Source organism: Manis javanica, chromosome 3 (genome assembly GCF_040802235.1).
Source record: "Manis javanica isolate MJ-LG chromosome 3, MJ_LKY, whole genome shotgun sequence".
NCBI classification, from domain to species: Eukaryota; Metazoa; Chordata; class Mammalia; order Pholidota; family Manidae; genus Manis; species Manis javanica.
The window spans coordinates 70696188-70984545 of record NC_133158.1 but is presented as its reverse complement, the minus strand read 5'-3'; the positions used below and the strand labels follow the sequence as shown (position 1 = coordinate 70984545).

At 37.4% G+C, this 288358-nt stretch overlaps 3 protein-coding genes across 3 annotated transcripts; 1 reads left to right on the top strand and 2 right to left on the bottom strand.

Annotated features, from left to right (window-relative positions):
• Nucleotides 1-12480: 12480 nt before the first annotated feature.
• GUCA1C (guanylate cyclase activator 1C) lies at nt 12481-29916 on the bottom strand. Its single transcript, XM_073230460.1, is given in 8 exon segments — nt 12481-12592; nt 12594-12669; nt 19608-19695; nt 23687-23713; nt 23715-23804; nt 23806-23843; nt 26936-27134; nt 29809-29916. Coding segments are annotated over 8 exon segments (738 nt in total).
• Nucleotides 29917-58905: 28989 nt separating this feature from the next.
• Nucleotides 58906-216839, bottom strand: MORC1 (MORC family CW-type zinc finger 1). Its single transcript, XM_073230415.1, has 27 exons — nt 216713-216839; nt 214708-214761; nt 211002-211036; nt 205092-205160; nt 201964-202054; nt 201210-201318; nt 195742-195901; nt 193788-193893; nt 169659-169784; nt 147784-147863; nt 146998-147071; nt 144562-144626; nt 142199-142342; nt 139814-139968; nt 122862-122990; nt 120082-120187; nt 115406-115544; nt 100973-101038; nt 99844-100089; nt 96112-96216; nt 83256-83325; nt 81158-81224; nt 77831-77977; nt 70643-70730; nt 69040-69093; nt 62330-62524; nt 58906-59755 (listed from the first exon to the last, which is right to left on the bottom strand). Exons 1-27 carry the CDS (start codon nt 216796-216798, stop codon nt 59618-59620), a joined length of 2904 nt encoding a protein of 967 aa, XP_073086516.1. The 5' UTR covers nt 216799-216839; the 3' UTR covers nt 58906-59617.
• A 13923-nt stretch (nt 216840-230762) lies between these two features.
• Nucleotides 230763-258041, top strand: C3H3orf85 (chromosome 3 C3orf85 homolog). The gene is made up of 4 exons (XM_073231697.1): nt 230763-230835; nt 230936-230988; nt 256142-256275; nt 257663-258041. Exons 2-4 carry the CDS (start codon nt 230940-230942, stop codon nt 257750-257752), a joined length of 273 nt encoding a protein of 90 aa, XP_073087798.1. The 5' UTR covers nt 230763-230835; nt 230936-230939; the 3' UTR covers nt 257753-258041.
• The last annotated feature ends 30317 nt before the right edge of the window (nt 258042-288358 follow it).

Genomic DNA, 288358 nt, shown 5'->3' with positions numbered 1-288358 from the left:
GTTTGGATTGGCAAAAGCAAACTGCTATATCCAAATTGACATCATTTTTCAGGCTTAAAGTTTTTTTGTCTCATTTCTTTTTTGTGAGCAATATAACAAGATTATCATTTAAAATTGTGCTAACAGAATCTCTAATGATACCTTTCAAAAAGAAAGAACTGGTCAGATTAAATATTCCTTGAATATTAGCTCTGAATATTCATAGGGTTTTCAAATGTGCTTCTGAAAAGAAACTGAGAAAACATCACCAGACATACAAACTTAATCTGGCATTTGTTTAAGCCTGCCTCAGATGTTCAAATTGGCATATCTGATTCCCATGAAAAATGAAAACATATTTCAGTAATTCTTTGTATAACCTAGTGGGCTACATTGGAACAGAATTTGTAAATTAAAGGATTTGTAGTCACATCTAATCTGAAGTCATGCTACATTTTAAATAGAGAATATGAACAAGAGCAGAGTTTGTTATTATGAACTTTTGGAGAACATCCTGCTATTTTCCCCATTAACTGGTTGAATTAATGATAAGATATGATATACTGTTACAAAGCAGTATAAATGACATTTGGAAAAAAATTGTTACTGGGTTTCTTTCCTTCTTCCGCCTTTTTTTTTTTTTTTCCAGCCCTCTTGTTGCAATCTGACTCAAAAACCCTGCAAAATAGTATTTCCTACAGATTCATGGTGCTCATTACCATAGCCTCTAATTGGCCTTAAGGAAAAAAAATACACACATTTATCCATCTATTTGATTCTAGTGCTTGCTGGACACAGGCACTGCAATTAAAGAGGAAAAGGAAACATGTAGAGATAAAAAGAAAAAATGGAGGAGAGAGTGGAGAAAAATATGCTGAGTAAACGGACCCAGGTCTAGCGTTTCATGGAGAGGTCTGACCTTCACATTCATTCACTCAAAAACTGCTTGTGCAGCGCCTACCTGTGCCGGCTCCATGACAAACCATAAAGACAGAACGAGGGAAATAAATAATCATACAAAGAAATGTAAACCAGCACCTAAAAAAAGAGAAGCAAGGAGACTTGGGGAAACTTCCCAAGGATATATCATTTGTGCTAAAATCTGAAGGAAGGTAATGCTGGATAAATACCAGAAAAATATGTTCTGAGAGTGGGTACAGCAGAGCTAAAGCCTGTGCCAACAGGAAGCACGGTGAAGGGAAACTGACCAAAGAACATGACGTCAGAATGGTGACAGCGCTGGGGAATCACAGGCTGAGCTGAGTCTGGCGCCACGGACGGAGCTGGACGACGTAGAGCCCTAGAGAGCCTCAGATTGATGACCTGTGGAGGGTTTTGAGTTCCTCAAACATGTGCCCATGGGCTTGAAATCCTTTCATTGGAAGATAACGCATATTGGTCAAGAGTTGATTGCCCAGAATGTAATTCAGGAATCTTGGGCAGAAATTTGGCTGCAGCATAGGTACATAAAATACTGGTTCCAAAAAGTCACCTCTCCGTTCTACACACTGGCATGGGGTCCTGCCTTTGGCTTATTAAAGTATTGAACAGAGCAGGATATCTGCAGGGAGGTCTGGAGAGAAGCAGTAATACAAGACTGGTCTTCTTTTCTTTTTAATATTCTTAGGAAAGTTATACAGAGACAGATTTCAGATCATTATTCAAATAATTTTATAATAGAGTGGCCCAAAGACTGGATGGGCCTTCAAGGAGAAAGACTGTTCTTCTGCTTGAGATGTTTATGTACAACTCAGCAGATGGGTCAGATACCTAAAAGAGATATAGTGGATTGATTTTAAGTATTCAGTAGCCAAGAAGTTAGCTATTTCTGATAATCTTTACTCTGCTGCAAACATTCTCTTGTTTAATAGGCAACATTTGTTGCCTCAGTGGCTATAAAACAACAAAACAGTAGAAAATGACTCTTAATTGTCAAAAGCCAAGGGAAGAGCCTTGAAGGACTCAGACCATAAAAATTTTGTCATAACAAAATTTTGGGAATATATTTGACAAGCCAGACTACAGTGCCCCTGTTAAATAAAGATTCTTTAGATTCTTTAGGAGCAGAGAGTTTAATATAAAATACTGAAGTTAGATACCGAGTTCTGAAAATTATCTACTCTGGTCACTTCTGGCATCTGATCACTACTTCTCACCTGATCTAAACCCAACGTAAGCCTTGATAAGGAAAGGGAAATCAAGAACAGGTCCTAAGAAGCAGCAGCATAAAGAAGACATAGTTTCTAAGGACCAAAGTGGGACAGAATAATATAATGAATTTCATGCTCCTGGGAAGCTCTTGAATATGGGACAGAAACTTGAAAAGGTTTTTCCAAGGGTTCAAAAAATGTAGCTGTGATTTGGGTGAATCAATAGTTGAAGACCGAAGGGCTGTTCACTTGTACTAATTACTGCAGACATTCACTTTGATCATCTGTGCCTGTGCTATTTTGACGTATAATTAGTTTTTATGATATTATCTTTTTAAGTTTATTTTGATGATTATCTCTGATCACTACAGAAGTCAACTGAATATACTGCAAAATGCACACCAGATCTCATCTTCCCATATACCTGTATTCAGTAAGTTCCCTAAACAGGTGAAAGAAAGAATGGAAAAGAGTTCCTAAATTGGGATTACATTTCCATTAACCAGAAGACTAGTGTCTACTTCAAAATAAAATTTGAGTTCAGTTTAAGAAAAATGATGTTACACTCCCTACATACCTGACTATGTGAACTAAGAGTCCTATATATAACATATAACATATATATATATATAATATATTTATATATCTGAATGTGCATTATATTATATATAAGTGAACATTTTATACGCACACTTCCTAGAGTTTATAGCAACATGAAATAGTTGCTATAAACAGGTTTTTCATTCACTTTTTGTGACATCTATCAATATGACACAGGTAATGTTAACTCAGAACCTTATTATCTAAAACAATAATCACTTTCCCTGAGGAGATGAAAAAATTATCTTATCCAAGAGTAAAATTAATTTGAAATATAAATATATAGAAGTAAGTGACAACAAAAACAGGGAACCCAATCAGCTTAAGGATTCTCCTGGTAAATATCAGCAAGGATGTTGTTTGTTTTATACAAAGTTTCCGCCAAAGAAATAGCCCAATTCTCACAGGCATCTCAAAACTAATGAACTGCTCACTAGAGTAGAACAGCCTAAATGTGATCCTTTTTAAAATCAACTACAGTCACTTTAAGTCAGAGAACATTGGAAAGCTGTCTCCTGCCTCTGAGCCCAGCTGTCAGAACCATTTCAACAAAAACACATCACCAAAGCAGGTACACACATCACTTTATTTACATCTGGCTGGTCCCTGATGAATACTTCAACCGTTTTTAATATCTATTGTCTTACAGGTAAGTACTAGGGAAAGAAATATGGGAATAAACTGCAGAAGTTAAAATAGATATTGATGAGGCTGGCATTTCAAGAGGACAGTGTGTTGGTGGTCAGGGGGCCACAGAAGTTGCATTCATCAATCTTGCTAATTCCATATATGTTATTTACTTTCCCCTTAAGGCCACACTGTAGCCGGCAGAGCTAGGAACAGAATCCAATTCTTCTAACTTCAAATCAAGGATATTTCTACTGCACCAAAATGCCTTTAATCATGTTCTGCAGTGTGGGATGCTGAAGCGATTGCTGGAAGCCCAACAGAATAGAATCCTCACTCTGCTGGTACACAGTGTATCGCCAAATGGATAGAGAATACCAGAACAGTAGGTAAAACTAACTCTGCTAATGGCAGATCAGCAAACCTACAAACAACAATAAATAGAGAAGAACAATTCTAATTACAGAATCAGAGTTCAAAAGAGGCACAGGAACTTGAAAAAATTCTAAGTCTATGATCCAAGTTTGTACCAAATGATCATTCTTACACTTAATTTCCCTTTCTTTAGGATTCCTCCTTCACACAGATACACTTCACAATTTTCAATATAGATAATACCTATATAGAGCCCCCTTTTTCAAAATCTGACACCATCAGTCTTACCTTTTTCTAGTCTTGTATTTACAATGAGAATCAGGGATTGATGTCAGTATAACACAGAATCCACATTGGTTTCTGCACAAAATTTTCCATCTCATTAGTATTTTGAAGTCATCAGGGCAAACTTTCTTACAATTAAAGAGAACTTTAGCAACATAAGAAGACCTTAGCAGAAATAAGGAAAATTGAAAAATTTTGCAGGAATGCCTTCCTATAGACAAAGTAATGACTGAACTGCCTCAATTTCCACACTTCTAGGCTACCTGGTGAAGCTTTGCACATGGATAAATATTCTGTGAAGGATATATTTTCTCCTTGGTTAAAAAAAAGTGAATGATGAAGAAGCTACCCCTTATTTTGAATTTTTATAAGGTTGGCCTCTACTGGAAGCAGACACTGTCAAGGTTATTCATTCTCAAGTACGTGACTCAGGGTTTAAGAATACAGGGATCTACTGACTGTGATGGGAGATTTAACTGGTTAGTATTTTTATTAGAATTATTATTGTTTTTACTGTTGCTCTACTTACACAACTGAATTGATTTGAACAATTTCCCCTAATCCTATTTTTCCTACAACTCTGGTTATTTTTTTCCATGCAATTTTGCAGAACATGTGGCTTCTTAGGAATACAATGTCACTTTAAAACAAAGACCACTGGCACTGGTTGGGTTCTCTGGAAGGCAGACTCCGAGAGTGTTCAGTGTGCAGAATGTCTATTACAGAGGACCCTTGAACAACACCTGTGAAAGGAAAGGAAAAGAAGCTGGGCAGAAAGAGAAGCCAGCTATGATGCGGGCTGAACAGCCTTAGCCAACCCATGGGGTGGTCCTGGAGCTAAAGTGATCATTAGAATGCTCATTATTGGTCCAAAATGGCTGGGGCTTTTTGCTCCACCCTTAATCAGTTACTGAATATAGGCCACCCAATCCTATCACTAGGAGTGCGACCTTGAATAAGGCAACTCTCTGCAGTTGAAGCCATTCCAGAAAGGACTGACAACTTGAGGCTGTGTCCTGATGACACTCTCAGAAGCTGGGGCAACAAGTCCTTCCTTGAAGAGAGAATCTGGGCAATATTTATGTCCACCACATACTAAGTTATAAACAAAACTAGACTACCAATGCCCACCTCCACAATTAATCAGTCCTAGGATTTGGGTGTGTATCTTTCCAAACCTTCTTATGTGCATCACTGTTTCCTCTGTCTCTGTGTGCATATATGTGAACATGTAAACAGCCTTCATTATACCAAAAGTTTCATTCTCTAACTTTGTCATTTGCCAATATGACTGGGATATCCAACAGCTCTGATTCTTTTGGATCTATCACGTCCCTAATAATATTCTTTATGTGAGTATTATTGAAGGGATTGCTATTTTGCCAATCAAGTATCTGTTCTACCCTTGCTCCTGGTAGCAGTGTGCCCAGATAAAATGCTACATTTTCCAGGCTCCTTGTAGGCCAGAGGGATACATGACTCAGTTCTGGCCAGAACATGGAAGTGGTAGTCACTACATGAGGCTTTCAGGAAAGCTCTTCAAATGCTGCTGACTCAGCCATCATGAACATCCTCCTGCCACTGTCTCTCCCACGGGGCTTTTGGAACGCAGCTGTGATGCTCACGGGGAGGCGTCAGGACCCTCCTCGAGACCAAATGTATGAAAGCAAGACTCAAGGACAGAAGAGCGGAAAGATAGAAGGAGCATGCATTGATGATATGGTGTATCTGCTGTACTAGTCCTGAACCAACTACCTCCAAATTTTTCAATGTGAGAAAAAAAATCATCCATTTGATCAAGGCATTTCAAGTTGAGTTAACTATTATGTGTACCAGGAAGCAATCCCTAACTAATGCAAGTTACCACAGTTTATTTACCTATTTCCAAATTAATAGACAATTTTTTTTGACTTTCCCTCTCCAAATTAAGCAGTGTAAAGCATCTGTGTATATGTGTCCCTGCACGTGTGTGTGAATATTTCTTCAGAATAAGTTCAGAAATGAGGAATTCCAGGCTGATAGGGCATGAACACTGCCTGCCCCTCAATATATACCAATTCACAGGGGGTGGGTGCTTGAGTAAGGCTAGCCAACCCTCCATCCTCCTGGCCACAATGATTAATGCAGGCAATGACACAAGCAGGACTGTCTTCCCTCATATTTAATATATAGGATCTGGGGAGAGGAGTAAGAGAGGAAGGGGTTCTCTTCCCTTAGAAGAGAGAATTATAAGAATAATTTAGGTAAGATTCATTTGTGGCCATCTACCCCAGCCTCAGAGAATATACACAGACAGACAGAGATGAGAGATCCAGAAAACTGGTAACATTCTTTGAGCCCTATACCAGCTGCCTATTTAGGTGACTAGATTCCCCTTTAAACTATTTTGAGCTAGGTTTTTGCTGTTGACTGGAATTAATCTGCATCATCTACTCCTAAACTGGTATAAGCAGAGTCATCAATTTACTTTAAATCATGATATATACACCTGCTAAAAGAGGACTTAGTTTAAAAGATAGGGAGGCAAGTTTTATTTTCCACACCAGATTAAAGTGTTATCATAAGGGAATAATCCAAGTGGAAAAACAGGCTGTATACCCATCAGATAAGACAGTAAATCTGGAGGGATCCGAGCTCTGATCAGGTCCCGTTTTACCTTGATACACAGGATGTGGGAGAAAAGTTCAGGGAACGTAACAGAGGAAGATCTGCACACCGTTTTGTTAACAGCCCCTGTCACTATTAATTCTCCCCAAACTGACCTTAAATTCAGTGTAATCCTAATGGTAAATCCAAGCAGTGATTTTGTAGAAACTGACAAGCTGATTTTACATTTTATATGGGAAAACCAAGGGTCAAGAATAGCTGAGACAAATATAAAGAAGAAAGCAGATACCAGATATCAAGACTACTGTAACACTCTAGAAATTACGAGAGTATGAAATGGATGCAGGGTTAGACAAATACAACAATGAAACAGAACAGAATACCCATTCTTTTTTCTTAACTTTTTGAACTAATTTTAGATTTACAGCAAAGTTGCAAAAATAATACAAAGAATTCCCTCATATCTGTTATTTCACTTCCACTAATATTGCCACTTACAACGGATTTTTAAAAGAAACTTTAAACTTGCCATGTGTAATTGTTTCTAAGTTTTATTTACATTTGTGGTGGGAATTTTTCCTACTGTCTGTGACCTTAAAACCTTTTCTTTGTGTTTCTCATTCAGAAATCAGTTATACGCGCACCTTTGTAAATGTTTTATCCTGGTTATTTCCCCATCTTTGGAATCACAGTGTTTTTCTTGAATATTTGTCTGAACTTTTATATTTTAAATATGCTTGTCGTACGTCATACTTGTACCAAGAATTTCAGCTTATTTGTCTTTTAATTTTTAATCCAACAGTTTAATATTTTTTAGATTTTTAAATATTCAAAAATCTATTTGTATTTTGAGAACCATTTTGCTATCAGTGGCGACACACCATTCATTCTTTGAGAACATATTGTGAATTCTGAAAAGAGCCAGAAACCATTCATAGTCAAATCAGGTAAAGAAATATCATTTTGGTAAGAAAATGGACAAACCAAAGAAAACAAAATCATCAGGCAACAATGATGATAATATGATGACATTACAATTTTTCTTGTGTCAAGAAATTGCTTAAAAGACACTTCCAAAGCATTTTTTTTAATGGCAACGTAAGTTGGATTATATGAGCCCCTTGGAAACTAACTTGAAAGATTATAGAACAAATTATTTCCCCATTATGACTTCTGTGACATAATAAGGAACATGCAGAACAGAAGCCGCTGCAAAGAGAGTCAGAAGAGCTCCACTGGCCCTTCGCCATCAAAGCGCACGAGCACTGGCAACTTTTATAATTCCTCTGATCATTCAACACATTTGCTGAGCACTTGTTGTGTGCCAGGCTCTATCTTAAGGGCTGGAGATAAGCTAACAAACCAAACAGCCAAAACTCTTTGCCTTTTCCAGGGTGATCATGGGGAAGAGTTCCTCGCAAAGATGTGAATAGTTGTGCTTTCCACACTTAACCATACATTAGAATCACCAGGACTATCAGGGACATTCTATCCATGATGCAGAGCAACCCAGCATGAGGGGTAGGGACGAATGTAGCAAAGACATAGAGCTCATAGGCAGCAACCTGAAACTCATCATAAATCTTAGAAAATCTGGACTTCTTGCAACTTGTGTAAAAATAATTTTTCTTAAGTTTTGTTTCAAAGCAACTGATTTTTTTGAAGTACTGAAGTTTCAATCCCAACCTGTGAAGATTTCATGGACTCATAGAAAGCCAGAGGTAGAAGGAACCTCAGAGACTGGTCCCCTCTCTTGAAAGCTGAGGAAACCAAGACTTAGGGGCTTGTCAAGGTCACAAGAATCCAGACCTCAGTCTTAGTCTGGTGCTCTTTCCACCAAGCAATTCTGACTCTAAATAGTTCTCTCAATGTTGTCAGTCGTCCTACTGATAAAACTTGGTATTCCCCGGGTTTAATTTGAATGTCCAGTTTTGCCTACCTACAGCTCTCCCCAGGAACAAACTCTAAGTATTGAAAAAGCTGTTTCCTGACCCCACAGTTTTAAAGATTTAGATTTCTTCAGCAAGCATAAGACCCTTGCTTAGTTTTAAATGTCAGGACTTTTCTCTATTTCATTTTCATTTTCAAAGGTTATTCTAATTTAAGTGGGGGGGTGGGAAGCAGAGCAAAAAGGCTCTCTCCATATTGTTTTTTCAGTGCACTAACCCTTCCTTTAGATGTCTTCATTTGCCTCTCAGCCATACACTTACTTTTTTGTTCTTATTTATTTTCTCATTACATTTATGCCAACACATTTTGGAAAGAAAAGGAAGGGAATATTTGCCCCACCTTAACCATTCTTCTGCTCCCACGGTCTAGTCTTCTGCTTTAAACACAGTTCAATGCCAGTAGACACTTCTTGAGGTGGAATGTTCTTTGTGCCCAAAAGAACCAGGACTTAATTGAAGGAGCAGCTAATCACCAGCCACTTACTTGAGGAGAAAGATGAGAAATCTTATTAGAATTTGTTCTCATCCTGGACCAGCTGCCCCTTATCTGTTTCTCTATTTCCATCCATTTCTTTTTCAATATTTTGGACCAAAGAATCAAGCCAACTTCCTAGTGCATCTTCAGCTCTATAGAGAGATGTATATGATCTAATCCTTTATTTTTAGAAGAGTTATTTTTATAAAGTAAAAATTACTAGACCTTTAATATCTTCCCTTTCATCTTTTTAAAACAGTGTCTTTTCTTTAAAGCATCCAGGAATTGTACAAAAATAAGAGAAAAATAAGTTGAAAGATCTAGGTTCTCATCAGATGGTTATATTTCTGGTTGCGCCACTGCTCTTTGGAAAATGGGAGTCACAGTCTCAGAAATTAATTAAAGTTGTTGAGGTTCTTCACACACCAGGCCTTACCACTCATGGATTCCCTTACTTAAATTTTGACTATAAAACCATAAGAGGGGAAACATGGAACTCCAGTTAAATTCTTTTAAAAAAACTGCAGATTTTTAAAATAAATCACTGGGCAGTGGGCTCTGCTTAAAGCTTATCATCTGGAAGAGGAAGCAATTTACTTTGAAATATCTAGGTTATTAGAGTAACATGACTTTATATGCAGATTAGGGCTACTTCCCTGGACTAGATGCATGATGCTAAGTCTCAAAAGAAAGCATGGAGGAGGAACTTAACTCTGGGGAGATCTGACCTTAAGAGATGAAGACTTAAAGGAAAGAATGCGGTTTTGTTTTTCCAGCCTTTTTTTTTTTCCAACTCACCTAACCATGAATTAATCTACTCCTTTTGTACCTGAATTTCAGATTCATTTCCTTCTTAGGATCACCCTCAGCAAAACTATGTAGATATTATTTTGTGATCTGTTGTCTATGACAAACCACTGGTATCTTCACATTCTTGGTACCCAGAAACTCATTTTCCTATGAAGCTGATAAGACTGAACTATGTGGACCTACCTGCCCTCCTCACAGATAAAATATTCTTTGGAAAATGAAGGAGGTACTGCTTTCATTTCTCCTGCATGCACCCTGGGCTCAACTTTGGAGGAGGTAGACCTGGGGTGAGCATAGGAAGTTCGTATGCATGGAACAAAGCTTAGAAATCTAAAAGGCAGCAGCCAGGGAAAAACTGAAACCAAACCTGGGTAACCTAGACAAACCAGGCATGGTTCCAAAGGCTGTGATAGATGGGGGAGGATCAAGGTAAAAGGCAACATGGCAACTAGAGCCTGGGGAGGTCATATGAGAACTACAGGGTCCAAAGCATCAAGTGGGAGGTGGGGTCCAGGGTAAAGCAGAGCTTGAATGCTCCCAATTTGGGACCCATGAGTGGTGAGATGTCCTTAAAGCGTCTACTTATCTCTTCCTTCCTATCCCATCTGTGCTGGTAATTAAGCTAAAAATTCTCAGCTCCAAACTCATCCCTCTTCATTCTGCTCTGTCATGCTGGGCTGGGACCCTACTAACTCTGCCTTGTCCCTTTGCCAACTGTTATCCTGTTAGGTTCAGCCCACAGGGGGTGCTGGAAGGATACCACCAGGCAGTAACTAGGAAATTACTTTGAATTTCTTTGAATTTCAGCTACCAGACATTGAATGGAGATAACAGGCACATCACTGGACTGTTGGGATTACACAAGCCCACTTAGTGCAGTTCCTGAGTGAGTCCTCAGTGCAGATAGGGAAAGGAGCTGGGGGCTCCCCACCTAGACCGGTCTGACGCTTCAGTCAGTCAGGGACCAGAACCAGTGAGGATCCAGGCTGGGAAACAGAAGCCACACTGGTTACTTTAACAGAGAGAGTTTACTGTAAGGAACTAGCTAAAAAGACATTGGAGGGCTAAATGAGCAAAGGGAGATCCCCCAAGTAACACAGAAAGGGTAGGGAGCAGCTGCCGTCCTAGGCTGGGAGGATACTGGGAAGAGGCTGAAGTTAGGACATGGAAGCTTAGATCAGGGAGCAGGAGCCCAGTTTCCAGTGCAAAGGACACTAGGTGCCTCAGAGGAACATGGAGGCACAATGAAATCACTGCCACTGCCAGGGTGGGGCTGCTTCTGGGGTGCCACTGTGACGATGTTTTCCTTTTCACTTCTACTGCTAGGAAGTCAGAGTCCAGTGGGTACCTCACTTTTGGCAAATGAGAACTTTGTGTCATTATGGCTGCAGTGACTTTTCTCACCTCACTTTATCTGTGATATATTTATTTCAACATACACTGAATAGTCTGTGAATCTCTTTAGAATCATTTGGAAACCCCAGGATACTTCTACCAACATCTGTATCTTCATCTATACATTGATCTACAACTTCCCTACCTCCATTTCTACTGCATTTTTTTGTCTCCTCTATACTACTCCCTACACCTTTACCCATACCTGAGATGAGTTCCCTTAAATGAGAAAGACAGGGAGAGTCCAACTCTGTCTCTGTAGTTTCAGTTGAGTGTTTGTTATCCAAATTTGAATATGAAAGCATAATTAAGGAGCTGTTAACATAAAGACAGTGTCCAACTGTTCAGCAGCCTCCATGGTGTTTCCTTAAGAAGGTCTTACATTGACAGAGATACTAATGGGCATGTGATAGAGAACCCAAAACTTAAAAAGTTCTAACCCAGCAAGAAATCCCATTCATCATTTCATTTTTTGGAAAGGATATAAAAAATGAAATGTCAGAGCTATAATGTCAGGACCGTTTAAAATGTCAAGTGCTTGTTGTTGCATAGCCTGGTTGTCTGCTGTTCTGATCAAACCTCCAACTGGCATAATAATTACAGATGATGCATCACATTTTCATGCACAACTGGACCCAGATTTATAACAAGTCAGATGGAAACACTCTCATTGCCCAGCCTGAAATCTTTTACTACACAGCTTAAGACTTTTCCTTTAGAGCAGAACATTATTACCAATTCAAGGCAGCATTCAGGGTAAGGAATGAGAAAGAAGGGCAAAAACAGTTTCTCAATAGACCAGAACTCAGTCATTTATAATATACAGATGCAAGAAGAGCCAAGAGGCAGTGAACACATTTGCTGAATGCATGTTTAATCTAAGAAGAATGCTAAACTGTGAAGACACTGTCCAGATAATTCTATTTTTAGATGCAGATTCATTTAGCTGTGCAAGGAAACATACATATGAGCTCTTTTTTGAACTGATAGAGAATCCTTCAGTTTAATCATGTTCTAATCTGAAGAGAGAGCAGCACTAAAGTATAAACAGAAAAGGAACAATCCTTCTGTCTAGGATCTTTATGGAAGTCTCTGTGGGACTTCAGTGATATATTCACAGGCGGATACCAATTATAATAAAAACCTGAAATGAAGAGGATGTGCATGGAGAAAACTTCATTTCTTCTCAAATGAAAGCTTTGTGTCCACTGAAAGCTGGGAGTCATTCTTACCGCAACTTTATTTTCACCTTCCCTAGACCACCTTGTCAGATGGTTCGGAGGAAGACTACCTCGGTGTCCAACTGCTTCTCATTAAAGATTACATCCAGCACATTCCATGGAGCTCTTGGAGACAATCTCCAGAATATACTGATCTTTTTCCAGGCAATTGATAAATTCTTCTAAAATCGATTCTCCTAGAAAATAATAAATGAACAATTAACAAGAGACTGTCCATACCACTCACTGGCATATACAATATATTCATAGGTATTTTTATTGATATTCTTTTTTTGATATCCTTTTACCCCAACGAGACTAAATTCTTTAAATATCCTTATGTAGAAAGGATACATTGGTAGGGCTGCCCATGAAAATTAGGTTGATGAATACAGTCTATTCTTATACTGAGTTGAGAACATGAGGTGAGGTGCTATGCCTGTGTCCACATACACACTTTATACCTCTACACAGTATTGATTACTTAACCTTGAATCTTGAAGATATGACCACGTCATAGGAGCATGAAGATTGAAGATGTCTAAGATCAGGAGGAAATGACATTTTGCAAGGCTGTTTTCAATATTATTCTCTCTGAGGCTGTCCAACAGCTGTGAGAAAGGCTAAATATTATTCACTCCACATATAATTATTAGTTACTAGGTCTCCCCTCCTTTTCTGATTTGTGATTCCTAATTTTAGTCCCTTGACTTAAGACGTAAGCCTGTGCTGGCCAGTCATCCATTTCTATAAAACTATTGCCTTACACCCTGTGGGCTGGGGGCCCTGTTTTTCCACAGCATCGTTCTACAAGACAACTTTTCAACATTTTTGGGTGGATGGAATGGACTTCTCTATTGACTTAAATCACTTGGGTTGTAATTATGGGTATATTCAAGTTTAAGGGCACAGATACAGTTCCTGATCTCAAAGAGATTATACCCCATAGGGTTTGTGGCTGGATTCAAGGCCAGCCAAGGACAAGTCAAGTACATTCAGCAACTAGAGAATGTGCACCTGTGCGAGAGAGTCAGTAGGAGCTGATCTCAGGTGTCAGAGAACCACTACTTTTTAGGGGATGAGACAAATCTAAAGCACCCCAATAGTGATTCAAATATAAATAAGTGTGACTCATCACATTCCCGTAAGATATTTTTTTGTTGTTGTTGATGGCAAATAGTAAAATACATTTTTTAGAGCAAGATTTTGTCTTTGTTCATTATGTTTTCCTTATGCTAAAGAAGTTTGCATAAAACCCCAATTAACAGCGGGTAGGAGTAGAATCCTCCATCTCAAAGGGCAAGTACAGGGGTGGGTTAAAACAAAATGAAGTAGAATAAACTGAAAATAAAAAGGAGTGGTAAGTGTGTGGGTGGGGAAGGTCACATGGGTGCAAGGTGGTGGGCACTGGTGACCGTAAGTAACAAAAGAATAACCACCCATTTGTTTCAAAGGAAATCACAGCCTCCAAATTCTCAATGCAAAAGATTTTTCAAATTTCCAGGGGTTCAGCATGGCCAAAAGAAAAGTGGGGGTCGAGGTGGGGAAGCTGAAGTTGTTTTTGACCACTCAGTTGTAATCCTTCTGTGTTGCTGGCAGTGAGGGCAGCTGCATCTGAAGATACTGGGTTTAGCTGCCATGTTAGTTGAAAGGCAACGCAGGTTACTGACATGGAAAAAAGAGAAAAGATGGAATTCCTTTTTAAAAAAAATTTACTGATAGAACTGACATATAATCTTGTATTAGTTTCGTGTGTACAGCACAATGTTTGATATATGCACATATTGTGAAATGATTACCACAGTAAGTGTAGTTAACATCCATCGCTTCATATAGTTGCAAGTTTTTTGTGTGAAGAGAACTTTTTAAGAACTACTTTCTTTGCAACTTCAAAGATGTACTTCTTCACTGCTGTTTTCTCACTATCGTCAGAACACCTGTGAACTCCGCATGTTTATTTTTGTCATGTTACCTAACCACTTACAAAAGTTCTTTTTTTTCCAAATTAAGCCAGCCTCTGCCTATAGCAACTTAAAATGTTTACACTTTCTATCTAAAGTACTCATTTTGACATTTCTTCATTCCTCCCTCTTGCATGTAGCATTCATTTATTCATCAAACATTTATTGAGCCCTAACTACAATCCCCATTTCCTCTACTACACTGACGTAAACATGGCAAGTGCTCAGTAAATACAGTCAAGAATTGCTTTCCTTTATCTGATGTTCTTATCCACTGCTTCCTAATCCTCTTAATTTGCCTGTGGACTTGTTCCTAAATTAAAAGGATGGTTTTTGGGCTGCCTAGAAGGGATCACTGTGCAGGTCTAGAAGCTTTGCATCAAAACCTCTACCAGTAAAAAGCCAAAGCCAGGAAGATGTGATTGAGCTGGAGATCACAGGACTCAGATCTAAACTGATTTTTGAATTTTTGAATTTTGTTTATATTTAAAGATACATTTCAATTTTTATTGGACAAAATTCAGAAAGTGCACAATTTTAGTTATACGTTGAACTATGCATATATACATAATTTATATCTGAGTTATCTAGAATTGTTTGCTGTGCTGGTGGACACATTCTCCACTCGCAGGGACTCTGCAGGACAGTGTTATTTATGGGTGATCTTCCATCTCTCACTACCAGTTTCAGCAGATTCACTACCCCTGAATACTTTCTTTAATCCTGTTCTGCAATCTGGTCATCTGTTGATATTTCTGGATCATCTATTTCTTCCCATTAACATAACCCTGCTCCCCCAACCACTCAAAAAAGCCAAAATTTACCGTATATGTACACACTAGCATTTTTGTTCTAAAGAAGTCAGCCTGGTTTAAAAAAACAGCCTATGCAAAGGAATTTTTTTTTTCAATTCTTTTTACTTCTTTTAAATTAGAACTTCATGAAAACTTGTGCTAGGGCTAGGATATTAGCAAAGGTGGGAATGGAGAGTCTTAGATGAAAATAATCAGGTTTTCAAGGGAGCGTGCTGGGGAAGATTTTAAAAACTCCAGTTTTGTGTCCATTAACAAGATGGCAATAGAGGCATTTAGCAGCATTTTATAGCAGCATTTATGGAGTTGTAAGTGCAGCAGTTAGTTTCTTCTCTTACGTGAGGACTTGACTGCCTTTTATCTCCTGGTAGTTCTCCATTTCCTAGTTTGATTCAGTTTCCTCGTGGCTTACCACTATGTTCTAAGCTAAACCACTGGTCTTTCTGGTCAGCCGCTCAGTAAAAGATCTTTCTTTACATTCTGTTCCTTTAACCCAAAATAGCTGCCCAATAATCACCCTCTTTCATTTCTTCTTTGGCCTTGTTCTGTCTCTTTTCACTTTCAGAGTTTATTACTATGAGGCACTTAAGTCTCCTTTGTCCCTGCACTGTTTGACTCTATGTTAAGCTTGCCTGGGCACTTTCTGCACTTGATGCTCTCTGCACAGCATCTGTAAGTTGTCCTACATCACATCAAGAGGACTCCTAAGCAGTGCGCAGTAGGCGTGGATCAGTCTTCCTCCCATATGTAGTAAAGGCTGCAGAATTTCTTGCATTAGGATTTATACTGATTTGTCTTGCTGTCCTCTCTGTTTTCAAATAATATTTTACGTTAAGCTTTAATCTTCTGTCTTTTGATTCTCTTTAGGCTTGTCTTCCTAGATGCCCTGGTTCATAATATAAAAATAAAACTAATGTGTTGAATTATAACAATAATACACGTTCATGGTAAAAATTCCAAACACTATAGAAAGGTACAATGTAAAGAAAGAATCCCCCTATAACCTCTCTCTGGTTCCCAGCTCCACTTCCCATTGGGAACTGACTCCTGCTAATCAATCTAAGTCCATGTTTTATGAAGTTTGCAATGCATATGCATACATATGTTAATTCCCAAAAGAGTCTTCTATGCCTTCCTACAGATAGGATTGCATGTTGCACTTATTTCTTATTTGTTTCTTCCTTTGCTTTTCATATGACTTTTCATCAGATACTTACTCATCTTACAACTATTTACAGAGTACCTAATATATGCCAGAAAGTGTGAGAGCATGGGAAATGCCAAAGTACATAAAACAGAAAGAGTTCTTGCCCTCACGGAGCTCATAGCTCTTCTTTTGATTCTCTTTAGGCTTGTCTTCCTAGATGCCCTGGTTCATAATATAAAAATAAAACTAACGTGTTGAATTATAACAATAATACATGTTTGTATTGTAATAATGACTAGCATTAATCTTATACCTCTCTTTTGATTAATCTTCTAACTTTGATTTGCTAACCACCATGATAATTATATATAGAATATTTCATAGCTGTTGGATATTTTTCTGTCCCAACATATTTGATGTTGGTCATAATGTTGCAAACAATTTACAGTCAAATTAGGATCTCATATATGTTCCTGTAGTTTTCTTTGGTTGCATCTTGGTGTGTTGTACCTTCTTTATTTTTGGTTACAGTATTCATTGGATCATCAGAAGTCAGTGGTGTGCTTACTTTTTATTTTGAGAAATCAAAAAAATATTTATGTTGGCATATAGTCAGCACTATTTTGGTATGCTTAATTGAACATCTCTATCTCTACCAGCACTGATGTTGTGATAAAAATGATAGTAAACAATAAAAAAAATTGCATTATATATACTTTAGGTTTGTACAAATGTGAACAGACATTCTCCTCTGTGGTGCTAATTTCCCCTTTATGTGTGAGTGAAGCACTTTATTCTCCTCTGTTAGATACTGGCAAAATCCTTTTACTCTCCTGCAAGTATGAACCTTCTATGTCTGTATTACTTTCTGTTCCTTGTCCTCTGGTGTACTGGGCTGTCTTTGTCCAACAGTACAATTTTAGCATCTTTTCCTTGATACATGGAATGACCCAGCTGTCTGTTAACAAGATGATATAAGAACCCCTAATAATTTCCACATAAAAGCAAATTCTACCAGTTTTAGCTCTGGATATGTATTTGCCTAGAAACAGTGTTTCAATGTTATTTCAAAGTGTAATTAGTCTCTGAAATTTTCATTCTGTAAAGGCCAATAATAGATATTTTTTCTTAAATACAAGTTTTTATAAGAGGAAATGGTTCATGTGACTAGTTCTATAAGCTATTCCAACTATGATGCATTCCTTCTCTGACTTACCTTTCCAGTCAAAGAGCCCATTTCCCTGACTGCCGGGAACCTCAGGTACTGCCTGAGCAAACTTCACTCTTCAGATTCACATCCAGTCTCAATCCCGCCCGCTCTTTCTGCCTCTAGGCTCCTTCCAACCACATTCCCCATTTTCTTGATTTCTTATACTTTGTTCTTGAGGAAACTGCTTTGATAGTAAATAAAGAGTCCTATATCATTTTCATGTTTTCTGGAACACATTATCTGTCCCCTCAGACTAGTAGAAACTAAGCCCCTTCCTAAGGATACCATAATCGGCGTACTTCTTCAAGGGGGGCCACCTTTTCCTATCTTCCCAACCCCCAGCACTGGAGAAGCAGGATCCACAGATATTTTCAAATATTGTTGACCTGCCCTTCTGAAATTCACTGTGTATACCAAGTATTAAACATCTGTAATGTCCCATCTACTTTCAGAATACTCATCCTTTGAACACAATTTCAGGTCCAGGATGAAATAGTTTATTCTCTCCACTCCAACCCCTACCATTCTTCAGTATTTCTAAGATTAAAAATTTAAAGAGAACAGGAAGAAAAATAATAGCATTGCTCGTGTTTGGTGATCAAGATTTTTGGCTGCATATTCCAAATAAGGTTTTTATTGGCCTCATAATACCTTCCAATCTTCATTTCTCTGGCCTTCTTCTAGCTTTGTTTAGCTTCCTTATCAACTCTAGCTAGCCTGAATCTGTTCCCTGCAGGCTTTCTCACGAGCTGATTTATTTTATTCTCAATCCATGCAGATCCAAATGAGTGATCACACCAAATGGCCCTGATCTTGGTTAACTAGCAAGTGAGCATACTGACATGAACCTGAGGTGAGACAGATCTAGGACTGGGTCCTTGAGAGGAAGATCGGTGCTATTGATACATTTCCAAATCGTATTTCTGAGAATGACACCCTTGTCCAATTGTTTGACTCATTCACAATGGTGATTTCACATGAACCCCCCGTTCTCACTATCCCATCCTGTCGGCGTCAGCTTGACACACTGGCCTAGTGCAAACTGCCAACTCAAAACGGGTCTCTACTACCCTCTAGTGTCCACTAGAAGAAGTGACCCACAGCAGGCAGGTTGATTCTGAGGAAAACATCATTTTGGATAGATGACAAACTAGAGTCCCAATGCATAAGATCCATCGTTGTTTTTTTTAAATATCTCATCAACATCATATTTTCCACAACGCCCAACTTTGTTTTTCAGGTGCCATTCCTAGATATGCTGCCTCAATCTCAAATCAGTATGCTCACCTGTCCATTGACTGAGATCAAAACCATTTGGTTTAAGTACTCTCCCTTCTCCTGGAATGTCTGATCCCTTTTCACTCCTGCATCTACGTAAGAATTGCACCTTCTATGAGCCAAAGGGGGACCCAGATTTTAGGATTGAAATAGTAGATGAAGAATGAACAGAAAGAATAGAAATGTTGAAAACGTGGAAACATTTTTTAAAAAGAAAGAAAGAAAGAACAGGTAGAAAGAGAAGAAATGGGAACAAGTATGGGCAACTCTTTCCAGAAATGTGTAGTCAAAGGGACAGAAAAGTCTAGTCATAGAGAAAGATAGCATATTGAATGATTTCTACAGTAGGCAAAACTTAAGTTTATTTGTAAGTTGATGATAAACCTCCAGGAGAAAGAAACTAATTACTAGAATATGTCACAGAGCAAACAGCAGGTCTTCCACATCATATTCTCCTACATTTCTTTCCTTGTATCTCCCTTTACTCTTCTTCGTATATCCCAGTGTTAAGCAGCATGCACTGAATATAAATATAGTTAATAAATATTTATTCAATTGAATTGTGTTGCCTGGAGAACACTAGGCTGGCCAAATTATGAAACCCAAATAATATCACAACTAGGTTTTTCTTGAACGGTTTATGCTTTTGCCTAAATGGCCCTCCCACCACCACCACCATTTCCTACTTTGTAAGGAAAAGTGAGCCAGAGGAGAGTAGCTGCCTTACCATCATTGTCTGTATTGATCTTAGGAAACACCAAGTCGGCGAATTCTTAAGGACTCAGAGTTTGCTGGCCATTGAGGGTTTGTACAGCCTGCACGGAAAAATTAAATCAGAGAGTTCAACGTTGCTGGAAGCAAATATACTTTGTAACATTTCAACCCCGATGTGACAGAACTGGGAATGTGTTGATGTCGCTTTTGCTACCCAACCTGTTTTTGTTGTTAAAAATAACTAAAAAGATTGTATGTCAGTTCTAGATAATGAGGCTTGGAAATTAACTGGGTATAGTTTGAAGTTTGATTTTAAAGAACGTGAAGGGTTCCACTCAACACACTAGGTCACAAAAGATGCAAAGAGCTCTCTGGAGAAAAATCGTAGTGGTTACTGTACAAGAATTCAGACAATGTTCTCAATCTCAGACCAACTATCTTTGATCTTACGGATGAACATAAAAGAACGTTCTGTAAGCATCTAAGGCCTCCATTCTGGCTTCTGACAGTGACACCCCTGGTCCTTTTTGCCCTTTTGTAGAGTGATTGACTGGGAAGACAGATATGTATGCCCTGGAAGAACACTAAATTTCTCTCACACGCTGACAGAACCTTTCATCATGAAAGCTGTCAGGTACTCAGGGAAAATGACATTTCAGGCTTTCCTAGGGGGAAGATTTAGCCACCCTTTCCCTTCCCCCCACCAGATGATTAAATCAAATGACACATATTTGATGTAGAGATTCATAATAAAATGAAAGACAGACAGAGAGAGAGAGAGAGAGGATGAATTAGTCATCTGGGAATTTAAACATAACTATCTTGATTGAACATGAAGGGATCTAGAAAACTGCTGGCCACATATTTCTATTAGGGGCATGGTCTTAAATATAATACTGCTTTCTAAGCATTACTAATACTGAATCCAGGGTTAGTCATAATAAACAGTGGTAAGTCTCAACTCCTGGCCTTAGCAAGTCGAGATCTCATGTTAAACATGGATTAATACTTGGAGTAATGGTTACATACATGCAACATCCTATTAGATGAATACTTGTAGGGCAAAAAAGTGTCTTTGCAGAGGCCCCCAAAACCTAGAAAATTTGGTTAAGCTTCCAGTATTCTCACATCGTGAAGTGATATTAAACCACATGTATAAGTCACAATAAAAGATTATGAAATTTCTAGGATTTATCCACTACCCATTTCCTGGCAATATAAATATGAATGAAAGATTGACAAGGCCTGATTAAAATATTAAAATAATATCTTAGGGGTAATATTTTGGAGGGGGTCATCAGTGTGCCTGTTTTCCTCTTGTAGAAGAAGGGTAGAGGGGAGACAGGCAAGGAAACATGGTTTGTTTCCTTCTTTCCTTCCTCATTTAGCACATCTGCTCCAGCGTTTTGCTAAGCCCTTCCCTGGCCACTCTCCAAGCGGAAGCAGGAAGAAGTAAGAGAGAAAGGGGAGCAGGAAAGCTCTAACTTGGCAGGTACTGTCATGGTTACCCTGTCTCAGAGCTCTTTAGATGGCAGATGTTTGAAGTCCAGTCTTTCTGTGAGACACCCCCTCCCACCTTTTCATTACTTCTCTTCTGCAATTCCCTTGATGTGCATCATGCATTTTGATTCCGGCTGATCGCTCAAGGCACCTTCTCCAGGCTCCAGGCAGGTCTGGATTTCTCAACATCCGCACAATTGACCCTTTGGACTAGACAATACTTCCTTGTTTAGGATTGTCCTGTGTATTGTACAATGTTTAGCAGCATCCCTGTTCTCTAAACAATAAATAGTGGTATCACTGTACCCTTTGCCACTTCCCAGCTGACAGCCAAAATGTCTCCAGATCTTACAAAAGTCCCCTGGAGGAGGAGGAGAGAAATTCCTCCTGCTTGAGAAGCACTGTCTAGATGTACCTTCAGTTTTCTTCCTTCTGAGGTTCCCTCACTTTTTCAAGTGGTTCAGCTGGACAAGATCTGAGATGGTTCAATGTTATTCCCTCTCACAGTGGCCTATATCTGACAATGGGAAAACCTGAGCATCCTTCATCCTGACAAGTTCTAGGAATGCAGATACTCCTGAAACTTCATCCTTGTACTCAGCTGCCATGGTCACCTTCTTTAGACTTCTCAGGTATGATTCAAATACTCAACACTGAAGGGTCCATCCACATCTCAGTGTCTTAAATCACCATGCTATTGACTTGAGGGCTCTTACCCAAGAAATCCTCTCCAATAATCCTTCTCAAAAACCCTCTTGACCATTTTATACTCCTGAAGTAAGATTAAGATGTAACTACTTCCTCTGTGAAACTGGCCTATAGTCTAGTACGTCTTTCAGATCTCTTGATGCCTTAGCTGAACTCCATTTTAACATCCTGTTACCGTGTGTTGAGAAAACTTACATTATATGGTATGTATTATTCTTTACCCTGCTGTTTTTTTCATGTGTGATTATATAGAAAGTATGTTTGTGGACCACTAATTCTCTGTAAGTACATATTCTACTGCATTAACTTATTTAAACTTTTTCTTCTTTAAATTTTTATTTTTACTATCTTAAGTGATTCAGTGATGTAAATCATAGAGCTTTTATCTTTGGTGACATTTACCATTGTTTTTGCTAACCAAAAATATTGAGTCTAAATCAAAGATAGACTTTTAGCCTTTTGATGCAGATTACCAGATTTCCAAGAAGTGATATCCATTTATACTCTCTCCACAGTGTGGAAGGGTGTTCTTCTCATAGTGCCCTTACCAGAATTACATCTTATTGTTTTTAATCTTTATTGATTATTCAGAGACAAATAGTATCCACTTTTTCCTTTTATCCTTTTGTTCTTCCCAATTCTTTGAGATTACCCCCCAGAACGGATAACAGAAAGGCAAAAATTACCCCTCAATTTCAAGGGCTTCAAGGATTTGGGAAAACCATAGATCCACAGATCCCAGGAGAAGAACCCTGCTCCAAATACTGCTTTGGCAGCATGCCCTAATATTTGTACACTGTATTACATACACAATGTTTAAAAAATACATTTGAGCGTATTTATTTGAGAGGATATTTTAAAATCTACATGGGGTTAGGTACTCCCTATAGAAGATTTCACATTTCTAATTTTGTGTTGCAAGATGTAATATGTAAGCAAAATTTGTGAATTTTATTGCTTATAAAGTTCAGTTACAAAGTGCATCTCAATACTTTTGTAAATGATCTATGTGGGATTAAAGTAGAAGAGTATTATATTCCTGAATTCTTTCCCTATGTTAGTTAACTCTACATTTGATGGACAGTTTTAAATTTTAACAGCTGTGTCCATTTGTTGAGGTGTTTAATTGTAATTGTAGTTCTACCCACTTATTTTTTTGTGCATTTTTGTTAATATTTCTACTATGTGTTATGTTTGTAACTCAACTCCACCTATAAAGGAAAGAATTTGGATTAGATTATTTCTAAGACATCAATGTTACAAATTTGGTGTATTGAATTCATAATGCTTACTTAACTTCATGTCTTCATTTTTAGATATAATGTCACCATTACTCATCTTTTACTCTGGGACCCATTTAATTTCATACCATGATAATCATCCCCACTGCACTGGTGGAAGGGAGAGGTGAGATCTACAAAGGGACTCATTAAACTTCAGAGATAGAAAGTATCTGAGATCCTTGAGCTATCTACTAGAAATACTTTAGTCCAGTTCAAGAAAGATTAGTCCACATTCTTCATTCATGAAGTACCTTCATTCTTAGTCCTTGTCTGTTACTATATAAACCATCTAGTGTTTTAGTTGCTTCCCGCAAAACTTCCTGCACTGAGACAAAGAAAAAGATAAGTTGATTTAGAACATCATGTTTACTTCATTTTTCATCTTCAACTCTGCTTAATTTTTGAACTTCAGAGTGGGCTGCACCAAGAAGGAAATGCTGATTTATAGTTGCACATTCAGTAGCCAATAGCACAGAGAAACTGATTTCAAATGTATTTCTCAAGAATATCTGGCCACATAGATCTGTCACCGAGTCCATAGAGAGGAAAACTGAATTAACAACACTATGTCCTTCAAAGGCTACTTGCCTGCTTCATTTACCAAGAATATGCTCAGTTGTTCCTTTTTGGTCAATAGAACCATTTCCATCAGCATCATACAGCTTAAAATACCATTTAAAATTTTGTTCCATTTTTGCTTGTACAAGTAGATTTATGATTTACCGCAGCAATAAACTCTACAAAGTCAATAAATCCACCTATGGAAAGCAAGTTCAAAAGGGAAATAAATATTTGAGAAGAACAATTGTTTTTTATCTGAGAAGTCATCATTCATGAGTAGGACCTTTAGTATAATTTAATATTTCCCACAAGATTTCAGCATAGACTTTTCCCAACAAAAAAAAGGTAATGCGTATGGAAACAAGTAACTTTAAATACAAGGGTAAATGCCTTTTTAGAGAAAATATCTACTCATGTCCAAAAAAAAAAAGGTTCTGAAATGCCATCATGGAAGGCTGAGGCCTCATCACTTAGCACCCAACAGTAGTCGTCTTCTAAATATCTTCAGGTTTTGTCCTAAAGTTAGAGAGAAGACCAGGTACCAACTTTTTAAAAAAATTTTTTATTAAGGTACGATTGATACACACTCTTATGAAGGTTTCACATGAAAAAACAATGTGGTTACTACATTTACCCATATTATCAAGTCCCCACCCACACCCCAATGCAGTCACGTCCATCAGTGCAGCAAGTTGCCAGAGATCCACTATGTGCCTTCTCTGTGCTGCACTGTTCTCCCCGTGATCCCCACCCAGGTACCAACTTTTAATAGAAGAAAAACACGCCAAGTAGCTAAATTCTATATTCCTTTTTAGAGAAGCTGGCTGATCTTCCTGGGCTGCTAAACTCCAGGGGCAGCATTTTCAGTACAAATCAAAATTTATGAGCCTCTTGTTCTTTGAGGATTTCATTGTATTAGTCAATCTTGGAAAGACTGTTAAGGATTGCAGGCTTAGGTAGTTTCCCTCATCCTATTTTAAATTGGTAAACCATTCTCAGTCTAAACAGAAACAGTCTTCATCATTCTTAAGAATCACACACTTCAAACCTTATGTAGCCAGATGCTCAGCCATCGTAAGAAAGGTGGCCAGCTCCAGGGAGGTGTGAACCCCTCTCTGCTATTTCCCATGTGAGTTCAGATACCAGGGACAGCACACCCAGACCAAGAAAACAGACCGTCAGCGGCATTCTCTTTGGAATATCTGGGATGTCAAGTCCTAGTTACAAAACAGGGTGTAACATAAAGTATCCCTTTCCCTTGGAAATAAAGGGCTTTAGACTTACTGGTTTATAAAGTGATAGCTGTTTGTTTTGAGCCTTAAGCTTTTGTAAGTAGTTCCACTAAGTCTGTAAGGAAAAGCAACCGAGAAATCAAAATCTCCAGTAGTTCTGGCATTCTGGATGTAAAGCAAAGCTGGTTTGGCTGGTTAATGGCTTTTTTGTTTGTTTGTTTTAAGACAATGACAGTATCTTAGATGTTGAAAGTCAGTTTGCTCATCACTACAGCATTGTCTTAAAAAATGTATAACACTTTTTGATTCTCTGCACTCTGGATGTTTTTACCTCTAATTGTCAGAAGAAAACAAGAAAATATTTTAAAATCATTTCACTACATCAGGTATTGGATTTTTGCATTTTACAACTTAGGGGTCTTTATCCCATGGATAACTTTAATACTTCTAATAAGAGAAGATATCTACTAAATGATAGGAGTCTGGTTGAATGGGTCTCCTAAAGGAAATCTGCCTGAGTATATAAAATGTGAGCAGTTTTTTACCTTTCCTCCAGCTGCCTTCACTACTGCATGTCACCACTTCACCTTGTTAATCCAAGCATAGCTATGGTTAAGACAAAGGAAATAAATTATGATACAATTGAAAATTATTTAAGAAGACATCAAGATATTATACCTCCAGGTTCAGTGGGACACGCCCATTATTTTGTAGGAACAGGACTGGCAGGTATAGAAGCTGTAAACACGGGCACGCATGCGCCTAGTTCTCCTCCTGTGCTCTAGGGCAGACCAATGAGTACAGCGGCTTCCTGGGCAGCTGGTGTGCATGTTTACCAAAAGACCACAGAAGCACTCTCCCTGCCAAGACTGAGCTGGCTTGAGTCACTCCTCTAGTGTTTCCATAAAAAGCTTAGATTTCATGAGAGCTTGTTTCACTTTACAAGTCCTACTTCAGTGATCAGTTTTCAGTGTCACCTGCATGGTGAATGGCAACAGGCTAGATTGAGCAATGCTGCCTTCAGAACATTTGGCATCTTAGGATGGGGTACAGTGGGCAGGTGGCCCTAACACCTTCCAACTCAGGCTCTGCAAGCTCTGGGCAAATCCTGCCAAGAGATGAGCATAGATATTTTCATTCTCTGGTTTTTAAATGGACAGCCTGGCTCATCTACAGCCAAAGTTGATTGTGGGTGAGGAAACCTTCCTATTTAGACAAGTGCAGCCTTGTTCAAAAGCCCTGGCAAGCAAAACATGTTTCACTTCAGCCTTCTGTTATGCAGTCAGGCAAATTAATCCTTAAAATCTACAGCCAACTCTTATTTCCAACTCTTATTATCCTTCTGTTAAGATTTTGTAGAAATTTGCCTTGATTAGACAACTCCAGCAGATGATGTCAGAGCTTATGTCAGTGTTGGAAAGAGTTTTAGGCAAAAGCTTATCAGAGGAAAAAATAATTATTGTCTTCAGTTAATCTATAGATTTCAAGGATGGGAATAAGAATCACAAAGAAGGTGAGGAGATGTCCCTGCAAATGTGACTGGGAAGAATCCATAGAGAATGTCCACGGACATTTCTTTGGGGTAATCCAAAGGAACAGTTGAGCTACTGGTGCCCCTGTGGCACACAGACTGTTGGGAGATATCTGCCTCCTAATGTCCTGGAGCCAGAATAGGGTTCATAAGCTCCCTGCATCAAAGTCACATGGGGACAATGAAATATGCAGATTCCTAGACTCCAACCCCAAACAACAGTATCAAAATTACTTGGAATGGGATCCAAGAGTCTGTATTTTAAAATGCTCTCCAGGTGAGCCTTATGTATCCTAAGATTTGGAAACCACGGACCAGGGCTGTTTTTCTTATCCATGTCTTTCTTTGTAGGCAATGCTATCATCTAGGCATCTCTCCAAGTTGTAATTGTGACTTATTCTCACTTGAATTTATGTCACTCTGTTAAGACTAATTAGAAAAATTATGACCCACATGGTTCAGTCTCAGAATAATGACATCATCACAGAAATATACTCCAGCAATCAAAAGCTAATTTCAAAATAACAGCAAGTCTTTACTTTCATTTCTGGAACAAACACGAGTTGCAAGACATTTATGGATTTCTTCACAACAGCCCCTTCCTCTCCCATCTGCTCCTCCACATACACCCTGCTGCTCAGTCGTTCTCCACTGCCTGGTCCCTCACTGCCAGCTCCAGCAGGAGAACACGTCGTCATTTCACTCCACCAATTCCTCTCATAAATCTGCAGCACAACATCCTAAATATCAGTTTGGCAATGGCAGGATCCTCCTTTCAAGTTGAGGGAGGGGAGGAACTGGATGCCCACAAAGCCATTCTAGGGAGCCTCAGAAAGGGAGAGTGTGGGAGCACAAATGCAAAGCTGATTTTAAACCCAATACATGTACAGACTTATGAATCATGTTCTTAGGATGTAGTGAATTACAGGGAAGAGTTAAACAGGGGTCAAGGTATGGAACATGATAGTTTGGCTCTATTAATATGTTATAACTCATGTTTTAGACGGGGGTTAAAACAAGAGAGAGAGACAAAATATATGATTACTTTAAATTTACGCTTCCTCACAGTCTCAAAATATGTGGGAATTAAAAGACATACTTTTTATATCTACAGAGGAAGTATGAAAAGATTGAAAAAAGTATGCTTTTTTTTTCTACCTTAGAAGTCTAATATTAAAAAAACAATAAAGGAAAACAAGATCCTGCGCTGGTACTGTCCAAGAGAAAATCCATAGGTGGAATATATGGTTTCCAGGCAGTGTTTATGATCTGCCATGAATCATAGTTGTTTTCAGACTATGATTGATGTGAAATGTGGGTAAAAAGTTAAATCATAAACCTTATATATATGAAAATAATTATTTTATTTTTTATTACTAAGTATAAGAGCTACCATATATATGTGTGTGTGTGTGTGTGTGTGTGTGTGTGTGTGTGTGTGTGTGTGTGTGTGTGTGTGTGTGTGTGTGTTTTAAGGAAAAAAGCCCATATCCCAAGCACTATGCTAATTTCCAAGCATTATCCCTAATTCTAACAGCAGCCTTGCAGGTAACCATATTATTCTTATTTCACAGAGGAGACAACTGATTTTCAGAGTGGTCAAGTAAACTGGCTAAAATAACAAAACCAGCTTTACTCTCAGACTTTTATTCTTCGTAACACTCAGTATTGCACTCAAAGCTCACTATGGTTGAATTCTTCTGGAAGAGCTGTTCATAGACTTGAATAGACGGAACACGTTCAGCACAGTGTGTTCTGGATTCCTATGTGGTAATACGTTGATATAAAGTGAGGTGCCCTGCAGCATCTGAAGGCTCTGCCTGGAGCCCATGCTCCCCTCCTCACTGGTGCTGCCCACGATGACCTGGCCTGCATGCTATAAACTGCTTAGCCTCAGGAGACGTGTGAGCACAGGGGCTCTCGGGGCCCCCACTCCCAGGCTCCCCCTCACCTAGCCCCCATGACTGTCTGGCTCAGCAGGACAGGAAGTGTTCATTCTCCCCTTGCCCTCTCTGCCTCCCTGGAGTGATGAACATTTTTTCTATCCATTTTGGGATCCTTAGCCCCTCTCTCCTTGCTCATGAGTTTAGCCTCCAGCACCCCTCAGACAAAGCTTCTCCCCGCCTACAGTTTCCCCAGGAAATTTTCTCAGCCTCCCCTCCAGAACCTGAAGCGTACACACTGGTCCTGCTTCAGCAGATCCTGTTCTTAGCCTTCACCACAGTCTTGCCTAGGAGTCTATAAGCCTCTCTCTCCTGTGCAAGTGGCCATTGCTTTGGCTCAGCCTCTCTCCCTCCTCAGGGCCTCACACTCGCATTACAGCCCCAACCCGTCCCTCCATTCTCCCCGCCCTATAACATCCCTGGATAAAATCTCACTGTAGGTATCATCTGATATGCTCCACATGGTCCCACCATCACTCTCTGTTTTCCTGAATGGCCCTTAGGAACAGATACTGAAATATCATCTCAGTGTGTATCAGGGACATCTGCTTTTGTGTTTTGTCCCAGTGATGGAGCCATGAATTTATAAACTGGGTATGATTAAGGGAACTTGGCTTCATTCCATTGATTCAAGTCATAGAACTTCAGCTCTGGAAATAGTCCTTCATTTCGCAGATGAGAAAAGGGCTAGTCATAATTACAGTTATAATAATCATGATGACACAATGATGACTATTGGTGTTGATGTAATAATGGCTATACATATTGGGTCAGGCATTGTGCTTTACGTATATGAATTATTTACCCCTAACAAAGCCCTACATAGTACTAACCAAGAAGCATAGCATCCTGTGTTGGAGTAACACAAAGACATGGAAATTGAAATGATTATTACAATAATTAGTGATAAAGCTGCATTTGTACTAGTGTACCCTCTTATTCAGGAAAACAAAATAGTCCAAATCCAACAAAAATCACTGAAGTATAGCCTCAGATTAAACCTATATCTTCCCACAGCATTAACTTTCTGCTACTTTTCACAGAATCACTATCTGTGAACAATTCATGAATCATCGGAGCCCCTAAAATGAAGACACTTAAATGTTTTCAATTCTTTTACATGTGACATTTTTCAATGACATTTTACCAGCTATGGCGGGTCAGTAGCAACGTATGAATTAAAACGTCTTTCTAAAAATGGTTATTCAGATAGTCAGAAGTAAGGAAACCTCTAGCACCAGTATAATAAGCACATTATATAGTTGACAACAATCGTTAATGATATTTAATTTGCATTTTAGGAGCTGTAAAGAAAGTAGGCAATATAAAGGCCCCCTCTATCATGTCAAATACAGGTGAATACTTTATAAATACTTCCATGAATTTGTAAAATTTATAAGGGACACATTACCTCTACCATTTATGGCCTACCCCAATTTCACCTACAGACACTTACATTAACAGCAAACATCGTCTCTATCAGCCACAGAATTGCTGGAATGTCCTGAGGAGACTCATCTCTGTAAATTGGTTCTATAATATGATCTTCATGCAGATCAGACATGGTTAGTCTTGACTTGACCATGAGTGTACAAAATTTAAGTGTTCCGGGGCAAAGCACTTATCATAATATTTATCAAACAAGCTTGTGATTAATAGGCTTCCTGAATATCAGGAAGCCCTGACCATCTGCCCCCAGAACGAAGCCAGCTCAGCACGTGTCCAGCCCACTGTGAACTAGAAGCAAGTCTCAGATGTGTTTGGGGAAGGAAAGACAATTGTCCAACTTTGATCACTTCTGAATGAGTCAACTGCAGAGGGCTGCCCAGGATTTTAGCAGTGGCAGCCTCCAGGAACTTCCTCAGGCAGTGTGGGCTTCCTCGTACAGCACCTGTCTCCCTAAATCAGTACTGCAACAGATGAAAGGAAATCCAGCCTTACCCTAATTCGGTCAGCCTACCTCCTAAGAGTGTCTTGTTTCCCATGGAAAAGCCCGAATCCTTGTTCTTTAATGTACAGAAAAAATTAACAAAGGATATAGAAAATAGCAGAATACATGGTGGAATGTTTACATCCAGAATTACTTGCTTCCAGGTATTTTTTTTTCTTTAATATGATTATAACAAAAAGAACAATCAGAGGAATTGCTTCTGAATAAATAGTTTTGGACCCAGAATCTCTGTTTGTCTTTCCTGAGGGTTTCAGCCCCAGACAAGTTCACTATGGATTCAGTGAGACTGAGAAATGGCAACTCCATGTCCTTAGGGTCAAAGGGTTTATACCTGACTTTATTCTCCCAGCAGTAGGTCAAGCACTAGACTCACATCTGCATCCAGCAGTCTGCAGGCCTGTAATCCACCTCCATCTCTGCCTCCACCCAGAGCACTGGGCAGAGCTCTTTATATAATAACTCAGACAATAATAGCTTATTGCCTGTGGGTGTGGAAGCATTAGCCTAGCAGCAGACCAGTTACATCATCAAGTTGTTTAGGGTCAGGTGAGGGTCCTGGCCGTAGGCACTTCCATTTTCCCCACACTGTTTTATATGTTTATGGTACCTGGCTCTTTGGTGGCAGAAATGGGCCTAGTATCCAGTTTTCTGCCATTTTGACTGTGGTCTTTCTGGTATAGCTGCTGTGATCATACCCAGCTGTACACTTGAACCACCTGGCAGCTTAAAACAAACAAAGCAAAACATTGTTTGATTCATTTGGACTGAGGTGGGGACCCAAGCCACTGGCATTTTTAATAATCCCCCCAGGTTTCTAATATGTAGCCAGAATCACGAGCTAGATTTCCAACAGATTTTGTTAAAATACATGAGTTCCAACAGCTTAAGTTTAAACGCACATCAGCAGGTACAACTGATATGTTTAACAAGCAAAAATCCTGTAAGAGGTTCAGCCAAAATGTTGATAATTGATGGTATATATAAAAATGCTTTGCAAGTTATGAAGTACTAAACAAACAGACGGTGTTTTATTATCTCCAAAAAATGTTTCCTGAGAGCATCTATGCTGGTATTTCTGAAGTTAGTAGCCTTGGTCTTTTCCCTTAAGGGACTGAAGCCTAGTTTAAAATCTAATAGATGGTCATTTGTTTTCAGTAAATGAGTCTTACGAACAGCGGCAGTAATTGCAGTCATCCTGTAAACCAGAAAATCGATGCAGTGTTACAGGTTGCAGGGCAGCCAGGGGTTAACAAACAACAGCAGTTAAAGCCAGGTTGCCTGCTCCGATTTTTAAAGGCTCTCACACAAAGAGAAGCTAAGGAATCAGAAAACCAAAGGTCACTTCTGAATTTCAAGTACAGCTGGGGACTCCATGCAGCTGTTCTGGGTTGGATTAAGAAGACAGTTGAAACTCAAAGATGATTCCTATTTAATTAATTTTATTAATGTTACTCTATGACCAGTAATCACTGCAACAGCACAAATCAATGTCTAAAACACTCAGATTAAGGATAGAAATGGTAGGAAAAACCACATCCACTTGTAGGCACATTCTTTCATTTGGAAATACAATTTGAGATTGATCAAAAGTTGAGTTAATCTTCACTATTCTCAAACCTGTGGGGGCTGAGGTTAGAATTATCTGCATTTAACAGATAAACATACAATCCTTTTATGGGCTGCATGTCACATTTTTTTTTAAGTTTTCTCCTACATTATTTCACATGAGCTCAGTGATAATGTAGGCAGGATAGTTCTTCGTTTTAGAATTAAAGACTTTGACACAGAGAGGTTATGAGCCTCATCTGAGACTACACCCAGCAATGAGGGGCAGAGTGAGATAGGAGCCCAGCAAACTACTTTTCCTGGGGTGCTTCGTCCACTGACCCCTGGGGGCCTCTGTGATTGACATCATAAAGATTCACCAAAGGGCTCATTTAAAAATAGCAAAAACTTCTGATACATTAAAGTAAAGCTTTGATTTGGGAAGATATTTATAGGTAAACCATTACATATATGGTAGTAATCATCTATGAAATGCCACAGCTTGCCACTTATCCTCACTTTTCCTTCTGTAACAGATTAATCACGTTTCTAAGAATTCACCCACTATTCCCTCACTCTTGATTTTCAGGATTTGTCTAAGGTGGCTAATTTATAACCTCAGACCTTACTTCAGTTGTTTTGTTTTAATCCTAGTGTTTAGATGTATTCCAGTGCTAAGAACTGTTTTTATGGCTCAAACCATCAGTCCATTTATGCTTTGAGTTCCAAAATCATGAATTCAGAGAAACTATTTTATCTCCCAGCAGAGTCTTACAAAAAGCAAATCTTCCAACAAGTCCTTAAGGTCCATTTTTCTCTTTCTATTCCTTCTGCACCAGTAATCAGGCTTTTAATACCCCATTTCTGCCCATTAGAAATGGCCTCATTCCTGACCTCCTGTTTATATGTATTTGACAAATGATTATTGTTAGAGCACGTTTGATCTGGTTTAAGAGCTGACAGTGGCACTCTGGTTAAAACCCAGATGCCTAGGTGTGGCCCTAGGCATAAACAAATAATGTACATTTACCTTACTATAATAATAAACAAATAAATATTTACTCACACCTATATAGCAGCAAGAATTTGGACCAGGAGGCCAGAGGGTTCTGCGATTCCCCAGACAAGTCACTACCGGCCTCTCAATGCTCTGAGTACATTTCTCAGCTATGAGAATAAATGCGGTTCTAGCACCAGGCTGGTTATCCATAGAGAGCAAAAGACAGAGGCGAGGCACCTAGAGTGTGTGGTCCCATTATGCGCTAGCAGTAACCTTCTGCCTTAGTTAGGCTCCACAGACCCTTCTCTCTTCTACCTTGTACTTGAATCTGAGCTGTTCTTTTCATTGAAATTCTAAGCTCCTTTGCTAAGGGTGGATCATAGCAATTTAACATACAGCCCTTGGAATCAGACTGCCAGTATTCGAATTTTCTGTGTAGTTTAAGGCAAGTTATATCTTCTCTGTGCCTCAGTTTCTTCATCTGTAAAATGAGAATGATAAAAATAGTTATTGTTGGAGGAATCTTTGAGATAATAAAGTGCTTAAAACAGTGACTGGTACAGTAATGTTCAGCTTTTATTAGTAGTAATTCAAGTTCTTCACTTCTTTCAAGATCTCCAAATGCCTCAACTTTTCCAAAAGGCCTTTCCCAAGTAACTCTACAACTTAGTTTTTATTCCATTTTGTGACACCCATAAATGTACCTTGACCAGTTCTGCTGTAATTTGTCATATGATACTGCCTTATTTTATTCTTTGGGCATTTAATCTTGACCTAACTTTTATCTTCAACTGCATCATAAACTCTGTCTTCCACCTACCTATTCATCCCCATCTCCATCCCCTTCTAAAATTTGAATGAAATTTTTCTGTTATAACCTGCTCTGCTGGGATGGGATTGAGGGTTACCCTGGTCCTTCCATTCAGCCTGCTGAGCTAGGAAGAGGCTCATCAGTCACATTATTTGGCAGGGCTTAAAAACAGCACTGTAAGTAATCCTCCAGGCCCAGCTGAAACCTTGAAACTAGAAAGTTAGTCCAATGCTTTGCCTTCTCTCAATCTTTGATTCTTTATTACTACCTTTTATTTTTCTAGGATGCATTTGTCATCCCGCTAGATTGTAAACTCGCTTGAGGACAGGGACCAATTCCTTTTCATCTTTGTGCCTACCCTCCTGCCACCATGCCTCCAGGAGCCTGATATTTGTGAATGCAATAGAATAATAATATGGTATACTAAGGATGTGACTTTGTTCCTGGCGATCCCTGCTATCACCCAGCTCACCTACTTCGAGTGGAGACATTCATTACCTGAGAGATAAGTAGCAGAAAAGCAGAAACTAAGTTCATTCTTAGCTTTTGACTTTCAATAGTTGAATTCATCTTGGATTAAGTGCATAAAAGTTATGCTGTAAACAAAAGATTTAGAAGAATACATAATTAGAGCCAGTTTCTCTTGTTTCTCCTGGCTACTCCCAAACTAGATAAAGATTCCATAGGCTAAGGAGGTGTGAAATAGGGAAGGAAGTGAGAGTTGCAAGACACTGAGGCATGGGGGAGGAGAGGTGGAGGCACTGCTTTGTGAGGGACAAGAATGGTTGAAGGGATAGGTGCTAGAGATGTCAGCGGGGACCGGCAGATGTAGAGCAGAAGCACCTGTGAATCACTGAATGAACAGAAACTCAGCAGGTTCCCCTGAACCTGACATAGCATGGAAGGAAAGGCTATAAGGAGTATCTGGTCAGACAATACTGAGCCAGCTTAAGAGGCTTCCATGCCTATGAGTATAAAGTAGCAAAGAAGGAATCTGGCACAGAAAGCCTAGCTGTGCAGAGATAGCAGCTTTCTCAGTGAAGCAAGAGATGGGGAGAGATGCTGTCTCAGTCAATGCCAGTGTAGACAATTGCTTCTCTGACCTTTCTTAAAACTGTGAGGTTTATATGCACCCAAAGGGGAATTTGCATGCAGTCCTGAGAAGTGCACGGAGAACTCTCCTTAGTAAAATGGGAACTCAAAATATAAATTAACTTCATTGTGGAAAATGAAGTCACATTTTTTTTGTACTTTTTTAACATCTATTTTTTATGCAAATGCCGTTTATATACAATATGATACTGGTTTCAGATTAACTTAGGGATTCATCAGCTACATACATTACTAAATGCTCACCATAACAAATGTAGTTACCATCTGACACCATACAAAGATATTACAATATTATGAGCTATATTCCCTAGGCTATATATTTCCATCCCTGTGACTAAATTATTTATTTATTTATTTATTTATTTTTTGAGAAGGCATCTCTCATATTTATTGATTAAATGGTTGTTAACAACAATAAAATTCTGTATAGGGGACTCAATGCACAACCATTAATCAACCCGAGGCCTAGTTCTCAACAGTCTCCAATCTTCTGAAGCATAACGAACAACTTCTTACATGGTGAACAAATTCTTACATAGTGACTAAGTTCTTACATGGTGAACAGTACAAGGGCAGTCATCACAGAAACTTTTGGTTTTGATCATGCAATATGAACTATAAACAATCAGGTCAAATATGAATATTCATTTGATTTTTATACTTGATTTAATGTGAATCTCATATTTCTTCCTTATTATTATTGTTATTATTATTTTTAATAAAATGCTGAAGTGGTAGGTAGATGCAAGATAAAGGTAGAAAACATAGTTTAGTGCTGTAAGAGGGCAAATGTAGATGATCAGGTGTGTGCCTATAGACTAAGTATGAATCCAAGCTAGACAAGGGCAACAAAACATCCACAGATGGAGAAGATTTCTCTCAAAACAGGGGGGGTGGGGTTCTAAGCATCACCTCTGTTGATCCCCAATTTCTCACCTGATGGCCCCCCTGCGACTGTGCCTCTCTTAGGTTGTTCCTCCCTTGAGGAATCTTACCCGTCTCTGGCTAATGAGTCATCTTCCGGGGCCATACAGGGAAATGTAAAGTGGTAAGTGAGAGAGAAGCAATATTGTCTGAAAAGGTTAGCTTTTTACTTCTTTGCAGATTTATGCCCTGTGGCTTTTATGCCCAGCATTTGTTTTTAGGTATCTTTACCACTTGGAAGAATTATGATACTTGGTAATTTCAATACGAGGCACAAATTCTACTTAAGGGTTGTGATTAGGAAGGAAGAAGAAAAGCTATAGAAGTAGCAGACGGAAAAAAACATGGGAATATTGATTATTTCTTTGACATATCTTTTTGTAGAGTAACATAAGTATGTATAGGTTTTAAACTACTAATTAAACTGCGCACACACATTAACATAATAGGACTATGCTACATAACCAAAGCAGACCTACAATTACCAGCCATCTCCAGTGAAACCAAGAAAACCAGTTAGGCGCCCTAGGCATTTGTGAAAACTTATCAATGATATGATGGGTATTGTATAACTGAATTTGAATAGTTTGAGAAAAATCAGACAAATTAAAACAACTCATTCCTGGGAACTGTTCACATCCCATATGTTCTTTTGACAGTAGATAGTCTGTAGTCTCAATATTTTTGAGCGCTGCAACTTGCACTTCTCCTAGTTTTTGGTTGAGTTTTGACAGTATAGATCCAGTCAAATTTGTTGTTTTACTGTATGCACAGGCCAACTTAGATATCACCTTCATTCCAATGTCAAGTCCAGGAACTGGTGGGATGAATGCAGCTACAACTGCAGCATCACCTGGATCTTTGTTGAAGTTTTTTGATGTTCATCTTCTGGAATGACTCTTCCAGAGAATGTTGATGTTGGAAGTTCTTCTTCATATCGTATCTTAATTCATTTTCTGGGTAGCCAAATTAGGCTTTGATCCTCTGTATAAACACAAAGAAACCCTTTGCCCACACTTTGATATGCCCTTTATATCATTGTGAAGAACTTATTGGGGATCACCACACAGGAACTGCTTTTTTTTTAAGAGAAAGGAACATTATCAGAAAATGTACTTCCATAGCTGATCATCTGACACCCTTTAAATGATCAAAATTAAGGATATTTAAAGCATGCTTTAATCATTGATTTACAGTTAGTTTTATCCTATCAGGGAGTAATCTCCCTTTTCTTTCCTTTTTTTTTTTGTTAGCATTAATCTACAATTACATGAAGAATATTATGTTTACTAGACTCTCCCCTATACCAGGTCCCCACCACAAACCCCTTTACAGTCACTGTCCATCAGCATAGCAAAATGTTGCAGAATCACTACTTGTCTTCTCTGTGTTGTATAGCCCTCCGCTTTCTCCCACCCTGCCATTATGCATGCTAATCATAATATCCCCTTTCTTCTTACCCCCCTTATCCCTCCCCTACCCACCCATCCTCCCCAGTCCCTTTCCCTTTGGTACCTGTTAGTCCATTCTTGGGTTCTGTGATTCTGCTGCTGTTTTGTTCCTTCAGTTTTTCCTTTGTTCTCATACTCCTCAGATGAGCGAAATCATTTGGTATTTCTCTTTCTCTGCTTGGCTTATTTCACGGAACATAATACCCTCTAGCTCCATCCACCTTGCTGCAAATGGTAGGATTTGTTTTCTTCTTATGGCTGAATAATATTCCATTGTGTATATGTACCACATCTTCTTTATCCATTCATCTACTGATGGACATGTAGGTTGCTTCCAATTCTTGGCTATTGCAAATACTGCTGCAATAAACATAGGGGTGCATCTGTCTTTCTCAAACTTGATTGCTGCATTCTTAGGGTAAATTCCTAGGAGTGGTATTCCTGGGTCAAATGGTAAGTTTATTTTGAGCATTTTGAGGAACCTCCATACTGCTTTCCACAATGGCTGAACTAATTTACATTCCCACCAGCAGTGTAGGAGGGTTTCCCTTTCTCCACAAGCTCGCCAACATTTGTTGTTGTTTGTCTTTTGGATGGCAGCCATCCTTACTGGTGTGAAGTGATACCTCATTGTGGTTTTAATATGCATTTGTCTGATAATTAGCGATGGGGAGCATCTTTTCATGTGTCTGTTGGCCATCTGTATTTCTTTTTTGGAGAACTGTCTGTTCAGTTCCTGTGCCCATTTTTTAATTGGATTATTTGTTTTTTGTTTGTTGAGGTGTGTGAGCTCTTTATATATTTTGGACATCAAGCCTTTATAGAATCTGTCATTTACAAATATATTCTCCCATACTGTAGGGTACCTTTTTGTTCTTTTGATGGTGTCTTTTGCTGTACAGAAGCTTTTCAGCTTAATATAGTCCCACTTGTTCATTTTTGCTGTTGTTTTCCTTGCCCGGGGAGATATGTTCAAGAAGAGGTCACTCATGTTTATGTCTAAGAGGTTTTTGCCTATGTTTTTTTCGAAGAGTTTTATGGTTTCATGACTTACATTCAGGTCTTTGATCCATTTTGAATTTACTTTTGTGTATGGGGTTAGACAATGGTCCAGTTTCATTCTCCTACATGTAGTTGTCCAGTTTTGCCAGCACCATCTGTTGAAGAGACTGTCATTTCACCATTGTATGTCCATGGCTCCTTCATCAAATATTAATTGACCATATATGTTTGGGTTAATTTCTGGAGTCTCTAATCTGTTCCACTGGTCTGTGGCTCTGTTCTTGTGCCAGTACCAAATTGTCTTGATTACTATGGCTTTGTAGTAGAACTTGAAGATGGGGAGTGAGATCCCCCCTACTTTATTCTTCTTTCTCAGGATTGCTTTGGCTATTCAGTGTCTTTGGTGTTTCCATATGAATTTTTGAATTATTTGTTCCAGTTCATTGAAGAATGCTGTTGGTAATTTGATAGGGATTGCATCAAATCTATATATTGCTTTGCACAGGATGGCCATTTTGATGATATTAATTCTTCCTAGACACAAGCATGGGATGAGTTCCCATTTGTTAGTGTCACCTTTAATTTCTCTTAAGAGTGACTTGTAGTTTTCAAGGTATAGGTCTTTCACTTCTTTGTTTAGGTTTATTCCTAGGTATTTTATTCTTTTTGATGCAATTGTGAATGGAATTGTTTTCCTGGTTTCTCTTTCTATTGGTTCATTGTTAGTGTATAAGAAAGCCACAGATTTCTGTGTGTTAATTTTGTATCCTGCAACTTTGCTGTATTCCGACATCAGTTCTAGTAGTTTTGGAGTGGAGTCTTTAGGGTTTTTTATGTACAATATCATGTCATCTGCAAATAGTGACAGTTTAACTTCTTCTTTACCATTCTGGATTCCTTGTATTTCTTTGTTTTGTCTAATTGCCATGGCTAGGACCTCCAGTACTATGTTAAATAACAGTGGGGAGAGTGGGCAACCCTGTCTTGTTCCTGATCTCAGAGGAAAAGCTTTCAGCTTCTCGCTCTTCAGTATAATGTTGGCTGTGGGTTTATCATATATGGCCTTTATTATGTTGAGGTACTTGCCCTCTATTCCCATTTTGTTGAGAGTTTTTATCATGAATGGATGTTGAATTTTCTCAAATTCTTTTTCAGCATCGATGGAGATGATCATGTGGTCTTTGTCTTTCTTTTTGTTGATGTGGTGGATGATATTTATGGATTTTTGAATGTTGTAATGTTGTACCATCCTTGCATCCCTGGGATGAATCCCACTTGGTCATGGTGTTTGATCCTTTTGATGTATTTTTGAATTCGGTTTGCTAATATTTTATTGAGTATTTTTGCATCTACATTCATCAGGGATATTGGTCTCTAGTTCTCTTTTTTGGTGGGGTCTTTGCCTGGTTTTGGTGTTAGGGTGATGTTGGCTTCATGGAATGAGTTTGGGAGTGTTCCCTCCTCTTCTATTTTTTGGAAAATTTTAAGGAGAATGGGTATTATGTCTTCTCTGTGTGTCTGATAAAATTCAGAGGTAAATCCGTCCTGCCCGGGTGTTTTGTTCTTGGGTAGTTTTTTGATTACCGTTTCAATTTCTTTGCTCGTTATTGGTTTATTTAACTTTTGTGTTTCTTCCTTGGTCTGTCATGGAAGGTTGTATTTTTCTATGAAGTTGTCCATTTCTTCTAGGTTTTCCAGCTTTTGGACATATAGGTTTTCATAGTAGTCTTTAATAATTCTTTCTATTTCTGTGGAGTCTGTCGTGATTTTTCCGTTCTCATTTCTGATTCTGTTGATTTGGTTTGATTCTCTTTTTCTCTTAATAAGTTTGGCTAAAGGCTTATCTATTTTGTTTATTTTCTCAAAGAACCAGCTCTTGGTTTGATTGATTTTTGCTATTGTTTTGTTCTTCTCAATTTTGTTTATTTCTTCTGTGATCTTTAGTATGTCCCTCCTGCTGAATTTAGGCCTCATTTGTTCTTCTTTTTCCAGTTTCAATAATTGTGATGTTAGACTATTCATTTGGGATTGTTCTTCCTTCTTCCGGTGTGCCTGGATCACTATATACTTTCCTCTTAAGACTGCTTTTGCTGCGCCCCACGGAAGTTGGGGCTTTGTGTTGCTGTTGTCATTTGTTTCCATATATTCCTTGATCTCTATTTTAATTTGTTCATTGATCCATTGATTATTTAGAAGCATGTTGTTAAGTCTCCATGTGTTTGTGAGCCTTTTTGTTTTCTTTGTAGAATTTATTTCTAGTTTTATACCTTTGTGGTCTGAAAAGTTGGTTGGTAGATTTTCAATATTTTAGAATTTACTGAGGCTCTTTTTGTGGGCTAGTATGTGGTCTATTCTGGAGAATATTCCATGTACACTTTAGAAAAATGTATTTCCTGTTGCTTTTGGATGTAGAGGTCTATAAATGTCTATTAGGTCCATCTGTTCTACTGTGTTGTTCAGTGCCTCCATGTCCTTACTTATTTTCTGACCGGTGGATCTATCCTTTGGGGTGAGTGGTGTGTTGAAGTCTCCTAAAATGAATGCATTGCAGTCTGTTTCCCCCTTTAGTTCTGTTAGTATTTGTTTCACTTATGTTGGTGCTCCTGTGTTGGGTGCATATATATTTAGAATAGTTATATCCTCTTGTTGGATGGATCCCTTAATCATTATGTAGTGTCCTTCTTTAACTCTTGTTACTTTCTTTGTTTTGAAGTCTATTTTGTCTTATATTAGTACTGCAACCCTGCTTTCTTCTCACTGTTGTTTGCCTGAAATGTTTTTCCATCCCTTGACTTTCAGTCTGTGCATGTCTTTGGGTTTGAGGTGAGTTTCTTGTAAGCAGCATACAGATGGGTCTTGCTTTTTCATCCATTCTATTACTCTGTGTCTTCTGATTGGTGCATTAAGTCCATTTACATTTAGGGTGACTATTGAGAGATATGTACTTATTGCCACTGCAGGCTTTAAATTCGTGGTTACCAAAGGTTCAAGGTTAGCCTCTTTTGTATCTTACTGCCTAACTTAGCTCGCTTATTGAGCTGTTATACACACTGTCTGGAGTTTCTTTTCTTCTCACCCTTCTTATTCCTCCTCCTCTATTCTTCATATGTTGCGTGTTTTGTTCTGTGCTCTTTTTAGGGGTGCTCCCATCTAGAGCAGTCCCTGTAAGATGCCCTGTAGAGGTGGTTTGTTTAAAGCAAATTCCCTCAGCTTTTGCTTGTCTGGGAATTGTTTAATCCCTCCATCATATTTAAATGATAGTTGTGCTGGATACAGTATCCTTGGTTCAAGTCCCTTCTGTTTCATTGCATTAAATATATCATGCCATTCTTTTCTGGCCTGTAAGGTTTCTGTTGAGAAGTCTGATGATAGTCTGATGGGTTTTCCTTTATAGGTGACCTTTTTCTCTCTAGCTGCCTTTAAAACTCTTTCCTTCTCCTTTATCTTTACCATTTTAATTATTATGTGTCTTGGTGTTGTCCTCCTTGGGTCCTTTCTGTTGGGAGTTCTGTGTATTTCCATGGTCTGTTTGATTATTTCCTCCCCCAATTTGGAGAAGTTTTCAGCAATTATTTCTTCAAAGACACTTTCTATTCCTTTTTCTCTCTCTTCTTCCTCTGGTACCCCTATAATATGGATATTGTTCCTTTTGGATTGGTCACACAGTTCTCTTAATATTGTTTCTTTCCTGGAGATCCTTTTATCTCTCTCTATGTCAGCTTCTATGCGTTCTTGTTCTCTGTTTTCTATTCCATCAATGGCTTCTTGCATCTTATCCATTCTGCTTATAAATCCTTCCAGAGTTTGTTACACTTCTGTAATATCCTTCCTGGCATCTGTGATCTCCCTCTGGACTTCATCCCATTGCTTTTGCATATTTCTCTGAATCTCCGTCAGCATGTTTATGATTTTTATTTTGAATTCTTTTTCAGGAAGACTGGTTAGGTCTGTCTCCTTCTCTGGTGTTGTCTCTGTGATCTTGGTTTGCCTGTAATTTTGCCTTTTCATGGTGATAGAAATAGCTTGCAGAGCTAGGACTAGTGATGGCTGGAAGAACTTCCCTTCTTGTCGGTTTGTGGCCTTCCTCTCCTGGGAGAACAGCAATCTCTAGTGGCTTGTGCTGGGCAGCTGCGCCAGACAGGGCTTCTGATTCCTGCCCGGCTGCTATGAAGTTTATCTCCACTGTTGCTGTGGGCGTGGCCTGGCTCAGGCTGCTACTCCAAAGTGGTGGAGCTGCATTGGAGGAAGGGCGGCCATGAGACTACTTATCTCCATGAGGGGCCCCTGTGCTCCCTGCTGCCCAGGGGTTTAGAGTGCCCAGAGATCCTCAGATTTCCTGCCTCTGGACTAAGTGTCCCTCCCTGTCCCTTTAAGACTTCTAAAAAGCACTCGCCAAAACAAACAAACAAACGAGCAAACAAAATTAAATAAATAATTTTTTAAAAAAGCCACTCGCTTTTCTTTTTTCTCAGGCGCCAGCCTCAGGGACCCACTCACTGTTCTTGCTGTCCTGTTTCCCTAGTATCCAGGACCCCACGCATGCACTGTGTCTGCACTTTGGTGCGGATGGCTGAGGCTGGGTGTTCAGCAGTCCTGGTCTCCCTCTCCCTCCCTGTTCCGACTCCTCTCCTCCCACCAGGAGCTGAGGGGAGGGGTGCTCGGGTCCCGCTGGGCTGGGGTTTGTATCTTACCCTCTTTGCGAGGTGCTGGGTTCTCGCAGGTGTGGATGTGGTCTGGATGTTGTCCTGTGTCCTCTGTTCTCTATTCTAGGAAGATTTGTGTGTGTTATATTTTCATAAATATATGTGGTTTTGGGAGGAGATTTCTGCAGCTCTACTCACGACACCATCTTGGCTTTGTGACTAAATTATTTTATAATATGATGTTTGTACCTCTTTATTCCTGTGGGTAAAATTGTAATCTTTCCAGAATCTCCATTTATTTAGTGCATCTCCATAGGTGCATATCAATAGGTGTTTCCAAGGAGTGGAGAGCAGTAGTCCATCTCTACATAAATAGGTAATTACAAGGGCAAGTGAGGGCATATCTGGACCTGAGATGCTGGGTGGGGCCTCTTCTGCTACAGCTGGGTTGCAAGAGATAAATAAATGGGTTTCTCCCACTTTGTTTATCCCTTTGACTGATTTCAGTTTCAAAAGTATTTTTCCCTGGCATTTCCTCCTCACCACTCCCCTCCAGTGTTATAAGCCCCGTCACTTATTTAAACTCCCACATGGTAACCAACTGCCCATTCTCTATGTTTATTAGTCTATTTCTATTTTGTTTGTTTTGTTTTTCAGATTCCTCATATAAATGAAGCCATATGGTGTTCATCTTTCTCTGACTTATTTCACTTAATAATATCTAGGTCCATCGTGTTGTCAGAAATTACAAGATTTCTTTCTTATGGCTAATATTCCATTGTATATATGTACCACATCTTTATCCATTCATCCATTGATATTTTGGTTGTTTCCATATTTTGACTATTGCAAATTAAGCTGCAATAAACATAGAAGTGCATGTATCTTTTTGAATTAATGATTTCATTTTCTTTGGGAAGATTCCCAGTAGTGGAATTGCTAGGTCATGTAGTATTTCTATTTTCATTTTTTTAGAAACCTTCATACTGCTTTACACAGTGGCTGCACCAATTTGCCATCTCACCAATAGCATACAAGGATTCCCTTTTCTCCACATCCTCACCAACACTTATTATTTCTTGTCTTGTTTATACTAACTAGCCATTCTGATTGGTGTTAGATGATATCAAGTTGTGGTTTTGATTTGCATTTCCCTGATGATTAGTGATGTTGAGCATCTTACCATGTGTCTGTTGGCCATCTGTGTGTCTTTTTTGGAAAATGTCTATTCAGCTCTTTTGCTCCGTATTTAATCAGATTTTTATTTTTGGTTTTGGGTTGTATGAGTTCTTTATGTATTTTAGATATTAACCCCTTATCAGACCTATCACTTACAAATATATTCTCCCATATAGTAGGTTGTCTTTTGGTTTTGCTGATGATTTCCTTGGCTACGCAAAAGCTTTTTAGTTTGATGTAGTCCCATTTGCTTATTTTTGCTTTTGTTTCCCTTGCCTGGGGAGACATATACAGAAAAAAACTTCCAATGTTTACGTTCAAGAGTTTACTGCCTATGTTTTCTTCTAGAAATGTTGTAGTTTCAGGTTTTATATTTAGGTCTTTAATCCATTTTGGGTTTATTTTTGTGTATAAGATTGTCCTGTTTTCCCAAAGGCATGTCTTAAAGAGGCTGTCTTTTCCCCACTGTATATTCTTGCCTGCTTTGCCATAGGTTAATTGACCATATATGCCTGGGTTTATTTCTGGGCTCTCTATTCTGTTCCATTTGTCTATGTATCTGTTCTTGTGCCAGTATCATACTGTTTTGATTACTGTAGCTTTGTCATATAGTTTGACATCAGTGAGCATGATGCCCCACCTTTTTTTTTCTTTCTCAAGAATGCTTTGGTTGTTTGGGGTTCCATACAAATTTTAAGATTACTCACTCTAGTTCAGTGAAAAAATGCCATTGCCAATCTAAAAATGGGATTGCTCTGAATCTGTAAATTGTTTTGGCCAGTATGGTCATTTTGACAATATTAACTCTTCCTATCCATGAGCATGGAATAGCTTTCCATTTATTTGTGTTGTCTTCAATTTCTTTTATCTCATATTTTATAGTTTTCAGAGTGCAGGTCTTTCACTTCCTTTCTTAAATATTTATTCCTAGGTATTTTATTCTTTTTGATGCAATGGCAAATGGGATTGTTTTCTTTATTTCTCTTTCTCCTAGTTCATTATTTGTGAATAGAAATGCAACAGATTAATGTTCACTGATTTTGTATCCTGTGACTATTCTGAATTCATTTATTAATTTTAATAGCGTTTTGGTGGAGTTTAGGGTCTTCTATATGTAGTATCATCTGCAAACAGAGACACTTTTACTTCTTACGAATTTAGGTGCTTTTGTTTCTTTTTCTTATCTGACTGCTGTGGCTAGAACTTCTAGGACTATATTGAATAAAAGTGGCAAGAGTGGGAATCCTTGTCTTTCCCTTGCCCTTAAGAAAAAGTTTTCAACTTTTTGCCACTGAGTATGTTAGCTGTGGGTTTGTCATATATGGACATCATTGTGTTGAGATATGTGCCCTCATAACAACTTTGTTGAGAGTTTTTATCATGAATGGATGTTGAACTTTGTCAAATGCTTTTTCAGCATCTATTGAGATGATCATTTGCTTTTATCTTCCTTCTGTTAATGTAATATATCACATTGATTGATTTGTGCATGTTGAACCATCCTTGCATCCCTGAAATAAACCCTACTTGATTGTGCTGAATGATCTTTTTCATGAATTTTGAATATTTTGTTGAGGATTTTTGCATCTATGTTCATCAGGAATACTGGTCTGTAATTTTCTTTTTTGTAATTTCTTTGGTTTTGGTATGAAGGTGATGTTGACCTCTTAGAATGAGTTTGGAAGCTTTCCTTGCTGTTCAATTTTTTGGAATACTTTGAGAAGGATGAATATTAACTCTTCTTTAAATGCTTAGTAAAATTCACTTGTGAAGCCATCTACTACTGGAATTTTGTTTGTTGGGAGTTTTTGATTACTGATTGAATTTTATTACTAGGAATTGATCTGTTAAATTTTCTATTTCTTCCTGCTTCAGACTCAGAATATTGTACTTCTAGGAATTAACCTATTTCTTCTAAGTTGCCCAATATGCTGGAATATTTTTTTCATATATTTGTTTGTATTTCTGTGGTATTGGTCATTAACTTCTCATTTCTGATTTGAGTATTTTTTCTTGATGAGTCTAGCTAAAAGTTCATCAATTTTATCTTTTCAAAGAACCAGTTCTTAGTTTCATTCATCTTTTGTATTTTTAGTCTCTATATCATTTACTTCCATTATGATCTTTTCTTTTCTTCCACTAACTTTAGCTTTGTTTTTTCTCTTTTTCTAGTTCCTTTAAGTGTCAAGCTGTAAGCTGTTTAACTGAGATATTTCTTACTTCTTGAAGTAGGCTTGTATCACTAACAACTTCCCTCTTAGAACTGCTTTCCTGCAGCCCAAATATTTTGAATCATTGTATTTCTATTTTCATTATTCTCTAAATATTTTTTATTTCTTGATTTTTTTGATGACTTCATTGGTTGTTTAGTAGCATGCTGTTTAGCCTCCACTGTTTGTGCTTTTTCCAACTTTTTCTTTTAACTGATTTCCAGTTTCATACTACTGTGGTTGAAAAAGATGCTTGATATGACTTCAGTCTTCATAAATTTACTGAGATGTGTTTTGTGGCTTAATATGATCTATTCTGGAGAATGTTCCATGTGCACTTGAAAAGAATGTGTATTCTGTTTTGGGATGTGATGTTTCATATATGTCTGTTAATTTCATATAGTCTAATGTGTCATTCAAATCCACTGTTTACTTATTTCCTGCCTGTATAATCTCTCTATTAATGTAGTGGGTTGTTAAAGTCCTCTACTGTTATTGTATTACTGTCAATCTTTCCCTTTGTCTGTTAATATTTGTTTGTATGTATTTAGGTTCTCCTCTGATAGGTGCATAGAAATTTACAATTGTTGTATCTTCTTGCTGGATTGTACTCTTATTATATTTTGTCCTTGTCTCTTGTTACAGTCTTTTTTTTAAGTCTGTTTTATCTAATATAAGCATCACTACTCCATTTTTTTTTCCATTTCTATTTGCATGGAATATCTTTTCCATTCCTTTACTTTCAGCCTGTGTGTGTGTCCATAGGTCTAAAGTGAGTCTCTTATAGGCAGCAGATACATAGGTATTGCTTTTTTATCCATTCAGATCACCCCATGTCTTTTGATTAGCGCTTTTAGTCCATTTACATTTGAAGTAATTATTAATAGGTATGTACTTACTGCCATTTTTTAAATGTTCTTGGTTGTTTTTGTTGTTCTTTTTCAATCCTTTCTTCCCTTCCTCTTGTGCATTAAGACTTTCTTTAGTTTTATGTTTGGATTCCCTTCATTTTTTGTTTGTACCTAGCATGGGGTTCTTGTATGACACCCCACATATATAGCAATCTATGATAAGTTGATTGTCACTTAAGTTTGAACACTTTCTAACAACACTACACTTTCTTACTCCCCCTTCCCATTTTTTTTGTATATGGTACCTTATTTAGTGATTCCCTTAACTAACTTTTAGATGTCATTAATTATACTACATTTTCCTTTTTGACCTTAATACGAGCTTTTAAATTATTAGCCTACTACTTCAGTATAACTTTGGTTTTATCAGTGAAATTCTCACTTTTATATTTTTCTTATATTTAGGATCTTTTTCTTTTCCTCTTAAAGAAGGCCCTTTAACATTTCTTGTAAGGCCAACTTAGTACTGGTGAATTCTTTTAACTTATGTTTATCTATGAAGCTCTTTATTTCCCTTCCCATTCTGAATAATGACCTTATTGGACAGAGTATTCTTGGTTAAAGGTATTTTTTTCCTTTCATCACTTTGAATATGTCATGCCACTCTCTTCTGGCATGTAGAGTTTCTGCTGAAAAACTGGCTAATAGCTTTGTGAGGTTTCCTTTGTAGGTAACTCATGGCTTTTCTCTTATTTTTAAGATTCTCTTTTTATGTTAGATTGACATTTTAATCATTATGTGTCTTAGTGTGGACTGCCTTGTGTTTATCTTGTTTGGTGCTCTCTCTGCTCCTTGGACCTGGATGTCTGTTTCGTTTTCTAGGTTAGGGCAGTATTACTTCCTCAATTAAGTTTTCCACTCCCTTCTCTCTCTTCTTCTGGGACTCCTATAATGGGAATAGACATTTGATACTCTCCCAGAGCTCATTTAACTTATCCTTTCCTTTTATTATTATTTTTCTTTCTACTGTTCAGCTTGAACACTTTCCATTACTGTTTTCCAAATCACTGGCTCATTCTTCTGCATCATCTAATCTATTTTTGATTGCCTCCAGTGTATTTTTCATTTCATTTATTGCATGTTTCATTTCTGATTAGTTCTGTTATTTATTTTCTATCTCTTCATAGAGGTTCTGAGTTTTTTCCCTGAGTTCTTTCAAGTCTGGAGAGCATCTTTATAATCATTAACTTGAACTCTTATCTGGTAGATGGCTTAACTCTGTTTCACTTAGTACTTTTGTCATGTTCTATTATTTTAAGAATATTCCTCTGTCTTCTCATTTTGTTTTCTGTGTCTGATTCTATGAATTAGAAGACAGGGCTACCTCTCCCAGTCTTGAAGGATTGTCCTTGTATAGAGAAGGTCTCCTGGATAGACTGCATATGCCTGGTTGGTTTGGCTGGTAGGCTGGAGGCCTAGTAAGCATGAGGTGAGGGTGTCCTTATTTCAGGGTTCACAGGGCATGGTTGGAGAGGGTCATGGTCCAAGGGGCCCAATCAGTGGGGCTCCTGAATGGATACTAATGGGGTCCATGTTAGTGGAGAGGCAGTGGCCCCAGGTATGGTCTCCAGGAAAGCCCTGCCTCTGCAGCTACTGGCTCTGCACCACAGGATCAGGTGCACTCTTGAGGGGTGGGTGGTGACTGGCTCTGTACCCACAATACAGCCCCAGGCCCAGGCCCAACCCCCAGGTTAGCCTCACTTTGCAGCTTCTGGCTTCATGTCACTGGTACAGCAGCAGCTCGAGTGTACAGTGACCACCAGCTCCAGGGAAGCCCTGACTCCACAGCTACTGGTCAGTACCTGTGACTCACCCAGTGGTTACATGTTGCAGTGGTGGCCAGGGTGCACTCTCCAGGCATCAGAAACAGGTTTTGTGCCCTTGGAGCGACTGTGGCATCTATGTGCTCTCCAACTGACATGTCTAGGTGTGGGCAGGGGCTAGGAAGCCTCCCAGATCAAGTCTGAAATGGGCATGTGTGCTCTAACCCTGATCCCCAGTCACTATCAGTGTGGGGAAAGAGTACAAATGATGGCACTCACCAGACTTCCAATATGGAGAGAGTTCTAGCCATTTCCCTGCCAAATGGCAGGCACTTTAGTTATAAAAATTGTTTTTTTTCACTTATGGTCTAGATGCACCTTAAAGCATGTTTCTTTTTCCTATGCCCCAAGGCAGAGAATCTGTGTCCTGGTCTCTCAGCAATATCCCTCCCTTACTGTGTTTCTGTCTCTCCTGTCATTTTTTATGTGATCTATTCTTCATTGTGCAGGTGTTCACCCAGTCCTCAGTTCTTCCTAAAGATGAATTGCTCTGGATATAAGTGTAGTTTCATTTGTAAGTGGGAGGATGTGGGTTCAAGTTCACTCTGCCATCTTCTTAGAAGTCTAAAGTTATGTTTCTTGAATGCTTGTGTGAGCTGAAATTTCTAACAGAACATGGATGAAATATAATTAAACATTTTCATTTTCAGTGTCTCTTATTTTTGGAATATCTGTGCCATCCCAGACTCAGCTGTAAGGCTCAACCTTTCATCAGCTTCTATTTAGGCCATGAGTCATCAGGCAATGACACTCTTTTCCTAGTAAATCAATAGCATAAATGTCAGTGGCGTAGGTGGTTGAGGAACTATTAAAGTGGTGGTGGCACTTGTCAGTCCTTGGAGCCCATTAACTTCAAGTCCCACCATCTCACTCTGTGTGAGTTTAACACTGACCACAAGATCCACACACTTTCATTGTGTGTTTTTTTTTTAATGGAGACTTCATATTTTGCTCACTACCAAGTTTGGGCCACACTAGACCCTCAGCATTCAAATCAGTAAAATCTCCATACCCAATAGTTTTCTTTGTACTTAGCTTTCTTAATTTTTTTCAAATGCACCATCAGAATGGTTAAATATCAACCAATAAATATTACTTCTGAAATCCTCATAGATAATCTATCATTGTCATTTTTAGGGGGGTCTTCCTCCCTGAAAACCCTTTCTTCCTTCTCAGTGGGTTATCAGCACATTGGGCTTTCTGCAAAGTTGTTGATTTGGACTTTTCTTCTTTGTGATTCTGGACTGTCTGTATCTGTTTTCCTATGTTGGATTCACTCTCTCCTTCTTTGTTGATATATTTCCTCACTTTGCTGAGTACCTGCTCCAGTAGCTTCCTAAGAAAAAAAATAAGTGTGAAGTGAATTTTTTAGTCCTTGGACATCTTTATTCTCTCTTCACATTTGATTTGGCTTGATACTTTTCCCCTCAGAATTACGGAGGAATTTCCTCATCCAGTGTAGGTATTAAAAAGCTCAATGCTTACTTGATTTCCATTTTGTTTTGTTCTTTTTTGAAGATTTTACATCTTCTATCCCTGTTGTTACAAACTTTCTCAGCATATACTATGGGGTGATCTCTATTTATTGTGCTGGGCCCTTGTGAATCATGGATCTGATAGGTCTGTGAAAGTTTTCTGGTTTTATTATAATCTTACATTTTCTCTGGGCTCTTTTTCTGTGACTAATTCATAGGATATTGGATCTATTAATCCCAATTTAAGGACTTTTTTTTGGAGAGGTGCTGTGTGGAAGGAAACAGGAAGTCAGGGCAGGTTGGACAAGCTGTCAGACCAGGATGCTAACCTCATCCAGGTGAAGAAGAGATTGAGAGAAAGTTGGGTGGAAATAACCTAGACATTTCTGAAACTGACAGTTCAGTGAAGCTGCCAGGCAATCATTTTGCCAAAGCCAGCTAACAAAGGAGTCCCCTGTCTCTTAGGAGTGGGTTGGCCTTATTATTTCTGCTGCACTCAATCACTGGTGGTAATCTAAACCCAGGCACAGACTCAGTGAAAGCACAGTGATGGATTTCTAAGTGATGAACCCGGGACCCTACTCAATTACCTTCCCCAGAGGTGTGAGGTGCCAACTTCATGACACTATGTAAAGTAGGTACTATTATCAGTTTGATGGATGCCTTAGTCTATGTATTATGCCTAGAATAGTATCAGGAATATCATAAGCACTCAGAAAGCACTAATTACAGTGAGTGCCAAAGAGAAGCCTGTTAGGGTATGCGATTAGCCAAAGGAAAATATTGCTCTCAACTTCAGGATCTATTTACTTTTACTTTAAGTACTGTTCTAATACTTGATTAACTTGAATACATGCCAAAGCCAGGTTAGAAATGGCAGAGTAAAAAGATATTGAAAACTTATTAGCATTATAACAATCATAAAACCAGAAAAGGTGTATTTGACAGCAGGTAAAAAGAAATACAATAAAAAGCATACATGAAAAAAGTGCAGGACTTTTAACATTATGAAACTTAGCCCTAACAATTTCAACAGGCATGGGTCCTTCATGGTATTTCATAGATGTAAAAACTAAAGTTCATAATAATGACTCTGACATCAAGAAAATGTTTTAGTTGCATTTTGAGGAGGCAAGAAGTATGAAGTGCATTTTAGAATGTTTTCCACCAAAATATTAAAACTGCAGAGGAGCTCCAAGGGAGGTAAATCCTCTGAGGTTCTGGACAGCTGATAGCTTTATGGATCTAATAAAATAATGAGTTTTTTGTTTTCCTATGCATAATTGCATATCACTTCTTACTATCACTTGATGATCAATAATTCTTACTCTTCTCATTTTGCAACCTGATTTTATTCGACCTGTAGAGATCCTGTCATGGTTTTAGTCACTGCCGAGACTCATCTGTTTCCTAAGCAAATGTAAAACCTCTATGATAAATTCTGAATACCAGCAAAACTTCCAAGTCATTTAAGTCCTGAGATTGTCTTGACCATCCCACAATTGTCATTGAAAAGATCTCATTCCAGCGGCACCTCGCTCAGGGCTGCCTGTTTGGACACTGTCTGTCCTTGCTTCCTGGTCAGCGGGCCTCATTCCAATAGCACTTGCTTGTTTCTACCCAGCACTTTTCTCACCTATTTCCTTCCTACACGTGGATCACTGACAGGCATGGTGCCTTCACAAACACTGGGATAACAACAGGACGGCAGGCATGGGATGTGACATAAGCACCTTGGAGAACAACTAAAGAACTTGATAGTAGCTGTTTGTTCTTCTAACCTCTCCAGAGACTGTTACAGCCTGGGAAGCTGCTGTCCAGAGCAACAGACCTCCATTGTCAAATTGGGCTGCTTACAGTGGGACACAGAAGCTGCACAGAGGGAAATAAAAGAGAATGACAGCGAGCTGAGAGAGATGTATGTAGGCATAGATACACACAACATGCCAACATGCACATAGTATCTTGTCTTAGTATGTAATAAAAACACCATAAACTGTGTTCTTTAAACAACAGAAGTTTCTTACAGTTCTTTAGGCAGGGAAGTCCAAGATCAAGGTGCCTGCAGATTGTGTCTGGGGAGGACCCACTTTCTGGTTCACAATCTTCTGTGTCCTAACTTGGAAGAAGAGGCAAGGGAACTCTCTGAGGTCTCTTTATAAGGGCACTAATCTCATTCATAAAGGTCTCCCCTCATGACCTAATCACCTTCCAAAGAATTGGGGTTGATTTGAGACGTCTGATACAAACATTCATCCTAGAGCATATCCAGAACACATTTCAGTTAAGAACAAAAGCAGAATCTGTCTCATTTTCCCATTGATCTGTAAGCTCCTCGGAGCTCCTCTGTTTGCTTGCATCTACACCAAGTTAAAATTTATGAGAAGGAAAATGCTGTCATGCTGAACAGGCAGTGCTTAATTCATGTTTGATAACAAAGAGCAAAGGACAACAATGTCCTAAAAGAAATGTGTTCATGACATTTCTATAAGGACAGAAATAGCTGTTAATTTTGCATGTTTAATGTCCCCAGTTCTTGGACATTAGCTCCTTTTGGGTCGTCTGGGTTTTTTGTTTGTTTTTGGCTTCTGTAAAGGGTTCAAAAGGCTGTGCTAGATTCCATACATTCTGATCCATTGTTTTAATGGTATTGAAATTACACCTTCTTTCTCTTCTATTATCATGTACAGTCTTCTAAAGTAATCTATTTTTCTGAGTAGTACTTCCCCTTCCTGTTTCATCTAGATGGCATCAGCACATATTGAAACATATAGATCTACAGGTATAATAACTGAAATGCACAAAGAAAAGCAGGCAGGAAAAACTTCAGCCTGACAGTTCAGATACTTTCCTATTCTGTATTTTCTTTTCTCTTCTCACCTTTGTATTTTTTCAAGACATGGTATTAAATGTGCTGCAACTCTTCAGGAATGAGGAAATTCAAGACAAACAGTTAAGTAACAATCTTTAGAAACTAAAATTTATTGGAACATAAAACTGTAAATTGTTTTGTTTTTCCCAAAATAAAATTGGTCAAATATGAAAAAAAGTATTATAAAGGATTCCAACTTTTGATTTCAGTACAAACACCATGTTGGCTAATTTGTATTGATCTTATCTGCCAGTCTAGATGCAATCACACTTTTAAACGCAGATTCCTATAATTTGCTTTTCTATAAAATGTCACCAAGGCATTAAATACTTTGAAAACAGTGTTTGTAAATCAATCTGCACTTATTAGATTTGTTTAAACGATAGCATTAGAATTCCATGCCGAGATTTAATTTGGTTTTAAAATAACTCCCTACATGCAGAACATTTCCAAGGGCGGAGAGAGGCTAGTTCCCAATTATTTTCATGCCATCAGTGCTAAATGTGTTTAATGACTCACTTACCTACAAGCTGCAGGTTCTCCAAAGACCTTCCTGTTCAGTGGGACATAAAAATTTTACTTCAGGCTGTTTTATATTTTTAAAAAGGAGAAAATACAGAACCATAGCCAAATGGAAAGTAAAATGTCTTACTTTGTTCATGTCAAAGTTATTATAGATTTGATTAACATATTAATTGGCCTTTTAATTTAGACTTTACAGACCCAAGAGTGTCTTAAATTCATGCAGTGTTTGAAGGCCAGATGTAAATTCCATCAAAAATTTTCTATACCACACATAGGTCTCCTCAGCAGGAATTTCTGTCCAACCACCAGCTATACACTATTTCTCATTGTGATTCACAGTGTAAGTTTTCGGTCAGGTTATTTCATGGGATTTCACTCCAGATTTAGTCCCTCACTCTTCACTAAGACTTGAGGCTAACATGTCTTTAGAAAGCTACTCCAAATCTCTTACAGCTGTAGGCAAAATAAGAACAGAAAGCCAGTGAAATTAACCCATCTGTGCAGTTTAAGACTAGGTCATTCCCCACTAACTGATGGGTTTGTGTTTACCATCATTAAGAGAGACATTTTTCTGTGAAGGGCTGAATTAATATTTTAGAGAGGGTAATCCTGGCCATACTGTTAGCCATCAATCATGCCTACATCATGGAGTGGTACAATGGGTCTCATGGAAGGAACTTCTGAGTTGCTATCAGGGAGCCTGAATTTGAGGCTTTGTTCACCACTTACTAATAACTACATTGAAACATTCCTTAGGTTCTCCACTACCAGTTTCCCCCTTTGTAAGATAATAAGAGTATTTGCCCTTTTACACTTGAATATTGTGAAGGTAAATTTAGGTAAAGAACATTTTTGAAACCATGGGAATATTATACATTCTGAGTACTGTTAAATTAAAAAGAAGTCTATGTATAAAAGAGGAAAATGGGTAGAGACAACCACATAATTAGTAGTAAAAAATGTAGAAGTAGTACACAGAAAGCATGGTTCGCAGATAAAGGAACACATTGGGCTGTACCTTTTGCTTTGTTCTTGCCTTTTTTTCCCTTTTTTTTTTTGCTGTTTCTGTCTTTTCTATCAAGTCTTATCTACCCATGTCCTCTGCCTGCTTGTTTTATTCCACTCCAGTTGCCAAGCTAAACTTGGCTGAGTGAGGCCCCAATTGGAAGGGACCTGAGAACCCAGTGAATGGGCCTCAGAACTGTATCAGTGGTCCAGTACTGGAAATGAATGATCCCATGTGGTTCTCAAGCCATCTTGCTACCAACCATATTTGGGAGTAACAGAATTACATTATTTACACCTAAGGTCATCTGATCCCAAGTATGGTTCTCCTCTCTTAACTTTATTTCATTTTTATTCCCCAATTCCCATATTGACTAAGTTTTTAAGTCTGGTCTCTGCCTTAGACCCTATTCCTTAGTGCTGATGATCTGTTTAAAACTGCAGGTTCCCTAAGAACTAGAGCCACTACAGCCAAAATGAACTACTTTGACAGGAGTGGGAGATAGTTAGGGTAAATATAATTTTGTTTCAAAATACCAATGTAGACTTTTAATCGAAAATTTGTATTTCATACTTAAAGTCAAATAATAGATGTTCAATAAGGTCATACAAATTTGGAATTCATTCATTTGGAAGTGTTACTGAAAACCACTAAAACAGATGAGATTTCTTATATGGAGTAAAAAAAAAGATGAGATAATGAAGATTCAGTTCTGGGGATTATTCAGTTACAAAATATGAGAACTATCCTGTTAGAATCTTCAAAAAACATTCTCTGGGGAAGTCGTTCTTCAGACTCTCTAAATGTCTGTCAGAAGGATACTCAAAAGCACTGACATCTTATCACCATTAACATTTATTAATCAACAATTTTTAGATTAAAGAAAGAATATATACTGGTGAAAACTGGACAGCTACATGTAAAGGAATGAAACCTAATCACTGTCTTATATTATACACAAAAATAAACCCAAAATGGATTAAATACCTAAATATAAAACTTGATATTGTAAAACTCCTAGAAGAAAACAGACAATGAGCATTAGCATTAGTAATTTTTTTGGATATGTTTCTCCAAGCAAAGGAAACAAAAGTAAAAATAAGCAAGTGGGACTATATCAAACTAAAGAGCTTCTGCACAATAAAGGAAACCATGAAATGGACATTTTTCCAAAGCATACAGATGGCCAACAGACAGATGAAAAGATGCTCCACATCACTAATCATCTGGGAAACATATATCAAAACTACAATGAGATACCACCCTCACACCAGTCAGAATGGTTGCTTTCCAAAAGAAAAGAAATTACAAATGTTGATGAACATGTGGAGAAAAGAGAACCCTTTTAGAGTATTGGTGGGAATGTAAATTGGTACAGTAGCTATGGAAAGTAGTATGAAAGTCTCAAAAAACTAAAAGGAGAAATACCATATTACCCAGTGATTACATTTCTGGGAATTTTCCAAAGAAAAAAAAATCACTACTTCAATAAGATTTAAGCACTGCTATATTCATTGCAGTATTATTCACAATAGCCAAGATATGGAAACAACCCAAGTGTCCATCGATAGGTGAATGAATAAAAAAGATGTGGCAAATATGTAACAGACTATTACTCAGCCAGAAAAAATAATGAAATCATGCCATTGTGACAATATGAATGGACCTAGAGAGTATTATGCTAAGTGAAATAAGTCAGATACAGAAATACAGATACCATATGATTTCACTTATATTCAGAAACTAAAAAACAAAACAAATGAACAAACAAAACAGAAATAGACTAATAATACAAAGAACAGACTAGTGGTTGCCATAGGTAAGGGGGGTAAAAAGGCACAAACATCCAATTATGAAATAAATTAGTCATAGGGATACAATCAAGATATTGTAGTATCTTTGTTGACAGACAGTAAATACACATATCACACTAAGCATTTAGTAACATATATAATTATTTAATAACTGTTCACCTGAAACCAAAATTGTATACCAACCATATTTAAATAAATAAATAAATAATACACAAAAATAATACAGGTGGCAAAATTGGACAGTTACATGTAAGAGAATGAAACCATAAAACTCATAGAGGAAATCATAGGCAAAAATTTCTTGAATATAAACATGAGCAACTTTTTTCTTGAACACATCTCCTCAGGCAAGGGAAATAAAAACAAAAATGAATAAATGGGACTACATCAAACTAAAAAGCTCCAGTACAGCAATGGACACCATCAGCAGAGTAAAAAGGCATCACACAGTATGGGAGAATATATTTGTAAACGACATATCCAATAAGGGTTCACATTCAAAATATATAAAGAGCTCACACTCCTCAACACCCAAAAAGCAAATAACCCAGTTAAAAAACGGGTAGAGGATCTGAACAGACACTTCTCCAAATAATGAATTCATATGGCCACGAGGCACATGAAAAGATGCTCCACATCACTAATTATCAGGGAAATGAAAATTAAAACCACAAAGAGAGATCACCTCACACCAGTTACGATGCCAACATACAAAAGACAAGAAACAACAAATGCTGGTGAGATGCAGAGAAAGGAAAGCCCTCCTGTACTGCTGGTGGGAATGTAAGCTAGTTCAACCCTTGTGGAAAACAGTATGGAGGTTCCTCAAAAAACTAAAAGAATACCATTTGACCCAGAAATTCCACTCCTAGGAATTTATGCAAAGAAAAGAAAGATCCCTAATTCAAAAAGATATATGCACCCCTATGTTTACTGCAGCACTACTTACAATAGCCAAGATATGGAAGCAACCCAAGTGTCCATCAGTAGATGAATGTATATGGAAGATGTGGTACATATACACAGTGGAATATTATTCAGCCATAAGAAGAAAACAAATCCTACCATTTGCAACAACATGGATGGAGCTAGAGGATATTATGCACAGTGAGACAACGACCAAATGATTTCCCTCATCTGTGGAGTATAACAACAAAGGAAAATTGAGGAACAAAACAGCAGCAGAATCACAGACTCCAGGAAGGGACTAGTGGTTACCAAAGGGGAGGGGTGGGGGATGGGGGGTGGAGAGGGAGTGAGACAGAAGGGGATTAAGGGTCATTATGATTAGCACACATAATGTAGGTGGCTCACAGGGAAGGCAGTATAGTATGGAGAAGACAAGTAGTGACTCTATAGCATCTTACTAGGCTGAGGGACAGTGACTGCAATGGGGGTTGGGAGGACTTGATAATACGGGTGACTGTAGAAACCACAGTGTTGTTCATGTGAAATTTTCATAAGATTGTATATCAATGATATTTTAATTTAAAAAAAGAAAAAATAATAAAGGTGGCACTTCATGTCAATAGGGAAAAATAGATTATTCAGTTCATAATTCTGGGACAGTCTAGAAACACACACACACACACACACACACACACAGGTGGATTTTCAACTTACTCCTTACACCAAAATAAATGCTAGATGAATCAAAGATTTAAAAGTATAATTACTAAAATCATTTTAAGATAACAAGGTACATTTTCTTTATACTTTTAACATTGGAAAAAGCTCTCTAAATATGACCACAGAACTCAGAAGCTATAAAACAAAAGGAAATTAAATTAAAAAATTTTAATCCTATATGGCTCAAAATGCCAAAAAAAGTCACAAATGAAAAATTATGAGAAAACACTTGTGATATATATAGTATAAAAAGATACTTTACCTAATATGAAAATAGTCCCTAAAAATCAGTAAGAAAATACTTACCACCAAATAGAAAAGTGGAAAAAAGGGCCAAATAAAAAATTCAAATGTATTTTAAACATGAAAAGATGTTCAACCTTAATCATAATGTAAGAAATATCATGTTACAAGGATATACCACTTTTCACCTATTTGATGAGCATGCTGAGAAACTTTGATAATTCACTGGGTAAGCAAAGGTGTGAGGAAACAGGCTTTCATATGTAGCTGTGGAGTGTATGTTAATCAAAATTTGTGGGCTCCTATTAGGCAATTATCTATTAATAAAGTGTACACATGCTTTAAACCAGCCATTCACCTTTTATTTAACACATATAATTTCACATGTGCAAAATGAACATAATTACAAGCATATTCACTGTTGCGTGTGTATAAACCCAAAAGAATGGGAAAAAAATTTAAATGTCCATTGAGAAAAAAATGGTTACATAAATTTGGTATGTCCATAGAATAGAATAATAAGGAACAGTTAACGATAATGAAGAGCTCCACAGGTATTGATACTAATAGGGATGATCCTGTGGGTACAGTAAGTGGAAAAAGCAACAGCATCTTCTGGATGCAACTATATCCATATTTATGTCTAAATAATGATTTATATGGTTTTATACACATTGATTGTTCCTGGATGGATTCACAAGTAACAGGTGAAGGCATGCCTCCTGAAAAGAGTAAGTGGCTGAGGTGAGCACAGGGTTAAGGCTTTTCACCATGTGCCATTTTACCTGTTTGCAATTTTGTAATATGTATACATACATTAAATTAAAATTATATCATTCCACACACAAATATTAAATGTTTTATTGTTTTCTGTCCAAAGTTACAGACATATCTGAACAAATAAAATAATCAGTTATCAAGGAAAATATAAAAACACAATTCTTATATATGTATAATGTGTTCACATTAAAGTTAGATTTGTTCTTTAACAATAAAATTATCATATAAACTATGCCTCAAAGTTTTTTAAGGATTTATATTTTCTGCCTTACTGAGTGGTGGCTGTATTAGAGAAAGGGCAGGTCTGTCTTTTTCATCACAAATTGCAAGATTAGGTGATTCAGTAGTCTTTTGTATATTAATTTTGAAAACCGCTGTTTTCCAGTCCTGTATCCATAGTTACTTTACTTAAAGTGTTGTGAGAAAGGAGATTGTCTTCTTTAAGCAAAGCTTCTAAATAACTGTCAATCTGCTCCAGGTCTCCTGTTGGACCACCCTGAAAAAGAGAAGCAGCAGTCATAGCAAGAGAGGCTGCTACACATTTATTCCTGTAATCTGGGCGACTTCGGGACAGTACTATGATTCATGTGGCAACAAAGCCTACCTTGCATCTGAATGATGTTTTTAACCTTTCAAAATGTTTGTGCATTTAATCTCATTTTATGCTCAAAAGTGGTTTAGAACTTGGACCATTTTATTTTCTTTAGTGGAGGTGGAGGTTAGTTCAACTGGGGTTTTCCTTCTGTTTAATTACTCGTCATATTTCTAAAGCCCTCCTTCAACCTCCAGCTCATTCTTCTCTGTTACAGGCCCTCATCTCCCATTTTAAAATTCATAAATCTCTAGCTTTGTAGGTAAAGAGATGACTAGGCACATTTTTACTTCTCTATTTCTCCTTTTCCCTCTGAAGCATCTTTTCCCACAACCCTAGGCTTGCTGCCATGATCTGTCCCCGTTTCTCTCTTTCCCCCAGTTCTCTACTGGGGTGATTTCAGGCTCTCCTTCCCTGGGCTTCTTGATACATGAACAGATGGACAAATTCCCATGTCTGGTGCCACTATCCTAGTTTCTCCATCTGTTATCTGGTTCTGCTAACTGTCTTTCTCCTTTGCTTTCTCTGCCCTAGATTTGCTCAGTCCCCTAACCAGGCTGAGTTGTACAGAGTCCCAGCTTTGTGACTGGGACCCTGCTCCTGAAGACAGGTTTCCATATATGGACATATACTGACGCTGAGGGATGCCTGGTGTGACCCTTTCTAACACTGATTGCTCTCAGGCTGTTCAGCCTAGTCAAATCCTTTGCCTACTGCTCCCTGCATGAAAGACACTATAGACTTCCTCCTAGGTGTTCAGGTTGGGTCTGCCCCAGCTTCCTCCTGAGGCTGCCCCATCCACCTTCCTGGGGGTTGCCTCATCTCACGTCTCTGCCCTATTCTACTGCAGTTGCTCTAGCAGTCAGAGGCAATGAAAATGAAAATTTCAAGTTCGGGATGAGAGTAAATGTATTTGGGCAGGAGCCCTTTGGTGTCTCTCCAATGATACTAGAATAAGCATTTCATCTCTGCTCTAGTAAGCCCTTCACCTCCTTACCAAACGTTGTAAATAAAGCAAATTAAATTAATGCAATTATTTTGGGAACCCAGGGGTTTGGTAGAGGGAAGAGTAAATAATTATTCTTTCATTTTTCTCCTAAACAAACACAGGTTTGCTATTAGGAGAACCAAATTTTTATGAACTTTTCAGCTAGATGGCGGTATTTGATTTCTAGAATACAGAATCCCTTTGGTCCCTCTAGCTTTTCTTGTTAGTAAACCACCAACCATCACTGAAACTTTACCAGGTGCCAGGCTCCACGCCAGGCCTTGTGCACATAACACTTGCCACCATGTATAGATGCAAGGACGAAAAGGAGCTCCACTCAAATCTCACTTGTACAGCAATAAACAAACTTGAAAAATTAGCTTAGGTAGTATTGTTAACAGGAGCACAAATATAATTACCATTATGGGAAAACAGTCAGCAACACTCATCCTTTTTTATTTTAATAATGAAAACATTTTAACTCTTACTGAGACTACCCAAACTGGGAGGGAGCCTCTCTTTGGCTATATACTTAAGCAAAAGTATTTTCTGTGTTTTATTTCATATTTAATATAAGGGAAAACAAAAGGCACATATTTTTTGAAGGAGGAATAGATCTGAAACCCAGGCGGTCCGGCCTCACAGTCCATCCTCGTCACACAGCACACTGATGTTTGTGGAGTTCCTTTGTCTCTCCCCACCCCCTTCACAGGGAGGGCAGTCCTCCAATCCTCCAGTCTCCAGTCCTCCAGCCCTCTGGTCAAGGGCCCCTGCAGAGCGCTGAACTCCTGCTCGCTCAGCCTGCATGGTCCAGGAGGGCCCTGTCTCCTACTCCAGGCTCAGGGCTATGTCTGCGTACAAAATGCCATGTGCTTCCTAGGCTCAATTTATTTCTAGCATCTATGAAAAGACTTTTCAACTTCACGTATTTATATTTTAATTTTTTACATATTTTATTTTATCCAGCATTTCTATGTGCTATAGAAGATGGACCTTTCTTCATTAGCTCAATCTATAATAAGGCCCAGTTCCTTACATATTCAAATATACAAACAAGATGGACAGTCATTCATACTTACACAGTGTTTCCTGGCCTCTCTAACCTCTCCTCTAAGATTAGAACAATCCTAATCCATTTTTATTTATGTATTGGGGTAAAAATTAACATATTTTTGTTGTCTGAAAAAATTAGGAAAAAAATTTTCTACTGGAAGTATGCTAGGAGGAGACAGGGTGATCAAACTATACCAAAAGCACAAGCAAAACATCTGATTTTTTTAAGAGAAAAAATAATAGGCCCTTTAAAATTTTTCTAATATATACTTTCCAAGTTCATTTATGAGTTCCATATATTCATAGGGAGGGAAACAGCTAGGTTAAGTGACTTGTGCCAAGTCAGTAAGTGCATATGACGCTAGGAGGGGAAGTTAGCTGAGTTCTCTTTCCACAGAAATACATTCCTGTAACTCAAATAAAATTTCATTACTTACCAGCTTAAGTTTCTCCAACAATACTGCCAGTTTTACACGAAGATTATTAAGTTTATCTTCAGTAACTTTTCTTTTTCTTTCATATTGTCCCACAGATATTTCATTAACCACTCCTCTTCTATTTGCATCACAGATAATGGACAGCATTTTTTTCTTTAGTTTTTTTTCATATTGAATCATGTAAATATTCTGCATCTGCAAATGATTTTCAAAGCAGTTCTAGGGTATTTGTAAAATATTAATGTTCTCCCTACTATCAGAAAGCAATTTCATATTCTAATTCTGCACAACACACAAAGCGTCAGCTCTGTATGTGTATGTACTGTAAGTGGTCTAAATTGAAGACATGTTGATACCCTTATGGAACTTACAATCTGACGGAAGAGGAAGAGAGAGGAGGAAAAATGTGTAATGGTCCACTAACTATAACATAAGGATGAAAGAGGCACATAAGTGGGCTTGGAGACCCTTGCTTTGGAATGAAGAAAGAACCCAGTAAAGATTTTGTCTTCCCACTAGTGATACCAGATTATTCAGGGCACAGAGGGCAGGTGGTGCCTGCTGCCCCCTTTGCACAGCACTAGGAACTCAGAGGCAATGACCAAATGGCCAGTACCTTGGGGCTTTCCTGGAAGATGATGTCCGGTTACCCAGAACTCAAGTCTGTAGCATATGGAAGGCATAGAAGCTCCAGTAAGAATTCCTGTTCTGTCACTTCTGCTAATATGCAGAGTATGGACATATACTTAGGCATATGACCTTTGCTAATTCAAGAGTCTTGGTTGTTTTCCATGAGCTCATGTTGTGCCTGAGGCTCTCAGAGCAAAAAGAGGTAATACAGAGGCCAAATGCCTCAATTTCAAAATTGCATTAATTGCTTGTATCAACATTTAGAGAGGGCCAGGGGACATTCTGAGAAAAGAGATACAGAGGAAATCTTGTTTTGACAAACATTTGATGATTCTTTAATAAGGAAATTTCAGGCTTCTAATATAACTTGGATTCCAGGAAAATGGTAGGTAGCCTTGTTTGTCTTCTGAGTCTACCCTTCCCCACCGTCCCATCCTCTACCACACTCATTACTACATACAGGCCCTTGCCAGACATTGTCCACATCACCCCCTTTAAGCATTCACTGACCCCATAAATTTCTCCTCTTTCTATGTAAAATCCTTTAAACAAACAAAACCCTACATATATTGAGTTCTCTTTAATTCATTATTTCCTAAATTCAATGCATTGAATTTTATTATAGGTGATACAAAGATACATAAGTTTCAGTCTTTGTCCTCAAGCTTCTAGTCTATAGTATGAGGAAATACAAGTATGCAAATACTGTATCTTATCGAAGACAGTGCACTGTGCCCCAATTAAGGCACAGATATTACTGGAATTGAGGGAAGGGTGTGGATTTTCTATTAAATTAAAGAGCATTAGAGTCCCATTTTAAAGTACCTGACTTAGATTTACATCAGGAATTTACCCTCCAATTATTTATGCTTTTCATGTGATGTAAACTGAGGGGAGTATTTGGGTTCAGGGCCCCAAATACAACTCTATAGTGACAAACATGGGCTCTGTATGTGTGTTCTATTAAATGTGAGACTTAGTTGTGAGGCTTGCAGAGCACCATGTAAAGAAATCTTGGCTTTTCAGTCTTAAATGGCCTGGATGCTTCTATGAGAGCTCCAGGAATTAAACTGTGAAATATAACTGTGAAGCCTGGTTGTGAGTTATAGGCCTCATTCTTCCAGGAATATACTCATCCTTTCCTGCCTCAGGCTGTTCAGTCTTACTCCTTTCTCTGATTAAACTCAACCTGGTATCTACAAAAGGCTCACTTCTTGCCTCACATCTGTGTTGAGACATGGCTCAGACATTCCTTGTTTACCGTATCTAAAATAGCCTCCAGCTTCACCAACAAACCATCACTATTCCCTGGCCCTTTACAATCACTTTATGGCACATCACATTATGTGTTTGTTTACTTAAATATTTAGCATCTATTATGTGATATTGCATTGTGTTTTGATTGTTTATTATCTTTCCCTCTACAATGAACCTCAATGTAAAACGAAATTGATTTTGTTGAGCTCAGTATTTCCAATGCCTGCCACACAGTAAGCACTAACTAGTGGAGTTTTAGGAGAGCAGATGTGCGACATTCACAGCAAAGGCATTTCAAACATGTGGACCTATCCTGCCTTGAAATCCAGGCTCTATTCTGAGTTCTTGGAGGGAATCCACTTTCAAATGTCTTCAATTCAACTTATAAGAAGTTGATAACTTGTATTAAGGCAACAACTACCCCACCAGGGATATTGCTGTCAGACCCAGAGAGTGACACGTTCTGCTCTGCTGGAGTGAGGAGGACAAGGCCACAGACAGTTCAGGTGTCACCAGCCACCTAGGTCTTAGTTTTCAGAACTCTAGAATTGTATAGCTTTTGCCATCCTGAATAATAGACAGGAAATACTTTTTTGTAAAAGCAACAACAAAAAAAATTAAAATTAAACAGAAATATAAAATATCGACATTATTACAAGAAAAATAGTATTGTTCATCAGCAATGAGAACACACTTTTGATTTACTTGAATGGATTCAAAGGGCATTGTGCTGAATAAAGCCCAATCATAAAGAGACATACTTTTATGCTATGACTCCCTATCTATAACATTTCTGAAGTGACAAAAATTGCAGAGATGGAGAACAGGTTAATGGGTGCCTGGGGTTAAGGGTGTCTGTGTTGGGGACGGCGATGGCGGGTAGTAGGGGGGAGATTATAAAGGGATGCACAGGGAGGTCTCTGTGATAATGGGAGCTCTGTATTCTGTTTTGGGCGGTGGTAGCACAAATCTACACATATGATAAAATGAGACACATTTTACCAATTTCAATTTCCTGGTTTAGATATTGTACTATAATTACATATTTATGTAAGACATATGCACTGAGGAAATTGGGTGAAGGGCACATTGGACCTCTCTACTATTTTGTAATTTCCTGTGTGTCTACAAGTATTTCAAAATAAAAGGTTCATAAGACAACATTGTTAATACAGCACACTAAGAATGTTAATGTAGCACACTACATTCAAAGTCATATTTAATCTCAAAGTTTACTATTTTGTAACTAGCTATATTCTGTTTAAACACCACCATTCCATTTCCAGATTTATTCTTTTGCATTTCTCAGCTAACATCTCCAGGTTGTTACTATAAATGGTAGCATTTCTGACATCTTTTAAATTTCAATGTAAAAGAACTTCAGATAGAATTAACATTTTAATAAAGGTGAGTAGAGAATTGCAACGAGATGAGAGGCTTCATTCTGCTGGTTAAACCTAGTCTTTAGAGGTATTTGTGGTGGATCAAAAATTGAATTCTTCCCAACCTCCATTAATTTAGAATGGGATTAGGATTTGAAAGAAAGGACATTCAACTGAGATTTTCATTTTCTGCCTTGAATTCGAAAAGTTAGAGCTCTAGCAGCTCTGGTGCTCCAGAATTCTAGCTGGTTTACATAAAGTAAGGCAAGTCTATAAGATCTATGGATTTTGTACCCTACTTAGAGGGATATGCAGTGAGTGTCCATGAGGACAGGCAAAAACTTCAGAAACAACTTTGATTCAATGCACAAGCAGTAAGGTCCAGATGCATTCAAAGGTACCGACTGAATGCTACCAGGACACAGAATTTACAAGATTGCTAACTTCAAGAATTCTTTAGTTGGAGAGAAAATAAAATACAGCAAATTACTACAATACTAAGCAGAAAAGTTAATGAATGCTAAAATAGGGTTCTGCAGTTTTCTCAGACACATGAAGTCAAGATTATTTTCACATAGAGAGACTGAAGCAGGCTAGATTTAGAAGGTAGAAATAGCCAGGCTCTACATAGGGTAGACAGGGTTTCAAGAGGCCAACTGTGGATTGGGAGAGTAGGTAAGAGTATTCGGAGGAACCTGGGGAAAAGCTAGGAAAAAGACAAGGAGGTAGGCAAGTCCAGTAGGCTGGAGCCAGCTCCAATTTGGCTTGTGAGAAGAAAGAATAAAATACGGTGGTTCTGGTCAGCATATACAGCAAAAGTCATGAATCATTTGCTACTCTAATAATAGTTATGAAAACCGCTGATGTGGTCAGGGTGAGATGAACAAAGAAGCCTGTAACTTATTAAGGGCTTAATTTGTCCTCTACATGGATTTCAAGAAATGATTTTTAATAGCTTTTGTAAGCATCCACCTAAAACTACCAATCATTAATAAAGTCCTTAAGACCATGAAGTTTCATGTTAGGGAAGTTGATTCGTATTGTTCTGCATTTTGCTTGCAATATCTTAGTTCCAAGAGAAACTCATGATTTCCTGACTGTTCATCTTGCTTTGATTCTTTCAATCCCACTTGCCCTGAATATTAAGAGGACTCTACTTATCATCTATGCTAACACTGCTCACCCTGAATGAATACTTATCTTATTCAGTCTGGCCTCCAAGACCCAACAATCTGTCTCCATTACTGATAGTGCAGACATTGGAAATATATCACTTAGAAACAGACATGAAGGACATATTTTAAGCTTGGATAAACTAAGGTGTATGACAATCTAATTATTAGCAACTTCCTATTTTATAGTGTAAACATTTAAATCAGAGTTCCCTAACCAGGAGATGAAGATCTGTGGGAAGATCCAAGAGTCTTCCTGGTAATTCTCCAAGCTAGCTGCCACAGACTTACAGTTGGGACAATTTCTGGTGGGACACTAAACAGTTTGCCTATCACATATCCCCTGACAATTTCACCTCCCCAATAAACATGTAATTATGTAATGTCAAGTTCTCTAGTAAGTAAACAATAATTCTTTTATATCAACAGGCTGAGAAGCTATAGTAGGCTTACTACAAGTAATACATGCTAACTATCACAAGGATAAAGTATTAGTTGGAATAAGATTAAGTTATAAGAAAGTGGTGTAGTGAAAAGAGCTTTGGAATGGGACAAATCTGGTTTCCAATTCTGAATCTGCTACTTAAATTTGCATCAGGGCATTGGGACATTATCTGATTCTCCATTTCCTCATTACTAACAGGGCACTTACTTACCAAAGTTGTGAGAGTTAAATGAGGAACTGCATATAAAATGACTAGTTTAACTCCTGTCTCTAGTGGCTTTTGATCAATCATAGTTTTATAATTGTTAATGAAAAATAGTAGAGCTGGGATAGGGTAAAAAATATATTGAAAGAAAACTGTGTTTACTGTAATTAGGAAACAATGACATGTCTTCAAGCTGAAAATATTCCATTACTCCCTTTTAAACAAAACATTTAGAAAATAAACTCATGTTTCAGTTAAACAATCATGGGAAGCTAAGAACTACAATACTCTTTCATTTCCAGTTGCTTCTCACATTCCAGTAGGCACTCAGCCAGAAATATCAGAAGCAAATACATCAACAAGGATGTCGGATTCAGGCACACCCTAAGATTCAAACACTTGGTGATGCAGCCTTCCTGAGAAGGAATTTGGGTTAGCTTCTAATTTCATTTCAAGTTTGGCTAGTCGTAGGTCTTTGGGGACTGCTTCACAATTCTATTTCATTTATAAAAACAGGAACAAATAAACTCCATTCCCTCCAAAAAATGAGGCATTGCCTCTGCTTATAGCTGTGCTTTGCACAGTTTCAGGAGTACCATTCACCTGCTAGCCTTCATAGATTTGAATGTTTTTATGACAGTTTTCCAAAAGATGGCTGTAAGCATAAGCACTTGGAAGAAGATGCTAGAATATGTGCTAGTAATAGAGCTGGTGTAGCAGTTTGAGCAAACACAGGTAAAGCGGCAGTGAAGACCTAACATCTCAGTGTTGACCTTGGTGTCATGAAAAGTTCTAGACAGTTATGGCCTCTATGATGAATATGGGAAGCTCAGTGGTTGTTCTGACTCCAACACTAATCCCCTATTAGCTTGGCCAAGTTCACCAACTCCCCAAGTTCTTGGAATCTCAGTTCCTTTGAGTGTAAATTAATGGAGTTGAGGGCATATGATTTATGAGATATTTCTCTAATAGAAGTGAAGACTCTTTGGACTCTTTTCCCCACCAGGAAATATTTAAGAACTAGATATACCATATTATTTGAAAACTGTAAAACAAAAGTAAAAACAATCTACCTAGAGAGAGAGAAAGGCTGTAATGAAATACATCACAATATTAATAGCAGTGATTTTGGGGCAGTTTGGGACTTTGGATAAATTCTTAACTTTCTTTTATTAGCATTATTTTTATAACTACTTTTATAATGAAAAGAATATATTTAAATAACTGTTGATAGAATACTAAGAAAAAATAAAACAGAGAGATATCAAATTATCTTAAATAATTAAAAACTTTAATCCACAAATAACTTCTCATTTAGTCTGGGGTCTCCATGATTCAGTAAGTCTCTTTCTCAAAGACTGAGAATGTCATGTTTCCTGTTCAAAATATAGTCCTACTCCAAGTGCTTCATAAGCTTTCTGCTGTGGAACCATTTGCATTTTAAAATTCAAAAAGATGTTGCTTTGTGACATCTGATATCATACACATTAATCTTAGTTTTGATAAGTGAATGCAAATTTGATTTCCTTCCAAACCTAACATTTGAAAATGTATATTATTTCTCCTTTCGAATATGGGATGATTTAGAATATAAATGACTACACTGAAAGGAAGCTTACCTGATTGAAAACCATTTTCAGCTTTTTGTTTGTCTGCTCTGGGCATTGCTCCAGCTGTTTTTGTAAATGATAGTAGAACAGGATATTAACTTTTAGAGAATGAGCTGTCTATAACACAGTTAAAACATGCAAGTGTCTAGTATAAAAAGCATCAAAGTCAAGAATTGGTCGACATTGGTACTGTGGGTCTTTTAGGCTGGGGTCTAGTTAAATTAATAAACTAAAGCATACCTCATTTCATTCCAAAAAAAGATTACAAAAGCTTATATAATTAACATAATATCATTAACAAAATTTGCAGATAAAAAATCAAAGTGAAGGAAAAGCAAATGTTAATAAATATTCAAAAAGCTATCGGGAAGGTAGTTGGGAATCTCAGTGTCTTGGATAGGAATGCCACAGTAATAGAGTAGGAGTCCCTGGCATATGAAATAGTATTTAAAGTCAGAGACTAGCTGAGGTCATCTAGCAACATCACCTAACAGAGTGAAGGAAGTGGTCCCGGAATGAGCCCTCAGACATGACGACATTTAAAAACTGAATAGAAGGAGTTGCCAGCAAAGAAGGCAAGAACAGAGGGAAGAAAGAAAATAGAAGTGTGTTATGGAGGTTACATAAAGCTAGAAGCAGTCAGCTGGGTGGGAGGCCTCCTGAGAGGTCAGGTAAGATAAGAAGTGACCCCTGCCTTTGTGAGCACAGTGGTCACTGGGGGCTTCACAAGACAGTCCCAGTGAAGTCAGAAGCCCAAAGGGAGAGGAGGAGGCAAGAGTAGAATCAGAAACAATGAGTACAGACTAGAAAATTAAAGACTTCATCCAGGATCAGAAGAACACAGTGGCACCGCTGTTGAACTAATCATTTGGTGCTCTTTTCACTGGCAGCCTTTCCATGGGTAGCTACACTTTTCAGTAGCAATGCTGAGATGCTGAGTATGGGGGCTGAGGAGGAGCCCTACCACCCTCCTGCACTCTGCAGGCTCATCTCCACTCCTGCAAGCAGCTGTGGCAGCCTCAGACCAGCACCTGACTCAGCTTCACCACAGCCTGAGGGGACCTAGCTGCTGGGGAACTACCCCTTGCGAGCCAGTGTGAGGCTCACCCCATGCACCCCAGGGAGCTGATCAAAGCTTTTCATGGAATGTATATGGTATTGTCCCTGAGAGGACATTTGGTGAATATACTTCATCTTTCCCTGCTTTGTCTCAGTGATTCCAATAAGACTGGTGCTCTGGGCACCTAATATGGCTAACCCACTGAATCCTCACCTCAGCTCCTCATGAAGGTAGCCCAGGAAGTGTATCTAAGGGATAGAAGATATTTTTGGTGTGCGGACGAGAAGTCAAGGACTACGTCCTACTTCTTTTCATCTCTACAACCTCTGTAACCAGCCAGGCTCTAAGTCTGTAAGATCTTCCCAAGGTTTATTTAAACCTGAGTGTTACGGGCTTTAAATGCAGCTTTAATTTGGAGTCATCCATTTGGTATAAAGATGCCCATTTTTGTTCACATAAGCCATTCTAGGTCCTCTTACTGATAACAACATTTTTTCTCCTCTAAGGATTAAATGCAGGATATTCCATCAAAATTCCAAAGAGCCAGCTTACCTCAGAACTTGCTATGAGTTCCTCCAAAGATGTATAGCCAAAGTCTGGTGGTAGCTGATACTCAGGAAAAAAATGTAGAAGAATCTCCCTATAATATAAACACAGCAGAGATGGCAGTACACCAGGAAAAGAAACACAGCCCTCACCCGTCAGAAACGGTTCTGTTTCCTGTGTGTTAAACATCCTGGCAAAGGTGAACATACATACCCGCCAAATAGCGTGTTTACACCTCTGGCATCAAAGTGTTCTTCAAAAACCATAGGCCTGGGAGAGGGAGGTGGGTATGGCTATAAAACGGCAACAGGAAGATGGAATGATTCTGTATCTCGAGTGTGTCAAGGCCAATATCCTAATTGTGATGATGGTCTATAGTTTTGCAAGATGTTGTCATTGGGAGAAACTGGAAAGGCTACAAGGTATCTCTCAGTATTATTTCTTACAACTGCATGTGAATCTTTAATTATCTTAAAATAAAAACTTTTGGGAGGTATGGAGGGAAGAAACAAGTATGGACTCACAGTGCCTGTTCATAACCAAGTAGCCCAGGAAAACCTTGTACCTACTTGAGCGTTCTCAGCAGAGAACTCAGCATTGTAAGATCCTGGAGGGAAGAGGCTGACTACAGGCTTACATACTTTTCCTTAAGAAAATCAAAGAATTGAACTCTCCATAGTGATTCCTTTTATCCAGGCCTCCAGGACTACACTTAGAAATTACATGTGGACCCTAATCTTCCTAAGAGGGAAAAGTGATGGCCATTGTTCTGACAGGTGCTTCATTTTGCCAAAAGGCAGTAGGACCCCATCCTTCTAGTGTGATGGCTTTTCTAGGATTAATCACCTACATAACACATATTTCATTCCTGCAAGAATATGAAATCTAGAAATTTACAGCTACTACATCTTCGAAGTGTATGGTTAGAGTGCTTTTATGTTGACATGTTCCAAGAACTTCATGTGTATTATCCAAGGGATTCACAAAACTTTTCAACTGTAAAATAATATGGTACATAAAAGATAAAACAGCTGTTTCTTATATAATTTACATTACCAGTATTTTAAGCATATATAACTTGTGTTAATATTCATTTATAGTTTTAAGGAGACTCAATCCAAAGAGCAAAAATTCCTCAGCACTGCACAACATTAAATATCTCCCATATACACACACTCCTCCAAATTACTTTCCTGGCTAATAGGAAGATGAGTGGGCTGAGGGAAGGATGAAAAGGGACTTTCAGGTATTTGAGATGAGCAGAAATCAGATGGCATAGAAAACAAAGCTGCAACCAGAGTCTCTGGGGAAGGGGACCTGCAATGTGGCTGGTTTGGTGAGGTGGATGGGATGAGAGGCCTTTTGTACAAACCAGCCCACTGTCTCCCTAAATCTAGACTCTTTTTCTCCAACACAGGGTTGAAAATCTTTCTGAGCATTGGTGCTTTTCATGGGGGGCATAAATTAGATGTAGAGCAAATCAACAATCTTCTAAGGAGGTACTTCTAGCAAAACAAGTGTCAGGTGGTGATGGCATTTGGTGAGAAGTGGGACAGGGTGAAGTAAAAGGTCAGGAAGAGAAAAAATTCTGGATTAGTTCTTAATTTGTGGAATCTCTACATCAAAATTTACACCAAACACCATCTATAGTCAGAATAATGCCCTACCCATTTGCACCATAATTTCTATAGATAGAAAGTTAACTATTTTAAAATGAAACACACCTTTACATAAAGGTATTACTGGAATCACAATAGCTTTGGCCATGTTGTATTTTTTCAATATACTCAAGCTCATTAGTTTCACTAATATTCCCTGAACCCTTACCAAAACACAGCCTTTACCCAGGGGCACCTTCAGAGCCTGGCATTGTGCCTTATGCTAGGAACTCAACACATTGTTATTACACTGAATTCAGGCTGGTGGAGCACACAGACAAGGAAGCAAGCCATTCTGACAGTGTGATGAGTGCTGGGGTGAGAATGGGAATGCAGCACTCACTGTGCATACAGAGAGGAGAGGCCCTAAGCTATAGTAGGGGAGCCCCAAAGAAAGATAGGACTTATCTAGTTGGGGAGGAGGGGGTCCTGGGATGGGGAGAGCACATGAAGGAAGCATTCCAAGCCAACTGCACTACACATTGGAGAACTATTTTCCGATAGTATTGAGCCCCCTGGTCAGATTTAGCCACTCCTACAAAGTGCTAGAAATGTGCTAAGTGTTGCTCTATGCTTTATATAAGCAACTTGATGTGATCTTTATGGAAGCTCTTTGATTCAGGTGTTATTCTTATTTTGGAGCTCTCCTGGTTTCCTGGTTATTAAAGACCCCCCACTCCCACCATCAGACCCAAGCAGGTTCCCTACTCTCCTTCTTTGTCTCTTTCCCTCCAGGATCCCTGGTATTCAGCCTTTTACTCTAGCCTATGTAGAGCTGCTGCTAAATAGCTTTTCCCTTGGAAATTCTGTCCTGCAAGACTGACTGGAGAAGAAGACAAATTATCCAGCTCCTACAGTCTCCAAGCACAAATACACAGAAATTTTCTTTTTCTTTTTCCTAAAACATTAATTCAGGAAAACTACTAGATACCATTTAAAAAACTGTAAGATATCAAAAACCACAAATGCAGAGGCTGAATGAAAATGTTTAAGAGCACTTTAGAAAATTCATCCATTTATTGCCTCAAGTCCCTTTCTTTAATAATATTCTTCAATGATACTTTCTTTTGTTCCTGACAGCATATTTTAATCAAACCTCTCTCCACCCTCAAACTTCAGATTTCCTTTAAAGCAAACTTGGTGATTCTATAATTCTTGAAAGGTCCTTCAAGGAGGTGTGTCAGGAGGTGCTCAAAGCAAACCTATAGGAATAAACGAGTGCCCACTGAATCAAGTGGATGCTGTGCATACTGGGGGATTCATGAACTAAGTGCTGCCATTTCTATGGGACTTTTGTCCCACCAGGAACAACCCTTTTTCTTTTGGAGCATGTACTCAGAATTCTACCCTGAGACTTGATAATAAAATCAGGAATTTGTCTTTGACACTGTCTGTCTTCTCAATAATTTGAGAAATAAATATCCTAAAGATACTCCAGAGTTATGACTTGCATCCAGGACCAGAGCAGGTCCTTGGCTAATGTCCCATCTCAGTTGAATTCCTACAGAACTCATATCCTTCTCTGCAACTTTGAACTGGAAATTTTTATAGAGTTAAACTATGAAACTAACGTACTAACTCAATACTGGTTCTTCTACATCATGGCCAGACTCTGAAAACGTTCAGCTAAGGGTCATTTCCTTTTCATTCCACAGCTGCATTCCTGCCTCAACAGTAATTTTTCCTTAAGAAAAATGTCTTACTTGCATTAATACAGCTCCACTCTTTCTAGACATTAGCAGGAACACACAGAGGCCCTTGGCCTTTCAGCTGTTCTTTTAAACAGCGACCTAGCTAACAAGCCTGGTCTTGGCTGCAGAGAAGAGCAAACCTCCTCCTTTAGGCAGACCAAAACTCTCTTCTTCAACACAGTCAGAGAGAAAGACGAGGGCAAAATGGAAATGGCAGGGTTCCACTTTTTAATACCGGAATCAGATTATGGTTTTTAACAGATCTCAGTTGCTAGTATGTTTATTTTTGTGACCTTTTGCTTCAGTAAGTGACAGCGAACTGTAAAATGTGACTTTCTTTTTAAAACTTATTTTTAGTATTTTTAAAATTTAAGATAACTTAAGGAATGTCTGAGTTTTTGTAGAGTTGAAATAAATGAAGCCTGCCTAATTGACCATTGAAACAACAAACTGAAACAAGGTTTATAGGGTTAGCAGTTAAAAGCAAGGACTATAAGACCAAACTGCCAGGATTTAAATTCTAGTTCTGCCACCCAAGTAATTTGTATGGGCAAATTACTTAACATCTACATACCTCAATTTTCTCTTCTGTTACATGAGGATAATAAAACAATCTGTTCATAGGGAAGCTGTAAGGTTTAAGTGAGTTTACATCTGCAAAGCCTTTAGGAAAGTGCCTGGCACATGGTAAGTACATAACAATATATTTTTGTTATTATTATTGGAAGTGACTTGAGAGGTTATACTGTTCCAATATTTAGGAGTATCTGATAAAATTTAACAGTCTAGATCTCAGTTTAGCTTATTTATTTCAAACTTAACATACTCAGTTATACCCCATTATTGAATATTTTCTTATCTAGCAATATTACTCACTACTTTTTACATTAGTCTCTTTCAATTTAATTAAAAGCATTCTTTGAATATCTACTAATATGTGAGACACAGTGTGAAAAACCCAATCTGTTCTTTCAAAGAAGTTACTGTATTTGGAGATTAAATAAACTAATACACATAAAACAAAAAATAATAAAAGACAGGAAAATGCTAAGCTGAGCAAAATCAGGTGATGAAAATGGGCAGTGAAAACTACTATGTTTTATTAGTTTATTCCATTAGCATGAACTAAACAGAGATGGCCTGAATGGTAGTGTGGAAAGGGATAAGGACAATGTCGCATCCAAAGGGAACCAAGTGGAGGGAACACTCCATACACTTAAAAGGGTGCTGACCCTTCCGTTTATCATGTGACAAGCAAGTCATATCTGGTGAATAACTGTGAATGTGAAGACCCTGGTGCTTCCACAGTGTACACAGCCGGACACAATCTTTATGCCTTGAGGGATTTAAAGTCTTGTTAACACAAGGAATAACGTGCGCCAGATATAGGATAGTGTGGTATAGAAAAGAAAACAACAAAGAAAACAAGAAATCTGTTTTCACTGGTGAAATGTGAGAAAACATACCACATGCTGCTAAAGGCAAAAGAGAAAACTGGTAAATGAGGAGCTCATTCCAGTTAGAGCTTTGTGTACTGTACAGTTCTTTTTCCACTGAATATTTTTATAAAACAATCACCACAAAAAATTCAAGCTGTTACAGAAAAGAGCTGATTCATTTGGCTTTCAGAGTGTTCAGCTGATAATAGTCTGATGATTCAAGCACTAAAGATTCTACCTACTCATTAGGGAGACAGTTTCTGGGAAATTTTAATTTTCTATTGACAATTAAAGAAGTCAATGTCCTTTAAAGTCTTAGTACAATCAATCAGATCATCTCCTTTTTGATCACAAGTAACATTAAAATTAGAAGTAATGATACACTTAGGTGCAGAACAAAAATTAGCTAAGCAAAAACTAAGGAAAATGGATAGATTCCAAATCAGAGAGCCTGGCCTTAAACACAGCCCTGTCCTTTGTAGCTGTGTAACTGTACTTGTGACTTTGAGTGTGGTACTTTGCTTCTCTGAGCTTTGGTATTTTTTTAAATAACACCAACCTTGTTAATTTGTGGGAATAAGGACCTAATGTACACAAAGAAATAGGGTGAATGCCTAAAATTTAATACTGGCTCAAAAATGATTGATACTATTATCAGGAAGGCCTGGTTTATTTGAAGCAATATCGTGATCATTGCGCATGTGGTCCAACCATACATTTTTAATAATATGCACATATTTATTCAGATATACACAGGTACATGAACATGTAATTGATTGCATATTACCATGTCTTAGTAACCAGCTGATATGCCTGAATCTTGGAACTTGTAAATAACAAACCAAGACTAAAATTTATGGCTACCCTACTTCAAAGCTGGGGATTTTATTACATGTTACTGCTGGACAGATACTGACAAAAGATAAGAAACTGGTTGGAAAAATCCCATTCTTTAGGGACTACACTGGAGGCCATGGCAGTATGAGACTGACATCCATCCAGAACAAGTAGCCTTTTTCAACTTCATAATATCTTTACAAGACTGAGGTCTGGCCTGCTTCTGTCCTATTCCCTGGCTGTGTGGGCTTGCCAACCCAGACACTATGGCAGATTTGGTAGTCAGAGCTGAGTGATCAGGAATGTAGCAATTGGTCAACAATGTCTCTGCTTTCCTATTAGAATTAGTGAAAGTGGGCCTTCATGCAAAGTCCAAGACAGAGCCACCTTCATATAACGGGGAGTGCTTCCTCCTTTCTCCTGGGCAGGATGGTGTTAGGAGTGTGCTCCTCAAGGAGAGCAGGTGCATCCTTCATGCCCATGTTAGCACAGCCCCACTGCCCTGGATTCTGCCACATACCTTCTAGAGAGCCCAAGACAACTACAGAACTAGTTCCTTACAGTGGTTTGAACCTACTTTCACACACGGGACCATACTCTGGGCCTGAATAGAAGCTATCATCCCCTAGATACATGCCCCACCTCTACCTTTCTTTTCCTTCTTACCTGCTTCTATTCTTTGCCAACTGTCTTCTTCAGGACGATTTTGTTGGTCATGATCAGAAAGTCAGATTTTCCTAAGGAGAAGCATTATTCCAGCTAGGGCATGTTGTGTATTCTTGTCTGAAAGCTTTTTACTTTACACAGGCCCCTTACAGTCTGTGAACCCCAAACAAACCAACTGGCTGTGCTGATTTGGTGGTATTATTGTTTCTGCCTCTCACCCACACATGGGACACCTGTTTCAGAGCACTCTGCTGTATACTAACTTCTTTGGCTTCACCATAAAGCCCCTCCTATCACGGGTCCTATTTGGAAAAACTCCGAATCCTGGAATTTACTCTCTCTTGTCTCCATCCTTTGAGGCCTGAGATCCAAATGTCTAAACTCCTTATTAACTATGCTCACAAATGTTACCATTTTCCATTGAACCAAAGAGTAAAACTCAAGTTTCCCCCGGTTAGTTTAGTATCTCAAGTTGCAAAAGTGACTTTCTAGAAGGCCATACAAATGCCATGAGGGTCTTTGTGAGGCAAAAAATAAGAAAGAGAAAGAAAGGAAGAGAATGAAAAAGAAAGAGCGTGGGACGGAGAAAGAAAAAAAGAAAGAGAAAGAGAGAAGAAAGGAATTCAGTAAGGCAAATTCAGTAAGAATTCTTCATAATATTCAAGAGAAGACAAATATCACCATATAGCCAGACCATGTAACAATGGGTAGTTAGTGGCTGTTACTCTGTTTCAAGGGACATTTAACCCGTGGTACATCTAAATCCATGTAGTTAGGGAGACAAGTCATAAAGCCATTCTGCTGAATTCCTCAGTAACATTACCACTCAACGGGAAAACATCGGACATTGTCACTGCCTGAAAGTGCAACAAAGCCTATGGACACGTTAGCATATATCTTTACCTTAAATTAGACGTCAGTTTTCTTACTGTCTCCTTGACAGATGTGCTTTGAGAAGACTTTGCCAGGGAAGAGGCAAATTCACAACCACCACTCACAGGAACTTCTGCTTTGTGTCCAGAACTTGGACTTAAATCTTCCGTGGGCACACTGCACAAAAATAAGCTGAGGTTTATCATTTCAAAGTAGGAATCTTCTTAACTACCAATAAATTCAGAAAATTAACATATGACAAATGAAATGTTAGCTAAGAACAAATGAAGCAAGGCCATAAAATGTAATGATGAAATTGCCAGTTACGTAGTAATACAAAATCAATTCTCAGTTAGAAGAATTATTATTTATTCCTGACAAATCTTGTTTCAAAGTTTTGTGTAGCCACAATTAAGAAGAATTGGTAGTAATTTATTCTTAACAAAAGCAGTCATACACTATTTATTATTTGCTGAAAGATGCTTTTAAACTAAAGTTCTATATTAGCCTGGGGGAAGGCACATACAGAAATAAAACAAAAAAGGGTCAAAGTCAGTTGAAAGAACTATTTAGCCAAGATCTGGAAGAAGAAGAGTGTTCAAGTGAGGTGTAATGATATGGGATCAAAATGAGGAAGGGCTGTTTAGAGAAAGAGAAGACAGCGCTCTTGGGGAGGACTGAGCACAAAGGAGAGAGAGAGAGAGAGAGAAAGACAAGAGGAGAGGCTGGCACTTGGGCCATGGGATGGGGGCTGGAGTTTGTTCTCTATTTATTATTATTTACTGAGCAAAGCAGGCACCCCCACTGCAGGGTTTCTTACATGGAAACAAGGGGATCTGATTCGTATTTTAAAAGGAAAACTGGCTATAGCACAGAGAATAACTGGCAATGAAGATGCATAAAGTAACATGGTATTGATGAGACCCAAAGCTTTCAGTATGGTAGGAACAAAAAAGTTTGAGAGGGCTGGAGTATATGCAATATAGGAGACAAAGCCAGGTGGGAAGTAGGGTGAGATCACCCAGGGTTCTGTCTGCCAAGTAATAAGGAGATTTTTGTAGTTTTTTTATGCTAATGTCCGTAAATTAAGACCGCAGCCCTAGTGAGTTTTAGAAGTTTACACTGTATGAGCCTTTTAAAAATTGGATAATAGTTTATGTCAAATGGAAAGTACTTCTGCTTTCACAGTTCTTTAGCATTAATTATACTAACTTCAGCTGATATTTGTTTAAGATTAAGAGCATTATAACTAATGCTTAATTGTCTGTTAAGGAATACTTGCACAATGTCTGAAGTCCATTAATTATAATCTCCTTAATGCTGAAATTTTATTAAAGATGTCTTTACATTTTTTTTTTTTACCATTTTGGGGATGCGGGAATTCACACTGGTGTTGGGGGTGGAGGGTAAATTGCACTACACCAGAGCACAGAGATTCCAGGCTGAACCTGTTTCTCCTTCTGCCAAAAAATAGTGCCTACCTCACAAAGCCATGTTAAGGATTAAACAAGAAATATAAAGAATTTAGCTCAATGCTTACTATTGGTAGGTGCTCAGTAAATAGTACTTAATTATTATTGTTATGATCATCTTTATTATCACTATCACTAGTGATATCATTTGACAAGATTCTTCCATTAAGACTGTTCTAACTGGACCATAGTTCTAACATTCATATTGTAGTTACAATTCAAAAATGATGAAAATAAAACAACCTCATAAAAGCCTAGAAGTAATATTAATTAAGTAATAGACAAAAACATACACAATGTTTTAGTTTTTGGATGGATCTTAAATTTTAACTCAAATTTTAATAAATAACTCTAGGTTAAAGTATTATCCCTAAAACTTAGTAGTAACAGCCCTGGAAAAAAACAGCATCATTTATTCAATCAACAAATATTACAGAATGCTGACTTCGAGTCAGGTGCTTTTCTGAACCCTAAGGATGCAGAAGTAAGCAAGAGAGCCCCTGCTTTCATGGAGTGGGTTAGCATCTAGTGAAAAATACAGAAAATAAGAAAGCTAGAGTGTAAACTCTGAGTAGATGTAAATGATTGTAGTAGAGGCTCTGAAAAAAATTAAAACAGGATATACAACTTGATAGTGAGCCTTGTCAGAATTGGGGTGGACTATTTTAGATGGAGTAGCCAAGGAAGACCTCTCAGAGGCTTAGAGTTATGAGGAAGGAAAGATATGGCCCCTGTTCCTAATGAAGCTTAAATGCAATGGGAAGAGAGACAGACAGTTCCACTGGACTGTGAAGCATTGCTCATCATTGTGTGTCAGAACATAGCTGGTATTTCACAAGTAATTACCGAAGCTGAATGAATTATGATGCAATATGATCACTGCACTGCAGACTCTGTGAATACCTGAATTTGCATGGGAGAGTTGGGGGACCCCAAAGGAAAGAACACTTGAACTGAAACTTGAATGAAAGGGTACAGACTGATGTGCAAGTTTCAGAGGGCATTCAAGCAAAGAACTAGTGTGGGCGGAGGTGGCAGTAGGTGACAAAAGAGAACTATTAGTAATTTAGAAACTCTGAACAGAAACATGGGGGCAAAAGAGAGAGGTGGGAGTGAAGAGGACTTTGTAACTTATTTTAAAAGTGACATGGCTAGGAAAGGCTTTTGAGTAGAAAAGTGAAGTCATGGGATTTGCATGTTAGAGTGACTATTCTGTCAGCTAGTGCAGGAAAATAAAAGCTCTCCTCTGTTTTGTCTTACACTTAATTCACTGTGCTTTTACAAAAAAATAGCACAGGATTTAGATTCAGAGACAGTGTGTCTGATTGCCTGGAAAGCAGCTTAGACAGGAAGGTAGTGAGTGGTGAGATAAGAACTGGCTTCCTTGAAAATATTCTTTCCATTCTACTGGGCATCCAAAACATTTAGCTGATTTTATTTTAAAAGTGACAAAAGTCTCAAGTCAAGAAAATTCGAGCATGCAATGATTATTATAATTACATCTATATATATGACAAGGAGATAATGGGCCACCCACAAAAAATGGGCCATGATTTCATAGTCATATATATGTGTGCATGACATTTTTAGTTCTTTGACTACATTACAGTAATATGAATTAGTTGCTTGCTGTGAGTACAAAGTTAAGTTTGTTCCATTTCATTATTCCAAAATCCTCACAAAAGAAAATGAAAAGGTTTGGGGAAAAGGTGAGACATCTACTACATTCTGATCTTTCTTGCTTTCTTTGTAAAATCTGCTTCCATTCTTAATTGCCTTTGCTTATTGCTATTATTTTCTTTCTTCTTGTATTTAAGCATTGATAATTACTTTTCAACAGTATAATTTCAGTCACATGGAATTTGTATAACTGCAGTAAACTCACCTTTCCCAGTTAAGCAATGAAGAGTTTCTCTTTATTTCTGGAGTATCACTGCACAGTTCCTGTTTTTCTTAGAAAGCACATAGACAAAATGAAGAACTGCATTTTTATGATCGCACAATAAAGTGAACTGCAAAGAGTGTTCGTACTTCATTAACTACTCGTATATAATTTGGCTTTGTATTCAAACACTCTTTTGTTAAAATTACACCAATATGTACTTAAGGCAATTTATAATAATCTTCTTATGAAGTATAGATAGTGTGTATAATAATTCAAAGGCCTCTGTAACTTGTTTTTTGTAATTTATTTTTAATGATGCTTATTATCTGCTATTGGTGTGTACAGGGTGCCTGATTGGGACTGTTCAGATTTCCTTCTCTCACCAGCCTCTGCCCAGGCAATCACCTGTCTTCCCCTTAGTGCCATACTCTGTTCACTTTGCATTCAGGTTCAAAGACATCCTGACAGTTCCCAGCAGAAATATGTCCCCACAGGAGAGTCAGACTTAAAGCAGGAAGAGACCTGGAGACGTCTAGTTGGTCTTCTCAGAGAACCTCAGAATCGTAGGTACAGAAAGGTTATAATTTGCTTAGTCCACAGAGATGAAGAAATGCTTTGATCTTACTGGATTGATTTTTTAGAGATTCTTAGGGACAGTGTAAGCAATAAGTCAGTGTGTTCTTCTTCCATCTATCTCTAGAATTCTTTGTGATAACTCTCCAAATTTATTGTTCCACCAAGTAGATAAACCCTTGCCAACAAGTGTAGGGCCGCTGTAGGCCAAATGGAACAGGACAGCAACAAGGAAAGCTTCGGATGGTGGGTAAATGGCTGAGGATCTGCCTGACTCCTTTAAGGAACTATAAAAGGGAACAGACAGTTTTTCCAAGCACACTGCAGGCACAGTTAGTTTTATTCACTGACTTGCATACAAAGTGGAATTTTTTAACCCAACAGCCAAACTAATCCATAATTATAGTCATTTAAAAATATTTCACAATTTGTTCCTTCCAAACCCAGGATAAAAGTATTTGAAATTAAATATTAATTTTTGGATCAAAATTGTATTAACAATTTTTGCATTACAATTTGGAAATCCAACAGACACTTGAAGTCATGTTAATAGTTGGAAACTCTGTAAAAAGATTGACTTTAAAATGAAGGGACCCTTACAGAAGAAATCTTGATTGTGGATTTGCAAATTATCCTAATTAAGATGAAAAAGAAAGTGTGATTTCTTAGGGACCTCACTAATAGGTTCAAATACAAAGATGTGAATGAAAGACTGATTAGGTTACCTAAGCAACAAAGTATGAAGGAAGGGAGCACTTACAACCAAAAGTGAGCATAAAATCATGGCATGGATCCAAACACAAAGGATTGGAAATGATGAAGGCAAAATTAGCTCAGTGTTGCTAAGAAGTCTAAAAAAAGCTTTAAACTTATTTCAGAATACAAAGATGACAATGATAATAATGGACTTGTGCTTAGGTCCAGTGGCATAATTATAAAGAGAGAATGGCATAATAATAATATAATACACAATAAAAGAATTAATAATAATCAATGGACACTAAGAAAATAGAATTTCCTGAGTCCAGTGGTTTCCAGTTTCTCTACGTAGGGAAACTGTCTTTTAACTTGAATATTATAAGATGGGAACTGTTTCAGAATCATGTTTAGGGGAATCATAAATGCAGAAAAAGGACTAAATTATTGAAAACAGGAGAAAGTTATTACAATTGTAAAAACGAATTCTGAAAATCAAAGACCTCATATCAATCCTTGGCAAATTTCTAAGTAGAATTCCATGCAGAGGGCAGCTTGGACCTACTGCTGGGAATTGCACACAGTGTGGATGTATTGGGGCACTAGTCTTAGGAAGGAAGGGTCTCTTTGCCCCTTTGAAACACATGAGGTTGGTGGTTCATTCTCTACCCACCCCTCCCCTACTTCTGGAACAACAAATTTTAACTTTCAAAATTCAAACTGCTGCCAAAAATCTGACCTATAGCCCACATAAGATATGTCACATAAGTCATCTTGAAAACAACTCAAACATTACAGCTAATATATGTAAACTGAATATTTTTTTTACCTTTTTTCATAAGAGAAACTTCATTTTTTTCTTGTTTCAATGAAACATCAGTGTCATCTTCATCTAAAACCTGGAAAACAAGCCCTTCATTTAAAGCTGTACAAAAAATAGGACATGTTAAATAATATGAAAATGACTAATATCAGTGCCTGTATCAGAGGAGAGTGGCCATAAAGTTGTCAGAAGTACAATTTATGCACACGTTATTAAGAAAACATACTTCTACACATGCTGTAGAAGGTTATACTGGCATACATCTAAAGGATGACTGCATTATAATTGATTGGCATATGTACTTCTATCATTTCTTTAAAAGAATATTCACATTTCTACAAATATTTGCACAGATATTTTTACATGGATGTAACAAAGACTCCAACAAATGAGCCAAGTATTTGGTTGACCAGGAACAGCCATGACACCTCTGCTGTGTTGAGACGGCTTATCCACACCTCTGGTCACTACAGAGCAGACACAGAGTATGAGCTCATCATCAGTGCAAGGAAAACCTGGGAGAGGTTGTGGCCTGGAGCCCCAGTGCATGATGGGGAAGAAGATGGGGATGGGAACAGGGGGTACACCTGGAACGGTGAGGGAAGGGACCTAATCATTTGACAGAAGCCCAGGAAAACTGCCTAAAAGGGGTTGCAGAGCCTTAATATATTGAATGCGGGAGCCAGGAGAGTTGGTGGCTCCTGAGAGTGGGGGCGCGTGTGTGTGTGTGATGCCAGGGGTAGGGGTAAGGGGAGTTGGGAGTGCTGAGAGGTGGAGTATGCCATTCTAAAAAAGGCCAGGTCTACCATTGCTTGGGAATCCTGTAAGACCCATTTACAAGGCTCACACACAACAAACTTACACTTGGGGAATGCACTTCTCTTAATCAGGAAGTGTTAGTGCATGCCCTTCAGGAGAACAGACCCAGAATGCTTCCTCTGTGTATTTTGTAAATTGGTGAGAAGGTAGGGAACAGGCAGTAAAAGGAGAACGGAGAAGGCAAAGCTCCTGTCTGCTCCTTGATCTGAAGACCCCCGAAAACGCACTGAGACACAACCATGTTCTCCACTTCTGTTACCTGGTGGAAGTTTTCTGGCACAAACCCATTGTGTATATATCCTTTGCCTGCTACAACCCTCTATCCTGCTGAATGAATGTGTTAGGGAGATTTTACCAACCCTCCTTTTCTCCTCTCCAGGAAACACAGCTGTATATTTTACACGGCATTCTGGAAACTGCTGTCAGGATGCAGGTTAAATGGGCACACGTGTAGCCTAGCAACAAAAAAACTGTGCATCGATCCATCATTGCCATTTTCTATTTTACCCAAATCAAGAGACAGAAAAGCCAGTAAGTAAGGGAAGATAAATAAAACTGATTCTAAGATACTTTCATCAATGTCAAAATATTTCTATACTTAATACTATAAATCTGTGCTCCAGGAAGTAAAGAAAATGACCTTGAAATGTCTTATTTATTTGATGTGTTATAAAATGTAAAGTTTTCTTCTGATATGCTGATATATAAGGAAAATCTACATACTTTAAGTGCCTCTAACTTTGAACTAAATTTTTTTTGACCAGTTTAGGGAAGCATAGACTATTCCCACAATAGTTAACAGCAACCACAAGATAAGGATCCAAGATAAACTATTTAACACTTTTAGTTATAACCACTTTGTTGTAATCCATGATGATCCTACTCAGGATGTGTTAATTTTCTTCGGTAGCTCCTCTTCAGGATGAAAATCAGACAAGATGGAAGTATCTGACAGTAACACAAATGACAAAACTCCCAGCAGGAAACTTCTGTTGGTGTTATTATGAACCCAGCATCATGAAATTATTTTTGCATTTTGTTGTGTAGTTGTCTGCTTTGAACTCTGCCTTGTAGGGGCTGCATCCACGAGGATCAGGTATGTCCCCTCACACCACAAATGCTGCTTATACTAAGCTTGAGCATCTCTACCGGAGAAGATATTTTCTTCCTTTCTTATTCTATATTGCATTTTCTTTATTCTTTGGCATAGCAGTATCTAAAAGATTTTGGAACAACAATTCACAGCCTATAGTGTTACCTTTTAAATAACACTGTGTAAACATCTGAGTTCATAGAATGCTACCTTCTCTTACAATGCACTTGTAGCTTTAAAGCTCTCAATTTTTTTCAAGCTGAGACATGAGGATGCAAAGATGTATTTTCAGTGACATGTGTATATTTTGATACTACTTACAAGCCTCTTTCACGTACATTACTTCATTTCATTATAGAAATGTCCTCCAGTCACTTAGTCCTAACTGTGTTTCATACTCTGCAATGTGGGGATATCTCTTTCCTAAGATTTTACCTCAGTATGAAACAGGTAACACCTCCCACACAGTAAAGGAGATCACAGTTAAGTCTTAACATGGGGTTTCAGATACTTTAGGGAAAATTACATTAACAATTGGCAGAGTGGAATTTGTCAGTTCTCCAAGGAAAGCTATGGATCAGCATAACACCACATGCTTGGTTTCGTGAAGTATCTATTTAAGAGGATAAATAAATCATGTATACGTCAGAGGAAACAGGACACACTGCACTCAGCGGTGTAACGTTTATCTAATTCACCTACCAAAGAAGCCGTACTTGGATGGTGCCACTTTATCTGGCTTCTTTCCTTCTACGTGTTTGCCTGGCCGCCTCCGCCCCAAGCATTTATTAGTATCAAGGGCCCGTAAAGGCTACCAGACCAGTGAATAATTTCCTGCCAAACTGAAGGGCCCTTTCTATTGTCACTATTCCATAGTTAGCATTCTGCTCTAGGCCCCTCCCTTTCATCCATTAATTTAGTCAATAAAATTGAGTTCCCAGTATGGGTCAGATGCTGTTATGGTGAAGAATACAAAGTTCTGCCTTTAAGGAGCTTATTTTCTGGTGAGAGAGAAAGAGATATTAAATAAATAAAAAGATAGATCTGTAATAAAATCCAAGGTAACATAAGTTCTGTGAAGAAAAATAACACAGGTAATAAGAGAGTAAGAGCAGTTCCTGCACACGTGAGCCAGGCTGCCTCCCTGGGCCTCGCTGTTCTCGCTCCACATCTCTCTCTCCGCTTTTCCACAGACGTGCCAAGTGGGCCCTCTTTCCGGGTCTTTGACTGGTTGCTTGCTGTTTGTTTGCCCCCGACTTTTGTCTAGTCCATCCTCAGACATCCCATGTTAGGCCTCCCTTGCCAGCTCTACGTGAAACGGCGCTCACCCTCAGCACACCCAACACAGGCACCGTCCCCTTCCTCTGCTGCTTCTCCCTATACTTACCTTACCTACCATACAGCATATTCTATTTGTGTGTTTACTGTCGGATCCCCCACTAGAATGGAAGCACCATGAGGTCAGGAAGCCCTGTGTATTCTTCCTCTTACTGTATCTGCTAAGTCTAGGACAGCCCACGCAGAATAAAAGATGGTAACAAAGAAAGACAGGAAAATATGGCTATGTGGCTGGGGGTGGGCTGGGGGTGGAGGGGGGCTGTAATGGAGTCCAGGCATTATGAACAGCAAAGCAAAAGGCAGGGAAGCAAACATAAGCTTAGGCTGTTGGAGGCCCAGGAAGGTCAGGGTGGCTATAGTGGACTGAAAAAGAGATGAGCAGTAGGGGTGAGGTGCCCAAGAAAGTCAGGCCAGGTCATCTAGGGCCTTGGAGGGTGCAGCAAGAACTGAACTGTGTTCTAAGGGTGAGTAGAAGACATTACAGGGTTCTGGCATGATCTGACTTATATTTCAAATGAAACGCTTATATTTTTAGACTGCGGAGTACAAGAGAAACATTGAAATCATTTACAGGGTTCTTGCTGTAGCCCAGGTAAGAGATGCTGGTGAATCAGCCAGGGTGGCAGCTATGGAGGCCGCAGAACAGGGTGTATGTTTAAAAGCTGATTCGGCAAGACTGTCTGATGGATTGAGTGTGAAAGGAGGAGAGAAATTCAGGATGACTCCCAAGTTTTGGCCTGACTAACCGTGAATGCTAGTGCCGTTTATTGAGATGAGAAAGCTTGAAGAAGTCTCTTGGAATTCTTTCTTCCCTTGATTTCTATGACCTTCTTTGTCCCTAGTCTCCTTGGGTAATTATTATTTTTCCTTGTATACTCAAAACCTCAATGAATCTATTAAAATTTCAAGTTAAGTACACAAACAATGGCATCGTCAACCCTAACTTTCCATCTTTGCTCCAGTTATTTCCAACTGGCTTCAGGACATTCATATATTTTGCTGAAAATGCAAATCCTCAACCCCATCTTTGCCCACTTAGATTCCATTGGTCCACTCTCCTTTTACTATTTACAGTAACATTTTGTTTTAAGTTGCCATCTCAAAACTGCTTCCATTATTTAGTCTTTCATACTCTTTTACCACATTGGGCTATTTTTCCTTCAAAACGTTTCAATTTTACTTGTCTCCCTATACTATAACCTTCAGGCAGCAGCATCCTACTTGATTTTTTGGTCTTCCATTTCTCTTTCCAGTACAGAACATTATCATAACTCAAATAATTTTTTAAACAAAATATCCATGATTAAATGTTCTTTTAAAAACCTTCCCACAGGATCTATTTACTACTTTAAGCACACACCCTTTATTTGTCTTCTATCATTCTCAGAGTGATTCTAAGTTATGTGGACATAATTTCAGTATTTCTTAATAAACATCTTCTGTTACAATAAGGTTCTCTTGATATTTCCCTGTAAGCATTATGTATACTTCTGCCTCCACACCTTTGCCCATGCATTTTCTCTGCCTGAATGCCTTTCTCTTTCCATCTTACAAGCCTTTCCCACTTTTTAAGATATGCATAAATCTTATTCTTTCCAGATATCTTGTTTATTTACTCCACCACATATTGATATCTTCCTTTCTCTGAAAAACTGTTCATAGTAAATTACAAGCAGTCTTCATTATTATTAATAGCCAAGCATCTTATCTATGTGACTGCATCTGTAGCGACCTTGGTTCTTGCCATGACACTTCAAAGCAGAATTTAATTCTTGGGCCCATCTCCTGAAAACAAATCCAATTCTATAAATCATTAATTAATATGCAGATTTTACTGATGATTGTATTGAGAAATAGAGGAAAAGGTTACATTTGGCAAAAATCTATTTAAAATTACCATTAAACACCTCTATTTCAACTTCTTCAAGTGCTACCTGCCTTATGTCTCTCCACACATTCCTCCCCGGCCTCGCCAATTAAACAGCACCAGGTTTTTCTGCTTCTGGGATTACCCTTCTCCTTCCCCCTTTCCTGCCCCCACCCCCTCACACATGCAGGATCACCCTCGACAAAGCAATTTCACTCTTTCAATTTTCATTCTTCACACCCATATCCTGGCCCATCCAATAAAGGTGGAATATGCCCTCTTTAAAATTACAGAAGGTAGTTTTAAGAAATATTTTTTATAACACAAGGAATTACTTTCACTCTGCCAAAAATTATCCCATCATTATAACAACCCTGAGAGTAGCTAATATTATTGTTCCCATTTTATAGATAAGAAAACAGAAGACTGTAAGTTACAACTGTCAACCAGCATGCAGGTCTGAATTGGAACCTCTGCTGGTCTGTCAAGGCTGCAGAACCTGTCAACTTTCCATAAAACAGTGCTAACCTGTGGTTCTGTAAAATTGTCTTTCAATTTTCTTGCTCCTTTAGGGCAAGGATTATATATGTTATTTGGTGGTGTCCTCAAAATTTCTAACATAGTATTGTTCAATAAATTTGTCTTAATTGGTACATGGTTGCTGGTAGTTCACACACTGGCACTTGAATATTTAGATTCATTGTAAGTTTCCCGCAAATTTTCCTTAAGTCAGGGGCTGTGATACGTATTGTTTTTGTGTCTGTCTGTAAGTCTGTTGGTGAATTGTTATGGACAGCACAGGCAACTTCTCCTCCAAAGCCCTTGGGGCAACTCTGGTTTGTATCTTAGAAAGGGGCTGACTCTGCCTGAGAAATTTCTGATAGGGTTAGTAACAACCTCAGCATCATACAGGTTCCTACAGAGCGGGTGGTAACATCATCAACCAGGGAAACTAAGAAGTGGCCTGCTTTGGGAATTAAGGCAACTTCAATCATCTGAGATTATGTTATTGCAAAACCAGTGCAGTTTCCCCTTAACAAATGTTCTGGTAGGAGTCAAAAACATGATGTGTATTTTAGGGTGAATGCAGCTGATTTAGGGACTAGCTATGCAGCTTATTAGCTTTTCCTCTTTTTTAAATCCGTTTTGGGTTACTAAGTCATCTTCTCAGTTTTGTTGTCAGATAGCACTGATGTCAAAATGGAGTATTTGCAGCTGTGGATTTAGGTGTTTTCATTTTTTTTTCTTTCTTTCTTGTTTGTTTGTTTTGGCTACCACAGAGCATAAGCCTAGACACTGGAAACTCGTCAGCTCTTCCAGATGTTCCTCAGCTTTTACAACATACCACAGAGGCCCTGCCAGTGACCTTTGGGATTCAGGGCAGGTTGATGCTGAGGTTTCCTGAGTCGATTTCCTGAGCTGGAATCAGACTCTTTGGAATACTCCAACTGCTAACCAGGTGCAATTGGTAAAGCACTTAGTTCTGAGACAGGAAGATAGTTTCATCCATTCATTCTTTTATCCATGTATCTTTCTTGAGCCCCGGAAAGTGCCACATTCTGGGCTAGCTACAGGAGAGGTTATCTTTTGTACTAAATAACAGATAATCCACTGCCAAGCTCTTAAAATACATCTGTCATTGGTGAGCTGGACATCAGGGTTTTTTTTAAATGTTTGCAAAATGAAATGATTCCATCTGCCAGTCTGCTCTTGAGGCCAGGTACAAGCCAAAAAAGACCTAAATGAACACAGAGGACAAAAGAGCTGAAGTCAATCCAGCCAAAAAAGGTGGTATGGCTTCTGGCTATTAAAAAGGGCAGGCTTGACCTAACTTAAAGTAACCACACCAATAGATACTCTCTGACTGTCTTCACAGTCTGGGTTTGCCACTGAAATTCAGAGTAATAACTTTATTACATATAACTAGTATATAATATATTACATATATTATATATAATAATAGTAAAATTATTATAAAATATGGGAAAACAACAAAAAGTAGTATTTAGGGAAAAAGTAAATGCTGCTTCATATGAGAGAAAATTTGCATAATGTTGTATGTGCTCCACCAAGATGAACAGAAGTATGCACATGTGTAACAAAAAGACTGCTTCTATCACTCTGACTTGAGTCTCAGACAATCATTCCTCCTCAAGTTCCCTAACTTGGCATTGGCATCGGTAAATTAAATCCCCCTGTGTTCCTGAGTTTTGAAGCTTTCTTCAAATAGATCATTTGCTTTCCTGAGCATCTGTTGAGAATGGCAACCTAGTTCTCTCAGTTGGCTTTCAGAACAGATCCCCCAGGACATCGAATCTATATAGTCACTTCTATCTCATCTGGTGTCAAAGCTTTGAGACTGCGTACTCTTTGATAGGGTGCTTGGCAATGGAGTCCCACTGCTTCATTTGCATTTTTATTGCTTCTATTAAGTAATGGTGCAGCTGATCAGAGTGCACCACTTTGAGGAACACTGGGGCAGTATAGAGCTCATATGCCACATTTTTGCATGAAGTAAAGCTGAACCGCCAGTTTATCACATAGCAGTGCACTGGAATTTTTAACTGAACTTAGACAAACCCTTAATTACTCACAGTACCACAGGGCAATGCTTCAATGTGCAAAACAGTAGTAACTTTCACTCAGACATGGACTCCCCCAAGAGAAACTGGAATGTCTACGAGAGGTGCTATAAAACAATTTCTACTACTTCCCATCTGGGGTTAACTGGGACAAATTTGATCTTTACACATGAGTTTGGAAATGCCTGAGACAGAAGCAGTTCAGAATATCCGTATTCATTAAAGAGAAGACAGGAAATATGATTTGAGCATGAAAGATTAGAAATAATGGAATTTTCTGGAGGCCAAAGGTCAGATGAGCCCATCTCATGGTAGGTGTTGGTAAGGTTATGACCACATCCGTATTACAGATGACTTCTGAATAACAAAGGTGTGAACTGTACAAATCCACTTAGACAAAGATTTTTTTCAATAAATATATTAGAAAATATTTTGGAGATATGCAACAATTTGAAAAAAACATTTTCTTTAGCTTACTTTATTGCACACACATTTAGCACACACAATATGTGTTAATCAACTGTTTATGTTATTGGTAAGGCTTCTGCTTAATAGTAGGCTACTTGTAGTTAGCTTTTATGGGAATCAAAAGCTAGATGTGGATTTTTTACCGCATGGGAGAATCTCTGCCTCTAACCCCCATGCTAATCAAGGGTCAACTATACTAGAGTGATAATCTTGAGCAAGGAGAAGATTCCCCTTTCCAGGAATCATCCCTGTGATGATGATCCCAATTAATAATTACTGTGTGACCCTAAGTTGACAGGAAAGAGAAGAGCCAGATGTTCAACAGAAAAGAACTGTATTGTATTGGTCATATTTAGGGTGGATAAGGGGAGAAACAGGCTAAAGGGAAGTTGACTTAATTTTGGCGAAGAGTAGATGATGGACTGATTTTTTTAATGAATGCAAGACTCTTGACTGGAGAATGCCTATCTACGGAAACCTGGAAACCTGTCTAAGAGAACATGCTGACTGTTCACCAATGCAGTATTTATTTATACCTTGAAATCCTCACCCTTGAGCAAAGTGTATTCACGTGCTCCAACCAACCTGCCTGGAATGGGCTGGCTGAATTGCTGTGGGGACAGTGTGTTAATATGGATGATAAAGAGAGGCGTCATAATGAGGAGTGGTTAAGAAAGTGGAACCTGAAGTTGAATGGCTAAGGTTCAAGGTGACTGCTTTCTGGCAGTGAGGCCCGGAGCAAGTTTATTTTCCTCATCTGTAAGAGAATTTACCCTCAGATTATTAAAAAGATTAGATGAGATGATACATGTGAGGTACCATCCCTGAATTTCATCATGACCACATAGAAGAGTAAGGCTAACTCCACTGAAACACTCATGCATGCAGACTCCCCGCAGAATTTGAGAAAAATATGGTTTTACAGGGGCAGAGATAATAAATCTGGATCACACTAATTACCCTGAAATGGTAGAGGAAATCTTGTAGCTGTGCTGACAAGACTGTGAAAAATAATGAAAGAAGTTTGCTGCAGTGCGTACTGATAGCACCATACATAACGTCTCCAAAGGTCCAACTGGGAGGCTATCTAGGGCATTTTGAAGAGGATTAAGATGTTCTTTAAATAAATTCCTCATTATTTCCATGGCAGTTTTTTAATCTCTAGAAAATGCCTGGAGTTTTTACTGAATCCCAGTTGGAGACTTCCACAGCTCCAAATGACATGCAAGGTCTAACCAAGAACACACTCACTGCATGGAGTTTGAAATGAATGGCCTGTGCTGGCTGAAAGGCCAACCATAAGTTAATATCAAAAAGGAAAATTGCTACACAAGTAACACGTGCAAACTATGTGATCAGAAATGACTAGAGACAAAGAAAATGAAGTCCAAGGCCATGTGAATGATTTGGGAGCATGTTAAATGTGATACACTGGGTAGAACAAAGAGACAAACATTTAAAAAAAACTAGAAAATAACAATTATCCCACTGGGAAAAGGAAAAAACAAAAGATGTATTTTTCAAAAAATGTAGGTCTTGGAGAAAAAGAAATTTAAAGAGCATTCAATCAGGAATTAGGGGGAATGGGAGGTGGTAGAATTTTGGAAAACACCAAACTATTATAACCCTGAGCCACAGCAGATGAGGTGATTTTGGGGAATGAATGAAAACATGGTTGAGATAATCAGCAATGGTCAGATTCAGTATTAATCTGAAAGATAATCCATATAATCATTCCACTTGAAATCACACAAGTATCAGTACCACAGCCAGAGTGAGGTGTGCTCAAAACCTGGAAGACAGTAAAAAGAAGTGCCCTAAAATGACAAACATCCTTTCAAAAGGTAGCCTGACATTAGTAACACAGCAAAATAAAAAAATGCACTGAATGGAATTGTTCTCCATACAATGTGGAAAAAGGGCTCTCATGGGTGTACAGGTAGACACAGGGTGAGGGTGCTGGGCCAGGGCCACTTTAGTGGTCAGATTCAGTATTAATCTGAAAGATAATCCATATAATCATTCCACTTGAAATCACACAACTATCAGTACCACAGCCAGAGTGAGGTGTGCTCAAAACCTGGAAGACAGTAAAAAGAAGTGCCCATCCCTGTCATCTGTTTTGGGGAGATGGACATAGCAGCTCATCTTAGGGGGAAGCCTTTTAAATATTCAGGCACAGAGCTCACCAGCTGCTGCCAGAGTGTAAGAGGGCAGCCCACATAGACTAGGGAGAGAATGCCGGGCTTCAGGCAGTGTGTGTCCCAAGGGCACTGAGGCTATGTTTACCTTTAATGCCTGTCCGGCCATTATGGTATCACACAACAATTTCATGGGTTTGGATAATGTGAAATCATCCCTGTGAGACGAACTTCCTGTGGTGTGCTGAACATATATTTCTGAGGCCATTACAACTGAGATTTGGGCTCTGGGCTTCAATAAATTCACCAAAATAATAAAAACCACCTGGCTTCAAGAGGGTGGGAGAGTGACCTGCGTGGGAGCTAATCAGTCTTCCTTAAGTGATCATCTCTAGTAGCACTGTAAGCCTTGAATGCCTTCCTTTTTACATTTGACAGGTACAGAGTCAGAATTAAAGCATGTGCCCGTCCGTATATGTACACATACAGGTCCTATTAGAAGAAAGACAGACAGGAAAGAGATAATGGGAAAGGAGCCCAGGGGTTTAAGAAGAATCACTTTATATAATTTCCAAATATAAGAAAGTACAGACAACCATTCAGAAGAAATTATTTCCTACTGGCTTTACTCAACTACAGCCCAACAGAGAAATTAATGTGCATCTTTGGATAATGCATATTTACTCAAATTAATTAGACACCATGAGTTTGAAAGGAGACTTCCTGCTAAGATCACAGGGACACAAATAACCACACCACACACATACACACAAGTAACACCAGAACTGGAGAAATATTACATAAAAAGACAACAACAATTTTAATGTAAGTGTCATACCTAATTTATGAAAAAGCACTTGCTAAAACCTGCATGCAAAGACTAGCAAAGTAACAGGGCAATGGATACATGAAAAACACACCAGGATGTTAAAGACTCTGCAAACCAAGTGGTGGCTGGCAGTGTTCACAGATAAAGCTGTATCCTATTTGGCTTCAGACATAAATAGAGGTGGCGTTATTTACAAGGCTAGTTTCAGTTTTCTCTTCTTTTCTGGCTTCTAATTAAATTTTGACCCTTTTCCTTTTAAAATTCTTTGGCATTCCCTTTCTTCACATCCTGGATTTAGTTGTTTCTTATTGCCAACATGAAGGTTTTTTCCTGCTCTCTTTCACAAATCACTCCTAGATGTTTTCAACATCCTTTCAGCTGGTTTCGTAAAACAATTACAATTATGGATGAGGTGACATGAAGCCAGGACCAATATGGACAGAGAGGGGATATGGATGAAACAAGACTGTCCATAAGCTGATCATTGTTGGAGAGCTTGGCAATGGGCACAAAGGAGTTGATTGTACTGTGTTTGAATTTTCCATAATGAAAATTTTTAAAAATAAAACCCATTATTGTTATACTATGTACTTTATGACAATGATTTTCTGCTGAAGGGCACAGAAATTAGGCTAAAGTCAGAAGTCACTTATGTTCCTTATTGGGTCATTTGTAATTGGAACCGAATCTACAATTCCAAATAGCATTTTGAGGTACCTATCCTAAAGACATGCACAATGAGGCCAGGCTCTTTCCTAATTACTCTCACTTGCATTATCATGTCAAAATATAGCAACCATCTAGGTGACTATAGTTTTTCAAGTTTAGCTCTAAGCTTCTTGGCAACCAAGGTAAAAAGAGAACTATTAGTGAGTAATAAAATCCATATTCTGACAAAAGAAAATACTGAATATTTTTTTCTTGACCTTAAGTTTTAACATCTAAGTGAGCTTTTTTATTATAGCACAAAGAACATAATAACATAATAGACAATGCCTTTAATATGACTTCATAGATGAAGGGTTCCTCACATGGCCAGTCCTTGAGTTAATTCCTCTTAAATGCCAAGGGTTTTTACACTTGGTTCAGTGAGGGCAAGCACCTCTCCTGGGATGTATGGTACAGTAGTTCAGGTATGTAGCTCTTTGATTTCAACTACCAAGTTAGAATCAGGGATACTTAATCTAGGGGAGTAAACAGAAACTATGTCCATATTTCTGGAATAGACTTTTCTCAGCAGAGCTTTTGGCATGGGCCTAACTTAAGTCAATTCAGAATTACACTTTCTGATAAGAATTCCTATTACAAATTACAGAAAGATTATACGCTCTGGATTTAGGCATGCAGATTTGCAGATGACTTTCAAGTTTCATATATATATATACATATATATATACACACACACACACATATGCACACATGTGTGTGTATATAATTTGTATATATTTACATAATATTAAAGCTTTCTCACCCCAATAACTAAAATGAAAGGCATCATGGACTAGCAATCAGGAGGCATAATTCCCAGTTATATTTTTACTAGTTTGTATAGCCTTGGACTAAATAAGTAACTAACATTTTTGAGTCTTATTTCTTCATCTAAAAACTAGGTTGTTCAATTAAATGTTTCAGTTACTTTGAAGCACTAATGTGAAATAGTTTTCGGATTCCTCTAATCTTTACATATGTGAATAAATTCCAGTTAGTTGGTAAAGTTTATCTCACCAGGATCACGTCTGGGCTGCTGTTGCTGGCTTCAGTTTCAATCAAAGCTTTACATTCGTGCACAAGGTTTTGACTCTGCTTCTTTTTCATTTCCCAAGAAGAGGCCTATAGCAAGGTATTAACAAAAAATATACAAGGATTAGTAGCAATCAATGGTACACACTGAACCACCTTCATTCCACCTCTAATAACTTCTGTACAGAAGCAGACTTCTGTAGGATAAACAGAGGAAATTCAGTTTTTGATTTTTGCCCTGAAGAAGCATGTGACTTAGGTAAGCACAGATAAAGGTTAACTAACAATACACAACAATAAAAAAAAAAATAAGGAAAATTAAGTGTGAAATGAGTGGTGTAAACTATGGTGCTCAACAATGTATCAAAGGGCCTATAGCATTTTGCAAAGAATATGTGTGAATTACTGCCCATATACTGAAAAGATACCGTTTCATAAGTATATATACATCATTCTTAAAATTTTTGTAGATGTTTCTGGGGAAATAACACATACAGTTATTTCAAAATATCTATGATGACTTTCTCTTACTATGTAGTTCTTAATCAGTGGATACTAGACATACCTGCTATTATGTGAGATGTCTACAGTCATTTTTTGATACTGAGAAGTTCTAAAATATAAAAAGTGGGAAACCACTGGGGTGGAAAATTTATGATACAGGGAAAGGTCTACTTTGATTAGAATGGTCTAGGGTGTTAGATTTTTGAGGGCAAGAATTATGTCAATCTCTGAGTCCTCGGCCCCTGGCCCAAAGTAAATGCTTAATGTATGTTTGTTGAGTGAAATGAATTAACAAAGGGCATTAGAGGAAAATTCAAAAGAATTAAAAGTTGCAGATGTAGGAAACAATAAATATATTATTTTTATTGGGAGCCCGATTTTCAGTAAATGGGGGAAGTTGTTTAGGATAAAGAATGTGGAATCTTTTGAGAAACACAAGGATGTGGTAAAAATGATGCTCAAAGGAGAAGAGTTCATTAATTGCTTGTATTAATAGAGAGAGCTGAACTGTGTACATAAAAGCTAAAACATTAGCTAATTCCAGAGCCATTTTTACCAAGCTTTTAGAACACATGTTAAGATTCACTCAGGGCATATCTGCCTTCCTAATTCCATCTACTTAGGCTAACATTAAAATTGATTGCTGCATCTCCTCTGGTAGTGGTAATGCCTAGTGTTGTGTTTATTGGGCAGAATATTAGAAATTTAGTGCAAATAATCCTCAAGTAACTGAAAGTTGTTTCAATTGCAGTTTAAAACCTGAATTCATTGTTCAAATGCTTGAAAAGAATTTGTCTTCTCTTGCTTCCACCTCACTTCTAGATTTTCCTAAGTACAGATTATCTTCTAAAGTTAAATTATCTTACCTTTTCAACAGTTGATGTACAACCTGTCTCCATTTCTTCACCTTTAACTTGCTAGTCAGCCCGTTCCAATCTAGTTTCTACCTTCTTCATTCAAACAAAAAACAATAAAATTCTATCTGAGATCATCCCTATTACCTCTAAGTCATTAAGTCAATAGACTTCTTTGGCTTTTTGGCCTCGCAACAAAATTTAGCCTCCCTTTTTTTCCTCTCCTAACTTTAATGCTAAAACAAATTCCTGGTTCCTCCTCCTACTGCTTGGTCATTTTTTCATAATCACCAGTGCACATTTATTCTCCAACAGCTAGAGATAACACGCTAAAAATCCCTCAAGTTTCTGTCTAGTCCTTCTTTTCCTCTTACTCTTACTTCTTACTTGCAATGTCCTCTTGGGAGTCACCAACTGTGAAAGCTGAACTCATGCTCCGGTTTCCCACTGCTTTTAGAATAAATGCAAAAGCCCTTATCAAAGGCTATAGGATGTGTATGTTTCTGTTTACTCCCTACTCACCTCCCTTTCAATCCCTCTGTCTCTCCAGAGCTAGTTGGCTCCTTAAGGTACTTGTATTTACCATGTTCCCTCATTAGCAAATGTTCACAGTGCTGGAAAATGTTCTTCCTTTCCTTTTACCAATGTAATAATTGGAATTCAATTCTAAAAGTTCAGTCATCACATTTTCCAGGGAAGACTCCCTTGTCTTCCTAGACAGTCCAATCCCCTATTATAAGTACTTGTGCAACTAAGTCATAAAAACTGCCACAGCAGCAGTTTATACATCTCCATAATTATTGGATTGTTTGTCTCCACATAAGTTCAGTGGTGGCAGGAACTGTATGTGGTTTGCTCATAGTTGAATCCCTAGTAGCTGGCATCCTGAATGGCAAAAATAGATGAACATATTTGTATACATACTATGCTAAGTAAATCTCTATGTTTAAAGTTTAAAATGTGTTATTCTGATACCTGGGCACACTTCAACTTCTCAATTACTTGTATGTTTTGGGAGTATGCAGCCTACCATAAAACACAACAAATCACTAATCTTAAAACTGCACAGTTAATGAGTAGAAATCAGGGTTCAAGGAGATATGACTATAAAGTGACAAAACTACTTTTTATATTACAAACATGCAGTATTTGGGAAATAGCAAGCAAGGAATGAATAAATATCTGCTGAATATATGAACTTATAGGTATATGATACATAATTAAAGGAAAATTCTGACAATTGTAGACCAATTCAGCTTGACTTCTATAGTCCTAAAGAAAAGTTTAGGGCCCAAACTTCAAAATTATAGGGAACTGGACTTAAGATATTACAAAGGAATGTGTGAGATATTTCCATATTATAACTGCTGTTCAGAATAATTCCTTCTGAAAGAGTACATGCCTGAAATATCTTATCTCCCTCAATGCTGAACACAGTAAGAATCTCAGACAGAGCCGTAGTTTAGTAGATACTTGCTTGATCAAATGAGCTTTCAGAGCCTATGGCAATTTCAATATTGCTATGGTGGCCCATATCCACCATTTAAGGGTGAATTTAATTTTTGGAAACAGCAAAAAAAGGCATTTGAAGTCAAATTTGATGAACAAAACAGATAAACTAGGCAATAAATTTTGGCTTATAAAAGATTTAAATAGTAGTGAGATAATGTCTGTAATAGCTTAGCATGGACTCTGGCACAGGGTAAAAAATGCCCACTTAACCATAGGTATTTTTATTATTATAAACTGAATCTGAGGACAGATTCTCAAAAAGGAATTTAAAAAGGGGGACATTGTAAGAATCAAAGTGTAGTCATTCTTTCAAAAGAAACAAACTTATTTGAATTCATAGAAATCCTGGGATAGAACATTTGTTAAAATCACTCTCAAGGCTTAGCCGTATTACTGACACTATACCATTTTGTTGTTGTGTTTCATGGTAGTTTGCATGCGCCAACCTTGACGATAGGGGTAACTACCTACCGTAGAATCTGGCTAAGAATTTTTGCTATAAAGAAGTGAATGCAAAATCCTCAAGATTAGAGTATTATCTTACATGAATGTTTCTTTCTTATATACAAATTTAAGTCCTTTTTCCATCCAGGCATTCTTTGGGGCCCTTCAGTTGGTTGTGCTCTCCACACACTGGGCTGATATGCTGATGTCAGCAATCTCCATAAAGAGAGAATACAGAAGGAGAAAGTAGAAATTGGAACCTTGTCCAGGAAACTCAGATTACAATGTGTATGCTATAATTAGAGTACTTTTAAAAAGTGAAAATGAAGCTAAACCTTTACCAAATACTATTTCTGGAATAAGTGAATTATTATACATTTTGTGAATAAGAAAAAGACCCCACCTGGGATCTCTCAGCTAGTCTGGCATTTTCCTGCAGGGCTGCTGGGTGTCTCTGTGGTTGAGGTTTCGCTTTCTTCTGTACAGACTTCTTCACAATCTTAGTCTCTGAGATGTACTCTACATCAGAGTCTGTTGCTTCTGTGTTTCTTTTCAAGCCTTTGTGGTTGACCAAAAGGTCAAAGGATGCAGCAGATTCATGCTTCAAGTCATCATCCAAAGGCCTGATTTTCTGAGTTTTTGTATTTTCCTTATATAACAAAGAACATGTTTTTAGTCTCTGGTTGCCATTTTATTTGTAATTAATTATCATTTCCCTCAAATCCTTATGACATTTACTACTAATAAAAACTTTAAAGAGCAGAGCCTCAGAAAATAGGTTTCAACAAATATATACTATTGTAATGGCTCATTCAGAATTTGTTCCAGCAGAGCTGGGCTGAGTCAAGAAATACGGTTTTGGAGGAACAGAAGACCCCAAGACAAGAGCATAGTGTGCTTCCTCACTTCTTCCCAACAGAGATTTACTTGCCTTTGAATCCCTAGTGCATATATATACCAGTAATCTATTTATCTAAAGGTTGGCTGGGGTTTATCAATCCCATCATCTAACTGTTAAGAAATGAGAGTAACTAAAATTTTTCTTTTCCATATTTTTTTTATATATGATTGGTCTAACTGAAACACTCTAAAAGTTCAAGAATATTCTCTCTAAACTTTGAATTTTAGATAACAGACATTTGAGGAATATAATGTAATATGACAGTTAGCAAGTATGAAAAATAATGTAGGAATTTCATATACAACATATTTCTAGGCAAATATACATCCATAGATTGAATCAATGTCTCTCTCCCTTCCTGCCTCTAAAATACATCCATAGAAAACATTGGAAAGAAATATTTAACATATTTTAAGTGGTCATCATCTCCAGACTGACTTAAATTTTCTTATTTATGTTTTCCCTAATGAACAATTACCACTCCAATAAGACAAAGAATGATGGCAATTGAAAAAATTTATTAGTGCTTCACTTTCTGAACCCCAAAAACCATGATGACATTTTAACCTTCACAAATTTTATCATTCATATAGGAAATATGACACAAATGAGTCAATACTACTTTACTCACCTTAGATTCTGAAGTTTGGCGGATGGCAGTGAACTCAGTGATCCTACTTATCGGTATAAACTGAGGCTTTTATGGAAAAAAAATCATTAAACAAAAGTAAATAAAAATAACTTTCAATTGGCATATTACAAGTTCAATATTCCTCATTTCTTAAAGATGTTTCAAGATTGCCTACCCTTACTAATAATTATTTAAGGGGGTCCCTTTCAGTTAAGATACAGTGTAACAATGTTCCAGTTAGTGGTGACTGGACAGTACAAAAGAATCCAATGGTTTTTTTGAAGCATTACAGATCAAATGTCCTATGAGCAATTTCAGGGTGCCAGTGTATCAAACAGTGTCTCCACAGCCCTCATCTCCCCTCTCTGGAGAAGCTTTGTTCACCATTTGCATTTCCCAGCATATGGAATTAATCTGACCAACAAAAACTCCATTTCAGAGCTCAGGACCTGAGTTTCAGGGAATTCTTAGCACAGAGTGGCCTTAACTCCTTCCCTTATAACTGGTTGCTACCTTATTCCCCAAGTCCACCAGTTGCCATGTACTCGGAGGCATATCTAGAGAGGAAACATTTACTCTTCCTGAAAAAAGGTGTCTTTTAAGTTAATATTTTGAAGTGATCATTGTTAACACTAAAAAGAGATGTTAATAAAATACACAGAGAGAAGATAAAGAATAATGCAGGCCCTACACCCCAGTCCCAGGTTCACTCCCCTTGGGATGAGACCCTGATCAGGGGCCTGCTTGCACCTCCTTTATAGTGCACATTATCTTTCACTGTGCCACTGACGACATCATGGTATCCAGCTCACTGTCCAGATTCTCTAGGGCAGAAATTTACCTTGCTCTTAGAAGCAAGTGTACTTATTTACAAATTGGAGTCCTGACTCTGAGAGTTGGATCTGTTGTCTGCTGAAAACTTCTGAAATGGTGTCTTTTCCTCTCTCCTGAGATCCAAAAGCCCCTTGGTGCATCTTTCAAGCTGCAGATATCTTTAAGATAACCCTTCCAAATGGAATTACTTCACCTCTGCACCTGTACCCAGCCCCAACCAGTATCTCCTGGTACATTTCACCTTTTGCCTGGTGACATCACCCAACACCCAGATCTGAGCTAGGTTATCCTTGGCTCATCATCAGTCTCAATCCCATCCACATACTCAGTGATCAAGCCCTGTGGATTCTCCACTTAAATCTCCTTTAAATTTTAAACTTTGCACTCACATCAAGTCATTATGCTTTTTAAAGGCCTTTATCATCTTTTGATTGACGTATTGTCTATAATCTCATTTTCTTGCTTCTAGTTCAGATTTCTGTAGACCTATATTAAAACCACTTTCTACACATATTATTTTCTTTATTAAAATAAGGAAGAGGAGAAGGAAAGAAGAGGGAAGGCATTTTCAAAATGGGACATATGTGATTAGAATCACTTGGTAAGCCTTTAAAAAAATAGATGCCAAGTCCTTACACCCTAAAATGTCAATTTAGTTGTGTAGGATGGATCCTGATATCAGTGTTTTTTAAAACTCCCCTAGTGATTCTAGTATGCAGTCAGGATTGCAAACCCCTAGCCTAGAAGACAGAGTTGCATTTCTGCAGCAACTAGCACATGCAATGGCACAAAGCAGACATACAACTTAACTTTATTCTGGAACCAAACAGCACCTAGGATGACCTACAAGCTGCTTTCAAATAGTTACACCTTAACTTTCTAAATTCCTCTTCTGAGCCATTTTCTATCCTCTGACACCTGCTGCTGCCCTCAATGACTTAACTCCCAATCTCCTTTACCATTCCACAGGTTCACTTCCATGTTCTCATGTCTGTTTAACCTGCTTTCTTTGCCTGTAATGATCTTTCCAATATTATCCATTTGTCAAATTTCACTCCTCCTTCAAGTCTCAGTTCAAATATTACCCACTCAGAGTTCCTTTTCCAATCCCCCAAAGTTAATTATTTACTTTATCTTCTATGGCCTCACTGCAGTAGTCCTTTTAGGATGTCGATATAGATAATATATTTACATGGAACAACATACATTTTAAGAAGTATATTTTTTAAGTCTCCTTACTAGTCCATTCTATTGTCCACTTCACATTCCACTAACAACCACTGCTGCTACTTTTTGTTTACTTTTCTAGAGATTTGTTTATACACTGTATGAACATACATAAATTTCCCTTTCTGAGGGAGAAAAAAATGACTTTATATTATACACACAGTCTGTATCTTGCTTTTTCACTTAAGGATCTATCCCAGAGATCTTTCTCTATTAGTACTTAAAAACCTTCTTCATGCCCTTTTACAGCTGAATTGGATTCTAATGTATTGTTGCTGTAAAAAATTGTATTTAACTATACTTGTTGACTGACATTTAGGTTTTCTCAATATTTTTCTAGACAAAATATTTTGCAATGACTTGTAAAACAAGTAATTTTGCAAGTAGGTAATTTCATATTTGGGTATGCCTATGTATCAATTTCTGAAAGTGAAACTTCAAGTCATAAGGTATATGTATTTGAAACTTTGATAAACACTGCTAAAATGTCTCCACCAGGCTTTCTGATGGTCCAGCATTTGGTCATTCTTGTGAATATTCTGAGAACACTTGGTACACATATTTTCTATTTTGAAACTTTATATGCAATGTTATTTTTATTGGTTATTTAGGTATTCCTAGGCTGAGAGCAAATTAAAGTTTACTATTACTAGTATGATTATCTCTTTTTCCGTATATCATTTGTAGGTTCTGCTTTATGAAACTCAACAATACATTGCCTGATGTGAGGGATTTGTACTTAGTACATCCTCATTGTGAACTGAAAACTAATTAAATGCCCTTGCTTGAACTGCTTAAGGCTTTTTCCCTTGAATTTCAACTTGTCTGACAATTAGGTTGGACCTCTGTTTTATTTTTGTCTGTTTGTCTAAAATAACATTTTCAGCCTTTCTGAATTACCATTTTAGATGGGTGTCTTATATATAATCCAAGCTTAGTCTTCGCTTTGTGATATAATGTGAAGTTCTTATCCTTTATTAAGGTAAGCTGAGACCATTTATATTTATTCACACATAAATTGATATATTTGTGTATGGTATTAGTCATCATATTACTTTGTTTTTATGATTTCTCTTAAGTTTTTAATAATATAGTCCATTTTCTTTGTTTTGTGTGTGTACTTCTGATATATGCAGGGTTTTTTTTCCTGGTGACTACTATTTTTTAGTTATATTTTATATGACTTTATATAATACTTTTTTCTTAGTTCTATTTTTAGGCAGATATTATGTTTTCTTTCTCAGTGTTTGTATTAGTACCAAAAAGTTTTCTTAAACTGCTTAAATGATCCCTCTTTCTTTTCTGTTACAGATGCTGCAAACAAATTACCTTTCACCTTCTTTCATTCTTGAACTCTTTTTTTTTTACTTGAACTATTTCTACATTGCCAGGGGCTTTAATTCAGTTTAGTACCTAATGTCACATGTTTTAGTCTTAGTTCTATAGTTAAAAATAGTCAATGCTTATTGCCCTTTCTTGGCTGTGAAATTTTTAGACATCTCTCAGCTGGTTGAAGTTTGATCTTTGTTTCCTCAAAAATGGATCATGAGAATAATATTTCCTGAGTTATTTCCTATTTTCAAAACCATTTATTTGCAGGCTTTTTATTTGAAGAATGGCATGGTAAATATAAAATTGTTGGCCTTTACCTCCTTTTCTTGAAGAAAACTAATACAAATTTTTTTGTCTCTGTAACTGATTTGATCTTTATGCTTATTCATCAAAGGATTTTTTTTCCTACTCAACTGTAAGTTGAGAAATTTTACTAGGATATATCTTATTGCTGCTCTGGGAAAGTTTTCTCTATCACATAGTATACTGTTTCAAATATGAAGCTTCAAGTTTTATTTTTTGTGTGAGCAATTTTACAGATTTATGTCTTTAAATATTTGTTCTCCCCTTAATGTTTCTTTGGATATCCCAATTATACAAATATTGGATCTCCTTTTCCTATTTTTATTGCCATTATTTTTGTAACTATAAGCAATTTCTTCCTAACTTCTATCCATTTTATTTGATTTTTTACTTTTATACCCTGTAGCAGGGGACAACAGACTTTCTCTGTAAAGAGCTTGATAGTAGCTATTTTAGACTGTTCAGGCAAATGAACAGTTTCTGTTGCATATTCTTTTTTTTAACCATCCAATAATGTAAAGATAATTTTTTAGTGTGAGAGCCATACATGAATTGGTGGTGAGCTAGATTTGGCCAATGGTAGTAGTTTGCTGACCCCTGCTCTGTATTGCCACTGTGTTTACCAGAGTGATAATTTGCACTTGCATTTTTTGCAATTGCATGATTTCATATATTTCTTCTATTTCTTTCTTTAGTTCAACCAAATCATTTTTCATTTTCATTGTGTCCTGCTATTTTAACATCTCTACCCAAATTCTTGTACTTCTTCTTTGAGGTCTTCCTTCATATAAATAACGTTTTTCATTAAGTTTAAAAAAAATCATCTTTAAACGTGTATGGTTTCCTTCTGATCTGTGTCAACAATTTTTTCTTTTATTAATTTCCAGCTGTATTGAGATATAACTGACATTCAATTCACTGCACATAATTCAAATATGTAATTTGATTTTTTGACATATATATATATATATATATATACCCATAATAATCATCAAAATAATAAACAGATTGATCATCTCCAAAAGTTTCCTTGTGCTCCTTTGCAATTCCTTTCTATACCTCTTCCTACTCTCCTCCCATCCCACTGACCTCCTTTTGCCTACTGTAAATTATCTGCATTTTCTAGAAGTTTATATTAAGTGAAATCATACAGTATGCAATATTTTTTGTCTGGTTTCTTTCACTAAGAATTATTTTAAAATTAATCCACATTCCTCTGTGGTTCAATAGTTCATTCCCCTTTAATGATGAGTAGTATTCCACTGATTGGAGATACTAGTTCGCCCTTTCACTTATTGGTGGTCATTTGGATGGCTTCCAGTTTTTGGCTATTACAGTGAGCATATAAGTGCAAGCTTTTGTGTAGACATATGCTCATATTCATATATTCATTTGCTGCGTATATGTCTCCTTTGGTGAAGTGTCTGTTCAAATGTTTGATTTTTTAATGGTATTGTTTGACTTCTTAATGAATTTTTAAAGTTCTTTACATATTCTAGATACAAGTCCAGTATTAGAGATTATTTTATAAATATTTTCTCCCAATTTCAATATCTTAATTGTGTCCTTTTTAACTTTAAAGGAGTCAAAATTTTTATATTTTCTTTTATAGCTTATACTTTTTATATCATATTTAAGAAATATTTGCCAAACTCTAGGTCACTAAAATTTCTTCCTATATTTTCTTCTACATGGTTAATCACTTTAGGTTTTACATTTAGGCCTACAATGTATTTCAAGGTAATTTTTGTATTGACGTTGAGAGTCAAGGTGATTATTTTTGGGGAACATAAGTCTGTCCAAATGTCTTGATATCATTTGTTGAAAGATTCTCTCACTGAAACATTATATTAAAAAAAACTGAGAATATATGTATGTGTGTGTATCTTTGTTGGAAAAAAAAACTGACCATGTGTGTGTGCCTATTTCTGGACTCCTTATTCTGTTCCATTGCTCTATTTGTCTCTTTTTACACTAATACCACACTGTCTTTGTTACTGTAGGTTTATAATAAGCTTCGAAATTAGATAGTGTCAATTCACTACTTTGTTCTTTTTCAACATTATTCTGACTATTCTAAATCTTCTGCATCCCATTAAGTTTTAGGAAGAGTTTTCAATTTCTACCAAAAAACTTGCTTGAATTTTGACTGAGGTTGGGATAAATCTATAGGACATTTGGGGAGAACTGACAGCTTAACAACAGTGAGTCTTCAAACCCATGAACATAGGTCATCTCTCCATTTATTCATTTCACTTAATTTTTCAGCAACATTCTGTAGTTTTCAGTATACAGGTCTTGCAGATGTTTTGTAATTTATTCCGAAGTGTTTTAATGCTATTGGCAACAGTGTTGTGTTTTAATTTCAGTTTCCAATTGTTTGCTGCCAATGTGTAGAAATAGCTTTTATACTGATTTTGTACCCTGCAAACTTTGCTATGCTCGTATCACTAGTTCTAGTAACTTTTTAAAATAAATTCCACCTGATTTTCTACATAGACTATTACATCTAAAAGAAAAAGTTTCACCTCTTCCTTTGAAATCTGAATGCCTTTTATTTTTTTGTTTCTTTCTCACACTGTCTAGAACCTCCTGTACAATGTTGCATTGAAGTGGTGAGAGCAAACCTCCTCACTTAATTCTTAGGGAAAGAGAATTTAGTTTTCCACTATTAAATACAATTTTAGCTGTGCACTTGTAGATGCTCTTTATCAAATTGAGGGACTTTTCTTCTGTTCCTGATTTTCTATGAGTTTTTATCACAAACGGATGTAGTTGCTTTTTTTTTTGTGGTGTTCACTTATATGTCACTGGGTTTTTTTCCCTTTCTTGTGGTATCTTATTTATGTGATATATTTATGTGGTGTCTCTTTCATATTTCACTGGAATTTTTTTTCCTCTTTTGGTATGAGTCTTGTTTAGCTGCTATACTAGTTCATTTCTCAAACACACCATTTAAAGAGTTAGGTTGTCTGGGACTAGCTTTTTGACAGTTTTGTACAGGAAGGGTAAGTAAAGGATAAGATTCTAGGTTAAGTTTGGTTTCCCATCTTCCAATACACGTGCAAAACCTCCTTTCTTCTCATCTCTACAAACAAAACACTGCTTTTGCAAATATGGGTTTTTAAAAAATACTTTCATATGCATTCCACATCTACTTCTATGAACCAAAGACGGTCTGGAGGTCCCTGTTCCTCTTTCCTACTGCAGCCGATGACTATAGCTTTTCCATCTCCACATGTGCCCTTCCTCAGTAAGTGTATTTGTATTGATTCTTTGGATGTGCTATTGATGGCCTTTTTCTTCCATTTCTCTCCTCTTCCTCCTGTAGAGTCCTGCATAATTTTTTAGCAGCCCTGAGCAATATTTTTGCAAATGTCTTCTAGTTTGAAATTTGAGTTCATATTTTTGTTTTGTTTTCCTTGCTGCTCTTAGAAGAGTTCCAGAATTCCAGAAAGAATGGGAAGATGCTAAGTCTACATAGGCATATTTACACCAGAAATATCCCAGAACACTACTTAACTTTATCATGCTATATATCACATATGTATATATGCTATGTATCACATGTGTATTGAGCTATGTATAATCTTATAGTTATATATTAACATGTGTGTCTCTCTCAATAGATTGTGAACTTCCAAGCTTATTTTTTTACCTGCAGTACCTAGCACAATGTTTAGCATTTCATAGGTATTCAATAAAATGTTGATGATGTACAGGATAAAAGATGGCCCCAGGGCCCATTGTTCTTCTCTTCCATAGTTAAAACACTGCCACAAGTCTATTCTGTATTCATAATGTGACTCCTCCCCCTGAACCATATGTACAACGAGTTCCTCTAAAGGACCCTATGCCATGAGAGCCTGTACCCTTGAGCACCAGCCCTCTCCCATTCTCTGCTCTGAGCTTGAATTGTATTTCTCATCTGTTTAGATTTACCCTGCCCTCTCACTCAGGACCCAACTTTCCATTTCAAATTCACTTAAGGACTATTTCAATGACTGTTCTGATATTAAACTCAAACCCCACGTCTTGTGCCTCTTGATTAATCTTGTTAATCCTTTGCCTACTGATTATCTTCTTTGTCTGAATTTGGTTCCTTTCTCTATCCTAACTCCTGTAGAGTTGGGTAAAATTCAAACTTAATCCCATTTGACTTGTACTTCCCACCTTGTTCCTTATGAGCAAGTGTTTTAAGGAAGTTCTCCCTCCTTCCATTAGTCTTGCTTGGCCAGACCCAGCCTTCTAACATAGGGTGTGAGTCCTCTTGACACACCTGGGAGTTCCAGTCTGCCCCAGAGAACTGGTATTTGTTCATGACTGCTTCAGAGTGGCATGGACTCCTCCTTCCTCTATTTAGAGAATCTGCAGAAAGGTCTTCTAGCCATGGCCACCAATAGTAATTCCAGGTATTTGAATAGATAGGTAAGTAATATCTAAAATGCTTCTGAACAAGAACTGATCTAGATTTTTTGGAGCCTGAGTTTTACACAATTTTGGGGACCCTTCTTCAATGAAGTTAGGGATGGGGACATGGGAGGGGCCTTTTGTAAGGGAGGGGTTCTGAAGCTTAAGCTTAAGGAATTTTTGTAGGGCAGAGATCAAATAGGTATATTTGCAATGAAGCCCGAATTAGTATTCCTTCCTGTGAAAATTGTTTCAGGCAACATGCTTGAATCTCTACTTCTTTCTCCATCTGTGTAGATGTAAACAGGAATGACTGATTGACATGCAAAGAGGGATGTAATGTAGCAAGACTGTCCGCCACTGTCAATGCTATTTCTGTCCTTCTCAGAGGAAGGAAGAGTTCCCTCTGGACTGACATTCCTATTGGCCCTCAGCATGTGTGTCTGGTCGCTTCTGTGAAAGCCAGGAGCAGACAACAATGGGTGGTATTCCTCAGTTCCAACCCGCAGGACAGAAGGGAATCTCTGAAGGCAGGAGCAGAGACTCTCCTGGGATGCACCCCCCCCACCCCACCACCCCCCCCGCACCAGGCTAGGCCCTGAAGCCCTCTAAATACTGGTGTTGCCTCAGTGTGTTTAGTAAACTACAAAGCTATTCTGTCAGGAAAGGATTAGTTAGAAAATAATTTGGACAAGCAATTCAAGTTAAGGAAGTTGAAGAGGTACTATTATGCAGCTATTGTGCTCAAAACTGAGACAGCTGTGGTTGTAGGAGGTGCACAAGTAAAAGAACATGTGATAACTGCCCTTGAGGAACTTCTAAACTAGTTCATCATAAACAATGTGTTTAACATCTCATCTGCTATGCTGTGAAAAAGTCCACAAGAGTTAATATATTATGTATTATCCCCTTTGGAGAAGCAATGCATCACTATAAAGAAATGAGATCTCTGTAGCAAGAGTAATAAAGTAAAATATTTCAACTACAGTGAGTATAATAGCCTCTTGTTTGACAAGGGTCTTTAGGTGTCATAAATTTTAGATCACGCCAGTTTATGTAAGGAGGCTGAAAAGTACTCTTGATGAATAAACATATTTTCTAAGGCATCTGTCTCTGTAGTCACACAGGTTTGAAATCTTAGCATTCCATACAATAATGACATTAAGAAGATTAACTTCTAAATTAATTTAGAATTTAGAAGTTAATCTTAGAATTAGAATTTAGAATTAGAAGTTAATTTAGAATTTAGAATTTTCTAAATTAATTTAGAAAAGTGCATTCACATTCTACATTACAAAGTTGTACTCAGATATGCCATTTCAATTTGAAAAACACAGCTAAAGTTCAGAAAGTTTTCATTGCTCTACATTTACTACTAAGAAAACCAATGTGGGAATTAATGGATTATACTATTTCATTTTTTGTGTCCACGTGAGCACTATAAAAGAATAGAATGCTCTTGCTGGAGTTCCTTTTCAACAGGCATGGGATTTTACAAAAGCTATTCATTTGATGCAGACTATGAATATGACAAATGAAATACAAATGCAGTCTCTGTACTCCCATCCAAATGCCACACTTTATTGTGACCAAGTGTAAGAATATTCTGGTCTCCAATATATATGCAAAAGGTGTTAGGTCTAACCTACACAGGGTCAACTAACTCAACCAAATGAAAAAAACATTTATTTTTATACCTATTTGTGAAGTATTCTGCACAAATCTAATTATTTCTTCAATCCTTCACTTATTGTTTGAAAAATACCAATTATGTGAAAGATCCAGGCCTAAGTGTTATTGGGAATGTAAAGATGAATAAAAATGGTCCCTTTTTCCTAAAAGCTTACAGTCTAATACAGGAAGCAGACCAGTTACACAAAGAATTAAAATACCATGATAGAAAATAAAACATGCTCTGAGACAGACACATTAAGGACAGAGAAAACTGGAAGGGAGGAGACATTTTTATAGATAGGGAAATGAGAAAAGACTTCATAAAGGAATGCTATTAGTTTTGGGTCTTGAAGAACCAGGGAAGGAGAAGAGGCCACTCCAGACAAAATGGCATTCAGAGCAGTAAGGCCTTGGTGAGCATGCACAAGGCACATGGCACAGCTCAGCAGGAGAATCCTGCAGACGGGAAGCAATTAATGCCAGAAAGGCAACTAGTACCAGATTAGACAGAGCTGAGACTGTAGAATAAGAAATTAATATTAATAAGGAAATGCTAACCCAGAAAGACCTAGAAATATATAAGCAATACAATACATGCTGCACAAGTATATTTATATAAATGTACTATTCATTAACATTACTTAGGTGCAAATGTGTAAATATGGAGTAGGTGGGCATTATTCAAGGACTTAGGTTATGATCTTATAATGACTGTGGGCATAAAGTGCATTTAAAGTGATACCAAAAAACTCTGAATGAAATATACCTAAAGCTATGTTCCATGTGCATGATTATGACATAGTCCTTGTCATATGACAGAAGGTACACAAGATTCTAAATTGTGAGTCAAGACTGAAATAGGGGCAAATCTGAGGACTGAAAAGTCCTCAAATGCAGAGGAATTGATTTTTTAACTCTAATTTATCATTTAAAAATTGTCTAGGTACTGAAAAATGAATTAACAATTATCTAGATAATATTCCACTTGGTAGCTGAGCTATTTATTACCAGTGACACAAGAAAAATGAAAATGCTTCATTGTTTGGCCAGCAGGTGGCACTTGTCACTCAGTATAGAAAAAAAGCAGGCATGAGTAATGAACTTGAAACGTGGAGTTAGGAACAAATTTCTCATTCATCTATCCACAGAGAAGAAAGTGGAATGGCCTTTTTCAGAAGCACAGTTTATAAAGAGGGCCTTGGCTTGCTGACACACTTACCAATTACATCCTGAAGTTGAGCTCTCCTATTAGGTTATTGAACTTAGGTATTTCCCTTAACAAATACTATTTACAATATGTTTGTTGCCTTTGTAAATGTTCTAATGTCCTTTCTGTCTGAATTTATCCTATGATACCATGAGCAGATCTGTGCTGGAATTAGGCAAAAAAGAAAGGAATTCAAATCCACCATTTAAAGATGTATGACTTGATTCAATTTATTTAACTTTTTTGAACTTCACTTCCCTTTTGTTATAATTTTTATCATCAGCTGGAATGTTATGGAGATTAAACAAGATGCCATTTATGGAAATGACAGTTTTGGACCTAGCTACTTCATTTTCTCTTAGAGGACAAGATCTAACCATTGGAATACCTCTCGTACCAGAACAGTTTTCTGACTCACTCTAAGTATTCTCTAACGAGGATTTAAGTGGTGCTCCTAGAAGACTGTGTTACTCTATACATCAGTAGGGTGTATGAGGGGTGGAGAAGAGGATATAGCTACTGACTTCTGATACTAGTACCATAATACTACCTTCCCCACCATTATTCTATTCCTCCTGGTTGTCAGCGACACAAAACCCAGAACCACAGAATCTAAGATCCAGAAAGGTCTTTAATTTACCTAGGCAACTATTCATTTTCAAGATCAGGATGCCTTCAGCCATTAAAGCTGAAATACAGGATAGTAAGAAATGGGATGTGCACATTTGGGTTATTTTTATAGTTGCTCCCCAGGTCTGGTCAATGGATATGTGGGCCCTGGTAGTGGGAGGCAGGAAGACAGAACAGGAGGTGGGCAAACCATAACTGCATTGCACACATCTTATTATTTCCTGATATTGAGAGAATGGCACCACCAACAGACACAGTGACTCATGGTAACACACTATCCAGTTCTCAACCTTCCGGTGGTGTCTGCCCTACACCTGAATCACATCTGCACTGGACCTGAAAGGACCCAACACCCTGTTTTCTTGTTTCATATTCTAGCAGCACTTCTTCTAAAAGGCAGAATGAGAATAAATTAACACTGGACATTGGATGATTTTGAGCTTTGTTTCTCACATCTGGTAGCTTTATAACCAAAATAGTTTTTAAATACCTTCACAGATTCTTTTGTGAAATTATAGTTCGTGAACAGGGAATGGAGGTCACTTTTCAAAGGTCTTCTATTTAACAATTACCGTATTTTGTAATGTTACACAGTTTTTAAAAGATAGACATGTCACACAGATGCTGAGTTAATTTTTTTAAATACATAGGGTTAGCATGTTTAAAAGATTGGTTCTGTGAAGGAACAATCAGTGTTTACCTCCAAGTCTTCATTTGTTACGTTTTACTTACCTGGAATGTCCTGTCCTTTCCCTCTATTTACTCTAAATAGACTTCAAGACAGAAGTGCTACTTTCCTTATGAAACCTTTTTTGATTGATGATGCCCTCACTATATCCTTGTAATAAACTTTCATTATAGCTTCAGTTATGATCACAGTAGTACTAAACCAGGTCTTTTAGTGGTTACAGATTTTTAAATAGTTATTAGACTTGGTCCACAAAAGGACTGTGTATTATCTGAGGATGTGTTTTATTTATTGGTTCAACAATTACTTATTGAGTACCAACTACATGCCATGCACAGTTTTAGGTAATACACATTTATAGTAAACAAAACTAAGGCTATCCCTGCACTCATGGAGCTTCCATTCTGATATTAGAGTTACTGTTTTTACCATAATGCCTAGCGTGGAACTGACTGATGGGTAAGTATGTGCTCAGTTTACCTCAGAGTTAACTGGAACCCTAAATAATGCTTTCCTTGACTACCATAAAAACAGGGTCAGTTAAGGGCATCAGTGCTGGAAAGTGTGTTCAAGATGCTAGGATTATTTTCACAAAAGGATGCGGGGGAGGATTCATATGTCATTTGAACTGATGGGAGTAAGTTCCTATTTAAGTACTGCTAAACTTCTCTGTTTATATTTGAAACAGACTGAATATATAAATCTGTCTCAATTTTATGAAAAAAAAATAACTAACAAGAAAGAATAAGCAGAATGGATGGTGCAGATCTATTATCCCAACAGCTACCATCAAAATGTCTGCCTCATGGATGAATTAAACATCCCATCTTAAACAAACAAAAAGGTAATTAATACTTTGTGATTGGCACTACTACTATCCTAGAGTCAGCTCTGACCTCTGTAGGAGAGGAAAAAAATACCCAAAGACTGAAATGAAGATGGAATCAATTCAGGTTATACTGACTGCCATCACAAATCTATAAGGAGTGGTAAACAAGTAAGAAAAAACAAAATTAAGACATTCCGCATTGGAAAGATCTGACTCTACCTGTTTATTTAAAAACTGCAGACTATTATACCTTTACTTCTGACCTCTGCTATCAAGTCCAAAGTGAGAAGCTCCATGAACTGTAGAAAGCTGTGCCACTGCAGAGGGACGGGGAATGCTTAAGAAGGGTGTGTCTCCACAGGGAGTCAGCATCTTCCCAAGAGAAACCCTGAGACTCCAGGCTTAAAATGAAGGTCAGGTTTCTTTACTGCCCAGATAGTAGCTGTTTTGTATGGCAGATCCCTAGCAAGGTGGGAAAGTAGGAAGATGAACCAGGGTAGAAAGAAAGTTTATCTTCTCAGAGCCCGGGGATATACATAATAATAATAATGTGTTAAGCCTAGGGGTCTTTAATCTTGCTCCATATGAGAATTTCCTATTCAACTGAGCATTTTATCTCCTAACATCTACAGAGGAGTCAACACATTAGGACATAAGCTGCTGTGAACCCCTCAAGTTCTATTTGAGGAAGTTGACAGGCTACACAAACAAAAAATGCTGAATTTGTGGGCTGTATCCATACAGCAAATAGAAATCTAATTATTGTATTAGTGAAGAGATTCAAACAGTACTTCTGTATGCTACTTTTTCTATCACTTGAAATTATTTATTGGATTTTCTTAACAATTATATATCACTGAGTTTCTGCATTAATAAGCTAGTATATATATATTTTTAAAAACAACTCTCTACCTAAAAATCCACCCCCATGGAAGAACCCTAATGAAATAAAAAGAGCCCAGCTTTTGGAGTTATACAGATTTGCGTCCCAGTCTTGACCGGGTGACCTCCACAAGGCTCTATGTGCATCTCTAGAATGGAAATAAATTCCTCCATTTCTCACAAGCACCGTTGTGTAGATGGACCTAGATACCACATGTCTGGTATTTTTTGAAGAACTCTCCTCCCTTTCTGGAGCCCTGGAACATTGTAACAGTCCAAAATTAAGAACAGGTGTCAAAAAGGATAGAAAAAAGAGGATACACAATTCACTTGGATAAACCACATTAGCCAGTTTGCACCCATGACACAATGGCTCAAAGTCCAGGTAGATTTGGGGAAGAAATAGGAGTAGCTCACCTGTGGATGCTGTTCAGCCAGTCGATTGTGATACCTCTGGACTGACTCTTGAAGTTGCTTCTCTTTCTCATTTTTTGATGGTAGCACTGTGTTCATGTTGCCCAGGGGGATGAGAGGTAGGCGTTCTGTTTTATTACAACTTCACAATCAACAAATACAAGAGATAAGATCAGAGGAAATACAAACTCTTTACGTCTATAAAAGATGATTTACTCCTACAAGGAGCTACTTTGTTTTATATCCAAAATTCGAAAAGCATCATATTGATGACTTTAGGTAATACGTGACCTTAAGTCTCCAATTTGTGAGGAAAAAAGAGTTGAATGAAAAATGTGGAGGGTAGTAATATTTACAAGAATGCAGAAATATTCATTGTTTTACAAATGCTTTATTTGTCCTGCATTATCACGAAATGAAGCCTTTTGCAAAAATGTTTTTAGATATTTGAAGCATATCCCATTACCGCCAAACATTTTCACAAAAAATTTTGGGATAGAGATCCATGTCTCTTTACAACACACCACATAACTCTGCTTCTGAAACACATGGATCCTTTGTTTGATAACTAAGGGTCACTGCTGAAGATCAGTGATTCTTGCAATGCAATATAGCAGCTCAGGGACAGCCCCGGTGGTTACTGAGCCCTTCACCAATTAGCCCCCCATGACCCCACCAGCAGCATCCCGACATCCTTCTCTCCCTGCTGCTGTCAGTGTGTCTGTTTCTGGAAGTCTCTCTGCTTCCCAATCTTACCGATGTGCTGTTCTGAATCACTAGTGGACTAATACATGTATTATATAATCAAATAGAATAGTGTTTAAATGAACAATGAACAGGCTGAGGATGAGAGCGTCCATTGTTACAGTTACAAAAAATACCAAGGACTTTTGAGACATCTTGTGTGGAAAATTCGAGACTTTTTTTTCCTACTTTTGTGTTCATAACTGTGCTGTGGGAAGCTGAGTTAGCCAACCTGTTGAAAAACTGAGGTATTACATTGTTTACCTTGATATTGAGACTCAGCAAGGATAAGAAGTTCAACTCCCACTGGGCATGACTTGGATTCAGCACATGGCTGGGATGTGCAGGAATGGGGCAAAATGTTGAGGTCAGTTCTCAGAGCCTGCTTTACACAAGGGTTTTTCTATTACTAGTAGGTACCAAAAAGGGGGGGAAGGGACAAAATTTATAGGCAGTAAATGTGTATTAAGCTAGTAGAGGAAGGAGGAGTTGAGAGCAGAGAGAATGCCTTCTCCCATATGAAACAGTGCAGGGAAAGTGAAGCAGATCAATCTCACAATCTCTCTGCTTCTCAGGGCTGCAGCACGCATTTTTCTTGTCCTCTACCAACAGTGAGAAACTACAATCAAAATCAAGGGCTACTGTGCAAAAACACTTAAGTCCACCCACATATGGTATATGTTGTCACTGTTATTTTCAAAGAAAGGTGGCAGATAAACAAATCAGGAGCCATCTACTATATATATAGCCACCTGCAGTGTTGAAGTGAAGACATCTGTGGGGTAGTACCTATATATGTTTCTATTTCATTTGAGAAAAGAATCTTATGGCAACATTAAGTTTTTATTCAGAAAAGAAAAATCTCACATATTTTTATTAAAATGCAATCCATTCAGTTGTATTTAAAGATTTTTGGAAATAAATTAAATTTTAATACACAATATAGCCACACAGATATTTTTTAACATGCTTTTCAAAATTCAGATTTTTTTGGTTCCAATGATAGGCATCAGTTTTAGCTGCTGGTGATCCCTATTTTCAATGCAGATGTGTGCATAGCATGCACGTAATGGAAATGTACTGGTATCTATTTCTTGGGTACTGTGATAAAAATGTCTAGCCTCCCTCTGTGCTGAAAGTGGAAAACAAAAAGAAGCTTTGGTGGTCTAAAAAAGGCATGGCTCCATTTTACCCTGCCTCAGTCACCACTTCTGTGTACTATCATTTGTGAAATGCTGCAATAGGTCATCATAAAGTATTTGAATAAATCAGGTTTCTTGAAATGTAAAAAGATGCCTTTGGAGAGCAGGTATGGTAAGGCATAAAGAGTGCAGGTTTTATATCAAAATTCTTGGCTTCAAGTTTCAGTTATATGGAGGAATCCTGGACAAGTCATTGGACCTCTCTTAGACTCAGTGTTTTCTCCTTTGAGAAATGATGAGAGTTCATATGATTATTGTAAAGATGAAATCAGATAACATATGTAATTGTGATGTGAGAGAGCTATTATGTTTCCTGCTCAAACTCTGTATAGACATGTTCATCCAAATGCTGTTCAATGGCATTAAAAATGCTAACAATTGGTAAGTAACTGCTGACACTAAATTATATTTATGTAAATATAAACAATGTCACTTTTTATCTCTTTACTTGTCCTTCTACTCATCAAATGTTGCCTAATAACTATGCTTCACTTCTCATCACTTTAATAAACTTATTTTATGTGATTCTGTCCAAATCCAATGGCACATACATATACCAGTGTTTTACTATTTCATATATTCTCTAGGTGTGCACAGTCTGTCTTACTATATTGAATCAGAGGATTGAGTAAGGTCTTCGGATTAATTTCTCTTCCTCTAGGAATCTTCATATCTACATCCCTGTTAATGATCTTCCATAAAGGAAATTATCAACCCTTAAGTAACTGCCCTTGTAATCAGGAGTTTTCTTTATATCTCCCCTAAATTTCTTGCTGCCAACATATTTTTTTCCCTAATCTTTTCAGTATAAATGAAACACAGATGGCCAAAATTATGTCAGTATATTTAGAGAATTGAGGACTTAAGAAATTATAAAGAAAAGATTTTTGCATGTTAAGCATTTAAGGTCCATCAGTTTTCTATCAACATGGCTAAATTTATCTTGCCTGTCATCACAACTGGCACTGCTTTGATGTGTAAAAGAAACAGAATTAATGTAGCTTTGAAACTAATTTTACAAAACTGTGACGGTATTACCACTTTTCAAGGAGAAGAGGGTGAGACTGTGCCATTCAAGGATAATGGTCAATTGGAGATAAGGGAAGCTGTAGAGACAGATTCCCAGTTTCAGTCTGTCCAGTAATGCTCAGACTGGCCTAAGAAGTCATAGGTGTATGGTTACATGTGTGGGGAGGGGCCTAAATTCTCATGTCTTGTTATCAAGGGGTCCCCAGTAACCAGGGACTTAGAAGATTGTCCTTGCAAGGAGCTCAGCTGGACCCAGAGAAGACGCAAAAGGTACTATTATTACACCCCATTCTAAGTAATGGGAAGCTGAGTTACAGAGAGGTTATATCATAAGTCCAAAGTTTCATAGCTAAGGGAGCCAGGATTAAAACCCAGGCAGTCTGGCCTCAGAGCCTGAACTCTAAACACTATTCTGCACTATATGAAAAGGTTTTAGCTCACAGTAAGTTATCAGTATTAATTTTTTACTCACTTTACTTTAAGAAGCTGCTATTCTTAATACTGAAATTGAGCCAATATATTATTTCTATTTGGGAGATATTTACATTTCAAGTTTAGGCTGGAATACAGTTGGAAGTCAGAGACCTTGGCCAGTGGCTTCATGAACATGTTCTTTGCCCATATTTGGGCTTGACTTTTCACTTCTCTAGAATGAAGCGAGACTCAACAGGTGTTATATAATCATGCTCTCTAGAGCTCTAGGCTTTCTGCAGATCATAGGGAATGGAAATGAGAAGTGGCTGTCTGTGGCCCTCTGATTCCCAACCTTCAATTCAATTGGAACAGTTCTGCAATCATCTATTTTATATATTTGAGGTCTAAGACAAATTTTATCTGGAAAAAGTAACAGATTCTGCTGCAAACCAAGAAAGGGAGACCGAAAAGCCAGAACATGAAAAGTCAAAGAGCCCTTGCCACCTCGGACATGTTTCCTTAGTCTCTAACTATGATTCACCTGGCAACTACAGGTAGAAGGGGTACAGTAGCCACTTCTGAAATTTTCTTCTTTTTAATTTTTTTTTGCTTGCTCTTTTTTTTTTTCTGGGGCTGAATAAAAATAAACACAAGTTATCACTCTAATGTCTGCATGAGCAATATTGATCCCCTTATTCGGGTCAAAGGACTCAGAACAAACTCCAAGGAAAAACAACACTTGACTTCGGGGTGTTTTTGTTTAAGGGGTGTACTAACTCTTCCCTGCAAAGGAAAACAATGCCAGTCTAAAAGAGCTTGTAATAACAGTGACATTTATCAATATTTAATTGGTCTCTTTCCTGTTTTAGTCTGAATTTCTTCCACCAAGAGCACAAAGCAATGAAATCAATACGTGACTTAAATAGAAAAAGCACATGGCCTAACAGTTTAATGCCCCTAGAGACACCCTCTGGATAAGAGTCCTTTATGATAAGGTTGTATGTTATGTGAAAAAGTACTGGAAGGCAGAACTCTTAAACACTGGGTCACGGTCTCCTGCCAGCTGAACCACAGAGCTGCACACACCAATGTCTGCAAATAGTTACATCCAGGTCTCTCTTGACAGAAAAGCTCACTGACAAGTATCTCTCCACAGGTGGCAAGGGACTAGAAAGAGTTCAACAAGATTATAGCTACTAAGCTAAAATGTATCTGTATCTGACATTTTCCAGGTTCATATGTATTTTAGGAAATAAAAAATGGATAATTTTAGAAAACCATGAAAACTACCTGTTTTCCAAGTGGTTAGGATTATTAGCACAAATCCAGATGTCAAAAAAGTCTTTTTCCTGAAAATTAACAGGAGGCGGCAAGACTCTCCATTTAAGGCAAAGATCTAATAATCAAAACAAAATCACACACAAAAAAGACCACAATCAGAAGTTAATCTATCATGGTAAGATGTCACACTGCATATAACAAAAGTATGAGGTATCTTTTAAACTAAAGACAAATTAATCCTTGGTCATATACCATTACGTCTTATGGCACAACTAGCCTAGGATTTATAAGCTTTGCCAGGACACCACCAATAAATTATTATTACTGTTAATGCTGTTGTTGTTATTATTTCCTATGCTCTTTCTAGTTGGTTTCTGCTACTTTCAGCCCAAGCATCTCAATAGGTCCCTTTACACCTCTTCATAAACCACATGAAGACTTCCAGTGATGTGACTCCCCCATTTCCTCTGACCTGTTCCCTGCTGACAATATCACTTGCCATCTTCAACCACCTGATTAACCTCACAAGGGAAATCCACCTCTCTGAACCATTTATAGAGTTCCTTGTTCTGCACTCTTCTTTCTGCTCTTATCCTATTCTCCAACCTGTGGTTTCCGACTTTTTGTGAATTTGTCCCTTATAGCCCCTCTAGCTTTTAAGACCAATGCACTCCACTCTTTCTAGGTTATTCTTAACTTTAATCCTAAATTCCTTCCAGACACACTGCTAATGGCTCTTAGGTAAATATTTCTCTCTGTTCATCTAGGATGCAGGCAGTTCACACAGTGACTAAGCACCTGAATAGCTCTACCACTTACCACCTCTATGATCTTAGACAAATTACTTCTCTCTGTTTCAGTATCATCATATATGGATGGCAACTGATATTAATACTTACCTAAAAGGGTGATTGAAGATTAAATGACATAATAATGAAAGACCTAACATCACCATATATTATCTGTGGTAGTTAATTTTATGTGTTAATTTGATTGGTCCATGGGGTGTCCAGATGTTTGGTCAAACATTATTTTGAATGTGTCTGTAATGGTGTTTTGGATGAGATTCACATTTGAAGCAGTAAACTGAGTAAACCACATTGCCCTTCCTAATGTGGGTGAGCCTCATTCAATCAGTTGAAATCTGTCTAGAACATACAGGTTGATCCTCATGTAAGTAAGAAGGAACTTCTCCTTCCTGCCTGTCTTGAGCAGGGACATCAGTTTTTTCCTGCCTTCAGATTCAAACTAAAACATCAGTTCTTCCTGCATATTGAGCCTGTCACCATTCAGACTGAAACTACATCATTAGGTCTCCTGGTTCTCAGGCCTTCAGAGTCAAACTGGAATTAAACCAATGGCTCTTCTGGGTCCCCAGCTTGCTGACATTTTAGCCTCCATACTCATGTAGTCCAATTCCCTATAATTAATATTTATCTATCCATCCAACCAACCATCCACCCATCCATCCACCCATCCATCCATCCATCCATCCATCCATCCATCCATCCATCCATCTATCTTATTAATTCTCTTACTCTGGAGAACCCTAATACACTATGCTAAGCATTTAATAAACTTTACATGTGTTAATTCATTTTATTTTCACAAAACTGTATGATGTAGCTACAAATACTAACCTCATTTTATAAGTAAAGAAACTGAGACTTACAGAAGTTAATGAATTTGCCTAAACTCATACAGCTGTCAGGTACTGGAGATTGGATTCTGAGAGCACCTTGCACACATCGAAGACACGCTGTAATTTTTAGCCATTATCCAATAGGTTGTTACACGTATGTCACCAACTTGCTCAATTATACCTTCTAAATATGTCATGTAGATTCCTCTTAAATCTCTCTGTCATACCTTTATTCAGACACTTACAATTTCTTACCTGGATGCTGGATTATAGCAGTAGTCTCCTCAGAGGCCTGACCCCAACCTTTACTCTAACTCTCCTCCAAATCACCCTTTACTAAGCTGTCAGAACAACCTTATTACAAGTTACATCTGGCCAGTCAGGTCACTTTGGCCCACCAGGCCCAAGTTAGGGACGTATTCTCTTGGCACTGTGGTGAAGAATTACAACATTTAAACACTGCAGAGTGTTTTTTTTGTTTGCTTGGCTGCCTTTCCCACTAGACAGCAGATTCCTTGCAGATAGTGGAGAGTGTCTCTAATTCACGAACCCTTTGTATAGTGGCTGGAAGATGTATCAGGCACACAGTAAGTGCGCAATGCTTCAGTGATGTTATTCTTCTCCTGAAAACCTTCCAGTACTTCTCCATTGCTTATCAGAGTAAAAACTTCTTACTCTGGAATTCAAGGCCCTCTAACATGTTGTCTTTTATTATTTAATGTCGCTCATTCAGGTGTCAGTTACTAAGTCCTACTATATGTTTAACACAATACTAGGTATTAAACATAGAAAAAGTGACTGTAGGTATTAATACACATTTCCTGCTACATCTCTGCCTATCAAAATTCTATTTTCAACACCATGGCAAAGGCTACCTCTGCCATGAAGCCTTGCCTCAACCTCCTGCTCTCTTTCTTTGAACCCTCAGAGAACTTTATGCCTCTTTTACATCACTTACTTATTTTTCAGTTCTAATTATTGCCATGCTTATCTTCACCTCTCTCCAAGACCCTAACCTTGAAAGCAGGAACCCTGTCCTACCCACCTTGGTCTGCCTCATACCCCATTTTTTAACACCATTGCGTTAAGAATTGCTTATTAGGAACTCACTAAATACTTACTAATTAGAATGGAGTTCAACACTCACCACACTGAATGATGAATGGGATGGCCATGGCTTGTTTTCTTTGGTGCTGAATAGACTCTAAAGACATCTCCATGTCCTTGTTACTCTGGTACCCAAATCCATTCCAAAACAATGTTAGATTTCTATTACCTAAAAAGAAAAAAGCAGGCAAAGAGTATTGAAAGAAAAAAATCAGCAAGATCAAGGTGATAAGCGAAGGCAAGTTTGGCTATAAACACGTCTATATAGTGTGAACTCTACTATGTAAAAATTCATACATGTACAGAAGTAAGATTAAAATATTAATATTGGTTTTCTCTGAATATGGCTGAAATTTATTTTGTTTTATACTGTCTTGTATTTTCTAAACTACATATAATAAATATGCAATATATTCATAAAACTAAATAGCAGTCATAACAAATATATTTATTTTTATTCTTACAATAGAACACATTGACATTTAAACTTTTTTATTAATTACTCTCAGAAGGGACTGTACTGATTACATTTAAAGGCCACCCTTAAGACTACTGATACAAATATTTATCATCTTGTCTCACAGGCAAAGTTTTTACCTTTCTTTTATCTCTGGTTTCTTCTCTTTCCACCCTTTATTGTTAATGCCCTACCCTTGCCTCAGATCCTATACTCCCTCCTGGTAAAAACAGTGCTCATCATGGAGAACCATTCGGGAGTCCTCCTTGGAGGCTATGTTCTTATCCTTTGATCCAGCAATTGCATTACTAACAACAAAACAAAGGCCATATGTATTATAGCACTGTTTGAATAGCAAAAAAATTGGAAACAACATAAAAGCCTAGACTAGGAAACTGATAAATACCATTTCCAAATGAGGGAACACTAGACAATCTTTAAAACAGGGGAGTTAGAGCTAAATGCATTGTGTGTCAACATCTCCAAGATGACAGTTTTAATTGAAAAAAAAATCTATAAAATACAGATGTATACCAGCATACCAATTATAATCAGTTTTTGTGACTTATAATATATATATATATATATATAAATATGTAAAATTTTGATAGACACAATTTTCTTTTCCTGAAAGGATACAACAGAAAGTTTAACAGTTAGAATCATTGGAGAAAGGGACAGGGGTTGAGAAGAAAGCAGGAATGATACTTTTACTTTCTATTTTTTACTTTCTGAGCACTGTGAATATTTTTATGTACATGTATTACTTCAAAAATATTTTTTTTAGAAAAAGAATCCATGTTTAAAGCAAAAATGAACTCATGGGACTACATCAAACTAAAATGTTTCTGTACAGCAAAGGACTCCATCAACAGAACAAAAAGGCATCCTACAGCATGGGAGAATATATTTGTAAATGACATATCTGACAAGGGGTTGACATCCAAAATATACAAAGAACTTACACACCTCAACACCCAGAACGCAAATAACCTGATTAAAAAATGGGCAGAGGATATGAAGAGACAGTTCTCCAAAGAAGAAATTCAGATGGCCAACAGACACATGAAAAGATGCTCCACATCACTATTCATCAGGGAAATGCAAATTAAAACCACAATGAGATATGGCCTCACACCAGTAAGGATGGCCAGCATTGAAAAGACTAAGAGCAACAAATGCTGGCGAGGATGCGGAGAAAGGAGAACCCTCCTACACTGCTGGTGGGAATGTAAGCTAGTTCAACCATTGTGGAAAGCAATATGGAGGTTCCTCAAAAAACTAAAAATAGGAATACCATTTGACCCAGGAATCCCACTCCTTGGAATTTACCCAAAGAATACAACTTCTCAGATTCAAGAAGACATATGCACCCCTATGTTATTGCAGCACTTTTTACATTAGCCAAGATATGGAAGCAACCTAAGTGTCCATCAGTAGATGAATGGATAAAGAAGATGTGGTACATATACACAATGGAATACTATTTGGCAGTAAGAAAGAAACAGATTCTACCATTTGCATCCACATGGATGGAGCTGGAGGACATGCTCAGTGAAATAAGCCAGGGGGAGAAAGACAAATGCCAAATGATGTCCCTCATTTGTGGAGTATAACAATGAAGTAACTGAAGGAACAAAAAGCAGCAGACTCGGAGACTCCAAGAATGAACGATTGGTTACCAAAGGGGACGGGTGTGGGAGGGCGGGTGGGGAGGGAGGGAGAAGGTGATTGAGGGGTATTATGTTTAGTACACATGGTGTGGGGAATCACACGAAAACAGTGTAGCACAAAGAAGGCACACAGTGGATCTGTGGCATCTTACTACACTGATGGACAGTGACTGCATTGGGGTATGGGTGGGGACTTGATAATATGGGTAAATGTAGTAACCACATTTTTTTTCATGTGAAACCTTCATAAGAGTGTATATCAATCATACCTTAATAAAAATGAGTAAAAAAAAAAGAAGAATCCATGTTTACCATTCTACCCAATATGGTGACCACTAGCCATATGTGGTTACTGAGCACTTGAAATGTGGTTCGCAGATGAAGAACATTTTACCCATGTGCAAAGTTTAAAAAGTGAGATTCTTGAATACAAACCTTGGAAATAAAATATGTGTAATACAGCCAGCCTTACATTCACCTTAATATATGACTGTGTAATTCATGCAAAATACAAATAAATGTCCTTACACCTTAACCATGCCTGTTAAAATTTAGGTTCAGAATGGAATGTATTTTTACAACCAGCAGGAAAAGAACTCAGTCTTTGAAAGGGATTTTGCCATTGCACTGGGCTGAAAGCTGCCCTGACTGACTCACAGTTCTTTTATATCTTCACAAAATCCCTAGCAGTTCCTCCCTCAAAATTCCCTTTGGGTTCTGCTTGTTGGGTTTTTCTCATTTCAGACTTTTGGCTTTCTGCTTTTTGCTCAGCATTTGGTATTGGCCCAGCTGCATCTTCACTTCTTCACTGCACACTTGATCCTGACATGTGCTTTGGTCTCTGGCAGGGCTTGTGAGGCCTGTTCTTGGATTTCTATATGAACTACTCAGTTCCACCTATGTCAAGGCAGGACATGCTGTAAAGTCAGGTGGCTTCAAGTGCTGTCGCTGCCACACATTAGTTGTATAATTATAGGAAGCCACTAAATTTTCTTATCCATATGGTATTGACAATAACTTGCCTTACAGGGTTATTATAAAGAATAAATGTGAAGATGCATTAAAAACAGTGCTCTTCAGAAACTTAAGTTGCTGCTCTATAGTATTTGTCCTCTCTCTAAATGTTAATTCCCCAAGGAGACTGTACCTTTTCAAATGAGGAATTGTGCTTTATAACTTTGCATGCCCTCAACACAGAGCTCAGCATTCTACACCTACCAAGCCCTCAAAAAATGTTGCTACTACTCTTGACAAAATACCTCATTAATGTGTTGTTTGGGTAAAATGAAGGTGAAATAATGTCTCTCCCTGAAAACATTAACTAAACACAGTTAACACAACCCAATAACTTTAAAATGAGTATCAACTGTGAACCCCAATATAAATATTTTAAAAGTGGTATAACTACTAGGATGTCAGAAACTTAGGCACACACCTCTCAAGGGTGGGATGATATCTGCTCTGTGATCACATCACACTTACAAATACTTACACATCACATTTTAGTACACTTTATGCTTATTTTTCCCTCTGGATAGTGAAATCCTTGAAGACGGTGGCTATGTTTAGGAACTTGTTTTCAGTAGCTGATACACGGAGCTTAACATTTACATATAAGACTAAATACTACTACAGAACTTCTGGTTATCAAAGGCAGAAATGAGAATAATCAGTACTGCAGTGATTTAATGACCAGGACTGATAAAAGATGTTGTGCTATTCAAGGTGGATATCAGGACAAAGAAAACCACCAGAGTTATTCATTCTAGGGGTCAGAAATTACTTTTCCTAACTGCTAATGGAACTTCAACTTTTTCCTTCAGATGGAAGCTACCACAACATGCACAACTTACAACATGTTAAAATCTCCATGGTGTAGAGCCTGAAGACTAAGTAGATGCTTCAGCAAGTACATAAGTAAGTCGGCCAAAGGGACAGCAGTGGAAGGAATCATATCATGTTAGTTTCTTTCTTTTTTTAATGTATTAGTTGGAAGAGATTTATATAGCTCCTCTGAGAAAAAATTCCTCCAATACATGGGAACCCTCACCAGACTACAAGCAGAAACTTTGCAGGTCAGGAGACAGAGAGAAGATATAATCAAAGTGCTGAAAGAAAAAAAAGTCCTGCCAACCAAGAGTACTTGCCCCAGCAACAGCTGTCCTTCAGAAATGAAGGCGACATAAAGAATCTTCCGAATAAACAGAAGTTGAGGGAGGTCATTACCACTAGACCTGCCTACAAGAAATGCTAAAGGGCATTCTTCAAGCTTAAGTGAGAGGACACTAATTAATAACTTGAAAATATGAAAATATAGAAGCCATTCAGAAAAATCTCCAAAAAATTTTCCAATATGTTTATTGAAAAAAATGCATGTATAAGTGAACCCACACAGTTCAAACTCATGTTGTTCAAGGGTCAACTGTATAATGATAAAGGAGTCAATTCATCAAGAGAATATACTGATTGTAAATATATATGTACACCCAACATCAGAGCAACTAAATATATTAAGCAAATATTAACAAATATGAAGGCAGAAATAGACAGAAATGCAATAATAGTAGGGGTCTTCATTATTCCACTTTCAACAATGGATAGATGATCCAGAGAGAAAATCATAAGGAAATAATGGACTTGAACCATACTTTAGATCAAATGAGCCTAATAGACATTCACACAATATTTCATCTAAAAGCAGCCAAATACACATTCTGCTCAAACTCACATGGTACATTCTCCAGGATAGATCATATGTTGTTAAGAAATCACAAAACAATTCTTAAGTTCACAAAAATTGAAATCCTATTAAGTAGCTTTTCTGACCATAATACTATAAAACTAGAAATTAATAACAGGAGGAAAGATGGAAAATTCACAAATATGCGGAAATTAACAACACACTCTTGAACAACCAGTGGATCAAAGAAAAAAAATCTAGAGAGAAATTTAAAAACATATTGAGATAAATGAAAGCTTATAGTGATAAATACCTACATAAAGAAACAGGAACAATCTTAAACAACCATCCTAACTTTACACCTCAAGGAACTAAAAAAATAACAAATTTAGCCCAAAGTTAGCAAAAGGTGAGAAACGACAGAGATCAGAGCAGAAATAAATGAAACAGAGACTAGAAAAATGAGAGATCAATAAAACTAGAGCTGCTTTTTGAAAAGATTAAAAAAAATTGATAAACTCTAAATTAGACTTAAAGAGTGAAGACTCAAATAAATAGAATCAGAAATGAAAGAGGAGACATTACATCTAATACCACAGAAACACGAAGGATCAGTAGTGACTATAATAAACAATTATATGCCAACAAATTGTATAACCTAGAGGAAATGGATAAATTCCTAGAAACATACAAACTACCAAGACTTAACTATGAAGAAATAGAAAATCTGAAAAACCTATAACTTGCAAGGAGATTTCAGTAATCAAAAATCTCCTAACAAAGAAAATCCCAGGATCAGATGGCTTTAATGGAGAACTCTATCAAAGATTTAAAGAATTAATGCCTATTGCCTAGCTTTCTCAAACTCTTCCAAAAAACTAGAGAAGAGGAACACTTCCAAACTCATTTTACAAGGCCAGCATTACCCTTTTTCCAAAACTAGATAAGGACTAGAAGAAAAGAAAGATACAGGCTACTATTACTGATGAATAGAGATGCAAAAATCCTCAACAAAACACAAAGCAAACCAATTCAATAGCATAATACAAAGATCATATACCATGTTCAAGTGGAATCTATCCCTGGATATAAGGATGGTTCAACATACAAAAATCAATAAACATGATACACCACATTGAAATGAAGGATAAAAATCATATGATCTTCTCAACAGAAGCAGAAAGAGTACTTGACAAAATTCCACATCTTTCATGATAAAAGCTGTTAACCAATTAGGTTTAGAAGGGATACATCTCAACATAATAAAGGCTATACATAACAAACCCACAGTTAACGTCATACTCAACAGTAAAAAGTTGAAAGCTTTTCTTCAAGATGGGGAATAAGACAATGACACCCACTATATCCACTTCTATTCAGCACTGTACTGGAAGTCTTAACTAACCAGAGCAATTCAATATGAAAAAAGAAATAAAAGGCCTTAAAATCAGAAAAGAAGAAGTAAAATTTTGTTTACAGATGACAAAATAATATATATATATGGAAAACCTGAAGATTTCACCAGAAAACTATTCGAACTAATCAATGAATTCAGTAAAGTTGCAGGATACAAAATCAACAAGTAAAAATCAGTTACATTTCTGTTACTAACAATTTAGTAATGTAATAATAAGAAGAATTTAAAAAGCAATCTTATTTATAATAGTATCAAAAATAATAAAATGCTTAGGACTAAATCTAACCAAGGAGATAAAAGACCTATATACTGAAAACAAAGACACTAATGAAAGAAGTTAAAGAATACATGAATAAATAGAAAGATACCCTGTGTTCTTGGATTAGAAGAATTAACATTTTTTAAGTGTCCACAATACTCAAAGTAACCTACAAATTCAATGCAATCCCCATAAAAATTCCTATGGCATTTTTCACAGAAGTACAAAAAACAATCCTAAAATTGTTTGGAAACACAAGGATGTTCAAGGATGAATAGCCTGAATAGCCAAAACTATCTTGAAAAGAACAAAACTGGAGCCACAACACTTCCTGATTCAAATAATATAACAAAACTACAGTAATCATAACAGTATGTTACTGGCATAAAACAGACACACTGACCAGTAGAACAGAATAGAAAGCCCAGAAATAAACCCACACGTATAAATGCAAATCAAAACCACAGTGAAATGTCTTTGACAAGAGCACCAAAAACACACAACGGGAAAAAGGTAGTCTCTTCAGTAAATGGTGTTGGGAAAGCAGGATACACACATATGAAAGAGTAAAACTGGGCCCTGTAAATGTAAGATTTTTAAAGCCACAAAATTCCTAGAAAAACACATAGGTGAAAAGCTCCTTAACATTGATCTTGGCAATGACTTTTTTGGATATAACACCAAAAGCACAATCAACAAAAGCACAACAAAACAAATGTGGTTATATCAAACTTCAGAGCTTCTGAACAGCAAAGGAAATGATCAGCAAAATGAAAAGGCAACACACAAGGAAGAGAATGTTTCCAAATCATATATTTTATAAGGGTAATATGTAAAATATACAAGGAACTCATACAATTCAATAGCAAAAAAACATTCTGATTTAAAAATGGACAAGGGATCAGAATAGGCAGTTTTCTAAAAAAGACATACAAATGGCCAATAAGTAGATGAACAGGCATTAAACATCACTAATCATCAGAGAAATGCAAATCAAAACCACAGTGAAATATCACCTCACACTTGTTAGAATGGCTATTATCAAAAAGAGAAGAGATAATTATGTGTTAGAAACAGTAACACTTGTGCACTGGTGGTGGGAATGTAAATTGATATAACCATATGGAAAACAATATAGAGGTTCCTCAAAAAATTTAAAAGAGAACTACTATGTGATTCAGAAATCCCAATTCTGGGTATATATCCAAAGGAAATATCTTGGAGAGAGAAATGCACTCCCATGTGACAGCCAAGACATGGAAACATGCAAACAACCTAAGTGCTGATGGATGAATGGTTACAAAAAGGTGAGACAGGTGACAGACAATACTTTATTCTTCAGACATAGAAAAGTTAAAGATTCTGCCATTTGCATCATGAATGAACCTGGAGAACATTATGTTAGGTGAAATAAGCCCAACAAAAATAAATATTGTATGATATTACTTATACGTGGAATCTAAAATAAAGAAAGTTGAACTCACAGAAACAGAAAGTAGAATGGTGGTTGCCAGAGGCTCTGGAGTAGATGGAATAGGGAGATGACGGTCAAAGGGTACAAACTTCAGTTAAAAGATGAGTAACTTCTGAGGATCTAATGTATGGCATTAGATCATGACTATGACATTAACAACACTGTATGTGACTCATCTTAGACAGTGTGACTATTACAGTTAATAACACTGTATTGTACACTTGACATTTGCTAAGAGAACAGATCTTAGGCATTCCCAGGCCCAAACATGCAAAAAGGTACCTGGGGTGACGGACGTGTCAATTAACTTGTTTGTGGTAAACATTTCACAAGCATATGTGTATCAAATCATGTACATTTTAAGTATATATAATTTTTTGGTTAAACCCCAAAAAACCTGAAAAACGAATTCTTGTCTTTCCTAGTCTGGCAAGGAATAGCAAAAGTAGTAACAATAATAACAGTTCATTACATTAGGTTGGCCTTGACTTAACAGAGTAGTATATATACTTAAAGATATTTTTAATAAATGGTTTTGGTAATGTGTTTTTGTTAATGTGTCTTAATGAAGGTTTTTAAATTCCTCTTTCATCTACATATCAATTAAGAGCAAAGAAGTCAAATTTCAGAACTTGAAAAAGTATTTTATTTTTATATTTAGGAACCTTAAATATCTTAAATATTTACCCACCTATGATGTGGTATGTAGACAGCCCAAAATTTATTAAGTACAAAATTATATTAACATAATCAAGGTGTTCCAATTTTAAAATTCAGTTTATAGGAAATGGCTGCAAGCATACAGGTAATGTTTAAAATTATGAAAGAATACACATCATAAGACTTTGGTTTGGATAACCAAGAAGCTTGTTTATGGAATAATCAGGGAGTAATGCACACAGAATTAAAGTCCTAATTTCCAGAACAAGTATCTGAGAAAAACTGAAAATTTAGCTAAAATGCCATTTAGCTATGTATGGAGTACTTTACTCAGAAGATTCCTACTGTTTAAGTTCAGCTAATTAAATTTTCAGGAGCCAGGAAAAAATAAAGGGAACTATGGCAATAACTTACTAAAAATTTGTCAAAAATCAGTAACTAAAAGAACAGTTCACACAGATTTTTGTCCCTTAAAATGGGGAGAAATATAACATCATTCTAGATGTCAGCTTCATATTTATTCACAGAATATACAGTGACATCCAGGGAATCATTTAGCCAAGGGGAGAAGTAATAAAATTCAGTAAAAACCTTCCAAAGCTTTGATGGTTTCAGTCAAAATAAGGAAGCCAAAGACTGTTTATGAAATCACAGCAAAATCGTAAGATGGAGAAGGTGTTTAATGGGGCCCCTGTCTTTAGGTAGGTCTGCATCTAAAAAGATGATTACATGGTATTTTTAAAGACCTCCTGAGATAGAAATTACACATCCATTCATGGGGGACTGTAAATCATGCCTCCTACTCTGTTAAATAGTGTCCTGTTTGTCATTACCCCTTCTCATTCCTGGTTAAGCCAGACATCAGATCCTATCTAAGCTGATCTGTGGTGTGACTATTTGTCATCTGTATTCTTGATGGAATGTCAAGGTTAAGGATGGCAAACGGGCTTTACCCGATATGACAACTCCAATCAGTTGGTAGTAATGCCTGCCCACTCTTGAGAAGGATCATGAAGCCAATTGTCACTTATCAGGAAGAACTGCCATAATGGCTTAGCGAGCCTGTGGTGCCTGTGATGAGAGAGCTCCTTCCTATATAGTCACTTCTCCAAGTACTCCATTTGAAGTGCAGGAAAGCAAGGCAAGAGTCTCCAGTGGTGGTGAAGCTGCTTTCAGCCGCATTCTTTCTCTCTCGGCCCCTTGGTGTGGCAGAGTGGGGCTGGGTGAGTCTCACATTAGGGCACAGTCAATGGCAGAAGTTGGTGGCAGCTGTGGTTAGAATGTCTTCACTTTTACTGTGACACAGAAAGCTCCACAGCAAAACTCAAGGAATCTGCAAAGTTGGTCCCACTTGCTCCCAGCATCAACTTCATTACTTTACCTGGGACTGTAGCATCATTTCCTCTCGTCCCATATCAGTGGTTATCGTGAGGATCTCCTTAAGGTGGAAAGTAATTTCAGAACCACCACCCCCAACCTGAGAAAATACATGATGACAAAAAAAATAAACTATGAATTTAATCACACTTCTGTGTGATTTTACTTATTTGAAAACCTGTAACATACGAATGGATGAGACATAATGCCATTTTAGACAATTCTTGGTAGGCAGGGATCCAAGGATTCCAAGCCATACCCTGAGGTCCCATAGGGCTCTCTAGTTCCTGGTTTGAAACCATATCGTTCTGTGCACTGGGAACGAAAGACAAAGGGTAAAGTCCTCATGGTTTATGCAGACATCTACAAAGCCGGCTAAGTGACTTAATGTTCTCAAAAGTCTGAAGATTCATATTATGTTTAATTCTTCAACTTATGTTTAATTCTTCAACTTATGTTTAATTCTTCAACTTATGTTTAATTCTGGGTTGCTTTTAGATACAACTTATTCTTCTTTACTAAGTTACACATAAGCAGGCTAATGGAGAAAGGTTTGAGGTCTTCTGGTCTTTCAGGAAAAAAAAATCGAACTGTTAAGAATCAAAGATGTCTTTAACTCTAGACAGAACAAGGGTGCTAGGTTTCTTCGTATTTTATTTGCAATATAGGTGGGATCCTCTGCGATATTTAGCAAGAAACTTCATTATAGATGTAAAAGGTGTCATTATCATGATAATAATACACGTACTGTCAGGAACAAAAGGAAGCATAAGTGCTGCAATGATCACAATTTGGATTTCTAGCTGAAAGGAGTGTGAATGGATAAAATTTAAGAACGCGATTTTTAAAAACAAAAGTCAATCCAATGAACTCCTGAACCATCCTACTATTTGCTGGGAGCCAGCACAAAGTAACAATTTTAAAAAGAGTATATATTTATGCCTTGTAAATCAGTTAGGCAAAAGGTCTATATCTTTTTTTTAATGTTTTAATTTTCTCTCTAATTCCTCTCACATCAAGCTTTTATCTACTGCAATTTTTTTTAGCAGTATAGAATTCTACTCTTCTCTTAAACAGTAAAATTAGCAACTAACATAAGTAACCAAATAGTAAGTGAAAGAAAGTTTTTTTAATAGAACTATTAAAGATAATAAATGATGGAAACATGATAGAATATAAGATTTTGGAACTCTTAAGGTATCTGAGCATTGATCATTAATTGTTAATGTCATTAAAAGAGAAGGAATCAGATAATATGTGCCTTGCACTGGAAGAACATGCTATCACCTGTTATGCATCTTGACAAAAAAGACACATCTGAATTCGGTCAAGCTGCTAGATTTTAACAGTTCACAGAAAAATTAACACAATGAAAGAATCTGTGAAACTATACCCAGTAATGCAGTGAGCAATATGTAGATTATATGAAAACTACAAAACAAGCATCCCAGTTTTTCTACAAATAAAGTGTAAAGGAAAAACAACAGAGAGAGAAATACAGGGATTGGGGAGAAGGTCTATGAATTATTTTATGACAGGAGATAAATAGAAATAGAACAATAGATCATATATTTTATGATACTAAGGAAGTGCTGATAATTTTTTACATGAGATATTTGTACTGTAGTTATATTTTTAAACAGAGTTCTTTCTTTTTAGAAATACATGGTAAAATACATCTGGACATAATCATAGAGGGTCTGGAATTTCCTTCATAATTTAATTCTGGAGGGGTATGGGTGAAACCAGTTTACCCAGAAGTTGAGGTAATAGTTGAGGTAGGATGATGTGTTTATGAGTTTCACTGTAATTTTCTCTTTATTTCTAATTTTGTAATTTTCCATATAGATTAGTTTTCTATGGCTGCCATAACAAAAATACCACAGACTGGGTAGCTTACACAATAGAAGTTCATTTTCTCATAGTTCTGAAGACTGCAAGTCCAAGATTAAGGCGTCAGAAGATCTATTTTTTCTTAAGGCCTCTCTCCTTGGCTTGTGGACAGCCACCTTCCTGCTGTTCCCTCCCAGGTTTTTCTCCCTATGCCCCCGTCCCTGATGTCTCTTTGTGGATCCAAATTTCCTCTTCATATCAGAACGCCAGTCAGACTGGATTAGGGCCCACCTGAACCAACAGTCCCATTTGAACATAATTACCTCTTTTAAAGTCCTATCTCCAAATACAGTCATATTCTGAGGTACCAGGAGTTAGAATTAAAACATATGAATTCAGAGGAAACACAATTCAGCCATCACACCATAATGAAAAATTTTTTAATAAAATGAAATATTAAAAATACAATATTTTTAAAATAAAATAATACAAACTCTGTAACTCCAAAAATTGAATTACAAAAGAGGTGAATTGTCTCTCAGCCTACGTCTTCAAATAAATGTGTCTCATTGTCTCACTTTTTAATATTTACATAGATTTCCTCACTAAATGCATATCCCTAGCAGATGTTGTATTTATTTTGTTGTATTTATTTTTCCTGTAGTGACTTTCTGAGATCTTAGAGACTGAAGTACATCATAAGGGAAATAAAATTTGAGCAACTAGCCGTATCTAGCTACTAGAATGTTATTGACTGAATGTTATGTTTTGTGTCCCCCACTAAAATTCAGGTGTTGAAACTTAATCCCCAATGTATTGATATTTGGAAGTGGAGACTTTGGAAGGTAATTAGGCCACAAGAGTGGAGATCTTCATGATGGAATTAGTAGTCTTATAAAAAGAAGAGGCCAGAGAGTTATTTCACTCTCTTGCTACTATGTGAGGATACAAGCAGTTTGCAAACTGGAAGTGGTTATCATCAGAACCCAACCATACTGGCACTCTGATTTTGAACTTCCAGCCTCCAGAACTGTAAGAAAAAAGTTTATGCTATCATTATACAATACCAGTATGGTATTTTGTTACAGCAGCCCAAAGTGACCAAGATATAAAAATTATCTATTTTTAAAAGGAACTATTCATCCAAAAATATTACCCTTACCTTCAAAATTATATACAAATATTGGCAATCAATATGTGTTAGGTTAGGATAATTAGGAAGATGTGTAATTTGGTTAATTGTCCTCACCCGGAGTTCCATTTCTACCTCAGTGGAAGTCATAGGTGGAAGGTCAAGTGTTTGATTTTTATTTTAAAACTTTTGAACAGGATTTAAATGAAATTATAGAGAAAGTACTGGCCAAGCTTATCTGGGAAAAATAACACATTACTTAGAGTCAACATTAGATCCAAAAAAAGGTCCTGACAACATGAAAGAAAAGGCCTAATAAGGTGATATTATATAATAAGAATAAATGTATGATTCCATACTAGGGTTCAAAAACACAAGAAAAATACAAGAGGTATGGCTTAATAAGAACACATACTAAAAATGTTATTAAGAATTTTAATTGGTAATAAAGACACTTAGGGTCAATAATATGCTTACTCAGAGTCACTATATTAGACCACATCCACAGAATTACAATGATTTAGAAGAAAGAGATGATGATCCTATTTATTCAAGACTGTTCAGGCTTCATCTGGAATTTTTGTTTCTAGATGATATACTTTTATAAAGTATAATGTTAAAATGGTTAATATATTTAATGCCATGTCAAATGAAGAACAGCAACAGAACTTGGAAATGTTAGGGTAAAACAAGATGAAGAGAGACAGAAAGCTAATCTTCAAATATCCGGAGGGCTGTCATTTGGAAAGCCTTTAGACCTGTCCTTCATGACCCTAAAGGGGAAAAATTAAGTTGGCATGGCTAACTCCTCCTTATCCTTCAGGAAATATCACATTCTAAAGGAGACCTTCTCTGGTCTAGACAGTGAGTTTCTGATCACTGGCCTCCGTAGCACCCATTGTTAGGCACCAATCCTATTTCTAATTATCAAATGGCTAGCTCTGCAAGACTGCAAATTTCTGGAGATGGTGGACCACATATAATTTGTTAGTCCTACAACACTCCATGCTTTACACAGGTGAATGAATGAAAGAACATATGAGAAATAGATTTGACATTAATATGAAAAAATGAATACCCCAATACAGTTGTGCAGAGATTGATGGACTACCTCAAGAAATAGCTATTTTTATTTCATGGGAAACTCTTGCTCAGGCTTAAAATGGCAGCCCAGTTGCCTAGAGCAGGGGTGAGTGAGGTAGAGGGGCTTGAAGCATCAGGGAGGTGACTTTCTTAAATGATTTCAACCTAGCCCCTATGAGTTCTGCTGGGAAAGGTTATTCTTGTTACACATTAGATTTCATTTTAGCACTTCAGTTGTATTCTGATCCATTTCGGAAAAGTTTAGTCATAAACTTGTACCTAATTGCCTCTGTTCAAACCCAAATCTCATTTGATGTTTCTATCTTTTCCTTCTCCTGCTCTCCCTATTCCAAAAAGCCAATAATTAATACTTCCATTTTACTGTAAGGATGCCTAAGCTTCAGAAAACACAGGAGGCTGAGTGAGGTCAGACTCAGAGAAAAATATTTCTGAGATTCTTAGCATCAACTGTGCCAAAAGTAAATGCAAATTTGATAAATGACACAGAGTCATTACCTCTCCATTTCCCTTTCCACAGATTCGATTTCTACAAGGGCCTGATTTTTCATAGAAACAGATCAGATTTACAGCAAATACAAAAATTGCATCTTTTATTTATAAGGCAAAAAATCTGCCCAAATGCTTTTCATTAAAATTGTGTGTCCTGTAATACTGGCTTTCAGAGGATTAGTCAAGCATTACATAACTTTGATTATTTCTGTGGAGATTAATAAGCGAAGACCTTGACCGTCAGCACAGTACCACAGAATACCAATTCCAACTTTGATTACTTGATTCAGTTTGACTATGAAGTTTGGGGATGAGGTTGTGAGATGTGAACAAATACACATGTTCACTATCCATTCTCCACTCTCTGCTTTCCTTCCAGAGAAACATTCTTTGTGAGAATATACTCTAGCTTTAAATCAATTCACAGACGATTATGGAATTAGGAAAACTGTGTGTTATTAACTAGCTATAATTAAAATACAAATACAACATTTATTTTTAATCTTACCTCATCTAGTAAGACTGCTTCGAAAAAAATTAGGTAGATAAGACAAGGACATGGAGTTAAAGAGGGGAAAGGCTGGCAAGTGACATCCTAGAGTTCAGAGTACAGTTGCTGAGAGAGGCCCCACACACCAGGAAAGGAACTTAGGGAGAGCTCCCCCACAAACAGTACTGACTATAGCTGTCCTCAGTAAGTGTGGGCTGGGTGGAGGCAATTACGGTCACCTTTAAATTTAATGCCTAACTCTTCTTGAGTACTTAATTCCTTATTTTAAGGATGAACAAAACAAGGGAGGGATTACAGAGAAAACATGAGGAGAATGAGGAAGTTCCACAATTTTCAAATTCGTAATGTTTTCATTTTGTACCCTGTCACACTAACACTCAGAGACCAGGCAGCAGTTCCTTGTTTATACTTCACTCAGCATATTCCTTTGTTTTCTACAGCTTTAAGCAAACCCTGCCAAGTAATGTAGTCATTCCTATGCTTAGTATAGCTTCAAACATGTCTCTGAGACAAAAATAAATGTGAACATGGTGTGGGAGTGGGGGATCACAGGGAAGACAGTGTAGCACAGAGAAGACAAGTAGTAACTCTGTGGCATCTTACTGCACTGATGGGCAGTGACTGCAGTAGGGTATGGGGAGTACTTGATAATATGGGTGAATGTAGTAATCACAATGTTTTTCATGTGAAACCTTCATAAGATGGTATATCAGTAATACCTTAATAAAAATATATATAAATAAATAAATGTGAACAAAATGTCTATGCTAAGCAAAAACTACATGGATACACTCTTCACAACAGTGTTTTCTCCCACTTTAACATGCAAACAAATCATCTGGAGATCTTGATAATAGGCAGATTTTAATCCACTAGGTCTTGGGTGGGGCCTGAGATTCTGTATTTCTACCAATCTCTCAGGCGACGCTGAGGATGCCTCCACAGATCACACTCTGAGTAGGTTTTACACCATGACATGAAAATCCAGCTTTGCCAGTAAACCTGTACCTTCACCTCATTCCCACCTTTATTTTTTTTCCTGAGTTCCTGCACTCTTTTCTGTTTCACTGGAATGAGAAAATTTTAGGACCAAGCAGAGTGGCTACAAAAGAAAATATTCTAAAATTACAATTTCAAGTGGAGTAATAAGATTTTAAGTTGTCTCAAGGGTAGAGATATAATTTTTGATATGCATGAATTATACATACTTCATGCAAATCACTGAACAAATATACAGTAGCTTGTCTATTTCTTTCCATCAGTGAAGCCCTATGTCCGCACAGCTTAAAAGAAGTTTGTTGCATTAATACACAGCACTTCATCTTATTGTTCAGGTATCTCCGGAGGGTGAGGTGATCTGAATAAGCCAAATTTTCCAGATAACTGAAGTTTATCTTTTTAAGTTTCCAAACATATTTATTTTAGTGACTTTTAATTGTAATCTTTCTGGAATTAACATATTCAAGACTTGCTAGTTACACAAAACAAAGTTTGACATCTCCACAATATTCCAGGGACAACAATGATTATTCTATGGCATGGTATAATAACAAAGCTATAGGAGCTACTCAGGTCTATGTGGGACTATCAGATAGAGTCTCGGAGTGTCCTTTGAGGGTTTCTCAGCCTATTTAGAACAAACTTCTGCCTCATTCCTCGGTGATCGGCTGCCATGTCATACTGCTTTCTGACTGCCCTCCTCTTGACGTTTTTTTATCTGCTTCTTTATTTTTCACATAATATTCTGAGAAATATCTGAGACTGGCTTCCTTCTCATTTTCTTTTTTTTTTTCCTACTGTGGGAGCTCTCTACCAGGGCCTTGGCTTACTGGTTACCTGAAGCAGTACAATCATTTCAGCTTAAAAAAAGCACACACAGGTGGATGCCCCATTGAGCATCTCTTACTAAGATTATTGAATACTCACTGATTCCAGTGTCCTTACAGTACTGGACCAAGTACTGTCCCATGACTTTCAGTAGGTGATTATATTCTTGGACATTGAAAAATCCCTGCTTATTATGGGATGGCTCCATGATCTCCAAGGGTATATTAACAATTCCAACCACACCGTCACCAAGTCTGGGGGAACAGATACACTCACAAATTTTGTGAAATTTAGCTAAGGAAAAAGAAACAGCAAATATACCCAGGTCTTTTAAAATCAATTTTTAAAAAAATTCATTCACTTGGTCTGGATTCTGTCAAAGTTTAACAAGTTATCTTATAATTATATTTTGTTAAATCTATGGCAATTCCAGGTATGTTTGGTCTGTAATGCAAAACCTCTTACTAATACATCATTACTGAATTAATATATTTCATTTTCTAAACCAGTAACCTTACATAAGGAGTCAGGTTGGGTGGGAAGAGAAGGCCTTTTAGCATTAAACACCACAAACAATGCCTTGATGCAATAAAACTGACATGATCCTCTAAATGATATTGGCTGGAAAGTCACTTTCTTTATCTTCATTTCATCTGTCAGGCTGGGTGTCTCCCCATCATTGCAGAGATACAGAGGGTACTCAGTCAATTCCACCAAGGGAATATAAGGGCCAGGTTATCCCAGAAATTAACAGGTAATATTCCTGTTAGCCTGATGAACAAATTTGGGTATTTTTCCACATGTTTAGCAGTTCATGACATATGTAGCTGGGATATTCTACTCAGTGTCATAACCTGTTTTGGGAAAGAACTTCTAGGAGCCTAGCTTTTCAGTGGTTCCCCGTTGCCCTTAGCATGGCATATAAATCAAGCCTTCCTAATTTGGGGCTGCTGTTTATCATGTTTTTTTCCACCTTCCCCTTCCACCCTGCTCTCCCTTCACTATTCATTCTATAAATCTAAATCTGGGCAACATTTCTCCTAGGAATGACTTAACTTCCCATAGTATGGTTTACTGCCTCTCCAAAATGCTCTTTTTTCACCTGATGCTTGACTCTAATACTCATTCATTCATTCATTCATGCTCAGCATCTAGATCTATCCCAAGAACTAGGAATACAGTAATGAACAAGAAAGACAATATCCCTGCTAATGAAGTTTCTCTTCTATTGAAGGTGTCAGGCATTAAGGGAGACAAGATCATTTCAGGTGGTGCTAAGTGGTATGAAGAAATAAAGCAGATGCTATAATAAGTGAAGAGTAATAAGGTGGAGGGAGGGTAACAGCAGGGGCTAATTTTAAATAGGTAGGCCAGGAAGACCTTCCTGTGGAGGGGACTTTAGAGGCAGTACCTGAGTACCACGCTAGGAGAACCAGCAGTAAGAACTGAGGACAGAAGGTTCAAGGCAGAGAGAATGGCAAGTGCCAGGCTGTAAAGCAGGAACCAGTCTAGGATGTCTGAGAAACAGGAAGCTGGGGGTGGGAAGGAAAGGCAGTGAGAGGGACGGAAGATGTCACAAAGCCAGGCAGAGGTCAGATCACTGCATGACTGTGGTAACCAGTTCTATTCTTATATGCACTGGAATTTTAAAAGAGTAAACTAATTTTTGTTTTAAAAGATCATTCCTGCTGTTTCCACACAATATAAAAAATACATATTTATACATTTGTATTTTCACTGGAGTGTAAGCTTCTTAGCAAAGGGCAGTAGGTCTTCACCATCTTGTCTTTAGAGCTTAGTACAATGCCTGACCCATGATACTGCAATGTAAGTGCTTACTGAATGAATAAATGAATGAACTACTAATTGTTTGGAAGTGAGAAAGCAAGATGAAATATGTTCCTCTGATCCATTCTACCCGTCACAGTTATCCTGACTCTAACTTTCTAGGTCTTTCCTCAAGACTACATAATTCATGAAAGCAGCTTGTAGAGTTTCAGACCACTGGAAATGCACCAGAATGTATTACTCTGAAATATAAATAGGCTGGAGTGTTAATAATACACACTCAGGCAGGTAACTAGCAAGAACTCAAACACGTAGTGCTGCACAAAATCTTAACAGGGTTGCTTTACAAGACTATGGGCTTTTCTTTTCTAAAATTCCTTTACTATGCTTGTACTATTTTTCAATTGGTAAAATATTTAAAACTTAATCTAAGTAGGTGACACAAGGAATGGTAAAACATCAAACTGCTCAGAAACTGCTCTGAAAATATTTCCGGAACTGTGCTTTTTCCTTAGAGCAGGCATGCAGCTCTACTGATACTATAAATCAGGCAGATTAATGCCTGCACCTTGATGGGAAGGGTAAACGGAGGATATGACACCTGCTCCCATTATGATTAGTCATTCATCTAACTCCACAGTCTTAGTACAACCTCCCTTGTCCTGCCTATGCCTCTGAAAACAAAAACATACTTACAAGGACTTCAGTTTCAACTGTGGGCCCACTTTCTCATGCATTTTGATCAAGCGGTTATTACTGTAAATGAACATCCCAGCTTGGCTTCGGTTTTCTATGTTCACTCCAAAGAACAGGGAAAGTGTCCTTGCTTTTCTTAATTCTCTAGCATTATATTTAGAAAAGTTTTAAAAAAAGGTTTTATTAAATAAAATATACAGTTTACAAACTGCTAATAATTTAACTCGAAGGTACACATCAAAGGAATTACATATAAAATATCCAGGTATTCTGCAAAACCAAGTCCCTACACTGAGTATCTCTGGATAGCAAGTATTTTGCATAAACATGATGACCAATAACTATATCAGTCAAACACAAACATTCCTCAATCCAAAAGCAAGTTGCCAATTTCAATTTATAAAAACTAGAAAATGCCCAAAAGAGTTGTGAAATGTGAACTGGTCTACTATGTACACTGCAGTATTCTGAAAAGTAATTACTTGGCTATTTTAAAATTTGGATATTTCTAACATTGAGTGTGATCTCTAACTTTCAGAATGGTCTCAGGCCTCCAAATATTCTACATAGATCAGAATCTGACAAAAGACATTCTTTAGGTTTCTTTTTCTAAAATCAAAGTTAATAAAGTAAGTTTACAAGGGCAGCAGATGTAAGCTTCTATTTTTCTGACTCTGTCCTGCTGCACTATGTTTTATGTGACTTTTCTATTAATAGTATAAAAATAGAAATTGAGACATAGCGGAGTATGACAGAAACAATCACAGTAACAAGAGGCTGCTTGGAGCTCTGAAAAGTACCTGGATGTGACAACCAGAAACATGGACCTGGCTCCAAATTCAAGCTTGTCTTTGGAATAACTGTCTGACTACAGATAAATCACTTTAATTTCTGTCTCATCTGAAAAGCAAGAATAATACCTACCTAGCCACTTGGAATGCTGTGAGGGCTAAAAGAGATAATGTTAAATATAACATACAAACCTGGAATAAATAACAAATGTTGTTTTCCTTTCCCAACCAAGAATGGTGCCAACTGTAATTCTTCCCCTCCACCCATCTTATAGCTCCTCATCCCACAAAAACAGCTTTTCCTTTTCAAATTCATGACCATGTGTCATTACAACTGACATAACATACCTACTAGATTGATTATATATATATATATATATATATATATATATATATATATATATCATTAAAGGACAATGATAAAGTTCTATCAGTCCTTCTTTGTGGATAGTACATCAGACTTTCTGAGTGAGTTACTGACATGGATTAATATATCATGCATTTTTTAAATGCATGTACAGGTAAGGTTAAATATATATGAATCAAACTTTTTCTCAAAATGCCTAATTAGTAATTAGATGTCCCTCTTCAACAAAAATGAATACTGAGTATGTAAGGGTTCCAAAAGGGAGTGATATGACATAATCACTCTGTGATATTAAGTGGCATACTTTACTGATTGTCTTCCAAATTTTTTTTAAGTAGTTTGCTACAAAAACAAGTTCACATCAGCTGGCATCATTATTAATCAAATATAGGTTGGTCACCTTGCATGCATATCATCGTGACTATAAACAGGTCATCAACCAGCCTTTTCTTTCTGAAGACTTCAAAGAGGTCTCGGCTTTTCAATGAAGATTTCCTTGATATTTATTTAATATTTATTTTTATAAATGTATGATTAACATTTCAAATTTAAGTTTTGAGGAAAGTTATGATTATACAGCACACTTCATGGTTCACCAAAAAGATGCCAAAAACTAGTAACACTTTGCTAAAAATTTGTTCCTCAAAGTTATCACAGTTTTCAAAGTCTGACATTACTTGAACAATAGCGATTATTTTTGGTTTAACTTAACACCTGAGCTAGACAGCAAGTCAACCTTACAAATGTAAATAACAATTCTGTCATATAGGCTTGCTATTTTTTACTTAATGTAAATGATACATTTACTTGAAATATTTCTATCTTAAATTTCAAGCAGTACTAGAATAGAGAAGAAGTTGGGACCAACCCTCCAGAGTTTAAATGGCAAAGAACATAGGAAAAGTCAGTTGATCCTCCGGGCAGTTCAGTTCTTCAATCCAATCAGACACAGAACTAAATTTTTACTCTGCATTCAGAAGTTTTCACAGGATGTAAACATGTGTAAATGCAAATATATTTACAAATATTTTACACTGATTATGCTGGTTGGGGGATTTTGACCATACTATGCCTCATCTCATAAAATGTCACAGGCTGAGAAAGAGAAATTGTCACAGTAACCACCCAATCTGCCTACTCATAAATCAGAATTTGTTTTAACACAGTGCGGAGGATTCTGGCAAACAGAAAATCTTAAATCTTACCTCTGTTTCTCTCTAAGAATCTTACGCTTTGCTTCTACATCTTCCATAGCTTTCTGTAATATATCCTGGAGAAGTACAATTGTCAGGAAAGAACATAATGCTATTATTAAATTAACAAAAACTGAGCTTATTATTTGCTATCCTATTATCCAAATGTTCTACAAAGTAACAGTGATAGGTCACACTGCCTAATGCATCTACCATGGTGTGTACTCCGTAAATACTTGGTAAACAATTAAGTTCCAGGAAGTAAGAAGACCAACCAAATTCTAGCCTACAGTTCCTTTTGCACATATTCTGATGACCTCTCAGCCTTTCAGAGAAAGAGCCATTACTCCCTGTAGTGTTGCAGTGGCTTTCACACAATTAATTCACACAAAAAGGCCCACTAATGTGAAAGATAGGGAAAGTCACTCAATGTCCCTAGACTCTGACTTTTGTCTATGAAGAAAGAAAATTCTGAATCACATGATCAACCACTAAGGCTTCTTTCAGGAAGAAAATTATTATTAAAAAATTTTGTCAGTACCCCCAAAAAAGATCTCCTTTATATCAAGTCCCAGATACCCTAATATTCCCCAATGTTTCCCTTTATGGGAGATCCCATCCTTAGCTTCCTCCCTTTTGAGTGCCTCAGTACCAGTGCCTATCTGTCCCTCTTATCACTTCTTTTCATTTAATATATTGGCTTATTAACTACCCTACTCTAGCATGCTTCCTCTAACCAGGCAGAAAGAAAAAATTGCATTATTATTGTTTCACAAATATTAATAGACTACTAATGTGCTCCATCCACCTGATCTGAAAGATGGGCATCTCATTTGATAGTACACCACTGACTGAACACAGTTTTCACCAACTTTAAAATAAAAGAAAGTAGTAAATGATTGGTAAGTATTCCACTTCCAAATTAACTACTCAACTGCCTAGAGGAATTTAAGAGGTCAAAAGTGGAGGTCATCTGTTTTGCTCTCGTCTCTGAGCTGAAGAAACTAGCACGCATCAGAGCATCAAAGCCAACTGGTCAAAACCTTCTCCGCCCTTCCTGTCCATGTAGTCAGAGCACAGAGCAGAGAGGCAGCAGAGGTAATGGGCAAAGGCAAGAAGAAAGCAAGGTCCTGACCCTTTAGAAAGACTCTGTTTCTCTTGTCTCTCAAATACATAAAGCCAAGGAAATTGATTTCTTAAGCACATACTTAAAAAAAAAACTTAATTTTTTCTTTAAAAATCGATAACAAAAACAGAGTTCTTCTTTTAACTTAAAAACAAACAAACGGTTCACCATGTAAGAACTTGTTCGTTATGCTTCAGAAGATTGGAGACTGTTGAGAAATAGGCTTGGGGTTGATTAATGACTGTGCATTGAGTCCCCTATACAGAATTTTATTGTTGTTGACAACCATTTGATCAATAAATATGAGAGATGCCCTCTCAAAAAAAAAAAAAAAAAAAAGAAAAAAGTAAGAGAATTTGGGGAAAGCCACAGATAGCTTTGGGGCATTATCATATGCTACTCTTTGAATTCATCCCCTGTTCAGAGCTCTTTATCAGACACAGCCCTGGCCCTTAAAAATTTTAAGGCAAATCATGGACAGGATTATACTGAGTCTGTGGAAGAGGATGAAGGAAAAGTGAAGTGAAGCTTGTTTTTCTCCATATACCTGTTTATCCCTCTGTATGCAAGCAAATGAATATGTCTCTTACTGATTCATCATGGTAGAAAGTTTTGTGCTGTATTTTTGGGAAAAGTTAGCAAACTTAGATGTTCTTCAGCAACATTCTTTTTCTCTTAGTTGCCATGCAATAAAATTAATAATAATAATTCTCTATAACCTATCTTATTCATGGGCATATTGCAAGGATTACAGAGAATGTTTATGAACTGTGTAGAGCAACTCATAAGGAAAGAGCTTTGTAAGCTAGAAGCACTGTTATTAATATTCATAATTACAGTACATAATTCCTAGCACTAGAAAGAAAGATGGCTTATTAGTTGTCTTCTTGTTCTCCCCATTTATTTAGGCCCATAGGGAGCTATAATTTGAAAAGATATTTTCAAGGAGATTTGATAGGCTAGTTTATCTGCTGGCTTTTCATTATTTTCTACTTTTCTCATATTACTTTTCATTTTAAAGAAATGAGCTCTGATGCTCTTCCCACTGTTCTGGATTCACCCCATGTTTCATTCATCTTTGCTCTCAGTCACAGCCTTCCTCCCACTTGCTGAATTTTCTCTGCATTCTTTGCTTTCTCTGTTTCTTTGCATTCATCTGTTCTGTTTACCTGTGTTAAAATCAACTCAATCTTCTGAGTGTGTCTGTGTTTAAAAGTCTCAGAGGTAAATGATAAGAGACAATTGTGTAGAGGAAATAGAAAATGACACTGTTTGCTATTTGAGAAGTTTACTCTATATATCATATATAGATATATTATTACCTTGGCAGGAGAAGACAAGGAAGTTGTATTAGGCTGGTTTACTGTGATTTGTGCTTCTTTCAGTACAGATTCAGCTAGAAGCAAAGCAATTATAGCACAATGAAATTCTTTCAAGCGATTTTAAGTGTACATTGTGTATATCAGGGAGAGAGCATCATGACCAGTAAGAACAACTGACAGATGATAATCTCAGCATCTGCTATATTCCTTCCATAGCTATTCGGCATTCCAAATCAGGGTGGCCATCCTAGGCTTCCTCTTAGGCATGACAGCTTATAGGGCATAAATATATACATACAAACTCAAAAATCATGACTGAATGGCTGACTGAAACTCTCTAAAATCCATGAAATATGTTTATGGGGCTACTCCTCCCTCCTGGTCACTGGAATGGGTGGCTTTGTCCTTGCTGGTGGAGAAGAGAGTGTGGAATCATTTAAGTGAATCCTTCTTCACGTGAATGCAACACTAGTCTCTAAAATGATCTAACTCAGCATCATGAGAACTAGGGTTTCTAATACATATCAATCTCATTCCAACTGTGTACTTGGAATAAAAATAAATAATAAAAAATTACAATATATATTATAAAAAGATAACATCATAATTAAAAAAAAACAGAGATGTAAACAATGTATTATGAAGTTCTTTAGAGGCAAGAACTACATTTGAATAACTGCAGTTATTCCTACAATGCCTAGAACAGTGTATGTAGTAGAATAAGTTCACAATTAGTATTTGCTAAATGAATGAACAATATGACATGGGCCATAGGTAATTACATACCAATCTTTACTTCTTCTTCTGCCTTTTTAACTTCATTCTTAAATGCTCCTTTAAAAGAAGATGTGACATACAGATACTTTCTGAAAAGAAAAAAGAAAGAACATAATCAAGTTAGATTATTTTAAAGTATATAATTCGAGAATATTCTTTAGGAAGACCATCTACTCCAGATATACATAATTATTAAGAAAGATTCATGATATAAGATTCATCCAGCTGAAAAATTAGCAATCTTTAAACCTAAGAAGAAATTTCTTTCCTTTCAATACTTGGTGATTTTGCTCTTATAAGGGAACTTCAGAAGAAAGATAAAATCTCTGCTCACACAATGTTCACTTAAACATATAAAACAGGAAAATTTTCTTAAAAATATAAATTTCTATGCAGCTGCTCCATTTTCAAAGTTTCTGGTTAATATACAGCACCCTTTTACCCAGATCATCACTGACTGGATAAACTGCTTCTCCCAGTCCCCAAACAGTTATCTCTAACTGAAATGCTCAGAAACATACATCATTACCATTTGAAACTACTAAAACACATATTCTACTTTATTGCACAAGAAGCCTGTTTTCAAGGTTGTTTTAGTGACAGCAAAGACACTCTAGAACAAAAATATATATATAACTCAAAGTGAGCAAAGTATAGGTGAGAAAAGCTCTATAGAAACTATGTATGTCTGCTATAGAGGACTCCTGGAACCCAGGATTTTAAATGCTTGTTTAAAGCATCATGGAGAGCAGAATTCCAGAACAATATTTGGTTTGAGACTACTCAGAGCTCTGTAAATTTTATTCTGTAACTTTTGCCTCGTACCCCTATAGACTCAGGAGCTCACCATTTTCTGATACCTTCAGTGTTTAGAAAAGGTATCAAACTTTCAGTGAGAGGCAGGTGGAGACCTGCAGATCATCTCTGGAAGGCAAAATGTCTTAAGATACATAAAAAGAGGCATTTGCTCAGGCAGAGAGGAGAGTCTAATCTATGGGCCTCAATGAGCCTATGCAAGGGACAGGCAAAATACAGTCCATGAACCAAACTGGGCCAGAAGCTTGTTTTCGATACAGCCTAACACCTGAGAATGTTTTTTTTTTCGTTTGTAAAGGCTTGTAAAAATATATGTAAAGGAAAAAATAAGACTATGCAAGATACAGAATGTGACCAGATATTCATTATCAGGCCCTTAACAGAAGAGGTCTGCCAAACCCTGGAATCTATGCTAATAACAATGGCTAAATGATAACTGATTTAGAATGCCTTTATATGTTGACTTTTAAGTGGTATATGAGGTAATGCAAAGCATTCACTATACAAACAGGTCACACATAATTTAAATGTTTGTTAGCTTGGAGTCCGTTTATAGGTTGTTTAAGACTCTCATCTATTGTCTCTACAGAAGCAGTACAGATATACTTAAGACAGACCACCTTCATGATTAAGCATGTTAAGAGTTTGACTGCCTGGAGCTCATCTTCCTGGGTTAAAAGCCTACATGCATCCATTACTAGTAGTAAGACTAAGCAGATTACTTCATTTTCCATTATTCTCATTGCTTAAGTATAAATGAGGATGATAACAATGGTATCTATCCAGAAGGTTCTTATGAGAATTAAAGGTGTCACTATAGCTAAGGAGCTTAGAACAATGCTGATTTGGGATAAGTACTTTATACCAGTTGTTATTATCTATAATATGTTTTCATAATATTAGATATTAGATAATAATAACACATATTAAGTATTTACTCCCTAAATGTGTGTTTTAGGGGGATAATACACTGGGAATGAGTAAGCGAAATGAGTAGCTGGATAAATTTCTTCTCTTTTTAGAATCTGAAGTATTTACAGAAGTTTGCCCAGTTACCTACATGAAAAGGACTAATGTTAAAAAATAATCCAATGTTATCCTATATTCATCTATTTCAATGGTTTAATGAATAATTCAAGCTATAATAACTAACTTTGTATCTCTACTGCTAACTAATATTCATTTTCCAGTAAGGTTATACAGTTAACCATGGGAAAGGAATACCCATAAAATCTAAGGTAAAGTAATTCTCAGTTTGTTCCCTTGATTTTCTTTTACAATGAACATTATTCATTAAGGCATAACCTAGATGTACCTCAAATTAGTCCCCATAACATTTAAAGAACAGTAAGACCTAAGTTTTAAAGTAGAAAATTATTGGTATCTATATCCTGGAATTACCATTTTTTTTAAAAAAAATCACATACTAATGACATAATTAACCTAGTTGCAATCATGCATTTTAAAACAAATGATTTTTTTTTTAAATCAAAGAGAAACTGCTTTAACAGTGAAGTAATCCTTCAAAGATGATATGACTTAAACTACTCAAGCATTTCTACAGATACTGTGTTTACACCCATGTAAAGTAAAAGTGGTACAAAAGGTGCCAAGTCTGTTTTAGTTTTACTTTTAAACAACAAAGACCAAAAATGTACTCTCTTTGTAGTCTGCTTCATTGAGATAACCTGGTTCCAGGTGAACTGTATATTCTTATAATTTTAATTTTACAATTCTTCATAAAGAGTATAGAAAGCTAAGAAATACATGCACTTTCATAAATCCAGTGTAATGAGTCTACCCAATCTCATAACAGAAAGAATTTTTGATCCAATCTCCATCCATAATCTGGAACCTACATCAGCCTGACACTTTGAAATTTTTCTTACTTGTGGACTCTTGCAGGTAAAAATGCCTTTGAGAGCCAGAGTAATGCAGCCCCTGGAGAACAAGGGAGAGAACCCATCCAGTTCTGCATGCTCCTCAGTTCTTGCCAGTGAGGGCAAGGGACTGGTGTCCCCTCTAAGACAGGGCCTCCAGTTCCTCAGTTGTTAGATTATCTTTTTCCAAACCCACTTTCCAAACCTTGCATTGACTTTACTTCTGCCTATAACCCCAGACGGCAGCCTCCACCTCCACACTTTGTTTGCCTTCTCTCTAAATTCTGCCTTGTTCCACCATATCGTATTAGGCCACTCTTCCCCACACACTTTACCTTCTACCTCCCAACTCTTTTCCATTAATGAAATTGCATTAAAATATTTTACTTGTCTTCACTTTCTACATAAAACAATTTATTGAATCTTTCTAGAAGAACTAAAAAAGAAAAATAAGGTCAATGATAAGTACTGAGGAAAATGGAAATGAAAACAATATAAAAGTTTTTCTTCTTAGAATGTAGAAATGAAAAAAAAGCAAATACTGTTAATAGCAAGTATGGATTTAGAACCAGAAAAAAGGGTACTTGGTGTAAAAATGAATTGGTATCTAGTTCTGGGTGGACGAATTAACAGCACCCATTAAAATGAATGGTATACCTATCTTCTGACTCAGAAATGTGTTTCTATAATCTGTTCTATAAGAAATAATTGCATATTAGCATAAATATACATATGTCCAGTGATGTCCAGTTTAGCATTGCAACAATAAACACTCTAAAAATCCTAAATATACATCAACAAAGAAACAGTTAAATCAACCATAAGGTACTATACAATATGTTTAACAATGACAGGGAAAGATCTCCAAAGATAATTTATTAATCAAAAGAGCAAGTTTCATATATTTTTGTTTTAAAAAAGAACTCTATATATGTGCGTGGTGTGTGTGTGTGTGTGTGTGTGTGTGTGCAGAAGACAATCTGGAAGAGAATTTATTAAGCTCTTAGCAGAGGTTCCTCTTTGGGGAGATTATGGATTGACAGAGCAAATGACAAGTAGCAAAGGAGACTTTTAGTTATTTCATTTTTTTCCAATATTTAACTCTATATTACTTGATTTATTAATTTTACTATTTTCAGAGCAAAACAACTCCACTTCTTCAAGAGAAATAAAAATATGAAAAACTTTTGTGTAATACTTAAATTCCATGCTACAGAAGTAATGAGTGTAGCATAATACACTTTGAGTGCCTGTTTTGATCAGAAAAACCTGCAGAAATCTGAACTTTCACTGACATTTAATATTTATAAAATATTAAATACATAAATATAACATTTATAAAATTTGTCTAAAACATTTTGGCCAACATAAACTATAATATTTTAAATTTTAAGTTGAAAAAACAAACTACAAATAAAACTAGTTTTGAACTTCTACTTATGCAGAAAAATTAGCCCACAGTTATGAATAACTACACTGCAAATGTAGTTCACATGATATTTTATTTTCTAAATTGAGTGCTCACCTAGTGCAGTCATACTGTAAAATTGTTATAGTCCTTAATTATTCATCAAAATGTATAATGAGGCATGACCAAGAATTTTCTGGTTAGTATAATGTTGATAGCTAGACTTGGATGTCAAATAGACCTCTCAAACTAAGTATGTCCAGAATGAGTGGAGAGAACTCCATTCACCATTACCTAACCCCCACACCTGTGCCTCCTCTATCATCCCTAAGTTCACTCAGGGAAAACACTTAAGACATCCATGACCCCCCATTTTCTCTCTGCCCCACATCTAATCCATCAGCGAGCCTTGCTGGCTCATCTTGGTAGTGTGTCTATAATCTGAATGCTTCTCATCACTTCCACCACTACCACTCTAGCTCCAGCCTCAATGATTTCTCACCCAAGACACAGTAATGATGTCCTACCTAATATCCCTCTTTCCTTCTTGCTCCATGAAATCAATTCTCTACTCAGAAGCTAGATATTTTAAAAACATCGATCCAATAACATCACTTCTCTCAATAGTCTTTGCATTCTCAACACAACCACTTCCTCTTGCCATGTTGCTCAAGGCCCTGCAGGATCTACCCCCTTCTACCACATCATTTCCCGATTACTGTGCTCTAGCTAGCCTTTCACTCTGCCCTCACACTTACTCTCCTGTCTTCCTGGAAACATCTTCCCATAAAATTCTTGCACTATGCACTCTGGTATCCATCCTCCATCCTGTCTTCTAATGGTTATTATCTCCTAGTAGTCATGCTTTTGTATAGTGTTCTCCCACACTCAATCCAGGCTAACCTATGTGAACAAAAGAATATGGTAGAAGTGATGGTATGTGAGTATTAAGGCTAGGTTCTAAAAGTTTGCAGTTTCTACTTTGTTCTCCTGAATTGCTCAGTCTGGTGAAATCTAGTCCCTGTGCCATTAAAACACTCAGGTAGGCCTGTGCAGTGGCCTTTGCAAAGGTGAACCTGCCAGCCATCTTAGTTGGCCACCCTGGAAGTGTGTCCTCTAGCTCCCATCAAGCTATCAGCAACCCCAACTAAAATCTCTTGGCAACTTCATGAGAAATCCCAAGACAAACCACCCAACAGAGCCCTCTCAAATTACTGACCTACAGAAACTAAAAAGATAACAAATGGCTATTTTTCTTTATTTAAATACCATTGATATGCAATCTTATATTGGTTTCAAATATACAACATGGTGGTTCAACAGTTACTCATATTATTAAATCCTAACCCTCACTGGTGCGATTACTATCTGTCAACACAGGAAGATGTTACAGAATCATTGGCTATAATCTCCATGCTGTACTACCATCCTTGTGGCTAACTTATATTATGATTGAGAATTTTTGTGCTCCTTTATCCCCCTCGCCCTTCCCATCTCTCCCACTCCAACCTCTCTCCCCATGGTGACCACTAATAACTTCTCAATGTCTATGAGTCTACTGCTATTTTGTTCATTTTGCTTTGTTTTTATATTTCAAATAAGTGAATTCATATGGTATTTGTCTTTCTCCAAAGGCATTATTTCACTGAGCAAAATACCTTCTAGATCCATCCACATTGTTGCAAATGTCAGGATATCTTTTTTTTTTTAGTGACTGAACAATATTCCACTGTGTATATGTATCACATCTTCTTTATCAATAAATGCTACTTTTATTATTAAGCTACTCAATTTTAGGGTAGTGTGCTATGCAGGGATAGAAAATATATTCACTCTCTCAGTTTATTCAGCTCTTTGCTCAAGAGTTATTTATTTAAAAGTAATTTCCTCCTTGGTTTCCTACCTAAAATATCATCCACTCACTTTCTCATAAGTCTCTATTTGTTGCCCTACTTTGTTTTTCTTTTTCCATAGCACTTAGAATTACCCATTATTTTATTACCTTTTTTTCTACTTTTTGTCTTTTTCCTCACCAGAATGGAAGCTTTGTAAGGGCAGGAATTTTCCACTGTTGTTTGTGCTGAATCCTGAATGCCTATAAGATTGCCTCGCACTGGGTGGGCATTCTATTGACGTCTTACTATTCACTGGTAAAGTAACAACTACTGTTTATTTACAAACATGCCTGGAACTATACTGAGCATTTTTATATTTAAAATAAAACACTTTTATTTTATCCTCAACACAACCTTAAGTGGCAGAGGAATTCCCAATGCACAGTGGAGAAATGTTAGGCTTAAGTAATTGCCGAGGGTTCACACCAGTAACAAAATCAGAACTCAGATCCAGGTTTGGCTGATCCAAATTTTTCTTTCAAGTACTATCTATATTGAAAGATTAAATAATTTAGTGTTGTACAGATTCATGAAGGGATACAGAAGAAGGCACAGGTTAGAAAAGAAATAGTTTTCAAACATTATGGGTCTTTTTAAGTGGGTGGGATGTGGGGAGGCGGGGAGCATCCCTAAAAAAATGAAATGTCTATCCTAGAAGCAGAGTACTGCAGAGTATTCAACAGTAGGTCATAAACTTAGTGTCCCTGAAAAGCTTAAGAAGAACCATGCTGCTCCTCTGAAAGCAAGGGGACTCCAACCCCATGCCATTTGGCCCTTTTCAGTGTTATGGTCTAAAGCAAAGCAGCATTCATGAAGAATGAAGATCCTCAGACAGACACTTTGGCTTTGTCTCCCTTAAAGAGATTTCAAAAGTGACTATTTTATATCTTTAATCCTAATGTACAATGATTTAATGTCTGTATAAATTTGAGAGCTATTTCTCCACTAAAGCTAAAGAATTCAAAACTAAAGAAAATCAGTCATGTCTGCTGCCTAAAAGAAAGTAACATAGCCATATATTAACTGGTCTGTATTATATAGATAAATAATACTTAAGGCTCCAGGAACTACAGACTTATGAAATCTTGAAGTTGAAAGAGACCTTAGAGATCATCTACCTGGAATTCTTCAAAAAGTAATCATTCCTTCTATAATCTAGACTCTTCCAAGGGGCAAGTTCATCCTTGTCTTGTGTGGGAGTGCCTTCCACTGCTAAGGAGCATGACCTTCATTAATCTGATGCCATACTCATGGCATTCTCTGAATTGCCATATCTTGTGCCACGTGTGTCTGCAGAAACTAAATTTGCTATCACAGACACACTAATTTAGTATTCTGGACATTAAATTTCCTAACTGGACCAGAAACTGGATTTCAACCAAAAGAAGTTATGTGAGCGACCAAACTCCTCTGATGTGTCTTGCCCCTAAACTATGTCCAATAGGAAAGCTTTGAATTTGAGGGTGGAAAAACCCATGTTTAGAGGAGCAGGTGCTAGGTACACCCAGCAAAGACAGACAGCTGAGGAGAGCCCAGCTGTATCCTGAGCAACACTGAGCTGATGTAGTTTTCCAAATCGTTCCAGTCATGGAAACACTGATTCAAAGGCAACAGTGAGGCTGCCTGTGACAGCTCTCTGCTACACAACTCCTCTCAATATCCTTATACTAAACACTAGTGGGAAAAAATAATCTGTGTGTCTCTTCCTGGAAATAACAGCCTAATATTCTGATGTTGAACTGGCTCCAACTATCTTCTACTTCTGTCCAACTATCAGAGCTCTGCCTTCTGGAATTCCAACTATCATATGACAACCTTTCACATTTTCACACAGGCCCTAAATCTTTTCTCGTTCATGGAATGATTATCAATTACATCACTTACCCTCTGCCAAAAGTTAAGTTCCTATGAGCTAGTACATCCATGTCTCTCCTAAAGCATCTCTATCTTGAACTTTTCCCTCCAGGCATGGTACAAGCAGGATATAGTTCATTGGTCATCACCATCTTTTTCTGCTCACTAACTTCCATAAACATTTTTAGCATTTTTGTCACACTATCAGCTTATACTAAGCTTGTGATCAATTAAGACATTCATGATCTTTTTTTTTCCATGTAATTCATGTCAAGTCTATAGTTACACAATAGATCTTTTAATCTTAATTCAGGTCTATGCATTATCTATATTACATTTATCTTTCAGATTTCAACTTTTTCACATCTTGCTTCTGTTATGCCTAATATAAGATATTCCTCTTAATTCAGGGTCAACTATGAATTCAAACATGTGTATTATTTATTCAAGTTACTGAATAATAACTTGAATTCTGAACAGAATATAATCTGAACACTGAACAGAATATAATCAACCCAATGACATGACACCAATTCCTCTCCAGTTCTCCTCTGCACTTCTTAGACACATTGGGATAAAGTAGTTAAAGCAACTGCAAGCCTACCCACATGATTAAAATGCAGTACTCTTTTTTCTGTTTGTTACAAAAAAAAAATGAAGAAAAATAACTGACCATGAATTATAGTCAGGCATTCTTATAAATAATACTTTAGTGTTCATTTCTAGTTTATTGGGGCCTGGATGAACAGGTGGATAGAGTATTTATTCACTTTTTAATACCTTTTAAGTTCCCCTACTTTAGTCAAATATAGCCATTCCCATCTTTTAATTTGTTCTGATGTAGCTATTAGAGCTACAGTGCCTTTTAGGAAGGAAATACAGTGAGGGCTATCTCACTAGGGATAACATGGAGGGACCCCACAATTCCTTACACAAAACTTTTGCCACCAGAGAATCTGTGAGGGACATTACATGAAAATAAATATGGCAAATCAAGAAAGAAATAAGCCTAAAGAAAGCCCATGAAAAGATTAAATCTGTCCATACCACAAATACCCAATATCAGATTTAACAGTCTATCAGCACCTCATATAAAACCTGGCAAAGGTTTAAGCCTCCTAAAATATCTTTTAGGGAACAAAATTAATATTTATATTATATCTAATGCCTGGTAATATATGTCACTTTGAAAGGTGAATAAAAAATAGAAAAGGGATTAGAATGGTAAACAGTCATCACTTTGTATAAGCAATTTAGGTAGACGAAATTCAATTTCCTGTAATTTCCTCAGAAAATAAAGACAAAACCACATTTTCCATTGGCTTAAGCCACTTTTTTTTACCCAAACTCATCAAGAAAGGAATAATTTAATTAAAAAATATCAGCTGTACTGATTGATACAGGAGCCCTTTGGTACTTTCCAGAAGAATAAGAATGATAAAAAGGAAGCATCACTTTGATATGAATTCGGGAACAAATATATAGAAAACACTTCAGGCTTGGTATACTTCCATTTTTCAAAATAGGATCTTCAATATAATCAGAAATTAAAATTAAAGCAGGCAGGTGACCCAAGATGGTGACTTAGGAAGACTCTGAACTCACTTTCTCCCACAAACACACTGAATCTATACTTATATATACAGCAATTCTTCCTGAAAAAGAACTGAGGGTTGATTGAACAACTTCTACACAACAAACGATAGAAGGACCAAACGAGAAGGGCAGCAGAGATGGAAAAAAGATAATGACAGGAACTCTGCCCCCACTGTGGCACCATCTACTAACATTCTACTAAACAATGAGTGGGGTCAACAAAAAAATCAGAGGAAATCAAAAAATATCTTGACATAAAAGAAAATGGAAACACAACTTCCCAAAATCTATGGGATTCAAGGCAGGTCCAAGATGGTGGAGCAGAAAGAGCCTGAATCCACCTGCTCCCACACAGACCCCAAATCTATACCTACACACAGAAAAATTCATACTGAGGAAAAAGTAGGCCTTAGTGAACACCTTCTGCACAATGAGAGATAAAAAGACCACAGATAAAAAGAAACAGAGAGATGGTAACAGAGAGAGCCCTACCCACAATGTGGTCCTGCAGAGCAGAGGAAGGGATATCAACGAGCTTCTGGAGCACAGATTCACCTGCCCTGGGGCACAGGGCAAAAAAAAGCCATGATAATTGAAAGAAGCTGCTTTTCAGAATGAAAACACTCACCAAACAGCAGGGAAACTGCTAGCACTCTCTCTAGGACCAATGGTGTTGGTAAGTGCCATTGTGTACATCCCCTTCAACATTGCCAGTGAGGGTGAACTACATCATTTACATTTTTCCTGCCCATTACTAGTACAGACAGTGTACTAGTGACTGCTATCATTTACATTTCTCCCACACAATGCTAGTGCATATGGCAGCAGAGTGAGCAATGTGGCTTATGTTCTCCATGCACATTGATACTGTTGATGGGACTAAAGCCAAGGCTCAAACACCGGATCCAGAGATCACAGTCCCTGTGCATACCCAAACACACTTTTCAGAGATCTGGCAGTCCCACCAAGGCAGCACTAATGAAACACTCACACAGATCACCCTACCCTTACATCACCAATCCCCAGCTGTACCATCTGTGCAGCCCCAGCCTGACGCCCAACTGAGAGACCCCCAGACTGTGCCTCTGAGACACTGGCTGCCCCACCAACATGGCCCCAGTTGGCACCCAACCAAGACACTCCAAGCCCATGCTGTGGGAGCATCAACACTGGGACACCAGCCCACACCCACCCACATCCAGACAGCCAATTAAAACTGAGAGTTATACACAGTCTGTTCAGGGGACATTCCTACACAAGGCCATACCAAGACTTGGTGAGGTAGCCTTTTCACCTAACCTATAGAAACAAATACAGAAAGTCAAACAATTTGAGGAAAAGAGGAATATGCTTAAAAACAAAACTAACAGGAATATGCATGACAAAACTTCAGAGAAAGTACTGAATGAAACAGCTAAATACTCTATCTGATAAAGAGTTTAAAGGATATTTATAAAGATGCTCAACACTTGAGAGAAGAGTGGATGAACTCAGTGAGAGCCTCAACAAAGAGATAGAAAATATAAAAGAGAACCAGAGATAAAGAATACAGTAAATGAAAAATACCCTAGAGGGAATCAACAGCAGATTAGAGGATTCAGAATAAAAGATCAATGATTTGGAAGACACAGTAATGGAAAGCACTCAAGGGAACAGCAAAAAGAAAAAATAATAAAAATAAATGAGGATAGGATATGAACAGACAATTCTCCAAAGAAGAAATTCAGATGGCTCCACATCACTAATTATCAGGGAAATGCAAATTAAAACCACAATGAGATAGCACCTCACACCAGTTAGGATGGCCAGCATAGAAAAGACTAAGAACATCAAATGCTGGTGAGAATGTGGAGAAAGGGGAACCCTCCTGCACTGCTGGTGGGAATGTAAACTAGTGCAGCCATTGTGGAAAGCAATATGGAGGTTCCTCAAAAAACTAAAAGTAGAAACACCATTTGACCCAGGAATTCCACTCCTAGAAATTTATCCAAAGAATACAAGTTCTCAGATTCAAAGACATATGCACCCCTATGTTTATTGCAGCACTATTTATAATAGCCAAGATATGAAAGCAACCCAAGTATCCATCAGTAGATGAATAAAGAAGATAGAGTAAATATAAACAATGGAATATTATTCAGCCATAAAAAGAAAAGAAATCCTTCCATTTGCAACAATATGGATGGAGCTAGAGGGTATTATGCTCAGTGAAATAAGCCAGACAGAGGAACACAAGTACCAAATTATTTCCCTCATTTTTGGAGTATAACAACAAAGTGAAACTGAAGGAACAAAACAGCAGCAGACTCACAAACTCCAAGAAGGGACTAGTGGTTACCAAAGGGGAGGGGTGGAGAAGGGCAGGTGGGGAGGGAGGGAGAAGGGGATTAAGGGATATTATGATTGGCACACATGGTATGGGGAAGACAGTATAGCACAAAGAAGACAAGTAGTGACTCTGTGGCTTCTTACTACACTGATGGACAGTGACTGCAATGGAGTATGGAGGGGGTACTCAATAATATAGGTGAATATAGTAACCACATTGTTTTTCACGTGAAACCTTCTTAAGAGTGTATATCAATAATACCTTAATAAAAAAATTGTAAGGAAAAACAATGAGGATAGGTTAAGGGAGCTCTAGAACAATATCAAACATCCAAACATTCTCATTATAGGAGTCCCAGAAGGAAAGAGAGAAAGGGGTAGAAAACTTATTTGAAAAAATAACAGGTGAAAACTTCCCAACCTAGGGAAGGAAGTAGACATCCAGGTCCAGGAATCACAGAGAGCCCCAAACAAGATGAACTCAAAGAAGTCCATACCAAAACATGTAATAATCAAAATGTCAAAGACAAAAGACAGAGAGAATCTTACAAGCAGTGAGAGAAAAGCAGCTAAGTTACAAGTGAAACCCCATAAGGCTATCAGCTGATTTTTCAGCAGAAACTCTGTACACCAACAGAGAGTGGAATTATGTATTCAAAGTGATGAAAGGGAAAAAAAAAAAACCAACAACCAAGAATAATCTACCCAGCAAGATTATCATTTAGAATTTAAGGAGAAATAAAGAGCTTTCCAGACAAACACAGGTTAAAGGTGTTCATTACCACTAAACCAGCCTTACAAGAAATGTTGCAGACACTTCTTTAAGAGGGAAAGAAAAGGCAATAACTAAAAGCAAAAAAAAAAAAAATGATTAAAAGAAAAATTTCACTGGTGAAAGCAAACAGGTAGAAAAGGTAATAGACCAATCACTTAAAAGCTAATACGAAGGTTTAATGATAAAAGTAACAAAATAAATGACTTCCAAAATTAGTTAAGGGAATCACTAATAAAAGGTTACCAAAGAAGGCATCATATACATGCCACATGGAAGAGAGTTAGTTAAAAATATAGCATTATTAGGATGCATTAGGCTATTATATATGTAAGATATCATATATAAACTACATGGTAACCCCAAAAAACAAAAACTTATCTACTAGATACACAAAAAATAAAGAGAAAAGAGTCCAATCATAACACTAAAGAAAGCCATCATGCACAAAGAAAGCAAGCAAGAGAAGGGTCACATAAGAACAACAAAAATATCCAGAAAACTTTGGCAGTAAGTAAATACCTATCAATACTTAAATATAAAGGAACTATATGCTCCAATCAAAAGACAGAGTGACTGAATGGAAAAAAAAAACAAGACTCATCTATATGATATCTACAAGAAACTCATTTCAGACCTAAAGACACATACAAAATAAAACTGAAGGGATGGAAAAAATTAATCTGTGCAAATAGAAATGAAAAAAGTGCTGGAGTAGCAGCACTTAGACAAAATTAATTTTAAAACAAGGACTGTAAAAAGAGACAAAAAGGACATTATATAATGATTAAGGGCTCAAACCAGCAAGAAGATACAACAATTGTAAATATCTATACACCCATCAGAAGCTAAATATATAAAGCAAATATTAACAGACATAAAGGGAGAAATTGACAGTAATACAATCATACTACAAGATTTCACCACTTACGCCAATGGATAGATCATCCAGACAGAAAATCAATAAGGCAACCATGGCTTGGAGTGACACATTAAACAAACAGACTTGATAGATATATACAGGATATTATAGCCAAAAACATAGTAGTATTCTTTTCAAGTACACATGGAACATTCTCCAGGACAGATCACATGTCAGGCCACAAAAGAACTCTTAATAAATTTAAGAAGACATAAATTATACCAAGCATCTTTTCTGGCAACAGTAGGAAACTGGAAATCAATGACAAGAAAAAAAATGGAAAAAACACAAGCGCATGGAAGCTAAACTGCATGCTACTAAACCACCAAAATGTCAATGAAGAAATCAAAGAGGAAATAAAAAAATAAATTGGAGAATAATGAAAATAGAAACACAGTTCAAAATGTTTGGGATGTAGCAAAAGCAGGTCTAAGAGGGAAATTTACAGCGTTTACAGGCTTACCTCAAGAAACAAAAAAAATCTCAAATGCACAATCTGACCCTACACTTAAATGAAATAGAAGAAGAAAAAATAAGTCCCCAAAATTAGTAGAATTAAGGAAATAATAAAGATCAGAGTGGAAATAAATGAAAAATAATCTAAAAAAAAAAACCCTCAAAAGATTAGTACAACTAAGAGCTAGCTTTTTGAAAAGATAAACCAGACTGATAAACTACTAGCTAAGCTAATGAAAAAACAAAGAGAGAGAGAGAGAGGTCTCAAATAAATAAAATCAGAAATAAAAGAGGAGAATTTAACAATGGGCACCACAGGAATACAAATGATTATGAGAAGTTACTCTGAAAAGTTACATGCCAACAAATGGGACAGAGGATGGAAGAAATAAATAAATTTCTAGAAATATGCAATCTCCCAAGACTGAACCAGTAGGAAATAAAAAATCTGAACAAACCAATTACTAGTAGAGAGATTGAACTGGTAATCAAAAAATTGCCAGAAAACAAAAGTTTTGATCAGATGGCTTACAGGAGAATTTTGCCAAACATTTAAAGAAGAGTTCATATTTCTCCTTCTCAAACTATTCCAAAAAAATTGAAAAGCAAGGAAAGCTTCCAAATTCATTCTATAAGAGGCCAATGTCACCTTGATACCAAAACCAAAGACACTACATTAAAATAAAATTGCAGATCAGTATCTCTGATGGACATAGATACAAAAATCCTCAATAAAATATTAGCAGACTGAATTCAAAATACATTAAAAGGATCATTCACCACAACCAAGTGGGATTTATTCCTACTATATTGCAACCAGTTCAATATCCAGAATAAAATCAATGTGATCTACCACATTAACAAAAGGAAGGATAAAAACCATGTGATAATCTCAATATATGCTGAAAAAGCATTTGAAAAATTTAGTATCCATTCACTATAAAAACTCTCAACAAAGTGGGTATAGAGGGAACATAGCCAACATAATAAAGGCCATATATGACAAACCCACAGCTAATACCATACTCAATGAAAAAACCTGAAAACCCTTCCTCTAAGATTAGGAATGAGACAAGAATGCCCACACTCAGCACTTTTGTTCAACATAGTACTGGAATTACTAGCCATAGCAATTAGACAAGAAAAATAAACAAAAGACATCTAAACTGGTGAGGAAGAAGTAAAACTGTCACTATTTGCAGGTAACATGATACTACAAATAGAAAATTCTAAAGACTCTACCACAAAACTATTAGAATTAATGAATGAATTTGGTAAAGTCACAGTATATAAAATCAATGTACAGAAATATGTTGCATTTCTATATACAAAAAATGAACTAACAAAAAGGGAAATTTAGAAAACAATCCTATTTACAATTGCATAAAAAATAATAAAATATTTGGAATAAATTTACTCAAAGAGGTGAAAGACCTGTACTCTGAGAACTAAAGGACATTAATGAAAGAAATTGAAAAAGACACAAAAAAATGGTAGCTATTCTTTGCTCATGGATAGGAAGACAAAATATTGTTAATATGGCCAGACTACCCAAGACAATCTACAGGTTCAATGCAATCCCTATCAAATACTAATGGTATTTTTCAAAGAACTAAGCAAATAATCCTAAAATTTGAATGGAACTGCCCATAACACAAAATATCCACAGCAATTTTGAGAAAAAAAAACAAAGCTGGGAGTATCATGTGCCCTAATTTCAAACTATTTGCCAAATTTACAGTAATCAAAACAGTATGGTACTCACACAAGAACAGATAACAGACCAATGGAACAGAACAGAGAGCCCAGAAATAAACCCACACCTATACAGTTAATTAACATATGACAAAGGAGGTAAGAACATACAATGGGGAAAAGACAGTCTCTTCAATAAATGGTGCTGGGAAAAACTGGACAGATACATGCAAAAGAATGAAACTGATCAATCTCTACACTATACACAAAAATAAACTTGAAATGGATTAAAGCACTAAACACTTGAAACCATAAAAATCCTAGAAGAAAACATAGGCAGTAAACTCCTGCTTATCAGCATTAGTAATTTTTTTTCTGGATATGTCTTCCCAGGCAAGGAAAACAAAAGCAAAAGTAAACAAGTGAGATTGCATAAAACTAAAAAGACTGCACAGCAAAGGAAATCATCAATAAACAAAAAGAAAAATACTATATGGTAGAGATTATTTGAAAATGTTATTTCCAATAATGATATTGGGGCTAATATCCAAAATATATAAAGAACACATGCAAACACCATAAAAAAATCCAAAGAAATCCAATTAAAAAAATGGGTAGAGGACATGATTAGACAAAGACCAAAGAAGACATATAGATGGTAAACAGACACAGAAAACATGCTCAACATCACTATTACCAGGGAATACAAATGAAAACCACAATGAGGTATTACCTCACACCAGTCAGAATGGCTTCTATTCAAAAGGCAAGAAATAACAAATGTTGGCAAGGATATGAAGAAAAGGAAACCCTCCTACACTGTTGGTAGAATTGCAAATTGGTGCAACTACTATTGAAAGCAGTCTGGAGGTTTCTCAAAATCTAAAAACAAATACTATATGACCTATCAATTCTACTTCTTGGAATTTACCTGAAGAAAGCAAAATCACTAATCTGAAAAGATATATGCATCCTATGTTATCACAGCATTATTTTACAATAGCCAAACTTTGGATGTAACCTAAATGTCCATCAATAGATGGGTGGATAAAGATGTGGTGTGTGTGTGTGTGTGTGTGTGTGTGTGTGTGTGTGTGTGTGTGTGTATTCACACACAATGGAAATGTACTCAGCCATAAAAAAGAATGAAATCTTACATTTGTGACAAGGATGGGACCTACAGGATACATGCTAAGTAAAAAAGTTAGACAAAGACAAATGTCATATGATTTCACTTATATGTGGAATCTAAAAAACAAAACAAAGAAAGAAAACAGATTCAGAGACACAGGGAACAAACTGGTGTTGACACAGAGGAGAAAGTGAAAGGATGGGTGTAATAGGGGAAGGGGGAAAACAATTAGTGAGAAAGTTTGAAATCTTGATCTGGGTGATGTATACATGTGTATACATGTGTCAAAACTCATCAAGCTGTGCACTAAGATTTGTGCATTTCATTGCATATACCTCAATTTAAAAAGAAAAGATTTTAAAAAGAGGTACAAACTTCCATTTATAAAATGTGTAAGTCCATTTGCTTTCTTACAGCACTAAACTAACTAAACTATGTTTTCTACCTTTATCTTGCATCTACCTACCACTTCAGGATTTTATTAAAAATAATAATAATAATAATAATAATAATAATAATAATAATAATAAGGGAGAAATGTGGGATCCACATATAAATCAAGTATAAAAATCAAACAAATATTCATATTTGACCTGATTGTTTATAGTTCATAATGCGTGATCAAAACCGAAAGTTTCTGTGACGACTGCTCTTGTACTGTTCACCATGTAAGAACTTATTCACTATGTAAGAATTTGTACACCATGTAAGAACTTGTTCACTGTGCTTCAGAAGATCCGAGACTGATGAGAATTAGGCTTGGGGTGGATTAATGATTGTGCATTAAATCCCCTGTACAGAATTTTATTGTTGTTAACTGTTAACAACCATTTGATCAATAAATATGAGAAATGCCCTCTCAAAAAAAAAGTAAATGTCAAGATGTACATTAATAGGAAAATGGTAAATAAAGTATGTTATATAAAAAAAAAATGTGTAAGTCATGGAATTCAATGTACAGCACAGAGAATACAGTCAATAATTTGTATGGTAAGAGATGGAACCAGACTTACTGTGGGGATCCTTTTGTAATGTATAAAAATATCAAATCACTAATAATGTATACCTGAAACTATATCAAGTATACTTCAATTACATAAAAAAGTAAAATTTTGAGGAATCCATTGGTGTGTGGTGAGGACATACATTTAAGAGATCTATCATTTTTTAATATTAATATTAATATGAGTGATGGGAAGGCCCCAATACAAAGAGTATTTTTTCATGAAAAAAAGATAGCATAACAAATGCAGGTCTATTACAAAGAGCAGTGTGGTACAAGGGAAGGAGCATGGATTTTAAATTGGTAAAGAATTTGGTGCTAGATTTGAGTTCTAGTCTTGTGGTATTTCCTTGTCTCTAAAATGGTGATAATAAAACATAACCCAGAGGGTTACTACAAAAAACAAACAAAATGATGCATGTAAAAAGCCATATACGGAGATTAAAGATAGCGGCGTGAGAGGAGAGACAGAGGCTTCCTCCTAAAACTGGATACAATTAGAAAATTTAATTGGCACAACTAATCCTGAGAGAGCAACAGGAAAGAAGACAGCATCAGATTGCATACACCTGGAGAAAAGAGCAGACCTCAGCGAACGGGGTAACGTACCAGAGCTGTGGCTTCGTGGGACCTGAGCCCCTCCCCCACCCCAGCTCACCGGCGGGAGGAAGACAAATGGAGCAGGGAGGGAGCGGAAGGCTTGGGACTGCTGAATACCTACCTCCGGAGTCCTGTGCTGGGAGCACAAACCTATATTTCATGGTGCTTTCATGAGACTCGTATGACTACCGGGTTGGAAAGTTAATACAGGCAGAGTTCCTGGGGATACTGGGATTCCGGCTGCTTGTGGAAAGCAGGGATTCATATCTGGCTGCTCTGGGACAAAAACTTATACCTGTGTGCCTGGCCCACTGGCTCAGGCAGTGAAGACAGGCACAACAGCCAGGAGGCGGGAACAGCTCTTTCCTACCCCCAGGCACCAGTACTGCTCCCCTGTGACCCCCGACATTGCTTCAGGGGATGAGCAGCTCCAGAATAGAGCTTCTGGACACTAGAGGACGCTATATACAAACATGAAACGCCAAAGGAACCTTGTCCAGAGTAAAATTGTTAATACAACTCCAGACAAAGATTTAAATGACATGGACCTCGTGACTCTTCCTAAAAGGGAGTTCAAAATAAAAATAATCAACATCCTAATGGAGTTACGGAAAGACATCCAAGAACTCAGGAATGAATTCAGGTCAGAGATCCAATCATTAAAGAACATGATGGAGGGTATTAAAAGCAGGTTGGATATGGTGGAGGAGACAATAAATGAAATAGAAACTAGAGAAGAGGCATACAAAGAAGCTGAGGCACAGAGAGAAAAAAGGATCTCTAAAAATGAAAGAATATTGAGAGAACTGTGTGACCAATCCAAGCAGAACAATATTCACATTATAAGGATACCAGAAGAAGAAGAGAGAGAGAAAGGGATAGAAAGTGTCTTTGAGGAGGTAGTTGCTGAAAACTTCCCCAATCTGGGGAAGGACATAGTCTGTCAGGCCATGGAGATCCACAGATTCCCCAACACAAGGGACCCAAGGAAGACAACAGCAAGACACATAGTAATTAAAATGGGAAAGATCAAGGATAAGGAGAGACTGTTAAAAGCAGCCAGAGGCAGAAATAAGATCACATACAAAGGAAAGCCCATCAGACTAACATCAGACTTCTCAGCAGAAACCTTACAGGCCAGAAGGGAGTGGCATGATGTATTAAATCCCATGAAGCAGAAGGGCCTGGAACCAAGATTACTTTATCCAGCAAGATTATCATTTAAATTTGAAGGAGGGATTAAACAATTTCCAGATAAGCAAAAGCTGAGAGAGTTTACCTCCCACAAACCATCTCTGCAGTCTATTTTGGAGGGACTGCTATAGATGAAAGTGTTTCTAGGGTTGGATAGCTGTCACCAGAGGTAGTAAAATCATGGTAGGGAGGGTGGAGCAGCTGATTGTGAGGCAAATGCAAAATTAAATTGACTAACCCCAAAGTCAATCAAGTGATAGACCAAAAGTACAGAATTTGATACCTAATATATAAAGAATGAAGGAGGAATAAAAAGGAGGAGAAATAGAAAAGAATCTTTAGATTGTGTTTGTAACAGCATACTAAGTGAGTTAAGTTAGACTCTTAGATAGTAAGGAAAGTAATCTGGAACCTTTGGTAACCACAAATCTAAAGCCTGAAATGGCAATAAATACATACCTATCAATAATCACCCTAAATGTAAATGGACTGAATGCACCAATCAAAAGACAGAGAGTCATTGAATAGATTAAAAAACAAGACCCATCTATATGCTGCTTACAAAAGACTCACCTCAAACCCAAAGACATGCACAGACTAAAAGTCAAGGGATGGAAAAAGATATTTCATGCAAACAATAGGGAGAAAAAAGCAGGTGTTGCAGTACTAGTATCAGACAAAATAGACTTCAAAATAAAGAAAGTAACAAGAGATAAAGAAGGACATTACATAATGATAAAGGGCTCAGTCCAACAAGAGGATGTAACCATTATAAATACATATGCACCCAACACAGGAGCACCAGCATATGTGAAACAAATACTAACAGAACTAAAGGAGGAAATAGACTGCAATGCATTCATTTTACGAGACTTCAACACACCATTCATTCCAAAGGACAGATCTACCAGACTGAACAGCACACTAGAACAGATGGACCTAATAGACATCTATAGAACTCTACACCCAAAAGCAACAGATACACATTCTTCTCAAGTGCACGTGGAACATTCTCCAGAATAGACCACATACTAGGCCACAAAAAGAGCCTCAGTAAATTCAAAAAGATTGAAATTCTACCAACCAACTTTTCAGACCACAAAGGTATAAAACTAGAAATAAATTGTACCAAGAAAGCAAAAAGTCTCACAAACACATGGAGGCTTAACAACACGCTTCTAAAAAAGCCATATACACCTGAGTATAATATTATATATTAACTATACTTCAATTTGAAAAAGACATATATATGGACAGTACATAGCATTAAATATTTCTTGCAGTAGATATTAAGTTCCTTAAACTAACCTTACCTTTGTTATGCTTCATACCTAGCACAGTCTCAGACTCACAGAAGACTTTGATAAATGTTTGGTGAGTAAATAAATGACCACTCAAAAAAAAATGACCACCACACACACAAAATTGACTGTTCTGATTACTTGCATAGTTGGGCAATATAAGTTTTATAATATGCAAATGTAGGCTTAAAAATTATTTATGCCAGAACAAAAATAACTAAGTCATGAGAACATAATATATAGCAAGGTAACTGTGTAGTTAATAATACTGGATATATATTTGGAAGTTGTTAGGAGAATATTTCTTAAAAGTTCTCATCAACATGAAAAAAATTATTTTTAACTATGGATGGTGGTGATGGATATATCAACTAGACTTATTGTGGTGATAATTTTTTTAAAGTTTATGTTAAAATATAAAAGAAAAATCAAATATAGCATCTTACTATGCTGATGGACACTGACTGTAATGGGATATATGGTGGGGACTTGATAATAGGGGGAATGTAGTAACCACAATATTACTCATGTGAAATCTGAGCATAAGAGTGTACACCAATGATTAATTTAAATGAATAAATAAATAAGTAAAATACAAATAAACCAAGTGTGTATGTATAAATGTATAAATGTTTACATAAAATATCCATACATATATGTGTATTATTTAACATTTCAAATATATTGTGCAAACAGCAAATATAAGGGAACTATGATTTTTTTCTAGTGGGGTCTATCATAATCAAAGCATCTACAATTCAGTGAAGTAAAAAACATATTCCTTCTTAGGTTGATTATCTGACTTACAGTGTACACTGTGGTGTGTTGCTAGTACGGCCAAATATTTGTAACACATGAGTACCCTTTAGCAAACCTTCCAGAATTCAGTTTGAATTTTATTTACAGTAGTAAAAATCTTCTATCAAATGTAAAAATCTTATTATCAAATCACTGTGACAATTTTGGAGGAGGGGACATACTGATTTTATAAATAAAAACTCTATGAAGATAATTGAAGGGAAGGTGAATTACCTGGGTTTGTAGAGGCAGTAATACAGGTGTTTTGTTTTAACTTTTTTGGCCTGAATGAATATCCTCATCCAAGGGTTAAAATAGAGAACAGATGTGTAGGCTCTGAATGACCATCTCTCTGGAAAACTAGAATAGAAAATATGAAAGTGTGCACTTAGAAGATACAAGAACAACATATCTTTGAGAAGGAAAAAAGATTATCAGAGTACTGTTTGCAATTTCAGGAACTTTTCTTCTAAACCTAAGGACAGCAAACAGCAGCACATCTTGCAATACTATATACACACTTAATTAAGCAGGTGTCTAAATGCAAAGGCCACTTTGGTTAGAAATGAACTTTTGTTGGCAACTAACTGATTCGAAGTAGACTGACATCGAAATGGAACATAAACTTTTCGTTCAAACTATTAACCCAGAAGGACAAAACCAAGTGAAATAAACACTTCCTCCCATGCTCAAACATAAAAACAATCTAGGCCCACATGAATAAAATACATTTCCATTGAATTACTGTAAACAAAGAAACACAATAAAAATATTTCATTTGCTTTGAAAACTGTGAACAAGAAACATAGAACTTCATTTTTTAAGTGCAGTCAGTATGCATAGTTAGCTGAGGGGAGGAATCTGATGACATTATAAGTGAAAAAGAGGAGTGAAGAGAAAAAATAAAGGATGGGAAGACCATAAAACAGAAACAGAAACAATATACACAGTCTATGAAGAAAACCACCTTTGTGAAACTTAACATTATTGGGAAATCACTGTTTTGCTGTTTACTAACAACTCCAGAAATCTCCTATATTCAAATCCATTTATGAATTATAAATCCTCCCCAATTAGACAATCAGGATAAGAAACAAACTCATCATACTTAAGAAGTTAGCATTCATCTACCGGGTCCCAGAAGAGGCTACCATGAAGGGCTACAAGGCCAAAGAGAGAGTAGGGAGCAGTAAACCCATCATGCTTTTACACCCTACCTCAGTCCAGAGGGAGACAAAGATAGAAGGGAAATATAAAGTGTGTTTAAGGGAGACTGTGCAACAGGGTCACACATCACTGCTGGTTATTCAGTAGAAAAAGTGCAGAACTACAAGGGATTTACAAAAAGGAAGAAGCAGCCCATAAAAAAAACGAAGATTAGAAAGGGAAAAGATGGCAGTGTGAGAGGTGAGACAGAGACCTCCTCCTAAAACCACATATAATATGAAAATATAATTTAATACAACTAATCCTGAAAGAGCAACAGGGAAGAAGGCTGCACCAGACTGCATACACCTGGAGAAAAGAGCAGACCTCACAGAACAGGGTAATGTACCAAAGCTGGGACCCAGGGGGGTCCAAGCCCTTTCCCCATCCCAGCTCACCAGTGGAAGAGAAACAGAGCCGGGAGTGAGTGGAGGCCTGGGACTGCTTTACACCTAACCCTGGAGATCCACTCTGGGAGCATGAAACTACATTGCATGGTGCTCTGATGATTTAGTGCAGTTGGAAAGCTAAGATAGGTGGAATACCTGGAGAGAGGGAGATTCCAGCTGCTAGTAGAAAATAGGGATTCATATCTAGTTGATCTGGGTGGGTAGTCTGAGAGACTTTAAAAGTGAGAGGGCTGCCAAAGGGGCAAAGATTGCACAGAGCTTTCTAATCAGGAGAAAGGACAGGTAGACAGAATTGTCTGGGTGCACTCTGCCCAGCAGGTTGGGAGCTTAAACAATCTTCAGGTGCTCCATCCCTCTGGCTGGCAACACAGCTCCAAGGCCCCCCACCGTGATACACAGCCTGTTGTGTCTTCTTCCCAACTAGCCTGCACCTGGCTCAGGCTCACAAACCGGCAACCCCTGCTCTGGCATCAGGCCAGCCAGAGGGAAGCCCTACCTATGGCAGCTACAAACACAAAGCATAGAGGCTTACACCTGTGTGTTCAGCCCATTGGTTCTGGCAGTGGAGACAGGCATAGCAGCTGGGAAGCAGGAACAGCTCTTTCTTCCACCCAAGCACCAATATCACATCCCCGCAACCCCCGACATTGCTCCAGGGGCCAAGCAGCTTCTGAAAGTAGAGCTTCTGGGCACTAGAGGGCACCACAAACAAATTATGAAATGTCAAAGGAACCTGGGTCAAAGCAAAATTATGAATGCACCTGAGAAAGATTCAAATGAAATCAACCTCATGAATCTTCCTGAAAGGAAGTTCAAAATAAAAATCATTAATGTGCTCATGGTGCTACAGAAAAATATTCAAGAACTCAGAAACGAATTTAGGACAGTGATCCAATTGCTGCAGTACACAATGGAGGATATTAACAGAAGATTAGATATGGTGGAGGAGATGATAAATGAAATAGAAATTAAGAAAGAGGAATACAAAGAAGCTGAGGCACAGAGAGAAAAAAGGATCTCTAAGAATGAAAGAATACTGAGAGAACTGTGTGACTAATCTAAATGGAACAATATTCATATTATAGGGGTACCAGATTAATAAGAGAAAGAAAAACAGATACAAAGTGTCTTTGAGAAAGTAACTGCTGAAAACTTCCCCAATCAGGGGAAGGAGATAGTCTCTCAGGCCATGGAGGTGCACAGATCTCCCAATACAAAGGACCCAAGGAGGACAACACCAAGACATGTAATAATTAAAATGGCAAAGATCAAGGATAAGGATAGACTATTAAAAGCAGAAAGAGAGAGAAGTAAGATCACATACAAAGGAAAACCCATCAGGTTATCATCAGACTTCTCAGCAGAAACCTCATAGGCCAGAAGGGAGTGACATGATATATTTAATACAATTAAGCAGAAGGGCCTCAAAACAAGAATACTTTATCTGGCAAGATTATCATTTAAATTAGAAGGAGGGATTAAATAATTTCCCTCCTTCAAATTTAAATTTGCAATATAAAACAAGCAAAAGCTGAGAGAATTTACCTCCCACAAACCATCTCTACAGTGTATTTTGGAGGGACTGCTATAGATGGAAGTATTCCTAAGGTTCCTAAGCTGTCACCAGAGGTAATAAAAAGGGATAGACAAAGTGTAAAGAATATGATACCTAATATATAAAGAATGGAGGAGGAAGAAAAGGAGGGAAAAGAAAAAAGAAGCTTTAGATTGTGCTTGTAATAACATACTAAGTGAGTTAAGTTAGACTCTTAGATAGGAAGTTACCCTTGAACCTTTGGTAACCACAAATCTAAAGCCTGCAGTGGCAATAAGTACATACCTATCAATAATTACCCTAAATGTAAATGGTCTGCATGCACCAACCAAAAGACACAGAGTCACTGAATGGATAAAAAAACAAGACCCAACTATATGCTGCCTATCAGAGACTCATTTCAAACCCAGACATAAACAGACTAAAAGTGAAGAGATGGAAAAACATATTTCATGCAACTAATAGGGAGAAAAAAGCAGTTGTTGCAGTACTTGAATCAGACAAAATAGACTTCAAAACAAAGAAAGTAACAAGAAACAAAGAAGGATATTACATAATGATAAAGGGGTCAATACAACAAGAGGATATAACCATTATAAATATCTATGCTCCCAACACAGGAGCACCCACATATGTGAAACAAATACTAACAGAATTAAAAGGGGAAATAGAATGTAATGCATTCATTCTAGGAGACTTCAACACACCAATAACTCCAAAAGACAGATCAACCAGACAGAAAATAAGTAAGGAGACAGAGGCATTGAAAAACACATTAAAAGAGATGGACCTAACCAACATCTACAGAACTTTCCACCCAAAAGCAGGAGGATACACATTCTTTTCAAGAACACACGGAACATTTTCCAGAATAGACCACATACTAGGCCACAAAAAGAGCCTCAAGTAAATTTTAAAAGATTAAAATTGTACCAACCAACTTCTCAGATCACAAGGGTATAAAACTGGAAATAAATTGTACTAAGAAAACAAAAAGGCTCACAAACACATGGAAGCTTAACAATATGCTTCTAAAGAAGCAATGGATCAATGACCAAATGAAAACAGAGATCAAGCAATACACAGAGACAAATGAAAACAAGAGCACAATGCCCAACTTCTGTGGGACACAGCGAAGGCAGTTCTAAGAGGGAAGTATATAGCAATTCAGGAATGTTTAAAGAAGGAAGAACAATCCCAAATGAATAGTAGTCTAAATTCACAATTATTGAAACTGGAAAAAGAAGAACAAATGAAGCCCAAAGTCAGCAGAAGGAGGGACATAATAAATATCATAGAAGAAATAAATGAAATTGAGAAGAATAAAATAGAAAAAATTAACAAAACCAAGAGCTGGTTCTTTGAGAAAATAAACAAAATAGATAAAAACTATAGCCATACTTATTAAGAAAAAAAGAGAATCTACACACATAAACAGAATTATAAATGAGAAAGGAAAATCACAACAGAAACCATAGAAATACAAAGAATTATTAGAGAATTCTATATGTTAACAAACTGGATAACCTAGAAGAAATGGACAACTTTCTAGGAAAATACAGCCTTTCAAGACTGACCAAAAGAAACAGAAAATCTAAGCAGACCAATGCCAGCAATGAAATTGAATTGGTAGTCAAAAAACTACCCAGGAACAAAACTCCCAGACCAGATGGATTCACCACTGAATTTTATCAGACATTTAGAGAAGACATAATACCCATTCTCCTTAAAGTTTTCCAAAAAACAGAAGAGGAGGGAATACTCCCAAACTCATTCTATGAAGCCAGCATCACTCTAATACCAAAACCAGGCAAAGACACCACAAAAAAACAAAACTACAGACCAATATCCCTGATGAACATAGATGCAAAAATACTCAACAAAATATCAGCAAACCAAATTCAAAAATACATCAAGAGGATCATACACCATGACCAAGTGGGATTCATCCCAGGGATGCAAGGATGGTACAACATTCGAAAATCCATCAACATCATCCACCACATCAACAAAAAGAAGGACAAAAACCACATGATCATTTCCATAGATGCTGAAAAAGCATTCTACAAAATTCAACATCCATTCATGATTAAAACTCTCAACATAATGGGTACAGAAGGCAAGTACCTCAACAAAATAAAGGCCATATATAACAAACCCACAGCCAACATTATACTTAACAATGAGAAGCTGAAAGCTTTTCCTCTGAGATGGGGAACAATACAAGGGTGCCCACTCTCCCCGCTTTTATTCAACATAGTACTGGAGGTCCTAGCCATGGCAATCAGACAACAAAAAGAAATAAAAGGCATCCAGATTGGTAAGGAAGAAGTCAAACTGTCAGTGTTTGCAGATGACATGATACTGTACATATAAAACCCTAAACAATCCACTCCTCTATTACTAGATCTAATATCTGAAGTCAGCAAAGTTTCATGATACAAAATTAATACACAGAAATCTGATGAATTCCTATACACTAATGATGAACTAACAGAAACAGAAATCAGAAAACAATTCCATTCACAATTGCATCAAAAAGAATAAAATACCTAGGAATAAACCTAACCAAGGAAGTGAAAGACCTATATCCTGAAAACTATAAGATACCCCTAAGGGAAATTGAAGAGGACACTAATAAATAGAAATTCATCCAATGCTCTTAGGTAGGAAGAATTAATATTGTTAAAATGGCCATCCTGCCTAAAGCAATCTACAGATTCAATGCAATCCCTATCAAAACAACGACAATATTCTTCAATGAACTAGAGCAAATAGTTCTAAAATTCATATGGAACCACAAAAGACCCTGAATAGCCAAAGCAATCCTGAAAAAGAAGAATAAAAGCAGGGGGATCTCACTTCCCAACTTCAAGCTCTACTACAAACCCACAGTAATCAAGACAATTTGGTACTGGCACAAGAACAGACCCATAGACCAGTGGAACAGAATAGAGAGTCTAGATATTAACCCAAGCATATATGGTCAATTAATATACAATAAAGAAGCCATGGATATAGAATGGGTAAATGACAGCCTCTTCAACAGCTGATGCTGGCAAAACTGGAGAACTACATGTAAGAGACTGAAACCGTACTACTGTCTAACTCCATACACAAAAGTAAACTCAAAATGGATCAAAGACATGAATGAAAGTCATGAAACCATAAAACTCTTAGAAGAAAATACAGGCAAAACTCTTTTGAATATAAACATGAGCAACTTTTTCATGAATATATCTCCATGGGCAAGGGACACAAAAGCAAAAATGAACAAGTGGGACTATAACCAACTAAAAAGCTTCTGTACAGCAAAAGACACCATAAGTAGAACAAAAAGGCATCTTACAGTATGGGAGAATATATTCATAAATGACATATGCAATAAAGGGTTGACCTCCAAAATATACAAAGAGCTAATGTACCTCAACAAACAAAAAGCAAATAACCCAATTAAAAAATGGACAGACACTTCTCCAAAGAAGAAATTCAGATGGCCAACAGGCACATGAAAAAATGCTCCACATTGCTAATCATCAGAGAAATGCAAATTAAAACCACAATGAGATATTACCTCACACCAGTTAGGATGGCCAACATCCAAAAGACAAACAAAAACAAATGTTGGTGAGGATGTGGAGAAAGAGGAACCCTCCTACACTGCTGGTGGTAAAGTAAATTAGTTCAGCCATTGTGGAAAGCAGTATGGAGATTCCTCAAAATACTCAAAATAGAAATACCATTTGACCCAGGAATTCCACTCCTAGGAATTTACCCTAAGAATGCAGAAGCCCAGTTTGAAAAAGACATATGCACCCCTATGTTTATCCTAGCACTATTTACAACAGCCATGAAATGGAAGCAACCTAAGTGTCCGTCAGTAGATGAATGAATAAAGAAGATGTGGTACATATACACAATGGAATATTATTCATAAAACAAATTCTACTATTTGCAACAACATGGATGGAGCTAGAGGGCATTATGCTCAGTGAAATAAGCCAGGTGGAAAAAGACAAGTATCAAATGATTTCACTCATCTCTGGAGTATAAGAACAAAGAAAAAACTGATGGAACAGAACAGCAGCAAACTCACAGAACCCAAGAATGTACTAACAGTTACCAAAGGGAAAGGGACTGGGGAGGGGATAAAGTTCCTATTTATTTGTGACAAACAGAATGGCCATACCTCATGTTTTCATGATGTCTGTGATTTAAAAAAAAAAAAGAGAAGCCTAAATATAAAATCTATTTATGAAATGGGTCACCCAATCTAACTTTTGAATTTTTTATATATGATGCATGAAGGAAGGGATAAAGGGAAAAAGGGGCATTATAATTAGCATACATAAAATGGGGGATGCACAGGGAAGGCAGTGTATAGCACAGAGAAGACAAGTAGTGATTCTATAGCATCTTACTATGCTGATGGACAGTGACTGTAATGGGACATGTGGTGGGGACTTGATAATGGGGGGAATCTAGTAACCACAATGTTGTTCATGTAAGTGTATATTAATGATACCAAAAAATATTTAAAAAATTTTTTAAACCCGAGGATTTCCTGGTTGGTTAGAAGTTTCTTGAGGCAGGATCTGAAGCTCATTAAAAAGTCAGGATGTCTTTTAATTGTTGAAAAAGAAGTTCTTTTAAAATAAGACTTGAATATAATTTCCCATTATAAATTACATAAAAGTACTTAGTCTATGGCTATTATTCTATAAATACTAGTGCATCTCTAATGTGACCAGACAGGCTGTCTGAATTAGGTGTAGTGCTCCAGTAATGTTGTTGCCCTTTAATATACCAGTACGCTGCACGATCAAGTAAGACCTCACCTGTTAAAAGAGGGAAAAAATCACCTGGCGACACTGTAAACATGCCAGGGGCTTTTGTCATTATTCAAATCCTTTCTGGATCTCCTGATTTGAAATTGTCTTTAGAGCTAGTGGCTCTTCCTTTGACTCTCCTCAAAGCTAACACATTTCCACCATTTGATGATAAAAATCAAAAGTAATTCAGAGTCAAGTTTGGGAATTTGAGAAATACAGTGAGAGATCAAACTGGGTTAGACAAGTTTTGGCTAAAAAAATATATACAAATACAAAATAAGGACACTAAATACTTCTACCCTGTGAAAGCTCTGTTTTTTACTCATTCAATAAATATTTGTAGGTAAATAATCATAGCACATGTGTTGGGGATCCTCAAGACCTCCTCTATTTAGGAAACCTGCTGGAAGGTCTCAGGGGACTTAGCATGTATTTTAACTCATAGCTAAAATTAATCACAGCAATGTAGTAAGGATACACAGTGGATCATAAAGGAAAGACACATGGAGTCCGATGAATCCACATGCAGCTTTCTCATGCTCTCTCCCTCTCATGATGGGTCACCCAGAGCACACTTTTCCTCAGCTATGAAAATGCAGCAATGTGTGTGTGATGTTTCTGCCCAGGAAAGCCCATCAGAGACACTGCACCAACAGTTTTTATGGGAGGCTGGTCACACAGGCACCCTCTGCCTGACATGTGTCAAAATTCCAGATCCCAAAAAGAAAGTAGGTTTTCAGCATAAACCACATTGTTTGCATAGCCCAGATGTAGTGAGTCACCCTTATTTGTTAGGGAAAGTTTTATACCAGGGTCAAGAACTGTTTACCAGCTGAGTTCCCAGGACCAGCCAAGGGACCAACCATGCAAGCAAGATCTTCTATGGACAGAAGCCTTCTCTGTTAATCCTTTTCTATACACATGCCACTTTTGAAAGTTCCCATTTATTTGTGACAAACAGAATGGCCATACCTCATGTTTTTATGATGTCTGTGATTTAAAAAAAAAAAAGAGAAGCCTAAATATAAAATCTATTTATGAAATGGGTCACCCAATCTAACTTTTGAATTTCTTATATATGATGCATGAAGTCTTCATGATCTGAACCCCACTTAACTTCAGCATTGTCCCTTGCCAGGTTTAGTCTAGCATTTAGGGCCACTCTCAGCTCTCCAGAGATGGGGTCTTGCTTTCTTACTCCCAAGCGTTGTTGCATTCAATTCCTTGGCCATTTTCGGTTAGTTTCTCTTCACCCTTCAGGATCCAAATTTGAGATCTAACTTCCTCTTGAAGCCTTTCCTCACATCCCAAGACTGGGCAAATCACTGCCCTCTGGCACTCTCCTCTTCCTTCCCTGTACCTCCCTATCACAGCACTTGTCACTTAGTGATGTCATTTATCTGTAACACTACTGGACTATAAATAGTCCATGAGGCTAAGATTTTCATCAATAAATATTTGCTGAATAAATGATAATTATTCAGGACTTCCTTGGCTTAATTTAGAATGAACAACAGAGGGTTCCCTATACAAGAAATACTTCCTAATGATTCATCATCTTCAATGATGGCACTATCAGTCTTTATAATGAAGCCACTCACTTTGAAAACTGAAATACAAATATACTAACTAATCTGGGTATCTTGAAAAGATTTAATGAAAAAATACTGTTACTCCCCATCCATCAGGACTTACTGCACATCTTTTTCAAGATGTGTTCTCTCATTTATTCCTAAATGTCTGTCTTTTCTACTTTAAACCTTGTCAGAAATATCCGTATTCTTTCTATATCTTTTTTTCTCTCACTTTCTATTTAACTGGCTATAATAAACTAAAAAAAGGAAGAGAAAGAGTAAACCACCCCAACACATACACACCAGATACACACAGAGTCACATGATAAACATGGAGAAAGAGGACAGGATTTTAAGGCAGAACCTGGCTTGGTGGTCTACATAATAGAAGGAGATGGAGTAGTCGCCGTATTTTTCCACTGCTCAGCACTAGGTATTCTTAAAAAGTCTCTAATTCAGCTTCCAGCTGTGCCTGTGGCCTCCCTCCTTCTTCTCCTGATCTGTACACAATGTTCTGTTGGTGTTTTAAGTGTTGTTCCCTAATAGGCATAATATGCGTGAATGGTGTGCTGTGGTCACCAAACTGTGTTAAAGACAAGAGAGGGCCAAAAGACAGTCTCCGGGGCCAGTGTCATACCTTCTTTATCTATGAATTCAGATTCTCTGTGCCTGGAGCCTGGGAATGAAAATTTTTTAAAGCTACCAGGTAACACCTTTAACTCTGCAAATTTTTTGAGAAATACTGCCTAGGAGACCTGATGGACAGGGTAGTATGTAAGGCAGGTTGCCCAAAAGAGAGGAGCAGAGATAAATCTCTCACAGGTGTTTAGACATAGGACACTCCCCACGTCCATTCACACTGGGTACACAGACAACAGACTCCCATCCCACCCAACGATTGAGCTGCCCTTATAAAGCCCGTGGTTGGAAAAACAACTCTAAAATCCAGGCATTAGACTGAATTAGAGTCCTTGGGAATATCTCAGGAGTGCCATATTTTTTTATTCATGAAAATACTGTATATTACAACCAAAACTGTTTTCTAAATTTATTGCTAAAATCTCTATAAAATCTCTGAAGATTTCTTGACATTGAAATTAACAATATTTTCTTGAATGTAATGAAGTGCATAAAGATTTTTAATGAGTCAAAATTATGAACTGTGAAGGGGTACACTAAATTTAATCTCAGGGTAGATTATACCTAAGAGAAATGTCAGTTCAAAGAGGCAATTTAAAAGAAAAACTCTAAGCTCTAGAAAGTAATGAAAGTGTTTCTGTCATAACCACTGTATGGCAAACAGCCCATATATTATTTGAAGCTGTAACTTTTGATGTGTTCTCAGCCAGCTCTGTTAGGACATCAACTAGAGACATTATGGAATGCTGCCCAATCACTGTCAATTTAGAAACACACTGGCAATGTGGCACCTAATTTCAAAACATTACTTAGCACAAAATTTCAACTCCATTATTCCATATTATAACATCACTCTCTGAGCTGTTTTTGGATGGGTTCCTCTAACTGCCTGAGATCCTAAGCCATGATGGATTCCAGGGACATGACAGACCCCTCTGATATAGCAAATTCCATGACATGTTTTTTTTACTAGATTCTGTGTTTTCTTCCATTTTCTCATTAAGTTGAATATGTAAAATATTTATAACTTTAAAAACATAGTAAGTCACAAAAAGCAACATAAACAACAAGGAAGTAACATGTATAACAGACCAGGTGAAATGGTCACATGGTCCTGACACCCAAAAAAGGTAATCAAGAAAAATGGTATTAGAATGATCCAGCCTTCAAAGTTTGGAATTCAAAAGAAACTTTAAAGGTAACAGAAATACTTTACAAAATTTCCTAAAACTCCCTCTCTCACCCTAACAAAGAGCCCTGATGTTAGGATCTTCAGGAATGGAGCACAACAGAACCCACCACAGAGAGTGCCAACACCTTCCAAGTATCTGCAGTATCCTTAGAAAATTACCTTGACGCTGGCATCAAGTTTGGTTTACCTGGATTAAGCTCATTTATTGCTTTCTATGTACCAGACACTGAGTTAGCTTCTAGAGCATTACAATGCTAGTGAGAAGTGTTGTAGGGAAAAGTAGAACTGAGGGAACCAAAATACATGGAGAACTTCCACATGCCACATACTGTGACTATTCTATTCCAAAGCATTCATATTAAGTAGATGACGTTACAGCCTCATTTTATAGGTGAGACCAATGAGGCTCAGAGACTAGAGAATATCACTAGAATGAAAGCCATCTCAACAGAATTCAAGCCACCTAGGAACAGAAATATTTGTCTCTTTCATTCCTTGACATTTGCCCACCTCTTAAAACAGGCCCTGACACTCAATAAATACCCACTGAATGACTGAATGTAAAATGAGTCCATCTAGACTCAGACAGATTCAGTGGAAAAACCAGGATTTGAGACCTGTTCTAGGCAAAGACAAAATCTACTCTTTCTATATTCACAACAATGCAATGTGACTTGGCATGGTAAGAGTTAAAGGATGGACTCAGGCAACTCCTTCCACCACAGACTCCACCTGGTTGTAAGCCTAAGGTTCTTCTTCCTTCAATATAATCCACAGAACTAGATTCAAGGATATGGTGTCCACATTTTCTAATTCTGTATATTCCTTACTATACACAGAATACAATTATGACATGAGACTGCAAATGTCCCCCAACAATGTAATTAACACTAGTGTCTCTGCTGACAGACCATGTCATTATGTAAAGGATTTTTTTTTAAATCAAAGACATGTATATAATCAGGTTGGTAGACTAAGGACACATATTATTCTCCTGCTGGAATCCAAGGAAGAACAGTAAGGAGGCCTGTGTGCCCAGAGAGGAATGAGGCAAGGGGAAGGTCAGAGAGAGAGCAGGTGACTCTATCATGTAGGGTCTGAAGAACACTGTAAAGACCTTGGCTTTTTCTCTGAGTGAAAAGGGACATCATTGGATAATTTTGTACAAGAGTTTTTAAAAGACTGCTCTGGCTGCTACAGAGGGGCAAGAGTGGGATGGTTTTCATAAGGCTATGAGTGGAAGGAGGCAGACCGAAGGACCAGGGGGAGGACTATGCCATAATCCAGGTGAGACACAATGGTGGCTGAGAGCACGGTCACAGCAGTAAAGCAGAGGGTAAGTGACTGGATCTGGTTTTTTGAAGGCAGAGCCAATAAGACATAAGTAAGTTAGAAGAATCCTACAAGAGTTCTTGGGAAAAGAGTCCTGAGTATGACGAATTTGAAGAAGACAAGACCCACAGACAGGCACATTGTGGGAATTCTTAAAAGTCAAGAAGAAATCCTTAAAGCTACCCAATGGGAAAAAAATTAGTAATTTAAAAAAATTCAGTAATCACAACCACATCAGTCTTCATATTAACAACACAGATTTAAGAAGTCAAAAGAACAATAAGTTCTAAGGGAAATTATTTTAGAATCAGTATTTCTTTACTCATTTAAACAAATAATAAGGTGGAAGGAAAGAATAAAGACACTTTGAAGGATACAAAGGTACCAAAAGTTTATCTCTAACTCTGAAATAATTATTTGAGGACATAATCCAGCAAACAAGCTAATAAATAAATGAAGAAGATATAGGATGGACAATAGTGTGGTAGGCAAAGAAAATAATAAATCTTATAATTTAGTCTGAATAATTATTTATGCAGGTGCATAAAATATTGAACTTGTAAATAAATCTTAGATAAAATTATCAAAAAAGGTAGAACTGTCAAGAGAATTAAAAGCATACTGAGGCCTTGCTTGACTCATTTGTGAGATGATACAGATACTGATTAACTCCACACTCTGGTAAGATAACTATAAGTTTAGATATGTTTGTTTAAAATGTAAAGGTAATTCACTGAAAGAACAGGATGGAAAAAATAATTTTCAAACTCCAGAATGGGAAAAAATGAACTTTCCTCCTTAGAAAAAAATAATAACAACCAATCTTACAAAGGGGAAAAAAGGAAAAGAACAAAATAAATAAACATAATAAGCACAACAAATGACAACCAAAGAGGCAAAGTAAATATAAAACAAAATAAAGCAGAGTAAGTCCAACCACAGCAGATGTCATAAGAAATGTGAACGAGATAAATTTCCTGTAAAGAGAAAGAAGCACTTACACTAAATCAAAAATCTAGTTAAATATCATTATAAGAGACAAATAAAAACAGCAGTGCTGCTGAAAATAAAGCAGTGGCAAAATATATAGTACGAAAAAGTTAGCCAGAAGAAAACAAACATGGGTCAATATTAGATAAAAATAGAAACAATGTTATTGGAAAACATTAACTAGAACATAGAGGGATATTTCATAATAAAAGGTTCACTTAAATGAAATGATATATGTGCCACAAATTTAATTAATGACTCAGAAATATACCACAAAAACTTGTAGAGATACAAGAAACATGGACCACCATAGGCACTATAATAACGTACTGCACTCAGAAAGTGAGGGATCAAGGGGGAAAAAGAAATGGAAGATTTGAATAACTCAGTTAAAAGCTTGATATAACAGAATCTGTCCTTATCAGATTCACATTTTTTCCAACGTTTAAAGCATGTGGTCACAAAAAATTCCCAACAAATTTCGAAGAGCAGGCTACATTCTCTTACCACCAAATAATAAACTAGAGGCTACATTCTCTGACCACCATATAATAAAATTAGAACAATGATAAATAGATTATAACACCCCCCAAAAAAGAAAACCCATGTACTTGCAGATTTTTTAAGAACTTTTTAAAAGTAATTCTTGAGCTAAAGAGGAAATCCAAACAAAATTTGGAAACTATTTAGAAATAAACAATGATAATTCCACATCTGAAACCTATAGAATATAGCCATAATAAAGGGGTTTAACAGTAGCCTAATTGTTTAGATTAGAAAATAAGATTGAAAGTAAACTATATATATATATATATTTCAAGGATGTGGAAAAAGTAAAGTAAATCCAAAGACTATAGAAGAAAATAAACATAAAATTAATATAAACCTAATGGATTAATGAATAGAATCCAAATTATTGTATCTTTAAAGACACTTGATAAAACTACATGCTTCTAGCCAAGAGAAAGAGATGGCATAAAGACATGATAAAAGAAGTAAAAGGAGGAAACAAAATAAAAAATGAACAAGTGGGACTACATCAAACTAAAAAGCTTCTGTACAGCAAAGGAAACCATCAGCAGACAAAGGCATCCTACAGTATGGGAGAATATATTTGTAAACAATTTATCCAATAAGTAGTTAACATCCAAAATATATCAAGAATTCATATGCCTCAACACTCAAAAACCAAATGACCCGATTAAATAATGGGAGGAGGACCTGACAGATACTTCTCCAAAGAAGAAACTCAGATGGCCAACAGACACATGAAAAGATGCTTCACATCACTAATCATCATGCAAATTAAAACCACAGTGAACTATTACCTCACATCAGTTAGGATGACTACTATCCAAAAGACAAGAAATAACAAATGCTGGCAAGGATGCGGAGAAAGGGGAACCTTCCTGCACTGTTGGTGGGCATGTAAACTGGTGCAACCATGTGGAAAGCAATATGGAGTTTCCTCAAAAACAAAAACAGTAATACCATTTGACCCAGGAATTTAACTCATAGGAATTTACCCAAAGAAAACAAGAACCTTGATTTGAAAATACATATGCACCTCTATGTTTATTGCTGCACAATTTACAACAGCCAAGATATGGAAACAACTCAAGTGTCCATCAAAAGGTGAATGGATAAAGAAGATGTGGTACATATAAACAATAAAATATTATTCAGCCATAAAAAGAAAAGAAATTCTTCCATTTGCAACAACATGGATGAATCTAGAGGGTATTATGCTCAGTGCAATAAGCCAGGCAGAGAAAGACAAATACCAACTTATATCACTTATGTGTGGAATATAAAAACAGGTAAAACAGAGGGAACAAAATAGCAGCAGACTCACAGACACCAAGAAGGGACTAGTGGTTACTGAAGGAAACAGGTTGGGGAGGGTGGTGGGGGAGGGAGAAGGGAATTAAGAGGCACAATAAGTCACAATCACAATATAGGTTCATCACAGGGATGGTTGTACACCATGACTAATGATTCCGTAACATTTTACTACACTGATGGACAGAAACCACACCGGAGGGGGTGAGGACTTGATAATATGGGTGAATACTGAACCACTGTGTGGTGTATTTGAAACCATCATAATATTGTACATCAATGATACTTTAATAAAAAAAAATGTAAAGTGAACACAACTATAGGATTGGGGAAAATAGAAATTTTATAAGAATATTTTATGTAAAACTCCATATCAACAAATTTGAAAATCTAAGTAAAATATTTTTTATAAGATAAAAATGACAAATTTGGCCCAAGATTTAAAAATTTGACTGGATTAACAGTGAAAGTACAATTGGAAAGTAATGAAGGTAAAAGGGAAATAATAACAAGACCACAAATTTTTCAGGTAAGTTCTATGAACCTGTAAGCAAACAAAAGACTCATTTTATATAGGTCTTCCAAATCAACAGAAGAGGTGAATAACTTCCCAACTCATTCTACTATAATCCATATGCGAGGACTAAACAAGGCAAGTATAAAAAAAGTGAAATTATAGCCAGTCTGATGTATAACATGAAGGCAAAACAAAATTAAGTAAAATACTAACAAAATTAAAACAGTGAATAAAACATCATGAACTACTTGAGTTATGTGAGGAGTGCAAGTATGGTTTAAAATCATAAACTATTAAATAATATACTACTTTACCAGAATAAAGGAGCAAAACTAAATCACTACAGCAGATGTCAAAACGCATTAGCCAAATTTTAATACTTACTCCCTGATATGAAAAGTAAGTAAAAGGCATTCAGTAAACTAGAAATAAAATTACTTCCTCAGTTTGACAAAAGGCATTGATAAAAAGGATAATAACCTTTTTATAAGAACAAATATCATACCTAGTGGTCAAAGATGAAAGAATTCAATTAAGACAAAAACAAAACAAAGACCGTCTGTTATTATCACTTCTATTTACTAGCTAATTAGTTAAAACAAGAGAAAAGATATAAAAGTACGAGTAATAGAAACGAAGACACAAAACCATCACTATTTGCAAATATTCTATAGAAAATCCAACTGAAAACTATTAGAATGAGAGAATTCAGCAAGTGGTGAGATATGAAAGAAACAGGAAATAGTCAATGGTTTTATCTGTACACTAATGAATAATTAGAAAAAGCAATGGGGAAAAGAAAATCTTATTTGAATGCAAGAGCTATAAAATACGTATGAATAAACCGATCAAGAAATGTACACAAGACCTATATGAATAATAATAGCTAACAATTATTGAATACAAACTATTATGCCAGGTAATGTTCCAAGTACTTTTCATGTCTTATATCACTTAATCTTCACAATAACCTTATAATATAATAATAATAATACTGATATATTAATATTGTTACCATTTTCAGATGAGTAAATTGAAGCTCTGGGAAGTTAACTACCTTCCCCATAATAGCAGAGCATGTAGAACTATAAATTGCATTCAGTCTGAGCACCAAAGCCTTGTTCTTAGTTACTAACATACTCTGATGTTGTAAGACTCCCCTCAATCTTATAAAAGAAGACTGGAATAAGAACCAGCACATAAATACATCAGTTCTCCCCCAGAAAATGTTAAACTCCGTGGACTGCCAATCAAAATCACAAGAGCATTAAGAAATGCTCTTTTAACACAACTTGAAAAGCTGGTTTTAAAATTCATACAGGAAAGAACATCTGCAAGAATAACTGATGACATTTTTAAGGAGCAGTGAAGGAGTACTTGTCCATCCAAATATCAAACACATGATAAAGGCTATGACAATTAAAAAGTACTAATGGGGAAAGAATAGAAAAAATACATGTAAAGGAACAGTTCATCTAGAAATAGATTCATGCATGATAGGAATTTAGTTCATATTAGTGATGCATTTCAAGTAGGAAAGGCTGAACTATTTTTTAAAATGCTACATCCATTAGGAAATATTAACCCTCCCTCCCCATGCACACATACTTCACGTCATGTTCAAAAACTAATTCTAGACAGAGTAAAAAGCTATATAAATAAACTACAAATATTGAAAGACATAAGAAACATACCTGGCTAAGAAAGGCCTATATGAGTTTAGAAATGCAAAAGTAAGAAGCTCAGAAAGAAAAATATTGACATATTTGACCTCAAAAAAATCAAAATTTCTTTAAGACAAAGGACATATTAACAATGTTAAGAGTCAAGTGTGTGGCTAAAAGAGGCAACAGGAAGTATGTGCTGATGCACTGGTGGGTTTGCATCAAACTTTGGTGGACTGTATCAATGTCAATATCCTGGTTGTAATACTATATAATCGTTTTTCAAAATGCCGCCAATAGGGAAGCTGGATACGGGTACATGGGTTCTCTCTGTATTATTTCTCACAACTGCACGTGAGTCTCAAATTACCCTGATAAAAATTTCAATTAAAAAGAGGTCAAGTTCTTACTTGTTCGTTATGCTTCAGAGGATTGGAGACTGACGAGAATTAGGCTTGGGGTGGATTAATGATTGTGCATTGAGCATTGAGTCCCCTATACAGAATTTTATTGTTGTTAAGAACCATTTGATCAATAAATATGAGAGATGCCCTCTCAAAAAAAAAAGAGGTCAAGTGTCAGATTGGAGAAAATATCTTCCTCATATTTATATACAAAGTAATAACAGCTAGACTAAATAGAAAATTCCTAAAAATCAGTAAGAAAAGCTTTATGATAGAAATATACAAATATGAGCAAAAGACACAGGAAATTATGGAATCAAAGTAAGTGTACAAAAAAATGAGAAATTACTCAATATTGACAATAATCAGGAGAAAACCTGATTATTGATTTTTTAGAAAACTAAAGTGCAGAAAAATATTTAATGTATTGGCAAAAGGTTTAAGAGATGATCATATCAAATCTTGGAGACAATGGGGGCATTGAGAAAGTTTAGACCATTGGTTGGGTGCATAGTTTAAGCTTTTTGCATAGTAGTTTAGCACTATCTCTGAGAAATATTATCTCTGAGAATCAATATTAAAGGAAAATTTATGCCCCAAAATACAAAGATCAGCATTGTTAAAATAGTGAAAAAGTGAAGTCAACCTAAGTGCATATCAATACTGTATTGATGTATTATATCAACATATAATAGCTGATTATGCAAATGTGTAGTAATTATACAGCCATTTATTTTTTTTAATTGAAGTATAATTGATATACAATATTGTATTGATTTCAGGCATGCAACATAGTGATTCAACAATTTTATACTTTACAAAATGCTCACCATGATAAATGATAGTTACCATCTGTCACCAAAGTTACTACAATATTATTGACTATAATCCATATGCTGTACATTTCATACCCATGACTAATTATAATCTGAAGTTTTTACCTCTTTATTCCCTTCACCTATTTTGCCCATCACACCATACCCCTCCCTTACATTTGTTCTCTGCACTTATGTGTCTGTTTCTGTTTTGTTTCTTCATTTATTTTTTGGGATTCCACATGTAAGTGAAGTCATATGGCATTTGTCTTTCTCTGTCTAACTTACCTCATTTAGCATAGTACCTTCTAGATCCATTTTATATTTATAAAATGTGTATATTTATGTGTATATAATGTGTGTATATATGTGTAAATACAAAATGTTTATACATACAAACACATATACACATACACCATACACACCACAAGACATAACACATAGATACCACTTCTTTATCCATTCACTGTCGATGGACACTTAGATTGCATTCATATCTTGGCTATTGTAAATAATGCTAAAAATAAAATGGGAGTGTATATATCTTTTTAAATTAGCATTTTTGTTTTCTTTGGGCAAATACCCAGAAGTGGAATTACTGGGTCAATTATACAGCCACTTTAAAATGAGGCATAGCATTTAAAAGAGTCACTTAGGAAAATGAGGTGCAGCATTACACAATAAAAGGAACCAGGGTTCCCTTTTTGGAGAAATGGCTGATTGCTGTATTATAATATGTAAGGAGCAGCATAATATGAGCCTGGAACATTTTTATGGTGCTAAAAAATACAAAAATACTCAAAAATGAGTGTCATATGTTAAAGGAACACAAGAGACACCTTGAAACAGGCTCCCAACTAGCCAAATCTAGGACAACTATATAGCCACAAAATTAATATTGCTAGTAATGGATTATAACCCTAAGAATAGAAAGAATCCATCTCTGCATACCATACATAAGAGAAGGAGGAAAGGATGAATGATGAAGCAAATGAGAGTCAAAAGGACATTGGAATTCTTAGTACTATCTTTGTAAACCTTTCGAAAAGTCTAAATTATTTCAAAAGAAAAAGCTCAGAAGAGAAAAAGCATGAGTTAAATCTAACAGAAACTGATAAATACTGAGAAAACTAGATATATTTAAAAACTCAAATTGCAGGAACTTGGATAGAGAATAACGAAGCACTATTACACCAATTTCTGTATTTATGCAGGTTTGAATCGTTTTTAATAAATTAGTATCTGTGTACTAACTACTTGAAGCCCCTCCCTCCCCACCCACTTCACCCTCTGCCCCAAACAGGTGCCAGAAAGCCAGGTACAACTAGGAAGATTAAGAGATGAGAGAGAATAAAGAAAACTAACATTTGGTCTGACTCAGTGGCATATCTTCTACAGAATTTCAAAATCTAAATTATGAAATTATAATTCCATACTGACAGCCACTTAAAGAATTCTATGTCCTATGAAATTAAAAACATCTGAATTATAGAATTGTAATTCCCTACCTGGTATTTACATAAACTCTCTGGGTAAGCAATGCTGAAGTAGAATTACAACCCTGTAGATTTTGCAGATGCTAATTTACACTAAACACATAATGATATAATGATTGATGGGCACTGACTCATTTTAAAAACCTCCAGCAGCTTATCATCTTCCATTTGCTCAGTCCCACTGCACTCACTCATATAGGACCTCTGAAAATGACTCTAAATTTTAATAATCTGTGTCAGTGTGAGTGACGGTTACTAACAGCCACCAGTGGGGAGGAGGGAATGAATTAACTTGACTTTGTTTTGCAAAAATGGACTTTTTCAAAGGGAAAAAAAATACAACTTGGTGAGGTAAACGTTTACAAGGTTTGAGGATATGGAGCTTTGCCCAGAATTCCAAAAATTACTACAACATAAATTAATAAACAAACATCATCTAAGCCAGCCCTGCTTTCTGTTATTAGCTCACTTTTATTTCCTCTAATATTCAGTATTCACAGCCCTTTCCCCTACCTCTTTGAATTCTTGATTTTCTCTGCATTTCTTACACAGTTATTTTTAAGGTCATCTTCTTCCCTTTCAGGGAACTCTGCTTAAGTTTAACATGACATATAATTCAATGTGATTCTTTTCCTACAGATACAACCCACTTTCTGCATATCACCCTGGAACCTATATGAGATTCCCTGGCACTCTCACAGATTCAAAATCTGATTTAATATGTCACACGTTAAATGCAAACTTCTGCCTTATCTGCATTCTGAAATTCTGAGCTGACTGTTATCTATCTATATTTTTTAAATTTAAATGAAAACAGGCTGTCTTTAGAATGATGCTGCCAAAGTACATGGCACTGACCATGTGCTTGAACATCACCCCAAATGACATTTTCAAGAGGCTGTCATCTTGAAACAAGGCCCTAGCGATGGTCAGATTACTACTGTTAGACCCTCAGTCCAAGGCAGAATGACAAAGGTTTTTGACTGCTACATTTAAAACTGATGCCAAATATTCACAAGAACTATATGAAAGTTCAGACCCTTTGACTCAATAGTTCCTTTCCTAGACAGTTGTCTTAAAATAATTCAAAAGAATAAAAAAATACTGCATGAAACCATTTACTTCAACATTATCCATAAACAATGTGAAACACTGGAACCAATGTTACTATCCAAAAGTACAGGAACCATTAAAAGATGAAGCAACTAAATGGACTACAGTAAAGCCACTTACCAAGAAATCATTGTGAAATGAGACTTATGAGGAATACATAATAACTCAAGCTTTAACTTAAACTCATAATAAGTTTAAGAGCAGATCATAAATGAAAAAAGACAGATGAGAAATTGCACTTAAGAAACCCTAAAAGGGAATAATAAAAATTAATAATCAGTTATGATATATAAATTCATTTCCTTAAAATTTTAGATATTGTTTTTCACTTGTGATTTTATAGTAACTTATATAAAACTGGATGAAAATAAATCATATCAGTAAACCTCTTCTCTGAGGCCAAATAAAAGCATGAAAGCTTGAGTTTTCCTATTCCTATGTAGAAAATTAAATTATTTTCAGAATCAACAGGAACAAATTATCTAAGACCAAATGTGAAAATTATACATTTCCAAGGCTTGAAAATTGTTTTGGATAGATATAGAATCATGCTCACTGGCTTTAAGGGGGTATAATAACCACAAGAAAAAGAAATTATAAAAAAGTTGTTATAGTACAAAAACTTGGTCTCAAAACCAAAATTATGTAAACTGTACTTGATTAGAAGTTCAAGTATCAGAAGTCATAAATGAAAGAGAAATCAGGAAAAGATCCATCTTAGATAAGAAGTATTCTTTCAGCCCCAAGAGTTAAAGCTTTTTTGTCCCCTTAGTGAGGAGGAATTGGGTGTTAATGTCAGAACCAACTGACTTACAAGAGAAAAGTATACTGACATTATTTTCCTCAGGATGCGGTATTGCTGATCATCTTTGGCACCATCATGGCACTCATATCAGAAGACATGAACTGTATACATACTTAGTACAACAATTATGTCTTCTCTGTACAATAATCCTTCCTCATAAAATCCCAGCCCTGTTTTTAAAAGGCTTTTCTTACAATTAAACTATGAAAAATTCTGTTGAAAAATCAAAACAGATAAAAAAAAAATCCAATGTGGTCAGTGTCCTTAAGTGAAATTGTACATATCCTGGGTCTAATACATTTTATTTATTTTGTACTTAATTGCCTAAATGGCTTAAGAAGTTTCTGACTCCATTAAAAAATCTGGAAACAGTAAGAACTTTTTACCAATTAGCTGTCAAATTATCACTCTAATAATGTATTGTTTCTTGATGCTAGTGCTGAAATGCCAAGACACTCTGTTTGAAAATCTGTGCTCAAAGTTTTTAAATAGCATGAGATATTGATTTTAGAACCAGCTGTTAAGCAGAAGGGCAGGGCCAATGGGAAAAGGCGGGACATAGTGTTGGAGGTGCCAGTTACAGTACTGGGCCTCCTTTCTCATTGGCATATTAATATTGGCCAAAGGGTTCCCGGTATTTGTAAAACAATAATTAGGCTGGATATTTCTTTTCCAAAAGAAAAAAATCTTTCAGTTCTGTGTAAATTAAGAACTTCATGTTTTGGAATGAAATGAGGAAAATATATAAATTAGAAAAAAATAGAAAAGATAATCTACAAGTATGTTACATTTTCTAACTAGAGAAGAGACTTCTAAATTTCACCTCAAAGGCAGAAGAAAAAGAAGTTCTCTGTTAAGCTGATATATTTACTTGAATCCCAATATTTTAGTCTAAAACTACACTGTCCAATATGCCAGTTACTGGCCACCTGTGCGATTGGGCACTGGTCCAAATTTGATGTGTGCTAAATGTGAAAACACACACTGGAGTCCAAAGATTTAGTATGTAAAAAAGAATGTAAAATGTCTCATTAGTATTTTTCATATAAAATTGAAATTAGAACATTGTATATATATCAGAATTAGATAAAAACAATATCAAAATTAATTTCATCTGTTTCTTTTTACTTTTATTAATGTGACTACTAGAAAATTTAAGGTAACATGTGGTTCTTATTAGTGGCTCTCCTTATATTTCTATTGGACAATACTGGTATATAAAATTAATCAAATTAGATGAAATTCCTTTAAAATCCCTTCTAGTTCTAGAGCTCTGACACAAAGAAGAGACTGTAAGCTCAAGCTAGTAAGTTTTAAAGGCAAAGTTATTTTAGAGAAACCTACATTTAGTCACTATTTTATTATTTCTCCATACTTTTCCACCATGGCCCATAACGCTTTCTCATTGTTTTCTGTGGATCTCTAACAGCCAAGAAAAATGAATGTGTCTATTTATTTATTTATAAACTGCAAGTATGCATTTCATAGGTTCATTCAGAATATGCAATTCATATTTATACTTCACACAATACTGATGCCCATTTTTAATGATTTGTAATAAATACTGAACTCTGTGGGGTTTTTTCAGTTTTAATATTCATAGAATAATTTTGAAATTAGAGAACCTTAGAAGTCTTATATTCCAGTGGTCTCCAAACAGGCTGGCACTTCTGAATCACCTGGGGAACATACAAAAAATATTGATTCTAGGCTTGGTATCTTGAGACTGCAACTCAGTCAGTCTGGGATGAGACAGTCTCTTATACTTCTTAAGAGGTCACCCAGGTCACTCAGAGACTCAGCCAGGTTTGAGAATCAGTAGTCTAGCCTAACTTACTTTATCTGTAACTGAGGCAAAGTGAATTGTCCTAGTGTTGTGGCCCAGTAGTCTCAGACCTGGAACCAGGATGCAAGGCTCCTAACTCCAACCCACTGCCATTGTTGAGAGACATTCTGTCAAACATACATATTACTCACTCCTCAGAATCTCCAGCCACCAGTATATCTTCCTTGTCAGTTTTAACATCCAACTCTGGTTCTCCACTAAGCAGAAGCTTCAGGTTATAAATAACCAGCAAAGTACCTAGTAAAAAATAGGTATTTGACTTGTCAATATTTTAACCACACTAAATATGAGTAATGGTGCTATTATGTTATCTATGGAATGAAGCCTGCTACAGACCAAACTTCCTTTTTACTTCAGTAAATAATATGCTTGGATAAGTTCCAAAGTATATGTCTTACAGCAAATTCCATTCTTTGCCAAAGAGTGTTGAGTTTCTACAGTATAGTGCTTCTTAATACTATTGAATTCATTATAAGTCTTTCAATGTGGATTCTTAAACTTTGGCACTCTTATCATAATTTGCACTATGAAAATTGTTAGGCTCCTGAGCTGAATTTGCATTAAAGGTAAAGCTTTCATTGGTGGAACCGATATCAATATACATTGATAAAAAGATAAGTCTTAACAGTATGTACAAATATAAGTATTGCTTTTAGACTCTATAACAAGTGTTGGCAAACTTTTTTGTGAAGGGCCAGATAATAAATATTTCAGGCTTTAAAGGTTAAATGGTCTCTGTTACAACTATTCACAACTCAACTCAACACTGTAGTATGAAAGCTGCCATAGAGAATATAAAAATGAATGATTGTGGCTATATTCCACTAAAATTGTATTTATAATAACAGGTTCAAGGCGAGATTTGTCCTGCAGGTTATAGCTTGCTGGCTCTGATTCTAAAGCATAATTAACAAAAAAATCCAAATTCTTTACAAAATGGATTATGCTATGAAGACAAACAGAACTGTCAAAGAAATTAAAGGAACAACCAATTATACTTTTTTTGGTAGTACTAAAACACAAGGCTAAACAGCATAATCACTGAGAATTTGGACTTCGGAGCCTAAATCCTGGAAGAACCATTTACTGCCATTTACTACTCAGGTAAGTTCCCTAACCTATGGGAACCTGTTTATCTTATCAGTACAACAGAGTTCATGAGGTGCCTAAAACAGAGTTGTTCTGAGGATTATAAGAGTTAATTTTTACAAGGCATTTAGAAAAAAAATCAGGAAATAGTTTATCCCTCTTTAGTATTTATTTGAATATATCATAATTAGAAGTCAATTAAGAGATTAGATTAACTTTCCTAAAAGCATATTATGCATATGTTAATAAAATGATATTTATTTAATTGCCAGTATTTTTCCACCATGAGAAAGGGAGAGATGACGTAAACCATCAATTTTAAACAAAATGCCACAGAGAACTCTTGAAGGTGACATAGGCCAAACCAGAAAAAATTTCTCAGAATATCACTATAATTATTACATAAATCAAAGAGTTGAAAAAAGCAGAATACACATAGCTTTCCAGAGAGTAGGATCCTTTTTGCTTCTAGATATGAAAAGTGGTAGAAGTCTACAGAAAGACACATTGGAAAATGTTAGCAGGCCGGTCATTCTACATGTTGAGTAGGAAGTTGGTTAAGGTTGAAAGAATGTGAAAAGATTTGTTCATTTGGAAAGGAATATCTTCAAAGCTTTAGCTAACTATCTGCCATAGAAACCTGGATTCATTACTTTATAAGTTGCTGACCTTCTCATAAGCCTGGGATCATCTAACCTTAGACATAGCAGTATCATCTCCTAACTCTGCTACCTGGTACAGGGATTATAGATTTCCTGTGGCCATAATCTGTATCATCTTCTCATCCAGATTCACCAAGCTCATAAAAGTACAAATTTTTCTCCCGTTCTTAAGTGGATTCACTTAAGACAAAATTCATATGGATAAAATAAATGACTGCCCCCATGTGAGATTTCATATATTATAAATAGAAAAAAAATGAAAACATATGTAAATGTCTTTCATAAAACACTGAAAAATACTCTGATCAAAATTTCAGAGTTTTGATGACCCTACCACATTTCCCATAAATGACATCAAACTGCTGCATCAACTCAGCTTCAGTTTTAAATGGAGAGTACTTATAAATTATAGACAATTCCGTTGAGAATTTTTGAGGATCATCTGTGACAGATTCTCTGGTTCTTGTTAGCCATGAGGGTATTGGAACCACAACCTAAAAAAAAAAAACACATATCAATTTACTATTAAATACACAAATAAAAACCATCATCCTTTTGTCTGATCCTTATTCACACCATTCTTCATCCAGCCAAATTACAAAATAGAAAGTTAAAAAATTATTTCCTGCCCTGTATTCCAATTTTATAAGAAAGACACATAACAAATATGTATACTCAGCACTTAAATCTGTATACTCTGCATTTATTCTAAAATGCTCCACTATAGAATGTGGGGACAGATGGGATCTACTTCAGCTTCCTATTAAAATATGGGTAGAACGGCAGTGAGAACAACACTATCAGCATTTCAGAAGTTGAAAAGGAAATGACAGCATATGCAAAAAAAACAATCTGAAGCCCATGCCAGAAAAAGGAAGACCCAGCCTGTTTACTATTCAGAATGTCCTAGAAGGCTCATAGATTAATTCCATGAGTCAACTCAGGAGGCGGGAAAAAACGGGAAGAGAGCTGAAAGTAGCATCCAGATTCCTTGCAATAGTTCCTCCCCCACCTCCACAGGGACTGGATGTTTATTCTCTGGAAAGAGAGGAACCAAGCATTTCTGGATTACAGGAGATAGCAGCCACAGTTGTCAGAGGGACCTTACTGAGACAGGAAGGATTGAGTGATGCTGAGAAACCCAGGCATCTTCTCTCATTTAGCTCCAAGAAAGCTGCTGCCTAGGCACTCAGGCAGAAAACTGTAGGAGTCTTCTCTGAGAAATCTGACCAGCCCAGAGTGAAAGACATAAAGAAAATTATGTTGAGGGTTTCCCAATAAGTAGCTAAACGAGATGTCATTATTGTGACACTCAGAATTGCAAGCCCCACCCACATTCTTAAAGCTTCCAATCAGCATTTTATTGGATTAATCTTTAAAGTATTCAGATTAATAGCCTAATGTCCAAGAAAATCCTTGACAATGATAGAGACTAAATAAACAAGCACAACAAAGCAACTCAGTGGAAAGAGAAACCATCAGAGAAAATTTCAGAGGAAAAAATCATTGTTAATATCTCAGTGCTCTAAGAGGAAATATGCATCCATGAAAGAAGAGCAATATTATCCTTCAAAAAGAAACATTAAGAAAAGCTTTAAAAACTTCTTGGAAATGAAGAACATAATTACAGAAAAAAATTTCTCTGAGATGGTTGGAACACAGATATTAAAAATATCTCTGAGAAAAGAAAACAAAAATGTATAACAGACAGAAAATAGGAAAGAAAAGATAAGAAAATTAAAGAATCAGTTCCAGTCATTCAAGAGCCATGAACAGGAGTTGCAATAGGAGAGAAAAGAGACTATGGATGGAAGAAACTCATAAATTTTATGTCCCAGAATTGAATGACCTGAATTTCCAGATTGAAAACATGTAACGAGAGTCCCACATAACAGATGAAAATAGACCAACCCAAAGGCAAAAAACTGAAATCAGACTGGGGACAAAGAAGATTCTCCTGACCTTCAAAAAGTAGGGTGGGGCAGGTGGGTGAAAAGAATGGATCATATACAGGATTCAGGAGTTAAAATGACTTCAACCTTCTCAATACCAACACTAGGAATTAGAAGATAATGGAGCATGACTTCAAAGTCCTGAAGGAAAATTCACCCCAACCTAAAAATAAAAGCAAGTACAACTATCATAAAGTGTTCAAGTAGGATAAAAACATGTTCATGCACCAAACAAGTGAAAGACCTATGCTCTTAAAACTATGTAACACTGATGAAAGAAACTGAACAAGACACAAATAAATGGAAGCTATCCCATGCACCTAGATAGGAAGAATTCATATTGTCAAAATGACCACACTGCCCAAAGTACTTTACAGAATCAGTGCAATCCCAATCAAATTCCAGTGGCATTTTTCAACAAACTAGAGCAAATCATCCTAAAATTTATATGGGATCACAGAAGACTCCAACTAGCCAAAGCAATTCTGAGAAAAAAGAACAAAGCTAGGGGTATTACGCTCCCTGACTTCAAGCTCTCCTATAAAGCTGCAGTAATTAAAACTGTATGGTATTGGCATAAGAATAGATACATAGATCAATAGAACAGAGTAAAAGCCTGGAAGTAAACCCACACACAATTAATATATGACAAGGGAGGCAAGAATACACAGTGGGAAAAAACAGTCTTTTTAGTAAATGATGTTGGACAAACTGGACAGCTACATGCAAGACAATGAAACTAGATCACTCTCTTACACCATACAGGAAAGGGAATTCGAAATGGATTAAATACCTAAAAGTAAGACATGAAACCATAAAACTCTTAGAAGAAGACATGGGCAAGAATCTTGTGAACATCAGCACAAACTATTTTTTTTCTGGATATGTCTCCCCAGGCAAGGGAAACAAAAATGAAAATAAACAAGACTACATCACAATAAAAAAGCTTCTGCACAGGAAAGGACAATAACAACAAAACAAAAAAGACAACCTCTGTATGGGAAAAAGTATTTGCACATGATATATCAAATAAGTGGCTAATATCCAAAATATATAGAGAACTCATATACTCAACACCAAAAAACAGTCAAATTAAGAAATGGGCAGAGGACCTGAATAGACATTTTTCCAAAAAAGGCATACTGATGGCCAAAAGACACATGAAAAGATGCTCACCATCACTAATTCTCAGGGAAATACAAATCAAAACCATAATGACGTATCACCTCACAGCAGTCAGAATGGCTTCTATCCAAAAGACAAGAAACAACAAGTATTTGCAAGGATGTGGAGAAAAGGGAACCCTTTTACACTTTTGGTAGGAATGTAAATTGGTCCAACCACTGTGGAAAACAATATGGAGGCTCCTCAAAAAACTAAAACTAGAAATACCATATGACTCAGCAATTTTACTTCTGGGAATTTACCTGAAGAAAAGCAAAATCACTAATTCAGAAAGATACATGCACACCTATGTTCAGCGCCACATTATTAGGCAAGATATGGAAGCAACCCCAGTGCCCATTGATAAATGAATAGATAAAGAAGATGTGGTACATATATACCATGGAATATTTATTCAGCCTTATAAAGAAGGAAATCTTGCCATTTGTGAAAGCATGGACAAACCTAGAGTGTTTCATGCCAAATGAAATAAGTCATATAGAGAAAGACAAATACCACATGATTTCAGTTATATGTAGAATCTAAAACAAAAAAAAAAACAAAATAAACAAACCCATACATACTGACAACAGACTGTTGGTTACCATAGGGAGGGGGGATGGGTGAATGGGTAAAATAGGTGTAAGGGATAAAGAAATATAAACTTCAAATTATAAAATAAATTAGTAATAGTAATAGCAGTACAACATAGAGACTATAACAAACAATATTGTAATATCTTGGTACTGTAATGGGGGTAACTGCACTTTCTGTGACAAGCATTTATTAATGTATATAATTATCAAGTCACTATGTTGCACATCTGAAGCCAATACAATACTGTATAGCAACTATATTCAAATAAAAAAATTTCCATGCATGCGAGTCCTCAAAATATTTTACATCTGCATGCTTGCTAAAAAAGCTAATGGAGGATATGTTACCCCAAAAAGAGGGTGCAAGGTACAAAAGACAGGATATTTAGGATCTGAGATCTGACAAAGAAGAGAGGTGAGGAGACCCGCCAGGAAGATGTCAAGGGAAGACCTCAGGAGTGCAACAAAATGGAAGCTATGAAGAGCAGAAGTGTGAGGGACTCCAGAGCAGAGTTCTTCAGCAAGGCGGAACTGATGAGGGTGAAGCTGGAGACTGGGGTCAACGAAATGATACACACAGAAGACCCAGCAAACACAAGTATGTACAACACTCAGCAGACGATTAACTCCAGGGAAAATAAAAAATTGTGTGGAAAAGGAAAAAATAATACTTCATTGCATGTACAATTATGACTAATATACTGTTTACATAATCTTTTACTACAAATACTAAATAATAGCATAATCAAAATTATAATCAAGCTATATTGAGGGTAGAGAATTGGAAGGGTGAGTGAGTATTTGTGACAGAAGCAGAGAAAAAATTGATAAGTCCTCTTTTATAGTGAGAGGTTAGTAGATAATGCCTAAATCAAATCAAAAAGCAGCAATGCAAGTATGTTACATGTAGAGATACACAAAAAAATATGAAAAGAATCAGCTAATGCTGTTGAAAGACATTGCCTCTGTGGAAGTGGAAATGGGAGGCATTGTTTTAAAAAAAAGGAAATGGCCCATTTTAGGAAAGCTATGATTTCAGCTTTGGTCCAATTTCTCATGCCTTTACATACATAAAGTGCAATACAAATACTCACAGCATCGTCTTGCCTCACATCAGTCTCCCACTCAGCTACTCCCTGTTGCCTATAGACTGTTCCTATTACCCAGCCTAGTCCACTGCTACCAGTGGCACATGAAGATCTCTCATCCCCTCACTGTCCATCCAAACCCCATAATCTCCTGTCCTGATACTTGCTTCATGCTCTTTCTCTCCACATACTAGCCTTTCCAGCTCCAAGTTGTACTCTCTGCATAAAACCCTCATTGGTCACTCAAGGCTCTCTGATTGCTCCTTCCATGTCATTGCTTTTGACAATTGTGCAATAGCAGGAACACATATTCATTGAACAGCATTCTTTTTAAACATCTTCATTTTGTTATTTATCCAGTTCGCATGTGTCTCCCCTATTCGGTGACCACTTTAATGGTCAGATTGTCTCTGCTTGTTTTCTACCTTCTACAGGCTCTATCAAGTGCTGGGCAGACAATAGTACCACAACATATATTTGCTGTATTGAGTTCTAACTGACTGATGCTGTTAAAACAGACATTACAAATTAATGAAATGTTTCTAAGTCATGAAATGGACTTAAAATTGTAATCACTAGAGTTATAGCTTTTTAACTATTTTGCAGTCAATTTCTTTAGATTTGGTATTCCAAAACTTTTAACCCAATATTTTATGTATTTTTTAATGATAATCCATATGGCACAAATGGTGGAAATGTTTTATAGGCTTCTTCCAAAAGGCTCATTGTGCCAAAGGGGGCCTCTTATTCCAGGAGATTTGGGTACATGTGTAATGAAGATAAAGTTCTGAAAGCTGTCTACAAGCTAAAAACCCACTCAAGGAAAGATCAGTAGGTCAGGTCTCCAGGAAACTCAGAATGTCCACCCATCTCTCTCCATTCCCCAAATATATTCCTAAATTTTGAAATCATAATCAGAAAGAACCCATGATAGACTTCACCTCCTCATATTGTAAATGAATATGTTACCATGGGAACTGAAGGAAAAATCTCAACTCTTACCTCACTAAGGCCTTCTCTTTCACAGAATGTCTGAGAAAAAAACACACAGGTCATCGTTTCTTCCTTCTTTGTAAAAAGAATAAAGTCTTTCCCAATCCTCATGGATCCGCTATATTAAAAATGAAGAACATAATATATCTTAAATACCAAAAAGAAAAAAAAACAGCCATGATACTATGTACTGTAACAGGTTTTTCTTTTCAAAGAAATAGCTTCACTGTTTTTCTGACCCATCTCTAAGAGGTTTTTTGCCCTCCCAGTAGAGCAGATATGAACTAATCCAGCCCCTACTCTTGCTTGTGATATGACTGCTGGAGGTAAGATTCTGTCTGGGGCTCAAGAAGAGAGTGATCATCTGTCCCTGGCAGTTGCCACAGAAGTGATAGCAGCCTTAGGTCCTCACCTTTCATAGAGGCAGACTGATAAAATAAGCTATGGACACATATTCACCTATGCTAAATTATGCTCCAAGAAATAACAGAACATAGAGCTGCAATAAAGCTCTAAAGTATAGGGTGGTGCTTCAGCAATCTCTGAAAGATGATTCAAACATCTATTTGAGAATTAAATTTTAAAATGCTGTAAAGATCTAAGTCAGTTAAGGATATGGAGATTCTAAAACAAGATAGGACTCTCAAGTTTCATGGGGTTTTATTAAGCTTTACAAATTTGCATCATTCTGTATAAAATTGCCTTTAACTAAAAATTGTTTCCAATATCAATAATATATGAATTAAAGGGAAAAAAACCTCACCTTTTAAGACCATTGCCATATTGCCCAATAAACTTCAAGGTTGATAATCGTTTCTTGGATGCTCCAAAGTAAATGATATCTGAAGCTTCCTCTGTAATTGCAGAGATGTTCAAGTAGTTAGGAATTATGAGTAACTAACACTGGTTGGTTGGAGGTTGAGTTGTCAGGATGTCACACGTATCTCAGGACAAAAGGATGAATCTGTATCTCCAGGGTCAGACTCCATACATAATCTCTGACCAAGATCTTAATAGCAATATTCCTAATGAGGTCAGACAGGACTAGCCGTGTGACCTTGGATAAACAGAGATTAAATCTAAGCCTTAATTTCCTCATCTATGAAAGGGAACTACTAATACTTACATCGTAGAGTTGTTAATGAACAGAAATTAGTTGATGCATTTATGAAATCCTGAACACAGTATGTGCTATTTGATAAGTGTTTCTAAATTATGGGTGTTACAATGATTTATACCACTAGCAATTTTCCATGAATTTGGCCCTTATCAAGCTCGCTGTGAGACTAAGAAGGGCAGAGTGACTTCTAGTCTGACACTGGCTGGGAAAGAAGGACTTCAGACTCTCAGAGTCAACCTCCTGACCTCCGCAGGGTATTCTGGAATTCCAGATAAGAATCCTCTGAACTTCAGAATATACATACCTCCAAAAACAAGAGTGCTCCCAAGGAAACAGGAAAATATAGAAATGAATCTCCCAGTTGCCCTACCTGAAAACATGCTCTAGAACTGTCCTGAGTATCCTGTGTCAGTCCCTGTGTCAGTCTAGGTGCAGACATATTATAGTTCAGTGGCACCTGGTATGTGGTATGTAAAGGCTACCAGACACTCTGCTTGTCTGAAGCCAACTAGACATTCCATCACATGTTTTCTTAAGGGGTCAGGTATTAGGTGAGGGTATACATATTGACAATATTAGCTAGCATTTATTGAATGTTTAATATGTGCTAGGTACTATGTCATATACTTTGCATGTACTATTTAATACTTATTAACAAACCTATGAGGAAAATGTTGTTATTATGATCTGTATGTTACAGATGAGGAAATTTAAGTTTAAGGACTTAATGTAAACTGCCCAAGTTTACATTTATCACCAGTTGATAAATGCTATCACCAGGATTACAATCCAGAGTTATCAGAGATCATATCTCATGGTTCTCAGCACATACCATACAAACTCCCATATGTAGCAGCCAGAGTTCCAGGCACAGAGACAGAACACTGAACAGGACAGATATGACCCCTGCCCTCAACTTTATGTCATGGTAGGAGAAACAGATGAAAAGCAGACAAATAAAAAGATAACTTCTGAGAGTATTAAGTGAAGGAACCAAAACCAGGGTAGTGTGACAGAGAATTAAGAGGAGTGTGGCCTGAAGATAGAGGCATCAGGGAAAACCTCTTTCATAAGGTGACATCTGAGATGAGACTCAAATGACGGAGGGCCAGCCACGTGTGGCTGGAGTGCTATAAACAAGGAAGTGAAAGGTGCCAGAAAAGGTCAAAAAGGTGAACAAAGCCCAAATAGCACAAGATTTTGGAAGTATTACTGGGAAGTACGAATTTTATTCTGAAGTAATGGAAAACCAGTAAGGGTTTTAAGCCTGGGGAATGGATATCATATGATTTGTATTTTTTTTTAAATCCACTTGGATTGCTGTGTGGGAATTGGACTGTAATGGGGTAAGGCTGGAGGTCAAGAGTTAAGAAATTACTGTAGTCATCCTCTGTGGATCAAGATTGACCTGGCTCAGTGTGGATGACAGATAAATCATATTTCAGTCATCAGATAAACTCTTTCTTCTAACTTACTACTTGATTCCCAATAAATGTTAATAAAAATTGCTCTCTCAACACCTGTATTTTTAAAATACTACTGTAAATGTCAACATAAGTATGAGCCCTTCTGAAAATCTGAAGTTTTGTCACTTTGTTGATCATTTTGCCTGTGGAACCATTTCTTTGTTACGGAAATGTCTTAGAATATATCACATATTCTGTTATTTAAGAATTCAGGAAAATGAACTAAACATTCAGTGTAGAAGTGAAAAATGAAACTCTTTTTTCATTAATAGTTTTCTCTCAAACTCTGTTTCTTTCTCTTAGTTAAACATTAAGGAACCAGCAATACTTTTAATCTAGATGACCTGGAAAAAATCAAAAGTGTTCAAACAAACTCAGAATAAGAACTGAGTAGGCTATTTGATCACTTTTTAAACTTGCTAAGAAGCATTATTTGACTATTTATACCAAGGGGGAGCTTCAAAGACCCAGAAGAAGGTAATTGCTTTACTTTGTATTCTTAGCATCTGCAACACTGATGATCACTCTTTCCCCTGGTGTGGAATGAACCAGAACAGTAGTTCCATATTACCTGAACTTCCTCACCATTTTTTAAGCCTAGTGGTCAAAACACTTGGATTGTGGGACACAGACAAGTGTTCATTCAGGTACAAGCTAACCCAAAACACTCAAAGCCCTGATCAGAGGGAATATTTCAAGTCCACAGTGAACTGGTATTGTGCACATACCTACTGCCTTTCTGTTAGCGTTAAAGATACAAAGATAAATCATGCAATGAATAATGGATGTATTCATTATGATAAGAACATTCAACTGAAGCAACTAAACCCTTCAACATGCAGATCAAACACACAAACCAATAAAACAAGAAGAGGTGACCTCTATCTCAAGGTTAAGCAGAAAATTAAAAATAGCTTAAAGGAAACTGCCTCAGGGTTCTTGCAAGCAATACCTGAAAGGTGGGCTAAAAACAATCTGAGTCTATCCAGTTACTGTTCATTTTCCATTCATTCCCAAATGGATTCTCTTACAAGTAATCGGTACCTTCTGCCTTTCATTTCTCTGGCAATATTTATTTATATTCACCTTTTATCTTGGTTTAGATGATTCTACAATGAATATACTCTGTTAGCTGGAATACTTATATCTAAAAAGTTCAACAATATGTTAAATCTGGGGTTTATTTTCCCTAATAGCTACATGCCTGCTTTTTTTTATGGATAGCTCAATTTATTTTTATTTATTTTATGGGTTTTTAGACTATTTGTTCTAACAGCCAGTTAGTTATCTAGATAATTAACTTACCCGGGCTCATACCACATCCATCATCCAGGAGGCATAACATGAATCCACCCTGCAGTTTTTCATTATCCACTGTAACAGAAGAAGTTATTACTAATAAATATTTGGTTTAATTTGTTCATCATAAAGTTATGCTGCTCACATAATTATTCACCCTTCTCAAATGCGGCCACTGGGTGACAGACTTATGGCACAATGATGGAGCCAGAAAGGGTTCTTGGCTACAGTTTCACAAGAAACTGCAGAGGGAAAACAATCATGTAACAAAAAGGTTTTAAATTAACAGAAAACATCTACACATTAATATATCATGTATATAGTATGACATGTCCTGTTCTGGAATCTGGTCCTTTAAACTTCACATATTTTCTCCCTGGGGAAGGTATAAAGGTATAAGGTGATGTGACCCCAGGTTCTCTCTATCAAACTGATTAGTCTTTTTGCCCTTTCACCAAAGTACTAAATTCTAAAGTCAATCCAGCCCATTCTTATTAAATTCATTAGGCACTCTTCTGAGTAGTGAATTCCCTTAAGAGTCATTTGTGCATTCTTCTTGGTGGCAGCAAATATTTGCCTCTTGAAATGCATTTGATTTTTTAACATGGGTAAGTTTCTTGGAATCAATTTTGATGATTAGGAGATATTAAGTTACATAATATAATCCCTTGTTTAAAAACAACTTAAAGGTGTAACAAACTAATGAGTGTAATTTTGGGGGGGATATTGTTAATGTACAATTACTTGAACGACATTATGGTTACTAGATTCCCCCTATTATCAAGTCCCCCCCACATACCCCATTACAGTCACTGTCCATCAGCATAGTAAGATGCTATAGAATTATTACTTGTCTTCTCTGTATATACTGCCTTTCCTGTGTCCCCCCCTGCTAAATTAATGCCCCATTTTCCCCCTTATCCCTCCCTTCCCACCCGTCCTCCTTAATCCCTTTCCCTTTGGTAACTGTTAGTCCATTCTTGGGTTCTGTGAGTCTTCTGCTGTTCTGTTCCCTCAGTTTTTGCTTTGTTCTTATACTCCACAGATGAATGAAATCATTTGATACTTGTCTTTCTCTGCCTGGCTTATTTCACTGAGCATAATGCCCTCTAGCTCCATCCATGCTGTTGCAAATGGTAGGATCTGTTTACTTATGGCTGAATAATATTCCATTGTGTATATATACCACATCTTCTGCATTCATTCATCTACTGATGGACACTCAGGTTGCTTCCACTTCTTGCTATTGTAAATAGTGCTGCGATAAACATAGGGGTGCATATGTCTTTTTCAAACTGGGCTCCTGCATTCTTAGGGTAAATTCCTAGGAGTGGAATTCCTGGGTCAAACGGTATTTCTATTTTGAGTTTTTTGAGGAACCTCCATACTGCTTTCCACAATGATTGAACTAGTTTACATTCCCACCAGCAGTGTACGAGGGTTCCCCTTTCTCCACATCTTTGCCAATATTTGTTGTTGTTTGTCTTTTGGATGGTGGCCATCCCAACTAGTGTGGGGTGATATCTCAGTGAGGTTTTAATTTGCATTTCCCTGATGATTAGTAATGTGGAGCATCTTATCATGTGCCTGCTGGCCATCTGAATTTCTTCTTTGGAGAAGTGTCTGTTCAGCTCCACTGCCCATTTTTTAATTGGCTTATCTGCTTTTTGTTTGTTGAGGTGTGTGAGTTCTTTATATAATTTGGATGTCAAACCCTTATCAGATATGTCATTTATGAATATATTCTCCCATACTGTAGGATGTCTTTTTGTTCTACTGATGGTGTCCTTTGCTGTACAGAAGCTTTTTAGTTTGATATGGTCCCACTTGCTCATTTTTGCTTTTGTTTCCAAATGAGCGTAATTTTAATGCACGTTTGTAATCTGGCTCTGAAAAACATTTCAACATTTAGATATATGAGTTCTAGCACATATCTCTTTTTTTATAATAGTTTTATTGAGTAGCTTACACATAAAAAACTACATGTTTAAATTTAATAAGTATTGACATATACCCGTGAAACCATCACCGCATCAAAGTAGTAAACATACCCATCACCCAGATGCTTCCTCCTGCCCCTCTGTAGTCTCTCCCTTCTGCCCCTTCCATGCCCCATTGCTCCCCAACACACACATCCCCAAGCAGCTAATGATTGTTAATTCTGTCCCCATAGCTTCAATTTGAACACATTTGTTAAGTCAACTCAGTGTTCAATGGTCAACTCTAATTCACATTTTAAAAATTTAATAATGTTCAAGATAATCTATAAATAAATATCTAAAAAACATACCTAAACTTTCTGGGTTCATAATTTTATGGTCATATGCCAACATCTAATCCCCTCTCTTCTCTCCAATTCACTCACAGTCTATAAACCCTTTGAATCTTACCTACCCTCTGATTTGCCCAGTTCTTCTCTCTCTGGTCCCATGGTCTACGTATCTCAACTTCTGTGTCAAAGTATGTGCCCCCCCTCCTCACCACTCCCACCCTTCCGGCACCACCACTTAAGTATTTGCTCTGTTCAGCCCTCCCTCTGACTAAAGCAGACATTCCTCCACTAATCGACAAGGGGAATCCAACTCTTCTTGCACTCTGTGCCCAATGCAGTTGTTCTCAACCTCCTTGGCTGCACATTTGAATCATCTGGAGATAGCCTGAATTAAGTGGTCTTGGATGGATTCAGGAACAAAAGCTACCCCCATCATCCTACTGTTTCTCAGGATTGGAAACCACCTGGTCCAAGCCTCAGGTAGCTCTGTGTAGTTGTAGCAATTGATGTTGCAGCTCTTGGTATATGGATTTCAGATAGATTTCTATTATCTCTTAAACCTGAATGTCTAAAACAAACCACTATACTACCCTCTTCAGACTTACTCCTCCTCCTGGTGTTCCCTAATCAATAAACATCACTTTGCCATTAGGTTTCAGCTGCCCAAGTCAAGACCTCAGGATCGTCAAGTGTTCCATCTGCTCACCTCCTATACAGCCGTGTCTTCTCAATTCCATCTCTTTAGTGTCTCTCAAGTCTGACAACATTCTGCATCCCCACAATAATACCTTAGTCCAAGAAACCATCATGTCTCTTCTAGATTTTAACAGCAGCTCCCTAATTCCTTATTTCCACTAAAATCAGAGAATGCAGACTTGTCTGCAGCCAGCTTCACATTTCACTATTCTCCTGCTAATAACTCTTGCATAGTTTCCCCCTACCCTTAGGATGAAACCCAAACCAGTCAAAAAATCTTGCTTGCCTCTCATGACTTGGCTCTCCTACCTCTCTGTGATCATTAATTTTATGTATCAACTTGGCTAAGCTATGGTGCCCAACTGTTTGGTCAAACATTAGTCTAGATATTGCTAAGAAAGTATTTGTGGATGTAATTAACACTACAATCAATTGACTGTAAATAAAGCAGAAACCCCCATAATATGGATGGACCTCATCCAATCAGCTGAAGGCCTTAAAGACAAAGACTGAGGTTCTCAAAGAAGCACCAATTTTCTTCCTCAAGACTGAAACATACGAATGAGTTTCCAGGCTCTTGGGCTGCCCTAAAGACATAGAACTCAAGACTCAACATCAGTTCTTACCTAGATTTCCAACCCTACAGATTTCAGACTGGCCAGCACCAAGTGAGCCAGTTCCTTAAAATCAGGAACTTGTGTTATTCAGCATTCAGCCCAGTGCCTGCCTGCCACTTGATAAGCACTAAGAAAATGTACTGAATGCATATTTATGTTTACTAAAATTAATACACACAGACAGATAAAATACCCATGACTAAACGTATTTAGGTTGAATTCTATAGCCCTTACATTACTTGAAGAAAACTTAAGAATAGGAAGTAATTCAGAGGCCTCAGTAAATTGAAAACTAGCCCAATGCCTAGATTAATTGTACATCACCATACCAATTCTATCAATGTATAAACCCTGGTCCTGGTCTAATTTTTTTAAGAAAAATCAGTTTACTAGGTCGATAGTCATTTGTGCTTTACTACAATAAAAATTTTTATAATATGAGTAGGTAATTTAAAACCAAAACATTCAATTTTTCACAAAACACATATAATCTAAGTAAAGAAGGTGCCATTCTCAACTCAAATTGCAAAGACTCTTTTTAATTTTTTTGTGACAGTGCCATATGCTAGAGAAAGTGGGGGTGGGGAGTGAATACTGTCATGCCCTACTGGTATCTGCCATATACCCAAAGAACATAATATGTGGATTCTGATTACATTTGTTTTACTTTGTGATTCCAGATAATTCTTCTCAACCCTTCAGCCCTTCATCAATAGTATGTGTTCTGAATGAAATGCAACTTACATCTTTTCTCCGTTCTCCATTTCTAGGACCATTGCCCTAGTTCAAATTCTCACAATGTGTTGCACAGGTCATTTCCACTGTCCTATTTCCATGTCAACCCTTCTTTCACACTTCTGCAGCCTATCTACAAACGATCCTGCAGGCTATGACTGGAGTACTTTTCTTTAAAAAGAAAAGAGCATGTTCCTAATTTGCCAAATGACATTGTTCAAAATTCTTCAATAGTCCACTATCTGCAGAAAAAACTTTAATGTGATATTGAAGGTGCTCATCCATTTCATTCTAATACTTAGCTCTAGTCAACCTGGCCTAGTCTTTGTTCCCTGAATACTTTCTCTCCAATTATCTATGTGGCTCTGCCCCTCAAGTCATTCAGGTCTTGCTGGTACAGCATACACTTAGAAAAACTTTCTCTGATCAACCCATCAAAAATAGTAAATCCTTCCTATCGCTCTCTGTTCTCTTATTTCATTTTTTTTTCCTTTTAGCACTTATCATTGCTTGGTATATTATTTACTTCTTCATTTCTTTATTGTCTCTCTCTCCCCACTAGAATGCATGTCCCATGAGAACAGAGACCTTGTCAAATGTTCTGCTCATTGCTCCATCCCCAGCACCAAGAAAAATTGCTTAGCTCATGCATAACAGACTCTAAACAGTTATGCAAATCTGCTCACTATCTTACAGCAAGCTCCATACTCCAACCTAGCACTTATCACTAATAAAGACTCTCTTGTTTTTTCTCTCAAACTTTTCAGAATGTGAACAGTAGAAAGGGAAGAAAAATATCATTTATTATGTTTCTGCAAACCTCTTGAGATGCCCATGTCTTTCTCCCTCATGAACCAGAAACACCTGCCACCCAGGATCTTAAACACTTAGAAAATTGAATTGAATTCAGTTACTTTTTAAATACAGATATAGATTTACATTACGGATCATATCCCCTTGAGAGTGATCAATAGCCAATATTTGCAGGAGACCTGACAGAATCAGGGTCAGGGATCATCAGTTTAAACACTGTAGCCATTTCTGTAAGTAGTGATAATTACAGGAATAGATCAAAGAACTTCACTTCATTTGCATCCCATTTCAATGAAATGAACTAACCCATTCAATAAATAGTTGGTGACTAAAAATGAAGTCAATGAAGAAAACATATTGGCTCTGAATTTTATAGCCCTCAAACATTCATACTGCACATTCACATATGCATTTTTAAACTGTGATAATTTGGGAATGGTATATACTTAATTATGAACGACCATTAAATTAATATGACTTTTAAAATAAAACTAGTTTTCTCATGACAGACAAACTGACTGCTCCAAACAACTCTGATGCTTTCACAGAACCCTGGAAGATCTAATTCTGTAAATGGGTCCTCTAACAAGTGAACAGTTTCACTTTTGGGTTGTACTTTTCTCAACCTGGCTCCCCACAGGGTCACTGTACTCATGAAGCACTTAAATTACATTAAAAATCCATAGACTGTGATTTGATAATATGAAATAAAATTAAAGGAAAATAACTACAGGCTTTCCATTAGAAGAAAAGAAAAAAAAAGAAGCAAGTAAATCTGCTCACCTGAAAACACATCAAGTCTTGCAGCCCCTGCATCTCTGGAAACAATACAAAAATATCATTGCTTCAATATAAAATTATGTTTTTAAAACTTACTTTAATCTGAATTGGTTATGTGAGGTATAACCTATTGTCAGACAGCAAACAATAGAGAAATTCACCTAAATTGCTTCAAAAACAAGTACTAAAATGTTTCACTTTGTATTCTAAGACCTATGATCATGCATAACTGGAGAATGTTACAAAGCCTGAGACTCAGAAGCTTGAAGAGATGCTATTTAGAGGTAACTACACAAAAAGCTCAACAAAATGAGTATGAATATTTTTTTAAAGCTGGTTGGAGAATAATCCAGAAGTCAAAGAAAGATTTTCTTGACATATTTGAGTACAAAGAGAAAAAAAGAAAGGAAAAAAAAGCAAATTGCAAAGTAATATGTACTGTACGATCATATTTTTAAAGAACATATATGATAAAGATGTGCATATCTGTAAGGAAAGAAATTAAAATATTAACAGGGGTTTTCTCTAGGCCAGGGGTTGGTAAACTATGACCCCTGGGCCAAATTTGGCCTACCAGATGTTTTCTGTAAATAAAGTTTTATTGGAACACAATTATGCCCATTCATTTACTTATTGTCTACAGCTACCTTCTACAACAACTTTTAAAATAAAACTGTTCAGCTTCTACTACAGCCTCTGCTACAATGGCAGAGTTGAGCAGTTTCTTGAGCATTTTCTCTGTGTCAAGCATGGCTTACAAAGTGAAAATACTTAGTATTTGGTCTTTTACAGAAAAGTATACTAGCTCTTACTCTATATGATGAAATTATTGGTGACTTTTCTTTTGTTCTTATTTTCTCAGTTTTCAACAACTCAGATATTATTTATGTATTTTTAAAAATTATTTTTAAAGTAAAAATTTAAAAAGGAAAGGGGTAAGTGCCAGAAGATCCTGGTTGCAATATAAAGGGGATGAGGAAGGATTATCTTCCTCTAAAGGAAGGAAGATAATCAGGAATAAGGTCTTAGCTGATGAGGAAGTGGGTATGTTGAGGGAATGAGATCTTAACAGAAGCTCCAGAATAATAAAAACCAACAGGACTCTGATGGGGAAATCCGAGTATTTCTCAAAGTTCCCATTAGTCCCAATCCAAAACTATAGAAGTGTACCTACTGCACTTGTTCTAAAATCCTAGTTTCAAAATTGGCTCCTTAGCTCCTTCTTCTAGCCAATTGCTACTTCTATGCTCTTCCTATACATAAATTCTGAAATTACCCCTGCCATTTCTTGAGCATTTTCTCTGTGTCAAGCAAGCACCAAATGAAGTATTTCCCTTCTAATCGTAACTACAATCTCATGACACGAGATATCTTTATATATATTATATAACTACACATTATACAAAGTACCATGTATATAATAGGTGATCAATAAATGCTACTGTACTAAAGTGGAAGTTTTCAAAGAAATAGTTTCTTCATAGATTCTAAGTGCCATGGGATAATGTATAGAACAGTCATCTACCTTTACAGGCTATTAATATACTTTATAATAAGCTTTGTACTTTGGCCCAGGTACTTTCTCTCTGACCATCTGTTGTACTAGGAAGACCCCTAGCCATCCTTTCCTATACTACCACATGCTTTCCACCTCTCTCTACCACATTCTTTTAACATTTTCCAGTTCTAATTTTGACAACTACAGGAAATCATCCAAATCTTGAATATAATAATACAAAATAATTTCTTAGAATAACATGGAGACTTTGAAAGACTTTCTTCATAGAATCAACTGCATCTTGCATAAGTCTGTTAACCAACTTCATTTGATATGAATTAGCATCTAAGCAGTGGTGGCAAATCCAAGTGTCCACTGAAGACAGAGGAACTGAGTTGCTCACAGTAGCCATGGGGAACACTGGGTATGGCCAAGCTGAAGGCACAGGTTGATGTCAAGAAGCATATGCTGTGGAATGTGACCTCAAGGTTGTTGCTACTTCTAATCTTAAAAAAAGAAGAGGATCCAAATTTTTTTATTTGGCTCTTCCTGTTTATTAAATTTTATAAACAATTACTCTTTTCATCCTTTTCTTTATAAACACTGCAAACTTTGGTTATGCATCAAACAGACATGAGACAGGCTGGACTTAGTCAGGGGGCTGCCAGTTTATACATGCTGCTTGAAGAATTGCTTTACTGATCACCTTTCCCTCACTCCCCTGACTCGGAAGCCAATCTGTCTTTGCCAATCACCCCAGTCACTCTCTACTACAAAAACTGTTCCCATTGTTCTATTTCTTCTATGTTCTGACTTGACCTGCCTTCCTTTGTTGAATGAATGAGTGAAACAACTTCAGAAGAGAGAAGACAGTTGGCAAAACAGACAAATGTATTTTTTCGGAGTTATAGATGTTGAGTTACTAAAACCAGCAGTTAGTAGGAGGTAGGACTAATGGACATGGGAGGAGCCTTGCTTCAGAGCTTTGAGCAGCACAGTGGAAACCCTGGTAGAGAGACTAACCATGAACATCCATATGTTAGGGCCCCATCCTTGTTAGCTCCTTCTAAGTTGAGTTCATAGCTCTCCTGACCAACTTTATTCTTTCTCTCCTCTTCCCTCTCATTCTCTGATTTGTGATTCCATCAGTTCTACAGAGTTTCACAGAAGGGGAAGCTAATGACTTTCACTTAGTGATGAACACTGCTGTGCAGAAAGTTCTGGAAGGCTAGTTAATTAACTACATCTTGTGGTCACACTCAGTCATCTGCCTTCAAGACCACGAATAGGGCTGAGGTAGTGAAAAATGTTGAAATATAGTCACCATTCAATGGCAGAGAATTTAAGTCTCCCTACTGAGATCCCTGATTTAACACCACATACTACTTATAGGGTGAACTTTGCTTTCTGTAGAAAAAGTTGGAAAACCTTCTGCTATAGGGAAATAAAAATACAAAACAAATCAAATGCCATATTCAAGTAGCTGAAAAACTGACTCTCTCATAAGCCCCCACAAATACACTACAGAGTGGGCCTTAAATTGTTAAAGAGCTTTCCTTAAACATCAATACCTTTGGCAGAGACAGTAAAATGAGGTAAAGGAGTTGTGCAGCCAGATGGCATGAATTTGAATTCCAGCTCTGCCAAATATTAACTGTATAACCTTGAATAAGTCATCCAACCTCTGTGAATCAATTTCCACATCCGTAGAACTGGCATAATGACGCCCACCTCAAAGTGTTGTTGTAAAGATGAATGAGTCACTACCCATAGATAAAGTACTTAGAACAGGGATACATCCTAGGAGATCAACAAGAGTTAGCTATTTTCTCCTTAACTATGCAATTCACTTCCATGAACTCTTCAGTAAATGCCTAAACTCAAATCTAAATTCTCAAAGCATAGTATACATTGATATGTAACTCAAAAAATATCTAAATGAATATCTGCTTTTACAAGAATAGTAACTCAAGAACAGGCATCCAATTTACCTGCATTCCAAGTTTAACCATAAATACACACTGAATAAAGATGAATAACTTCTCCTTTCACCTGCTTTTTTTTTTATAGTATCTCGATTTTGAAGGAAATTAAGTCACAAAATATTCTGGTGAAGGAAAAATGACATTATCTTTTCATCTTTAAATATAAGTAGACTTGATTTATGTAGTGACTTCACCACAATAACCTGTGTTCACAGATCAGCCCTACCTTGCATTGTCCAGCAGTTCAGCCAGTGCTCCAAAAAGGAAACTGTGAGTGGTGCTGATGAAGAAATAAGAAAACTGAAAGTTAAACCAACTCTGTAATCAGTGTAAAAGGTTTAAGATACTTGCAGACAAATGTTCTTCAGTTCTAGACAGATAATCAATTAAGGAGTTATTCTAGAAACAGTTTTCTCAGCATGATCAAGATTCTGAAGTAGATGCACTCCGTTACAAAGCTGGGATCTAAGAACACAATTGCCAAAATACCCTGTCTACTTGGAATAAAACAAAGACTTCAAGGACCTTACTTTACATAGAGCAAGCAAATGGTGATGTTTTTAAATTGTTTTATAAGCATTTATTCAAGTTTTTTCAGAGAAGTTTTCAGTAAAATTGTATTACATATAGCCAAATTATATCTGAAGAATCTTGATCAAAATCCTAGCCCACTAAAAGGCCTTAAAGACTCCATTCATTCTGCAGGCACAGACACTGGCAGGGGACCCCTGATTATCCGCTAATCTGTATTTTTCTGTCGAAACTTTTTGCTTCTGAATTACCTGCAGTCACTCTCCTCTATACTCCTCATGCTAGGTCCTGAATAGAACATAGTAGATAGCCATCACTATTTACACTTTGAAAGTGGAATGTTCACCTATAGGTGAAATCAGGCTGCCTTCAGTGTCCTACACTTGCTTTTCATTTTCTGATGTGGACATTTCAATCAATACCTTTGTCACAGCATTAAAGGAAGAATCAGTATACAATTTTCTTTTTATATTTAATAAACAGGTAGCAGAAGCAAGATAGATCCATTTATCAAAACACACCTACACACAGAGAAGACAAGTAGTGACTCTATAGCATCTTACTACACTGATGGACAGTGACTGCAATGGGGTGTGGGGGGACTTGATAATATGGGTGAATGTAGTAATCACAATGTTTCTCCTGTGAAATCTTTGTAAGATTGTATATCAATGATACCTTAATAAAAAGAAACATCTGCACATTTGTACAGGAGGAAGGATTATCTACAATGCCTTAATGACTTCAAATACTTCAGGCCACACAGGACATTAGCTAAAAATTCATTTTTAAAAAATACATATATATATCCATTTTTTGGAAATTTAAACTTGCACTAATCACAACTGAAGTCAGCTTTGTCTTCCACTTCAGCTAACTTTTAACCATTCATCCCATCCTTTCCAGCTTAAACATATTCTCCATGACACATAAAAACTAAACATCTGTTAAATAGTGCCCATCTTACTCTGTGTTCTGTAAAAGTTACAGTTTGTCCTATGTAGCAAGGCTGGCCTCAGCTTTCTTTACATCTCCATTTCTGTGGTTTCAAATCTGGTTGCATTCCTTCTATCAATTGATCTTTCAATAAACCAAATTACTAAAGATGCCAAAATACCCACATGCCACTGTGAATGACACTACACTTTACTGTGTTGGAAATGACAGCTGGAACAGAAAACCTCTGTCATCTGCCTCTGCAATCAGAGTATTTGAAATAACACCTAATGAGCAGCCTAAAGGCAGTTGGGCCTGAGAGAAGCAAGAGTGTCCTAGTAATAACTAAAATGTGAGAATGCTATCGTCAGAAAGTCTGTTCTCTGTACAGATGCCAGAGGCCAGAAAGGGTGGAATCAATAAATACAAATTACTCTCTGAAGGGCAGCTTTAATCTCTAAAATGTCAGTGTGTTGGTCAAAGAAATCCAGAGACAAGCCAGGTTGGTAGAATTAAGGTTCTGACCTACAATTAAATAGCTTTGTTTAAATTTTTCCCAGCAGTGGGTGTTAACTGAAGAACACCAAAAGGGTTTAGTCTGCCCCAGAATATATACTCTTACCACTTCTTTTAAAACAACATTTCCATAACTCAAGGATACTATAAGTTCATTACTTTTTGGATTGGGTCTCTAGCCAGGTGAGATGCCAAATTCCTCTCTAACGTGTGAGCCCCTCCCGGCTCGGCTCTACCCGGGTACTCACGAGTTGGCGTGGATGAAATCCAGATGCAGCTGGGCCCGCTGCAGGTCAGCGTACTTGCCACCCATGCCAGTGTACTTGCCACCCATCTGCTCAAACGCGACCAGCGCGCCCTAGGAGACACCACACCGCAACCGGCCTGCATGCGCCCATGCCCGCCCACGCCCTCACGTCCACGCCTTCGCCCCGCCCACACCCTCACGTCCACGCCTTCACCCCGCCCACGCCCGCGTGCAAGAACCCGCCGTGGGAGGACGCGCGCCCCACCTGGAGGCCGCAGCGCGAAGCCTGCCCTGCCCTGTGTGCCAAGTGTCAGGAAAGATGAGTTGAGTTTTTGTTGCTAGTCTTAGAGCCAGTTCAGATTTATGGAACCTTTTGCCTGGCTGGGAAGAGTGTGAAGAATGTGAAGAATCCGGATGGCCAGGTTGGGGAGTTTAGGGAAGGAAAATCAGTAGTTGCCCTTTACTTGCCCATTTTGTTCGGAAGCACCAAGGATAAGGGTGTTTTGTGTCCCAGCCCCAGAACTTAATTCCTGTATCTAGGGTTGATCATGTTTTCTCCAGTTGAAAGAAAGAACACAGCCATAGAGAGAAAGGAAGAACTAAAGGCAATCAGAACAGAATTTGGACTTTGCTGTAATGTGGAGGGCTAGGTTCTGTGAGAACCTTCTTCATTAGTCGGCTGACATTCAGCTATTTGATGTGCAAACACTCTGCATTGCTCCAAAAGATAGACTAGACAGACGGAAGGCAGAGAGCAGGGGGTTGGAAATAAATTCAAGGAAGGGCTGCAAAATCAGGTGTCCAAATGGTGACACTTAAAAAGCACAGAGAACCCAGTCTTGACCAAAACCCAAGCTGGAACAGAATTTGTCAAGGTTGCTGTATGGAAAGGTCCTGGTTGGGATGAGAAACTCGATGGCCTTGCTAACATATAAGAAATTTTTAAACTCATTCAATCTACGGCTATATAATGTGAAAACTAAGATATTTCAATAGTACTCAGCAGAGATTTTAGATGATAGTTTTAAAATCAGAAATGAGTGTCTATTGAGTAAAGAACTTGAACTAGATGTGTTGTTGATTTCCAGATACCATCCAAGCAAAGAGCTTCTCAGAAAAGAAAAAAAAAAATTTTTTTCTCAGTTTTGGGATAGTTATTCTACTTCTGAAGAAAGGAGCTAATCAGCTGCTACATTTATAGGAATCAAGAGAGGTAGATAAAATTTGAATGAAAACCCAAAGGAACCTGATGCTCTACTTTAATTTGAAAACTGGAAGAAAACAAACATTTCAAGTAATTTTCTGATAGCATTTTTGTTTTAATAGCACCTGATATGGTGGTGTTTTGATAGCAAAATTCTCTTTTGTAAGCAACTTGAGCTATCTTTTCAATTTTTCCTTCTGATATTTATTTTCATTTTATGGGCAAGAAAAGCTTAACAAGCCTCTTCTGGGGTTTATTTTACTACTCCAATTTCCAGCTGCCATCTCAAAGCAATTTACTATTGGGAGGGCACCAGAGCCACTAGCCTGTAATTAGTAAAGACTGTAATATGTAATTTCTACCAGAAGGAAGGGTGTGATTATCACAGAAGCACTCCTAGTAATCTGAACAGAGTCATCCTCCAGTAAGTGGCCAGCCCCAAAGTACTAGACAGTACGAGTTGGCCTGGATGACATGCACACAAGGTGTTTGTTAGATGGTGCTAACAAAGAGGCTTCAGAGTCATTGTGCACAATCCATCATAGCCTTTTCCTCTTCCCCATTTCCGCTCTGCTCAGCCTCTCTCCAGCCATAAAGGCAAATCTTGTTCTTCTTCAAGGTACCCTTTAGGATTCCTTGTCTTAGCTACCTCCCTCAACTCTGCCTCAAGATCCATTTTAACATGACTTCATAATAAAAATACTGGGGAAATAGTAGAGAGAGGAAATTTTAAATGAGAACATCATCTGCTCATCTCATGGTTGATTCTGATTTTAAGGGAAGTCAATTTGGGATAAGAGACTCTAGCATCTCAACTTTGCAACATTCATGCACTTGTCAAAATGACAACTCAAATCTTGCAAACTACACTCTCTCCCCCTTGCATTTAAATAACTTTGTATGAACCAACATTTCATCACTTTTCACAAAAAACATTTAAGCTCAAGACAGTTTACAAACATAAAAATGAATGTTTGTACCTACCAACCATGCACAATGGTATGCCATTTCCTGAAAACTATAATTAAGAAGTGAAATTGTCATATTATAATAAACACAGAAAGCAAATTGTGTTAAGGTGCTAATGATGAAAGAGACTAATGTCCCCCAACTGATACTAGTGAAATGTCTCTGAAAGCAACTCCCACCCTTCTTGCTTGTTTTCTTGCTTTTGTGCAAGATTGAACCTGGGTAGTGTGTTTTCATCTCTTGCCATCCACTCCATGTAAGACAATGGTGGGGTATTCCTTACACTGATTCTCAGTTATACATATAACAGGCAGTCTTTATACATCAGGTATACAGCATTATAGTAAGCACTTCTGGAGGCTGTAAAAAATAAAAGACCTAGAACTTGTGCAAAGAATAGTGATGGTATTAAATGAGTTAGAAAATATAGTAGCCACTTTGGGTTAGCTAACCCACTAATTATTTTCTCAACTTTCCTCTTTCCACCCTCAAAGCTTCCTGGACTCACCTATAGCAAGAGGTAGCCATCTGACCCAGTCTTCATATAAGATAGAAGCAGCATGCTGAGCGGTTTCTAGGGAGGATTTTGCTCTCCTGATAAAAGACATAGTTAGGGCTGGCTCCATCTCTTCTTTCTTGTCTTGAACACAGGCACAATACCTGGATTTTGAGGTGTCATTTGTATCCATGAAGGAAAGGTCAGGATGAAAATCTCATGAAGCTGTCCCAGACATTCTTCAATTATTTAGTCAAAGCCAGCAGTCACCCATCTCCATATTTTTTGTTATAAAACAAAATTTTAAATTAATCTTTATTAGTTTAAGTAATTATAATTGGGTTTTCTTTTACTTGTAGCCAAATTATTCTAAACCAATATATAGAGAGAAAGATTAAAGCCAGGAAGTACCAGAAGCAGACCTTCTTTCCATCATAGGGCATTAGCAGATTATTTAGTATGGACTATGATTTATTATCCTTTCCTGCCAGAGGTGGTAAATGTGAGTTCAGAGGAAGGAATACACAACAGACAAGAGCAGCCATCAGAACAAAGAAATAGAGGAAGGGGTAAGACATGTGTGTGTATGTACAGAATATAATAACCAGAATCACTATACCGAAGCACAGCAAGAGACAAGGTTGGCCAAATAAGGAAGGAGAGCATTAAAGAGAAGTTTGGAGTGTCAGGGTAAAGTTTATGTTTGGTATGATATGTAATTTGGAGTCATTATTGGCTCATCCAGTAAATCAATCATTTATTTGGTGAGAGCCAGCTCTTTGGTAGGCTCCAATAACATAAAAATAAAAATACCTTGTTTCTGCCTTTAAAGTGTTAGAGTTCAGTAGAGGCAGACTGTATCAGGCTTCAGTGTAGGAAACAAAACCATTCCAGGTACATCAGACACAAAGGAATATAATACAGGGAAATGAGAATTTACAAAACCTCTGGAAGGGATAGAACAGCAAAGATCAGGGGCCCACCACTGGGCAATTGAACTCAGACTCAGCCCATGAAGCTGCAGAACAGGGCAGCAGTCTGCTGGTGCTCCTATTATAAATGCCTCTGGTCACCTATGAGGACGGGTTCCCTATATTAGCATGCTAAGGTGGCCAGTGCTCAACACATTCACACTCCATGTCGGCATTGCAGCAGCAAAATAACAGTTTTTCACATCCAGATGCTTGGCTGCTAAGATGTCTAAGTATAGTTTCTAGTTTTCCAGTCTAAGTATAGTTTCTGATCTCTCTGTAACTGGAGACTAAGGGAGATAAAATACTGCTTCGACCACATTAATGGACTTTTAAAGCATCAATGAGAGCATTAAGGTGTTACGGGTCCTCCAAGAGAAGTCTAGGCTCCAAGGAGTAGGGTGGGTTAGGAAAGATTTCAAAGAAGCAACAAGGTTTGCACAGAGCCTTGAAAGATGAGCTGGCATTTGCTAGGTGAACAGAATCGGGGTTGGCATTCTACGTCAAGTGTTCAGTTGGAAAAAGGAAAAGTAGCTCATCATGTCTGGAGTGTGAGATGCAAAGTGGATCAGGAAGGGAGGGGGTGTATGTTTCGAGAGGACTGGAAAAGAACTGAGACTCAGATCACAGTGGGCCCTGAAGGCTATATATACTGCAGAATTAAAACGCATCTTGTAAGGAGTGGGAAAGCAGAGTCAGGTCTTAAGTGGTGGAGTGCCATGAATGAATTTATGCTTCTTAAAGATCACTCAGGATGCATGCGAATACCAGACTGGAGGAGTTCGAGGCTAGCAGAGGAAGACCCGTTACAAGAGTGTTGCAGTAGAACCTTTGAAATAGACTCCTGAGCTGGGGGAATCTTCATGTTAAGGGGGAAAGAGATGAGCCAGATGCCCTGATAGTTTAGTCAGCTGGAAAGGTCCTCTCAGAAGACTTACAATAAAGTGGGGAGGACACAATGGAGATGAGTACAGGAGTGGTGCCAATGAAGAGAAAGAGATGACTATGAAAGGTCTTGATTAGGAAAACTCAGAAGGGGGCATTTGTCATTGAGAACAGCAAATAATAGTGAATACAGGAAGGAAATACAAATTTGGGTGGCTTAATCTAGTTCTTCAGGGATCAGAGAGAAACAGAAAAGAGAGGACAAAAGTTGTTCCATGCTTTTAAGTTTGAAATCCTAGAGAGATGGTATTGCCATTGACAGTATTGGGCCAGTCAAAAAATTACCAGTTTGAAAGGTAGAAGAGAATGTGTTCATTGCTGTTACATTAAGGTATAGCATTGAATAGCACATCCAAGTAGAGAACTGTCAATGCACTTTAAATAAATATATGGTTTTTCTGTCTTCTGTAAAGTTAGCTAACAATGGGTTGTCATTTGTCAATAAAATATAATTTTGTGTTATGGAAAGTATTAGTGAAGTTACTGAGCCTTATGTGCCTCTGAAATCAGTTGAAAAGCTCATGGGAATAGGAGAATTTCATTAAAGATACCAGGAATGAGAGAGACACCATATATAAATGTATGAGGAAATGCAAATTTTGATAAGTTAATATCTGTCAAGACTGACCCAAAAAAAATCTGCAAAGAAAATTTTCTTTATAGAACTCCCATTTAGATACTAACGTTTAATTTCTGAATAGGGACTGTATATCAACTCAATAGGCTGCCAAGGATTATAAACTAGCCTTGACCTGAAAAGACAAGACAGTGTTTTCTATAATTGTACTTCCTGTGATTTGTCCATAGAAAATGAAGGGAAAATAATAAGTTCAGAGCCCTCTCAAACTTGTGCCATCTTTTTTCAACAAAACCCTTTTAAAAGCCACTGCAAATAGCCAAATTTAGTATATTATTAGAATACAAAGTGATGAAACAAGACACAGTGATCTCTGGGGCACTCTGTAATAACAGTCTTTTTAAAAGTTCAAAGGTGGAAGAAACCTAACACATGTAAGGAAGACTCGTACCCTGACCTTTGCATACGACACTTACAGACATGCAGTGACTCACTGGTAATCCAAAGGAAGAGGTAAGTACATTTTTCCTGCTGTGGCAAAAAGAGCCACCTCTTAAAATTCCTTATCTAACTCAAACTGCAGACCTTTGAAATGAAACAAATTGACGTGTCTGCTCTCCAACGTACAGTTTTCCATCTGGGGAGCTTTCTTGCCCTTAATTATATTATTTTCCTCTCATCTCATATTACAACAATGTCCAGACAATGCCTGGAATATTTTAGACCCTCCAATAAACTTTGGTTTGTAATGTAAAGTTTACTATCTGATATATATATTTCCTATTATTGTATCCCTCCCATGTCTATTTGCCAGACTTGTTATTTGAGGTAAGTTCAAAGAATGTTGCAATGAAAATTTTTTAGAGCTGGCACTTATGTCTACAGTCAAAGATACCAAATACTTTAGAATAGTTTCTGGCTTTATTTTATTGTTGAATTTGAATTATCTTTGTTCCACCATAAATATAACATGACAAGGAAGGAATGAAAAAAATCCAACATGTAAAAAAATGAGCCTATGATGTAATCTTCTACCAGCAGCCCAGCACTTCACCATCTTTTTATTTGAAGCCTGAAATTTCTTCAACAAGACACAAAGCCATTCATTTCATAGATACTGCTGGGAGAAATAATGGGGTGGTGTGGGGGAGAATTACTGAGTGTGGACTGAATGTAGAAATAGCTAGTTTCAAGATAACAAGTTGAAACACAGGTTATACTTTTCTTCTGGCTCAAAGGCATTTGCTGGGTATCTTTACCTTGGTTGGGCACTGAAACGCTGTCTAGAAGGGGAGACTTACTCTTAGAGCTTATCATAGTGGTGTGATCAATGACAGAGCATCTTCCTGGGGCTGGTGACTTAACACATCATGCTGCTAGAAAACATCAAATCAACAACAACAACCAAAAAATGCCAGCAGGCTTTGATATGATGTGTGCATTTGGAGACTGAAAGTCCACATCTCTCAGGTTTTCACATTCCATACCTTTTCACCCCATATCATTCAGGTTTGGGGTGGCATGGGGAAGTGGTAGCTGGGGAAGGAGTCATTGTTTAGAGCCCGAGTCCTTGCCACACTGGATCCCTGACTTGGCATCAGTCTCTGTACCACTCTTCTCTCAATCTTTCTTTCTTCTGGGGGGCTATCTCTCTGTAATTTCCCCACTTGTCCTTCCCCATTCCTACCACAGAATTGGTAGACTGGGTTGTTATCCTATTCAGAACATCACCTTCTGCCAAAGCTAAGCACCCATCATTTAAGAGACCCTCCTCCCTAAGCAGCCTCTCACCAATGAAGAGCGATGTTTGGAGTGACTCTCACCACTCCATGGTCGTATTCCCTCTCCTCTTGCAACCAACTCTTACAGGTAAAAGTCACTATAAATCTCAAAGGGGTTGGATAATTATTATTATCAATCAACTCCCCCCTAGCAAGATGAGGCATGCCATCACATGTCAAGGAGTTCAAGGGACTGGACTGGTTAGACTTGATGGCAGTTGTTAAAGTTTGCCCCACGTTACTTTATCAACATAAAGGGACAGGGGTGCTCATTGAAAGAGGCTGAGATTCTATAACACTATTTCTCTATTAAAAGTTAAATCTCTGTTCCTCATAGGAACCCTCTGTGTGGGAGTACTCACACTCTCAGGAGACTTGGAACATGCACTAAATTTGATTTTCCAATAATACTCTTAGATTTACTTGAGAAATATATTACAATGGATAACAAAAAAAGGGGCTGTAATAAAGCATTTAATGCCTTTTTTATGACCAGGAATAAACCAAATAATCTGGTTTTAAGGCTCATGAAAAATTCTATCTGAATGGACTCCTAAAAATGAAACCAACACTGCCATGGTATAAAAGCCCTCTTTCCAAGCTCCCTAACTCATCCTTGCCCATTTATACCTGCCCTGATACATCTTCCTTGATGGGGGAAAAAAATAAATAAAGAATCCATTTTTGAGGTCACCTTCAGTGGGAGTGGGAACTAAAATTTTACAGTAGCCTCAACACACTGACCCAGAGGTACAAATCATTTAATGACTTTTCAAATCTGCAATGGAAACTGAGTGAGGGGACATGAAGAGGGAGGATTCTAGAACATTTCTTGTCTGGCTTTAAACCTCTCTTCTATCCACAAGAGAAAAGCGATTTCACCAAAAATATCAGCCGACAGTTCCTCACAGGGTCTCTTGCTCACCTCCAATATTCTCTATCAACCTGCCAAACACTCCTCTTCCCTACAGAGAACCAGGAGTTGGGAGAGGCAAAGCCACCCACACTGGAAGAGTTTCTCTGCTACTTGTCATAGATTGAACCGTGTCGCTCCAAAATTCATGTGTCGAATTCAAACACCCCTGAGCCTAACGCCTAATTCCTTACCCCCTGTACCTCAGAATGTGACTGCATTTGGAGATAGGGCCTTAAAAGGGATAAATGAGGTTGTTAAGGTGTGCTCTAAGCCAGTCTGACTGGTATAGTTACAAGAAGAGGAAATAAGGCACACAGAGAGACACCAGGGATGTGTACATGCGCAGAGGGCTGTCCATGAGAAGGGCCAGCAAGAGGAAGGCCAAAAAAAGAGAAAAAAAGATAGGTCTCAGAGGAAACCAAAGCTGTCAACACCTTAATCTTGGATTTCTACCCTCAGAACAGTGAGAAACAAATTTCTATTGTTTAAGCCACCCAGTTTGTGGTATTTGTTATGGCAGCACCAGCAGACTGACACAGCTACCCAACAATTAATGTGCAGCACTATCTGCCATTTTTATTCAGCCGCTCTGTCATCCCCACGTTCTCCTTTTTGTCTCTTGCCACTTCCAACCCAGGACTCAAAATTCTCAGTTAACTCTCCCAATTCTCCTACCCACCCACAGCATTTCAATTCGTATGTCATTCTCCATTTCCCTCTTCTTTATCTAAAATCTCCCATTGTTTTCCTCAGAGTGCCAGGAATTTCAAGCAATACTTTAAATCCTTTAAAACTAAATCTTTCCCTGGAGAATCTTTCTGTTGTTTTTATATGCACTAGAGTGAAACACATGTACTTACATTTTGATCCTGAGATAGTCACACTGGTAAGGACTCAATTACAGGTTGCTGCAGAGAATGCATCAAAAAATGATAGAACAGTCTTTACTTCAAATCTATACTAGAGCATCAAGTTTATCTTCTGAGATTACAAGAACTGTGGGAACAGATTGCTTCCCTGTGGACTAATACTAAAGCCCATAGAGCTACCTGCAGAGAAAACCTGGCCCCATTCATTTCTGCAGTGAATCTCCAGAAATGCTCCCTTTGCTTTTGGTTTAGTGAGGCCAGAAGACTTACAAGAAACAGACTGCATTTTCACAGTGAGCCAGTAGGGCAGGGTCCTCTGACAGTTCTGTTCCCTGTATACTAGCTAGCACATTGCTAATGCTCAGTAGATGTCACATATTGTTTACTATCAATTATTCAGCATTTAATGAGGGAAATGCTTTGGCACACATTATCTCAAAGCTTAATCAAGAAGTTGTGTGATTCTAACACCACATCATAAAACAGATTGGCATTTTTACTTAAACTGCTAGACCATATGCATTTGTGTTAAATTACTCCAATTTGTTTATAGTGACAACCAGTAGAAATCACTGAAATTATTAAACATCACTACCATAAAGAATTTTCAAAGCAGGCCAGTACAATATTCACAAGAGTTATTGTGATAGGCTCACGTGATGGCTGACTAATATATCCTGTCCATTCAAACCCTTTGGTCATTATCCATGCTCTTTCCTTTCCTAGAATTTTCTTCCTCCCCCAGCTAGATTTGTCTTCAAGGAAAGCAACTCACCTCACTGGGAAACTTTCCCTCAAATTCACTTCTCCACATAAGAAACAATGTTAGATATTTCTTCAGTAACTCTACCAGTTGAAATGACATATATTGAATGTATATTGAGTGTTTAAAATGAATGGATTTTGAAAAGTGCCTAGAACATAGGAAGTGCCCAGTAAAGAACCATTGACTGAATGAATAAAAACTGAAGGATAAGTCTGTGAATTCCTCATTTTCTGTCTTTATATAATTCTCTGTGGTAGATGTACAAAATTAATAAATAAATGGGAAACAGGGGGCAGAAGGGAACCCTGGACAAGTGGGTAGCCTAGACCTCAAGATGACAGTGAGCTCCCAGCCACCCTTCTCTCCTAATGAGGTAGGATCCATTAAGTTTTTCAGAGACCCTGAACTGCCTACATCTAGTAAAAGAGAAGGCTATTGTGCAAGTTATTAGACTACATTTCCAAGCCACATGAAACCCAAGGCATCTCAAGCTGCAGCAGGTTTCTTAATCTCCAGCAGTCACACTAAAAAAGAATATATAATCAGAATCATTTCTCCAACATTCTAGCTAATTTCTCCAATTACTCCAGCTCCTACTGTTAATAGATGGTGAGTGTGTGCCCCCAGGTCCATGTCAGCAGCACTGAGGCTCAGTAGTCGTAATGGTAAAAGAGAAAATAGTGCACTTAGTTGAAGGGAAAAGTTAGAGAGAGAGTATACCTCCTGTTTGCCCTTAGCAAGGTTTATTTAACTCATAAATTGAAAAAAATAAAATAAAAACAAAAACTCCAGCTTCAAAGGCAAAACAATATTCTATGTAGTAATTTAAAAGTACATTCTGCATTATACCAACAGAGTCTGAACCTGATATCTTGCTCCTTACTAAACAATACTTTCTTCATGTAACACAAGAATTTACAGAAATCCTTACTCAGACGAGGATGCAGTTGCTGTGTCATTCTTTGCTTAATAATAGCTCTGGGTATAATGAAATATTACCTCAGTTCCAGGAGGAAAATGGTACCCCCTAGAGGTTTGACCTGATAATGATGCCATGCTATACTCTACCTTAGCATTTAAATTACAGCAAACCTGTCTGCAGTCAAATTAGTTTAAAATTGACTCCTTTACCAGGTGCTTTGCTAATATTTTGTTCTCAACACAGCAATTCTTTAAGAATCTCAAATAATTTCATAAACATAAGTGCTATCACCAGCTTATTTTCATAGGTTGGATGCAGTTGAAAGTTCAGTACAATGTCTATAAGGATTAATATTCTGTCCTCCTCCTACACATAGTCTGACCCTCCACCTTTTACTGATGCTGATGATATCATCATGCCAGGCTGCACCATGCCCTCCATCACTTATCCGACCTTCGTACATGAGCACTGCATTCTTCAAAGTTTTGCAATGTATTGGGTCTGCACTGGAGTCATGACTCAGAGCAGAAACGAAGTTCAACTTGCTTCTTGGTAGAAGAAAGTTGTTTCTTCTTTAAAATTTTTTAGAATAATTTTGGATCCAATTCCACATGTTTTTCTTTGAACATTTATATTTCACTGATGTAAAAGAGACCATGTGAACTTACCAAGGTCCGTCATACCAAAGTCATCATTTCTAACGAAGCATCAAAGTCGTAAAAAGACTTCACTGATGAGCTTCATTAATTCATGCCAAATGAGCTTTCTTTTTTTCAAAGATAAATACTCCAATTTCATTTCAAAGAGCATTTCTCTAACTTTCTTCTTAAAAATTGCCAATTGTCATGGCTCCAACTTTTTCTCTTTGATAGATCATAAAAAGAGACAACTTTTGGGGGACACTATTTAACAACCAAATTTCAATGTAAAAAAAAACTACTACATTACGCTTATTTTTTTTGCAGTCAGTAAGACAAGGGTGTACAGTGATAGACCAGCACTGGAAAATACTATTCGATTTAATGTAGTTCAGTTTAATTTGAAACAGTTGATTCAATTAAGTTCAATCATGTTTATTGAGGGCTATTATATGATAAGCATGTGCTAGGCATTGAAGACATACAAACAGGTATAAGGTATGGTAACAGCCTTCAGAAAGCTTGTCACCTACTCAGGAACGCTGAAATGTACATACATAACCATAATACAGGGAGACATGGCTTAAATATTAAAGGTATGCAGATGTAAGAAACAACAGCCAAATTTGACTTACGGACAACATTTTCTTGCCCATGAAGAATCTTGTATCATACTTTAACTCCCCCCCTGAAACTGAGTTTTCCAGGTCACATTTGCCTGAACAAATTGGTGTCATGTTGAACTAAGTTGTTTCATCACATTGGTTTGTACCCCTAAGCACAAGCAGTCACTCTACTTCTACTGCAAATTTCACCCTGCAGTTTCTGACTGCTCCTTGGAAAAGTTATAAAACCTCTCTGAGCTCCGGTGTACTCATCTGTAAAATGATACTACCCTCATCATTGAGTTGTCATGAGGATTAAGTGGGACAATATATATAAACTTCATGGAAGAACTATTATTATTTTATACTTGCATTATACATCCCATTCAAAATAATATACTAATAACCCGTTTTATGAGAAAAGTAAGGTAAAAGGGATAAGAAACAACCCTGCTCTCATCCCTGCTCCAGACAAGCTTCACTTTTGGTCCAGAAGTTGAAGAATGTTGGAGAAGAGGAGCAGATGAATTTCTCCTTTGGTTCTGTGAACTTCAAGCAACAAAACAGTATTTTCCCTTTTATTTTCTTGAGATTTTTCTAGTCCATCACATAACTACATATTTATATCTCTCCACCAACTAAAAAACAAGGAAGAATTGTAGAAATGTGGCAATGGCTATTGCACCAACAAAATTTCCTATAGATGGACACATGGTATAGGCTGCCTAGGTTTTGCCATGCCTGTTTACAGGCATCTGCCTTCCCGAGCCTTCTACCAGTGATTGATAACACCCAACTAGGTATATTCAAGTTTCTAAGTACCCTCTACAATTCAAAGAAATACAAGTTATTTTCTACCACTTTTGTATCTCTATACATACTCGTTACAGATTATATAATCTTGATTAGATTGGCTAACAGATGCATAGTTTTCTATTGAGAATAAATTGTATAAAATAGCAGCAGACTCATAGACACTGAGAAGTGACTGATGGTTTTCATTGGGGAGGGGTTTGGATGGGTGGGGAGGCTGAGAGGGATGAAGGGGCACAAAAATTCTCAATCATAATATAAGTTGGTCACAGGATGGTAGTACAGCATAGAGAATATAGCCAATGATTCTATAACATCTTTCTATGTTGACAGACAGTAACTGTACTAGTGGGGGGAGGATTTAGTAATATAGGTAACTGTTGAACCACTGTGTTGCATACTTAAAACCAGTATAAGATTGTATTTAAATGACATGTCAATTAAAATAAAGAATAAATTGTATGATGATGAATTTAGTTAACTGTAAATCATGCCACTGAAAAGGGTAATTGTTTAAAAATTTCAAAATGGAAAAAACAGGGTTCTGGTTTTGTTATATACATTTGTTGGAAACAAAACAAATTTTATAACGGAGTTAACATTCCTTTGTCTTAAGCTTTTTGTTTTGAGAAATGTAGAATCACACACACTTATAAGAAATAATACAAAGAGATACTAAGTACCCTTCACCCAGCTACCTCCGATAGTATCATCTTGTAAAACTATAGAACAGCATCAAAATTGGGATACTGACATTGATGTAATCTATTGATATGATTCACATTTCCCCAGCTTTATGTGTTCTTACCTGTAAGTGTATGAGATATCTGTATTTAGTTCTATGCAATTTTATCACATATTTATGCTCACATATATACCAACACCAGAGTCAAGATACAAAGCACTCCTGCCACCACAAGAGTCCCTCTTATTGCTCTTTTATAACCACACTCCCCTCCCCTCATCCCTCCTTAATCCTTAGCAATTACTATCTATTCTTCATTTCTATAATTTTGTCATTTCAAGAAGGTTATATAAATGGAATCATACAGATATGTAGCCACTTGGGACTAGGCTTTTTCACTCATAAGTACCTTGAATTTCCTCCTAGTTGTGTGTCTGTCAATAACTGTTACTGTACTATTATTGCTGAATGGTTATCCATGGCATAGATATACTTCAAATTGATAACATTCAGCTATTGAAGGACATCTGGCTTATTTCCAGTTTTTGCCTATTACTAATAAAGTTGCTATAGAACACTCTTACATACATTCTTGCATGGACAAAAGAAGTCTTCATTTCTCTGAGATAAATAAATGCACAGTAGTGTAATTGCTGGGTTGTTCTATAATTACATGGTTAGATTTATAAAAAACTGCCAATCTGTTTTCCAGACTGACTGTACCATTTTTATTCTACCATCAATGTATGAATGATTCAGTTTTTCTACCCTTTTTTTTTTTTTTTTTTAGTATTACCTTAGTCTGGGTGGGTAGTAAAATTAGTAAATAAGTACATAGGCCATATAAGAGCAGCTTGTAAAAAGTCACTCCGAAAAGTCCAAAGGGTAAACAGGCAGAAGTTATATCTAAAAAAAAAATCTCAACAGCAGCCTCTCTCTGACTTGCCTCAGCTTATAGGGCTTCTAGGTATAGAGCAAGTGCTTCTTACCCCTGGAATATACCTAATATGCCCTAAAGTTTTTCCCAGTCTAAATGTAAATAAATCAATCTTTTCTTTTCAAAATAGGATCATGGCCTATAAAATGCTTCAAGTGGCCCTGTGTTCAACATTGCTTATAGGTAAGAATTTATTTCTTTTAAGTTATCATGTGTTTTATAATTATTAGATTGATAGATAACCCCTTTTGACTTTTCAAAGAAATGGACAAATGTGTTTCATTCATAGACCATTTCTGAAGTGTTGGGAAAACCAAATATTATGTTATGCTGTGGTTTTGAACGTGTTATCATTAATTGTGTGTGTGATCATTTTATCCCAATTATGTGTTAATGTACGAACATGTTACTACTGCTAAGAAGTCTACTTAACTGCTGCCTCCAAAGAAGTGCTCTTATGTCCTTGAACAAAAAAAATATTAAATGCCTTTTAGAAACTGTAATACGTACATAGTACCATTATGTGGAGACCTGAAGGTATTTTGAGAGTGTGAATGCATTAACCCTTAAGGCAAGCTATAGCTCAGAGAAGTGTTGTTTTAAAGACAGATCAAGGAAGGCACCCGAGGCCAGATGATCTGCTGCCAAATTGACCCAGTAATTCAGTGGCTTATATCTGAATTGAACTGAGAGGTCATTTGATTTTTCTGGTAACCCAAACTGAAAATACTTACAAAGCTTTAAATTATTTTCACAGTTAAATCTCTAGAATGTATCAGTGTTTCTGATGAAAATGCCTAAATTAGAATAAATTTCTACTTTTGTGATAAACTTGAGACCCATGCAAAAAACCTATACATTCTGCTTGAGACACACACACACACAGGGATAAATAAAGAGATACAGATAGATACCTAGAATATAAATCTAGATATGTGTGTACATATAGTTAGCATTTAATTCCCTAGCATATGTGTAATTTTATGAAAGAGTTTTAATAATTAATATTATATATTGTATTTAGGATGTTTAAATAAATGACTTGGAAAATTTTAGCCAAGTTACTATTAACCAATTATCATCAAGGCATATGTGTGTGTATATATATATATATATATATATATATATATATATATATATATATATATATACGATCACACTCAGTCACAGCCCACATTTCCAGATGAAGAATGTGAGACTGGCTCACTTTAAGTGAGTATCTGGGAGCACACAATAAATTGAAGTCATGGGCTGGTTATAGTCCAGTATAATGCTTTGCCTTGGCTGCTGATCCATGCAATTGACTTTAGAGTGGGTGGCAGTGTATGACTGCGAGGCTAAAAGCACTCTATCGCTAGCTCACATTCACCTGTGAACACTGCAGGGGCAGAAATACCTGGCAAAAAGAAAACGTTCCTGCAAAACGACTTTTAGAGACTGTCTTAAGAACTAAGTTGGAATTAATTTTAACTCCAGTTGGATACTGGAGAAATAATGTCTTTCTATAAAGACAATTGGTTTGACTGACTTCACATCATAAATAGATAATTAAATAAGATGATGTCTCTGAAGTTCATGGAATAACATGTTGAGAATCAGAAGGTAAGGACAGGAACGTTGACGCTGCTGGGTGAGCCCTTCAGATCTCAGAAAGAAGTCTTTTACTGCTTATGAGCTGAGGAGACTGAAGTCTTTAGAATAAGATACATTTGTTTCACTAATAACTAGCTTAGTTGATACTATCTAAATCATGCAGCTCCAAAATAGGAAATCATAGCTCAAATCAGTTTTCTTTGCTTCCCCCTCTGCTCTTTCATTTAAGAATGCAGCGTATTCACCTGCACTTCACTGGTGAATAAGAAAGCAACCATTTCAATTACTAAAAAAAAAGTTTTCTCTGTTACAAATTAGTTGTGTAACAAATTACCTTTATCCAGAATTTAATTTTGAGTAAGTAGGGAAAGATCTCATTATCCATTTTTCTAATGGGAATGCTGAAGCCAGAAAAGATGAAGAGCCTTACTCAAGTAATTGAATTTATGAGCAGAGTCCTCAGATTATTTTATTGATTTTTGTCAAAATAGTAATTTATACACATTGGAATTGATTTCCTGGTCAGAGTATTAGAAGTCCAGTGTCATGATTTGATTAAAAACAAAACAATACAACACAACATCACAAAAAACCCTCCCTTTAGCATTTAGATCAAGAATTGCCTTCTCCATAATAAAACCAGCAAATATTAATACTACTGTTTTAAGTCTTTATTCATTGTTATGGGCTTTCCATATGTTATCTTCGTTCAGTTCTCATAATCACTCTCAAAATAGGTATTATGATATCCATTTTACAAAGGAAACTGAGGCTTGGAGAAGCTAAATAACTAAGTTACACAGTTAATCAATGCTGGATGTCAGATTCACACCCAAATTCTACATCCACATCTTCCGAGAACAAAACTCTTCTCTCTGCTATACAAACTGTCCCCTCTGTCACTGAAATACTAGGTATGGAATATGCAGCAAGGCACACATCAAGATCTCCTCCTGAAAAAATAATACAGCCAATATTGCAGCCATTGGTTCAGGAAAAAGTCAGAAATTAGGGAGCTGAGAACTTTACCTGAGAAAACAGCCAAACCAGGACGTAACCATGGACCATCCATGATAGTTCCTAGTTGTGCTGAAGGCAAAGGGACATTTAGGACTTCCCTTTGACCTCAATAAGGCACTTTTAAAAATCAAACAGCCCCATTTCACATAAAGGAGAAACATGATAAATACATATATTTGAAAAGTGTTTCCCTGAGTAAGTAAACCAGTCTTTGGAGTGGACCCATGTATGAAACAGTGTGGGGGTTCATGCCCATCACCCACACAGTATGAGTATGTCTTCTAGTTCTGGATGGGGAAAAGTTCACTGCACAGTTAGTAACCAAGACCAACTGGTCTTGAAGTTTTTTATGTTGTTGTTCATTTGGTTTGTTAACAAGAGCTGTTAAACTCACCTTTTCTTCCCCATGAGCCTGTGAGGACCTCAGATCCTTCCCTCTTTGCCTTCATCTCTGCCATAGAAGGAACAGCCCTTCTCAGTCACCCCTGTCTCCTTCCAATTCCTTGAAGAGTCTGTATTTCTAGATGTAGGTTTAGTTTGGTTTATAAGATTTTGTTCTTAATTTTACTATTCACTTTGATTTGTGATTGATGCTTTCAAGAAAGTGGGTAGTGAAAATACATGGGGAAATAACTTGGTTGGAAAAAAACTGTCAGTGTCTGTGACTAGATCCACTGAAGCACACTGATTGTTGTGGGAAAACTATTTTCCTACCCACGTGGCATGTCTGGCCAGGGTGGGAACTAGAGGTGGGAGTTCCATCAACTCTCATAGGCAGTGACACAGATCACCTTTGAACCGAATAAAATGCTGCCTCAATGAGTTATAAACATCTCTGTCCACAAGATTAAAAACTAATAAAGGATCTACCAGTTCTAAAGATATGTTCTGGAGAATTACATGGCCGTGTGTGGGAATGTGTATGTGGGATGCATACAGCAGGGTGTTGAGAGCAGGTTGTTTTAAAGGTTGATTGAAGTTAAACTCAAGTAATACCAGTTTGTTTACTTTTCAAAGTACTCAGCACATCAGCAATTGTGGCATCAATAAAGCGAAGTTTCCAAGTTAAAAGTTCAGTTACGAAAGCATTTTATTAACAGACAGCCTAATAAAATGACAGGGATCTGCGGGCTGGTCCTCCAGGTCAATGTCTCTTCCCTTTTTTTCCAGTTTTCTTCCATCTGCTCCCTTGCTCTCTGCCTTTTCCCCACCTGTATTTGCCCTGTCCTTTTCATGACTTTTCAACATGTTAGCTTTCTGTCTTTTGCAGCCTCCCTTATTTCATCTCTTTTTCCTCTGACTTCTTTTCTTGACTAGTGTCTTTTCCTTCTTCCTTCTTTTTCTTCTTCACATTTCTTTTTCTCAAAGCAAATTTCTTTTCTGTCATTCTCTAACTTTTACAGCAAAGTGAGAGAATGCAATTTAACAAACAGAACCCTTCTATCCTCCACCATCAATTCTTGACTCAGTAACCAAAGTTTTAGAATGGAAAGAAGAAAACAACTATTTCATTATTAAAGAAAATTAGTTACTTAACCCAGAGAATAAAATATTCAGGTCTACAAAATATGAAACTGAACAAGAGTATTCTGATCTCTCACAAAATTATAGATTTTCTCCTACATTTAGAAACCTTTGAAAATTTCCCCATATTGCCAAGATATCTGTATATCTCCTGACACTCTTTTGTACTTAATTCCTAGTAATCATTTATACTTTGTTTTAGTACTTAATTTGTGTGCACACATAATCGCCTAGGCACTTATTTCATCTTTTTTTTTAAGACAAACATTTTTTTTTTTTTAAATTTAAAAAAAAATAACTTTATTAATTTTTGATTATACAAATAATACAGGCTTATTGTAAAGGAATTTAGTTAAAACACAAAGGTATTAAAATGAAAGAAAATCATCCATAATCCAATCCTTTGGAGATAAACATATGAGCATATTGGCATGTATTTTTCAAGACTTCTTCTATGCCTACATACATATATACACCTTTTTTTTGTTTTTGTTTTTGTTTTTTTTGTTTTTTTTTTTTTGTTTGTTTGTTTTTTGTTTTTTTTTTTTTTTTTTTGTTTTTGTTTTTTTTTTTTTTGAGAGGGCATCTCTCATATTTATTGATCAAATGGTTGTTAACAACAATAAAATTCAGTATAGGGGGGTCAATGCTCAATGTACAATCATTAATCCATCTCAAGCCTAATTCTCGTCAGTCTCCAATCTTCTGAAGCATAACGAACAAGTTCTTACATGGTGAACGAATTCTTACAGAGTGAATAAATTCTTACATGGTGAACAGTACAAGGGCAGTCATCACAGAAACTTTCGGTTTTGATCATGCAATATGACCTATAAACCATCAGGTCAAATATGAATATTCATTTGATTTTTGTACTTGATTTATATGTTGATCCCACATTTCTCCTATTATTATTATTATTTTTATTTTTAATAAAATGCTGAAGTGGTAGGTAGATGCAAGATAAAGGTAGAAAACATAGTTTAGTGCTGTAAGAAGGCAAATGTAGATGATCAGATGATCAGGTGTGTGCCTATGGACTAAGTATTAATCCAGGCTAGACAAGGGCAGCAAGACATCCACGGATGCAGAAGATTTCTCTCAAAGCAGGGGGGGTGAGGTTCTGAGCCTCACCTCTGTTGATCCCCAAATTCTCACCTGATGGCCCCCCTGCGACTGTGCCTGTCTTAGGTTGTTCCTCCCTTGAGGAATCTTACCCGTCTCTGGCTAACCAGTCATCTTCCGGGGCCATACAGGGAAATGTAAAGTTGGTAAGTGAGAGAGAAGCCATATTGTTTGCAAAGGTTAGCTTTTTACTTCTTTGCAGATTTATGCCCTGTGGCTTCTATGCCCAGCACTTGTCTCGAGGTATCTTTACCACCTGGAGGAATTATGATACTCGGTAAATTCGATATGAGGCACGAATTCTATTTAAAGTTTGTAATTAGGAAGGAAGAAGAAAAGCTATAGATGTAGCATATGAAGGAAACTTGGGAGGATTGATTATTTCTTTGACATATCTTCTTGTATAGTACCTTAAGTATGTATAGGTTTTAAACTACTAACTAATTTGCACACACATATTGACATAATAGGAATACGGTGACATAAACAAAGCAAATCTATAATTACGAGCCATCTCCAGTGAAGCCAAGAAAACCATTTAGGCACCCTAGGCATTTGTGAAAATTTATCTATGATATGATGGATATTTTCCAACTGTACTTGAACCATCAGACAAATTAAAGCAGCCCATTTCTGGGATCTGTTCACATCCCATATGTTCTTTTAACCATAGATAGTCTATAGTCATGAGATTTTGGGGTGCTACAACTTGCACCCCTCCCAACTCCTGGTTGAGTTCCAACAGTACAGATCCAGTCAAATTCGTTGTCTCACTGTATGCACATGCCAGCCTAGACATCTCCCTCCTCCTTCTTATGGCAAGTCCAGGAGATGGTGGGCTGGATGCAGCCACAACCGCAGCATCGTCCGGATCCCTGTGGAGGCTTTTTGAGGATCATCCCCCGGCACGAGTCCTCCAGAGAGTGCTGATGCCGGAAGCTCCTCCTCATATCGTATCTTAGTTCATTTTCTGGGTATCCAAGCTAGGCCTTGATCTTCTGCGTAGAAACAAACAGACCCTTTGCCCACACTTTGACATGCCCTCTATACCACTGTGCAGAACTCATTGGAGGTCAGCACACAGTAACTGCTTTTTTTTTTTTTTTTTAATTAAGAGAAAGGAATATTATCAGAAAAGAGTACCTCCATAGCTGATCATCTGACACCCTTTAAGTGATCAACATTAAGGATATTTAAAGCATGCGTTGATCTTTGATTTACCAATAGTTTTATCCTGTTAAGGAGTAATCCCCCTTTTCTTTCTTTCTTTCTTTTTTTTTTTTTTAAATTTTTAATCTACACTTACCTGAAGAATACTATGTTTACTATGCTCTCCCCTATATCAGGTCCCCCCTAACAACCACATTACGGTTACTGTCCCTCAGCTTAGCAAAATGTTGTAGAGTCACTACTTGTCCTCTCTGTGTTGTGCAGCCCACCCTCCCCTTTCTCCCTCCCCCCCATGCATGCTAATCTTAATACCCCCCTTCTTCTTCCCCCCCCTTATCCCTCCCTGCCCACCCATCCTCCCCAGTTCCTTTCCCTTTGGTACCTGTTAGTCCATTTTTCGGTTCTGTAATTCTGCTGCTGTTTTGTTCCTTCAGTTTTTCCTTTGTTCCTATACTCCTCAGATGAGTGAAATCATTTGGTATTTCTCTTTCTCCGCTTGGCTTATTTCACTGAGCATAATACTCTCCAGCTCCATCCATGTTGCTGCAAATGGTTGGATTTTTCCACTTCTTATGGCTGAGTAGTATTCCATTGTGTATATGTACCACATCTTCTTTATCCATTCATCTACAGATGGACATTTAGGTTGCTTCCAATTCTTGGCTATTGTAAATAGTGCTGCGGTAAACATAGGAGTGCATCTGTCTTTCTCAAACTTGATTGCTGCGTTCTTAGGGTAAATTCCTAGGAGTGGAATTCCTGGGTCAAATGGTAGGTCTGTTTTGAGCATTTTGATGCACCTCCATACTGCTTTCCACAATGGTTGAACTAATTTACATTCCCACCAGCAGTGTAGGAGGGTTCCCCTTTCTCCACAGCCTCGCCAACATTTGTTGTTGTTTGTCTTTTGGATGGCAGCTATCCTTACTGGTGTGAGGTGATACCTCATTGTAGTTTTAATTTGCATTTCTCTGATAATTAGCGATGTGGAGCATCTTTTCATGTGTCTCTTGGCCATCTGTATTTCTTTTTTGGAGAACTGTCTGTTCAGTTCCTCTGCCCATTTTTTAATTGGGTTATTTGTTTTTTGTTTGTTGAGGCGTGTGAGCTCTTTATATATTCTGGACGTCAAGCCTTTATCAGATCTGTCATTTTCAAATATATTCTCCCATACTGTAGGGTTCCTTTTTGTTCTATTGATGGTGTCTTTCGCTGTACAGAAGCTTTTCAGCTTAATGTAGTCCCACTTGCTCATTTTTGCTGTTGTTTTCCTTGCCCGGGGAGATATGTTCAAGAAGAGATCACTCATGTTTATGTCTAAGAGGTTTTTGCCTATGTTTTTTTCCAAGAGTTTAATGGATTCGTGACTTACATTCAGGTCTTTGATCCATTTTGAGTTTACCTTTGTATATGGGGTTAGACAATGGTCCAGTTTCATTCTCCTACATGTAGCTGTCCAGTTTTGCCAGCACCATCTGTTGAAGAGACTGTCATTTTGCCATTGTATGTCCATGGCTCCTTTATCAAATATTAATTGACCATATATGTTTGGGTTAATTTCTGGGGTCTCTAATCTGTTCCACTGGTCTGTGGCTCTGTTCTTGTGCCAGTACCAAATTGTCTTGATTACTATGGCTTTGTAGTAGAGCTTGAAGTTGGGGAGTGAGATCCCCCCTACTTTATTCTTCTTTTTCAGGATTGCTTTGGCTATTCGGGGTCTTTGGTGTTTCCATATGAATTTTTGAATTATTTGTTCCAATTCATTGAAGAATGTTGCTGGTAATTTGAGAGGGATTGCATCAAATTTGTATATTGCTTTCGGCAGGATGGCCATTTTGACGATATTAATTCTTCCTAGCCATGAGCATGGGATGAGTTTCCATTTATTAGTGTCCCCTTTAATTTCTCTTAAGAGTGACTTGTAGTTTTCAGAGTATAAGTCTTTCACTTCCTTGGTTAGGTTTATTCCTAGGTATTTTATTCTTTTTGATGCAATGGTGAATGGAATTGTTTTCCTGATTTCTCTTTCTATTGATTCGTTGTTAGTGTATAGGAAAGCTACAGATTTCTGTGTGTTGATTTTGTATCCTGCAACTTTGCTGTATTCCGATATCAGTTCTAGTAGTTTTGGAGTGGAGTCTTTAGGGTTTTTTATGTACAGTATCATATCATCTGCAAATAGTGACAGTTTAACTTCTTCTTTACCAATCTGGATTCCTTGTATTTCTTTGTTTTGTCTGATTGCCGTGGCTAGGACCTCCAGTACTATGTTAAATAACAGTGGGGAGAGTGGGCATCCCTGTCTGGTTCCCGATCTCAGTGGAAATGCTTTCAGCTTCTCGCTGTTCAGTATAATGCTGGCTGTGGGTTTATCATATATGGCCTTTATTATGTTGAGGTACTTGCCCTCTATTCCCATTTTGCTGAGAGTTTTTATCATGAATGGATGTTGAATTTTGTCAAATGCTTTTTCAGCATCTATGGAGATGATCATGTGGTTTTTGTCTTTCTTTTTGTTGATGTGGTGGATGATGTTGATGGATTTTCGAATGTTGTACCATCCTTGCATCCCTGGGATGAACCCCACTTGGTCATGGTGTATGATCCTTTTGATATACTGTTGAATTCTGTTTGCTAATATTTTATTGAGTATTTTTGCATCTACGTTCATCAGGGATATTGGTCTGTAATTTTCTTTTTTGGTGGGGTCTTTGCCTGGTTTTGGTATTAGGGTGATGTTGGCTTCATAGAATGAGTTTGGGAGTATTCCCTCTTCTTCTATTTTGTGGAACACTTTAAGGAGAATGGGTATTATATCTTCTCTGTGTGTCTGATAAAATTCCGAGGTAAATCCGTCTGGCCCCGGGGTTTTGTTCTTGGGTAGTTTTTTGATTACTGTTTCAATTTCTTTGCTTGTAATTGGTTTGTTTAACTTTTGTGTTTCTTCCTTGGTCAGTCTTGGGAGGTTGTATTTTTCTAGGAAGTTGTCCATTTCTTCTAGGTTTTCCAGCTTGTTGGCATATAGGTTTTCATAGTAGTCTTTAATAATTCTTTGTATTTCTGTGGAGTCTGTCGTGATTTTTCCATTCTCATTTCTGATTATGTTGATTTGTGTTGACTCTCTTTTTCTCTTAATAAGTTGGGCTAGAGGCTTATCTATTTTGTTTATTTTCTCAAAGAACCAGCTCTTGGTTTCGTTGATTTTTGCTATTGTTTTATTCTTCTCAATTTTGTTTATTTCTTCTCTGATCTTTATTATGTCCCTCCTTCTGCTGACTTTAGGCCTCATTTGTTCTTCTTTTTCCAGTTTTAATAATTGTGATGTTAGACTATTCATTTGGGATTGTTCTTCCTTCTTCAAGTGTGCCTGGATTGCTATATACTTTCCTCTTAAGACTGCTTTCGCTGCATCCCACAGAAGTTGGGGCTTAGTGTTGTTGATGTCATTTGTTTCTATATATTCCTTGATCTCTATTTTGATTTGTTCATTGATCCATTGATTATTTAGTAGCATGTTGTTAAGCCTCCATGTGTTTGTGAGCCTTTTTGTTTTCTTTGTAGAATTTATTTCTACTTTCATACCTTTGTGGTCTGAAAAATTGGTTGGTAGAATTTCAATATTGTGGAATTTACTGAGGCTCTTTTTGTGAGCTAGTATGTGGTCTATTCTGGAGAATGTTCCATGTGCACTTGAGAAGAATGTATATCCTGTTGCTTTTGGATGTAAAGTTCTATAGATGTCTATTAGGTCCATCTGTTCTAGTGTGTTGTTCAGTGCCTGTGTGTCTTTACTTATTTTCTGCCCGGTGGATCTATCCTTTGGGGTGAGTGGTGTGTTGAAGTCTCCTACAATGAATGCATTGCAGTCTATTTCCCTCTTTAGTTCTGTTAGTATTTGCTTCACATATGCTGGTGCTCCTGTATTGGGTGCATATATATTTAGAATGGTTATATCCTCTTGTTGGACTAAGCCCTTTATCATTATGTAGTGGCCTTCTTTATCTCTTGTTACTTTCTTTGTTTTGAAGTCTATTTTGTCTGATATTAGTACTGCAACCCCTGCTTTCTTCTCACTGTTGTTTGCCTGAAATATGTTTTTCCATCCCTTGACTTTTAGTCTATGCTTATCTTTGGGTTTAAGGTGAGTTTCTTGTAAGCAGCATATAGATGGGTCTTGCTTTTTTATCCATTCTATTACTCTATGTCTTTTGATTGGTGCATTAAGTCCATTTACATTTAGGGTGACTATTGAAAGATATGTACTTATTGCCATTGCAGGCTTTAGATTCGTGGTTACCAAAGGTTCAAGGTTAGCTTCTTTAGTATCTTACTGCCTAACTTAGCTCGCTTATTGAGCTGTTATATACACTGTCTGGAGAGTCTTTTCTTCTCTCCCTTCTTATTCCTCCTCCTCCCTTCTTCATATGTTGTGTGTTTTGTTCTGTGCTCTTTTTAGGGGTGCTCCCATCTAGAGCAGTCCCTGTAGGATGCCCTGTAGAGGTGGTTTGTGGGAAGCAAATTCCCTCAGCTTTTGCTTGTCTGGGAATTGTTTGATCCCACCATCATATTTAAATGATAGTCGTGCTGGATACAGTATCCTTGGTTCAAGGCCCTTCTGTTTCATTGCATTAAGTATATCATGCCATTCTCTTCTGGCCTGTAGGGTTTCTGTTGAGAAGTCTGATGTTAGCCTGATTGGTTTTCCTTTATAGGTGACCTTTTTCTCTCTAGCTGCCTTTAAAACTCTTTCCTTGTCCTTGATCCTTGCCATTTTAATTATTATGTGTCTTGGTGTTGTCCTCCTTGGATCCTTTCTGTTGGGGGTTCTGTATAATTCCATGGTCTGTTCGATTATTTCCTCCCCCAGTTTGGGGAAGTTTTCAGCAATTATTTCTTCAAAGACACTTTCTATCCCTTTTCCTCTTTCTTCCTCTTCTGGTATCCCTATAATACGAATGTTTTTCCTTTTGTATTGGTCACATATTTCTCTTAGTGTTGTTTCATTCCTGGAGATCCTTTTATCTCTCTCTATGTCAGCTTCTATACGTTCCTGTTCTCTGGCTTCTATTCCTTCAATGGCCTCTTGCATCTTATCCATTCTGCTTATAAATCCTTCCAGGGATTGTTTCACTTCTGTGATCTCTTTCCTGACATCTGTGATCTCCTTCCGGACTTCATCCCAGTGCTCTTGCATTTTTCTCTGCATCTCATCCCACTGCTCTTGCATTTTTCTCTGCATCTCATCCCATTGCTCTTGCATTTTTTTCTGCATCTCTGTCAGCATGTTCATGATTTTTATTTTGAATTCTTTTTCAGGAGGACTAGTTAGGTCTGTCTCCTTCTCAGGTGTTGTCTCTGTGATCTTTGTCTGCCTGTAGTTTTGCCTTTTCATGGTGATAGAGATAGTCTGCAGAGCTGGTACAAGTGACCGCTGGAAGAGCTTCCCTTCTTGTTGGTTTGTAGCCTTTTCCTGGGAGAATAGCGACCTCTAGTGGCTTGTGCTGGGCAGCTGTGCGCAGACAGGGCTTCTGCTTCCTGCCCAGTTGCTTTGGGGTTTATCTCCACTGTTGCTGTGGGCTTGGCCTGGCTGGGGCTGTTCCTCCAAAATGGTGGAGCCCCGTTAGAGGGGGAGCAGCCAGGAGACTATTTATCTCCGTAAGGGGCCTCTGTGCTCCCTGCTGCCCAGGGGGTTAGAGTACCCAGAGATCCCCAGATTCCCTGCTTCTGGTCTAAGTGACCTGTCCTGCCCCTTTAAGATTTCCAAAAAGCACTCTCCAAACCAAAACAACAACAGCAACAATGAGAGAGGGAACAGAAAGGAAAAAAAAAAGAAAAAACACGCGATTTTTTTTTTTTTTCCTCAGGTGCCGGTCCCAGGCACCCGCGCACTGGTCCTGCTGCCCTGTCTCCCTAGCACCAGGGTCCCTGTCCTTTCAAGGCTTCCAAAAAGCACCCACCCACCGGTCCCGCAGGGAAGGAACGCTCAATATTCTTGGTCCTCAGGCACTGGTCCCACGCACCCGCTCACCAGTCCCGCCGCCCTGCCTCCCTAGCACCGGGGTCCCTGTCCCTTTTAGGCTTCCAAAAAGCACTCGCAGAAAAGAGAAAAAAAAAAAGGGGAAAAACGCGCGATTTCCTCTGTCCTCAAGTGCCGGTCTCAGGCACCCGCCCACCGGTCCCGCAGGGAAAAACGGGGGATATTCTTTGTCCTCAGGCGCCGGTCCCAGCCACCCGCTCACCAGTCCCGCCACCGTGCCTCCCTAGCACTGGGGTCCCCGTCCCTTCAAGGCTTCCAAAAAGCGCTTGCCAAAAAGAGAAAAAAAAAAAGGGGGAAAAACGCGCGACCTCCTCCGTCCTCAGGCACCGGTCTCAGGCACCCGCCCCCAGGTCTCGCAGGGAGAAACGCGGGATATTCTTTGTCCTCCGGCGCCGTTCCCAGGCACCTCCTCACCGGTCCCGCCACCCTGCCTCCCCAGCAACGGGGGCCCGTCCCTCTAAGGCTTCCAAAAAGCGCTCGCCAAAAAAAAAAAACTGCTCCGGTTTCTCTCCACCCGCCGGGAGTCGGGGGGAGGGGCGCTCGGGTCCCGCCGGGCTGGGGCTTGTATCTTACCCCCTTCACAAGACGCTGGGTTCTTGCAGGTGTGGATGTGGTCTGGATGTTGTCCTGTGTCCTGTGGTCTCTATTTTAGGAAGATTTTTCTTTGTTATATTTTCATAGCTCTATGTGTTTTTGGGAGGAGATTTCCACTGCTCTACTCACGCCGCCATCTTGGCTCCCGCCCCTAAGACAAACATTTTAAGGGTAAAGACAGGCACTCAGTCAAATAAAAGTAGTAAATAATAAATGTTACTCTTTAATTGCTTATACTAAGTGCTAGATGCTTTTCTTTTGGTATCTCATATCTAAGAATTTTTGAACTTGTGACAAAACTGTAGTATTTATTCTACATCTCCAGTACCAGGTAGAAGGTAACACTATACATGTCAGTATCGCCAGCCCCTAAAGGAAATAGCTAATTGTGGGCCTGTCCTGTGGAACTACCAGACATTTTTGTGTCTTCCACCCACTAAATCCTGCCACATTTATTTCACAGATCAACAGACATTGAAGGTAACATGAGGGAAGGAATTCACAGTCATGGCAGCCCAAGGATGACGAGCTCCTAGTGGTTGGAAAGCCCTGGTCTGTGTTTCTTTTTCTTGTTTCTTAGTGAGGCTTTGAGACAGCAAACCTGTTGGATTCTCTGAGCCACCTTTTGACACCTTTTTAGTCTGGTTTTGATCAAGTTGAAAAGTAATCCAAGGATGATTATGGAAGAAACCCATTTCCTTTATTACCGAGAAAAGCTAACTTGGAACATGAAACATAATTTTAAGATGGAAAGGGCCTGAAGGACTGGACCCAGAATTTGGCAAATTTCATATCCAATTGCAAAAGTGTGCCCTTGAGACCAGCTCACTCTCAAGAGGAAGAAAGGAGAGCTAACGGGACATGCCAAGTTATGCTTCTTGGGTTTACCAAATAATGAGGCACTGCCCTGAGGAGCAGAGTACCTAAAGGGGAAAAGAGAGGCCTGGGATAACTAAATGAGTTTCCTTGATATGGAAGAAAATAGGAATCAAGTCACTAGAATCTGTTCTTTAATCCTTAAGTTTCACATTAGGCTTTCTGTTCTTTTTAGTGTATAGATTCCCACCACAAATATCAATTTCATGATCATGTGCATAGTGTAGACCATTCAGTCATTTTTCCACTATCAAATTTATACACTCCTTTCAACCTTCCTTGGCTGATGGCAATATAGGGAGTCTGCATTTCTCATTACACAGCTTCTGATACTCCCATCCTGCCCACTCATCTCTATGTATACTGTGAATAAATTTTTATCTGTTTTGCTTTTATTATTGGCTAGGTTTGTTTTGACTTCTCTTGTACTTATTTGTTTCTGTGCTGAATTTCTCAGTATGTAAGCTCCTTGATGGTCATAGGAGCTCTGTCCACTTAGCATATTTGATTTGCTTCCAATGATATAACACCATGCAGAGAAAGTAATTTTTGTTTAATGACCTATTTGTTATGAATACATTTCAGTTAAAAATATTAGTGCTGGAGAGACCTTAGAGATCATATGAGCCAGCCTTGTTTTACAGAACAGGAAATGGAGGTGCAGGAGTAAGAAGTGGCTGGTGACCTAGTCAGTCACTGGCAGGGCCAGGATAAGACACCAAATCTCTGATCTTTCTTGGCTTGTGGAGGGAGAGCTGTGGTCATGAATGTCTCTGTACCCTCAAGTGTCTGCCTTATTTCTGCTGTACAGAATTTTCTGCACATGATATTCAAAAAATATTTGGGTAGGAGAACTAAGCTTGACAGATCCTATTAAAACTAACTATGATATGGAGTGAAAGGAAGGAGGGTGTACAGGGACTTGGAAAGAAAAAGAGGAAGATTTTTTTATAGCTTATGATTATAAAGTTTAAAAAAGACATTAACCTGGGTGATAGTGCCTACATTTTTAAAAAGCCAGCCATTTGAAAACCAACATAGTAATAAAATCGAGAGGTCAGTTTTCAAACCCCAGCAGTATTACATAGGCTTACAAACACAAAACTCTGATCTTGCTCTCACTAACTTTCAAGGCTGATCAGGCAGAATGACAAAGGAAGGAGAAATTTCTCAAGCAGAGAGGATAATAGCCTGTCCTTCTGTATTACTTGCATTTTATTTCCAGGCCTGCCGCTGACTTACTATGTGACCTCGAGTGAGTCATTTCATCTCTGTGTGTCAATTTTCTCATTTGTAAAGTAGGATAATAAATACTACTTTCTGTCACTTTCATAAGTGGTGTTATTATCACAAACAATTAATATTTATTGGATGCCTGTTGGGCACATAACACTGAGGTAGGTGCTTTGTTCTGGGTGAGAGCAGGGAGAACTGTATCACTGAAACATTTCCCATGAGCAAAAAGATAGGACATTTACAAAAGACAGAATTACTAGAGCTTAAAATAGCATGGTTTATATTCTAAAGCATGATTTTCTGTCAAGATTTATGTGACAGCATTTTTTTCTTAGTGATTGTACCATGCACCAGGATAATTATGGTGCAGAATATTGATTTTACTTTTGGATGATTCCAAGTAACACTTTCTTAAGCAATTACTGTGCTTTCATTACATAGCTATAAAATATATCCTCAACATAATTTATTCAGAAATTTTTATTAGATATTTATAGTATTGGTCTACTTTGCCTACCCACTCTCCCTTTATTTTGAAAAACACTTTTTTTAAGACAGAAAAAGTACACATTAAACATTAGTAAGTAACACCGTAATTAACAACTTTTCTTCAAAGAAAATGAAGAGAAATTTAAAAAGTCACCTATTAACACATCTCAGCTAAAACCAAAACTTCAGTGCTCATCAGTCCTCATTAGTCAGCCCAGACCAATGAGAATTCCCCATTTTCTCCCAATCAATCCTATCATCCAATCCTGCTGTCCCTTACCTGATTCATGTCCTACTTATCTCTCATCTGAGCCATTAGAGGAAATCTCCGAGCTCACGTCTCTCACTCAGCTTCCTCTTACCGTCTGCCCTCCACACCACTGACAAAGGAGCTTTCAAAAGTGAATCTGTGAATGGATAAACAAAATGTTGGTATATAATATATAATATTATTCACCCTTAAAAAGGAATGCACTGGGGACATTTGTTACAACATGGATAAACCTTGAAGATATTATTAAGTCAGACACAAAAGGACAAATATCACATGATTCCCCTTATATGAGGAACGTCGAACAAGCAAGTTCATAGAGATAGAAAGTTAAGGGTGGTTACCAAAGGCTGGAGTTCCAATAATGAAAGTTTTGTTTTTAAAGGGTACAGAATTTCTATTTGGGATGATGAAAATGTTCTGGAGATAGTGGTGATAGTTGCACAATATTGTGAAGTTATTGGTGCCACTGAATTGTATAATTAAAAATAGTTCAATGGTAAGTTTTTTTGTTATGTACATTTTATCATAATAAAACAAAAAAAAATAAATCTGGGCCGATCATTTTCTTGTTCAGAAATGATAGTTATTTACAGAATAAAGTTCAAACTCCTTGGCATGACAGTAATAATCCTTCAGAATTGAGCTCCAGCTTTTCTTTCCAACCTATTACTGACCACATCTCCTACCTTGCAATCACAGTGGCAGAGTGAGGGTCACTGAGCCGGAGCCTTACTTGCCCTCTGTTCCTCAGATTTCCAATCTCCTTCAGCCTGGAATACATGCTCTTTGTTCCTACTCCCTTCTTTCTGACTTGGAAATGTTATATATGCTTTCAAGGTCAACTCAAAACCAATTTTTCTGTTATACCTCCATGCCAATATCAGAATTTATCTCTCCCTCTTCAAATGGTCTGGTCACAATATGTATTCTTATAATTGTTTATGAATTCTGAATGTAATGAGAGTTACTTAGTGCAAGGGTTACAGTGATTACCAGAACAAGGACTAGGGTGAGACAAAGGGAGGTCTTATGGTTCAAAGTTTGCATACCCCTGAGAATGAGTTTCTTCTTATATTTTATGCCCTGGGGTTCTCCCTTGCCTCATCCTAGTCTCAACTCTAAAGATTAGCAGGTTTTTTTTTTTTTTGAGAGGGCATCTCTCATATTTATTGATCAAATGGTTGTTAACAACAATAAAATTCAGTATAGGGGGGTCAATGCTCAATGTACAATCATTAATCCATCTCAAGTCTAATTCTCATCAGTCTCCAATCTTCTGAAGCATAACGAACAAGTTCTTACATGGTGAACGAATTCTTACATAGTGAATAAATTCTTACATGGTAAACAGTATAAGGGCATTCATCACAGAAACTTTCGGTTTTGATCACGCATTATGACCTATAAACAATCAGGTCAAATATGAATATTCGTTTGATTTTTGTACTTGATTTGTATGTTGATCCCACATTTCTCCCTTTATTATTATTATTATTTTTATTTTTAATAAAATGCTGAAGTGGTAGGTAGATGCAAGATAAAGGTAGAAAACATAGTTTAGTGCTGTTAGAGGGCAAATGTAGATGATCAGATGATCAGGTGTGTGCCTATGGACTAAGTATTAGTCCAGGCTAGACAAGGGCAGCAAAACATCCACGGATGCAGAAGATTTCTCTCAAAGCAGGGGGGGGTGAGGTTCTGAGCCTCACCTCTGTTGATCCCCAAATTCTCACCTGATGGCCCCCCTGCGACTGTGCCTGTCTTAGGTTGTTCCTGCCTTGAGGAATCTTACCCATTTCTGGCTAACCAGTCATCTTCCGGGGCCATACAGGGAAATGTAAAGTTGGTATGTGAGAGAGAAGCCATATTGTTTGAAAAGGCTAGCTTTTTACTTCTTTGCAGATTTATGCCCTGTGGCTTCTATGCCCAGCACTTGTCTCGAGGTATCTTTACCACCTGGAGGAATTATGATACTCAGTAAATTCGATATGAGGCATGAATTCTATTTAAGGGTTGTAATTAGGAAGAAAGAAGAAAAGCTACAGATGTAGCATGTGGAAGGAAACATGGGAGGATTGATTATTTCTTTGACATATCTTCTTGTAGAGTACCTTAAGTATGTATAGGTTTTAAACTACTAACTAATTTGCACACACATATTAACATAATAGGAATACGGTGACATAAACAAAGCAAATCTATAATTACCATCCATCTCCAGTGAAGCCAAGAAAACCAGTTAGGCACCCTAGGCATTTGTGAAAATTTGTCTATGATATATGATGGATATTGTTCAACTGTACTTGAACAGTCTGAGAGAAATCAGACAAATTAAAGCAGCCCATTTCTGGGATCTGTTCACATCCCATATGTTCTTTTAACCGGAGATAGTCTATAGTCATAAGATTTTGGAGTGCTACACCTTGCACCCCTCCCAACTTCTGGTTGAGTTCCAACAGTACAGATCCGGTCAAATTCATTGTCTCACTGTATGCACATGCCAGCCTAGACATCTCCCTCCTCATTCCTATGGCAAGTCCAGGAGACGGTGGGCTGGATGCAGCCACAACCGCAGCATCATCCGGATCCCTGTGGAGGCTTTTTGATGATCATCCCCCGGCACAAGTCCTCCAGAGAGTGCTGATGCTGGAAGCTCCTCCTCATATCGTATCTTAGTTCATTTTCTGGGTATCCAAGCTAGGCCTTGATCTTCTGCATAGAAACAAACAGACCCTTTGCCCACACTTTGACATGCCCTCTATACCATTGTGCAGAACTCATTGGAGGTCAGCACACAGTAACTGCTTTTTTTTTTTTTTTATTAAGAGAAAGGAATATTATCAGAAAAGAGTACCTCCATGGCTGATCATCTGACACCCTTTAAGTGATCAACATTAAGGATATTTAAAGCATGAGTTGATCTTTGATTTACCAATAGTTTTACCCTATCAAGGAGTAATCCCCCTTTTCTTTCTTTCTTTCTTTCTTTTTATTCTTTTTTTAATTTTTAATCTATACTTACATGAAGAATACTATGTTTACTATGCTCTCTCCTATATCAGGTCCCCCCTAACAACCACATTACGGTTACTGTCCATCAGCTTAGCAAAATGTTGTAGAGTCACTACTTGTCCTCTCTGTGTTGTGCAGCCCACCCTCCCCTTTCTCCCTCCCCCCCATGCATGCTAATCTTAATACCCCCCTTCTTCTTCCCCCCTCTTATCCCTCCCTGCCCACCCATCCTCCCCAGTTCCTTTCCCTTTGGTACCTGTTAGTCCATTTTTGGGTTCTGTAATTCCGCTGCTGTTTTGTTCCTTCAGTTTTTCCTTTGTTCCTATACTCCTCAGATGAGTGAAATCATTTGGTATTTCTCTTTCTCTGCTTGGCTTATTTCACTGAGCATAATATTCTCCAGCTCCATCCATGTTGCTGCAAATGGTTGGATTTTTCCACTTCTTATGGCTGAGTAGTATTCCATTGTGTATATGTACCACATCTTCTTTATCCATTCATCTACCGATGGACATTTAGGTTGCTTCCAATTCTTGGCTATTGTAAATAGTGCTGCGGTAAACATAGGGGTGCATCTGTCTTTCTCAAACTTGATTGCTGCGTTCTTAGGGTAAATTCCTAGGAGTGGAATTCCTGGGTCAAATGGTAGGTCTGTTTTGAGCATTTTGATGAACCTCCATACTGCTTTCCACAATGGTTGAACTAATTTACATTCCCACCAGCAGTGTAGGAGGGTTCCCCTTTCTCCACAGCCTCGCCAACATTTGTTGTTGTTTGTCTTTTGGATGGCAGCCTTCCTTACTGGTGTGAGGTGATACCTCATTGTAGTTTTAATTTGCATTTCTCTGATAATTAGCGATGTGGAGCATCTTTTCATGTGTCTCTTGGCCATCTGTATTTCTTTTTTAGAGAACTGTCTGTTCAGTTCCTCTGCCCATTTTTTAATTGGGTTATTTGTTTTTTGTTTGTTGAGGCATGTGAGCTCTTTATATATTCTGGACGTCAAGCTTTTATCGGATGTGTCATTTTCAAATATATTCTCCCATACTGTAGGGTTCCTTTTTGTTCTATTGATGGTGTCTTTCGCTGTACAGAAGCTTTTCAGCTTAATGTAGTCCCACTTGCTCATTTTTGCTGTTGTTTTCCTTGCCCGGGGAGATATGTTCAAGAAGAGGTCACTCATGTTTCTGTCTAAGAGGTTTTTGCCTATGTTTTTTTCCAAGAGTTTAATGGTTTCATGACTTACATTCAGGTCTTTGATCCATTTTGAGTTTACCTTTGTATATGGGGTTAGACAATGGTCCAGTTTCATTCTCCTACATGTAGGTGTCCAGTTTTGCCAGCACCATCTGTTGAAGAGACTGTCATTTTGCCATTATATGTCCATGGCTCCTTTATCAAATATTAATTGACCATATATGTTTGGGTTAATGTCTGGAGTCTCTAATCTGTTCCACTGGTCTGTGGCTCTGTTCTTGTGCCAGTACCAAATTGTCTTGATTACTATGGCTTTGTAGTAGAGCTTGAAGTTGGAGTGAGATCCCCCCTACTTTATTCTTCTTTTTCAGGATTGCTTTGGCTATTCGGGGTCTTTGGTGTTTCCATATGAATTTTTGAATTATTTGTTCCAATTCATTGAAGAATGTTGCTGGTAATTTGAGAGGGATTGCATCAAATCTGTATATTGCTTTGGGCAGGATGGCCATTTTGACGATAGTAATTCTTCCTAGCCATGAGCATGGGATGAGTTTCCATTTATTAGTGTCCCCTTTAATTTCTCTTAAGAGTGACTTGTAGTTTTCAGAGTATAAGTCTTTCACTTCTTTGGTTAGGTTTATTCCTAGGTATTTTATTCTTTTTGATGCAATGGTGAATGGAGTTGTTTTCCTGATTTCTCTTTCTATTGGTTCATTGTTAGTGTATAGGAAAGCTACAGATTTCTGTGTGTTAATTTTGTATCCTGCAACTTTGCTGTATTCCGATATCAGTTCTAGTAGTTTTGGAGTGGAGTCTTTAGGGTTTTTTATGTACAGTATCATATCATCTGCAAATAGTGACAGTTTAACTTCTTCTTTACCAATCTGGATTCCTTGTATTTCTTTGTTTTGTCTGATTGCCATGGCTAGGACCTCCAGTACTATGTTAAATAACAGTGGGGAGAGTGGGCATCCCTGTCTGGTTCCAGATCTCAGAGGAAATGCTTTCAGCTTCTCACTGTTCAGTATAATGCTGGCTGTGGGTTTATCATATATGGCCTTTATTATGTTGAGGTACGTGCCCTCTATTTCCATTTTGCTGAGAGTTTTTATCATGAATGGATGTTGAATTTTGTCAAATGCTTTTTCAGCATCTATGGAGATGATCATGCGGTTTTTGTCTTTCTTTTTGTTGATGTGGTGGATGATGTTGATGGATTTTCGAATGTTGTACCATCCTTGCATCCCTGGGATGAATCCCAATTGGTCATGGTGTATGGTCCTTTTGATACACTGTTGAATTCTGTTTGATAATATTTTATTGAGTATTTTTGCATCTACATTCATCAGGGATATTGGTCTGTAATTTTCTTTTTTGGTGGGGTCTTTTCCTGGTTTTGGTATTAGGGTGATGTTGGCTTCATAGAATGAGTTTGGGAGTATTCCCTCTTCTTCTATTTTTTGGAACACTTTAAGGAGAATGGGTATTATGTCTTCTCTGTGTGTCTGATAAAATTCCGAGTTAAATCCGTCCGGCCCCAGGGTTTTGTTCTTGGGTAGTTTTTTGATTACCATTTCAATTTCTTTGCTCGTAATTGGTTTGTTTAACTTTTGTGTTTCTTCCTTGGTCAGTCTTGGGAGGTTGTATTTTTCTAGGAAGTTGTCCATTTCTTCTAGGTTTTCCAGCTTGTTGGCATATAGGTTTTCATAGTAGTCTTTAATAATTCTTTGTATTTCTGTGGAGTCTGTCGTGATTTTTCCATTCTCATTTCTGATTATGTTGATTTGTGTTGATTCTCTTTTTCTCTTAATAAGTTGGGCTAGAGGCTTATCTATTTTGTTTATTTTCTCAAAGTACCAGCTCTTGGTTTCGTTGATTTTTGCTATTGTTTTATTCTTCTCAATTTTGTTTATTTCTTCTCTGATCTTTATTATGTCCCTCCTTCTAGCAGGTTATTTTGACATTAATAGATGCTGAGAATGCAATGTGTTAGTTATCTTGTATAGCATAACTAATTTCCCCAAACCTGAGCAGCTGAAGCAGTATTTATTATTTCACAGTTTCTGAAGATCAAGAAATTGGGAGTGGCTTAGGTCAATGATTTTGGGTCAGGATCTCTCATGAAGTTGCAGTAAAGATCTCAGTGGAGGCTGTAGTCATCTGAAGGCTTGACTAGAACAAAAGCATCAGGCTCCCAGTGGCTTTTTTATGGCTTTTGGTGGGAGGCTTCAGTTCCTTACCATGTGGGCATCTCCTCAGAGCTGCTTGAGGGTTCTCACAACATGGCAGGTGACTTCCCTTAAACAAGGGATCTAAGAGAGGGGGAAGGCAGAAGTTAGATGTCTTTTTATGACTTAGCCACAGAAATCACACACTGTCATTTTCACAGTATCCTACAGCTACACAGGTGAGACCTACTAAATGACAGAGGGGACCACACAGGATACGAAAATGGGGAGACAGTTATCTTTGGGGGCCATCTTAGAGAGTGGCTTCTGCAGACATTCTGGTTTGATTGCATTGAATTAGATTAACTAGCTGCAGAACAGTATTACTCCTGGCATCCTCATATCTTCTGAAGTTGACTTTTGTCTTTTATTTTTAAATCAATAAAATTGTAAACTTCTTATTAATAGGGAATATGTCTGAGTCATTTTTTTCTATCATTAGTAGTACAGTGTTTTGCACCAGAAGTGGCCTGGTTAATGTATAATATCCACAGAGATTGTCATTTTCAATAGGTAGCATTTAGAAATAGAACTTACTGAGTTGGTAAATTAAACTATAAATGACAGGGCTAATAACTAGAACTCTTAAAGTTCAAGGCCAAGCTTGGAAAAGCATGAGATCAGGGAATGTGTAAATAATGACTGTTTCCTTTTTTTCTTCTATAAGTGTAGAAGACTTTTAGTAGTAGTAGTACTGTAACCTGGCTCCAAGCATCCCTGTCTCTTAGTTATAATGTAGTGCAGTAGCTCTGAAGGGAGAATTCCATCTCCCCCTCCCACTAGCTGTGTGCCCTTTAACATATTATTTAACTTTTCTGTGACTTAGTTTCCTTGACCGCAAAATGAACTGATTGACAGTGCAACTTAGGGTTGTTGTGAGTATTAAAGAAGGTAATTCAGGTAAAGTCTTTAGCATGATGCTCAGTAAATTTTAACTAACAATACATCATACAAACACAAAAACACATAACCCAGTCACCTCTAACCATTGTTTACAGACATCAGTCTTGTAGATTCCCTATGTTATATGCTCACATCATTCCTCTAGCAGAAAATTAAAGGTAGTGCCCCTTCTCCCATTCTGCTATGCTTTATTTCATCTTTTCTGCAAAGAATAGGTCAAGCATCTCCCTAACCATGAAAAGGAGTGCTATGTCCCAGGGCCCCAGTGCTCAGTAATAAGACCTTCTCCTGAAGTCCCTTAGCACAATCAAATTCTGTGTTGTCTTGCTTTATCCTGTATCCCTCATCCCTGTCTCCTATAGAGGAGAGGTTTCATATCTCATAGTTCACTGTAAACCTAGTCCATACAGAGCATTTGTCAATAGAAGCCTGTTAATGATGAAGCTGTGGAGTACCTAATGTAATGTTACTTACAATTAAATTTCATAATAAATGCTTCTTTATCACAAGCAATGAATAGATTGTACTGTTACCACAAATAGGTCAGGAGTGTGTTCTTCCTTTACATTCATTCAAGTTATAACTCTGAACCTGATTGTGTTTTATTTAGGAGTGAAAACACAATATAAACTACTAAAGTTTCAAATACTAGAAGGTCTACACTTAGAAAATTATAATTTCAGACAGACACTTCTCCAAAGAAGAAGTATAAGTGGCCAACAGGCACATGAAAAGATGCTTCACATCACTAATCATCAGGAAAATGCAAATTAAAACCACAATGAGATATTATCTCACACCAGCTAGAATGGCCACTCTCCAAAAGACAAGAAATAACAAATGCTGGAGAGAGTTGAGGGAAATAGGAAACCCTCTACACTGTTGGTGACACTGAAAATTGGTAACCACTGTGGAAAACAATATGCAGGTTCCTCAAAAAGCTAAAAATAGAAATACCATTTGACCCAGTAATTCCACTCCTAGGAATTTACCTAAAGAAAACAAAATCCCTGATTCAAAAAGATACATGCACCCCTATGTTTACTTCCACATTGTTTGCAGTAAAGTAACCTAAGCGTCCATCAGTAGATGAATGGATGAAGAAGATGTGGTGCATATACTCAATGGAATATTATTCAGCCATAAAATGAAAAGAAATCCTGCCATTTGCTACAACATGGATGAATCTAGAGGGTATTATGTCAGTGAAATAAGGCAGGTGGAGAAAGACAAATACCTTATGATTTCACTTATTTGTGAAATATTAAAACAAAGCAAAACAGAAGGAATAAAACAGTGTTAGACTCATAAACACTGAGAAGTGACTAATGGTCATCAAGAGGGAGGGGAGTGTGTCGGGATGGAAGATGGGGAGAGGGACTGTTGAACCACTGTGATGTACGTTTGATAAAACTTTTAAATATATACATTATATCTTTCTTCCTAATCCTGAAATGAGAAGATATGAAATGCCAGCCTGTTCAGTTTAAGGATGGACCTGTTACTCCATTAAAATGCTAACTGAAAGATATGTTCTATTTTGGAAGGCTAAGGATACAAGAATAACCCTGTTGACTGTCTGGTTTGAGCCAGGTAGTTTGTAGCCACTGTTTATCCAACCCTTACAATAATATTATAATATAGGATTTTATATATATAAATATATATATATACTCTGTAATAATTATATCTCTTTACCTGCAAGAAAACTAGAGCTCAGAGAAATTAAGCAAATTGCCCAAAAAAGTGATAGAGCTGGAATTTGAGTCCAGGTCTGCAGGCTCTCATATGTGTCTGGAAGCTCTGAAAATACTCTCCATCCACCACACAGCACTGGTTTTCATCCTGTACTATACTAGGTCACATAAGGTTGTGACAGTACAATGGTGGCAAAAGGACTAAGGAGCAGCCATCTCCCTCAGGGCATAGCTTTTCCAGGATTTCCTTCTTTTCCAGCACCAGCCTCCCAAAAACCACAGCTGTGTCTCTTAAAGAGGAAACACTGAGATGTAAATTAATGCTCTAAAAGATGCTGTGCTCTTGGACTCTGAATTACAGGAGCGTTGGGAGCACCATTTTCATTGGATGACTCAGCAAACCAGTTCCTACATCTCAAAAGACACATGTATTTGCAGGATTACTGGGACCCAGATCACAGTCCAAATATGTGGGGAAACATGCTGACTAATCAGGTATTTGCATTAGGAACAAATGCCCCTTCACCATCGATACTTAACACACCTCCAGCCCACCCCATGATTTTTCCTCTTTGGCTGCCCTGAGCTATCCCTGATCTTTCCTTTCCATAGCGTGGCTTTTGTCTGGTAAACTCCAGTCTTCCTTCAAGACTCTGCTCAAATGTCCCTCCTTTCTGAAGTCTTTCCCTTCTTTCCTTCTTTCTTACAAGGCAACATTTGTCCTTCCTTCTTTTCTCCTCTTTGCATGCTGTTCACACATGAATAGCTCTGTAAATGTCAAACTGAAATTATTTGTCTCATGCACCCAATCTCCCTGCTTAGACTACAAAGGTGCATGTCTTATCCACTAAGGTCATTATTCTCAGGACCTAGCAGAATGACCGTTACGTAGTCAAGTCATTAAATTATTACATGTCGCAGTAGGTGGATGGATGGATTGCGTCACATTTTAGTTCTAAGTTGTTCAGAATTCATTTTCCTCTGTGACAATTATCCAAGCCCTGATGTCATTCCTTGTTTGCCTTTTGTACATTTTCTTATTCACTTGTAAATCTCATTCCAAGAGAAACAAAGAAGAACACTTTTTTAGCCAGTTTTATTCCACATTTACTTTTTTGATAGAGGAAAACATTGAAATTCTGGGCCAAATGAAATTGCTGAATTATCTGAAGATTTCAATTATTCATGATTTCCCTCTTAACATTTAGCAATTTAGAAAACAAAAATGTATAACAAATTAATTAATTAATTCCTCAATGATTTGTTTGTTCTTTCCACATGCATGGGCTCTCACTATCACCAAGCTCAGGGTTATATAAAGTCTGAAAGAATTGAATGCAATCTCTTTCCTGGACCTGGGTCCTATTCTTACTCTGTGTGGCTGAATTTTAACCAGTATACAAGGATTGGTTTGTTTCTGCTCAGTGTTTGCTGGTGAAAACCACCAGCTTGAATAATGTATCCAGTTTTATGCCTGTTTTCTCTAACAGGCATCATTTAGAGGTACTAAAACAAGGCACTTGTTTATTTGGCAAGTTAAATGGTACAGAAGCTGGTAGACTGTATTTTCTTTCTGAAATATTGAAATTTTCAAGTACACTCCTGCCTATAACTGTGGGCCAATGTTGTGATCAACTAATAGACACTGTAATGTGACAAGGCTCTACCACATGGGTTCCTACAGTGATCTCACAAATATGACAAAACATTTGAGCATTGAAGTAAACAGATGACTAAAAGAGTGAAAACCAAACCTTATTTGGTATTATTCTTCCACTGTATTTCTCTCAGTCTTTTGGAAATATCCATATGATCATTAAAACAATTGATGCAATTACTTTACATACTCAGAGATCATGACTTGAGTTTCCTTTTGTTGCAGGCTCGTGAAACATGGACTAATTTGAGAACAACAGCACAGTATTATCTGAATGTGAATACCTTCACTTTTGACATGTTTACTGCCCAGTAAACGTGCTTAGCTGGTTAAATCAGGGGAGCAAAAATGATGGGATTCAGCATGGAAATGTACCAAAACCATGGTCTTTGCAGACCTGGTAGCAAGTCCCGGCTATTTGCTCAATTCTTTATTACATCTATCTCATGTGAAAGTCCATGTAGAGACCTAGAATTAGAAGTTCATAATACATGGGAGGTCTTAAAACAAGAACTTGAAAATAAAGACTGCAGTACTAACTTTTATCAAAAAGGGACTTTTATGGGAAAAGGAAATAAAAAACAAAACTATGGCATCATTACTATTCCCTGTTCATGGTTTTTGTTGTCTATTGCCTCTTCTTTGGGATAGTTAGTTTACTTTCTAATTAAAGGAAGAGGGACCTCTGAAATGGAGTTGGTTCTCTTCTCCTTTCTTACAATACTTTTCACTTTCTGAATCCCATCTGTTTTAAGACCAACTCACATGATGGAAAAGATCATGACTAGGAACTCACTGGAAGTCACTCACCTGTAAGTGCAAACTTCTTTAGAAGTTTTGTAGAATTTGTGCAAGTTTTACATTCTAGTCCATAATATATTTATGTTTATTTCAATATGAAATGGTAGTTCTAAGTTACTGGCCCTGTATATTTATTAATCTTTTCCAATAAAACTGAAAAATTTACTCTATAGAACAGTGGACTACACTTACCCTATTATTTTCCATAACCATTGACACATAAATTAAACATTACAACCTATTTTACATGTTTAGGTTGAAACACACACACTGTATTCAAAGTCACATATGGTGGAGAAAAGAAAAAGGCTTTAATTCATGCATTTTATTCAATATAACACAAGGAAGAAGCTGGGGGGATTGTGGGCCACTATTAATGTGAAATTTTGTATTAGTTGCCAAGTTGATTTTGACTAGGTAACACTAAAAGCAGTTCCACTATGAGGCTGTTATGATCAAACAAGCATGGAAAGAAACTTTCTTATCCAAACAAAATTTTATGAGAAATTATTGGAAATATATGTGATCAGAAAGCAAACACACCAAAAACAACCTCAGTTTATATAAAATAATTTATCTAGAAATCCAGTGATTAACTTCCACACAGCTGAGCAGGAAATGATGAGCATTCAGTTTTTTAAAGTAATTTGTTTATTAGGATTTAAAAAACCCAGGTACCACATATTTAGCATCTACATACTGAATGTTTGTCTCCCCCAAATTTATATGTTGTAGCCTAATCCCCAGTGTGATGGTATTCGAAGGTGGGAACTCTGGTTGATGGTTAGGTCATGAGAGAAAGCCCTCATGAATGGGATTAGTGCCCATATGAAAAAGACTCAGAGAATTTCCTCAACCCTTTTACCATTTGAAGACACAGCCAGAAGACAGTCATCTGTGTACCAGGAAGCAGGCTCTCACCAAACACGGAATCTAATGGCAGCTTGATGTTGGACTTCCCAGGTTCCAGAACTAAGAAATAAATTTCTGTTGTTTATAAACCACCAAGTCTATGGTATTCTTTTATAGTGGCCCAAACAGACTAAGACACCTTATATCAGGTGCAGGACAAAAATGTGATATAATTTACTCACATGCTCTTCACTAAATTGATAAAAGAACTGAGTAAGAACTAGATAATGTTTTTTCATTTCTGGTCCTTAGTTTTATCCACACAGCAGACCCAATCTTAAAATACATCCATCCTCCTGTGCCGATTCATTATAATTTAAACAGAATAACTAACAGATGGGATTACTATACTCATAGACCAAATTTAAATTGAAGGTATTGATTTTCATGTGTTGATTTTTACTTGTTCAATTTATTTTCCTCAGATTGATCTAAAACATCTCAAGCAACTGAGCCAGGCAGAGAATATATATATAGATCTCATACTGTTTTCTTCAATGATAGTGACAGCCAAGATGAATTTTATTGAACATAATTTAGCATTGACTGGTTAAATACACAAACTACCAATCTGAAGCAAAGATATTGCCAGGCTTCTTCAAATTAGAAACAAAATTGAATGTCTAGAGATTACATCACAAATTGGAACTGTCTTGGAAGGCAGTTCAAATGTAAAAATGAAATAAATTATCTAAATTCAAAATATTTTATTCCATTCATCACAGTGACAAAAGCCAAGCATTTTCTCCTTCTGATCATAATATTGGAAAACAAATTATTTTTAACAGGTAATTTCAAGAAAGGCATGCCTTTTTAACATTACCTCCTTTTACTCCATTAAAAGTATATTTTTAAAGGCGTTCTTGTAAGTAATGTGGCAATAAATAGAGAAGTGTATATATCTTTTTGAATCAGAGATTTTGTTTTCTTCAGGTAAATTCTTAGAAGTGGAATTACCGGGTTGTATGGTATTTCCATTTTTAGTTTTTTGAGAAAACTTAATACTGTTTTCCATATTGCTGCACCAATTTATATTCCTAATATGGAAGCAACTGAAGTGGCCATCAACAGATGAATGGGTAAAAAAGATGTGGTACATGTATACAATGGAATATTATTCAGCCATAAAAAATTTTGCCATTTGCCAAGGGCCAAAAAATTTGCCATTGTAAAAAAGAAAAAAATCTTGCCATTTGCAACAACATAGATGTACCTAGAGAGTATTGTAAGTGAAATGAGCCAGGCAGAGAAAGACAAATATTATATGATTTTGCTTTTATGTGGAAGCTAAAAACAAAACAAAACAAAATGAACAAAGCAGCAATAGACTCAGACACTGAGAAGTGACTGGTGGTTACCACAGTGGGAAGGGTGAAATAGGTGAAGGGGATAGAGAGGTACAAAATCTCAATCATAATATAAATCAGTCATGAGGATGAAAGTACAGCATAGAGAATATAGTCAAAAATTCTGTAACAGCTTCTGTGTTGACAGATGGTAACTATCCTAGTTGCAATGAGCATTTAGTAATGTCTACAACCATTAAATCACTATGCTGTATCCTCGAAACCAATGTAATATTGTATATCAACTCTATTTCAATAAAAATTTTAAAAATAAAATAAAAGAGGTTCTTTGATGATTGAAGTGGCACTTGCATGCAATGAGCTTCTGGCACACAATAGGCCCTCTACAGATACTTGCTTCTAGTAATAGAATGCTCATACCCTACTTTGGTTTCCAAAATAGATTTAACTGTAGGGAAATTTTTCATCTAAACACCCAAGGACTACTTTTTTGTTTACTGCTAGAAATATGCCTTATCATGAAAGCAGTGCTGAAATTTCCACCAGGGACCCCAGTCAACAATTTTATTTTGTCATCTGAATTGCTGCTTTTTTACTCACATACCATAAATCATTTTCCCTTAATATACCATAAAGAAGTTACCTAAACGATGACACCCAGGAAGAAATTAAAATTCCGAGACCTCCCAGAAATTGGTATTTCCAAAGTAACAGAAGTTAATCTTGCCATTGTTCTGTTTTTCTAAAGAATCACAAACATCAACCCCACAGCTACATATTTGTGGCCCTGCTAAATTTGGGGCGCTAATTTGTGCTGGGGGTCAAAGATGAATGAGACCATTCCCTGCTCTCTGGGATCTGTCTTGCCCATGGGTTTCAGCCCCAGGAAAGTTCACTATGGATTCAATGTGACCAAAGAAATGATAGTAAAACATTCTTGGGGTGAAAGGGTTGTACCCAACTTTATTTCCACAGTGGCAGGTCAATCACTAAAATCCCATTCACTCATAGCGCATCTGCATGCAGCAAGCCTGTCTCTGTCTCTGGACCCTCTGTCCGTACAGCCGACCTCTGGGCCTCTCTGCCTGCACAGTTGTCCCACACAGCTGTCGTCTGGGCCTCTGTCCTTGGTGCTGCCACCACTCTAGCCTCTGCTCTGCTCTGCTCTCCTGCAGCCTTGCAGCAGTGCCACCATGTAAGCCAGACCACTGGGCAGAGCTCTTTATTATAGAGTCAATAGCAATGTACTGCCCACACGTGTGTAGTGATCTAGCTGACCAGGGCCAGGTGAGAATCCTGGCCCCAGGAACCTTCATTCTATCCATGGCCCCCAAGGGATTCACAGCGTAATGAGAGGGCTCCATGTGTGCCCATTATATATGACAGAAGTGCTACAATGGAAATTACGGCAACAAAAGGCTCTCAAAGGCCCGGAGCCTGCCTGGAGGTCTGACTTCATCCTGGACTGATCTCCCTGTCACTAACCTTTCCCAGTCACAGTTGCCTTCACTATTACTTTAAAGCATGCCAAGTTTGCTCCAACCTTAGACACTTACACTTCCCCTGTACTCTTCTTCCTGTGAAATTCGCAAGGTTGACTTGTCATTTACATCTCAGCTCAAATGTTCCTCTTCAGAGAAAGCATCCCTGACTACCTGGTCTTAAGTAACTTACTGTATTAGTTTACTCCTTCCACTGTAGCAAATTACTACAAACTTGCTTAGACAACATGAATTTATAATCATTCAGTTCTGTAGGTTAGAAGTCTGACATCAGTCTCACAGGTGTCAAATGTCAGCAGGGCCGTCTGTGTTCCTTCGGGATAATCCTCACGAGAATCTGTTCCCTTGCCTTTTCCAGCTTCTAGGACACTTCATTTCTTAACTCATGGTCCCTTTCTTCCATCTTCAAAACCAGCACTGTTGCATCTTCTACCCTTTGTTCTATCATCCTTTCTCTCTGACCAGAACATGGAAAACTTCTTTTTTAAGGACTTGTGATTAGATTGGACCCCCTGAATGATCCACCAGGATCTCCCCATCTCAAGGTCCTTATCCCTAATCACATGAAAAATCCCACTTGCCATGTGAGATAAATACCCACAGATTCCCAGGATTAGTATATAGACATCTTTGTGGCTCATTATCCTGCCTGCCACACCTACCCCTCCCCTAGTCTCTCTCTATATTTTGTTGTATTTTTTCTTGTTATACTTTATAGCACTATGTGACATTCTCTTGCTTATTCATTTCTTATAATTTACATGTTATTGTGTATTTCTTCACAATATGAACCCTCCGCCTTCTGTGTATTTCCCCTACACTACTCTGTAATCAATCTTAAGAATAAGAATTTGATCTTTAATTCCAGCAGCATTCCCCAGCCCCTAGAGTGGCTGATGTAGGCACTCAATTAATTGTTGTTAAATGAATAAATAAACTCAACTTTGATAACTGGTGTAAGCTTTGGAGAGGAGATACTGCCTAAATTAAGTCTTACAGATAGGCAAGGAGAACCTTGGGAGTGGAAAATCAGAGAGTGGATTTTCCAGCAAGTGCAAGAGAGAGCAGTCACTGTAGAAGAACACATCTTTGAAGAAGTGGCCAAAAATGAGAGAAGCTGGAAAAACTGAATCAAAGCCAAATCACCAAAACCTTTTCAGACTTCATCTTGCATGTAATGAGAACACTGAAGGATTCTACATGAAGGAGTGACTTGATTAGCTCTGCCTTTAGGAAGACACTATGCTACTGTTGTCATTGTCAAAGAAAATTATTTGGAGGAAAGCCAGATAGAATGCTGGGAAGAGAGTTTTGTCCTATCTTCCAAGATTTTAGCAGGTTAATCTGAAAAATGAATGAATGCCAAAGTGTTAATAGAAAATTGTTAGTAAAAAATCCATCTTTCCCTCTAGGTACTGTGCATTGTAATAGTTGACCACTTGAGATAATTTTATACTTTTCCCTAGCAAGTGTGGAAGATTTTTGGAAGCATATTGGGCTGCCTTCTTAACATTTTCTTGAACTCTTTAAGAGGAGAGGATAGGTTATATAAAAGCCCACTGCAGCCCACTGCTCTAAAAAACAAAAAAAAATTCTGGGAGATTCAGTTTTATGTGTTCCAGTCAAACAATGTCATTCAAAGTTGTATTTGGCAAGATATTTCAGGTGTCGTTTTCTCACTCGCTCCAACTGTATAAATGGTATAAACACAGCAAAACACACTGTAGTGAGGGCTTAAAACCAAGTGGTAAGAGAGAAGAGAGTTAAAGATGACATCAAAGTTTCAAATGTGGGTGACATGGGTAATGAGGCTTTCAAAAACAGAATAGAGAGATGACAGCAGGGAAATCTGATAGGTTCATGAGGTTGGGAGATGATGTGTTTGGTTTTAAACCTTTAATATCAAGCTTCATTCTCATCTGACTCTACTTTCTATCCAGATCATATCATGTACATACACAGTGTTAAGTTTGGGAAGTTATGGACCCACTTCCTAACTGAATATTTTTATATGAAAAAGACAGTCAGCTGGTGTTACTCTGGCAAAGCAAAGCAGACAAAGCATCAAACAGGTAAATAACAAAACCATGGCATTTGACACACAATGACTTACATATTAAAGTTACAGATTCTATGACTTTCCAGTAGAAGAAAAATTATTTTAAAATGATACTTTCATAGAGAACACTAAATTTTTGTGTAATTCTTTACCTGACCGAAAGTAATCAAGACCTTTTTTCTTATTGTTGTTGTTTAAGACAGTCTCTTGAGATTAATCACAATTTATGCTTTTTAGGGGACTCAAGCTGAGGAAGATAATTCAGCTACTTTGATGCAAGCACCAAGTGATTTATGTAACTAAAGACATTCTGTTTGTATATTAAGGTCTACTTGAATTAGTGATGATCTGAAAGGAACAAAAGGGATGAAAAAACTGCCCATATTAAATGCTGACAAGGATGTAGAGCAACAGGAACCCATTTGTTGTTGGTGGGAGTATAAAATGGTACAATGTTGGGAAGACACTTTGGCAGTTTCTTACAAAGCTTAAACATTCTCTTATTATATGATCCAGCAATCATGCTCCTAGGCATTTATGCAATTAAGTTGAAAACTTACATCCACATGAAAATATGCATATGAGTGTTTATAGCAATATTATTCATAATCACCAAAAATCAGAAGCAACCAAGATATCCTTCAGTGGGTGAGTAGATGAACAAACTTTGGTGCATCCATACAGTGGAATATTATTCATCAATAAAAATGTATGAGTCACCAAGCCACAAAAAGACATGGAGAAACCTTAAGGGCATATTGCCAAGTTAAAGAAGCCACTGTGAGGAGGCCACACATTGTTATTCCAACTATATAACATTCTAGAAAATGCAAAACTCTACAGAGAATAAAAGGTTGCCAGAGGTTTGGAGGCAGGGAGGAATAAATAGGTGAAACACAGGGGATTTTCAGAGGATGAAACTATTCCATATGATACTATAATAATGGATACATGACATTGCGTATGTCAAAAATCATAGAAGTGTACAACACATAATTTTAGTGTAAACTCTGTACTGTAGTTAATAATAATGTATCAACATGGTGCATCACATATAACAAATGTACTACACTAATGCAAGATGTTAATAGGGGAAATTGTGGTGTAGGGGTAGTAGTATATGGGAACTCCATGTACTAGCTCCTCAATTTTCTATAAATTTAAAACTGTTCTAAAAAATAAAGTCTATTCATAGAAGATGTAATTGATCATTGAAGGCACAACCACACTCACTGCCGTTCATTAGGTGTCTGTCTTGGCCAGATCCTCCTGAGAGTGCCCATTTGGCATGGCTGCATTCCTACTTGCTGGAAGCCCACTCATGTTTAGTGCTGGCTGAGGGACAACAGAAGGTACTTGCAGAGTCACCACATTAACAAGATTTTTCTTTTTTGGAACACTGGTCAGTGATGACCTGTGACTCTCTGAGGAAGGATTCTTGACTGAATGAAGTTTCCCCTTATGAGTTTTCTGATGTGTAACTAGCTGTGCTTTCCAAATAAAGGCCTCCCCACATTCAAAAAAAATAAATAAATAAATAAATAAATAAAGTCTATTATTTTTTTTTAATGAAAGGAAAAAAAAAATACCACGACTCCAATCTTGCAAAACTACATGAGTGCCAACACCCATCTGCCTTCCGGAATACTTGGAGAAAGGGTGATCATTCACCTGGTTTGCCTGGGATGTCCCAGTTTATTTTGGCTTGTTCAGGTATAATTATTAACCGAACTTCCCTTTGTTCTCAAAAATGTTCTACTTGGTATGATGAATTACACAGTCACTGTACTTAGAAGTACATCTTAATAACATCTTATTAACACCTGTCTTTGAATACAAGGAACTGGACTATGCCCTTTCTTTGGTGTCTCATTTAAGCCTCACAATGTTCCCATGAGGATGATTATGCCTTACCTAATTTACAGATGGAAAAACTGAAGCTCAAAAGCTCATTTACGCAAGACCATGCAGTTAGTCACTGACAGATCCTTCGATTAAACCTTCATATCTATGACTCCAAAGCTCATGCTCCTACTACTGTAGTATTTGAATACTGGAGAAAAGTCAGGTGATCTTTGGACATTCTTTCCAGACCTTGTAATTTTTGTAAGAATTCTAGAGCAGCTGCACCTAAGAAACTCATATGCATGGTACTGACTTAGTAGATAGTAGAGAGTTTATGTAAAGAGACTTATATTTATAAAACTCCTGAGGAATTTATTTCAATTAATGTTGATGATGTCAGCTATTGTCTGTTCGATCCCTGAGTCATCTAACAATACTGACATCTGTAATCCTTTATTTCCCATCAGTACAGTGATAGGCAGCAACTAGATCTATTATTTGATCCCAGCAGAGAAAAACTATTAATTTGTGCCACTACATCTCTGCCGCCAGGAGGGAATCTGTGGGGAAGGAGAGAGTCCCCTGGGCCATGACAGTTCACTATTCTGGCCGACTGAGAACACCAAACCAAAACTTTCCCTTTTCATCCCCAACACAGAAGAGTTCATTTCCAAGACTGCAATTTCTTGGAGAGATCTCCTGTACACACTCTTCTCCTTCACTTCCAAATTCTTGGAGTGCCTCAGCCAGCCAGGCCACTTGTCATTATTCCAAAAATGAAAGGCCTGCCTTGGGATAATGTTTTCAGTTTTCACAGGACAATAGTAATAACTACTGGATTGGAAGTTGTCTTGTGAAGGATCTTGTCAAGAGATGATTAAACTTCCCTAACAAGGAAGAACTTTTAAAAAACAGGTAATGAAATTTGCTTTGGTGTGGTGTCTTAGGAGGCAGATGTGCAGTGGATACTAGCACCATTGCCAAAATCAGACAAGCCAAGACTGGGTACCAGCCCTGCCACTGTGAATTCTGCCAAGAATAACTCAATATCATTTCTCTGTTCCTCAGTTTCCTTGCATGGGAAATGGAGGCAATCAAGTAGCTATCTCAGATTGCTGTTGTGGCCTTAAATAATGCACATAAGAGACAGCCATATAATGTAAGATCCATGAGGGTGAGGGTGGTTTACTTCAGTCTTAAATATCCAATTTAGTACGGCAGTTTTAAAAGTGTGGTCTAGGGACTCCTATGAGTCCCCCAAGACTCTGGCAGGGGAGCCATGAGGTCAAAACTATTTTTGTAAAAATAACTAGGACATAATTTTACTTTTTCACTCTTATTGTCACGTAAGTGTAAAGTGAAGTTTCCCAGAAACTACATGTGAAGATACTGCAGCAGATAGATTGCGGAAAAAGATATGAGGAAATGCAGCTGTCTCCTATTAAAACAGACATTAAAGAAATTAGCAAAATTGTAAAACAATGTCACTCTTCTCACTATTTTTGTTTTGGAAAACAGTTCTTTTACATAAAAATACAGTATTCGTAGCACTATTTACAATAGCCAAGAAATGGAAGCAACCTAAGTGTCCATCAGTAGATGAATGGATAAAGAAGATGTGGTACATACACACAATGGAATATTATTCAGCCATAAGGAGAAAACAAATCCTACCATTTGCAACAACATGGATGGAGCTAGAGGGTATTATGCTCAGTGAAATAAGCCAGGTGGAGAAAGACAAGTACCAAATGATTTCACTCCTCTGTGGAACATAAGAACAAAGCAAAAACTGAAGGAACAAAACAACAGCAGACTCACAGAACCCAAGAATGGACTAACAGTTACCAAAGGGAAAGGGACTGGGGAGGGTGGGTGGGAAAGGAGAGAGAAGGGGAAAAAGGGGCATTATGATTAGCATACATAATGTGGGGTGAGGGGCACAGGGAAGGCAGTATAACACAGAGAAGAGAAATAGTGACTCTATAGCATCTTACTATGCTGATGGACAGTGACTGAATGGGGTATGTAGTGGGGACTCGATAATGGGGGAAATCTAGTAACCACAATGTTGCTCATGTGATTTTATATTAAGGATATCTAAATAAAAAATAAAAAATAAAAAAAGAATATGGTATTTATGTTAACATGTAATGGACTTGTATTATTATTGTTGAATTAGTGAATACATATTCTTAAATATTCCAGTTTTAATTTCTAATACAGTAAATATCAATGGTGATAACCCACATAATCAAAGGTCTCTGAGGCCCTAAACAATTTCTAAGTGAATAAAGGGATCCTGGGACTAAGAAAACTGAGAACTACTAATCTTAGCACAAGTCTGGCACATAGTAACCACTTAATAAATAAATAGTCATTGAATGACTTGCATAAGGCTTGGCTTAGAGTAACTGCTCAGTAAATGATATCACTGTTGCTCTTGATGGTGGTGATGAAAATCAAGATGTGAAGTGTGCTGAGAGCCTTCTCTCCGATCAGAGTCAATATTAACTGCAATTTTTGATGGAAACCTTGCCTTGCCTTAGGTATGACAGACGTGAACTAGAGATCAATGCAGCACAAATTTATTTGCAGTGTTTGGACTCTTTCTCTTAGCTTACCCTTTTTCTGTTGGGAATTCTCATTCTCTTCCCACCCGAAGAAATTTGGAATTGAGTCAGGGTTTGAAAAATGTCAGTATTATGTAGAGTGCCAGACTGCATGATCTGGGAGTTGGGAGCTCTGAATTCTCCAAAGCAAGGTGCCATGGACATGTACTTAATCTTTACTGAGAAAACTGAGTGGGAGAACATACCTTAAAAACTTGGCAGTAGGCTGGGTGGTGGAGGTTCCCATCTCTTCAGTTCTGCTCTCAATTCCTCCTTCCTCCTTCATGGTCTAGACCAGCTGCTGAAACAGAGATTTTCATTTTGTCTAGATATGCTGGTCCACTGGCCTTCCGTGATGAAAAAAATTCCTTGTTAGTAGTGTTGTTTGATTTCCATGATGTAAATACTCTCATACTTCAAGCTGCTGATATAGCTTCTTGTATTTTAAAGCCAATTTCAAGTTGCTGCTGTAGTATCACTCAACTCCAATTGGGACCAGAAACAAGTAATTGGCTCTCAGAGCAAGTTTGAACTGGTTCCCAGCACACCCTATACTGTGCTAGCTTCTAGCATTAGGTTGAACAACTTGCCTGGCTTTCCTACATCTTTGATTGCTGGCCTTATCACCCAATTTTGCCACTTAATTCTTTTAGCTAGCCGCTATCCTCAGGTCCCCACATTCTCCTGCCACTTGTGACCTGGGGCTTTAGTTGACATTGCCACCTACTTCACCCTTCTGCTTATTCATTTGATACCCAGTTTTTTATGGACAAACCAAACCTTCCTCTCCATAAAATCTTCTCTGACCACACAAAGATGTCACTCATGTCTCCTCTCTAAAATGAGAGGGCATGTTCAGGGATACAATTTAATCTTGGTAGTACTGATATTACCTGAAATATATCAGCATGATATGGAAACTGCTCAGTATTGCATAGAGAACTACCCTCCTAACTCTTCTATTAATATGCTGAGTAATCATGGTCAAATCACATCCATGCTCTGAACTTTAGTTTTCTTGTTGATACAATAAAGGTAGTGGAATACATGATTTCAAAGAACACTTTACATTCCTTAAATTCCATTATTTTATAGTCAAGGTACTTCACATACAAAAATCATATGACCTATTCCCGCTGTTAAAATTCAATGTCCTTTTGAGTTTGAAAAAAGTCAGCTTCACCATGTTTTATTTTATAGTGACCCTTTCCTAATATTTCATATTAAGAGTCATTATTTTCATAGAGATAAACTCATGGACACAAAGAACAGACTAGTAGTTACCATAGGGGTTGGAGGTGGAGGTGAAATAGGTAAAGGAGAAAAAAAATTAGCAAGAATGTTTGATATATTGATCCAGATAATGTTTCCTTGAGTGTATACTCATGTCAAAATTCATCAGGCAGTATACTGAGATTTGTACATTTTATTGCTTATACCTCAATTTTAAATTAATTATTTAAGGTACCAGCAGCCAAAAAAAAAGAGTAATTCTTTTCATCAGCTTTTATCTCAGCTGAAAGTTTGTATCCTCTTACCAACTTCTCCCTATCCCCCATACTGGAAACCACTTTTCTATTCTGTTTCTATGAGTTAGACCTTTTTTTTTTTAGATTTCACATAGCCAAACTACATTCTTCAATAAAACAAAACTAATCCATGATTAAGTACACCAATTCTTCCCTTTATATCTTTCTGGAGATTTCAAACTTTATTTTATCACTAAACTCAAGTCTAGTTTCAGTCTTTTCAGAATCTTGTACTCATTTTCTCCTTGTTCCTGTTAACTCCAGTGTGTGGTAAGGTAATTACAGGGCAAGGAGGTGTGTATAATGCTTTTTTTGCATGGTTTGACTTGGCATTGCTGGAATGCATGATTTCACGAAGAGGGACAAGCTGAATGGAATGTAAATTTTCAGCCTTTTTTCTCAGCATGATACATAGTAAAATCAATAAACTACAGGTTTGAAGTAAATTTAGAGGTCATTTCCTTGTAACTTACAGTGTGGGTAGGGACTAGCAGGATCAGCATTATCAGTTTGTTCAAAGTGCAGAATCTCAGGCCTCATCTCTGACCTGCTGAATAAGATTCTGTATTTAACAAGATCCCCAGGTGATTTGCTTAGCTGTAATATACCTCTTCCAACTAAGTGGCAAATTGGTTTAATTTGATTGTGTCACAGGAACTCATCCCAATCCCTTTTTCCTCTAAAACATCCTAAACAGTAACTACAATTGACTTGGAAGCATTGCTTAATGATAATTTTCTCTCACTCAAATAAAATGTCTGCTGTCCAAATTTATCAGTCCAGAATTTGTAGCCAATGCAATCTGAACCTTTCCATCCTTATTTTCTAGAGATCATATAGTGCCTCTTGTTCAACAAAATTGATCTACCCATGTCACACAGCAACCCCAGAGGTCAGTTCTGTTGGCAGCCTGTACCATTTCATGCTTCCTTTCTAGAACCCTCTTTCCTTATCTCTCTACTTGTGTAGATTCTCTTCACCCACAAAACCCCACTGTGGTGCTGTCTAAATGACAATCCAATTCACCTGTATTTCCAAAGACATTTGCTAGAGCAGGGACAGAGGACCAGTGTCCTATTCATGTGCTCTCTTTAGCCTGTATGGGGGCTTTAGAAAATTAGAATTCCAGTGTCCTGAAACAGGATGTGCACTGTGTGGTTCAGCCACAGTCCTCACCATTCCCTCTTTCATCATCCTTGAGTGGGTTCATATACTTAAGATAACAAATTTTCATTTAGCATTACTTGACCTACTAATTCTCTCATAAATAAGGGCTCCTTTAATGTTTTTAGTCCAATTGCCCAATTATACAAGATTTTTTTTTTCTGCACTTAATCTTTGACCAAAATCTTTATTATCTGTATTAATTTGCCTGGGCTGCCAAAACAAAATACCACAGACTTGGAGGCTTAAACAGCAAAAATGTATTTTCTCACTGTTACGGAGGCTTGAAGTCCAAGATCAAGGGGGTATCAGTGTTGGTTTCCGGTGAGGGCCTCCTCCTGGCTTGTAGACTGCCACCTCCTTGCCCCGTCCTCACATGGCCTCTTCTCTGTGCACACATACAGAAAGAGAGAGATCGCTGGCATCTCTTCCTCTTCTAATAAGGATACCAGTTCTATCACATTGGGATCCCACCCTTGCGACATCATTTGACCTTCATTACCTCCTCAGTGGCCCTGTTTACAAATACTGTCACACTGGGAGTTAGGGCTTCAACATATACATTTAGGGGGACACAATACAGTCCATAACATTATCAAAATACACTTATATCTTGAAGAATCACACATATTATTGTATAAATTCCTCCAAGACTTTACCTTCTAAAACAGTCACACAGATCTGATAGCTGAAGTGGGTGCAGTCTTAGGGTTGCTGGCTACACCAGTAACAATTCACAGGAAACAGAATTGAGCTGATTTCAGTTTAGGCGCCACTGCCATAGAGGCAGTGTCAATCCCTGCTCACATTTTCAGAGGGCATGCTATGCACTATATACTGCTGTCAGCATTTTACATATACATATTGATTTTTGTCCTCATGACAACATGTGATAAAAGTACTGTTTTTATTGTTCCCATTTTACTGGTGAGAAACTGAAACATACTAGGTAAGTGGGTTGTCTAAGATTACACAGGTAATGTGGCACAGCTAAGGTTTAAGCCCATGCTGTCTGGCTCCTAGGTCTTTGCTCTCGGCAGTATACTGTACTTTGCTTCTTAACAATGGAGGCAAATGGATGGGGTGGACTGTATCAGAAAGGATTACAGCACACATAATTATGTATTTGTTCATAAATACATAGTCATCTTATATATGTTTAAGTGATAACAGGCATAAAACACTTAAAAATATATTTATTGGTAGGACAATTTATTGTCCGAACTTGCAACTTTGGGGGAAAAGAATGTGCTGTTGATAATTATAAAAACAGGAATAAACAGTGTCTCAGTCATACTATTTACTGAACATCTACCATTTGCCAGTACACTAATGACTTTGCATATGTAATCCATATGAAATTAAGTATTTTTATCTTCATTTTATAGATGAAGAAATTGAGAATCTAAAAGGTCAAGTAACTTGCCCAAAGACACAACTAAGTAATAGAACTAATACTTAACTTAGGCCTGCCTGAATCAAAAACAGGGCTTTTAACCAGAACCCAATATTGCTTTCCTGTTCCTACAGACAGCAAATAAGGTATGGATGCTCAAGAAAATTTTTTTATTGTATGTGATTATAAGTCCAGGGAATAATTCAGTATTAGGCTTACAAATGTATTTGTTAGAAGAAAACTCTTAGCCAGGTTTGCAATTTGGGGCTTGTCACAGTCATATAAAATGATCTGCAGAGAAAATTTCAGAAAGGAAAAAAAGTAAGATCTTTGTGAGTTTGGGGTAAAATTTAGTAAGTTACATCTTTTACTCATTCTTAATTCATTAGTTCTTGTTGGAGGGCATTGAGAATTATACACCTAAGAAATTATTCCCTGAGGACATTTCTTTTTTAGTTGGAAGAACAAGATCACACACAAGAAATTTAAACAACAGTCATATGTTATTCCGAAGTAACATGTCTAAGTGTTAAATGAGAGTCATAGGCAATAAGGCTGGTTCATAGGCAATAAGTTCATTGAAAATTGGCAAAGTCAGGAAGTGTCTTGTGTAAGAAGCACATTTCAAGGGACAGCATCTTGTGATTTGTCACTCAGTATAGCATTTTTTCTCTGTTTTAATTGGTTTTATTACTATTTAGGTGTGGTAAGGCCAACCGATCAGGAGACAATCACCATTGAAACAATAGTTTATTGCCTACAGTTCCCAAGAGGAGGGGGCATGCCACATGGAGAAGCACAGAGTCAGACAGGAGGTGAAGGAGTGGGGGAAGCCATGAGCAAGTCTTTATTCTGCTGTCCATGGGAAGGAAGAAGAGAGACAGAGTAAGCAGGCATAGTATTGGCTAAACTGAACAATGCCAAAGGACTCCAGGGCATAGGGCTATCCCTAATTGTCTGGAGCCTGGTTCTGGGGTGATTGGGCTGGTGGATAGTGACCTGAGTTTGAGAACCTGAGAAAGGAGGGAGGTGACTGGAGATATGGGCTCTGGATTAGTCAGTTTGCATTTAAGAAGTATCTTCACAGACAAGTTTTTCACCATGTCTAGAAATTGGCTAGCCCTGAAAAGGGCAGTCCCTTCAGGGTCAGCAAGGCCCCAAATGTTATCAGAACACAAAAATTAAAGACATGGTCAGTACACCTGCTAAGAAACTCAGGAATGTTTTTGTCCTCGTCTGCAGCAGGAACATTCGTCTTTGTACTTTCCATAGCAGGCTAAGGGAGGGCAATTTAAACAATCCAATCAGCCTGCAAGAGTACCTCCAGCTTACACTCTTGAGATAACAGTGCACAAGGGCATCATGGGTACAGGAGGAAGATTAATGGGAAAGCCAAAAGTACTGATAAGAAAGTCCTTCTCCAAGCATTTCTCTCTTTCTCTCACTCTCCCTTTTTCCTATAGTAAAGCTAGAGATGCTCTCTCAAGATTGTATACAGGCTTTAATTTATCAACCAAGATGTTAGCTAATGACAAAATGGGTAGGCTTCTGCTGGATGGTCACATAGATGGCTCTGAGTTCAGCATGCAGAGCATCTCCTCTGGGTTCAGAGTGCTTTGCCAAATTCTTCATTTCTCAGGAGGAAAAGCCAATGACTGGCACATTTCCTTTCAAAAAATTTGGTAAGTTCATGGGTTTGCAGTGGGACATGGGTGTGTATGCAAACATAGGTGCACAAACACATACACACATGTACATACACACACACACACACCTGCACCCACACTCAGAACAGCACATAACAGAATACTCTGACCTACATCCCAGTCAGGACTGTCTAAACCAAATGCAATTTTCTTCCCTTGCAGTCCAAGTAGAAGCCTCATATTGTTACAGGAGGTCCCCAGTTGATGGCACCTGTAACAGAACTGAAATCAAAGGAATCCATTTTTCTTCTCCTGGAGGAAACACTTTAGAGATCCTTTTAGCCAGTTATATGTAAGACACTTTATTATTAGGGAATGTGATGAAGAGTTGCACAAGTCCTTGTTTATCTAAGGATCATAGGCAAAATTCTTAGATGAGGGAAAGAGGACAAACCCATGGATAATTCAAAACAGCAAATAATCCACAATCCATTTTTATTAATGCAAAATAACTATTCAAAACTGATTTCTGGTTTCTGGTGGTCCTTCACTGCCCATGCATACACAAGAGTGAGCTGCCAAGAAGCTGACCGAAAGCTCTGTTTCCAGAACAAGCTGGCTTGCTCACTGCAGATGGGAGGGCAAGACCTTGACCATTTCATTGAGGGACACCCAGTTGTCATTATCCAGAGGTCTTTTATCTTGGTCTGTCAGAATCTCCAATGTCCTGACTGGGAAAGTAGGTGTAAGTATAAACCTAGTTGATAGGGATCGGGAAACAAGAGGAAAAGAGGAGCTAATGAGATGCACCATTCAGTATAGACTAGTTTTCTCTAGTCACCAGTTTTCAGATGCCTTTTTCCCAGTCCTCCTGAGATCTGGTCCCCAACTCTGAAAAGTAAACTTCACTTCCCTGACAGTGAAAGAGGGGAAGCTGCCTGATGCACAGGTCAGAGAAAGGGGCTGAAGGTTTTAACTAGTCCCTGAGGAGAATTTCAATCAATTCTATTTCCAAATGTTCCTGCACCCCTGCCTCCAGACACACCTACTATCTTCTATTGTTGAGTCTGTTCAGCTTCTATAGCAAAAATCAGCTTGTTTCTTGTTAGTTTCCCCCATTGTAAGCACTGATGGTTCATATTTTTCTGGTCTAAGGTAATTACTACCCTAATCCATCTGCTTTTCCAATGGTAAAATTCAGTAGGCCTCTCTTAAATGCTGTCATCACCTATCTTGTTTAGTTTTTTAGAGTATTGGGGAAAGAGGAGAGAAAACATTTGTGAAAGAGGGATGAGTTCATCTTATTTCCTGGTGCATGATACATCAATGTTATTTTCTAATACAAGGGTTTTCTCTTGTATTTTTTTACATGCATATTTATTTTCTTCTATCCTTTTCCCATTCCCTTCTCTTGCCTTCTTTCTGCAAGGGCAGTGATACCTTGTATGTTTAATCCATATTTTTTTGTTTCTTTGGGTTCTTAGAAATGTGTATTTTGTTTCATGTATATGAATTTAAATTTATGTATGTGGTATTGTATTATAGTTATTATTCATTTGTTGCTCCTCCATTCTGCATGATGTTTTTAATATCCAACAACATTACTGTGTGCATATCTAGTTATTTATATCTTTTTTTATTCCTTTACTGGTATTTCCTTTAATAAATTATGGTTCTATTGACTAGAGTTTCATATTGTTTTTCTTTCTTAAAACATACTGAATATTGACCTCTACAATTTCCAGGCTTAGTTTTTTTTAATGTAACAAGAACTTAAAGATGTTTTCAAATAATTTGAGTGCAAAATTACCCCCAATTTTTGTTACTTCTCCTCAAACTTTTATAGTTACTTGCCCATATGTAATTCAAGAATAATTTTTTTGAGATTCATTTTGTATTCCTTTCCCAAGTATTCACAGCTTTTTTAGGGGAAATAATTTTCTTTCAAACATAATTTTAACAGTTTGGCAAACTTTAGTCAAATCAGATCATTGCAATAGCAAATACAATCAGCCTAATCCAGTTCGAAGGTAAAACAGAACAATCTTGGTAAATATAACAACTAGAAGTAGAAATGTATCAGCATAGAGGAGAACAGTGGGTGTTCAGCAGGCTATGGGCATCATTTGGGATATATTACACAAGGATCATGAGCATTGGTTCATCCAGTCACCTAAGAAAACTTTCACTCTAGTTTTTGTTTGCTTATTTTTGAAAACAACTTGCAATGTGATTCTTTTCTGTTTGCTTTATTTAAGTTCTACAGGGCTTAAATAGGAGTACTTCTACTATAGAGCAGGGTGGAGAAGTTAAAAGTAGGTCTCCAGAAAGCTGAAAGGAAGGTACAGGGACTGTTGTGAGATGTGGTTGTTCCAAATCTGTAGTATCAAAGTCGTATCAAATAAAGTTTCCTTTTTCCCCTTAAATTTAAAATGGGATTGTGGCTGAAGAACCCCTAGAGATATTTGAGGTGAAAAGCAAATAATACAAGGCTTTGAGTTGTTTATGCCCACCAACCACCTAGGCAGGTTCATTTTCCCCATCTTTTTCCTCTGTGGCATTTTCTGTACCATGCAGGGTGAATCCTCATGTTCTTCCGGAAAACTTCCTTAAAATGCTACAAAGAACCTTTGTTCCAAGAGACATAAAATATAAAACACTGTAGACATTGCATCTCATTCTCTCTTCAGATCTCCTCCAAAAGGAGTAGATAAATGACAGATTGCTGCTGCGTTTTAGAAGAAAAGAAACAGGCTCAGAGGCAACAGGAGTTCACAGACAACAGACACACTTTTTTATGTAAACTCCTCCTCATTCCACTTACAAAAAACGACAGGAAAATAAACACATGGACAAAGTTAAGCACATCTGTGACATTGGTGCCGCAATCATTGTTTTAATCTAATATCAATAAACTAAGACATATTTATTGAATTAATGTTGAAGCCCCTTTCTCCTCCACCAAAAGAAGACATTACTTTGTCCCTGGTTTTTTTAAATTTTATTTTGGTATCATTAATCTACAATTACATGAAGGACATTATGTTTATTAGACTCCCCCCTTCACCAAGTCCCCCACACATCCCCATTCACAGTCATGGTCCATCAACATAGTAAGATGCTATAAAATCACTACTTGTCACCAAGTTCACAGTCACTATCCTTCAACATAGTAAGATGCTGTAGATCTGGTCTTCTCTGTGTTGCACAACCCTCCCCGTGCCCCCCCAACACTATACATGCTAATCGTTATGCCCCCTTTCTTTTCTTCCCGCCCTTATCCCTCCCTTCCCATCCGTCCTCCCCAGTCCCTTTCCCTTTGGTAACTATTAGTCCATTCTTTGGTTCTGTGCTTCTGCTGCTGTTTTGTTCCTTCAGTTTTCTTTTGTTCTTATACTCCACATATGAGTGAAATCATTTAGTACTTGTCTTTCTCCACCTGGCTTATTTCACTGAGCATAATACCCTCTAGCTCCATCCATGTTGTTATGAATGGTAGGATTTGCTTTTTTCTTAGGGCTGCGTAATATTCCATTGTGTATATGTACCACATCTTCTTTCCAATTGTCTGCTGATGGACATTTAGGTTGCTTCCATATCTTGGCTATTGTAAATAGTGCAGCAATAAACATAGGGGTGCACCTGTCTTTTTCAAACTTGAGTGCTGCATTCTTAGGGTAAATTCCTAGAAGTGGAATTCCTGGGTCAAATGGTATTTCTATTTTGAGCATTTTGAGGAACTTCCATACTGCTTTCCATAATGGTTGAACTAATTTACATTCCCACCAGTAGCGTAGGAGGGTTCCTCTTTCTCCACAACCTCGCCAACATTTGTTGTTTGTCATTTGGATGGTGACGATCCTTAATGGTGTCAGGTGATATCTCATTGTGGTTTTAATTTGCATTTCTCTGATGACTAGCGATGTGGAGCATCTTTTCATGTGTCTGTTGGCCATCTGAATTTCTTCTTTGGAGAACTGTCTGTTCAGCTCCTCTGCCCATTTCTTAATTGGATTGTTCACTTTTTGTTTGTTGAGGTGCGTGTGCTCTTTATATATTTTGGATGTCAAGCCTTTATTGGATCTGTCTTTTATGAATATGTTCTCCCATACCGTAGGATGCCTGTTTGTTCTATTGATGGTGTTCTTTGCTGTACAGAAGCTTTCCAGCTTGATATAGTCCCACTTGTTCATTTTTGCTTTTGTTTCCCTTGCCCAGGGAGATATGTTCAAGAGGAGGTCACTCATGTTTATGTCTAAGAGAATTTTGCCTATGTTTTTTTCTAAGAGTTTTATGGTTTCATGACTTACATTCAAGTCTTTGATCCATTTCGAATTTACTTTTTTGTATCGGGTTAGACAGTGATCCAGTTTCATTCTCTTACATGTAGCTGTCCAGTTTTGCCAGCACCATCTGTTGAAGAGACTGTCATTTCCCCATTGTATGTCCATGGCCCCTTTATTGAATATTAGTTGACCATATATGTTTGGGTTAATGTTTGGAGTCTCTATTCTGTTCCATTGGTCTGTGTCTCTGTTCTTGTGCCAGTACCAAATTGTCTTGATTACTATGGCTTTGTAGTAGAGCTTGAAGTTGGGGAGTGAGATCCCCCCCACTTTATTCTTCCTTCTCAGGATTGCTTTAGCTATTTGGGGTCTTTGGTGTTTCCATATGAATTTTTGAACTATTTGTCCAGTTCATTGAAGAAAGCTGTTGGTAATTTGATAGGGATTGCATCGAATCTGTATATTGCTTTGGGCAGGATGGCCATTTTGACGATATTAATTCTTCCTAGCCAAGAGCATGGGATGAGTTTCCATTTGTTAGTGACTTCTTTAATTTCTCTTAAGAGTGTCTTATAGTTTTCAGGGTATAGGTTTTTCACTTCCTTTGTTAGGTTTATTCCTAGGTATTTTATTCTTTTTGATGCTATTGTGAATGGAATTGTCTTCCTGATTTCTCTTTCTATTAGTTTATTGTTAGTGCACAGGAAAGCCACAGATTTCTGTGTGTTAATTTTGTATCCTGCAACTTTGCTGAATTCAGATATTAGCTCTAGTAGTTTCAGAGTGGAGTCTTTAGGGTTTTTTATGTACAATATCATGTCATCTGCAAATAGTGACAGTTTAACTTCTTCTTTACCAATCTGGGTTCCTTGTATTTCTTTGTTTTGTCTGATTGCTATGGCTAGGACCTCCAGTACTATGTTGAATAACAGTGGGGATAGTGGGCATCCCTGTCTTGTTCCCGATCTCAGAGGAAAAGCTTTCAGCTTCTTGCTGTTCAGTATGATGTGGGCTGTGGGTTTATCATATATGGCCTTTATTATGTTGAGGTACTTGCCCTCTATTCCCATTTTGCTGAGAGTTTTTATCATGAATGGATGTTGAATTTGATCAAATGCTTTTTCAGCATCTATGGAGATGATCATGTGGTTTTTGTCTCTCTTTTTGTTGATGTGGTGGATGATGTTGATGGATTTTCGAATGTTGTACCATCCTTGCATTCCTGGGATGAATCCCACTTGGTCATGGTGTACGATCCTTTTGATGTATTTTTGAATTAGGTTTACTAATATTTTGTTGAGTATTTTGCATCTATGTTCATCAGATATATTGGTCTGTGTAGTTTTCTTTTTTGGTGGGGTCTTTGCCTGGTTTTGGTTTTAGGGTGATGTTGGCTTCATAGAATGAGTTTGGGAGTATTCTCTCCTCTTCTATTTTTTGGAAAACTTTAAGGAGAATGGGTATTATGTCTTCTCTGTATGTCTGATAAAATTCCGAGGAAATCCATCTGGCCCGGGGGTTTTGTTCTTTGGTAGTTTTTTGATTACCACTTCAATTTCATTGCTGGTAATTGTTCTGTTTAGATTTTCTGTTTCTTTCTGAGTCAGTCTTGGAAGGTTGTATTTTTCTAGGAAGTTGTCCATTTCTCCTAGGTTTCCCAGCTTGTTAGCATATAGGTTTTCATAGTACTCTCTAATCATTCTTTGTATTTCTGTGGGGTCCGTCGTGATTTTTCCTTTCTCGTTCCTGATTCTGTTGATCGGTGTTGAGTCTCTTTTCCTCTTAATAAGTCTGGCTAGAGGCTTATCTATTTTGTTTATTTTCGAAGAACCAGCTCTTGGTCTCATTGATTTTTGCTATTCTTTTATTATTCTCAATTTTATTTATTTCTTCTCTGATCTTTATTATGTCCCTCCTTCTGCTGACCTTAGGCCTCATTTGTTCTTCTTTTTTCCAATTTCGATAATTGTGACATTAGACCATTCATTTGGGATTGTTCTTCCTTCTTTAAATATGCCTGGATTACTATATACTTTCCTCTTAAGACTGCTTTTTGCTGCGTCCCACAGAAGTTAGGTCTTTGTGTTGTTGTTGTCGTTTGTTTCCATATATTGCTGGATCTCCATTTTGATTTGGTCATTGATCCATTGATTATTTAGGAGCGTGTTGTTAAGCCTCCATGTGTTTGTGAGACTTTTTGCGTTCTTTGTACAGTTTATTTCTAGTTTTATGCCTTTGTGGTCTGAAAAGTTGGTTGGTAGGATTTCAATCTTTTGGAATTTACTGAGGCTCTTTTTGTGAGCTAGTATGTGGTCTATTCTGGAGAATGTTCCATGTACACTTGAGAAGAATGTGTATCCTGTTGCTTTTGAATGTAGAGTTCTATAGATGTCTGTTAGGTCCATCTGTTCTAGTGTGTTGTTCAGTACCTCTGTGTCCTTACTTATTTTCTGTCTGGTGGATCTGTTCTTTGGAGTGAGTGGTGTGTTGAAGTCTGCCAGAATGAATGCATTGCATTCTATTTCCTCCTTTAGTTCTGTTAGTATTTGTTTCAGATATGTTGGTGATCCTGTATTGGGTGCATATATATTTATAATGGTTATATCCTCTTGTTGGACTGAGCCCTTTATCATTATGTAATGTCCTTCTTTATCTTTTGTTACTTTCTTTATTTTGAACTCTGTTTTGTCTGATACTAGTATTGCAACACCTGCTTTTTTCTCTCTGTTGTTTGCATGAAATATCTTTTTCTATCCCTTGACTTTAAGTCTGTGCATGTCCTTGGGTTTGAGGTGAGTCTCTTGTAAGCAGCATATGGTTGGATCTTGCTTTTTTATCCATTCTATTACTCTGTGTCTTTTGATTGGTGCATTCAGTCCATTTACATTTAGGGTGATTATTGAAAGGTATGTACTTATTGCCATTGCAGGCTTTAAATTTGCAGTTACCACAGGTTCAGGGTTAGCTTCTTTACTATCTTTCTGTCTAACTTAACTCACTTATTGAGCTATTATAATCATGGTCTGATGATTCTTTTCTTCTCTCCCTTCTTATTCCTCCTCCTCCCTTCTTCATATGTTGGGTGTTTTGTTCTGTGCTCTTTTTAGGAGTGCTCCCATCTAGAGCAGTCCCTTTAAGAAGCCCTCTAGAGGTGGTTTGTGGGAGGCAGGTTCCGTCAACTTTTGCTTGTCTGGGAATTGTTTAATCCCTCCACCATATTTAAATGATAATCATGCTGGATACAGTATTCTTGGTTCAAGGCCCTTCTGTTTCATTGCATTAACTATATCATGCCATTCTCTTCTGGCCTGTAGGGTTTCTGTTGAGAAGTCTGATGATAGCTTGATGGGTTTTCCTTTGTAGGTAACCTTTTTTTTCCTCTCTGGCTGCCTTTAATACTTTGTCCTTGTCTTTGTTCTTTGCCATTTTAATTATTATGTATCTTGGTGTTGCCCTTCTTGGATCCCTTTTCATGGGAGTTCTGTGTATCTGTGTGGTCTTAGAGGCCATTTCCTCCCCTAGTTTCGGGAAGTTTTCAGCAATTATTTCTTCAAAGACACTTTCTATCCCTTTTTCTCTCTCTTCTTCTATAATGCGGATATTGTTCCGTTTCAATTGGTCACTCAGCTCTCTTAGAATTCTTTCATTCCTGGAGATCCATTTATCTCTCTGCATCAGCTTCTCTGTGTTCCTGTTCTCTGTTTTCTACTCCATTAATAGTCTCTTGCATCTCTTCCATTCTATTTTGAAGTCCTTCCAGAGCTTGTTTTATTTCTGTATTTTCCTTCCTTAGTTCTTGCACATTTCTCTGCTAGTCCATCAGCATGGTTATGACTTTTGTTTTGAATTCTTTTTCAGGAAGACTGGTTAAATCTATCTTCCCTGGTTCCTTCTCAGGGGAAGATGTAGCAGATGCCGAAGCTGTCTGGGTTAGTCTTGTCTGGATCAAATTTTTTTGCCTTTCATTGTTGATAGGTGCAGTGGAGTGCTATTGACGCTTCTATCAGCTTTCCACTTGACTCCTGGCCTTTCTTTACTGGAACAACTGTGACCCCTAGTGGCTTGTGTTGGGCAATTGCGTGTAGATTGGGTCTCTGTATCTTGCCTGGCTGGTATGGAGGAAGCTCCCTTGCTGAGGGCGTGGTCAGCCTCAGGCTGCTGCTTTGCTCTGGCAGGGCCCTGGAGGGGTAATGGACGGGGGGCTGTTTGGCTATTTACCTCCGTGAGGGGTCTCAGAGCTGTTTCCCAGTGGGTTAGTGTGCCTGGAGTTCCCTGGAATTTCCAGCTGCTGGAATGTGACCTGGGATGTTTCCGTCCAGCTGTGGCATCCCTGTCCCTTTAAGACTTTCAAAAAGTATTCGCTTTTCTTTGTCACAGAGGCATCAGCTTCGGGACCTGCTCAGAGGTCTTGCTGTCCTGTTTTCCTAGTTTCCAGCCCTCCACGCATGCACTGTGTCTGTGCTCTGGTGCGGATGGCTAGGGCTGGGTGTTTAGCAGTCCTGGGCTCCCTCTCCCTCCCCGCTCTGACTTCTCTCCTCCCACCAGGAGCTGGGGTGAGGGGCCTCGGGTCCCAGTGGGCTGTAGCTTGCATCTTACCCCTTTCACCAGGCCCTGGGCTCTCACAGGTGTGGATGTAGTCTGGCTGTTGTCCTGTGTCTTCTGGTCTCTCTTTTAGGATTAGTGGAATTTGTTGTATTTTCAAAAATATATATGTTTTTGGGAGAAGATTGCCACTGTCCTACTCATGCCACCATCTTGGCTCCACTTTGTTGCTGTTTTTAATTACAGTTGGAAAACAGAAATGAGTGATAGACTCAAATGAATAAATAAACCAGTAGCACATGGCAGGGTCTTTATTTTTATTCTGTTTCTGGCACTCTAGAATATTTCCTGGCATTCAGAACTTTTGTCTGCCAATGATGAGCTACCAAACAACCAGCTGAAAGGGCACAGGAATTTAAATTTCAAAGGCAAAGAAAATACAGATGAAAAATAATAATCCTCCTATTTCCAAGAAGTTTTTATCAAATTTTATATTTAAGTCAGGCCTGGCAGGAAATATGCAGCAAAAAGAAAGCAAATATTGATACTTTTGGTCTGTTTGAAACCAAATTGAGATGAAATTAAACAGCAATCAAATCTATTTTCATGTGTAGCAGGGGCCTCAGTTTGAGTCTCAGCTGTGTCTTTAGATTCATTCCTGTCTTGGCAGAGCTGAAGAATCTGTGGTCCAGTACTCTTAAGAGTCTGTCTGCAGACAAGCCTGAAGACCCCTATTCTGAGAGGAGAGGTTCCTCATCCTAAGGAAGGTGTTTCCTTTGGGTTCAAAAAAATGGGACAGCCAGCTCTCCCGGAGGCTGCTCCCCTATTTCCAGGCTAGCCTACCCTGGCTCTCCCCCACGTGCGTGCTGCTGGGTGCTCCCGTGTGCCCCTGTTTAGGTGCTCCCACAGCTCCACTTACTAAACTGTCTGTAGGATTGAAAATATGAACACATGTAAATCACACATAAACACCTGTGATATGGATAGAAACATGCCTTGAAAATAATGTATAGCCATGGGTTATCTCTGGACTATGGAGATATTTGTGGTTTTTATTTTCTTTTTTTTGGTTTTCAATTATATTCAATTAATAAATAGAAAACCAATGTGATCAACCATTCCCCTGAAAAATTTACAGAAAACAAAGATGTTAAAAATATGATTAATGGGACAGGAAGTGAGAGGACAGAGTCTCCCTCCAATGCCGGGTCAGGCACTAAGGTCATGAGGACTGGAGGCAGAGCCATTGGCAGTGACAAATCCTCATCAGATCAAACTCTTTTCTGCTTTTGAGTCCCATCATAATGAAAAGTACAATATTTTAATACAATTGCAGAACAGAACCAATTTGTAGTTTACAACACATATAAAACTATAGTTTATAGTTACAATATTGAGAATTGCTGTATTTCCCATTTCTAATTGCGTTTTGTTTTCCCTCTGAGACAAGAATATCCAACACTCTGTACAGGGACAGATAGGAAATATTTTAGGCTTTGTGTGTCACATGGGTCTCTATAGCATATTCTTTGTTTTTGCATTTATAACTTTTTAAAAGTGTAAAAATATTTCTTAACTTACTGTACAAGCATAACAAACCATGGGCTGACCACTGAGCTAGGACATTGGGTATTTGGAGGAATTCTGATGGAGCTGGGGTCTTGGTATGCCTCCCTCACACCTTATCTCCTCTCTCTTCCACGGTTAATGACTCTTGGTTAGATTGTCTGGCTGCCTTTACCCAATCCCAGAGATTCATATCTGAGACATGGAGCTGTGATTAAGAATGAATAAACAGATAACTCAGCTTCTCTCCAGGGGCCCTGGGCAGCAGTGCTCTGTTCCCCAAGGTCCAGACATGGTGGTAGAGTTGTGGAGGTGCAGGAGATTTTCCCCACTTCAGATTCCTGTCAGAACAGGGACTACACACACTGGCTCCTGAGCTGGGACTGACCAGTGTCCAGGTATCCAGAGGAAAAATGGAGGCCTCAGCAGGAATTAGTGGTCAGTGTGTGGGACCCTACCTCCATTTTGTGTCCCCCATCTTGAATAACTATGTTCCTCCATTTTGTGTCCTCCATTTTGAATAACTTACCATGTGCCTCCATTTTGTGTCCCCCATCTTGAATAACTATGTTCCTCCATTTTGTGTCCTCCATTTTGAATAACCTAACTATGTGCCTCCATTTTGTGTCCCCCATTTTGAATAACTATGTGCCTCCATTTTGTTCTGTGTCCTCCATCTTGAGTAAGGAGTTTCCCGCTCAAGCCATGCCCAATTTCCAAAAGTATGAAAGCAAAAAGGGAACTTTGTTCAGGGTCTCAGACCGAGTCCTGTGTTTTGATGGGCTGTTGGGACCCTAGTTCGAACTAGCAATAAAGACCTGTTTTGCTCTTACATCTCGCAACTGAGGCTGGTGACTGCGGCTCCACATGGGGGACTCAAGGAAATGGGGCACAACAAGTGCTGGTGGGATGTGCGCAGCAGGAGGAGCCACTTGAGGCTCTGCAGGTGTGCACCCTGGGCTGTGGACATGAGGCTAGCATGGAAGTAGAAGAGGAATGCAATGACATGTGTCATGTGGGAACTGGCAACTCTGTGTTTACAGTCACATGTGAGACACAACCTGGAAACAGTCAGAAAAAAAGGCCACAGGAACTTTATAAGACAGTGGGGGCAGAGCCACAGAAACCCTACTTCCTTAGTGTTAGCCAATTTTATATCCTATCCAGAGGCTTTAAGTGGCCTGAAGAAATGAAGGTTTGTCAAATTGGTCCTCATGTTGTTTTCCCCCACCCAAGTGGAAATAATCATTTTAAAATAACAGAGTGGTGCCATGTGACCAGGACACCGATGTGCTGGTTCTGGTCATGCCACTCAATAGCTTCACAGCCTTGGAGAAGTCTCTTGATTTCCTTTGGCCCCAGGTTTGTTCCTCCATATACCAAAGAGTTAAAACAAAAATGTCTAAGGAAGCTTTTTTTTATAAGTGTGTTATACAATAGTTTAATAGTAAAGCCATTAATTAACCAACATTTGTTTATTAAATCACCTGCCATGTTCCAAACAGTGCTAGGTCATGAGACTACTCAGGGAAAGTAAGTCTCTGCCCTTGGAGTCTCTCTAAAAGCAAACCAACAATCCCAACACGGGTATAGGTGGAGGACAGACACCCACAGAAGTCAGAACCTAGGCTGAAGCCCCCGTGTTAACTCCATTGAGCAGCAAAAAGGAGAGGAGGATAAACAAAGGTAATGCATTCATAATAAAGTGCGGCTGATATCCTGGCCACACTGGACTTCTCCAGACAACTGTATGGACACCTCTGGGCTTTAGAAGAGTCTGAATGGGGTTGGGCACGGGGAGGAAGAGATAAGAATCTACTTGTCTCTCACTGGTCAACGTTCATCTTGTAAAGGAATTCCCTCCCTGAATTTCAGGATTATATGAAGTGGCCCCACCCAGACCTGCTGCCCTGTGCTTCATCTGACTCTGGGAGTGGTTAGGGCAGCTGAAACTCAGGGGGCCAGTGGGTCAAGGCTGGACACCAGGGTCTTTGCGGTGCCATCATGGTGGGTGTGATGGAGCTATGCTGGAGCCCAGCCTGCACCTGGGCAAGGCTGAGGGAAAATGGCAAGGTAAGGGCTTGGGGAGATGGAAGAGCAGGTGCTCTCCACTAAGCAACTGACTGAGCCTGCAAAGTAGATAAGTCAAGGAATCTGAAGAGGTACATAAATTGGGGCCAAAGAGGAGTAAGGCAGAATTGATAAAGCTTCCCAGAGGAAGCTATGCTTGAATTGCTTCTGAAAAGAAAGAAGGAATTTCCAGGTAAACAAGAGAGGTTGTGGGGCTGACAATGGGTGTTAACAACAAGCAATTTTCAGACCGAGAGAATAGCATTTGCAAAGGCACAGGTGTGAAGGAAGATCATCAATCTGGTGACCTTCAAGCATTGCCTGGCTGGGGAATCATGGCACATGAACAATCACAGGCCTCTGCGTTCTGAACAGTCATTCTACCATCGCCAGTTACCAACCAGATACTGAGCATGTGTGCAGCAGGTGAAGTGGGAAAGATCTTGGTATATACAAACATCATGTGGGAGAGATGACTAAATATCATCATTTATTTATTCACTCAGTCAGTTCATTGAACAAATATTTGTTTTATGCCTATTGTGTATGAAATATTTATTATACTCCAGATTTTGACCACAGAAGAGAAGTCTGCATTCTATGTAAGCTGCTTTTTTTTTCAGATCATCTGACACAAGGATATTTCTAGTGACTGCTCCTCAATCTTTTAAATTTCTTCTGTTTATGATTTTGATTATTGGTATTTATATACATATATTTTAAATTTCCATGCTTTGCTGAGAGAGATTCAATAATTCTTCATTCTATAGATAACCTTCTCAAATCATGCTGCCTGTGAAATAAGCATGGTAATTCATTAATTAAATATTGACTCTTGGAATATTTTTAAGCACAGACACATTTAGTCATGAGCAGACTACTGCTGTTTTCTTGCCTCTGAGCAATGATAACACACATTCAATTGTTGCTCTCTATAAGAAAAAAACTGTATAAAGGGATTTTTCACATTTCAAAACTTTGAATCATCACTTGAGTTTGCGTGAAGGATATTTCAGTGAACTTGAGGTGTTACTGGACCATTTTGTGCTTCTGGATTTAAATGGGGATGAAGCAGAGGCAATATGCCCAACACTCGTTGCTGTCCTTCCCTCCACTCAGGTCCTTCCTTCCCTCTTCACTGGGCATAGTGGTCATGATCCACGATCCATCATTGTAACACTTCTTATACATGCCCACAACACCCCACGTGCTTATCCTGCTCTCTGCTTATTCCACACCTGTATCTATACTGCGGTCAGGAAAAAGCACATACAACTGCACTGACAGATCTCAGTTTGAATTCATAACAAGCAATCTGTCATGTGGACTCTGGGCACTGCCTAGAAAGCCAACTACATTTCCCTAATCCCTTCCTTCCAGTACCTTCCCTTTGACAAAATTCCACCATCTCTTCCTCCACCCTCACTGTTTGGTTGGCTTTGGTTTCTCTTTCTCTCAGAAAACAGAATTGATATGAAGAAAATTACATACTCCTAATCATATCTACCAGCCTACTTAACCCCATGGCCCTATACACTCACACCCCTCCTGTTAGACAAGGCATAAATTTTAGACTCCTATGCACAGCCCCCCACTTGTCATTGGACCCCATCCTCTTCCTCTGTATTCAAGGATATCACCAGAGGCATTCTCCTGTCTCTCTTCCTCCTGAATCAATTTTCCC

What these genes read in the sequence shown, in the direction of transcription:
- MORC1 (XM_073230415.1), bottom strand. Translation starts at nt 216,798, where the DNA reads ATGGGTGGCAAGTACACTGGCATGGGTGGCAAGTACGCTGACCTGCAG. An exon ending in TCATTGCTTAACTGGGAAAG is followed by an intron (nt 77,978 to 81,157) that starts GTGAGTTTACTG and finishes ATTTTTGTGCAG; the next exon opens with TGTGCCCACGGAAGATTTAA. An exon ending in AAACTGACGTCTAATTTAAG is followed by an intron (nt 70,731 to 77,830) that starts GTAAAGATATAT and finishes TTTATATTATAG; the next exon opens with GGAGATTCTTCTACATTTTT.
- C3H3orf85 (XM_073231697.1), top strand. Translation starts at nt 230,940, where the DNA reads ATGGCCTATAAAATGCTTCAAGTGGCCCTGTGTTCAACATTGCTTATA. An exon ending in GTGTTCAACATTGCTTATAG is followed by an intron (nt 230,989 to 256,141) that starts GTAAGAATTTAT and finishes TCTGAATTACAG; the next exon opens with GAGCGTTGGGAGCACCATTT. An exon ending in GAAACATGCTGACTAATCAG is followed by an intron (nt 256,276 to 257,662) that starts GTATTTGCATTA and finishes CTTTTGTTGCAG; the next exon opens with GCTCGTGAAACATGGACTAA.